The following is a 244,689-nucleotide window of genomic DNA, read 5'->3' on the forward strand; positions in this document are numbered from 1 at the left end:
ATGATCCTCCGACCTGCCGAGACGCCGGAGACGGATAATCGTAGACCCGCTCCCATGGATTCACCTGCTGGGGTCAGTTTGCAGTATTTCTCACCAGGACGAGAAATACTGTAAACTGCAGCCGGTTCTCTGAAACTGAAAAGAAACGGCCCGACTCCTATTCAGGAAATGTCCGCCGCAGTCTGGAGGCTCGTCGTCTGAGAAGTTTCTCACTCAGCTGCCGCTTGTGTCCCCCGTCCAACAGTTCCAGTACCTTGCATAAGTGTTAATTCCTCTTGACCTCATTCACATTACAAATAGACACTTTGATAAATTTAATCAAGATTTTATGTGATAGAATAACGCGAATTAGGTCATATTTATAAAATGGAGGTGCATTTATTTCCAGTTTTCTGAGTCATTACTTCTGCTGCAAACTTTGTCTCCACCTGCTTTGCACATATACAGACCGAAATGTTAGCCGATTTGTCATAGCTCATTCAGATTGGACGAGGAGCAGTTTTCAAGTGTTGCAACTGTCTCGTTTGGTTTTATGTGTGACCTTTGACCATGCCTCTGTACCTGTATCCTCTGTACATTGTGGAACAGGAGTCGTGTTACACGTGGCTGTCTTCTTGACCAGTCAACAGATGCTCCAACCTGAGTCTCTGCTTTATCTGAGAAGTTCAAACCTTGGGATGTTCTTAATTTCTCCACACTTTTATCCCTGACCCATATCCGCTTCCTGATCTGATCTGATCCTCAGGAAACCTCTGAGGCCTTCACAGAACATCTGGACTCACACTGTTTGCCTTCTCTAAAAAAAAAAAAAATGTGAAAAGGTTTAAGGGGTGTGAATACTTCTGAAAAACGCTTGATTCAAAGAGTTCGGTTCTGGAAAAAAAAAAAGATCCACTGCTTCGGATGAAAGCGGCTGTAATGAGTTGCTTTATGCCGGCAGCCTGGCATCTAATTACATCCTACAGGCTGCTGTGTGTGAAACGCAGTCAAATGCCGCCAGATATTTGACTAATTCAGCCGCTCAGATCCGGAGTGGGACCCACCGGGCCGCCGCGGAGCAGCAGCGGGTTTTCACTCATTTCTTCAGCACACAGTGTTCCGCAAAAGTCTGGAGTCACACAGGGACGAGGCAGCTGAGGAATTATTAAAGACAGGCAGGAATCTGGACCAGCGTGACGTGGACGCGGCGTGTCCGTGACGACTGAGCACGAATTTAGAGTCAGCGTGCTGTTTTAGCTCTTTTTCATAAGCGTCATGATTAGTATGCTTTTAAAATGTGATGCGTTTTGTCTCGCGAATTCCGCTACAAAGGCTTCACTCACTCGTTAGTTTTGAGCCAATAGATTTATGAGGCGTTGAAGGACTGTCGGAAATTATGACTTCACACACAAAAAAATTGTCTTCCCCCTTCCTCCCTTTTATTTTGTCGTTAAAGAAGATACTTTGGGGCATAAAAAATGGACAAAGAGTGAACACATTCCGTTTGCTTCATTTCATAAAAAAACCATTTTCCAGTTCTTGCTTGTGCGGTTTTAAATCTGATATTTAAAGTCTGCAAGAATTATTCTCTTAAAGGCAGGGACAGGGACAGGGACATGTTTGCTTTGAAAGAACGGATGTGGGCCACTGGCCAGGGTGGCATGATCAGTGGGGAGGGAGGGCTGCAAAAGTACCACAAAAATACCACAATATACATATATATTCTATTTACCATCAGATTGTTTTCTATATTTGTTGGTACATTTTGTTTTTGATTAGACATATCCTACATTACAGCTTATTTCCAAGAGGAAGCAACCTCCAGCTGTTAGATATTTATTGAGTAACATAATATATATATTTTTAATAGCGGTCTCTTCAACCAGCCACTTTATTCACATCCATTTTTTTTATCCGTCACACGATTACAGTAATCAGAGATGCTTTACATCCAATTTAAATGATGACAAGAAGTCTGAGTCTTTAGTAGGAAAATATAAACACAAAGACAATTTGAAGCCATTTTGAAGTTTGAAGCCAACTTTATTTTAAAAATATCCTATAGATGCTCAAAACTTTTAAGAAATGAAATAAATGCATGTCAACAAGGTGTAAATAATTTTATAAAAACGCTCTGTTGTACTGAAGAACAATTGAACCATGTAGTTTAATCCATTAATTTAGCAGGAAAGCTAACAATGATTGACATCTGTTTTCTATTTCCCTGAGCAACCTTGTCTCTTTTTTTTAGGTGTTTATATGGCATTATTTCCAAAGATAGATTCCTAGAGTTAATACTGCATTTTATATTCAAACCAAACATACATTGAAATGTAGCTTTATTTGTTATTTGTTTTCTTTTTTTTATCTAGCAACGTCCCTGTACGTAGAGGAGGAATTAATGCAGCTGATTAGTGTGGCAGAAAAGGATAATTAACACAATAAATATGGAGGCAAATGATCAATTTATCACTTACAGTATGCTCATGTAGTATTCTCATTCTAAATAATTTCTGTATTTTTTATGCGTGCCGTTTGTTTATTTAGTTTGGGTATGTATCCCACTAAGTTCAATTTGCGTAGCATTTATATTTATGTAAATTCAATGCAGCATTTATATTTGTCGTGTTTTAAAATTACTGTTTAAATTAGCCTGTTAAAATACGGAGAAATGATAAATTCCGAGCTTCATTCGGATACCTTTAACGCAGCTCGGCTAAGCTCAGTTGTGAGATCAGCTGATTCTACGCTGCCATTTTGTCCGGCAGAGCAGCAGTCAGTCAGTCCGTGCGGAGAAAGCTGTGAGGAGACTTCCCAGACAGCGTCACCGGACTGTTGGAGGGGGGGGAAAACCCGGTAATGTGGTTGTAGCATCCGGAAAACAGCACCAGCCGAACGAGGGGACTCCGACGGAAAAGGACCGAGCCAAAGGAGCTGTCATTTTCAACTTACCGGGTCCGCCGGCTGGGCTCGGCTGCCGCTCGGCTGCCGCTCGACTCGACTCGGCTCGCTCTCTGCTTGGCTAATCTCTTTAGCTCTTCGGCTAGCTTCTCGAACCTTGAGGAGGAGGAAGAGGGGGGAAACTGGCTGTCAGTGTTGCAGTAACCTCTGACAAACTTTGAATAATGCTCTCTTTAGTTCCTTCTTACTTTCCCCACCGGAGCGGGCTCTAAACAGGCACTTTACTGGGGAAGCAGCGATAGCTTTAACAGCCGAGCTAACAAGTTGACGTGGAGGAGGAACTCAAGTTTTTCTCTTTCTTTTTTTAAATTTTTTTTTCAAAGCTTTTTTTTTTTTTTTTTTTTTCTGACACGGATTACTTCGTTTTCTGCCAAACCGGACCCGGACTTGTCGCTTTTTGTGACTTCAAACAAAGAATTCAGGTTTTGAAGCAGCCTGTTAGCTATGTTTATTTGTGGCCAGAAAGTGATTTCAAGTGTTTCCAGATTCCACTGTGGGACTCTTTCCTGGTTCGAGTACTGCAACGGAAACATTAGCTAACACACACTAGCCCACAACAGCGTCCTTCTGCTTTATTTACTTCATAAATACAAGGAATAAACTTCCCTCCTCCTCCTTTTTTTTTTTTTTTTTTGCCACCCAGACAACTTATCTCCAAAGATAAACTGCCGGTTCAGTCAAATCGGTTTTGCAGCAGCAGTGATCCGGAGCTTGGTTTGAAGTTTAAAGTTCTGTCCCGGATTGGAGCCGATCCATTGATTGGGTCGTTGTTCTGTCTTGATTGAGCTGAAGGGGAGAAAAAAAAAAAACCAACAGAGATGTCGGGCCAGTCTATTACGGATCGGATCGCTGCGGCGCAGCACAGCATGACGGGCTCTGCCATCAGCAAGGCGGTGTGCAAAGCCACCACACACGAAGTGAGCGGACCTAAGAAGAAGCACCTGGACTGTGAGTATGCCATCCTCTTTGAACGCGTCGACCGTCAGTCTCCCTCCGAGCTGTGTTGCGCATACTTTGGTTTCTATCCTGCTGGCTGGACAGCATCACTGGATGCAGGCAGAAATCTCCTCCACTGAATTGTTTTCTCCTAGTAAAGGTGATCTGCTCAGTGGGAAGGGATCAACAAGGTTTCAGTTTCTTCCTGGCCAGACGATGGGGGTTAGCCGTAGCAGTCGAGTCGTCACCTGTGTGACTGACGAGCCATGTTTGGGCTTAGAATCGTCCATGAAACTGCAAGAATGTAGCTTGTTACTGTTTTTACTCTTGGTTTGATTAGGGATAGACTTGAAAATGAGGTGCATGAAGACACATTATAGGCCCCCGAAGGGATTTCAAACAACAAACAGCTGTTTGTTTGGCGCCCCATTTATCCAAGCACCCCCTTTAGCATGGCACCCCTGGGCCTAGCACATAGTGCATACCCCCTTTAGCGCCACTCGTTAGGTATAACATTTTGATTGGAAATACAACAAATTCAAGGTATCAACCAAGAAACCTTAATAGATTTTTTTTTAAAAAAGTATTTCTAATATTGCAAAAAGAAAAAAAACAACAACTTATTATTAGAATAATATTCCTGTAGCTAACAGATCCAGTTTATATATAGAAACATATAAGCAGCTCAGTCTAATCACATAGACGGGTTGAAATTCATTTACATGTGTTCCATGGTGCTAAGTGATGGTTAGCCAGTTTTAGATGGAAATGATGGAGAATCTAAGTAGATCAGCTGTTTGAATGGTGGTGTGAGTTTGGTTCTGATACTGAAAGAAGAGCTCTTAAATGGCCGTTTCAGCCCACATTTGTCCAGTTTAATCAAGTGCTCTTTATGTAGTCGGTATCTACCGTCTGTCTCCAATAATTAAGGCTTTTCCCCCACTAAACCGATGTTGAGATACACTGGCAATAAAAGCCTCCCCTGAGGATGGAGCAGCGGTGAAGCTTTTGGCTTGCTTTGATTTTAGCAGAAATCACAATCTGAACCCTTGGAGACGATATCCTCAAGCGTGCAAGACGAACAGACTCTCTAGTGATAAGAAAGGGGGGGGAAAGTACATTATTTATTGAAAAGAGAGAAGCATCTATGTAAATGGATACTGGGGAATCTTTAGTTTTAATTAAAGTGACTGTACATTTTTTGCCTTCAGTTAGGATTTGATGACAAAGCATTAAAAGGAGCCAAATTGGTTGACACGCTGAGGTCAAAAGGTCAAAGTTGGGATTTTAGCTTTTCAAGTACACTACCTTATTGATTCTATTGATTCAGTGTATTCAATTTGAATAGTTGAACTAAGGGTGGACAATACGGACTTAGAATTTTATCATTTTTCCCAGTACTATTGTGATTAAAAATAAAAATGATGAAAAATTCTTATTATAATACAGAAGTTTCACAAAAAAATGATAGACGATACAAAAAATTTAGACTCTTGGTTATTAATACTGTGCTACAAAAGTAATATTTCTTATGACGGCAGTATTAACTTTGAGTTTTAGGGGAATTTCAACCTGATATGCCAGACTTGGAACTCTGTACAAATAAAATGCCTCAGAAAACAGGATAAACTGAAATATAAATTTTAATAATAGGATGTAATCCTATAACCTAAGCTTAATCTTCTATAAGAAGAATAAATAGTCCTATGGAAATGTGTTAAATCACTGTTTTGATTATTCTTGATTCACTTTGGCTCCAAAATATTCACAAAAAATACCATAAAATGTCACAAGATTACACATTTAACATGTTCGGTAAACATGTATCAGCCAACTCAAGCGACTTTGGCCCGGTCACCAGCACTTTGCCCCTTCCTCCTTCAATTTCATTCCTGTAAACAAACCATTTCAACATTTTTTTATTATTATTAAATGCCATAGACTCACAGTAAGTGCTGTTTATGGAACGTTCGAAAGCGTCAGCAAGTTTGTCTGGCTGCGTGGATGCTGGAACCGTAAACTACACTTCCTTTAATAATAAGCCTTCTTATGGCTCAGACTCGGGCCAAAACCTTGGCTGCAGGTTCCTGTTGTAAAGACTTCAAGGCGCGTTGCGGACGGAGATAACGGCGCAACTGACAGAAACAACAAAAGGCCGGTCTTTCGTCAGACGTTCAGCCCAGGAAGGACAAAGTGTGCTCGCCGTGTTTCCACTGAGGGACAAACAGAGTTGTTGACCCCACACTGTCCCAGGTTGCGTTAGAAAACTCACATTGCCCAATGTGGCAGCAATAACTTGAGTTTGCCAAACTTTTTTTTTTGATTTTTAAGTCATTTCAGCTGTCGGCTAAGCACAGCAGAATAAAGAGATGCATCAAAGGTGAAAATGGGATCACAAGCCGGGGATTACTGCACAGCAGGACCGCTGCTCGTCTTCGACATTAAACGGACCAAATGTGCTGAAGATCTGTTTCTGGGAACTGCCTGTGTCGGCACGGGCCCGTGCTTTTGATCGATGCTTCGGCTCGGCTGCCTCTCATCCGTCAACGCCTCCTCACTCGCAAGACTCAGCTGCTGACGATCCACAAAAATAAAAAGTCGGGGCATTGTCTCCCCGCTGCTTTGTGAACCTGGTCCAGACCCTTCCAACCGATGCACCATTTCAAGTTTAATCATTGGAGCTTATTGATTTCTCTGAGAGAGCAACAACCCCGGTGCCGTAGGGAGGGAACGGGCTGTTTGTCCTTTTATTCGTCCGTGTCATGATTTTTGCCTTAAATGCTGCCGCCCTGCCAGATCTGTCATCTTCATAGAGCTGTAGATGTGAGGGGCCAGAAGGCACGCAGGAGGCAGGTCAAAGGTTTGTTCAGCACTTGCGTTGACGTTGAGTCGATAGTGGAGAGCTGGAGGCAGGATTTGGTAACTAATCCCGCTGTGAGTGATCTCATTACACCTCTAACAGGTATGAGAATGTTGCTTTGGAAGTCCAAGAAGACCTTCACAAGTGGCGTTTCACACACATTTTTTACTCATTGAGTTAAAAAAATTGTTTTCCATAGATGGCTTAAATTTTCCCCGAAGTAGGAATTTACCTAATTGTAATATCAGACTGCTGATGTAGACTACATACTTTCTATCAACGTCCATTGCTCTTTTAAGAATTTTGAATTAATATGAGTTACACCATTTAATTTCCCATTGGGATCAATAAAATACTTTTTGAATTTCAATTCAAATTTGCTCTGCACGATATTAGGAAATCATTTGATCAGAGCTGAAACGATTAATCGACTCGATTGTGATTAATCGATTACGGAAATAAAAACAAACAAGCCTTTTGCTATTAAAATTATTAATCCAAAATAAACAGATTAGTTGGAAGTAATTATTTTTAGCTGTAGATGCATCCGTTCCTACAAATGATCAAGCGCACACTAAAGTTATTACATTTTAGGAAACACATTATTTTTTTTTCAAAAAAGTAGTTGAAATATTTTCTTATTTGATTTTTTAAATGTATTTCTAATATTGTGTAAAAAATAAGGCTGAAGTGGTTAAATAAAAATTTTTCCTTTCTTTTATCCGATTAATCGATTAATCGTCTGAATAATGTTACTTAAATAATCATTAGTTGCTGTCCTACATTTGATTGCAATATTATTGTTGATGACAGTATTGTTTACAAAACTTTGTTTTGCATAAACTCAAGCTTCTCCCTTCTCTCTGTTAGCATTAGCCTCTACTGAAAGTCCATCCAACTGGCCAGGTATACTACTTACAGTTTCAGAACAAAATATCACAGCTTACTAAATATTGCCCCAATGTGCTCCTTTGAGATGCAACACACGTTTAGAACTGTAATAGGGAGGGCGATTTGCTATGTTTCTGGGTCTGGATCCACATTTGAATAGCACCACCTTATGATGGTGCAAACAGGACTTCCTGTATCTAATCTCGGTACTTTACGGTCTCCTGTAGGTATTTACCAAGTAAGGCAATGCTGTGCTGATGATGTGACTCTTGTCTTCCTGCTTTTGGTACCTTGTAAACATAGTTTGGTGTGAAAAGAGAAACATTCATTTTATTATTTTCATCCAAACAATACTTAAATTTGTTTAAAGGGGGGAAAAAAAATTAAGCATTGCAACTCTAGCAAGACAGAAGTCTTGCTAGAGTTTTTACTACTTTTGGTAGTAAAACAACTTGGTTGGTGTTTCTTGATGCCTTCTTACCCAGACATTTTGGCTCTCTCCAAGAACATTTCTTCTGCATTAAACAAGCAAGAAGACCAGCTCTGTTACCGACTTTGGTCAAAAGAATGCATTGCATTATCATTCAATTTTTGAAAAATTGAGTGTTATTTATGTAGTTGAACACTATTTATTGTGTATGGCAAAAAAGTGCTGCACTCTCTAGTTGCAGTTGACAAGACTTCATTTAGGGAAATGAAATAATAAAGCTGCTCATCGCAACTGGCTAAAAGATGCTAACGCTGGCATCCAGTTTACATCATTTCCTTTGTTTTCCCTCTCTGAAATACTTATTCTAGCTAAATTGAATTGTCTTGTACTCCTAACTGCTCTACAAAGCATTTTTTGGTTAAGCAAATCTTAACTTTAAACTGGAAATCACAAAAAACGTTAGTTTTCAGTGTTTTTGTTTCCTAGTTTAAAGGTCTGTTGACACCACTCTAGCTTTGAACATGGGTTGTGTTTGAATCTGGGCAGTATTTGGTCATTTGTAGTTCAAAAAAGTAAAACATTTGACTGAAAACTTAAAAATGTACCTTTGTGAAGATTATTACAGCCCATTTTGGAATCTGTAAATCCCTTTTTTCTATTGCTGGAAGCATAAAAAAGCCTCCAGTTCACTACTTCAGAGTCCTGCCTAAAAATCGTGAGAGGAACCACTAATAAAGTAGTGTGGCAGTTGTTTTTAACGGGACTAGTTCTCTCTCTGAGTGAACCACCTTCTTGACTGTGTCAGGATAGTTATAGAGCCACTCTACCTCCATATGGCAACAAATAACTTCTGCAAAGTGCAACCTGGAATAAATGCCCATCTGTTGGTGAAATGTAGTCAAACCTCACTAATATGCCTTTTATTATATTTGTCAAGAGGCACATCTGTTAAGAAGTGCATCTGTGAATGCAAACTCAATCTGTACCTCGCCCTTTAATTGCTTATTTTTTGGGAGCAGAAAGAGGAAAAAAAAAAAACCCAGCCAGTTTGCCAGTTGTTAGATTTTTATTAGAGATTCCCTCTCTGGATCTGTGGATGAGCTGGTAAAAAGCTGTCATGTTCTGAAGCAGCCTGCCAACAGTAAGATGTCAGAAAAGATGCATTAGAGATGCTGTTTGAAGCCACAGCTGAACTGCAGTTGCTCGGTCGGATCCGGGCGTAGTCGCAGCATCGGGCTCTTTCAACAAATGCAGGCGCTTGGCAGCTCTACCATCCATCTAGCTATCATGCTCACAGCTTCGCATTTGCTTAGCCGTCTACGAGTTGCTCGAGAGAAACGCACAGCAGTGACAACATATAGACACAGAACTTAGGCTGGATTGTGTTTTTTTTTGTCTATCTATTATTTTTTTTACAATTTTGGATCTATTCTCCTTTGTTTGTTACATTTTGACATGTTAAAACCTCATGTTCAATGTTTTTTTTGTGTGAATTTTATGTGATGAAGCAAGACAACAGTCAGGGTTTCGCCTGGCGGGCCACCAGGCTTTCCTTGTGCCCCTACCAGGCTATATATGACTTATTTTAGAATTTTTAAAAAGATTTTTTTAGATTTTTTTTAATGTTTGTCTTCTTTAGGACTTTATAGTTGCCATTTAGGCATTGCAGCAGACTGCACACCTGTAGATTAAAGCAGAAATCATGAGTAATCTTTGTGAATCAAAACTCAAAGTGTAGTCATTTGTGGCTGTAATGGCGCAAAAGTGTGATAAAGTTTAACTACGACTATTCCGTCGCAAGACATCGTAATTGCTCATCGTAATTATCTTGGCACGGATTCGCCATCGGCAACTGTTGCTGTCGTGCAGCAGGCTGTGAGTTGATCTCAGCGGCGTATTTGTACCTAGACCAAATAACCGAATAACCCTGGCAGGAGCCTCTGAGCGCTGCCAGCAGAGAGCCTGTAAGGGACCTGGAGGGTGGGGGGAGGCTGGGGTGAGTCCGCTCGCCTGACCAGTCGTGACCTTCACGCTCCGCCGGTGGAAATAAGTGTCGCTTTAAAGCCATTTAGTGTTATGATTTGGACCGTCCACCTCAATTAACCCCCAGCATGTGAGTCGCGCAGCAACAACCGCCAATTCTTTCCCATCATAGCAGGAGAGAATCCCCTTACCCCCCATCCCCCTGTTTTATGGTGATTATTGTCGTAAACATCGGCGGACGCTGTGTTGTTGGAATACGGTTCTCTGCTGGCACACCTGCTTTAGGTTTTCCCGTCGCCAAGGTGAGGGTTATTGAGCGTTAAATCCAGCCTTTGTCAACACGCTGCGGCCCACGCCGGCACAGGAGCCGTCTTCCAACTGTCAGAGAGAAGTTGTGACATTTAAACTCGAATTTAGTTTCCTCCTCAGTGCCCCGCAGTTGTCATAGCAGCAGCTAAGCCAGCTGGTTGTTGTTGCATGGGCTAAGGTGTTTGCCGTACAAGAAGCTGTTGAAGTGTTTTATTTATTTCTTTATTTTTTTCTTAAATCTTTGTAACAGTTACTGACTGGGTGTTTGCTTAGCGTGTTGTTGACCCACCCGGCCTCCTTTTGGAGGGTCCTCAGCAGGTCAGGTAATGGAACATTTATTAATCTGAGCTGAATGGAAACTTCTGGAGCTGCTTTTGTGCTCCTGGTGTTTATCGACTCTGCCGAGCGACTGGGGGTTCAGGGGGGGGTCAACTTCCTCCGGCGCTCCGACTCTCGAGAACAATTCACACCCCGAAGTCGCATGAGAGGTACTTGATAGTCATGTGAGAGTCATTAGAGTTGTATAAATGGACGTGTGAATGAACTGATAAATGGCAGGTAAGTGCTGGCTTTTTCCAGCTCCTTGATAATGCGCTAGCAATTATGCCCGTCTGACCCGACTCTCAGCTTTCTTCTTCTTTTGGCAATGAGAGAAAGACGAGTCTTTAAATCAACCGAGCTTGGCTTATTTAGGGTAAAAATCCAATGAATGAATTGATGTTGGATTTTTAACAAAAAGAAGAAAGCTTAGTTTTCACTAACATGTTATTATGGTGCTCCTTGAAGATGACGCATGTTTTAAGGGAAAGTGTGAAATGCCACTGCAGGTGTGTGGCTTAATAATGAGTTAATGTTTTAGGCTCATTGGCTCTTTCTGGTCGTTGCTAAGCAAGTTCATTACTGTTGCCTTGTACTGTAGTTGGGTACAAGTTGATCAATTGCATAATAAAAACCGTTTATGCTATTCATACTCGTACAGGATAATGTGATATACTGTAGCCTGTGTTCTGTAGAGCCGCCTGCTTTTAATAACGGCAACTAATGACTGTTTTAGTTATTGATTATTCTATTAACCATTATTCTGACAATTAATCGGATTTAAAAATTGATACATCCTGCTGACTTCATTTAAGCACTTTTATGCAATACTAGAAAAACATTAATAGATACAAATAAATAAATAAGAAAATATATTTTTTTCTTAAGGTGCAATAAAACATTTCTTTAGTGAATGCTTGATAATTTGTAGCATCTGGAGCTAAAAATATCAACATGTTAAAAGCTCAGCCCTTTTTTCTTGACTCGACATCAGTGCAGTGTAGGGCTGATCAGTTGATTTTTAATATTTTTATTTATTTATTTATTTTTTGATTTACTGATTAATAATTGGGTAGCAAATAATTTCTGTTTGGCTTGATTACTGTTACTGTAATTACTGTTATTTCAGCATTCGCTATATTTCAGTAAATGATTAATCGATTACTAAATTAGTTGGGGATTATTACAATAATCGATTCATCGCAAGTAATACGATAAATTGTTTCAGCCCCTGATTTTCGACATTTGAACAGGTCACTATCTGCTGTTTTAGCTACAGGCCATCAGAAGATCTTAAAGAAGGATCTACATGTATGACTCTGCGTGTATTATTATTGTTTTTAACATCACCATTACTAGAGGAAGTCTTAACTTCTCCATATTTACAGTTTTTATTGTTACCCTATCATAGAGTTGAAGATTAAGCGTCCAATCGGATCATGCTATCAAATCCAAATACATTACAGTTTAATTCAGTAGATCATTTAACACCAATGGGTAAGAAGTTCTCCATCTATGGAAGTCCACCATATTGCATTGTTCTGTTGACCTTTCAGCAACCTCTCACCCTTAGCAAGCATGAGGTGACAGTGGAAAGGAACATTTACAGGATATCTGTGCATCCTTTAAAATGTCAGAAAAAGGCATACATTTTTGTATCACAATTAAGGCCTTAAAATGCTTAATTTCTTTTTTAAGCTGCAAGTTGGCCTTAAATATATTAATCACTGGTCTTAAAATTTGTTGTGGCAGGACTATTCAGTCTATTATGTTGTTGTTGTTTTCTTGTTTTGTTTTTTGTTTTTTTTTTCCTTGCTGCACTTTTCTGTCTGGCAAGTTTTGGATAACACGCAAACAACTTTCTGTTACTTGATGTGGTTAAGGCTACCGCTAACTAGCTTCTAAAATACTCTTGGTAGCTAGCTAGCTTTTTTCCATCTATCATGGATAAGTGCAAATTTAGTGGCAGTTGGCTGGATGCCACTTTTGTTGCCAACCCATATAATGGTATGCACATTCTGTGCAACAAACCAAAACCTTTAAGTTTAAGGTTGTAGAGCTACAGTATATCCACTGTCAGAAACACAAAGCTGCTGGGAAGAGCCACAGAGACCTCAGAAATGTTAGCTTTTGCTATTTTTGCTTGTAATACAGCAGGATTCCCCCAACCCTCCTGTATGTTTATAGTTTTTTCAGTCTTAAATTTCATTCCAAGTGGCATTAAAAAGGTCTAAAAGTCTTAAATTTGCTGAAACACTTTCAGTGGAAGAAAGTAGCTCACAGTAGCTCTACCGGTTTGTCCCTCTAGAAATGAAATGCCGCTAATCTCAGACGGCCTCATCCAGAAGTGCTTTCTACCAAAAGAAGAGTTGAGCTGAAATAACCACAATATTAAAGATTGTATCGCCCGTGAAGACTCCCAAGCATGTTTTGTTTCCCCAATCAAGCGCAGACCTAGCTGTGCTGCACATCAGTACCAGCCTTGTCTGGTTTACAGCCTCTGCGGGTTGCTCTTTGGGCAGGAAGTTACAAGAGTTTGAGTTCATGTGGTTTCAGTTTCATCTAGAGTTTAGGTAGAGCCCACTCAGACTTTCCCGTTGCTGGCGACAAAGCTTCCGGATAACCTTAATTTTTAAATTTTGTTTTTGTTTCGCTGTGCATATGAACACTTGTGTGAATCTTTTTAGGTTCTAAAACGAAAACGGAAAAGAGCCGGTGCCAGTCACAAACCAGTTTTCCTCGCTGTAAGCAAGTTCTTTTGCTGTCAGGACAGCAGAGAGAGAAAGGGGGAAGAGGGGGAATCCTTTGAACCAGTCCGGGAAGCGTTGGAAATGCCTCGGTCAAAAAACGGTAGAACATAATTAGGGCCAAGTCTAACCAGCTAGGCTGAGCTTCATCCATTTTTCACTTTTTCTGGTGAGCCTCTGCTTTATAATGTGCCTTCATAAATGTTGAATCTCACAGAGAGACAGATGTCGTGCATATATACTTTGTGTTGATAGGCAGCGCTTTGATTTCTGGTTACAGGAAGGAGGAAGACTTTCCAGACCGCAGAGTACGCTGGAGCCGAAGAGAAGCTTCACATCTGGCCTCAGGCTTCGACTCCCGTCTCCACAAATACGCCTCGATGTTTTATTCATTTCAAAACTCCCAACATTTAGTCGTCGTTAGTGTTCATTTTCCCACCACCCAATATCAGAAGAGGATTTTACAGTTTGACTCCGAAGCTTAATATTTACGTTTCAAGCCGCCGCTAGCTCTGCAGTGCCGTCACGTACTCCCAATCTGTTCTTTGCCCTTCTCGTTTCCCATTACCCAGTGTACACACATGCCCAGGTTTGCTGTTGTCCAGCGAGTGGGCAGTATTGAAAGCTTTTTAATGAATTGAAAGAGCTCAGTGTCGTTTCAGAACATGAAGGGATAGGAAGAGAGAGAGGGAGAAAAAAAAAAGAGGCTGGCCAGCTCATTTCCTGCCACTTGATTTAGCTTCGATTCCGTCCCCTGATAGAGCCGCTGCTGGGTGGAGCCGGTTAGCAGCCCAGCCGAGACGCCTGCGTCTTAAGTAATTGTAGGTGAGCCTAATGCTATCTAAACAGGGTGTGGGGGGGAGAAGCCCCTCTCTGACTCTGCAGAAGGGAGATAGGCCTGGGTTTTAAACTATGAGGCAGGAAAAAAAAAAAAATTACGGCTTGCCGCTCGTCGCCCGTCTGGATGCGTCTGTTTCAAGACGAGCCCGAGGGAGTGCACGTGATGTGGAGTGTTTAGTGTGAGACCCTAAGTATGTGACTGTGTGACAAGCAACAGGGTGGAAGTGAGGGGGGAGTGAAATTGCAACAGTTTCTGAGTCTCGAGGGAGAGCTTTAGTCTGTTTTAGTGCGTATTGAATAGGTTGCAAAAGCAGCTCCACGGCCTGGGAACATGTAATTATACACCACAACACACAGGTTGTGATTGAGTGAACAAATATCACTGCAGGGGGATCACAGTGAGAGACTGCATGATCACTCAGGTCATTAAATTAAACGGAGAAGCAGCCTTGGTATATTTCTGTGTCATTTTTCTTTGTCATGCTACCTAAAAGTGGCGTTAATTACATTGTTTCTTCTACATGTAATACCGTCAGAAGGAGGATATTTATATATAGCTATATATAAATATATTAAAACAATGTAGAGAGTTTGAAACTTTAAAACCGTTAAACGTTTGTAAAAGCTGGCTACTGTGCGCTGCGCTGGTTTCAGGAGTGAAGGAAAAGTGGAGAAGTAATCTTCCAAAGGAACCTAAGGAAGATTAAGTCGAATGCATTTTTAGTTCAAGCCTGTGAAAACAAGCCTAATGTTAACACATGTTGCATCTGAAAGACAGTAGTAAAGCTAATAAATATAATTTGGCGTTTTGAACAGCTTAGCGTGTCGGGTAATTTGTCCGTTGAGACTCATTTCTGATTGCATTTTCAGATGAGCATGTAGAAATATTTTCAGAAGAGGAGGAAGGAACCAGACAGACATTGAGGAAATGTTAGATGGAAATGTTCAACGTTCTTCATTGTGACACAGTTCATTCAAGTTCTGAGGAACATAGAAACCCTCCGCACTACACATGTAACCCACCCTACACTTGTTTAAACTTCTGGAAAATCTATCAAATATAGATTTTCATTATTAATAGAAATCCCTTATGGATGCTGCTGAGGCTGTGGCTCTCGTAACAAGCTGCACAAGCAGAGAGAGGGTCAGCGAGTGTCTCTGCAGGCCTCACCGGTTCAGACACACAGCGGCCAGGTTTCAAAATGCACCTGACGAGTCAATAACACTGAGCAAGTGGTTAGTTAATATCCTGCAACTTCAGTCATTCAGCAACGCTAGTGCAGCACAGAGTTCACTGTAATCATTTAACTTTATGCTAGTTCTACTATGTTTCTTATGCTTTTCATTACAGAGGCACTTTTTATGTTGTATCCAAACTCCTGCTCTTTGTGACATATGCAGTATATATTTATTGTTAAAGTAGAGCAACAAGTTCCAGTGTGGAGTTAAGAAAAGGCTTTAATGACCCTACTGTACATTAGCACGCTCTCACCCAGACACTAATGGTTGTACCAGAACATTAGGCAGCAGAAGCCCAAATGGTACAAAAATTAGTTGCATTTTCTTTAAAATGGCACTTTGTGCTGTGATCAGGGTTTCAAACGACTATTTTTCAGCGTTGGGTTTTTAGCGGTGGTATGGTTTGTGAGGTTCAATGTACCTCTGGAAGCTAAGCGATTGCAATAGATAAAACTGGCTCTTTTCTTGCTTATTGCAGGGCTTCTGCAAGGTCTTGAATTGAGTTATCTAAAATTAAGGTCTTAAAATTGTCCTGCTTTTTGAAACGACGAGTCTTATCTAAATTCATTGGCTGCATCGTTCTTTTCTCCGGATTTGAAGGACGAGTTCACAGCCAGCCGTGTCCCAAGATTCATTGCGAGCCAATTTGGGCGATTTTTGTTCTTGCAACAACGGCAAATGGAGCGGGGAATCAGTATACTTTTAAATATTCAAATATGGAGTTTCAAAAATTAAACAAAACGGTTGTACTGTTAGGTGTTTACAAGACGTGTTTTTAATCAAATTTACATGTACAAAACATGTATTTAATTACTGAATTTAATACATTAATACATAAGATTTCTAGCTCTATTTTACCAGCTTGTGTTTGTTGCTGTCACGTAGATCTTGGCAATAAACCAAAAATTAACTGATGCCAAAATTTGTGACGACCCTTTCCACAACATTTCTGGTCTCGGGGAGCCGCTCTACATTGACCTTGTAGGTGGAGCCTTTCGTAGAATGCAGCACCTGAATTTGGACATACCTTCGATCCTAAATTATATAATTTTAAGTTCTAAGCATTTCTGCATCATGGTGTTTTTCTTCCGTCACAGAACTGAACTAAAGATGAAAACAGGTTGGAGTAGTTGGCGCCGCTCATGTTTAACCACTGAGCATAAGCGCCTTTTTTTTTTTTTTTATCAGCGCGGCTGAGAATAAAGGTCACAGTTTGAACGTTTAACTTTATTAAACTGACTAACAAAGCATCTGTTTTTGTTTTTTAAGAACTTTGTGGAGTTTGGCTTTTAGTTTTTAGACTATGACAATCCCTCTAACCACTACCTCCACCAACATCATGATTTGATTGTCCTTTACTCTTTCACAATAAGGGAGTTTAGATTTCAGATGTGCCATAACAGATGTCGGTAAAATATGTCATCAGTTACTATTATAAAGCCTATTGCATGATGATTAGAAGGCCAGATATTTTCCAAATGTCCTTTAATACAAAAGTTACGTCGCTTTTGTGTGTCTTGGCTTTAACTGGATCCAACTTGCAGAAACCCTGTGATGAACGTAAATTTTCCTGGGAAACTCCACCGGACCTGGTTAGTTTAAGCGTCGTTCTCAGGGGGAACCCTCCTCTTCACCCTTCCGAAGTAGTTCTCATAAGAGAACTCTAAATACTCATTTGACCTCCTGTTTCGGGTGACGACGGCTCACGGTTTGAACTGAGATTTGTCTGCCAGAGTATGTGCGTGTGTTTGGGAACATTCAGTGCCTCTGTTCCCGTCCTGTTCTGATGTCTGGTTATTTTTAGTCGCGCTCATTCTCAGGAGCCCTTGGGCTGGGTTCAGTGGCTTATTTTTCTTTCCGTCTCTTACCTGCTTGCATGTTCAGCTGCCTGCCATTATCACTCCCACTTTTTTTTTTTTTTTTTTTTTGTTCTGTCAGACTGCTACATGTTCCCCCAAGAAGTTAGAGCAGAGACACTAAGACAGACATGCACAGACTTCAATCCCATTCCCTTGACGTGATTTCCCAAATTCCCCCGCATGAAAAACAGTTGGATAGAAGAAGACGGGGAGTGTCTCTTTCACTTTCTATCTCTCCTTGACGAGGAAATAAGAATTAGGATCTCAAACGTGGCTTTAAGGGGCAGTCCTAAAATTGAATCAAAGAGGGAATTAAATCTACAGAACCAGATGTAGTCTAATAGACCAACTTGTACTTGCCTTAGTAGTTCTGAAACATGTTTGGATCTTTTGTTTCACCTCAGCAGTTCTGCAGTATTTCTGACTTAAACGGTTGTGGCAGGGCTCTTTCTGCATGTCGTCTGGAGTCTCTATGAAAACCATGTTTTTATTCACAACAGAAATGGACAAGTCCAATGCAAGATGGATGTAGAAACAGATTGTCAAAGTATGATAATCCACGGTGTATGAAATACAATGATTACCTTTTTAATTAATTTAGAAAAGCAGCAAGTATTCCTGCTGCTGTGAAAATTATTTTCCAACGCGCATATTAATCCATACGAAGGTATATTTTGTATTTTAACTATTAATATAGACAGTTATAAACATTTTAGAGGGAGTCTTAAGTATTTGCGGATTTTAGCTATTCTCGGCCGCTGTGATCCCTAACCCTAGTTAATGCCAGGGGACCACTGTAAATATAATAAGCACATTGTATTTTAACTAGTTGTTTTCAAAAGTGTTTCAAGGTTATTTTATAAGTCTTTGTTCTACTCTTTCAGTTGGGGTTAGGGTTGTCTTTGAGTAGCTAGCCTGCAGTCAGCTGCTGGACAGTAGCTCATAAGTTTCTAACTTCAAAGCGGAGATACCTTAAGATCTGTAGGTAAAGCAAATTTTGTTTCCATTCAAACCCGTCTTTTCTGTTTGTTTTTTGGCGGGGCTTTTTGTTTTTGTTTTTTTTAAAAATCTGTACAAATGTTATACGTCTTTCAGCAAGAAGAAAGCCTAGTTGACTGGCAACATGTAGCAATAAGTGGGCTTCACACAGCCGGAGAAAACTCAAGTTCACATCACTAATGCAACTTTAACTCACCCTTGCCTTGTTCCAACAATACAAACCTCACCTGGAAAATAATGTTTTATTACAGCAGCATACTCTTAAACTGAGAAAAATCGAATATTAAATTTAAGTGTGTGTTCCAAATCACCATTGCCACCATTTTTGGCACCCCTAACCATTCCAATAAAGAAATAAAACAAACACCTCTCTCTTCATACTTTTATTTACTAACCATATTATCTGAAAACATTAAGATAATAAGGCATTACTACTAGAGAACTTGCCACTTGAGCAGGGTTTCCACCTTTACTGTAGGATTGTAATTTAGCAATACTCTTGTCAATAAAACCTGCAGCCATGTTCTGATTTCATCATAGAGGAAGATAGACAAATTGCATCTCATACAGGGAACATTTTCTTAATAACAATATTGAAGCAAAAATGTAAATTCATGCAAAGTATCGTTTGCGTTTTGACTTTTTGAACTTTAGCATTTCACACTGATAAAACTGCTCCACACTGCGGCTCGGCTTTTCTGTAAAGGCAATTATTATGAAGAGCTATAATACTTCAGCTTAAAATGGTAACCGATTGAGCTAGCATTACACCATTACGTGTAGTGGGAGGTAGTTACTGTTGAGTGAGTCGGTTTAATATCGTCTTGGACGCTGCGGAGGAGTCGTCCTTGTATTTCTCTGGGCAGAGATGAAATCTGAGGAGAGCCCAGTGTGCACAGAGGCGGTCAGTCAATCCCAATTCTATTGTCTGACACCATAAACACAAATAGAGATCAATGTTACATCGGCCGTGCGATTGGCTGAAAAGTGAGCGCTTGCAGAGAGAATTGAATCCGACAGAGTCCCTAAAGCCGTAGGAGAGGCTTTGTTTCACTTGTCAGCACCTCGGTTTGAGATAGATGGCGTCTGAATTAGGACAGTCTTTCAAATATTCACTTGTTGGGTGGGAAAAAGGAGCTGTGTTTTACGCGATTGTAAAACCAACAAAGAAATGTGGGGAGGAAAAAAAAAAGAGCCCGTTTTCAGATTTAAAAGCCTTTCATTTTACTTAGGTCTTCCTACCTCCGTTGCGTCTCTCGCTCCATATAAGGAGGATTTATGAACATGTAGGCAGGCAGGGGAGGCTTGTACAGGGAATCCTCTTTTGTGACAAACCCCTTTTTAACAGTCTGGAACACAAAGACATATGGGGAAGGGAAGGAGATTACTGGTATGCCAGACAAGGTGCTGATACCAGGGGAGTGTTAATCTTCAACAGATTGGGACTGCAGCCCCCCTGGGCCCTTTCAGTGTCTGGTTTTTTTTATCTGCATACGTCTGTTGGGCGCGCACGTCCGCTACCTGCGCAGACTTTGAATTAAGGTCAGTCAACTCTGAGGCAATGCTCATGTTCAGGTAACTGTTATTAAAGCTCAATAATCTCAATTCCCCATGGGTCGAGCAGATCGGCAAGGACGGCTCGGTAGTCAGAGACGTCGTCCTTCAACCCAACCACCATCATTAAAACCTTCTTTTCTGTTAAGTCTCCAGCTTCATGGAGGCACTTTATGCAAAGTGTTGGATTCCTTGAAGCAACACAGGCGGTGTTCATTTTCTGGACTCCATAATAATCAGAAATGAATTTTCCCCAATTTTGTTCCAAAGGGAGGATTGGGACGATAAATGTTTTATAAAGTACCTTTCATATATTGCTGCTATATCTGCTGAATAAAAACTTGCCAATGGATACAATTTTGTGCGTCTAAATCCAAGTTGTTTGACTGGTTGAATAAGTTGGGTTTTTTTAACCGTGCATCAGCTGACATGTGGGTTTTTTTTTTTTTTATGCTGACATAAGACACTGTAAAAACATTGCCTTACCTTCGTTGTAATCTTGATGAACTGCCACTGGCAAAAAAAAAAAAACACCACACACCCAGGAAGAGTTGTTTGATTTGGAGGTCATTTATTACACATGCAGACTAATGATGGGAACAATAAGGTGAGTGAAGGTTTCCAGGAACAGGATGTCTTATAAACCTGTTAGAAATTTACCAACACTTCCTAACGCTCTTGCTGGAGGTCAAATTGTTAATTTATTGGCTGGAGATGCACTGATCAAAATTTTGTAGCCAATTTCTGAGCATCAATTTTTTTTATAAATCTTTAATTTTGTCGCTAGAGGTTGATTTTGATTTCTCTTGAGAAGATGGCTGGACATATAAAAAACATTTAAAATTTCTTGCCTTCCTCTCTTTAACAGAAATAAGAGGTTTCACTGTAAAATGTTGTTTTAAGGTCTTAAACAGACAAAATGGCTAGAGATGGCATTTTAATTTGTTTTCATCATCTTTTATGAAGGATTACAATAGTTAGCTTAGCGGCCATTACTAAAACACCAGTCTCTGTGCATATACTCTTGAGAATATGAAACTTTACCTTAATTCTGAAATCCAGAACACACGCAGGTTGGAAGCCCAAAAGAATAAAACAAAAGAGGAAACTTTTGTTGTTAAGCTCTCTCTCACTTTCCTGCAGCCCTAGCGACCCTCATAGAAGAAGCTAATTATGGTGAAAATGTTACCTTTGAGTCTTCCCTCAGTGACAACTTCCACACCAAAGACTGTGGAAGTTGTCATGTTAGATTTTCGAGTATCTGACTTGTCCTTCAGCACTGAAATGACCTCTGATCACCAGCTGATTTATCTGTGACCCTCTGAGCGGTTTGTGTTTTTATGCGCCAATGCTTTTGTAATTCCTTAATTTTCTGCTATCTGTTATGATGGGTTGGAAAAATAGCACAATGTTTCTAAATCAGAAAAAACGTATTCATCTAAGAAAAACCTTCTCTACATTTGTCCCTAATTTCATCCAGATCATACCGTTTGTGGGTGCTTAACTTTGTCTTAAGCTTTTTATTTTCTGTCCAATTTCAGACTTTAATCAACATTTCTTACTTCACAGCCAGTAGGTGCACAAATGGAAACGATGTTGGTTCATGGTGGTTAAAGTAGTAGGTTAAAGGTTTAGAACCTCCTCTGTTTCTCCCGGATTGTCTACGTAGCCGTCTTTCAGGAATTTCAGCTATGTGAGCCAGCGCTTCCGTCTGGGCTCTCTCTCTCTCCGTTCTGCATTTTAAGACCAGTGGATGGCATAAATAGAAGAAAGCTCTGAACTATATAGAGAGATTAAACTGTGTCGGGCATGATAAATAAGGCTCTCATGTCCCGTAGTGTCCTTAAGAACGAGAAGCCAGAACTGAGAGGCCATTTCCAGGTCTGTTGCTGCATAATCGTTTCCGGGGTGCTTCAGGATTTAGCCAGAACCCCGTTTGAAAATGCTCTCAACGCACAGCGAGGACTTCAGCCCAGTAAAGAAGACCTACTGGGCTCAGGAGTGGACCACTTAGCACGTTTCACCAATACTGTAGCATTATTTAACACTGTTTACTGCAGATAATGGCGCAAATTTTGAGTCATTATGTTAATTTGATGTCTTACATTAGGGACTCGCCAATAAGATGAGCTATTGGTTTAGTACGATCATTATGTGCTTAACTTCTGGTGTTACCGCTGCAGTGTGTGCTGCTAAACGTCCTTATCTGAACGTGTAGGAGGAGGAAAAAAAACCACTGTTTTGGAAACACTGTAAAATAAGAAATCATTCTAAAATGAGGGAACTCCGCCACAATGTCCAGACATCCTTGTTTTTCATTCTGGTTGATGAAACAATCTTAGGAATCCAGGGTTTACTGAGTTTACCGCATCTTCTAATACCAGCAGCAGGAAAAGATTACGCATTTTGCATTTTGCTCTAGAAAGCTAAAGAAAGACGTCTAGACAATACTCTGTGTGTGTGCAGATTAGTATATTTATAACCCTGACGACCTTCTGTAGCCGGCTGAACAGATGGGAAGCAGGAGGAACTCTTTCTTATCACAAATGCACTTATGATAATTTCCCCTTGGTGTGTTTTCTGAAGAGAATTTCTGCTGATATTGAAAAAATGATTTTCTTATCGTGAAACATCTAAATGATCAGATTCCTTGATCATTTAGATGATCAGATTCCTTGATCATTTAGATGATCAGATTCCTTGATCATTTAGATGTTTGTCTTACAGTTAAGCACAAACTTAGATGTGAAATTATCCAAATTTGCCCCGATATGGAGAAAAAAAGCCACAAATAATTTTGTTTAAGAAAGCCGGTCTAATCTAACTAGGAGGATGTTTTGTGCTCAAATATCCATAACATTAAAAATGGAGGAATAATCTAGAATTCAAATTGTCAAATTTAAAAAAATGTTATTAAAGTGTTGTGTGCTAGGCCTGAAACGATTAATCGTGATGAATCAATTATTGAAATGTCAACTAATTTAGTAATTTAGCCCTTTTGGGTGTCTAGTCAATTAAGGTCAATCATACATCATCTGGTTCTTATTATAAACCAAATTATTTAATCATCTGTTGTTCAAATCACCAACTCTTTCTGTGCAGACATGAGCCACCAAAAAGATGTAGTTGTGCGTATTTTTATTTTTTTTTGACAAAATGTAATACTAGAAAGTTTAATAAGACGCGGTTGCTTGTCAGAACCCACACTAACAAACCTCCTGCGTTCGGAGTATTACTCAACATTATACGACTATTCAGTATAGAATCACCCTCAGAGAGGTTCAACAATAACATACCCAAATGTTGGTGAATTTTCTCTCGGTGATCATTATCGGACCCTGAGCCCGGTCCCTCCAGCTTCCACACCGGGCCGCAGAGTCTCCGCTTGTTTCATCCAAAGAGCACAGAGGTCAGCGGTCGACAAGTAACAATGGACCTCAGCTCGGGTAGGGACAGAGAGGGTCACTGTTGAGAATGAGATCACATTTACTGAGCATTTGTTTTTCACATGTTTGTGTGTGTGAATACCATTATGCTGCCGTTTAGTTTTCAATAAAAATCAGATTCTATATATATATATTTTTTTTATTTATTGGTAATAAATATATTTTATGTATTACATCCAAATTGAATATTGCTGTTATGACCGATAACCAATATTTTAGCCGATATTGTATCGAGGGGTGTCCAGATGCTGCTTTTCCACTTCTGATATGGTATTGATAGCACAGCTGTGAGTACTGGCCGATACCAATATTGACCCGATTCAATATCAAGCTTACTTTTACTGCTTAATTTGCAGTGTGGAATGTTGGCAAAGACATGATCAAGTGATGTTATTCAAACGGAGACCAATAATCAACAACAATAGGTATAATGACTGAGCCATTTATTATTAGCCAATGGGTCTTCATGTGGGGTTCAAGCGCTACTGAATAGAAATGCTGGGGCGGACTAAATGCTGGACTACTGGAGAATGAAGAATTTAGATGCAAGCCAATATAATCAGATACTTGTTTTATTGGCTAATATCTGACTAATTTCTGATATTGGATCGAAACACCTCTAATTATGACTGTATGCTGATGTTTACATATTTAACCCTTTTGACACCTTGAAGAAAATTGTAAACCCCGCTGACTTCACCAGTGGATCGCAGCTTTCAACTCCCCACAATCCTTTGCTGCATTACCATTAGCATTATTACATGACCAAGCAAATACCACATGATCAAACTCTTTCCCTCCCTCACCAGAACTAAACGGCAACAAGATGGTAATAAATATCGGTTGTTATTATCTCCACAGTTTTACTTATACCGATACCAATGTTTACAAAAATTACTATCGGACGATACCGATGTTGGTGTTAATATCGTGAATCATTAATTATTTGATTTTGCCTGGTTTAGAACTAATTAATTATAATGGTTTTTTTAGGGCCGTTTTTAAGTAATATATTGATAATGGCATAACAATGCCAGTTCTTCCTCTCAAAGACCAATACACTTTAATTTGGTAAAGAAAACTTCACATTGGAACTAAAAGACATTTTAAATATCCAAAATAAAACACAACCAAAAACAAGAAATGAAACTGAAATAAAAAAATCCCCCACACACATTTGAAACCACGAATAACATGGATTATGAATTCTCGGTCAACAAAATTCCCAATCAAATATTATTAACCATCAGAATAGAAGGGATCAGTAATTGCTTTACTTTGACTGGGCCCTTCTAACACACAGATTGCATAACCTAACCAAATTTTCAGGCGAAATAAACCCCACGCAATTTTCTCCGCGATCTCATTTCGAGTCGGATTGTTTACATTGTATAATTTTCTCATCAATGGAGTGCTCCGGCTCTCCGTTGACTAATTACTGTGCAACCCACGGGCCCCAATTAGCCCGGTCGGACTTGGGATCGATGTCTCGCTGTTTACTCATTCTCTTGGTTTAGCTGCTGAAGGTGCAGCAGAACGAGAAGAGCTCCTCGTCTGCGTCGCTTGTCTGGCTTTTGACGAGGAGCGGAGGAGGCGAAGCGAGAGCTAGCAGAACGCTGGGGTTGTGGATTCCTGCAAATTGTTCGGATGAAGAGACACTCATGTTTCACATGGCTCATCATCTCTTCTCATCTCCTCCACACTCGTTTACACATCGCTCTTTTTATTTACCATCGCCCTCCTTCCCTTATTCCTCTCTGTTCAACTCCTCTCTTTCTCTCTGTGCCTCGGTTGCATTTACTTCCCCCAGTTTTCTTTTTTTGTCCCTCTCCCCCAGGTCCAGGATCAGTGGCATCTAATGCTTTCCACTCCGGCTGATTAAGTCGGCACATGTACCCTCTTTACATTATCGCTAGCACACATACACACTGGTGCACCGGCGTCCCTGTGGAGCTAATCAGCCCTTCTCTTAGTACTCCGTCTCTCTCCCTCTCTCACTTTCCGCAACACCACTCCAGACCTAATGAAAAAACATGAGCTTTGAGAAAAACCCAGCCCAGACGGACAGATAGAAGAAACACTTTTTTTTAAAAAGGAGTAGCTGCAAATAAAGAGAAAGCAAAGGAGATATAAAAAAGATGCGAATTATTTCCAGTCGATTCCAGGCTCATTCTTGGATATAACCGAAACATTTCAAATTCAGATTCACTCGTTTAGCAGCTAAATGCTGTCGGTCGCCAAATATAGCCAAATGAACAGGTAGCACCGTGACACACCTTTGTATTGCATAGCTTCAGTCGCATTTGTATCGACTGAGAGGCCCACCTCCTGATGTGTGTGTGTATATCAAAAAAGAGAAGTGCCACATTGAGTGAATGATTTGGAACAAACCCGGACAGGGGGCCGTCTGTCGTGCGTTCGAATGAGACAACGCAGCGAAGGGAAAGGAAAGGGCAACCGGCGCCCGATTACAAAGATGAAGACTTCCTTTAGGAGCCTCCCCTGCCTCTGCGACCTAATGAAGCTGTTCTGTAGTTACCAGGTGTGAGAGCTGGCAGCTTATGACGTCCCGTGGAGAAGAACAAAAAGGATGCTGGGGAAAGAGGAGGAGCTCAAGAAGAGACGGAGACACGTGGAAGAAACTGAAGGGATCCAAACCCAAACGGAAAAGCAGACCTGATGTGAACGATCAATTCAAACGTGCGTGTGTATTGATGGTTTGCGCTTGAGTGACTCGCTGTGTTACCTGCATGCGACGAGCGGAGACACTGAATCGTTACGATAAGCTGGGGGGACCTGAACATGCGTCGGCTCAAATCGATCTCCATTAAAGCGGAGAACGGCGAGAGGCAGCCAAGCTGTTGGGCTCCGGTCAGATCGTGTTGCCCGCCCTGAGATCAAGTATAAATTAAAGAGGTTTATTCATCAGCTGCTGCTTGTTAACAGTCAAGTCAGGTATTTTCAGAAGACATTGGAAGGTGTTTGGGTACATGTTCAATCACCTTAACTTTAATATCCCTAAAGAAAATTAATGGAAACTAGTTAACTCCACGCTGGAAGGACTATGTCTCTCGGCTGGTCTGGGAACACCTCGGGATTTCCCCGGAGGAGCTGGAACAAGTGGCTGGGGAGAAGGAAGTCTGGGCCTCCCTTCTGAAGCTGCTACCCCCACGACCTGACCCCGGATAAGCGGAAGAAGATGGATGGGTGGATGGATGGTTAACGCCAGTTAATAAATTCAGTCTACCTGTGTATTATTTAGGGTGTTTCCACACCTGATAGTCCAGTAGACTGTTTGATTGGGGACCAAAATTGTAACATTTTTCACGTTTTCAGATGCTGCAGTTCAGTTTCACACTGAAATAATCCAAACCCTTTGAAAAACCTGCTCACCTCCTCGCCTGTGGTGGCGCTGCATGAAGAACTACTGAAGGAAATGACATGAAAATCTCCAAAGAAGACACGTGCGCAGTTTCCTCCTTCGCAAAATGCAAACAAAAATGAAGAGGCGTCAGATTTTAGAGGTTGTAGGATTTCTTTTTTGTCTTTGTCAAAAGACATGCGTTCAAGTTCATGCGTGTCGCATGAACTTGACTGGGACCTGCAGTGTAAATTAATACAACCTCGTCATGCTGCAAGTTCCTCTATTGCGAAACAAATAGAAGCCATTTTTCTCATTACTGCTAGACTCTCGCACTTATATAGTTTACATTTATCCTGACTTCCTTGCGCTATAGTCCGCTTCCTGCTTTTGGAGCGGTCTCCGGTTTGCTTGGCGTCCAAATATGAATTCGGACCTTCACCAGAGTTCATGTTCATTGAATCAAGAACTACGTTTTTTTGGCGGATCAGAGTTTACAGTTTTGGTTTGCATCAAAGTTCAATTGTGCATTCACACCTCCCCAAACAAACAGCACTTTCTAGGCATCCGAACCAGATTTTGTTTAAAGCGGACTAAACCGGGCTGATGTTTCACCTTAAACTATAAAGGTTTACAACAAATTTAGGATTTAAAATAACTTTCCAAGTTGCGAACCCCAATATTATCATCGTCTGTATTAAAAAGTTCATGTTTGGTTGAATGCCATGTTTGCCATCCGGACATAAACGGTTTCAGTTTTGTGTGAAGTCGGCCATGCCAAGGGCAGTGAAAGATCTCTGTTCCTGTTCTGACTCTACTGTATTATTACAGTGTTTGCATTGCGACGCGCATGAACTTGACTGGGACCTGCAGTGTAAATTAATACAACCTCGTCATGCTGCAAATTCCTCTATAGCGATACAAATAGAAACTTGAAAAGAGCTCATTTCCCATGACTAATCTACAAGAAAAGTCTTCCTGAAAGAGGGGAAAAAACACTCTGTTTGGGGCTCTTGGGCACTTGGAATATTCATTTATATAAGAGGAATTTGCATGGAGTTTGTTGTTTGGGAGGCACGTGCATGTTGCAAATGCACAACTTAACAAAAGAAGAGTGCTATGAACAAATATTTGCAAGTAACAAGAAATGGAGCAAGGTGAGCAAAAAGCCGAGCTCTCTTGCATCGGTCTAATTTCTGAAACGACAAAAGAAAACAAAACAAACGCGTTCTTTGTGCTCTCCTGCTGCCCTCGGCACATTCCCTCTCAAAGAGATGGGTCGTTTCACCCGTTCTCGGTGTGTTCAGGTGAATGTAACTTCCCTCAGTTACCCAAAAGGCTACTTCTCCTCCCCATCCTCAGCGCTTGACTGAAGGTCTAGGAAAATCGAGCCGAAGCTCCGCCTTTCATTAATAAAACTCATGCCGTGTTCGCTTTGAAGTTCTAATTTATGTTCCAATAAACTTTGTCGCAGCCTCACAGAAAGACTTTCTTTGTAAAAAGTATGGATTTATTGACGATCTTAACAGAGCGTGCCGTCTCTTGTCCCTCGCTGCGCGTCGTTGTTTGAAACTCTGTGGTTTGGCAAAGCACCGCCCTGGCTTTTCTTCTAAACAATACACGTTCTCAGGGGTTTTGCTCGTGTTTGTCTTGCACATAGGTACTGTGGCAGAAAGTAGTTTCCCAAAAGGAATTTTACTGCTATTTTAAAGTTACTAAAAACCTGTGTTTTGATGCTTTTAATACCATAAATGGCATCTACCGAGCTCCCTGTTGGATTCAGTAGTGAGTCTTGCCGGTAGTATAGAATAGTTATTTTTCTTTAGTTTTGCATAAATGCATAAAGCTGTGGTTTGTGTGCAGTTCTCATTCTGCTGTAGCCATATTAAGCAAAGTGAAATGATGTCGGTATTCATAAATCAACCAGTCTTGCTCTTTGGAAAGCGAAATAAGAAATCCTCATCTTCCTGAGAACAATATGCGTCATATTAAAAGATGAAATGGGAAATTTAATATGCATTTCCAATCATTCAATTCATCTAAACCAAAAAATAAAAACCATACAAACACATATTTACTAAAGAAAGAGCAACAACACAAATGAATTTGCAATCTGCTCGGTAAAGTACTTACTAATAACATAGACAGAAATCAGCTACATGAGTTAAAACTAACTCAAGCCAAACATTTATCAGAGTTATATCTGTTACCCACAAGTTAAAAAGAGCAGCATTTATTTATTTCGTAATATTAGGCTCTAAAATCCAACTTTAATCTAATTAAGGGAAGAACTTAAAACCTAGATGCAAGGCATTTTTTGTTGTTGTATACAACCAAAGTGCTTTACAGGACATCAAAGAAAATAATAGCAAAAACCTTTTAGTTTTTGCTTAAAAAAAAAAAAAAAGAGAGGGAGACCTTCATATCATAAGCGCTTAAAAGCATTTTATACAAAAAAAAAGGGTCAAAATGTAAATTCAATCTCACACTTAAATCACTCAGCTGTGATCTTGTAAACCGTTTACTGGAGTCTTTGATTAAAAGCTGCACTAAACCGTGTTTTCGTTTGTGCTTTAAAGGAGCCTTGATTTACAATACCGCTTGTGTCCATCGCCTTCGCTCATGCTTGTAATTCACACCGTCTACTATGAAAGTTGAAGCTGGCTGATTTTAGAGCTCTTGCGTTGAGCTCGCAGGGCTTCATGCAGCCTGCAGTAAAAATCGATGTGTTGAGAAGCAGAGCTAGTTATTGTTAGCAGTTGTCCAAAAGGGCTTCCAGGCAGGGACCAGCCGCTTTTAACTCCAGGAGTCTCCTGCTGCTGCTGTTGTTGTTGACTGTGTAGCTCAAAAGTTCAAATGTAAAATCGTAAAAATAGGAACCCATTTCCTAATAAGCAGATGCATTCAATCTCGTCAACATTTTGTTTTAATTCTTCCTGTTAGTAGGAAGTTATTCAGTGTGTTCTGTTAAGCTAATGCTACTTAGCTTTATGTATTTCAGATTTCTTGTTTTTTCTATTGACTACAATGTAGTAATGTTTGGCTTTTATTTTTATAATATTTAAGATTCTATTGATTTTTACCACAAATCTGTGATGGTATTTTTTTATGAGGTGATGAAATTCTCTCTGCTGTTTCTATGAGAACAAGTTTCTTTGCAATAATTATTATTTTTTGAATAGTAAATCATGTTACTAAATTGCTCTCCAACTCTTCCAGTCTTATAAACCAAGTCCTTGCAAAGTCCAGCATATACGTTTCTACAAAACGGCATTGTTTTTATCGTCGTTTTCTTGCCAATCTTACCATTGATTGGAAGTCTTTGCAATACATGTTAGACGCGCAATGATTTGTGGCTCTTATGTTGCATAACTGAGCTAAATAGTTAAAAAAATTTATCTAACCTTCAGCAGATCTGTTAATACTACTTTAGATAACTGTCAGCATGTTGGCTAATACTCTACAAAACATGCTGAAGGTTTGCTAAACCAATATTGGCAAACATTCACGAGGTTAGCCAATACTACTTTACTCAACCTTCAGCACGTTAGCTAATACTACTTTAGCTAATCTAAAAGTTACGACTTTTGTCTTCCTCTTACTTCATTTGAAACACCAAACTGTCACTGGAAATAGCTAATTTTGAGTCGTCTTCACTCAGAAATCGCTTCCACACTGAAGAGTGTAATTATTATGACCTGATATTGCTCAGGTTTGATCTTTTCCTTATCAGAAATGGATCAAACCTTTGGGTTTCTGACTGACTAGCTGCTCGTCAGGGTCAGTAAAGCTGAAAAATGTTTGATTACTGTCAACAAGCAATTCCTCTCTTTATTTTCCATGCATATACAGTACAGACCAAAAGTTTGGACACACCTTCTCATTGAATTCAATTAGAAAGTGTGTCCAAACTTTTGGTCTGTACTGTATATTAGATGTTATAGTGTTAGAAGTTACCTTAATGTGTTGATATAAAATACAGAGGAGGATATTCCCAACACCTTTGACTTTTCATTCTTTCACACACAGTAAGCTGGACTCGGATTTTATTGGCCTCCTCATTTAGGTGAAAGAATTAAAACTTTGTTTTTCAGGAAATTGCGAACAGTCTTATCAGAATCTGATCCAATGCCTTTAAAAATACAATAATAAGAAACCTAGGTGGTTTTTATAGTAGAGAAACATCATGAAAGTCCTAACCTAAAGATCACAGACACTCGGCAACAGGTTACACAGAAGTACTTGTCAGTGTTGGAACATTGCAGGATCTTATAGCGCTCCGTCTGGCTCTGATGTCTCGGGCTGCCGGTTTTTTTATAGATTGACATTTCTGGACCCCGAAGTTGAATTTTCCCTTCCCGGTCTGTAAATGACTGACACCTGAACTTCTCCTAACACTTCTCCAGAGAACAGAAAGTCAGGAGGTTTCCCCCACTCCCCCCACTTTGACGTCTTTCTAAAGTTGAAATTTCATTTGATTGTTTTTGTTCTTGCAGGTTTGTATTGTAGCAATGCTTTACTCTGCTTTTAACAAGCTTGTTTTGCTTGTGCGTGTTTGTGCTGCAGATCTGATCCACTGCACCAATGAGATGAACGTCAACATTCCCCAGCTGGCAGACACTCTTTTCGAGAGAACAGCCAACTCAAGCTGGGTGGTGGTCTTCAAAGCCCTCATTACCACCCACCACCTCATGATGTACGGCAACGAGGTACGGGACACACACACACACCCACGCACACCCCCACACACACACACCAACCCCTCCAGGGCCGTCTGTGCAGGCTACATCAATAAGCAGCGTTATTACTCAACTCTGTCTGGCGTGTTCGTAAATACAAACACATTAGAATGTTTTATTCATGTCCGCGTCGTCGGTTCGATCAGAAGGAAAGCCGACGTGTGTGGGATCGAGACGGCACGCGGAGGAACCGAGGACGCATGCCACGGACACAAAGCTCGGAGTGATTGAAACGGCTCTGGAGTGCGCAGAAATTAATTGGCTCAGTGCGAGCTAAAGGCAAGATGAGGAGACGGGGATGGAAGCAAATGAATAATCAAACGAATTAGCTTCACAAAAAAACATTGCTGGAAAGATAGACGAACCCGCCGCCCTCTCTGTAATCTGACATGAAAATTCAGCTACATGGTCTTTTCTTATTTATCTTCCTTACTCTGCAGTGCGTACAGAAAGTCTTCACACCTTTTGAGCAGTTTATTTTGTCCGTTTCCAACTAGGAAAGCACGGCACCCACATTGATTTTACTTGATATTAGTTATCTTTTAACGTATCGATCAGATAAATGTCTGCCGGTATAAACAACCAATCTTTATTTTTTTAATCTTTCTGTCATCTGTTGCTGTTCACTTTTTTAAAACCCAGCGGTGTCAAAACGGTTGTGAAAAATACATGTAACATCTGTAAATATTGGTTGTTCATAACAGCTATATTAGTGTCGGTTGTTGATATTGGCCCAAATTCTCATATCGATGTTTCTCTGGTTGCAATCACAAACTTTTTGTTAAAATTCCTATTTTAGGATTTTAGGCGACAGACCAACGCAACTAACACAGCGACAATTATTTCAGTATTCAATTATTCTATCAATTATTTTTGACGATTAATGGATTAATCGTATAATCATTTAACTAAAGCTTTTATTTTATTCAAAATTAGAAATACATTAAAAATGGAAATGAACAAATTAAATTCTTTTTTTAATAAAGAAAATCAAGATTTTACTGCCTGCAATGCAATAACATAACATTTCTTTTTGTGTATTTTTGATCTTTTGTAACAAATTATCTATATTATTTGTACAGTTTTGCCTTAAGTGCTGCTCTGTGAGTCGTCTTTTTTATTTTTTTTGCACAAATGGCGTGTTTTTGAATCTTTATGCTCCAGTTTACGATTAATCAATCACTAAATTAGTTGATATGCCAGTAACCGATTAATCATGAATAAAATGATTCATTGTTTCTGCCCTAGCTTAAATAAAATCCAATAGAACTATGGGTGCACCGATTGCAGAGTTCTGGCCGATCACCGATGATCGGTACCGATATTAAATGAAAAAGCCTGACCTGCCAATTTTGAGAGATACTGGTATTTTAAACCTTTTTTGTTTATGTTTTTGCCTGAAAAGTTGTTAAATTTATAAACAGAGTCTCTTGTTCTTAACCCCTAAATACAGCCAGTAAAGGAGATATTTGCATTTTTTATTATTTTCTAATTTATTCAAAGCAGATGTTGATCTTCACATTACATATTCCACTTTGCATTTTTAGTGATCTTCAAGTTTGCAGCCGGTTAATTATTCAAGTTGTTCCCCCTTGAGAGACAACAGGTTTCGCACATTGTGTCTTTTACATAATGTCAACTTTAATATTCAGATGAATTTGTCCCCACTGTGGTGTTCTAGTGGTTATAGTGGCTCGTTTCTGTGAAAACAGCAGTGGAAGCTCAACGCTGCTTTGTCTTTTATCATCCTGAATCATCTGAGCGATTTGCAAACATTCCCGTTTAATCGTCATAAGCCTGTATTATAAATCGGGCGCTTCCCGACCAGGTAGGGGGTCCCAGAGCTCGTCCAACACGCAACTTAATTCAGGGTCAAATGGATGATTCCAGCAGAACACACACGCTGCTGTTGTCACTGCTGCGACACACCGTTTCACCCAGACAGATCAAACACAGTCGTGCTTTTCAGCATTTATCGTGAACCACCTGCTGGATTCAGTAAGTGGAGTAAAAGTCTGCAGTCACAAACACACACACCTGCTTCTTTTGTTTTCCTTCTTTATTACGGAACGGGGAAATTTCACAAAAACCATTAAGTGCTACTGCAGACATGCATATAAGTTTTGGAAGTAGAGCAATATTTTCCAAGTACAGAATGAATGGATTAATTGAAAACGGTTGGGAACTGATAGAATGATGCTGACCGTGACTTGCCCAGAAGGTTTTGGAGACGCAAACCACTCTGGTTTTAGTGAGCTATAGATATTCTTTGATCTGTTTGGACTTCGTTGCGTTTATCTGTATCAGCCTGCGCTAGCTTGTCAGCAGGGTGGCTTTTTCAAATAAGATTTTGTTGGAAAATAGACATAATTAGATTCCTCTGAATGTCCGACTATCTCCTGTGAAGGAAGCCCATTGTGCAGAAGGTTTCTATTCCGACAGTGTGACTCACTGAATGAAAAACCACTGAATCAAGCCTGGCGACTGGCCGTTTATATTAATACATCCTTTCTTCTGCCTTTGGTGGATTACTGTATCAAAAATCCCCTTTTTGGGATTAAGAAACGGCCCACAACAAAGTGATGTCACTGAAGTTGAGCTCATGCTCAGACCTACTGCAGTAGTTTTTACTGATGAGGATTTCATTTCAAACTCATTTCTGGGAAGTAAATGGATAAAATGAACTATAGCTAAGCACAAAAAAGAAATTAGTGTTGGCAACTATCAGATCTGGTTGGGTGTTTTCTAGTTGAATTCAGTTGAAGTCATGATTATTTCTCTGGTGCAGATTTAAATGGAGACCCATTTGCTTTTTCCACAATATATAAAGCAATAATACAAAGATATAATCAGCAAACAGTTCTTTTTCAGCTAATGTCAACAGGCATAAGCTTTAATTCAGATCTGTGTTGCTTTTGTAAAAAAAAAAACTGGTAAGTTAAATAGGTGCTAATGAATTACACACCTAGGCATGGACTGGTAGCTTAACTGTTTTAAAAAGTCAATTTCAAAGCCACTTAAAGTTTACATTTTATACGGTGGGCAGACAGAAGTTCCTTCTCCAATTATGTTGCTGTTAGCCGTCAGTCACCTGCGTATCACACCTGAATTAGGAAAAACAAAAATATTCAGAAGGATTACTCTGTCGGTTTAAAAACAAACAAATTCAAGAACTTTGTCCCGCAGCACAAAATAAAATCTAGCACTAGGATAGTGCTTTACGAAGCAAATGTTAGCATGACTGTTAGTTGAATTAAAAGGCTTTTCACTAGGGCAAGGAGACATTGCTAATAAATTAGCTTTCTTTAGCTCGCCAGTCTTCCACACATTAATCTGCAAAGAGCAGAAAAACAAGAACTCTTTTGGTAGTGAGCACATTTTACTCTTTCCTGTTACCATTTTGCAAAACTATTTTGTTGTGATCATCCTCCGTAGTTTTTTCTGCTGTATTTTAATGCGGAAACACAACAGTTAATCCTGCTGTATAAATGATCCAACATTTATTTTTCACAGGTATAAGGACGTATTCAAACTGTATCCATAAGTTTCACACATACATACACATAAAAAAAAAAAATCAAATAAACAAGTTTCTGTAGCTGTCAGTTTTTTTTAAGTGCCTAACATGCTTAGAAAACAACAATAGAAATAATGGAAAATGCTACCACGCTACATGGCCTTAAAAGCCTGTCTAAAGAAATAAGTCTTGAGTTTAGTCTTAAAGCTTAGTCAGAGGTGGTGCGGCGGTCTGGAGGGAGTTTGTTCCAGAGTCACGGTGCTGCCGCTGGAAAGGCCCTCTCACCCCGAAGCTTTGGCCTTGTTCTTGGGACATCTAATAAAAGCTGATTTGATGACCTCAGGGATCTCTCATGCACAGGAAGACCTAGAAGGTCACATAAATCTGGTGGGGCAAGGCCGATCAGAGCTTTAAAATCAGACGGTAAAACTTTAAAATCAGTTCCTCGATGGACAGGGTGCCAGCGTAAAGAAGGGCGAGTTGAAGTCGTCGTTGAGACTGAGGGACATGATAAACATGAAGTCCGAGATCATGTAAAGTTTATTACAATAATCGAGCCTAGAATTTGCAGACACTCGAATGGCCTTCTCTAAATTGGTGCGTTTAAAAAAAAAAAAAAAAAAAAGATTTGAGATCTGAGGTTGAAAAAACTTCCAGTCGTTCTAATCTTTCTTGTGATCGACAGAAGAGTGTAGTGCTTAAGGAGCCAGCTGACTGGCAGTGTGAAGCTGTATTAATGGTACGATAAGGTTTAGAAGATTTGAAATGTTAACTCTTTAAAACCTGGTAAAAAGACCTTGCTTTAATGGTTATCAACCGTGACGCTCAACACGCTCAGCTGTGTTATGAGCCTCTAAATGGAAATGACTCATAAATAAAATTATTTTAGTTTTACAAAAACTAAACCTATTCTAGACCTGGTTAGCAACAACCCTATTATTATTTTAAAATTTGAAAACCTATTTTTGTCTTTTTAACCTTACGACCGTCTTCAGTACGGCCCGGTTCTTGTCTGTTCGGTTTGATGCGTTTGGCCTCCAGCTTCCTTTCGACGACTTAAAGAGCGTCGTCAGATCAGCTTGATAAGTTTCTGTTTGGAGCTCAAGGCTAAGCCGTACCACCACCTCTACCTTCCAGACATCATTACCGAACAGGCCCGCAAAGTGAAGTGAAAAGGAAAAGGGAGAAAGAAAGGAGATACTGACTGAGATTTTAAGCAACTTTAGTTCTGGGACTTTTTGTTCTCTTTCTTTCCCCCCCCCATTTGGATTTGTTGTATATTTTAACTTCAGTCCGATGTCGGTCGGTTTCCCCAAGGAGTGGGTGTGGACACGCCACAGCTCTCCGTTCGTAGCGTGCCAGCCTGCTGAAAACCGGAGGGTTGTTACGAGCGCAAACATTATGTAATCCTAACAACCCTCTCCTTCTGATAAGAGATCTTTATCACAAACTGCAAAACAAAACGGCTCTGCTCTCGTGAAGACCACAAACAAAAACAAGACGAACCCCAACGCGAATGAAGTTGCCACACTTAAACAAGCGAGCCCTGGACGCCGACACGCCCCGCGAAGCGCATTCCTTTTAATTTCCTCCAATTTGGAGAAGCATTCCTTCCCTTTTTTAGACGGGAGTCCGCTCCAGTCCACGTTGCGTAACGGTTCCCTTTTGATGCCTGTCCGTTTTATTGCGCCAACATAAATTTCCTCTGAAAAGAGGAAGAGCCGAGTGTGAGATTGTTGCAGCTGGTCCAACCGAGCGCCAAAACAGCCACTGCTTTTAAACTTTTTACTTATTTATTTTTTTGCTTTCGTTTTAGATGTTGTGTTGGTGCTCTGAGACCAAGCGGAGCCTTTGAATGATGACAGATAGATAAGCCGTGGTTCCCACAAACATGGCATTGTCGTGAGCTGTACCTCTATCGAAAAGGATTGCTCAGACTCTGGAAATTCCTGCAACCGTTTTTTTTTGATAAATGAAATCATGCTAAGTAGGTCACTGCAGCACAGCAGGAAGTGGCTGAGAGGTATTCCCGAACTGTCGGCTGATTTCTCTCCGAATCATCGCTGCAGATTGAACCTTTTGATTCTGTGTCACACTGTGCCTCCACACTGATTGCGGCGCTACGCTAATTGCCTTCTTCGGCGTTCAGCAGCCCGGCAGCTGATAATCGCTGCGTCTTACTGCGCTGATTGAGCTGCGATGGGTAATAACTAATCTGCTTTATTTAAGAGAAACCGTTGGGATCCTTTTCTCTTAATCTAGATTTATTGTTTACCATTTATTCTTTGATTTATTACCTGCTACAGGCTGGCGAATTTAAAACAACGCATCAAATATTCCCATTCGCAGCTCAAACTGCTGCATTGTCCAATATGGGTTATTATTTCACCTGGCCTGTTGAAGGCAGATAAGCAAAGCTTTGAATACCAAACGTATATTGTGCAGTTCTATAATCTTGTTCTACAAATTAAAGGCACGAGGCCATGTAAGCATTAATAATTCAGCTGCCACGCGCATTTAAAATGCAGTATTTCATCGCCGATGCACTGCTGCTGCACTTATTAAATGTAGGAGCTAACTAAGTGTGCAGTGCAGTAATTGAAAAATCTCGCAGCCTCGGTATGCTGCAGCTGGTTTCTGTTTCAGAGGCCGGTAAGTGATGATTCAGGCCGTGGCATGTTCTCATCAGGCCTGTCAGGACGGCGGTGCTGACCGAGGCTCCGGGGGGCCAGGTGCCCGCGCTCCCTCTCAGCCAGAGCATCCATTATTGTCGAGGCGAAGGGAAAAGAAGCCGGCAGTAAAATTTACAAACTGCAGACCCTGGAAATTGGGGTCAACAGACTTTATATTTTTCTCTAGGTGGCGGTTTGTTGAACAAAACTTGGCCCAGAGCTCTGTCTGGTCAACTCTAATGGAAGTAGAGTGCAAAAACAATAACGAAGAAAAGTCGTCAGGTAGGCCACAGACAGCTTATCATGGAGGTGGATGATGAAGCAAAGCCCTGAGTTTTTCCAACTAGGACGTCCATACATCCTTAAGAAGTCTTAAAATCAAAAATTGTAATTTGCGTTCTGTGACTTGGGGCGATTACGGCTATCGCTAGCTAACTAGCTGTTTTGTCATGCCTAAAGTGTAAATTTATCCATTTTTTTGTGGCTATATTTTATGTGCGATGCTACTTTCAATCTGTGCTAAACGCTTGTAAAACATGTAATTTTCTTTTGTACATTTCTGCCATGATAGAGCTCTTAAATTTGATTGCTAAATGGTCTTAAAGAAAATCTTAAATTTGAATTGGTAAAACGGGCAGAAACCCAGTCCAGCAGTTTGCATAAAGACTTTACTTGGTTACTTCCTGAAATTACATAGCCAAAACTTTGAGTTTCACTTCTTTTTCTTAAGACTTATAAATACCCACAGGGCTTCCAGGGATGAAGGAAATTCTTCAAAGAAATGACACAAGAATATGTGATGAGGAAGAACACAGATTATTAGAGTGAAAGCAGTCGCCTATAAGGAACATCATCGGAGGAAATGATTAACGTTCAACTTCAGACAACCAAGTTTGACCAAAAAAACAAAACACAAAAAACAATCACCTGTTCAGCTAAAGGCTCTAGTGGAGATCTTTGCATTTTTAATTTCTCTTTTAAAAATATTCCCCAAACATCACCAAGTTACCAGAACATTTTCTGTCTCAGGGAATCTTTAAATATCAGACTCTTAAGGGACAATTGACAGCAAGCCTTTAGGAGCTATCATATGGCTCATGTAAATTTCCCTCTGGGATTAATAAACTATATTCAGTCATTAATTAGCAGCTAGCATATGGTCTCCAGCTAGCTAGCTAGGTTCTCGCATGGCCATATGCCATGTGAGATGCACAAAGCTGTTGCCAGGAGACCCAAAAAGACAGTTGAGGCTACCGGTAACAAGCTGCTAATACTTGCTAGCTAGCAAACAAAAGAGCCATTAGCATTTAGCATATAGGTCATTAGCAGCTAGCAGATCCCTCTCTAGCCTTTTGTCACGTGAGAAGCTCAAAGCTGCTGCCAAGAGCCACAAAAAGGCCCCAGAAACTTCACAGCTTGGGTTCTCTAAATGTTTTTTTGTACATTTGTCGTGATATCGGTCTTAAATTTTATTCATAATGGTCATAACAAGGTTGTAAAAAGTCCTAAATTTGAAGTTGTGAAACCTGAATAAATGCTGTTACAGACACTCTTTGTCGGATCTGATTTTTGAGAAGAAAAATGGGCATAAGTTTCAGTCTGTAGATTTGCGACGCCCAGAAATGCAGGGAGGCTGAATATAAATTCATGCCACACTTTTCAGAATTTTATTTATTTAAAAAAATCCACATGATGGTGACCTTCCAGCTCCCATCCGTTTCACTATTATTCAGTCCTTTGTGGTTGTCTGTCACATAAAATCCCATTCGTGAAAGTTTTTCGGTTGTATTACAAAATCTGAAAAAATGAAAGGCCTATGAATACCTCTGCAAAGCACTGTGTGCTGCTTTCTCTCCTGCTTGGACTACGCAGCTGCTTTAAATGCATCCAGTTTCCAGCTCGTGTCCTCTCTAATGTATTCAGGGCTTTGAAAAAAAAAAAAAAAAAAAAAAAAAAAAGATTGTGGGGATTTGCCATTCAGAGCAAATAGCAGGTGAATTAAGTTTTAATATCTCGTCTTTGCCTCGGCTGCCGTATTCGTTAAAAGGTTTTTGGATGGTGATTGCAGTAATGGAGAGTTTTTAGTGGCTGTGTGCGGCGGGTATTGATGCTCGTTTAGTTTTTCACCTGCAGTTTTTTTCTCTCCCCCCTCTCTGTTGGGTAACTCCCCGCTGGGACGGCTCGGTCGATGTCTTCGACGGCAGTTTTACTTTTGTGTTGCTATAAACCTTCTCTTCTGCCGCAATCTCACAAGAACATTGCTGAAGGATCAATTATCGCGTTTTAACTCCCTGGAGTTTCCAACAGACGGATTAATTTGAGGTTTCCACATGAACTAATGGCTGAAGTTTAAATTGTCCACTAACTACATGGAGGCGTTGCGATGAGAGCCCTGAACTGACTCCCCGTCTGGCCTTTGTGCCAGTTCTTATCGTTTGTCAGCTTGTTCCTGTCCTTCCAAATCTTTTTTTTTTTTTTTTTAATCAAAGACCAGTATGTACCAAAAACAATCCAGCAGGAAACCCCAAACAATGACTGTGAGAGCCATTTTCCAGCCCCACTGCCTTTCTGGCTCCCCCCGAGGGAGCCGTCTGGATCCGTCCCCGGGGACCGTCCGGCGGTTTGAGGACCTGAGATCTGAACGGGGCCCCCGGAGAGACCGAGAGGAACTAATGGCAAATGGAAAGTCAGAGAGAGTGCAGCAGCCAGAAAGATGCCGTGTAAAACGGTACTGGAGATAAGTGCTGGAAGACGAGAGAATCGGGTCGTGTTCAGGTCAATGTTATTTTAAAATACGTATTTAAGGCTTAAAAGCACAAAATGTATCCCCTGCCCCCCAATAAAAAACAAAAACAAACTAAAAAGTAATCCAGAACGACTTGAATTGTTGGAGGGAGATTTAATCCAATCAGATCTAATTTTAGTAATAATTCAGTCATAATTCAGTTTCACAACAATAAAAGTAAATGTTGGAGATGTTTGGGTTTTATTACGCCTTAACTTTTACTTCATTCTATCTCAGGATAATAAATTCTGATGGAAGAGACCTATGTGAACATGTATTTGATATGGAAACTTTTAAATCATTACAGGCAAATCATTCTCTGTACCTCTTTCTCTTCTTTCTTTACTGTTGTTTTTGTCTCAGGAGCAACAAGGTTATTCAATTACTATCTGTGCAAGACCTTTTACCAAATTATTCTTATTGTCGCTTCTGTTTGGAAGTAATTTTCTTAGTTCCACAGACTGGGTTTTAAGATGGGGGAGAGACTGAAAGAAGGATCTGTTAACTAAATATATATAAATCCATTCATCCAAGTAATAATTTCCATTTCAAAATCCAGAAGAAATAAAAATTCTTCCTTTCCACAACAAACAGCTGTTGTCATTGCAGCCATCCAAACAATAAAATCTTTTTCAAATTAAAATTCTTACTAGCAGAAACTTTTTAACAAAACTCATGTTTCAAATTTAAATTAAGAGATGGGTATGTTTTTGATTAGATATTAAGATGGCTTGCCATACACATTTAGAGCTTCATTCAAAATGAGCTGTTTTAGGTTCTGTTGTCGCTTTAAATCCAGTTGGCCACGCCCCCCTCCTACTCAACATTTACAAACGGATGTGGAGTTATACAACTGTACGTCTTTGATAAGCATTAGTAGAGCCTCCTGCACAACCAACAAGAATGCAGCAAGTAGTTTCAGGACGGTAAGTCGGCAACAAATCACTTGTCTTTTCCAGCAGGCGTTGTGCAACGCATACAGCGGGAAAACCAGCTGACCAAATATGCTGGAGCTCAATTTGGGTTTCTAGGGAACGGTGCAGTGCCTGTAGGCTGTTACTTAACAATCAGGAGGATTTTTGAAATGCTTCATTTTCCAGACACTAAAAAATATTAACTTTTTGTCAAAACAACCAACCCAAGCGTTTGGGTTGTTTTTAGTAGTAAAAAGCCAAATGGAGATACAAAAATTATTTAACTTATTTTTTAGCATTGAACTGTCCTTTTACGGTGAAGAGTGATGGCGCCTTAACTGAAAGCATCATAAAAGGACTTTTCTCTGTGACCTCCAAGCTGTAGCCAACACAAAAGCTGAGATTTCCACATCAATCATTGAAAATCAACAGCTCGGCCTTCGCTTAAGCCTCCGGTTTTTATCAACACCTTAACTTCCAGCTGATCCCGAAGGAATCACATTTCAGGCTTCTCCCTAAGCTCTCACGTGAAGAGAAACATTCACAGCTTTCTGTTTTTTTTCTCACTTTGCTTAGAGACCGCCTAAATCTTCCCCAGACCTTAATGTACCCTCTCACACAATGCTGTGAAACCCTTTTTTTTTTTTTTAAATGAGTTTGTTTTCAAGGGCATGCTGGAAAAAAAAAAGAAAAAACTACTACCCATCATGCTTTTCTTCCTCTGTGCAGAGCAGTTCTAAGTGCCAGAAGGGGGAAATTACAGTGTGATTGATTGTGACTCGGTGCATAAGGAATCAGGATAGAGAGCTGTGGTTCTGTACATCCAAACCTCAGGCTGGGAAAGGGGGCGAGTGAGACGGAGGCTGGGATGTGTAAGGGAGTCGTTCAGGACGTGAGGGGAGACTGGCACAGTTGGGCGAGGACACCAGCAAAACCGCTGACGACGGCAGGACGCGGCGCTTTCCTTTCTTGTCCCACAAAATGTTTCCACGGAAGGGGGGGAAGAAAAAGAAGTGATTTCAGGCAGAGGCTGCATGGGCGCAACACTGGTCGCTGTGAAAGTTGCAGCCCATTTGTTTCGTTGACGTCACAGGAGCATCGCCGCACTCCCTCTGCACCTTTTTTAGGGGGGGGCTGGGTGGAAGGAAAGCGATTGGGGGCACAGGCAGAGGAACAGATTAAAATGAAAATTGTGCGTTTTGTAGGTGTCCGAGTGGAAGAACGCAAGGAGGGAATAAATAGGTGTAAAAAGTGCTAATGCAGGCCCTCCCGGCCAAAGGAGGATGTTGTTTGCTTGAGCCGGCGTTCAAGGAGGTCACCGTGACTCTTAGCAGCGGTCGCCGATGGTAATTGGGAAAAGCTTAAATGGTGTCATCGCACACGTGTTTTACGTCCACTGCTGGAACACAAGCGGAAACGACTAGCAGCACACAGAAGAAGGCGGATGATGGATGTGCATAAAGATACCTGCTTTTTAACTTTAGAATATCCTGTCGTTACTAAGTGAAAACTTCATCAACTGTCACATTTCTAAAAAATCCACATGAGCAAGAAAACAGATTATTATTCAATGATGGAATAAATATTTTTTCTGTTTTGTTTTTTGTTCCTTTCCCGCTGAGCTCAGCAGGCGCCACAGGATATTAGCCTGCTGGGTCCTACAAGCCAAACAGATTCTCCCAGTCAGAGGGGTTTGCATACTGGTTTTGCATTCGCTTTTTGAAATGGGCAACTTCTAGTGCCAAGTATTCATGCCATCTGAACCTTGTCATATTTTGTAACCTTATCGTCACAAACTTTAATGTATTTTATCTGGATTTCATGTGATGGACCAAACCAAAGTAGTGAATAATTGTGTAGTGGAAGAAAAATAGTGCATTATATTGACAGAGGAGGGAATGTCAAAGTTTGGATTTTGTGTAAAAAGTTGTGCTTGTGACTGTAGTAATGAGCGCTGCAATCCAAGATTCCCAACAGTAGCTGTTGTTTTGTCATGTTTCAGACTACAAATGCCACTTTTAGACTAGGGTTGAAACGATGAGTCATGATGAATCGATTATTGAAATAATCTCCAACTAATTTAGTAACTGTACACAGACTCTGAAAATGTGCATTTCCTGAAAGGACAACACCTTCAGAGCTGTAATTAAGCCAAAACTGTACAAAGATATATACTGTACATATTGCATTTAGGATAATAATCAAAAAGCCTTCTTCCCAAAATTTCTCAAGTGGAATATTTTGAGCTTAATCTAATTAAAATTCTTTAAAAAAAAAAAAACACCCTCTTCAAAACGCCTTTTGCTGTCCAATTATTAAACAGTTAGTGCAACAAATGAATCAATTATTCTTACTTAAAAAGGGAGCTGAATTATTTATTTGCATCTATTAATGCAATTCTAATCTTGTTTAAAAAAAGGCTTCAGTGGTCAAATGTGAAACCTGAAGAACGTTGCAATTTAAAAACAATCGGATTAATTGATTAATCATCCGAATAATCGATTACTAAAATATTTGTTAGTTGCATCCCTATTCAAAATAGGGATGCAACTCTCCTGTGCTCCGTGTGAAAACCCAGTACCCAGATGTATTTTGCCTTAAAACGACTTAATGGTGCCATTTTTTTCCAATTCTCCACTCTCGGTTGAGCCGTTTTGGTTTAATCCAACACCTTTCACTTATCTCGCTATTTCTGACAGGAAACATTCTTGCTGCTTTTTATTTTCCATATCTTTACTTCTCCCGCAGTGAACCCTGCTGTGGCAGGCGGGGGGCTGGTGCTGCCAGTGAATTAATAATGACGCTCGGACTAATCCACAGAATGTGGAGTGTTTCCAGTCATATAGGGCAGTGTGAATTCTATTTCAGAAGTTATGGGGGTGTTTTTACCCGTAAGGTGCTCTTCGTTTCATGTTGGGTTTTTGTTTTTTGTAGTTGTAGGCTCTACTTGTGAGATGTTGCTCTTCAAGGCTGTCCTCAAGTGTCAGGTTTAATTAGAAGAACACTAATTAGCTCTGTGGGTAGCGCTAGTATCCATAATTGAACCCAAACCCTTAAATCTACTGTACCACTGTATTAACATTGTGGTGAATTGCCAAAACTGGCATGTTTTTTATAGAATTGTAGAGAACAACATAGTATTTATTGAAACAAACAAATCTTTTTCAGCTCAGAAGTTCAAACGGGGGCAAGCATATTCATCGCATCAGCAAAGAATGTTGTGGAGTGTGACTTGCTATCTAAAAATACTTAAAACACCTAAAAGATAGCATTTTGACTGGGATATGCTGCTGCAAGTTGAAACTGCAACAAATGCGGTTTCATAGCCGCAGTGTTGTGGTTCACAAACTGGTCAGTCTTTAAACCAGAACAGGAACCATTTAGGTTTCTTCTGCTAAGTGACCATGTCATACAAAGTTGTTCGTTTTTTGAAAAGCAGCTGAAGTTCTTTGTGTTTTAACGTAGAAGATTCTTGACACAGCCGAGAAAAAGCAACTCAAGTGAACAGTTGCTGCGCTAGAGCTATAAACGGCGTTCTGTCAGAGCCTTGAGGTAGAAATGTGGAACGTGTCCAGGCCAACTGAGACTTGGAGAGTACTGCTTTTCAAACAAGAGCCAGTGAAGTGGTTCCACATCTGCTCTGGAGCCGATATAGATAAATCGTTTTTTGTTTTTTTTTTCCTCCACAGCGGTCCTCCACATAATGCTTCAAAACACTAGAATGACTCTGAAATTATATTTTAGATGTGGTAGTTACAGTGACTTAATGGCATGGCTGTGAAAGGGCAAGCCAGTTCTTCGAAGGTAGTAGAGCTGAACCAGATATAAATAGATTTAATAGTGATACTCTGTATTCATGGACTTTATTGCCCAACCCTAACCATGTACAGCACTGTTGTTAAGCTAAACCACTGCAGAGCACTTAGTGCTGATAAAGCACATTGCTAAAATTAATTTGCCTAACAAAGTATTCAATTTAATTTTATTGCAGAATGTAAATACATGCCGTCAAAATTATTTGTTAAATGAATAAATAACATGTTTGAAAGCAAGTGAAAGTACCTTCAAGTGTTTTTTGGTGGGTATTGGCATACAAATGGTGGCACTGATGGGAGCACTGTTTTGCAGTTCCTCAAGGTAGGATTGGTCGACAACTATGGCATTTTCTTAGAACATTGTTTAGTGATGGTGTTATACTATAAGCCAGAGCTGAACAGGGGGAGTTATGCAATGCGTTTGAGACTAAACTTTACAGATGAATATCACTACAGAGCCCTGACATTTGAAACCTAGAGTGAGTGAAAATCTATGGTGCAACGTAACATCCCGGCAAGGTGATGGGTAAAAAAAAAACCCCGAGTGCCTGTGTTGCTAAACTAGCATGCTCTTATTGTTGCTGCTGTTGCAGTTTGGTTAATTATATGGCATTAAAAATAAGATTTCATGAAGAGGATGAAAAAAATCACACTTCAGTGACTGTAGACCTGGGCCTCATTTAGATACCCTGTTCTGTAAAGCATAGAAATAAAACGAAAACATTTTCTTCAACCAAGTTGCATGATAGAGTATAAAGTGTAGATGTTCTGGTTTGATAATAGTGGGACATTTTGTACGTAACAGCAACTAGATCTGTATGGTTCAATGAAGCACTTAAAAGAAAGAGAGATAGAAATGGCGATATATCATAACATAAATTAAATATTATTTTAACGAAATCACCATATAAATCACACATATGCTCTTATGTTACAAAATTACATAAGTCCTACTGAAATGTTGCAGCAAGGACCCCATATTTTATATTACTCTCATTCTATGCTATGCAGATTCTCTGTCTGTGCTGATGTAAAATGTATCTCTATAAGCTTAGCAAACAACAGTAACACGTAGTTTCTGATTAATTCATCTAATAATTATTTAATGTCTTGGGTGCACTCCTAAAGCACTGAAGCACTTAAAGATGGCCAGTTCTATAAAAATAAAAGCATCATTTGGACTGTGCTGGAATTTTTCCAGAACTTTTTTTACTTTTTAAAAATAAAATTACTTTAAAAACTGCGGGGGCTGTTTCGGTAAATCAAACCTCTGTTAAACTCTGTGACAGCTATAGTTTGTGGTTTGTTTGTAAAGGTAAAACAATGCCGTCATGGTGGTGCACAACCAAACTGGACTAGGAGGGGGAAGAAAACCGTGTACAGGTTTCAAATGACTCATGTGGCCGCATCCCTGGCCCAGCAGACAGACTCATTCACCAGCAAGATGCAGCAATTCCCTGGAGGGCTGCAGCCTACACACCATTAGCCTCATCACCTTCTGGGCTCAGAACCACACGCGGAAACGTTTTGCTGCAGCAGCGTGTGCGCACTCCTCAAAATGTTTAAATATAGACGTTCATCCTTAATCCCATTGTCCTCAGCACCCATCCAGCTTCACATCGCAACCGCTTCCTTCACACTTTGATCGGATTCAGAAGCTAAACGGTTGATTGCGTAAGAGAGAGTAGAAATGAGGAAGAAGAAGGCGGGGGGAGGAGGAAGTGGAACAATCCCAGGCTGGATTTAGACGAGTTAAACAGCAGCTTGTGTGTACATATTTGGTTCTACCTTCTCGCATACCTGTGGCTTCGTGCGTACGGTTGCGTTATGTTTGTGTGCGTCTCTGTTTGCACAAGGGCTGGTTTCATTCAGCGAGGCCTCGTCACGACTCATTCTTCTTACATGAGTCACCACACTTCAGTAGAAGTCTGTTACAGTAGATTCTGGTGATTTAGTTCATGCAGGCACTGTTTGGACTGTGGACACAAATAATTTGCCTGTGGACTCTCTGACCCCCCATTAGGACATGAGTCTCCCTTCCTGGCGCATCCCTGTTCCATGTAAACAGGCCCGTGACTGTTTTGTCTCCTCTAATTTGTTAGCGGGGATTATTTTTAGCCCTCCACGATAAGATCTAGACTGCCTTTTCATTCAGCTGTAGTATTGTTAACCAAGACAGGGAAGCTCATAACTTCTAGGCTTGTGGGCCCGCTTTGAAAGCAGAGAGAAATTTTCTCTGCCAAGATCAATAATTCCTGTGCTGGTGGTTGTTCATTGACTCTGCGTACACAGTGGCAGGTCCAAGGAGAGTTGAGCAGTAACTGTTTGAGCTTCCCTTTTTATTATCTAACGTGATGTCAGCAGGCTTCACAGGATACACTCATGTTTACGTATATCTTGGACTTTTTTTTTCTTTTTTTGTCTAAAGGGAGCAGAGATGAAAGAATCCCAAACCAAGCCAGATCAGATTTTTAGGGTAGATATTGGACTTCAGCTTAGATGTAAAATTTATTGCCGCTTTCAGGGATAAAAGGATTATAGAAAAATATTTCATTAGAACAAGTAGCAGAACATAAAAAATTTAGAAAATGTGTTGAGGTACGTTCTTTTAATAAGACACTCGTAAAGCGAGTCGACCTCAGCCTCATGGTGTTGCCATTGGCAGTTTTTCTACCAAACCGGTTCCAGTTGTAAATTGGTATCGCGTGATTAACAACAGTTCTTTTTGTTGCCATGGCTACTTCTCTGGCTTTAACACCAATAAACTCACCAATAAAGCACCTCAGGAGCAAGGGACTTATGGACTATTATATTATTGCTGTGTATTTTGGCATACCTTCTCAATGAGTTTAAGCTCCGACCTTTAACCTTTCTCCAGGAGCTAAAAATTGAAAAACATATGAAGGATCAAAAATTTAGATTGGACGTTCATATAGACGTGATACTGCGGCTCCAGTTTGGCTGTCGAGTTGTAGAAACCAAACTGATTCCTTTGTAGAACCAACTAAGAACCAGTTTTACAACCAACTCTGGCTAAGTACCAGACCTGTTATGGAGGAAAAACCCCATCAGAGCTGCCATGGACGCTGTAACAGAATCAATTTGACCAGTGGATGTTAAGTGATAAGTAGTGATGTCACTTGGTGGTTCAATGTATAAACGTTGAGTGACTTGTAAGCAGTTGAGTTGGCCTAATTTTTGAGACAATATCAAAAATTCAGTTAGCTCAATATAGTTGAAAAGCAATTTGCCGCATACTTTGCATTAATTTAGTGTTTAATGCTACTAGCTGAATGCAGTCATAAGCTCCCTAAGGACATTAAGGTACGCACAAGTTGCCTACGTGTGCATTAGCTGAAAGCTGACATAGGATGAGGGGTTGAAGTTGGGCTACCACTGTTACACCCCTAAAGGCACCCACATGAACGTGTACGACGATGTGTGGAGGTCCACGCTTCATGGAGGTGGACTCAAAACAGACGTCCACCGGACATTTCCTCATAACGATACATTTTTACGACCACGTATTTTGTGTCGCACAATAAACTGCTCGGTGTTGAATGGTGTTCACATCAGACTATTTTGTATGCAATACCGAGTTTGTAAGGTTGAGAGTCGATGCAACCAGTTGCAAGGATGCAAATCAGCCAGACTGGCACTTTTTCCTAGGCGCCCAACTAATTCATCAAACTTGCTAGAATCCATTCTGATTGTGGGAAATGGAGGAATTTGTCACTGGACACGTAGACAATCTGTACGCTCAACTAGGAAATCTCAACCCTCTTCGGACAGTGTGCGCGGAGTCCTTGCGGCTGACAAAATACACGCACATTGAGTACCTTTAATCACCAAGAGAGTGATTAAAGGCTCACTCTCTGGGAGTGATGGTGTCCAGATCAGCTGCAATAGTGAGTCAGTGTCAATTAAGGAGCAGAAAGAACAGCACGCCATGGTGTGACGTCATCTTTGCTTCGAATGCAAATGACTGGGCAAAAAGCTAGAGCAAAATATTTTGTTACGCTTTATTTAATTTTTTTAAAGAGAAATCAGAATTGGATCAGTCGGTATCAGCATGTTAGACCTTTGAAAAGACTGAAGGCAAGCGGGCAGGCTAAACATAAACCAGTCGTAGAATTCAGACTCAGATTGAGTGCCTCAGTTTATCTTCAGTTCACTGAGCATTGAAATGGTCTGCTCTGGCACGGCCTGGGCTTCCCCTCATCATAACCTCTGACAGGTGACGTTAGTTACTATGGTAGCTACCAACTTGTGCAGTTTTGAAACCGAGTTAGGATAAGAGGCAGATTTGGTCAAAAGCTAGATGCTGGTAGCACTGCTGTACGTATAGCTATTTTTCACAGCTGAAGCTAGGAGAGGCATCTTCACGCATCAATAATGTATGAGGTTGTTCTCCAATATGCTAACATGAATTATTTTACAAGCCGAGCCGACCTGTTTCTCCTTCTCCCCCAGCCTCCTCACCCTGAGGACTCTGTACATCTTGTTTTTGTCTCCCGCTTTGGCTCCCCTTCTATTCTCAGACCCCTTTTCTCAAAAAATCTGAATCTTCTCTCAGAAGTGTATCTTCTCCTCCTTTGCTGAATAATCTGGGGCTCAGCGGGTTTCTGAGTCTCCCTATGTGTTTCCCCTCCACATCTCTGTGCTCCTTTATAGATTTTCTCCGTTTTAACCACATCCATGCGTAGTGTGTGCGCACCCAGCGCCTCCGCCTTTGTGCGCTATGCTAAGGGAGAAAACACAGATTCTTGTTAGATAGGATGGGGATTTTGATGAGGAAGAGAACTGTCAGCACACAAGAAGAGGCAGAAAATCCAAACTTGTGAAGTGTTGAGTTTTTTCTTTTAAATATTTCTGACTCTTCTCGTTTGTTTTTTTGTTTTTATCTGTGACCATCTCTAAGCTTCTCCATCCTCACTGGGGTTCGCCACACTAATCTTGTAGTATTCAAAGCACATTAGCACATTCTGCTGTGTGGCAGTTTAAAAGCTGAACCCTTTTTATTTTTGAGAAACAGCAATTTGACAGCCATTTAACAAGCAACAACACAGAGCCTTCAGCCATGTAAGTGTCTTAGTAAAGCTCGATCTGGGCAGAGTCGTGATCTGAGCTAAATGTTAACATCACCATGGCAACTTGCTCTAAAAACATGCAGAATTTAAGCGGGTAAGATTCTCGTTCATTGCTACCACTTCGCTCTTGAGCACCTTGACATTTGCTAATTAGCTTCGAGCATAAAAACTTCAATAGGTTCTTTTATTTCTGCAGATTTCTAGTGAAGGACATTCACATCACTAACGTTTACTGGACACAGATGGAGTGGAGGGGATGACGGGTTGTCGGTGTCTATCCATACATACAGAAAAAAGGTTGATGTAAATGAAAGACATGCCTTTCACCAGAATGGTAAACAGTAGCTGAGAAATCGCAGAGCTTCGTCACCGGAGGCCAAGCCGTTGGCAGAGTTCAATAATGAAGCAGCTGTATTTCTTTTAGCTACAGCCTCATATTCTGAGTTTACTTTGAAAATATCTTTTGGTGTTATCATGGGGTATGAGTGTCGGGGGAGATTTACAGCGATAAACTATGATTGATGATGTTGAGAAACCTCAACTAGTCAGACGCGAATTAAAATGAATGTTTTTTTCCTTCCTTGGAGCATATCTGAGATATCTAAAAGAAAATGCAGTTTGGAAGGCTCAATGCTACTGGACACGCTGGTGAACCAGAAGTGATCCACGCCACTGAACCGCCATCTTGGTAAGCGTAGATGAACCATGGCTTCCAGACAAACAAAAAGAAATATATATTGACAAGATATATCTACAAAATCACTGTTGTCGGGATCGACCCAAGACAGAGAATGTGGTGTTCATTGTTGTCATAGCAACTCCATAGCAACTGTCATGAAGGTTAGTTACGGATACCTACCAAGATGGCTGCCAACTACAAAGTTCCCGCAAGTGTGACGTCACATATGAACCATGTATTGGCTGGCGTTTGCAAAGGAGCCAATCCAAGAGCAGCTCTTATATTCCTTATCGCTGATTGGCTGTAGAGCAGAGGTGAGGAAGACGATAGATGTTAGCTCCTGCAGTAGTGCTAAGACTGTTCCCATTGTTCATATCAATGCATATTTGGCATTTGAACTATTAAAATAGATAGTTGTAGATGTTTTTAAAGGGATTCTCAAGTACTCATAGATTTCAACTGTTAGTGTCCAGCTGTGGCCCCCACGGATATCCCCACTGTGATATGATTGGGATTTTCAACATTTGTTTTAAGCTAAAGGTATCTTTTTCTATTTCTACATTAAATCATCATTGATGCTATTTCTTAAATTTAAATATTTACTTTAATGCAGTTTGGCTCATGCTAACTCGCTATAGCTATATATTTAATTATAATATATCATATGCTGTATATATCCATAATTAAAAAACTAGGCTACATGTCTAGTTTTCTGTGGCTTATCTCGACTTAGTTGATTAATTTTTTCAAGGCAGCTGTACCGAAGACTGGTATACGCGCTTAAATTTTAAAGCTAAAACTTTTCACTTGTTTTGATGGAGTTTTTTTTTTTTTCATCTTTATTTTACATCACCTCTTCTGTAAATCCATACAGCGTACGCCCTTACGTTTCATCACTCCTGTCGATTATTGAGCGGTGTCAACCCTGAGGTAAAGCAAACATTTTTTTGTTCACCCAGCTTTTATAGCAACCTCCACTCCAGCCGTCCCTGTTGTACTTAATTTTAAATTATCGTCCACTTGTGAAATCGTTTTTCCCCCCCTCTCTCTCAGACAGCACCTATGTAGACACAAGAAAAGGACAAGAACAAAATCCCATTCTTTCTGCCTTTTTAAACAGTCCCAGAGGCCTTGGAACAGTCAGTGCAGCTGATTTCCAACAAACATACCCGCAAGCATTTTTTTGTGCTTATAATCACACACACACACACACACACACACACACACACACACACACACACACACACACACACACACACACACACACACACACACACACACACACACACACGGTCCTTACATCCTCCAACCAGTCAGTGAGGGCTAGTTCCCTGCCAGATTTGCAACTGGCAAATGCACAATTCTCAAATCATCTTAAGTCAGCCGGACGCAGTCCGCCTTAAAGTTTAAGACTGGGTTTCTGGAAGCCCGAGGCCAGAGCTCCCATCACTGTGGATGGCCGCCAAGACCCATTCCACAGTGCTCTGCTGGTCAGAGAAGTGAGGAGGACGATGTAGCGAAGATGCTCTCAAGAGATGAAATGCGAGTCGGTCATTAATCTTCGGAGACGGAGTCCAGGCTACGTCTTAAATCATTTCAGTCTAAAGTTCAGGTCAGGCCTGTTGCCGGTTTGATTTCTAAACGATATTTAAAATCTAACTGCACTACAACTAAAACAGGAGTTGTTTTCTTCAAATTGTTGCAGAATTTTACAAATTTTCCTCATCCACTACTGTGGTTTTGAGGTGCTGTGCGAGAAAAGATGGAAGATGAAACGCTACAATCTGGCTTATAAAGAATGTACACTTTAGCTGTCTTTCAGCGGGGTTTCATCTGGCTAAACATCTCAGTATCATGAAGGATTTATATATTTCCAGGGACTCACTTGACAGCATTTTACCCTGTTATTCCCTCACAGTTTTTCCCCCTAAAAACTTGAGGTGTTTTGAGAAATCAACCGACTCTAATTGAACAATCTTCAGCTTGCCTGGTGCTGACCTGGGTTCGGCCACATGGAAACTCCCATATATCAACGCTGACTTTTTGTGCTGAAGTCAACACTTTTTGTTTTAAAAGTTGTTGTGGAGAGGAGAAGAAGACTGAACGTTGATTATTTTCGGCGTTTGGAAAGAAGTCGGAAATGTAAGGAGCTATTTCAAAGGTAGCAATTTTCTCATCCCCCATGTGGGCTTTTCATTCAGACAGCTACTTTTAAGCAAGGATTGATGCTTTAGCAGATAACAGGAACACTAAGGTATTGGATTAATTATCTGTTTTCTCCTTTCTTTCATGGAAAATGCTGATGGACAGAATATCCGCCTCTTTAAAAGTCTTAAATTTATCTAATATCAGGGCCTTAAAACATCTTAAATTAAAGAAAATTAACACACTTATCACACGTCTTACATTCCTTAGTGGTAGGACTCTTCAATCTCATATATTCTATATAGTTATTTTTTTTCTAATGGGACTTTTATATCAGGCAAAGGTTTGAGTCGTTGCACAAGCATCTTCACTTATTGTGTTCTGTGACTCAAGGTGGTTAAGGCTACTGGTAATGAGCTGCTAGTAAGCTAGCAAGCAAACAAACAAGCCATTAGCAGCTAGATTTTGGCTCTCTTGCTAGCTAGCTAGCAAAGAAAAAAGCCATTAGCAGTTAGCGTATGGCTCTCTAGTTTGCTGTCTAGCCATACGCCATGTGAGAAGCACAAAGCTGCTACATAGAGTCACAAAAATACCCTAGAAATTTCCATTTTGGTCCTCTGCATTTGTTTTTTTGCAGCTCAAGATACAGGCCTTAAATTGAACTCATAAAAAACGTTTTAATTGGGAGTTGGTGAAACCTCCAGAAACCCTGGACTGAATCTTTGTTCTTAGAAAAAAAAAAACTTCTACAGCAATATCTGTTTACACTTAACAATGCTATCGCTAAGATGGTTAAGTTAAAAGTCTGATATAAGTAGATTAAATTGGCTACAAATCTCTGACCAGTACATCTCTGCTAAAACATTCTTAAATGGAAAAAAAATTGTTCATTATTATTTCAACTGAAAAAAACCCCAAAACAACAACTGTATGTTCAATTAATTCTCTGTTTAGAAGTGGGGAAAATCTGTCTGCAGTGGCAAATAGTGTAATTTAGGGCTACTGCTGGTTTGAGAGGAGATGCTAGAAAACACAGCCAACGTGCTGGGATAAACATCATCAGGAAAATAAGATGTAAAACGCTTCCATCACCTGTTCAGCGACATCAGATCTATCAAAGCTGTGTTTAAAACTGGCTCTGGAGAGACGGCAGCAGCGGAGAGAGATTTATATAAACAAGGGTTCTAGAGGCTATGAATGATTGATCACTGCGAATTCTCATCTCAGTTGTATTCAGCAATGTTTTTGTTTTTCACCCCCCCCCCTCAACCCAAATCATAAATAAATGAATGTTCAGCTGTTTGAGTTTGGTTTAGTTTAACAAATCTGAAGTGTTCACTTTGTTTAAAGACGTCTTCCCGTTTTGTCCTTCAATGTTTCAGCGTTTCATCCAGTACCTGGCCTCCAGAAACACTCTGTTCAACCTCAGCAACTTCTTGGATAAGGGAGCTCTGCAAGGTAAGAGCCTTCATTTTTGTACAAATGTCACAACTCTGTGCAATTATGTCTCATATTTTCACTAATGGGATGGATAAACATCCAGGGGTATAAAGACAAAACGGATGAAGTTGGCTTAACACTACATAATCTTTCAGGTTACGACATGTCAACCTTCATCAGACGATACAGTCGCTACCTGAACGAAAAGGCCATGTCCTACAGACTGGTGGCTGTGGATTTCACCAAGATGAAGAGAGGGTATGTTTAAAATGAGCTTAATAATTTACATTGTGATGAATAATATTTTATTTATTTATGGTTTTGGTTGTGTTGGACAAATCGTGTGTTGTAGGTAGCGCTGGGCAATATGACTTAAAAATAAAATCACATTTTTTTGCGTACAAGATCCAATTTAATTGATACCCCCCCCCCTTTATTTTCTAAGATAAATAAAGATGGAATTTTACCAGAAGAACATCTTAAAATTACAAAACGAAAGCTTGTTTTAATGAGAAAGTCATTGGCTCAGTTGTTTCAAAGTTCTGCTGCTAATAATTTGATGTTGATGTATTAAGGATTAAATATTTCCTTCTCTGTAAAACTGATACCAAATTATATCTTCATAAGATGATCAACATTCCTCATTTTAATTTTTTGGTATTTTCTAGTGTTGGAGTTCTCATAGGATTACCACTTTATTCTGTTAATATTAGAACTTTACTCGTATTATTTCAACTTTACTGCCATACGACTCTTCTTGTAATTCTTGTATTCTTGTAATATTATAGCTTCATTCTCATAAGTAAAAAAAAAAGAGAAATTAGTGGGCTGGGCCTTTGTTGACCTGAATTCAACGTCCTTATAAACAGAATCTGTAAAACAGGCTTGTCAAACAAAATGGCCGCCCTGGATGTGCAGACATCACTCTGAACTATGTACCCCAAGGAGTGCATTGGTGGATAAAGAAAATCCAGATTTTTCGAAATGTTAACCTTTGAAGACCAAAAAAAAGTATTAATTCATAAAAATGATGTATCGCCCACAGATAGTTACAAGTGCACGACTTAGATGAGTGCGGTGAAGGGCTCAGAGTGTCCGCCATTAAACGTGAAGAAAACAGAGCTAAGTTTGTGTACTGCTGAAACGGCTTTGAAATGAGGCCACCAAACTTTCACGCTGAGTCCTAATCTTAATCATTGCTAACGATCTCTCAGCCAGGAAGCGAACCTCCTCTTTTCCTCCAAGCTCTGAAAGACGCCCACTGTATGAGAGTTAATAGAAGCTGGAGGAAGCTGCGGTTTAAAAATAAGTGGCTGCGTGTTTCTACAAGGTCATATCAGAAAGACCTGTGTCAGACTTCGAAGCCAAGTCTGGTTATTTTTTTTACCATAACGCGCGTTCCCAGACGTTAGTTTCGAGCTTTTCACCACCTTCAGGAACAAAATTAGAGAGGAAAACTCTGGTTTACTCTCTCGCATTTCTACCAATGTCTGCATAGGTTTCCTCCTCAAGCTCTCGCCTGTAACCATGTGCTTCCTGTTTTGTCAGTGTCGATGGCGTGATGCGCACCATGAACGCAGAGAAGCTCATCAAGACTCTGCCCATCATCCAGAACCAGCTGGACGCTCTGCTGGACTTTCAGGTATCTGCTGATTCACTTAGCCAGAACCGGAATCGAGAACTTTGAGATCTATGGACGTAGTGGTCACATTTTAGGGTGTGTAGAGCTTCAAAGACTGATAAAAATGGAGGGATCTCGTTTGAATGCAGAATAAGCACCTTATTCTGTGGCTGTTTTTATGTTTAAGCATGATGTTTCCAACAGCCAACTAGGGGAGGAAAGATGATGTTATCTGGTGAAAGATCTTTCTGTGTGGCTGATATCATCCTTCCATGATCAGTCTGGTGATGGCACCTTCATCTTCTCTCTCCTCCTCCCTGCAGGCCAATCCTAACGAGCTGACCAATGGAGTGATCAACTCGGCCTTCATGCTGCTCTTCAAAGACTCCATAAGGCTCTTTGCTGCGTACAATGAAGGAGTCATCAACCTGTTGGGTAGCACATGTCCTTTTCATACAAACATTTCACACTAATGGAAATTGTCACAGTAGTTTGTCAAATTAACAGCTATCAATCCTTCCAGAGATTCTGGATCTTTTTAACATGGAACGATGGGGAGAAACAAAAGTTCAGCCTGTTGAAAAGTAGTCCAATCATGTTGAAGTTATGGTTCCCAGTTAAAAGGAAGATTTTCAGGGTTTCGTCATCTGCGCTTCATAATCTGCAGAAATCTTTGCAGTCCTCCCACATGTCGATCTCAGAAATCTGCCTTCAGGCAGCGCTGCGTGAAAAGTAGCCCATATTTCTGTAGTATATGTTCTGTATCTGGGGGACACTTTCCAGAAAAGCTGCTACACATTTAGAGTTAAACTGATTCAGTGTCAATGAAGTTTAAAAAAAACCAACAGGGATACAACTAACAATCATTTTAGTAAACAATGTTTCTGTCGATTAATCGATTGAATGACAATTCAATGATAAATGAATGTAGAATAATTAATCAACAAAAAACAGTAATTCTATTGGTTAATGGACAAAATGATTGTTGGGCAAAAATTGGCACATTCCGCAGATTTTTCACGTAAGCCTTTTTTATGCAATATTAGAAATACATTTAAAGATGCAAATAAATAATTAAATTCCTTTTTTAATTTAAAAAGATTATCATTTTATTGCCTAAAATGCAACAGCATAGCATTCCTTTAGTGATCGCTTCATCAAAGGATGCATCTGTAGCTAAATGAATACTTCTGTCATCAACATGTGAAAATCTTGACCTGATTGACCTAACATCAGTGCAGTTCAAGGCTGATCTGGTTGTTGTTATTTTTGGATCAACCAATTAGTACTTTGATAGGAAAAGATGCTTAAAAGGAAATTTTGCAGAACCGCCTGAGGAGTTGTGGATAGAACATATTTACAGGGTTTTTTTCTTTCTTAATGCAAAATGTATATATAACTTTTTTTTTTAAATATAGTTTTGGCTTAATTACCGTTAACGTAATTACTGTTCTTTCAGCAAATTGACCTTTTTTTTTTGGCCTTGTATACTTTAGTTAACGATTAATCAATTGCTAAGTTAGTAGGCAATCATTTCAAAAATCAATTAATCACGATTAATCGTTTCCACCTTAATCCTATCTAAAATCCTCTAAGCTTTTTTAAGATAGAACAAGGTAAATTAAAGAAATGTTCTCTCTGTTGGACGGGTGATGTGTTCAAACCAAACACAATCATTCTTTATAAACTTTTTTTTCCCACATTTTCTTAGTTACAACTGCAAACTTTGACGTCTTTTTGGGGGGAGATTTCACTTGATGAACCTACCGATTGTAACAAAGAGGCTCACGAAAGGGAAGCTGATCTCAGCTGATAGGGAAGATGGATGGAGGCTGCAAAAGGCTCAACTAAACATCCAGCCAGATACAGCTGCAATATAATGATCTGGATCAAAGCGTATTCATGGTTAAGATTTTCCTTCTTTAAGGGAAAAAAATGACAATCGTTCAGCCCTTTCCCTCCTACCTCACAATTATATGCTACATTCTCGACAGAATTTGGATTTTATTTGTCACATAAAATCCAAATAAACGATGTTAAAGTTTGCGGTTGTAGCATAAGTACGACTGCTTTTGCAAGGCAATGTAGCGTTCAGTGGTGTAATGGGTTATTGTAATGACACCTTTAGTACTGGAGGATGTGTAATTTAGGGTAACTGGCCATGTGTTCAGTCATGCAGATGCTGCTGTCTAACAGATGTGTAAACACCAGCACACACGCACAGAAACTCTTAACGCTTTGTCTCTTCCTCATGTAAAAACTTTTTCATTTTTGCTCAGTTTTAATCTTTCTCGACTGTCTGTGTTTGTTTGTTTTTTCTCCTGTAGAGAAATACTTTGACATGAAGAAGAATCAGTGTAAAGACGCTCTGGACATCTACAAGAAATTTCTTTACAGAATGACAAAGCTGTCGGAGTTCCTCAAAGTGGCTGAGGTACACAAGCTCACAGACGAACCTGCAGAGAGGGACGCACAGATTCTCTTTTTCCGATACAGATTTAGCGTCAGCTGATACCGCTCCGATACAGAAAAAACATTGCTGCTCTGACTTAAGACGTTTCTTTTTTTACTTAAGAAAACATGCAGAATTACGCATTTATTTGCTAACTCTGCCCAGCACAGCACACTTTCATGCACCGATAGCTTCCGAAGCTTGATCGAACATGTAAAAACAACTTTAATTCGGCTGCGTTAGTGCAATTAGAAGAATAACCACCAATGTGAAATAAATAACAAACTTAAAACTTTGAATAAGCACCTATTGACTATCTTGTCAACCTATTGACAAGATAGTCAATAGGTTGACTATCTTGGTCGAACATGTAAAAAGTAAACTTCAACAAGCCTTCTTTCAAATGGTTCTCTCTGACTGACTGAACCATTTGAATGCTAAATATAATGTAAAATAAACAATAAAGCATTAAACCAGGCTGAATAAATCTCTTATGGATCGGGCACATTGTCACCAAGACTCGATCTGGAATTTTTTCCAATATCCAGACCAACACAGGTATTAATGCCGGATTGATGCAAATCTGTTTAAACAGGTTCACTTTTCAGGGTTTTTGGGTTGTTTTTGTAGATTCTTAATTTTAAATCACTGTCTGTAAATCTCCTAGCTACACTGTGTTCCAAATTATTATGCATATTGGATTTAAGTGTCATAAAGATTAAATTTCTTGTTGTGCTATTAAATTTCTAGATGGTATTGTGTGTCAGGGCTCTTTGAATCACTATAATTAATTTCAGAGAGCTGGTTGATTAGTTTGTCTAATGAGCTCAATTAAAGGAAATCTACTTTAGAAGGATGTTCCACATTATTAAGCAGGCCACAGGTTCCAAGCAATATGAGAAAGAGAAAGGATCTCTGCTGAGGAAAATCATCAGATAGTGTAGTGCCGTATGATAAGGTATGAAAACATTATATATTTAATGAAAACTGAAGCGTTATTATTGTACTGTGAAGAGATTTGTGGCTGATTCAGAACAAAAATGAGTTTGTACAGATAAAGGCATAATGAGGAAGGTTTCTGTTAGACAAATTGATCGGATTAAGAGAGCAGCTGTTAAAATGCCCTGACAAAGCAGCAAACAGTTATTTGAAGCTGCTGGAGCCTCTGGAACCTCAAGGTGGAGGATCCTCCAGAGGCTTGTGGTGCATGAACCTACTATTGGGCCCCTAACCAGAGCTCACAAGCAGAAACGGTCTCAGTGGGCCCAGCCGTACATGAAGATTCATTTTCAAACAGACTTGTTCACTGATGACTGCCGTGCAACCCTGGATGGTCCAGATGGACGCAGTAGTGGATTGGTTGTGGACGGCCACCACGTCCCAACACGGCTGTGACATCAGCAAGGAGGTGGTGGAGTCATGCTTTGGGCTGAAATCATGGGGAGAGAATCATTGGTCGGCCCCTTCAGAGTCCCTGAAGGTGTGAAAATGACCTCAGCAAAGTATATGGACTTTCTGACTGATCACTTTCTTTCGTGGTTCAAAAGAAGAGCCGAACCTTCAGTAGCAAAATCATCTTCATGCATGACAATGAATGCTGCAAGGAATACCACTGTGTCATTGGCTGCTATGGGCATGAAAGGGGAGAATCTCATGGTGTGGTCACCATCCTCCTCTGACCTAAATTTAATCTTTATGACTCCAAAGGTATTGAGAACCTTTGGAGTTTCCTCAAGCAGAAGATCTGAGGGTGGAATGCAGTTCATATCAAAACAGCAGCTCTGGGAAGGTATTCTGACATCCTGCAAAGAAATTCAAGCAGAAACTTTCCACAAACTCACAAGTTCAGTGGATCAAGAATTGTGCAGGTGATATCAAAGAAGGGCTCCTATGTTAACGTGTAACTTGGTCTGTTGAGATGTTTTTGATTGAAATAGCTTTTAATTTTAGTACATGTGACCACTTAATGCTGCACATTCAAAGAATGACCGTTTGCAGTTCTTTATAATCCATGAAATGTTTAGAAAATCTGCTGTGCATAATAATTTGGAACAGAGCATTTTGAGTTTTTATTTTTGAAAAAAAAAAACTGTTCTCATTGGGAGCTTTGTTCAGTAAAACTTGATTTATACTGTAATAGTTCATGACTTGAAAATTATACTGACCATCATTTGCATTGACCATTTAAGAAAATCTGAGAAAATATCACTTGCATAATAATTTGGAACACGGTGTAAATGTAGATTCTTAGAAACCAGCTCTCCTAACCCAGATGTTCTCAAACGTTACTTTAATGTGTTAATTTTCACACGGCGGCTGCAGTTCTGCTCACTCAGCGTTGCTGAACCAAGCCATCCCCGACTTACTCCTCTGCCCCCACATTTTATACACACACACACACTCACACATAAATATATATTTAGACCAAAAATAACCATAAGATGGAGGACGTGGTTAGGCGCTCTGTTAGCTCCCTCCGCCTAATCCTCTCCTCTGCCTCGCTCCTCTTTTCTCCCTCTGACAAAGATGGATACCCGAGTGGCTCTCCTTCCCCCGGCGCCCACAGATCATCCCTCTCTCCGTCTCTCTATCTCTCTCCGCTGTGCCCCGTTCCGTCTCCGTCGTTTAAACAGACGGTGAAGGAAGCCGACGTGCATTTCAGACACGGAATGGGGAAACATTCCCATTTAAACGTCTTCGTCTTTTTACAATTACATTTTAAGGACTTCCCCAGACGGCTATAGATTTAAAATAATATGTTTGATACGTCTCCAGTGTGAAGGAGCAAATTTTAATCTACAATGCGTTTTTTTCCCCCCTCAATAAATGTGTTTTCATCTGATGCAATAACTTAGAAGTACTAAAGCATCAGCCGGTGGTACAGTAAACATTTTGTGTAGGTTTCATATACGCAAATTGACAACATGATGGGAAATGAAGCAGCTACAGATAGATGAGAAATACATTTCCATGGAGGAGTTGTGATGCTGAAGAGAATTACAATTCTCACAACACAACAGACTGTCTTAAAGTGACACGTTGACCGATTAGTGTTTTCCTAAACTGGATAATTATGGAAAAAGAAAAATATTTTACGTTTAATACGTTAAGAGATTACAATGTGAATTTCTATTAGGAAATAAGCACACAGACTTGAATTTAAATTTGTGCAACTCTTGATACAAAAATAATAAAGAAAAAGCAAAGCATATACATATATACGACTAGTTTAAAACAAAATAAAATTGAGAATTACAACAACCCACTTTATCAAGGTGCTAGAAGCATTTCAACTTCAGTCAAAGCGCCACCAAAGAGATCAGTATTCATTTGTAGAACAGATGTCAATTTAGCCATTAAGCATATACAGTATGTGTTGGATTCTGTTTTGTGAGAATGTAGGTTGTCAGAATGCAGAATTTTAACGCTGGGCCAACTCTGAGTTGTTGGCATTAATTGAGTCTTCGCTGTAAAAACATTAGATATTAAACATGTTTCTTAAAGTTGAGCAAATGTTACAATACCTGAATAGTAAACGAGGAAAAACACATTTTTGCTCAACATGTGGCTATCCCTTAAGAGCCAAAGAGACTATCTGCTGTAAAAAGAGGGTAGAGAAAAAGAAATGTGAAAGTCAAAGTAATATATTGTGAGGAGGGATTAGTTCATTTAATGTGTCTGTAGAGCTGTGTCACTGCGGGTCATCAAGTTCATCAAGCAGAGTTCTAGCAGGATACACGAAGCAGACAGCTGTGCACCGTCAAGCTCCCGACACTCAAAAGACATCCATAACTCTTGTGGCTAAAATGAGCTCAGCTCCACGTCCCTATTGGTCGTTCCAAAAACAGCTGCAGAGTTTGGTCTCCTCGGCTCGGTGCGCACAGAACGGAAAAGGCTAGCTTTCCATGTTCTCAACAAATTATTTGCCGAATTAGGGTCACAATATTCCAAAGTGACATTTATTACCAGAACCTATACCATATTTATCTTAGATTTACCACTTCAGTTTAGTGTTAAAATTATTCATTTTCCAAACTATGTCAACCTCATTCCTAAAAATGCAAATATGATTTAAATTAAATTTGACTTCATAATTGAACACCTTAGAATTGGGCCTCTGTCTCTTTAAGAAGCACCTGCTCTTTCTGAAACTGCGCCTTTAACAACGTCTTTACCGGCGTTGCTCTGAGAAGTAGCTCATATAATGAGCTCAGCTGATGTTTGCTAATTACTGCTGGCTAGTCTGAAGGAGCTGAGTGCAGGAGTAGAGGGGGAGGGCTGTTCTGTAATGCGGAAGCTTGGAAACTGCAGCCGGGAGGAGGAGCTTGGTCTCGAAGGCAGCGCTAGGTCCATCGAGGCGTTTTGCGCAGCTGATTTCTTGCCATAGAGATTAAAAGAATCAAAGCAACACTCTGAGTGTGTTTATGATGTGGGAATAACACTATAACATGATGTAAAGCTAAAATATATATATATATATATTTTACATAACACTGCCCCTTTAAACGAAGTTTTTGCTGAATCTTCTCAAGCATGGTTTTTACTTCCTGCTGAATAATCTCATATGAAAGCCAACTGGCTGGTTACGAGAAGGGCATGACGTTGTTTATCTGTGTCCCAACAAGTCGACGTGTCACGTCAACCGTGAATTCCTGGAGTTCGGTGTCACTTTTAAGTGTTCCCACAGCATGCCTGCTCCGCCTTCAAGAGTTGGACATGTTTTCTCATCGTTCAGTCACTGCCGCCATTTCCTGTTGATGTCACACGCGTTTGCTTGTTTGTTTCTGTTGTTTTTTGGGGGTTTTTTGTTGACACATTGCCACTGCATGAGGTAATGATTCCCCTATGTTTTTTTGTTTTCCTCTCCATTTTATCCCCCCACCTATATTTCCCTCCCTATTTTTTATTTTATTTTTGTTTTGACGACAGCAAGTTGGAATAGATCAGGGTGACATCCCAGATCTCTCACAGGTCAGTGTACATGCCACCTTCCACCTCTCAATTCAACTCCAGTTCTTGTTTTCTGTCTTTCTCTTCCTTTTTGTTTTCATATTTTCAGCAATATATGTGGCTTCCTTTTTTCCTCACTAACTCACCTTTTCTTTTTAACTTGTATTCCCTCGCAACCAACTCTTTTGTTCACCTTCCCGCCCATGTTGTCTTTTAGTTTTTATTTTGTTTAACCAGCCATCATGTTTGAAGGCCTCACTGTTGGATCTGCCCGAATATCCTTTCCTGCTTTCTCTCTCTTCCTAATTTCTTATCATAGATCCAGGTTGAAGTGTGTTAGTTTGGAGGTGTGATTGATCCAATGAGCAGAATTGATGAAAAGACTTGTTAGGTTTGTTTTTGAAAAAAAAACCTGGGGCAAATGAAACCAGTGAGGCTGGCCTTGAAATTGGGAAAACAAAGATAATGAACAGAAGAAAAGGTTTTGTAAAAAAAAAAAAAGAAAAGAAAACCTCTCTGCTTGGATAAGGAATGTGATTTGTTCTTTTAATCCTCAAAATGTTTTAATTTGCTTTTATCCAGCTGTGAAAGTGTTTATCAAAGCTCCTTGAAGCAGGATTTATTATTTTTTATGCCCGTTACGTTGTATTTGTTTACCTCACTTTGATTATTTTTTCTTGGTCAGATTCTCTCAGATTATGATAAATATTTGGTACTAAAACTTGTTTTAATCATCTTTATTTAAAAAGTCCTTGGCTTTATGTGCTAGTTACATAAAAGAGCTGCAACCAGAGATTGATTTGTTATTCATTGACCGTTGGTTGATTTAAATCATTCATTGAAAACTGAACTCTAAGAACCTCATTTATTTCCTTTGTTGTCAGCCAGCAATTTAAAAATCATACATTTAGTTTTATAACGATGTCTGAAAACAAAAGCTTCCTATTTTTAAAGTTGTAACTACAGGAAGTTTGACCTTTACATGCACATCCGAGTTCTGGTAAGGTAACTTTATATTATTTTTAAATGTTAACATTTTCAGCAAAGAAAGCTAGGAAGTGATCATTTGTTCATTCTATAAATACTGTATAAATACAGTATGCAGTATTTATAGAATACTTTGTGTTTTTGGGTGCTGAGTTGAATTGAATAAATCTACAGATGTCCCTGTGCAGCTCAGACTTTTGGGAATGTTCTGGGTCAATAATACTCCCAGTCAATGGGGGGCGCCAAACACACAGCAGATACAGAAAACAACACGTCTGATCATTGGTAGGATAATATAAAAGTTATTTTTACAGTGATGAGGGTTTTTTTTATTTTCCCAATGTGGGTAATTTTTATTCTTCTAAAAAGAAAAGACTAAATGAATATCAGTTGAGTTTATATTATTAACATAGTAGCAGCTAGCATGTCTAGCGCTTCTAAAACTTTAATACCGTTCCACCTTCCTGCAATCTGCTGAAACTCTCGTACTAGAGGGGAGCGGATTGATCCAAAAATATTGATATCGATAAGTCGGCTTTAGTATCGAATCAATATTAGGCTGATTAAAGCAAACCTTTAGTTTCAGATTTCCTGTTGTTTTATTTTTGTAATGTACTTTCTTAACTCTACTATAAAGTCTTTTGCTGTGATTTGCTCTCAAATTATAAGGTTTTGCACTTTTACTTTAGAAAATAATGCAAACAATTTTTTTTTTCTAATTTTACTTATTATGTAAGTGTTATTAAAGTATTTTGTACAATATATGTAAAACCTGTCCTAAACAAAATAATCCAAAAGGAAAAACGATTTTAAAGGCCTTAAATTCCGTTTTAAAAAACTATGTTGGCCTTGAATATGTTAATCTCTGATCTTAAATTTTGTCGTGCCAGCGTTATTAGATACGTTTCATTTAAAAGTTCGTATATTTTGTTTTTCTCAAGTGACTTTTGCGTTTGGCAAAAGTTTGGGTCACACTGGAATGTCTTCATTGCGTTCTGTGGTTGAGGCTACAAGTAACTAACTGCTAACATACCCCTGGTAGCTAGGTAGCTTTTTTGCGTCTTTCGTGGATATACATCTTAAATTCCATTAATAATGGTCTTAAAACGTCTGGCATTGCGAATTGGTAAAACCTGCAGAAACCGTGATGTGCTAATTATTAACTTTATTTTCTTAGAGTCAGAAGCCAGCTCAGTTTATTGGTAAAGATGTTAAATATGAGATGTTGAGTTTATATTAACCTTATTGAAAGGGGAAGAAATTTTAAAAAATCTATAATTTTTCTGACTACTTTGTGTATTGCTATCATTATCACAACTTATTCATTCGTAGCCTTTTGATTCTTTTATTTTTCTGTCCAAGAATCAGAAATCTCTTTGTACATTGCAGATCTCAGTGAAACGTGTCCTTGGCCACACATTTCCAAAGAGAAAAAAGCTAGTTAATGTGTACAGAGGAGAGTCAGTTTGTCTGAGGTCAGAGTTGAATAATCCTGTATTTGCAGTCAATAACGAGTGTTTTTCCTCCCCTCCCACTCTGTTGCAGAAGACTAAAGGATCATACATTGTAGGTGGTGGGTTGCAAACTGTACTGCTAAACCACTCCAACCTCCATAAAGGAAAATTCCGCCTTTAACCTAGGCCCTATTTTTCCCAATTTTAGTCTTTAATGGGGTCAAAAATCAACGTTGTGCAAGAATCCTATGGCCAGTTTGTCTGATTATTGCTTTACCATCATTCTACAGGCTAGTGGGCAAAGTCTTTGCCTTTTGCCTCTTATTGATTTTGGGATTTTTACATAACTTAAGGTAAACATTAAGAAGCAGCTTTGTTAATTTGTGTTTTGCAGTTTGGCTGGTTTGTTTCCAGATGTAAAACTTTTGAAGCCCGTCGGTTCTGGTTGTGTTGTATCAGTGATGATGATGAAACCACATAGAATGATTAGTGTTGTTCCTCTGTTGTAAAAAGAATTGTTTTTATGGAGGGTTTTTTAACTCGAGGGAAGCTGAGAGGCCAGTTTTTCCAGTTTGGGTTTCTACTTCCTGTTATTTTTGGGACGTTAATCACCATGTCTAAGATAACCGTATGTGTTGAAGCTGTGGCTGTATTAGTGGCTGTACCTCAACAGCTGATAATCTGTAATGAGAAGGATTTTACTGAGAGCGCTAACCAGTTCAGGAACCCCTTCAGTTCTGCTTCCTATGTTTTCTCTGCTTAGTTTGTAAAGGGTTCCTACTCAGCCTGGAAAGGCCTGGAATTTGATTTAAGCCTCTAGAAGTATGGAAATGTCAACTGGGGTAAAGGAAAATACGAGAGTTTACCGAGACAGTTTACCCACATTGTTCAAAAACATCCATCTCTATTCCATGACATACATTTACCGGTATGTCATCAATCATAAATATTTCATCCATCTGTCCATCCTTACTAATCCATCCATCTCCAATTTATCCATCAATACTTTCTCCATTTATATTTCATCCATCCATTCACTTTTATCCATCCTTGTGTGCTTCATCCATCCATCCAACCATATTTTTTATCTCCTACATCTTTCTTCCTTTGCATATTTAATCCAGCCATCCTTTCGTCCCTCTATCGTTGTTCCTCTACTTATCCATCCATCTTTATTTTGAACTCCGTCCGTTCCTCTCTCCTCAAAGCGAGACCAGCGTAGAAACGTCTACCATAGATAGGAAGTGATGGTGGAAAATGAAGCTTTGTCCTAATTGGATACACAGCAACTCTGGATTTTGTTTTTCACTGATTTCTCAGCCTCTCCCTGTTTCCATTGGTTTCTCTAAACACAATGTTTGACCAAACTACCGGCTGTAAACATTTAGGAATAAAACATTTAGGTGCGACGGTGGCTCACTAGGAAGAGCATGCATTTTTCAGTCTTAAAGTTGTGAGTCTGATTCCAGGTTTCACTTTACCCTAAGTACAGATCTGCATAATGGTGTATGAATGTGTGCATATGCGTGGTTGTGGTCTATATAAATCCAGTCCCTTTAGCATTCTGATGAGTCTTGATACTAACTTACCAAAAGATGAGAAATAATGGCGCCCAGGTGTAAATCTAGTGGAATTTTCCTTTAAGAACATGCATGAGGATCATAGTTTCTCTACTCGAGTGTGCAAGCATACATACAACAGCTTGAGCATTTACAGGCATGACAATCCCCCTGTCTTATTTATTTTTATTTTTTTGGTCTCTCTCTCTACTGTACAATGGCCGACTCAGTTCATACGTGTGTGTTGGCATCAGGTGGATTGCTTGTAGCTGTCTCTCTCACACACACATGCACTCACCCACTCCGGCAGGTGTGACACAGACGGCAAAAGGCCACGGAAGCTCATGAATAGGAAATGAGGCTTCACTCCTGCTCCCCTCCGACTTCATCTGCATGAAGAAGTCTCTGCAGAAAGAGGGTTGTTTTTCTTTTTTCCCCCTCGTCACTCATCTAAATTCCATCCTCCTCCTTACACGGTGTTCATATCGTGTTTGTCATGCACGACAGCGCTGCTTCAGTGTGCTTGACAAGAATAGTGAATGGCCTGGTTATTACGGTGCAGTTATTGTCTTTTTTTTTTTTTTTTTGTCTGACTTTTATCCATGCCTTCCAAAAGTTAAGCATACAACACTGGCTAAGCATTGGTCAGTGTCTGGTGAGATGATTTATATATGAGGATGTTAAAGGATATTTTCCGTTATGCACTGATGAAGCAAACTGAATTTTACCCGAAAGTATGCGTATGTTTTATTTAGGTCAATTTAAATCAGTATTTCTGAAATGTAAGGGGCTAAGAGACAGGTACATAAATAAAACTGAACTATTTATTTTCTTTTTCAGTAATATATCACACTTCAATGATATATTACGGAATATAATACAGATACAAATCTGAAATCGTCATTGTATGAATCAAGGATGTGTGACCTCTACAACTTAAACAACCATTTTTACTCTCAATCCGGCCAAACAAAAACTCATTTAGAGACATTAATGTTGCACAACATCCTGAAAAATGACAGGTTGTAATTTTAGATAAATATCTACTAAAGGAAATGTTATTTGAAGCACATATAGACCAACCCTAATGGCAAAAGAATCAGATTTAAAAGCATATTACTTGTACTAGTGTTATTCTTTGTGGAAATTCAGTTCAGATATTGCAGGAATAAACTGGAAAAACTAAGTCTGTTATTGGATCTAAATTAGCTATTAGCTATTTTCCTTTCTAAATTAGTTTTAGCCATACTTATTAAAGCTGCACTACATTACCATGCCACCGTTATGACAGTTTGGTATGAGACAGATGATGTGTAAAAAAAAAACCCAATGGAGCTCCTCTGCCAGTGCTTATAGTGCCAACTAGAAACAACCAATCAGAACCAGGGGGCGGGTCTTGGCGCTGTCAATCACAATCTGCGATTCAGGTTAGTTAGCATAGCCACCAATGATGGTGGACCAACGGTTTTTCTGTAACGGTAAGTTGTTTCTCTGCCCACTAGCACATTTAGCATCGAGTTTATGAGGATGAGTGACAGCGAAGAGACCCGCCTCCTGGCTCTGATTGGTTGTTTTGGTCGAGAGCGGTGCATTTCTTCACACTGCAATAGCAGCACAGGAAGGAGGTGGAGGAGCTCAATCTTTTGACAGATTATCTGTCTTGTAGCAAACTATCACAATGTGGTGACAGTTTTAACAAATATGTAGAAAACATATTCTTTTATAAAAATTACATACTGCACCTTAAAGAACCATTGTGGAAGGTCCAAAGAAGAACTTGTGGCTCTGAACCCCTAGTGACTATTAAACAAGCTAAAATTAGCTTGTTTTTGTCTATGAAAATCTAAATGGCACCAAGTAAACTTCCTGTTATGCAATTGTTTTTGCTCTCGTATTTCTGCTTCACTATCGATTTAACTTTTGATTTTGAATCAAAATATTATGATGAATTTGTGTACAAGTACTATGATATTTTTACTTGAGATAAAATTAGTAAAAAAAAAAACGAACAACATACTATCAAGTGAGCTTTTGTTTATTTTTACCTTTTCAGACCAGTTGACCTCTTATAGCTCACGCCGCTACCTCTTTAACAACCGGGCGACGTTTTTGGCAGGCTCCCATCACCTCGCCAGCCAGAGACCTCTGAGCACTTTATGCATTTGCGTGCAGGTCCACATCGCTGCCAGCAACATTCTTGTGGACAGAGAGGCAGACATGACGTTGTCATATTTGCGCAGTGGGAGAATTTCCCTTGTACATTTTCTTTTCTTTTTCTTTTTTTCAGCAAAACCAGAAACCAGCTCCTGCTGCCTTCCTTTCCCAACCCAGTGAATTCATTTTTCTCCTCTGATTTCTCTCTTTTTGTCTTTTGACCGCTAATGAAGCACCCAACAACCACAGGGTAGATTGCCTAGCGGCGTCAGCTCTCCACCTGAATCTTATCTAGAGCTCCATAGCAACAATTCTCGGTAAACCCGTTCGCCGGCTGATTTTGATTGAGTCGTGTGCAGTGATGGGAGCTGTTTAGATTCCCCTCACTGCATCTGTTGGGGATTTTTTTTTTCTTTCTTGACAGGCAATTAGATAAAGTGAGGGAATGCTAGTTTCCAAGTACAACAGGTGAAAAGAGTGAGCATATTGAAACTAAATGCAGAGCAATCAACAAAAATGGAAGCAAAACAGAGAGGAAGAAATGGTGTGCTGTAGGTATCGTCGCCTTCTGCTCGTGTGAAGTAAAGAGAAGGAAAATGAAAACCCTACTACTCCCTCCTTTTACTCCCCACCTTTTTCCTCACTCTTTGTTTCTCTACCTCCTTCTTTGTTCTCCTGCTAACAATGTGAGTGTTTGCTGCATGTTGCCATGGCTATTCTTGGAGCCCAATGCACTCCGTTACCTTCCTGAGAGGCCGACTAACTCTGGGTGCTGTGTTTGTGTGAGCACAACTCTGGGAGTGTGTGGGTGGGATTTTCTTCCCTTTTTTTTGTGCATTTTGAGAGAGAGTGAGAGAGCAGTGTTCTCCAGAAGCTGCTGCAGATAGGTGAACATCTCTGTTTTGTGTCTCAGGCCCCCAGCAGCCTCCTGGAGGCTTTGGAGCAGCACCTTGCCTCTCTGGAGGGCAAGAAGACGAAGGAGTTGAATGCAGACACAAGGTACGCGTTTCAGTCGCAAAGCACCCGAGTAGATTTAAAAGTCGGGGAAATTGTGGTCTAGTTTCTAGGCCTGTCGCAATAAATCAATTAATCGTGTGACAAAATGAACTCTAGAATATCCATTTGCATGACTTCTCTTTTCTCTCTCTCTTTTTTTTTTAACCAAAAACTCAATGACAAAAGTCTTTAGTCTTAACTAGCCCTTTTTTTTTAAACACAATTTCATTTACAATCTTCATAGTTGATTTATTTTTGAAGTTCTAGTGTTAAATGTTCATCAGTATTTAAAGCTTATTGGTTCTTTCAGAGTGTTTTCTTGCATTATTATGCCATTACCTAGAAAATGGTCTCAATACATTTGAGACCAAATGTACAGACCAATACAGCAATATTATCGTTTATTGCAATAAGTTTTGGGTCGATTTATCGTCCAGCAAAATTTTTTTTATTGTGACAGGCCTACTAGTTTCTTAGTACACTAGAAATAAGCAAAACCGGCTTAGAAGTCACCTTTCAGCACAAAATAGGATCTTGTTTTAAGTCAATAATTCCTCAGTAATGATGAGAAAAGTTTTTTACTTATATAACATGGAAAAAAATTCATCCGCCCATGGAATTAGTACTTTTTCATCAATATTAAGTAACTGTCGACTTAAACAAGCCCCTATATCTTGCTGAAAAGTTATTTCAAGTGTACTAAGACATTTCAGCTAGAAACTAGACCAAAAACACTCAGATGTTTCTTTTTTATGAAATACGGTCAAGTTGTATACTTCCTTTTTTTTCCAGAGCGTCCACCTTGTCGAGTGCTGTCTCGTCTCTGTCCTCCACCGGCATGTCCTTCAGCCGCATGGATGAGAAGGAGAAGCAGCAGGCCTTGGAGGAGGAGCAGGCCAGGCTGCTGGCTCTCAAGGTAAGATTTTTAGGTCCCGTCACCTCTGAAGGAGGCAGTTAGACTGTGAGATGAAGCAGCCAAGAGGCTCTCAGAAGGAGGTTGAGTACAGACTGATCTGTTCTTTCTCAAGTGACTTCAAGTGGCGTCTTTGCAGCCAGTTCATTGAGTTCTGTGCAGCTGCTTCTTAAGACACAAAAGGCTTTGTAGAATTTTAATCCAGTTCTTAGCTTTGCTAGTTTTTTTTATTTAAGATGGATTCATTATAGACATGCTTATATAAAATATATATGTTCCCTAGAACAGAGACTGAGCTGGACTGTGAATGCATGAGGACGTACTAACCCTAAAAGTATTCAACTTCCCAGGAGTGAATATGTATAGGAAAGTAGGCATCTACTAAAACTTGAGAATATCCTAATGAAACTTGGATAGCTTTACATTTGAAGTTATTAAATGTCATTGGAGTTCTTATTTGTAGGGTTTGTTTTAGATTTTGTGGACAGGATACAGTTTCCACTCTAAAAAAGTTTACAAATCCCTCCTCCCATCTGCAGATAGTTAAAAATGCACCCAGATTTCAGACCTAATCACTCATGTTTAGCTGTAAAAACTGAAGCTACGCGCTGATTCAACATCGTTTCTCCTTAGCTCCAAAGATGATGACTTCAGTTTTGTTTCTGTCCAGATGGAGAAAGTTATGGCACATCCACATATTTATTTGTTCTTAGCATCTGTTGAGACCTCGGATGGGTTCAGAAGCTCCTGGTGACATTGTAATGTAGAGCTGTGTATCATCTGTGTAGCTATGGTAGCTAATCTTATTACTTTTTGTAACCTTAGCTTGGCCTGTCACAAAAAGCAATAAATCAATCGATCACATGATAAATTGAAATGAGCTCAATCATTTCCTTTTGCATGATTTATGATTGTCTGTCTTTTCTTTCTCTTTCTATTTAAAAATAGATGACAAAAGTCTTCAGTCTGGTGCTTTGGTCTCAACTTGCGACTTTGTTTACAGACACTTCATCATTCATTTTATTTGTCATTTTGTTTATTCTGGATGTTTAACATGTATTCCACCTCCAGTGTTAAATATTCATTAGAATTTAAAGTTTATCGATCTTTGAGAATGTGTTCTTGCGTTATTATGCCATTATCATTGATAATGGTCTCAAAACAACAATATTATTGTTTATTGCAATAACTTCCGAGAAAAGTTAATGTCCAGCAAAATCTGTTATTGTGACAGGCCTAACCTGAGCTAGTGGGAGCTATGTACTGTAGATGTTAAACAGAAAGTTGTCCCAGTATTCAACCTTGTGGTACACCACATGTGACTTCTAGCCGTTCCAATGAGAAATTACCTATTGACACAAAGAAGTTCCTGTTTGTTACAGAAGATTCAAACCAATTACTGTAAGTTACCAGTAGAGGTGTTGAAGGGCTGTGCATATTTGTTTTTTAAATCTGTGTACCCACACAGCATGCTTTGGTCAGTTTCCACTAGCAGAATTTGACGTGGCGGCCATCTTGTTAAGGAAAATGAGAAGAGATCCGGACAGCTAAACTGCGTAAGAGAAGATGTGTCGATGCAGAAGTCGGAACAATCAGTATAAACCTGCTAACATTTCCACATCGTAGCTCCACTTGGCCGGTGGTTCGTCCCCCACTCCCCCATCTTTGACATCTCGACTCCAGTTGAAAAATAAAGGCCAAAAGGCTTCAGTGGTAGCGGGGCCACGCAATTGAAAAGTCAAGTATAAAATGTGTTGGCATTTTTCACTCAAGCCCTGGGAGTCCTGCCTTGCAGCAAACTGTAATTGACTGAGAGCTCAGTGGGAACTACAATTCAGGCACACATAGCAGCATCTGCTATGTGTGTGTACACAAGCTTTGTTTCACGCGTAGCTCGCTTACACCTCGTAAGAAAATGTTGCAGTTTACTTAGTAGAGCTGCCCCTCTGTCTGTGTAAACCCCCTACAAGCCTCTTGTGTGTACGAATCACGTGAGATTATGCACAGCTAGCGTTGCCTCACTGTCTCGGTGCGTTTGATTGGATTATATTTCTCTGTTTACTCTGTGCCCTTGGTTTGTCCCACTTCTATCGAGATGCGGCGAGTTGTTTTTTTTTTTTTTGTTTGTTGTTTTTGTTTTTTTATTTAGAAAGAAGAGGTGAGATTAAGTGAGAACATAGTTCAATAAGAGAGCTGGGGAGAGGTCGGGAGGGGTCATCCAAAACCTTCCAGTCCAGCTGTCTGCGCTCTCTGGTGTCCATATGGGTTCAACGCGCACATACAAAAACACTTCCACGCTCAGCAACTGTCCAGCTGGGGCTTCAGCCCAAAAACAATACCAGCAGTTGGCTCCTTTTTTTTTTTTTTTCCTCCCCTCACTACTCTGTTGGAATAGAAATGAGGAGGAGGCTGGTACAGCAGGAGATTCTGTTTTATTAATCCGCCCTGGATCCTTTTAAAGGCGGCAAAGGTTGTAAGGTGACTTGGAACATTTCTTCACCTTAAAGTTGTGCACTGAATTAAAACCTCCGTCTGGCCTTGTGTAAATAAGCCACATAAAGGCGCTTTGAGGAGCTGTGTTTTCACTCCGACTGCAGTCATCCATACCAATAACCGGCCTGACTGCTCTACTGGAAATTGCCTCATTCGTTGGGCAAATAGTATGTTTTTTGGGGGGGATAATCTCCCACAGTGAATTTCCTGATGTGGGGGGAACTAGTACATTGATCTCTGCAGGGCAAATTAAAAGGTCTGGTGTGTTAGATACCCCGACAGTGTATGAAATACAACAAGAAAATGAGAATGAATGATGTGAATTATTCAGTTCTTCCAGGATGCTGGAAGGACGCAAAAATGGACTGATTTTTGCATCATCCTTTTTAAAAAAGTTGCCCTTTTTTCAGCCTTATTTTTTACCATAACGTGGCCTTACAAGAACTTGTTGCAAATAATCTTCCCTCCCCAAATAAGGCAGGATTTTGACAAGGTTAATATCTAAAATACAAATAACACTTTCAAGTACTTTCTTGAAATATCACAAATAACATCATGTCCTGAGGAGCTATCAAAGTGAAAAGAAATTATTTCATATTGATTATTCAAGTTAACATGAGTTGCGTAAACAGTAGAAGGAAATCATACAGAACATAAAAAAAAACACATGCTTTCATCTTACTCGCTCGCCTTTCAAGAACCGTCATCAAACAGGAAGTTAAATTATTGGACGCTAAGTGGATTGGTCAAAATTCAGCCAAGTTACAGTGATTGGTCAGAAAAAGTAGAAATACAGAAAACGTTAAAGCAATTGGTTAGATTTGCGCAAAAATTGCGAATAATGAGTGAATTTGTATTTATTGCTTTAGCACCATATTACGTTAACGACCTGTTGTTGTTATTATTGGATCAGCCTTCCAGACCATTCAGATCTTCTGGTTCTAGTCTACTCTGCATCTCCAGAACCAGAATTTATGCTTCTCTACTCTGAAACAAACTTCCAGAAAACTACAGGGTTGCCGAAACACTCACTTTATTTAGATTGAGGCTTTAAAAACCCACCTGTTTAGAGTTGCGTTTGATTAGTAGTAAGCGGAACAGTGGTCAATGAATATTTGCTTGATGATTTTGATGATGGCGTTTGACAAAATGTAATGCTTATTGCTTGTCTCATAATTGGCAACTGTGTGATGTTTTTATGATGTAAATCACTTTGAACTGCCTTGTTGCTGAAATATCCAAAGCAAAAAAACTTTGCTTGACTTAATGTGTGATTGCAACTTCCTTCAAAGACTGCATAATGTCTGCATAATCATTAGCCTGCATAATGTCAACTTTTTCAAAACTTACCCTGCCTTACCTCATCATTCACTTTCAACCCATAGGTTAATACTCTAAAACCACAGCCACATCATAAACATAGATTATGGCTTGATGTAAGTGCTGATCTCGGACCAGAAAGTTGCATAACATTTTGATATTTTCCCACTGTTTCCTCCCCTGTGCCTTTTTCCTGAGATCAGTCCGGAAGCTTCCAATCGTTTCCCCGGCCGTCTTGCAGACGTCAGCAGCGTTGTGCTGCAGTTTGAGCCTAATGGAAACGGCCCCTGCTGTTTTTGTCACGTCATTCTTCACATCTATTGACTTCTGTCACCTTGACTCAGCACAACAACGAGCTTATATTAAAATGCAGAATGTTTAGTTTTTTTGTTGTTGTAGCTATAGCAGTGGACGGGCTTTGCTGATTTGTGTTTATGTCACTAGAGGGAAGTAAACTCTATTCTCAGCTGCACCTGGGTCTTGACAGAACAGGGTCGGATACGACATGAAAAGAACTAGGAAGGTCCATGTACGCCCTATAAATTATTTTTTTTTAAACGGACTAATTAGTTTTAAAATCCCTGTATTCTGAATCCTAAACCCTGATAGCAGCATTTCTAGAAACCTTTGAGGCTGCTTCTTGGCTTTTGTAGGAATACTAAAAGCCAAACTTGCACCCAAAGAAAGCTGTCTAGCTTTTTACATTGTGTCTCTGCATTACAAGGGATCAATGTCCGACAATATCATCTGCCCACTTTGACTCAGATGAGTTGTTACCGTTAGTGACACAGAGTGTCCACGCATCCTACAAAGCCTTAAATTCATTAAAATAATGTATGCCTTAAGTACGTTAATCTCAGGCCTTAACAGTGACAGGACTGTTTATTCTCGCGTGTTCTTGTTTATGTAGTTTTGTTTCATGGGACTTTTCTGAGTCTTGTGCCAAAATCTTTATTGTATTCTGTGGCTTCAGGTGGTTCAGGTTACTGGTTACTAGCGGCAAATGTGCAATTACCAGCTAGCTGCCCTAGCAAGGGTAAATTTGGATTTGCAAGAAATGACGAGGCTATACTAGTTATCTAGCTAGCAAGTGTATATTTGCTGCTATTAACCAGTTGCTAGCTAGCTGTTTGCCAAGCCCTTCTCTCTTAATAGATACAAACAACAAGGATATATTATCAAGGGCAAATAGACCCTTGCTAGCTAGCCAAGACAACTTTATTTATATGCACTTTTAAACAGCAAAACTGGCCAAAGCGCTGAACAATAATCATATAAAAACAACAAAAGAAATTAAACAATAACATAAAATATGTAAAACACAACTTGGTAAATAAAATGACCACTCTCATGCCGAGTGAAAAACCAGTGTAAAGTAGCTAGTTAGCCAGTTATCTATCTAGCAGTGCTTTTCCTCATCATGCAAGTTCCACAGTGGTCAACCATCCCCAATATTTAGTTTTTTGGTCATAAATTTCAATCAAGTTGTCATTAAGAAGATCTTAAAGTCTTAAATGTGACTTGTTAGCCTATTAACCCTTTCATGCATGAATTATGATCCTTTGTGTCAGAATTTTTTTTTTCCATTTTTTAAAATTTTTTTCTTAAGGCATAAAAAAGGTAGGAAATTTTTTTTGTAAAAATATATATATATATATATATATTTTTTTTTTATGTGATCAATTGTAATTTTGTCCAAATACAAAGTTGTTATTTGAAAAATACATCAGTAGTATTGTTCCTTAGGGGTTATCTGATGTCACAATATTTTTTTTACTTGCAAGAGTCGTCTACAGTAGAAGGAGGGACCGGGTCGGTTCTCTTGCTTTTTTGTCTGTCGGCCATATTGTATTTAACAAAAATAATTTCTTTCATTTGCAGCTGATGGCCAGTAGTTGATGGTATATTTTATGATGCATTAGTGTCCACTTCAGTGGTCTGTGTGCATTTATAACATAAAAATCCACAGGAAGCACAAGAAAATGGCTTTTAGATAGCTGACCACTGTAGAGACCACTATGCATGAAAGGGTTAAAAACAATTTATTTATCTCTGTACCCATTTTCAAATGAATCCAGAACACCCTAGTCTCTCCTCAAGCTGTGCTGGGGTCCTCGCTTCTCTCACGTTTGACATCTGTGCCTTTTTTTTTTTTTTTTTGTCCAGGACCAGCGCCTGAAGGAGATCAGCATGCAGACTCCACCCTCCGCCTCCCCCAGCAGCCAGTCGGTCGGCAGCGCCAACAACAACAACCACATCTCTCACACCCCAGAGTTGTTTGGCTCCGTGCTGAATGCAAACAGGTGCACAAACCTAAGCAGACACGGTCAAAAATCTGCTCACGCTGTTCAGCATCCGTCATGGTAGACGTTGGCCCAAATATTTCTAAAGGAATGTGTTCAGGAATTCAACAGATGAGCAGCAGTTTTTCATCCCAGTTTGGGTTGTTTAAGTGAAAGAAAAGTCCAGATCAGGAATCTGCTGCCATCTTTTCTGCAGTCTAGATTTGAACCACATGGAATTTCTTATGCAACATCAGAAATGCCTTGTAAAATCAGATAGAAAGGCTTTGTTCTTGTGTTATCCATCTGCAAAGTGTCTGATGTTCATGGGCATCTCTATAAATTGTAATATGATCAAAGTCCTGTCATTTCAGTAGTTATATTAAAATCTGAGAATCATTTAGGGTTATAACACACAGCAATATTTTAACGCAGCGGTATGTAAAGTTGACTTATTCAAGGCGTTAAATTACAAAGTAAAATTTCTTTTACGTTATGTTTGATATATACAGCATTTTCATAACAACTGATAACATAGTTACTTGATTGTTCTATAAAATGATACCATGTGAATGAAAAACATATAATACTGTCCCTTTTAAGCATTTTTTTCCATTTAGTTTTGGTGATTGTGGCTTACAGGAAGCTCAACATTCAGTTTTTTACAAAGTTACAGTATTCTGCACAACTAACAAAAACCGACTTTCACTACAGTATGTCTATGTACTGTTCCGTTCAGTCATTGGACTCCGTACTTGGTCAGGTTTTCTTTTACTTAAATTACATTTCTTGTTTTGTTTTGTATTTGAAATATGCCTGTAATAGTCTTTTGAGTTGAATAGCTAAAATTTACATGAATAGGGGGCAGACTTTATAAGTTTATATTCATATTAAGTGAATGAAATAAAAAGTAAAATGAAATTAAATGAAATTTGATCCACCTGTATCTGCCAGACGTTTTCCTTCCACTTAGCTTTCCATCAGGATGTTTGAAAGAGCACTCTGCAGGCAACTGGTGTCTTAAGCAGTAAACATTTATAAATGAATAGAAATGTATCACTATCTATACATAAAAATAGGATTTTTTTCCTTTTTGAACTGAATCACCACATCAAACTAACTTTTTGCGGTTTGATATTGTCCTGTAGTTAACTTTAAGATGCGTTTGAACTGGCACAATTGAGGTCGGGATGTCATTATTTAGCAAGAGTTTGTCAAGAGAGGAAAATGTTCTTCATACGATGTTTTAAATAAAAATCCTGAAAGCTGTCTTCACTGTTCAGAGTGTTGATCAGCAAAACTCCGAACCCTGAGATGAGATCTCGTCTGCTTGCATGTCAGTTTTCGTTCTGAAGCCCAGAAATCTTTCCCCGACTCCTTCCCAGGAAATGGATAAAGTATTTGAATTTAATAATCGGAGCAGAATTTACACACTGTGAATTTACTGCCGCTAACTGCTTTATTGCTCGGGGGGAAGATTTTATAGCCCTGCAGAGAGCGGGGATTAATCTTGATCTGTGACAAACGAACATTTTTAGTGGCGACTTTAGCTATTTATGCTCAGTTGATTAAATATTAATACTCTCTGTCTCCTTTTATTTGTCCACGCGGGGTTTTTTTTTTTTTTTTTTTTGTGGTTGATATTTTGATTTATTTTTTTTCTGTCCTTTCCCTTTCTCACTTCCTCGCCTCTCCCTCCCCCTCCGGTTTGCTCCTCAGCGTCCCCAACCTGAACAGCGACCTGTTTGATCTTCAGCCGGCCTTCATCCCCGCCGTGCAGAGCACTCCTTCCATCTCCAACGCCAACAGTGCCTGGGGAGGTAAGCTTTCATCTCCCTTCCGTATTTATCGGCACCCCAAGACAAAAAGATTCGACTGTTTCCCTATAAATAAGCACGCTTGGCTTTGTAATAATAACTCCTGCGATTGTGGTTCCACACTTCAAAATGGCGCGAAGAACCAATCGTGGTTGTCGTGTCGTTTTCCGCTGAAACCCGGGCGTATATTAGCTGTGCCTTGCATGATTCTGAGCTGACATTTTCAGCTCGCTATCAGCCATCTTGAATCAGAGTGTAGCACAGTGATGCATCTGGAAGCTCTGGCGGTGTGGAGTATTAAAGGCTTTGTGTCACAGGATTACCGCCGGAGCCGTTTGGTAAATTCGCTCGGCCAGATTTCAAAAGCCTGAGTTGCTTGTAAGCGACAGCCGTCGTCGTCGTCGGTGGGTCTGACTTCACAGCTTCCAGTCCACTCTTGTTTTTCTCTACAACGATACAACAGAGAGCGCTATTTAATCAAACGGCTGCTCAGGGGATCAGTTCCAGTAAATGGACTGATTTGTTAAAATGTGCAGGAGCTGCATTGTTATATTGTTTTGCTGTCAGCTGTTTGGTCATCCAACAGGACCCAACATTATCTCCTCTAAACATTTTATTGGTGGTTTATTGATCACAGGGTTCCTACACCATCTGGGATTTGATTAGAAATGTTTCTTTCCCTAAAAACACATGGAATAAGGCAATAAGAGGAGAGAATATCACCATTTCCATCCACTGACCAATATTTATGCCATCCGTCTTGTGTTGCATCCGTCCATCAGTTTATCTGTCCATTCATGAATCTCTTTTTTTCCATCCACCTACCTAGTTTTTGTTCATTTATATGTTCATCCTTTTGTCTATCTGTATTTTTTATGCCTCCACAGGTCTGTCGCAATAATCAATTAATCAATTAATCGCATGATAAATTAAAACGAGCTCAATCATTTTAATTTGCGTCTTTTATCGTTTTTCTCTTTCTACCAAAAACTGGGTAGTAATAGTTTTCAGTCTGGTGCTTTGGTCTCAAATATTAATTATTTTAAAGGATAATTGTGTTTACAGAGATTTCATGATCTGTTTTATTTCTTGTTTCTGTTGTTTTTATTTTGTTCATTTATTTTGAATATTTAAAATGTCTTCCATCTCCTTTGTTAAAAGTTTACTCATCTTTGAGAATGTGCCTTGTTATTATTATGCCTTAGCCATTATATTACTTGAAAATTGCCTCAAAAGAGCAATATTATCACATCGTCCAGCAAAATTCATTCACGGCTATCATCCATTCGTCTTTTCGTCCATCTATCCATCCATTATTTTCAGAATCATAAATTCAGAATTCATAATAAATCTTCCAGAAGTTTAAAGAATCCTGAGACTGAACCCAGTTTGTTGGTGCAACGACATTAAAATAAGAGTTTTTACACACAAAAGAAAATGTCAGACGGTGCTGCTCAATAAGAGTTTTATTCTTTCCCTGGGAGACTCACAAATATCTTTTTTGTTGTTGTGCAGCGTTCTGTTCAGATAATGACATTTCTCCCCACAGTGAACACACTCTCGGGTGCATCAATAGATTTCCTCATGAACAGGCTTTGCTTTGAAACCTTCGGCAGCCTGCACAGAATCCTAAATTTCAAAGCGACGACAGTGGAAGAGCGGCGTCCAGGTTCCTAAATCTAACGGGATTAGATTAGCAGGAGGTTTGGGAATCCTCCCCACAGCGTAGCCACAACATTGTTTCCCTATAAAACTCGTCCTGGTTGCGTCTCCCACAGCGTCCTTAGTGAAAGTTTGTGGGATAAAGCTGGTCCAGGACAGCCTTACTCAGTCGTATTTAACTGCATTCCTCAGGACTGGAGAGCCAGGCGCTGCAGCAGACCACCCCGGCCATGAGTGTAGATTTCGATGCCGTGTTCGGGAATAAGGCCACACCCAGTAACAACGGCCCACAACCTGCAGCCGGTAAACAGCCCCTCGCTCTGTCCGACTGTCCGGACAGGGAAGTGACTAAAACCCTTTGGCTTTGATGGCAGCGCTCCAGAGCTCTGGACTAACCTTCTGATTAGTTTCAGCAATCTGTGTCTGCTCTAGGGATTGGCTTTGGTTTTTTTGCTTTCTAACTCTGCTTCATGTTGTGGTTTTTTTTTGTTGTTGTTATCTAATAATGACCTCTTTCACAGAGACGGAAACCACAAGGTCTTGGTATCTGCAAACTTCAAATTCAGTGGAATCTGTCTTACATTTCCTCCTTCTGGCTTACTTTATTTTATTCTCTCGGCAACTGATGTAATCAATCTGTCTTTGAGCTCTTTAAAATGGACACCCTGCATTATATTTTCAACTGTTAAACCTTCAGATTAGGTCACTTTGTGACCATTGTGTAACTTTGTTTAACCGTTTTCCCTCTTCACAGGTGAGGATCAACTTCCACGCAGTGTTTTTGTTGTGCTTTTGAAACTTCTTTGAATTTCATCACATACACTAACTACGACTTCAGTTTGTGTGGATGTTGCGTAACATGCCACCACAAAGTAGAGCATAACTGTGCAGTGGAGTGAACATCAGGGAAGGGAAGCTAATACCGTACATCAACCTGAACCAATCGTTTCCATAGTCATGTGTTGTAGACAATCCAGTCAAACTCCAGACCTAGATCTAGTTGAGCCTTAAACATTGGCTTTCCAGGACACGTTCCACTAATTTGACAAACATTTTGGTCTTTGTATGAAAATCTGGTAGAGAAAAAACCTGAAAGACTTGAAGGTGAAACTGTATTTTGTTGGACAACTTTGCAGGGTGTCTGTGCATCCTAAAAAAGTCTTTAATTCGTGTATCTAAAATGAAGTCCTTGAAATGTCTTAAAGTTGTTCTTTAAAAATGTAAGGTGACCTTAAATAAGTTAACCAAAGGTCTAATATTCTGTCCTGGCATACATATTCTATGTAGATAATTTTTTTTCTTGAGGGACTTTACTGTCAGTCAAAAGTTTGAGTCACGCTACCAGCTAGTAAACCATTGCTAACTAGCTATCTAGCTAGGTTTATTGTGTCTATCAACGTTTGTCTTCGCCATTGACTCACTTCTACTGCCAACCCACTCAAGGATAGGTGCACTCTGTGCATAAAAGGCAATCTGGGGTTAAGGTTGTAGAGAGAATAGTAAAATATTTTAAAAATATCCGTAAATTTCTATGCAACACAGCTCTTACATTTCTTTCATAATGGTCTTAAAAAGTCCTAAATTCGAGTTGGTGAAACCACAACTTTGGAACCAAACCATGTATCTTTGTCCTTTCACAATAAAATTACAAACCGCCTTGTGTTGCTCCAGTGCTTAAAATCTTGATAAAATACATTGAGTTTTGTGCTCGAGAAATGCTCGAGAAACACATTTGCAAGGCAGTGCAAGTAAAGTTTCACTCTTGCTGCCATTTCAGAGATGAACTTATTTCCTGTCTTCTTGTTATTGAGCAGTTTTTCACAACAGCAGCGCCCATCTGTCACAGCCCCCATGTGGAAATTTCTACTGATAATTTATGAAATTTCTCAACTAACTTGAAAAACGTTATATATTTTTATGAAATAGAAATGTTGGAGAGGAATTTGGATAAAAATCTTTCTTTAAAAAAGCATCTTCTATGTCATTTTTTGATTTTTTCCGCCTCCTTTCACCTTGTGTTTAGACCCAACAATTGGAAGCTTTTCCGTCCAGACTGGTTCTGTTTGGAGGGATTCTTTTCTACTAATAAAGCTTGTGTTGAAACGACCAATAAACCATCTGGGCAAACCGACCACATCTCCCAAAAATCACTCTGTCTCCAGCTGCTCCACATGTGCACTGATGTTTGCATGCACACACACACACACGCACGCCGACGTGTCTGTATGTTTGTAAATGTGTCCATTCACACGTCCTCCATCGTTTCCCTCTCCTCCGTCTGCCTGCTTCTTCTCATCTGTTGTGTTTTGTTGTCATTCACACCATTGCCACCTTCCTCCTCCTCTTCCTCGTGTCTCTGCCTCCTTTCGTTTCGTCTTCGCCTCGCCGTCTCCTCATCACACATCACAAGGCAAGAATCACCCAGGCAACTCGGGTCCATCTGCTTCCCCTCCGACTCCTCGCTTTTAAAATAAAGAAATCCTTTTTTTTCTCCCCCTCCTCCTTTGCACGTTTTGCTGCAGCGGTTTTTCTTTTTAATATTCCCTAGTTAACTGCTGCAATTTTTTTGTTTTCGTTCTTTCTGATTGGTTAATAAATGAGGCGCCAGCTTCTCTATTCAAATTTGTAGATTTCATTAATTTTAATTAAAAAAAAAGTCCTGCCTTTTTTTTTGTTTTGTTTCCCATCTCATCCTCATAATTGTTTCTTCTGTATTTATCAGCAGTGTCTGATTTTTAGGTTTTAACTCTTCTTCTTTTTTTAATGTGGAACTAAAACCCACCAAAGCTGAAGGAAGTCACCAGAAAACTAATCTTGGAGCTCGTTTCAAAAAGTACTTTTGCACTCGACTCGCTTTTGTGTGGAGTAATCATGGCCATCTGGACAGAGGAGAGCTAATAAAGTTTGTCACACAGAATTGAATTTCCTCACTCAGATGAATAGGAAAAGAAGAAAAGCACCACTTCTCTTTTGTATTAAATAAACTCCCTGTTGCTACTTCTATTTAAAAAAAAAAAAAAAAGCATGATTAGGGCTACATTGGATGCTTCGCTACAATATCTACAATACAGTTTAGGTTTGGCAACGTTGGAGTAAACGTAAATAAATATTTTTGGAGAATTAACAGAATTTTTCCAAGAATAAACGTGTGAAAGTGTCAGAGCGCTTCACTTCTTTCATCAACATTCTACACATAAATCCCCAATTAGGATAATTTGGGATAAAGTTTTATGCTCATTTATAAAATAATAAAAAAAATCACATGAACAGAAGTATTCCCAGCTTTTTTCAGCCTGTTTCCACTGATTGTCCTTGAAATGCTTCAACATCTTAAATGGAGTCAGCTTGTGGTAAATGCAGTTGATTGGACTTGATTTGGGTCACCTGTCTATATAATGTCCCTCATTTTGTGGAAAGATATTAATTTAACACAATTTGGAAAAAAAAATTGGAACAAAAACAAAATGCGGAAAGAAGTGAAACGCTGCGTTTACTTTGTGGACGCACTGGATTAACTGTTTAGTTCGGCAGTAGATGGTAACAAACAATAAAGAGCAGGGAGAGCCTCAATATGGCCTTTCAGAAATATCCATACTCCGTACATCTGACTTTATTACCTTACAGTGACAAACTTTAGTGCATTTTGTTGGGATTTTGACAATTAGATCAACACAAGATACTGTATAACAGTAAGGTAGAAAGAAAAGTACACAAACACATTGGTTTGAAACCGTTTATCGAATTGACCATTTACCTAAACTCCTGGGCTTAAAGTAAAGGACAGCATGGATCAGGGAAGAAACCATGCTAACCGTGGAGGAGCTGCAGAGATCCACTACTCCAGAAATCTGGAGGAAACTATTTTCTTTTAAAAAGCCATTTTGGTTCTCCATTGAGAATGAATGAAGAAAAAGGCTAACCATTCCCCCCTCCGTATAAAACGATAATTGGGAGATTTTTTATCACTCTTAATTTGGGCTACTTCCCAAAAGACGGTGAATGTTTAGACTTTTAAGTAAGTCTGATAAGATCTGTTTTAACCACGTAGAGAAGATGGTGCCACTCAGGAAAAAGAAAAGGAAAATTTTGAACCACTGTGAAAGATTTTTGCCTCTTGCCTGGAGAAAGCAGCTCTAACCAAAGAGACTGGAGAGTCACTGTCAGTAAATTATGGGGAGTGAATCTCATGTCTGAGTAGATTTCACTGCGAATTAATAAAAATGAGGATTTTAAATGTTTCAGCTCTGTTTTCACTCCAACAGGTGGCCATGATATCCATCAATTACATCTGCAACAGTAGATACCGTTGAGTGCCCATTGTTTGTGCTGAGTTTTAGACGTTGTCGCCTTATTAAACTTGAGTTTACATCGGTTAGCAACCAAGTGCTTTTCAGATGAGCTATTGGAGGAGATTTGCCTCCTTCCTCTCCTTTGATCTTTAACCCATATTGACAGTCAATCCGACTCCAAAGCATCTAAGCCAACACCGATAACATTCATCCTCCCAGTTCAATACGACGCTTCTCTTCCCCTTCCACCCATTTTTCATCCAGCTTACCTTCGTCTGTGTGTGTGATCGACTAAAGCCACAATTTTCTTCCCGTCTCAATAGAAAGGCTCTGTAATTCAGAAACCTTCACTGACACCGCGGTTGAAGGAACATCAAGAAGTGGGGGGAGAGCAGCCATTTGTTGCAATGCCGACAATGGAATGGCAATTAAACTCAGGAGGGAAAAGGGTGATTTCATTTCTTGTGCCTGACTCGCCCTCCACCCCTCCTCGTGTTGTTCCTCAACTTCTTCTTTTTTTTTTTTTGTTTTTGCTTCATCTCTGAATTTCATCTTGCCATTTTTAATTTTTCTTCCTACTCTACGCTGCCCCACCTCCCTCGTTTTCTCATCTTGCTAAGCCAGCAGTGAAAGTGTTTTTTGAATCTCTTGTGTCAGCAGCGCTGTCAGGCCTGCACACCGCTTCCTAACTAAATATTATTCCTCCCTCTTTTTTTTTCCTCTCCCACCATCAGTTGCCTGTCTGTGATTTCCTCCCCTTCGAGAAGACATTGTCCATTTATAAGCAGTAAATATTAGTTTTCTGCTTTGTTCAACTCCCCTGGTATTTTAAAAAAAAAACTTTGTATTTGGAATTAAACCAATAGTGCAAACTTTTGTATACACATATATTTATTTATTTTTTAACCTGTCGCAAACACCTTTTTTTTTGCATCCAATACACACATGCACACTAGCAGTCACACCTCCAGGTTTTTCTACCAGCAAATAGTAACAACCATTAGCTGAATGAGTGCCAACACGGGAGTTTTTACTGCTGGCTCCTAAACTCACATGCACACCAATACAGGAAATTACTCTGTCATTTTCACGTATAGGCAATGGACACTGGAGGGGGGGGGGAAGCAAACAATGCTATTTCACATGCTTTCAACCAGGCACACTCATATTCATTCAAAACTAATCACTGTTCAGAGTCGTAGAGTGAATATGACAGCTAGGATCATGTAAATCGGTAACCTGGATGAATGCAATCTACCAAGTCAGGGATTAGAGGCCGCTACATGACAGGAATACTGAAGAAATGTAGAAATGTTCATTCTCATTTCTGCTCACAAGATTAAGGTTTATAGCAAGAGACGACTTAGTAGAATTTTCTGAGTAATTCAATTCAAAAATATTTTATTAATCCCAGAGGAAGATTAAATGTCACTCATACAATTTTCCTCAGATTTCTTGAATTTCTGGGATTTCAGCTTTACTGTTTACTTCTATTTCTCCTTCTTCTCCCAAATAGTGTTCACCCTGCAATGTTTTTCTTAAAACTGCTCTACATTGGATTGGTTCTCTCAGTAGCTTTAACACATTGGGTAATATTAGCCAAAATTCCCTGAGTAAGAATGGCTGAGATATTAGCTAGCATACAAAGAGAATAACATAGGGTTAGCTTAAAGATATTGGTAAATATGAGCTAGCATAGCTAAATAGCTGTGTAATATGCAGAATATACAAATGATGTTTGTTTGGCTAACTTAGTTGCTTGAATGCGGTGGCTAATATATGGCCAAAATCCTGTGAATCAGTTTGGCTAACACATTAGCTAGCTTACAGCCAGAATAACATAGGGTTAGCTAAGATATTGGCTTGAAGGTGCTGTAAAATTTTAGCTAACATTGCTATAATAGGGAATTATAGCAACTGAATTACAGATATTTGTTGGTAGAATATAAGTCAGAACATACTAATGTCAGCTGAACATATCTTTAAATTAGTCTGCTTTCATTGTCATATCTAGAATAGTAATAAGTCCAGGAAGCTCTGACTTTACACAACTGTGTAGGTCACAGAGTTCAGCGCATTCAATTTGTTTTTTATCTGATAGTCAGAAGTACTATGAGTTTCAGTGTGAACATACAAGCTAACATGCTCAATTTACATAAGCTAGTTTAGCCAGAATAGTTGCTTGAACATATTAGTTAATATTAACTCAGGACTAATCTACTTTTACAGTTAAAAATGAGTTAGGACTTAATATTATCAGTTCTTTCAGTCAGAGCTATTCCATGTTATGCTTTTAGGATAATGTATTCAATTTTAGCTAGGTTAAAGGTCCCACTGACATTTTAAGTGGTGGAAATGACTCCTAGAACTAAGAGATGAGCACAGATGCCCCAAATGTTAACAATGCAGAATAATTGTGCTTTAGCTTAGGTTATGTCTCCAACTTGATATTATTTGCTTGTAGTTAAATAAATGTAGAATTTAGGCATTTAAAAAAACAATGGTAAAACAAGTTTTTAAGATGAATGTGACTCAAGGAACGTTGTCCTACTGGAGCTGTGGTGCTGACATTTTAGCAACACTAAATTGACTCACTCTCTCTCTCTCTATGCAAATCATGCAGCTACCACACACTTCATACATTGTTAAATATGTCCTGATAACTTATTTTGAGAAATGTGTGTGTATCATGATTTTTCCTCTAGATAAGAGCGACATGTTTAGAATGTTCTTTTGAATTTCTGGGAAGTACATTATCTGCAGTACACATAGTTTAAAAGTAGATCAGCTTGCCATAGAGTCATATTTAGCGCCATTGTACTGCACAGTGAGGCGGGACGTGTGACCTCTTCCAATACAATAAAGCACAGGATTGTTCAGAGTTTAGAAATGTTACTTGTAATCTAAAATATTTCTGGCTATTGAATTGCTCGGTTTCTGATGTCGTTTATCAGGCTGCTTAGCCTCTGGAGCTCACTTAAAAGCAGCCCGGCAGTTCAGAACCATGTCCTTTATGCTTTGGATGCTCGAATAAACAACTTACTGCCTGATATGTTTCACAAACCCAAAGTTCGACAGTCCTTCAGGGCTTTATTTCACTTTCTAAGCTGTAGCTGCACTGCTGCTGTTCGGCAAACAGAGAAGCCCATTTCCTCACAGAAAATAAAAACTACAAACATCTCTGCTCTTGCTTTTCTCTCTTTTCATCTGTCTCTGGGTATCTTGTGAAGCTTCCACACATTATTCATCTCTTTACAAGGTTGTTTGAAGCCTTTCAGATGTAAAAAGCACTTTTTCTTTCCTATTCCTCCCCCCCACCATCCCCAGCTCATCTACATGAACAAAATTGATTTCTTGTGCAGGTTTCGATGCTCTCGGAGACCTGTTAAAGCCCACAGTCACCGCGCACACCGCACCACCTCCTCCTCCTCAAATGGCCATCCATCCTGGAGGAAAGCTGCTAGCCAATGACCTCGACTCCTCTCTGGCCAACCTTGTGGGCAGTGAGTGCTGACACACACAAACTTGTTAACAAAGAGAGAAAACGAGTCGGAATAGCTGCGCAGCAGATGGAACAGTTACATAACTTTACCAACGCAACACCGGGCCTTGAATAATTGCCAGGCGCTGGCTGTACTGCGGTTCCTGTTGAACACAAGTCCAGAAGATTTTCTTTTCTTTATGTTCTCTGTTTCTTCTTCCTGCTCAGATCTGCAGTTTGGTGGAACCGGTGCCAAGAAGTAAGTTTTTTTTGTTTTTGAAAGATTAACGCAGTTCCGTACTACATTTGCTTTCTCACGTGTTTGCACTCTGGCAAAAGAAGTGCTCAAATTAGTATTTAACATGTGCATGAAAAAAAAACACTCCCAGCAGACTTATTGTGGTGTTCTGCTTGTTCTTCAACAGGCCAGAGATGCAGTGGAACCAGGCTGGTGAGAAGAAGCTAACCGGTGGCCAAAACTGGCAAAATAAGACCATGTCGACCACGCAGTGGAGCCCCGCGCCCATGGCTCCACAGCCCATGCCTGTGCCACATGTGGTGAGGAACCTGAGCACATGTGACACTGTGGACAGTTTATCTGAGAGAGCTGTCGAGGTGTTTGCAAGTTCTCGAAGGCTGCAGTAATCCTGCTCACGATTATTCAGTTTGCGCAATCTTTAAAAGTCTTACTGTGTCTATAATTAAGGCCCTAAAATGTCTTAAATTTGCTAATAAAATGGAAGTTATCCTTAAATACATTGATCACAAGTTTTAAATTTAGTTGTGGCAGGATTATTTAACCTCTTATATTCCGTGCAGTTGGGTTTTCTTCCTTCCAGGACTTTTCTGTTAGGTACAAGTTTGAGTTGCGGCCAGACATGCCACTAACTAGCTGCTAATGTACCCTAGCTAACTTGATAGCTTTTTTGCGTCTGCAGTGGATACGTGCAGATTTATTGCTAGATGGCTGGACGATGTTGATCTCTGCCACTGGCTCACTTCTTTTGCCAACCCGTGCAGTGCTACGTGTATTTAGAGTTTAGATTTATGGCCCGAATCTGACCTGAAAGTTGGGCCATAAATAAATCAAATGAGTCACAAATCACACTGCATTTTTATTACCTACTTATATTTATTAACATTATGAATTTTATAAACTTTGTCGTCTGAGCCATCACTTTTTTTTGTCTATTTGTACTACTGATGTGCCTCAAAATTACACTTCGGGGACAATTAGTTGTTTGAATTTGAATACAGCCCAGAGAAAACTCAACGTGAATGCAAAATATGAAGTTATTACTTATTATACTACTTATTATAGTTGAAATAGAGGAAATCTGTTGAGGTAATAAAGACAGTAAGTAGGGCACGGACGTTAATCTGCATATTGCGCACACATGCGGCTCCGCTCCCATCGATCACACATCCCAGAAGATTTGCACATGACTCACCATGACGTTACAACTAGAGACAAGATGGAGCTGGAAGACATTAAACAGCTAAAAATGGCAAAAGTTACACTTTACAGTTTAAAAACAAAAGCAGTAAAATCATAAATAAAATAAAATGCCCGGTTTCCGTCAGGCTCAGGCCTATAATTAAAATGAATCAGTCGGGTTGGATCGGGCTCAGGCCTGGTTGAGTTGAATTCTTCTGGCCCAATCTAAACTGTATGCGTGTTCTGTGCAACAAAAGTTTGGCACTTTGGGTGTTAAGGCTGTAGAGAGCCATACGCAGTGTGACGAGCACAAAGCTGCTGCCAAGAGTCACAAACAAACCCCAGAAATGTCTCAGTTTTGATGTGGTGGGGCCAAAGCTCCCCAGAAACAGTCGGCGCTGCCACTAGCGCTGATCTAGACGCAGCATTTGGTGTGAAACACACTCTGAAATGGGAGGTTTAGTGGATTTTAAACACGGAGATCAAGCACCAGTCTTAAATTTCAGTTGTAATGAACTTAAAAAGTCTTAAATTTTAGTTGGTGAAACACGAGGAACACCGACAGAGCTAAAGTTCACAAATTTCCATTTTGTACTCTTGTCTTTATTGGTCTTTGTCTCTCCTCTAGACAATATTTTTTTTTTCTGTTTTACACGATGATGTGAGAAATGGTGTTTCTGGGCCTGCAGCCAGCTGCTGTTTAGCTTCGCTCTCTGTGGTTTGACAGAAGGGGGAAAAAAACGGCTTGTGACTCTAACAGTCTAATTTAGCTCTAATCTTCCAAAGTGTTGCCGATTTTTCTCTTCCAGAATTTGCTTAATTCGAACTTAAAGGAACCGGGTTAACGCACGGTGCTTTCAGGAACTTGCAGACATCTTACCGGGATGCTCAGTGGGTCAGAAACTGTTGCAGTGAATGCTGGTTTTTCCTCTCAGTGCATGTCAGTGTGTGGGCGTGTGTATATTTGCACATTATCTCAGTGCGGTCTTTAGCTGCGTGTGCATGATGTGTGCTGATCTTTGCAGCTCCTGATTGTCCTCCTGATCTCTGCTCTGCAGTTTTTGGCTGACGAAGACAAAACTGTCACTAACCCTGTCTTCTTCTTCTTCTTCTCTCTCTTTCGCTCTCCTCTCCTGTTGATCGTCTCCTCTTCTTCTTCCTGACTCCCTGTCCTCCCTCACCTCGCTGTCTCATCCCGTCCAATATCTCCTTCCTGGCATTTTTGCACCGTCATCCGCTCGTCTTCCTTCCCGTGTTTGCCTGCCGTCCTGCTCCGCGGTGACTCCCGTTTGGCGTCGTCGTCCACTCGTCCTGTTTTCGCCACGCTGCCTTTGTCGTCTGTCCATCGTCATGGTGACCCCGGGTTTTCTTTGCTTCCTTTGAGAACTCTGTGCTCCTTTTTTTTTTTTTTTTTTTTTTCATTTTTTATTTGCTGTCCTCACCACCTTTTCCACAAATTTTGCTTACTTGTCCGATTCTTCACCGTCCTTTGTTTCACGTAAACATCTTCTCCTTCCTGTTTGACTTCGCTCATTCTCCTGTTCTCGCCTCCCCTCCTCCTTGTCGTCCCTCTCTCTTTCTCTTCCTCCTCTCTGTCCTTTGTCCCTTTTCCCTGTTGCGTCCTGATGCAGAATGGAATGTTCTATACTAGTTATGTAAGTACTTATCTCTGTTTAGTAAGACAAGTCCCAACGAGCCTCTCAGAAATGTCTGCTTATCCTCCTCATCTTTCCCCTCCTTTACCTCCTGTTGCTCTCGTGTTCCCCGGAGACACTTGTTGGAGAATTTGGACTCTTGCTTTCTGCTCAGTTTCTACACATAACTTCCTCGTGTCTGAGCTGTACAAGCCGCCAGTGTGTGCTCCAATTTTCTAAGCACTAACCAAGCTTTTCAGCTCTGCTGTTTGAGCCTCTCTAATCAGGCTTTCTTATGAGTTTCTTTTGTACTTTGCCTGTTATTCTGTTAATTGTTTAAAATAAAAACAACCTTTTAATTCGGAAACCCTCAAGAAGTACAGAGCGGTTCACAATAGGGACGGGTAATATGGACTTAAAATGTTACCACGGTATTTTGTGGTATTGATGGCAATAAAAGCGACAATAACTATTTATCACATCTTTTTTTATATGATTGTGGCTGTGACTCTGTGTCACGGCAATCATAGTCCCACAAACACAAATGCTGCTCCTGAAAAACATTCCCGTTTGTAATATGTTCACCAGCCACATAAAGAAATGTGATTCGTGTCACTAAACTGTGACGCAATCACAGTGACTGCACTCAATTGTATTTTCAAACTTGTTTCTGTTTCCTGATTCTCTCAATGAACAAACAGTGGAGGACAATAGTAAAACTAACAATCTCAACAGCATGGACAGTTTTCAGGGGGTTTAAACAAATTTCGTTGGAATTTATCGTGACAACAGCAAATCAAAATCCTTATCGCGATAAGAAATTCGTCACGATAAATGATGAGCGATACGCTTCGCTAGCTGGCCTTTGTTCTGGAACAATCCTGACTTCTTCACAGAACAGCTTAAATCGGGTTGCAGGTGGGCTTTTTCTACATATTACAGCAGATTAGTCATTTTATTAATCCCACCGTGAGGAAATTCACTTGTTACAGCAGCGGAGTAACAAAATACACCCAAGTCAATCTGAAAAAGTCTAGATAAGATTGATTATAAGAGTAACGACTGGATAAAACAATTTGGCACATTATTCTGATTTTTCATTTACTGACCCAAATGAATTTTTATGCAATATTAGAAATGCATTATAATGTTAATAAACAAATCAACTCCTACCTCAAATATGACAATAAACATTTTATTGCCTAAATGCAATAATAATACAGCATTTATTTAGTGAATTTGGACCAGGGATCGCTTTGGGTATAACGCATTTACAGACAAAGGTGTTTTTATTATTATTATTATTAAAATTATAATTTTAAATGCAAAATGTGAATATATTTTGTACGGTTTTGACTTGATTACTGCTCTAAACATGTTGCTTTTTCAGCAAATGACCTTGTTTTTGAGTCTGTATTGTCCAGTTAACAATTAACCGATTGCTAAATTAACTGACAACCATTTCAATAACCGATTAATCACGATTAATCGTTTCAGCCTTATGTACAAGATATGTAGCGAGAGATCAGATTAGGTCATTTCTGAAGCGTTTGGTTTAGATTTATTAGATTTTATTGAGGAGAATCAGAAAAAAAAAGAAAACCCGTCGCACTGTTTTCGGTTTATATTTCTAAGGAAAAACTATAAAGAGATTAGGCATGATTCATTGCATCTCCATTCTGCTGTACTTTTAACGAGAAAAGGCCAAATTAAATGCTGACGAAGGAACAGATCAGCCTGTAACTGATATTTAAATGCCTCTGGTGACACAGGCGGCTCAAAACGACTTCCATAAACACTCGTCGTAGCTTGTAGAAGGGTTGAGGAAAACATCACAGGTAGCAGAGCAGCAATTAAAGCGGCTGATGAAATGCTTGCAGCAGAGACTCTGGCCAGAAAGTTGCAACAGTCTCAGCTGGAGACGCGTCTCGCATTTTAAGTTCGGGAGCCTGGAAAGCGTCTCACTCATTTAACCGTCCCATTTAGCCTTGCAGGAGGCTAAGTGGGCTGGAAGTCTGACTGCGGAGAATCAAAGGGAAGAAGGGGGGGGGTGAGATGCGCAGCGTGTACCTCGAAACGCGGCATAAAGGAGGCAGAAACGGGCAGGTGAAAAATAAAACTGAGTCGCCGAACGAGAATACGGAGACGGATGAGTGCGGAGGGCGAGGCGGCGAAGGCCCACAGCTGCGCGCCAAGACAGATGGACCCCAAGAGTGAGGGAGAGTCTGAAGCTTTGCATAAACGGCTTCTTGTTTTGTTTTTCCCCCCATTCATGTTTTCATGTTTTGATTTGGGGGGAAAATAAAAAATGAAAAAAATCAGATAAAGGAGACGGGGCGGTACAACTGGGAGACGAACGCTTTGTGAATTAATGACAGATTAAACTGCAGGTGACAGGAAAGTCGACTTAATCTGTTGATAGAGCTTTAAATACTCCAACTTCTGAACTAGCGGTGAGTTACTGAGCGGGCGATAAATGTATATTTGATGAAATGGAGTCGGAATTGGGTGTTTTTTTTGTTTTGTACATCTGAGACGGATTGATCGGGGGGGTGAGCAACAACCGGCTCTCCAGGGTCACAACTACAAGCATATACCGATCAATCGGATTGATTGCCTCCTAAGATGGGTTCTCAGCTTCACCTCGCCTGGTCTAATACCTTTTTATTCCTTTAGATCTCTGGGAAGAGAATCACTCCTTCTGCTTATCCTTCCTCTAAAAGTCAATTGAAAGCTGTGATGGTAGATAAGTCTATTGAGAACCTGTCTAAAACCCTGCAGAACGACAGTGATGCTTTTCATCTGTTCTTGTTCTGCACCTGCCATTAAGGCGGCGCAGCCTTGAGTTTGAAGTTTGTGCTTTGCGGGATCATTCCTTAAAAAGAGCCGAAGCTGATAAGCACATAGTTATGCAGATGTGGTCTAATGTTATGTAAAAATGTTACGTCTTTTATTGTAATAGCATACATTTAAAAACAACACCTCTAATTTGAGTATATTTATTCAGCAAGGGCAAAAATCTCTTAGGAAACTTTGGTTTTGAAAAATCCTAGGCACATCCTCAGAGTCTTAAATTTGTGTTACCAAAATTTAGACCTTAAAATGTCTGAAATCTGAAATTCATTTTTAAATGCAAGTTGCTCTTCAATATGTTGATCACAAGTCTGACATTTTGCCTTGACATAACTATATAAATTATATATTCTATTTATTTATTTTTCTCGCTGAACTTTTCTGTCGTCCAGAAGTTTGAGTCGCACTCAGACATCTACAAAAAAGTTAAATAATACATTTATTTTGTCTAGTGTTGGCACAGGTAACTAACTGCTAACATTTCCTTGCTAGCTAGCTAGCTAACCAGCCTTTTTCCATCTATCATGAGTATTAGCTAATTGGCTGCGCGCACTTCATGTATTTCCGTGGAGATAGATGTCTTAAATTTCATAAGGGTCTTAAAAAAGTCTTTAAAAATTTACTGTTTCCCAAAATATGTGACAGACTTTTTTTTTTTTAAGGAATTGCCAATCAGCTGAACAAAGACGCATATTTCTCATATTTCACCACCATTAAAGGGAGAAGGATATTCCGCATATTTCCTGTTGCCCCTGATGTTACCGCAGCAACACAAAGCAGGATTGTAATTCGATAAAGCGGTGTGAACACAGCGTCGCAGCAGATCAGCCCGGGCGCAACACACTGCAAATTCTTTAGTCGCTTTTTATGGACAGATCCGCCATCTTAAGTAACTTCCACTTAGTTTAAAACATTGATTAAGGAGCTGATGCAAAAACAGCAATTAAAGGATAATGCTGGTGCAGTTTTATTTTTCCCCATAAAACCCTAAACTTTACCGTGGCGACGCTTTGACTACTGTAATCCATCATTTTATGTCGAGAAATAAAGCAAAACATGACTTTCCGGAGCAGCTAATTACTTTGTATAATGGAAATATTGCACTGTTTTCATTCCTAGACTATATTTTTTCTTTAAAAAAAAAAAAAGAAACATACCAATTTCTCAATCACAAATCAGCAGTTCTGACGCAGAAAGGCGTTGCTTCCAGAGCAACAGCTGTACATCGCCATGGCGTTGAACAACAGGAAGCCCGCTCAGGTGCGGCGGATTGGATTTGCCCTGAACATGGCAGAAAGCAGAGCGCGGCCTCATTGTGCCTCTCCTTTTGAAGTGGAGGGAATGATTGCTCACAGTGGGCATCCGCTAAGTACTTTAGCTTCTCGCTGTGCCGCTGAATGTACACATACTCGAGCTCTAAATGATTTGTCCTTTCACAAGTTGGACACTTGAGGGTTTTAAAGGCGCTCAAGCCGAGTCAGGTTTTTGTGCTCTTTGTACGTTTTTTTTTTTTCTCTCCAAACAATTGAGATGAGGCTGAAACTGAAGCAGGTTGGTTATTTTCTTCAGAGATCAACCGTTTGATTTTTTTATTTTTATTTATTTATTCCAGGCTCCAGCGCCAATGGCTTTCCCCATGACCACACCACAAGTGCCTGTGTATGGAATGGTGAGTATTGCACGGAAAAAGTGGCTCTCCTCATATTTGGTTACGTTACTTTACCAGGATATCTGCAGGTCTCAGCAAGTCAAATTTAAGGCTTTTAAAGACATTTTTTTAATGCCAATTTGAATTAGATTTAACACAAAGCTGATTAAAAACTACAGATATCAGGGGATCCAGTTGGCAACATGAAGTGAGCCAGTGGCAAAAACTAATGTCCTCCAACCAACTGGTGATACATTAGCATCTAGTTCTTGGAAGATGCAAAAAAAAATCAAATAAAAAGGCTACGTAGCAAGAATATATTGTCAGCTGGTAGCCTTGTTACACAGAATGCAATGAAAATAGATGTTTGTGCAAACTTTTGCCTGACAGAAAAATCCCACAAGAAAAAGAAAAATTACATGAAAGATTAAATAGTCCTGCAGCAACGAAATTTAAGACTTATGACTAGCCCATTTAAGGATGGCTTTTTAAAAAATTATTTTAAGACATTTCAAGGCCTTAATTTTTGATGCGCTCTTTTTCAGGATATCCAGCTTGCACGTTACACTTATCAGAATTTTGTGTGATGCGCTTTTTTGTAAGTGTGACGTAGATTTGCATTCAGCTTTTCTGAGTCAATAATTTGTAGAGCTACCAGTTTGAGTTACAGATTTGGCCTTTGACTAGGCCATAAGAACACGTCAATGTGCCTTGACCTGTGCTTTGCATTGTAACTCTGGCTGTGCATTGGGGTTGTATTTCTGGAAGGTGAACCTTTGTTGTTGTTGTTGTTTTTTTTTCATGGTTACCCTGAATTTAGTTCCAGCCATTTTCCGGTGATCTCACACCAGTATGGGTTTCGTGTGTGTGTGTGTGTGTGTGTGTGTGTGTGTGTGTGTGTGTGTGTGTGTGCCGTGGCTCTTCAGGTCCCTCCCCAGATGGCTCAGATGGGTGGGGTACCTGTGATGGCTCCACAGCCGATGATGTACAACCAGCCTGTTCTCAGACCCACCAACCCTTTCGCGCCCATGCCAGGAGCCCAGGTAGCTGCCACGAACTCCTGCACAGTGATTGGCTTCTTTTCAACTGATTTCTGGACAAATTAGGAAAATAAAGCTTCAATCTGTTGAATTATAATTTATTTATTTTCTTCCCCCTTGTGCCAATAGTTTTACTCGTTTTTCTCTCTTTGCTTATGGGACTGTTATAATCCTGTGGATTTCGTTTTGATTTCATTTTTCTGTCCTCTCTCTCTTCACATCCAGATGCAGTTTATGTAATCCATTCAGGGGGGAAGCTGAGTGCCAAAAGCGACAAACAAAGCAGCAGAAAACCCCCCAACAAAAACTCACGAGAGGACGATCGAAAGGAAGGGGGGAACGATTTGATCAGGCAAACGAAGAGACACAGACAAGCTGACCGACAGACACCGAAACAGAAGGAGGCCATGAGGGGCGGAGGGTGTGGGACTCTGTCCCGGCTGGAACCACTGCTGTCGTGCGTGTGTGTGTGTGTGAGAGTGTGGAGCTTCTCTGTGTTTATCATTTGTGTTTTAAATCGTGCAGACGGAGGGATGGGATGGACGGACGTCTGGTTTTCACCCAGCCTGTTCGGTTTGGTGTCTGAATCCAGAATTAGCTTTATTTCAAACTGGTGCTATATTGTCCTCTCTGAGTTCCTGTCTGCCTGCAACAGCAACTTGGGAGGACGTGTCCTCTTATTAGAGGACGTGTGTGTGTGTGTGTGTGTGTGCGCGTGTTCGCAGCAGTTGTTCCAGGTAATGCAGCCTCTCCTCTCTCTCCTCCCCCCTCAGTCTCTGTTTGTTTTTCAGAGAGAAACGCAGAGGCACATTTTCTCAAGTATGTTTCCTGTAATTTTCCAATCCATGTATTTCTTTTTTTCCCCTTCTGTTTTCTTTGCCTTTACCGTTATCAGGGCTTGTACAGCAGTTTGTCGGAGCGTCAAACAGTAACCCAGCGTTTTCTCCTCATGGCTTCTTGAGCTCTGCCGCTTTCACGTCAAGACGGGAGATCGACGAAGCGTCGGGACAAAAAAAAACAAAAAAAAAACACAAATTTTGTCTCAAGGGCTCGTCCCACCAGGGAAAACGCAGCAAAACGAGTCCAGATGTTGCGGAGATCGTTGACTTGCAGCTGCGTCGTGAAAACTGCTGGAAACCTGCCAGTCTGTGTGCTTCTAGTCTGCCCAGGGGTTGGGTTCTTTACGTACAATGTCACATGAAACGGATCGATTTTGACCCTAAAAGTAATCAATGAAGCTGTGTATATAAGCAAAAAAAAACTTTGAGTGTGTAAGTTTTTCTTTTCTTCTCACGTGGAGTGTTTACCCATCTGTGAACATTATTGCAGTCAGTAGAAACTCAGATTGTGTGTGTCTCTTTAAGTCAAGGGGCTTTGTGTGCGTCTTTCTCAGTGATTGATGGGAAACAAATCCAGCACACTGAGGTTACGGCTGTTCTTAAAGGGACATGCACAGTCTTCTAGTCGAGCAGTAAAGGGATAGTTTGAAATCTTTTAAAGCAAAGTGCCTGTTGAGAGGTTATCTGCAGTAGAGAGCGATTAAGTTTGTATTCTTTGGATTCGAAAGCTAAAGCTAACGTCTGAAATGTACCAAGTTCAAAGCAAAGAGGAAGTCCGACCTCAAAAACGTCGGAGCGGTTTCTGCAGACGAATCTTTACATTGGGTACTAATTTACAGAGAAGTATTATTTACGTGACAGATTGACTGATTGATTTATAGACAAATACATTCTATATGGGAAGTTCATAAGTCCAGGCACCTAAAAATCACAAAACAAACACAAAAAATTCAGCACTATTGAAAAAAAGCAGCAACATAAAAACAGGTTGGAGGTAGTGTGCCATCAATAATCTTCCTGCGAGAAACTTGTACCGATTTAAACTACCTTAAAATCAAAAGTATAACAGCAGTTTAAATGAATGCTACTTTATTGGTTGTCACACTTTTATGTCTGTTATTCTCAGAAAATTCTCTAAATGTTCCAACCTCGGCACACGTTTCACACAGAAAGACTTTTAGAGGCGCACCACCTCCCATCTCTGCCTAAATATCAGCTTATTTGTAAATAACGACCCAAAGTAAACGCTCATAAAGTAGCGTTCAGATGAGCAAATGAGTTCTTTACTGAAAACCTTTTAACAGAGCCGCTCTTTAAAAAGCCTGAATGTTCCTTTGAAGAAATTGTTTTGTTGTTTTTCTTTATCTGTTGAATATTCAAAGTATTTTTGGCCGACTAAATTGCTGCTGAGTTGATGATTGAACTGTTGCCACGACAATAAGGATGAAATGTGTATTTTTCTGTCCAGCGGGGATCTGGTCCTGCTTGTGTTTCTGCCTGACGGTCGCTAGGCAACCCGCTTGGATCGGTCCAGACTTCTAAAACCAATAGATGCGGCTCCCTTTCAGCACATCCACATCATGATTGATGATGATGACGATGGCAGCGCCGAGCGAGTTTGTTACTGAATCGAGTCGACTTCACTTTCAATTGCACTGAATCAGAGCGAGAGGCGGGAAGCGCGGCGCTCCACGGTAACGGGGTGGAACATGGCGGCCCCTCTTCAGGCAGAACCTCCGTCCTCACGAGTCGTGGCTGTTTGTGCATATTGCACCGTGGGCTGTTCTCACGTGTACGCTTACACGTCTTTGTGTACGACTTCTTCTTTTTTTCCCATTGAGGGCTACTTCTGAGGATCAAATTTTAAGTCGTACTTTAAGCCCACATGTTTGATACAATTTCTTTTGTTGTTGTTTTTTTTTTTTTTTCTTTTTCTAAAATCAAAATATTGCAAAAATGCACATGCGAAAAAGTTGCACTGAAGTGGCTGACTCCCAGCAGTAGAGCTGTCGAGTGTTCTTTAAGGATAGAGATTTGTTTCGGGGTAGTTTTTAGGGTTTAAAGAGCCCTCGTCTATCGGCCGTTTCGCCGACTAACGTTTCTTCTTTTACTTTTATTTTTTCCTGCCACTCTAAAGTTGAACTTGAAGCTTTGTGTATTCCCATCAGGGTTCGGCATTCCATCGGTGACGGTCCGGCCTCAAACTCATCGTCCGCTCTGCTGTGAATCCTCCAGAATGTCGCCTCGGTTTTGCCGGCATCGCTGATCTAGTGCTGCAGCACCTATTTTTGGCCTGTTTAGTCTGTATTTAGTCTGTGTAGATATGTAAAGTGCTTACAGTTTCTGTGTAGATTGTCCCGGCTGTCGCTGTGGGTTAGACGCTGCTCTTTAAAAGCTTCTCGTCAGTCTTGTGTTAGCTTAGCTTAGCTTCTTCTTATCCCGCCGTAGGTTCTCCCTCTGCGTCCTGTCCTCTCTGCTGGTGTCTAACCAAATGATAGCTGTCAGTGTTTTTTCGTCCTTTAGCTGTAGATAAAAAAAGTTTCTCTCAGGCTTTGAGATTTGCTTCTCTCAAACTCTTCTTTTCTTGCTTACTCGCATTCATCCATTATTCCAGCATTCGTCCGTTCGTCCCTGATTGGACCTGAACAGCAAAGCACACACAGAGATTTTCAGGTTTTTGAGACAAATCAATGTGATGAATGATCATTTTGGAGACCAGCTCTTATCCTTGTGAAAGTTAGCTTCGGCTAAATGACAGTGTTCTCAGTTTTCCTCCCTTTTTTGTGTCAGAATGAAGGTAAATATATAGCTAATCATGAATACTAATGCCTCTGGGAGCTGCAGATCTATAACGTAGCCTTATGAACATTTAATGGGATCAAGAGGCTTTTTAAACATGTTGAAATCACTGTTATTGCCTCATGTTGAAGTTTTAAGACCAGATCATGAAATAAGTGATTATAAATTAAAGTAGCTTACCTGAACTTAGCCAGCTTAGCTCGTGTTAAATTTCAACCAGAGACGTTCCGATCAGGATTTGTGGCAACAATTGATATACTTTATATTCTCATCAGCTTTAAAATGCAGAACAATAACATTTCAGTTTAAAGAAAACCACTTCCTGCTTTGGCTGATGCTGATTTTCATGCAGTAGAAGTTTCCTGAAGCTAACTATGGCGCCTTTCCTTGCTGTTGTGATATGGCTCGTTGATAATTCGGCGTGTAACGTGTTTCTGCAGGGGTTGATCTCCTGCTTCGTGAACTCGGCGCTTTTGTTTTGAACATTTGAAAATTTCAGCTGCTTTCTGCACAGCGTTCCCTTACAGCAGCGTAGAGAGTTGGTCACATTAAATAGATATAGAGGAAGGTATTAGTTGACATAAAATCAGACAGTAATCAAGGATCATTTTGATAGTTGTTTGTTCAAACACATGGATGGTTTCCTTTAAAAATGCCTTGATCAGATATTTTGGATCACATTGGGACAACATTAGTTATTATCCTCCTCATGGTTCCACCCACCTGACCTGGGGTGGAAACTCCTGGATGCTTTTAGCTGTCTGCTAGCTTCTGTTGAGGTCTTCCTCAAAGATGTCATTCAGCATGGCAGATTTGAACAGTAGCAACTTTTAGTGACCAAAAGTTTGGTTTATGACGAGAAAGACTCCAACTTTGGGCCGGCATCTTCATGAATTCCCACGAGGTTTTCAACCATAAAGTCTTCTTGTTGCAAAGCAGAATGGCTGGCCTCTTGTGAGACTTTCTCCAGACCTTAATGACGCAACTTGCTTTTCCTCGACTCCAGCAGTTTCTCTGCAAATGATTGACAGATTTTGCTTTTTGATGTTCAAGGCAGGGGATTGTGCTCTTAGGCCAGTCTCTGTCAGCCAGTAGTTATTACAGCTTTATTGTGTAGGTTTGACTCTCTGGTTTGAGGCTGCCTTTCTGCACTCTTAAAGCAGCTGCTGTATCTTTGCGTCGTTGTAGCATGAAGCCAATCCAGAGGAGGATCAACTTTGATGTCAAATCCGAACATCATGATTACTGCGATTGTAGCGGACATCCAGAGAGCAGGGTCCTCCCGGGCGAGCGGCCGCTCAGTGAGCGCATGCTGTCGTCTTCTTCAGTGTTTTCGTCCTCAAACGCATGACAGCGGTGGCAACCTCCCTCCTTTTGTTCAAATAAGCGGCCCAAACTAGACGAAGGGACCGACTGATCGGACTCGACCAATCACTCGTCCGTCCAAGAAACCGTTCGGACTGAAACTCGTACATTTTTGTTTTTCTTTTTCTGTTTTTTATTTGGACTGTTGATGAATGAGCCAGTACAACGAAACGCGTTGCCAAACTTCTCCGGTCTTCTCCCAAAGAGCTCGCTTTGTCTTCTCCTGTGGCACCAACCAGAACCCGCCAACCTGAACAAAGAGTGTGAGAGAGAGAGAGACTTTGATAGATGTCCTCGTCTTGTCAATGAGTTGGTGTGTTCAAAGATTTCTTCTTCGTGCACGCTCAGATATTTTATTTTACATTGGTGTTTTTTTTTTTTGTTTGTTTGTTTTGGTAAACCCCCAACCCTCGGATTGCTGCCTCACTATTCTGTATATAAAGAAACTCACACGCGACAACGCAGCTTAAAGGCATACCCTCATAATCCGCGTTTATTTTCATTTACCCATTTTTATTCTACCTGTACATGAAGACATTAGCGTCCTAAGCAGGCGTGCAGGTCTGACTCCCGCCGTGGTGGGAGCGGGCTGAAACAGACGGGCGGAGCAGATCTGGAGGGCTGCGAACCGTCGCCGTACATCAGGATCGGCCGTGACTTTTCAGCGATGCCAAATGTTACTCTGTCTCTGTTTTCTCCTCCGTCTCCTCCCTCTCTGCCGCCCCTCCCCCGTCTCTTTGTACATTGTTTTCTATTTATTTAAAAGCAGAAATATATGGAGTGTATCGAGCATGGAAAGGCAAACAAATGTTACAGTTGATTTTAAAAAAGAAAAAGGATGGGCTTTTATTTTACAGCAAGTATATTTGTTTATTGTAGGGATCTGGTTCCTCTCTATTTTTTTGGTTTTTCTTTCCTTTTTGGAAGAATAAAGTCATTTTCCATTCCTAAACATTTGTCTGGGGTTCTATCTTATCCAACACATTCAATGAATTAGGTTTATAAAATGTGCAATTCAATGTTTTTTAAACTTGTTTTTCTTAAATTCAGACTTCCTGCTTTTCATGCACATTTTCTCACATTACAGCAACAAGCTTTGATGCATTTCATAGAGGATTTATGGGATAGGCTTATGCTAAGTAGCAAAATAATGTGACATAATATCCAATCTTACAAAACAATATCTGAAAAGTCCTGCATGCTTTTCTACATTCAGCCGCTTTGAGTCGATCATTTATCTGCAGTAGCTGCACGTATCTGTACCAGCTTTGCACATCTAGAGACTACACATTTGTCTAGTTGTTAGCGTAATGGCTCAAACTCGGACTTTGATTAGACCGTCCCGACATGTTTACATGCTTTGATCTAAACCACATCTGCACACCATCAAAACAAACACTTTGCTGCTTCAGAACCTGGATGAGTTGCAATGCTTGATAAAACCATAAAGCTCTCCAGCGAAAAATCATGAAGTAAAATACAAGAAGGGCACAATCAGCACCATCCAACCCACCTCTCTTTAGGTGGATTAGTACCAGTCTGGACCCAGGTGTGATTGAGATGCTGCAGTGAGACTTTAAATGGGCCCTTCATGCTTATGAAACCCTCCAATGTGACTAAATTAAACAATTCTGGAAAGCAGGGTGGATCAAATGAAAAGAAAAGACTAATTTCCAGTTATTCCAAACATTTACTGGCAGTTGTTTCTGCCTAAGGTGGTACAACCAGTTATTAGGGTTAGGTGGGGAGCGATCCCTTTTTCCCATGAGAACAGGTTTAGTTTGCCGTTTTCCCCACAATAAACTAAACAAGTCTGTCTGGGAGTTGATATTTTTCACAAGGAAGTATAAATCCTGAACATGACGATACTGGTGAAGATTTTCTTCGCCGAAGAAAGTGCACTAAAAATTGAATTATCTGAATGAAAAATGTTTATGCTGATATTCCTTCCCCAAACAACTGAACAAACCAAGAGTCTGTTGTGTTTTTGTTTTAGACCAGTTTTATAGAAATGTCGCTGGATCCAATTGGACATGCAGCTTAGGCGATGGTTACCGTGGTGACTGAATGATGACCGGTGGAGAGACATGCTGAAAATGCCCAGCTAAGTTCTTCACACGGGTGAAACGGTTAAGATTTTATAATATTCAAAATAACAAAACGCATCTCAGGAAGATGTGTTATGAGATTTTACGTTTGATTTGGACAAATTGATCTTTTCTGCAGATCATAATAAATTAGAAGAACTTTGATTTACAAATTGGACTGTGTGGTTGAATATAAGACACATATGAACTTTTGCAGTTTTCCTTCAGCTTTAAATTAAAATCCAAATCTTCAACTGAATTGAGGTCCAGATGAAATTATTCAAATAGTTTTTTGAGGGGTTAAATACCCCAAAAGTAAAAATCTTTTCTCATGTTTTATGAAGTTTCACCATTATCTCTCAGCTCAGACGAAACATTAAAAACAACAACCCTGCGTAATAAAACCGCTGTAAACAATGCAGCAGCTTCTCTGCCGCCACACAATGGCCGGTCTGAAGAAAACGCCTCACTCGGCCGTTTTACAATCGGCAACAGAACGGCGCATTAAGTTTCAGTGGAGAGGATGACTGTGACCCGTCTCCTCCGGCCTCGGCCGTCCGCCACGCTGCGCTTCACCTGACTGAGCTTCACACAGGAGAACAAAACAGCTGAAACCTGCACGACAGAATGAAACCATCTGCATCTCTTTGTATGCCGTCACGAAAAGAAACTGAACCGTCCTTTTCAGGTTCCCGTCTCGGTTTAACGCGTCCAGATCCGATCAGCTCTGCCGCATCCTTGTTTGTTTTGTGTATATTTGTGTATATAATCTTCTGCTGTAAACCTGGGAACACGTCTGGCTTTTCTGTTATTCCAGCAACACTTAGTCAGTGAAGGATTAAAATGGCTTCCAGACAGATGAGGCTGTTTGTCTACGTCTGTTCCTAAGTGTGACGCATTCGGCCTTATTTCAGTGTTTGGAGTTTGTGACTGGACGCCTTAACTAAAGGGCCCGTCCCTGCAGCGTTCCTGTGCTGAGTGAATGCTCTGACCTCCTCCAGAGGCTGGTAGTTTATCTGAGTCCAGGATAAAACACACTAATCACTCATAACACGACGGCCACTGACAAGTTCATGCTTCAATAGGTTCTCCTGGGAAAACCTGCATCCTGACTTTCTCATGAATGTCGCCACCAACAGAGCCTTGAACCCTTTTCACATTTTTGTCCCGTTTCAACCTCAAACGTCAATGGGTTTTATGAGGGACTAAGACAAAGTTATGCTTAACCCTTTAGAGAAAGAAATGTATGAAACATTGTTCTAACCAAACCTTACAGGTGGATCAACCAAAGGGAAAAGGCGCTTTTAACGCAGTGTAGCCACAAACCGCGGTCAGACTTTTAACGTGAACAAATTGGCAGTAGTGTAAGCGACCCTTTTAAATTCCTGTCACAAAATTTTTTTCCACTAGTTCTGGAAACTAGAACTAGTTTCTAGTACAGCCTTTGAATTTTACCAAAGGTTGAACTCTGAGCGTTGAGGGCTTTTATGTTGAAGGCCTCAGATTTCAGTTCTTCCTCTTGAGTGAAGAACACTGTGACTGTGAAACATATTTGCCAAAAAAACCCAAAATGTCTTAATTATTGTATTATTGTAGCAGAGAACGGAGACAAAAATCATAACCTCCGGATTAAAGAGTCTAAACTTGAATTATTTGAAGATCAGAAGAGAGAACACCTCACCTCCTTAGCAGCTGTGAAGCACAGCAGTGGAAGTGTCATGGTCTGGAGATGATTTGCTCCAACATGAAGTCTTCAGCGTATCAGAGGGCGCTTGAAGAAAACCCTAGACTAAATATGAAAATGTTAACTTTCACAGAAAGAAAGAATTGGACCCTGCAACACGACAATGACCTAAAACGTTCCTCACCCAGAAACCGCTTTAATAGGTTTAATAAGTGAATTGTTGTCGTTGTAATGTGTGTTTTCTAGGTAACGACAACAAAAACCCCACAGGGAGAACATTTAAAGCTCTACAGAGCCTAACTAGGAAGAGTGTTGGATCAGTCTCAATGCGGCCTCTCTTCAGCATCCTTCCTTTGGACTCGGTGACAGCTGGAACAAACGCATCTTGGAGTTTCTTTAACAGGTTAAAACCTCAGAAGGCTCGTCGTTTCACTGATGTGGCGCTGATCCAGGAGCAGAAAGTGACAGAGATCCAGAAGCTGTCAGCCTCGCCGCGGCAGCCGCTGGCTCCGTCGCACCAGGCCCGTCTGCGGCAGCTGATGTCGACCCCCGCCTTCAGATAAGTTGTGACAGCTGTAAATTGAGAGGGGGCGAGTGGAGGAGAGGAGGGAGCTGCTATTTTTATCTCCCATTCAACCGGGCCGAGAAGCCGTCTCTCTCTCTCTCTCTCCGTCTCTGCTGAAGGCTGTCGGACCTTCTGGATCTCTCCTTTCTGCCTCAGCGGAGAACCTTCTGGAGACCGGGGCGCGGCATTAAGACCAGCAGACCCTCAGCGGTCTGGGGAAGGATTTCAGCGGAAACGAACAGATCGTAAAGACAGGGAAGAAGACGTCAAGAGACACCAACAGGCCCAACATGGCTCTGCTGTGCTACAACAAAGGCTGTGGGGAGAAGTTTGACCCCGACAAGAACAAGGATGGTGAGCTCCTTCTGTCTGGTTTGGTCGTTCTCTGCCCAGCTCGTTGCGTTATAGTTGACTTCGTAAAGAAGCTCTGATCTTTTCTGCTTCTCCTACTTCTGAGGAGCCATCACAAAGTTTTCAAGTTATCCTTTTCGCTGGAGTCAAGCGCATGTGACCATGCTTGTGTATTTTTTCTGGTCTTGATGTTCAAATCATATAGAAATTGCTGGCAGAAATATGCAAGGCCTTTATAAACACGCAGATATGTAAAGAGCAAGTGATTGGATTGAATTTTGTTGGAAAACAGAAAAGCAAAAGGCTAGAGTGCGAGGCATGCGGCCACGTTTTTGTGGAAGGACTCCAGGGCCTGGAGATCCTTATATGGGACATCCATCACCTCTACACAGCCAGGACCATGTGTGTGTTTGAGTGTGGGGGTGTGAAGCAGGTTTTTATATCCTCGTGGGGACCTACTTCTGTCTACATTGTGGGGTTGTGGGGACCACTGCTCCTTGTGGGGACATTTTCTTGGTCCCCATGAGGGAAAATGTTTTTGGGTTTTGGGTTAGGTGGTAGGGTAAAGGTTAGTGTTAGGGTTAGGCTGTAGAAAATTAATGGAAGTCAATGTAAAGTCCCCACAAGTCATGAAAACACAAGTACTTTTATAGTGTGTGTGTGTGTCTCTGTGTGTGTGAACAGCTGTTGGGTCCTGCTGACTGTGTGGGGAACTATATGCAGACTAATGTTTCCTTTCCCTTCTTGTACCCGTTTCTGAAAAAAACTTATAAAAAACCTCAAATCTGCTGAAACACTGAGTTCCTTTAAATCAAGGCTAAAAACCCACCTGGAACATTGATCAACATTTATGATTGATTATTTTGATGATGGCAAAATGTAATGTTTATTACTTGTTTCATAATTGGTGACTGCATGATGTTTTTATGACTTGAACTGCCTTCTACCAATAAGCTTGTCTTCCCTCCCCAACAACAGATTCCTGCCTCTTCCATCCAGGAGTCCCCATCTTCCATGACGCCCTGAAGGTGAGCCGATCTCCAGGTCCGCGCTGTTGGTCCAGAGCGTAAACAGCATCGCTCCACAAACGTGTGTCTTGTTTTCAGGGTTGGTCCTGCTGCAAGAAGAGGACGACGGACTTCTCAGAGTTTCTCTCCATTAAGGTAGCAAATAATAAAAAGCACATTTCATTTGAGATTATTTAAGAGTATTTGGAGAGTCAGCAAGGGAAGCTACCAGGAGATATTCAGCTCCTTTTGATGAAACTTTAATCAAGCAGATGGAGAAAAAGAAAAAAAATATCCGCTGGAGAAAAACTGTTTCATGTAAAAAGAAGTGAGAGAAAAGCAAGTTTGACTTGCACCAGTCGGCGATGAAATGAACCACACGCTCCAGTGAAACCAGTGGATTACTCTAAAAAATAAAAGAGAGACTTCATGTAGCTTAATGTATCAAAACAAAAAACACTAACAAACATTTGAAGAAATATAAGTTAGTGAACAAACTAATTTAAACCAACTAAATTTAAGGGCTATTCCACTTTTTTTTTAAGGAATCTGGAATCTTTGATGATCTTAAGTTGAAAATGTGAAACATTTAGACTGGTCAAAGCTAAAATGTTTCATTCATCGCTGGACAGTCTTTATTTTATTTGTGAAGATAGACCAAAAAAAACTGGATTTTTAAAGTTTTTGTGATATTAGATGGAAATAAGAGACAAAACTGCTGACTAAAACTGAACAGACTCAATGAGTCTGAAAGGTTTTGTCACTTTTGCCTGTTTTCCTGGTCTTTTGGAATTATGGTTACTGAGACTTTATACTCCATTGTAACTATTGTTTTGTTTATTTTAGATATTTAAACTGGTTTACAATTACATTGTAAAATGTCGTTTATGAATTTAATTTTTTTATTTTAGAGATGATGTACCGAGTTTACATTATTTTTACTTTTTCAACTAATATGTATGTTGAAAATGGTCTCAAAAAACAATAGTTTTGTTTATTTCAATCATTCAGTTTATCGTTCAACCGATAAACTGTTGGATGATTTCGGGTCCAACAAAATCGTCCAACTATCCAATGAATCTGCCACCACCAAGTTTCTGATGAACTTTACATTTATTATTCAAAAAAACTCCATGTTTGATGCAAGAATTCTATTTTCAAATGATTTACATTTACCAAGGATTCAATTATATGTGACGTCATGGCAGAAGAAATCAGTAATTAATTGTTTTTATCCGTTAAAGTCGGATGGAAACATTTAAGCTTGGCCAGAGAAAAAAAAATTTACTGCTAACTATGGATGCGTTCACCTGCAGGGCTGCACCCGTGGACGCCACAGTGACACGAAGCCCCAGGAGCCTCTGAGGCCCGATGTGTCGTCGGATAAGAGCGAGGCGAAACCCGCCAGTGACCGGGAGATCATCTACCAGGGCCCCAAATCTGCCGAGGCGCTGCAGAAAGAGAGACCCAGGTGAGGGATGGAGCTTCACCTCTGAGGTGTTTTCAGTTTGCTCAGACATTCCTGTTATTCATCCAGACAGGTCAGGGTGAGGTTGGCTGCAGCGTACGTAGAGTAATAAATAATCCTCCATAAGCCTATCCTGATGTATATTTTGCTGTTAACAGAAGTGTGTGTGTGTGTGTTTGTACCAGGTTTTTATCTCCTCATGGGAACCTATTTCTGTTTACAATGTGGGGTTGTGGGGACATTTTCTTGGTCCCCATGAGGGAAATTGTTGTTTTTGGGTTAGTGGTTAGGTCTGTGATGGTTGGGTTTAGGGTAAAGGTTAAAGTAAGGGTTAGGGTTAGGATTATGGTAAGGGTTAGGCTGTAGAAATTAATGGAAGTCAATGGGAAGTCCCCACAAGTGATGAAAACACGACAGGGTGTGCATGTGTGTGTGTGTCTACACAGCGCAGACCAGCCCATGACCAAGTTGCCCCACAAAGTGTCAGCGTCGCTCATTCAGGCGCTGGAGAAACTGGGACTGGACAGGAGCGCAGAGAGCGAGAAGAAAGGTCAGTCCTCCTGAAGGCGACTTGAACGTCTCAAGAGAACCGGGAGCAAAAATCCACATTTCAGCCTTAAAACATGCGCTGTCACAACAGAGCTGAAGATTAAAGCAGCGTTTCAGTCTCTCAGCTTCATTTCTTTTAAAGGAATGAGGATCATCACGTTAACGTTGATTGAATCCAAATCTTTGCTCAAGTTTTAGAGCACGGTGTCTGCGCATCCGTAAAAACGTCTTCAAATTAAGGCCTTAAAATGTCTTAAAATCATTGTGAACTTTCGTCACATTTTCTCATGACAGGACTAATCTTGTATGTTCTATGTTTTTTTTTTCCTTTTTCTTGCTGGACTTTTCTGTCGAGCAAAAGTTTGAGTCACACGCCGAGATCTTTATTACAATACGTGAGGCTGTTGAGGCTAGCGCTACTAACACATAACATGGTTCTTTAAAAATGACATCTAGTTTTGCTAAGTTGTCCTTTTTTTCCAAACATCTGTGGCTCTAAACGGCTTCTTTTAGCCAGATCCAGGATAAAATGGCTGCTGTTTGTTTTCTATCAAACCTCTGAGGCCTTGACCGAACACAATCACTAATCAGTTGCCGTCTGAAGGTAATCATTTGGTTCAGACTTTATCGGCAGGTGTCAAAGTGAAGCGGCCGAATACAAATGTGTGCCACACTACGTCTGTAATCTCTAGTTGGAATGTCTAGGTTTGGCGGTATTAATATGTCACCACTGGATTTCATTCGTAATTCAACAGTTTAGTTCAGTCCTATCCTTCAAGCCTCCCAGAAACTCTTTATCATTCTGCACCTGTATGCTGAAAGATCCCTACATCTTTTTTCTCAAAGACAATGTGTTTGAAACTAGAATGAAACAGTCCTCACCCGTCCCTCTGTCATTGTTTTGTCTCACAGAGAGCGAGGACGTTATGCACGGGACGCGCTGCAAGAACACAGGCTGCAAAACAGTGAGTGTCTGGTGTGTGTGTGTGTGTGTGTGTGCGTGTGTGTGTGTGTGTGTGTGTGTGTGTTTAGGTGGCGTCTCTGGCATTCCTGCCCAGGCCCAAAATAGTCGCTGATCTGACATCAGCAAAAGCTGAGAAATTCATTATCTGCAGCGGTGGCTGATGTCTGCACATGGGAGGAAACTGTAAGAACTGCAGAATGCAGTGATTTTACATTAAGGCTTCCTATTGGCACTGAACTATACTTGAATTATTTTAATTCAATATCAAGGCAACGTCTGTATATAACCTTCTTTTACTGAGCTCCGTTTAAAATTTCAGCCTCTAGCTGTATTGTAGTCAAGATCAAGACAAGACTTTTAGGGACTGAGACCATTCATATGGTATTATATTAATATGGTATTATAATTATATAATTATGAGGTCAAGACCAGTGCCCCACTCTGATAGGTGACGTTAGCTTGTGCACAAAGCTAGCTAACGTAACGTGACAGCTGTCAAGAAACGGAAGCTTTACAGTATACTGTACATACGTAGCTAATTTAATATGTATAGCAAATATTGACTAAATCTCTTTGTATGACGGCCGGGTAGAGAGTTTTGGTACAGAGGCAGATTGTTAAAGTTAGCTTAGCTAGCTTTGCTAGCTCAACTTATATATAAACTTTCCTCTCGTTGTTTTTCCTTTCTAAGTGACAATAAAAGTTCGCCCTAATCCCCACAATCTCTGAAGTCGCTGTATTCTTTCTTCTGGATGTTGTTTTACAAATATGTAGACTTTATAATGTAGCAGCCAAAACTGTATTGACTTCCTCCAGCTCCCATGGGGAGGCAACTAAAATATATTAGCATTGAGTCACATTATTGCTTGGATAGGAATCTGCACTTTGTCTTTTTTATTTATTTATTTATTTATTAGCATGAAAGAAAGCATGCTAATAAATAAATTGAAAAATGTTCTGACAATTTAGTTATATTTCCACGTATTGAAATAAAATGTATGTAGTCCTCCTGAACGTATGAAACCGAGACAAGACCAAATGTGAGACCTCTGTGTTTTACAAGAGAGCTACTGTAGTTTTACAACGTGTTGTACCATTTGTAAAATGCAAAATCCAAACCATTAATCACTCTTATATTGACATACTTTTGAACCACTTTGTGTTGATCTATTATAAATCTCTAAAACGCAGTGAAAAAGTTCAACCCGTCTCTGGAAGGAAATTTATTTCATGCACAGGGATGATTTTTATCTACAATTCTTTGTCCTCAGCTAATCAACAAAAGGGTGTATTATAGTTAAAACATATTTACCAAAAGCACACACAGGTTCTGGTAAATACAGGAAAACAAACACTGCTGTACTTCAACTTTCTTCCTAAGGCTTTTGAACCTGTAAGGTTTAATCGCTCCATCTAGTGGACATATCTACTAACAGCAACATCTTTCAGTGACATTTTAAATAAATTGCTGGTTAGAAAGTGGACCACTGGAACTGCACAGGCCTGCATATGTCAGATTTTCAGGTTTATGCAAAGGCGCAGTTGGTCTAAAAGTGCACATCTGGATTAGAAGTTTGTAAGTCTCAAGATTCAGACAAACACTGAGGTTGCTGACCTTATCCTGTGACTCAGGATTCATTGATCAAAGCATCTCTGATCAATAGCATCTCATCTGTTTGTTCAGGTCTATGAAGGCCCAGACACAGACATGGAGGTCTGCACCCACCACCCTGGAGCGCCCGTCTTCCATGAGGGGTAAGAAGGAAGGAATTCACTGCTGCGTGTTTCCCTCTTGTTTGCTCAACGGCTAATCCATTATTCCAACATCATAATATTTGCATGGCTCCGCTCTCAGACAGCAGCTACATGGCTTCTATAAAGCAAGAGTGTGAACAGTGTGAAGGTTGTGAGAGGAAAGCAAGAAAGGAGGCGGCTGAAATGAGAAACAAACATTTCTGCAAGTTCCACCAACTTAAATTTAAGACCTCTGAAGATCATTATGAATGACTTTTAAGGGCTATATCTCCATAATTTCATCTAGCCAACTGCATCCGTCCATGACAGATGCAAAAAAAAAAAAAAAAAAAAAGCTACCTAGCTAGCTAACCAGCTAATCAGCAGTAACCTCAACCATCTCAAGTGAAAGAATGCAATTAAGATGTTTGCGAGTAACTAAAATGTTTCTAGGAGAAAAAATAATACATACGAGATTACATAATTAAATTTAAGACATATTAAACATATTAAAAGCTTGCTTTTTAAAAATTAATTTAACCTTTTGAGGTCGACGCCCGCCCTGTGGCAGGCATGACGTCATGTTTCTGTGTGTGTTTTTTGCTCCAATGTGATAATAAATTTTGTCAAAATGAAACAAACACTGTAAAATCACAAAGTTTAGGATGTTCTGAAAATAATGATACCAAACAAGGTAAGGTAAATAGTTTTTATGGTGAAAATATAAGGGTAAATTCAAAATTAGACCAAAACGGCCATTTAGACCCAAGACTCCAAAGGGTTTTAAGGCATTTTAATGCCTTAATTTTAGATACATGAGTCTAAGACTTTGAGGAAGTGAATTGTTAGTGCATCGTTGTTTCTGGTGTTCTTCCTGCTCCGGATCAAACAACTGCTACGATTTCTTTATCTAGGTACAAATACTGGAGCTGCTGCTGCATAAAGACAACAGACTTCAACGCGTTCCTGGACCAGAAGGGCTGCACCACGGGGAAACACCGCTGGGTTGCAAAGCTGGTGCACACACCACCTACATCTGAGCGGAAACAGGCAGAAGCTCTGTCTCTCCGTGAATAATTTATGTTTTTTATGTTCTCAGGATAAGAAGAAAGTGGCATGTCGACATGACTGGCACCAAACTGCAAACACGGTCGTGGTAACAATTTACGCCAAGAACTCGAATCCTGATTTTTGCAGCATAGAAGCAAATCCAACAGTGGTGAGCAGCAGGAATAATCATTCAGTGTTGATACAGACGTGACAAAAAAAAAAAAAAAAGCCCAGAATTATTCATGAAATCAGATCCATGAACTTTTATGGAGTTTCACTTCTGTTTCCTGTCTTGCAGCTCGTATGTCAAATCCAGTTTGAGAACAAGATTTTCAAGAGAGAATTCCACTTCTGGGGGGAAAGTATCACTAACAACCTTTGATAAAGTTGTAGTTATTGGCCCAGGCAACCGTTTCTTTAACTAGAAACTGATGCTTATCTGTTTTGTAATGATTTTCCAGGTGATCGATCCCAAACAGAGTTCGGTCAACATGGTCCCGTCTAAAGTGGAGATCACGCTCCGTAAGGCCAACCAGGTGTCCTGGGGCAAACTGGAGGACCCGAACTACACGCCAGAGCCGGAGCCCGTCGACGACGACGTCGTCAATGACAACCAGGAGTCCCAGCAGCCCGACTGGGACATCGCCGACGACGACATCAGCGACTCGGACGAGGAGTGGGCCTACGACACGCCGCAGAACAAGAGCCAAGGGGGCGAGAGTGAAGAGCAGAGGAAGAGGAGGGAAGAGCAAGAGGTGCAGAATTTAAAAAGGAAGGAGGTGGAGGAAGAGATGAAGAGGCTGATGCAGGAGCAGAAGAGGGCGGAGGAGCAGAGGAGGAAGCTGGAGGAGCAACGGAGGGAGGAGGAACAGGAAGGATATGAAGACATGCCAGACCTGGAAGATCAGGAGGCTGATGTGGAGTGAAAAAAACAAACAGAATTTTCCTCATTTTTAACATATTATTTATTTAATGCTGTTAAATGCTAAATACTCTAATTTTCCTGCAGTAACTTTATGTTACGTCAGAGGCGTTTTTGAAGAATTGTAACTTTTTGTGGGCGATAAAATAATGAGCCTGCTGAAATCTTTTGATTATGCAAAAGACAATAATAGAAATAAACCTTTTTTATGTCTGCTTCTCTGTCTAAAGTTCTTTAGTATTTTTAGTTATATTGGACAAACTATGAAATTAATTAAAATAAGATCAGCACAGCTAATGTTAGTGAATGTTAATGTCGTTCTGTGTAGCTGTTGTTAAAGGAACGATTCCACAGCTGTATGTTAGACAACGTAGCTAAACATTGAGACATTATTTAGATTAATGTTTAGCTGCAACAAAAATTGTGGCTGTTCAGCTAAATATTCTGTCATTTAGCTAAAAAGCCTGTAAACCTTTGGTAAAATGTTTAGCTGAAGCTATATTTAGGATATGTATTATATATATTTAGTAAAATATTAAGCTAAATATTGAAATATTTAGGGAGCTTTTTATGCAAAACTGACTCTTTTCAGATTTATATCACATTATTCTGTTATAACCTCATCAGAAAACATACCTGGAGTGATGTTTTGATTCTTTCTTGGATGTCTGAGAAATCCTTGAATCGTCCATGGCAACCATTCTGGGGTGCCTAAACGCTTGCGCATGAAAAGTGCCGCCTATTATCCAAAGCTCTCAACCCACAGAGCAACTCAGCTCCTGTAAACTAGTGGCAGCAGCAATTAGCAAACACCTGTTGGGCTCATCATACAAACTACGACGCTCTAAGAATGGATATAAACGGCATCATGGAGAAGATTAGAGTTGGACGCTTCTTAAAGAGACAGGCCAAATTCAAGGCATCAGACATGACTATGATGCCAAGTCACATTTCTTTTTTACTTAAACAGCATTTTCATAAATTAGTCAAGCATTAAACATGACTGCAGTTTGAAAAAGAAACGTCTAAGTGAGACTCTATGATCCATATCTGAGCACAGAATGGAAAGAGGGAAATGATGTGAAGCTGGAAGCTCAATGACTCAGTGTCCTTTATTCCTACAGCGAGCACTTAGATCTGCAGCTGCTGAGTCATGCTCGGATTGCGTGTCAGCACTTTGTTTTCATCAGGAAAGGCCTGCGGTGCATCTGTGAGTCCAACCTACACAGCCCTGCTGGCCTTGAGAGAGCGACAAACGCAACATGCTGAGACATTGTATAGCAAAAGCTCAATTTAAACAAAAACTGGTGACAAAACGGCTTAGTAACATGGAGTAGGAGTGATTCTCTACAGGACTGTGTTTTTAAAGCTTTAATAATACAAAAAGTAGTTTCCGGTTTTGATTACGTTTGTCGCTAATCAGAAAAGCTTAGAGGGCCACAGATTTGGATTAAAGTATGTTCATATTTTAGAGTGGCCCCGATCTCTCTCTATATAAATATAATTTAAAATCTATACTTTAAAATTGATGTTCACAATATGATAGAAATACATAAATATTGGAGTAGCTAGCTAAACCTTTTAAAAGCTACATGAGGTACATTCATGTTACGTCCTTATCTTTATGTCTGAAAGCAAAAAAAAAAAAAAAAAGGTTCTTGTCACTTTAAATTGTACAAAACTCAACAAGACAAAAAGACAGAACTGTCACACTTCAATAATTCATTTAATCTCCAGAGGGCTGCACTGACTTTGTCTTTGTTATACACCGCATATGATAGCACACGAAAACACCTTGAGGTCGTGCAACATCTAGTCTGGCTTACTGCACCGTCTCTGCTGCACCAACGCCGTTAAACATTTTCAATCTGCACATTTCCTCCGCCGGCATTTTCACTGCAGCTCCAGCGATTGGAAGAGTTTCCATCCAAATCCCCGTTTTTGCATTTTGAAAACAAAATTACACAAAATCTAGAAAAAAAAAAAAAAAAGACAATCTTTGAAAAGAAAATCCAAAAGACAATCAGTAAAATGATTCTTAAAAAACAAACAGGCAACCAGTTTTTTTTTTGTTTTGTTTTTTACAAAATGGCTTTCATACCTCAACATCTTGGTCATCGTTTTCAGTACAGCATATTGTAATCAAACTGAAAAACTGAAAAGCACTCAAAGATTGGCTCGACAGCGGCTGAACACCTCGGCTGTGTAAACGACTCATTTATAATCCATAAATAACACTGGACAGTTTCAATATGTTGACTTAAAATTTTCAGAATAATTACAGTTTTCAACATCTTTTAAACTGCGCGAGGACATCATCACATCATTTAAAACCACCAACGTCATAAACCTTGGTTTTTACATCTGTATTTATGATTGGTTATATATTACATTTTACCAGCACATTTGTATCCATATACAATATCTTAAATATCTTTTCATCAAATCAATTTTTAAAAAAATTCACTCAAAATTTCAACACACGTACATATGCAAATGTTTGTTGTTGTTTTTCTTTTTTTTTTCCTATTAAGTTTGTGTCGTTGTAAAGTGCAAGGCAAAGATACAGTAAACTTTGAAATGTACGACACACGACGACTTCTGCATCGGAGGCGTGTCAAAAGCTTGCACACACACGCTTTCATACACACTCTTACCGACGCGCCCCCCCCACACACACACACACACACTTTGTTAAGTCTTAAACCCAAAGTACAGACTTGGCACAACAACCACTAAAGCCTCTAAGGTTTTGAGCGTGTAGCTGGCACACTATGGATACAGTAGCACAATCCTACCACAGCTGAACATCTACAGCGCCTCACAGTGACTACTTCCCATCAGGGGATTAGCCTGATTCATCTGAACAAGTAACCAAAATGAATAGCCGTTTTGTTGTTTGTTTTCACCAGTAGCCTAGTAGAAATGCTAGTAGCGTAGCTAATGTATGTGACTTTTAATTTGAAGCAGAAAAACTTAACAGATAAAGTTAAATTTATAAATCCAGAATTTTAACACTTAAATCAATGTAAGCTAAATAAGAAAAAAAATATGGAACGGCTAATTTTGTGCCTCGCTTTAAGCTAGCTTGTGAGTAAAGTAAGCTAATTCTACTTAGCCATTAAATTTCTTAGTACATTATTACATCTAAAATGTTCATGTTGTTACTCCAACTGTATATCTATATTTTTACTGATGGTTATGAAACAAAAAAAATTAAACATATTGGTTTAAACTCCTATTTAAATAAGATATGGCAGAAAGTGACGAATTAGCTAATTCATACCTCGCAGTTTATTTTACTTTCTACTCAATATGTCTATATAACATGATTTAGGGTCTGCTAGTGGAAGAAGTAAGCTAGCGGTCAACAGGTAATCTTTGAGTGTCGTGACTGTAAAGCAGCCAGATGCAGGCTAGCTGATAGTCTGACAAATAACGTTAAGTACTCGTCGTTTTCTTATTAGAAAAACAGCAACAAGGTATCATTTTTAGAATTTAAACAGCGAGTAAATTTAGAGGAACTTTGCATTTTGACACGTCTAAAGTGTCCAAAAAAATAAATCTTCACATGAAAATGCTGTCACTTTTAAATGGTAATTAGAAAGTCTATGAAACCTGTATTTTAGTAATTTAAGCCAAATAGCAACGATGCTCTGGTCAACAGAAGCTCAAAAAATATTTACTAAGAATAAAAATTGTTCAACAATGTATGTTCTCAAAAACTAGCATGGCGTTCACAAATGTCGCTGGTCTCAACAAGCAAGCTAAAATGTGCCACTCTGAGGCCATTTCCACTGTGAGGCGAAGAAAGGCTTGGCGTGCATGCAGGGACACAGAACGGCGTCTTTATGAACTTTTCAAAGGGGGAAGCAGCAAAGCCAGGACAGCTTCACAGATAACCATTAGGAAAATAAGGTGTACAAAAAAATAGATATATATTTGTCATAATAATAGCTTTTAACCACAGACAAGGCAAAAAAATCAAATACACGTTAGTTCTTATTCTAATATTTAGTATACAATCATGTAGTATGACAAAGTAAGAGCAACACACTGAGAAGCTGTTGAGGTGTATCAAAGTGTCCTCCTGTAAACACCGTCACCAGACAATGGCAGAAAAAGATGGACCTCACCGAGTCGTTTCGTCCGGCGCTGCTCCTCACAACGGTTCTGAATTCAAGTGTAAAACATGCACAGCAGGGGGAGAGTTCACTCCCACGTAAGTCACACAATAAAACCCAACGATGTACCTCTAAACCCCGCTGAGTTCTCGACAAAATGACTCACGCTTGTTTTTTTTTTGTTTGTTTGATTTCTGTTTTTGCGGCGGAATCGCACGAGTCCACTGAAGAACCACTTTAATAGGACGACAACAGAACCGCCGCGGAGCCGAACAGAACAGCATCTTAATTCACAGGTTATTAAAAGTCCACACAAGTACATTCCTTAGGATTTTTTTTTTTTTTTTGCAACATTGAAGATATTTTCCAGTTCAGCAGACGATGAAGCTGAGACATCTCAGTTTGTTCATTTTTGTTGATTTTGTTGCCGTGGGGAGTTCTCATGGCAGTAGCAACAAGAAATAAATAAGACAGTCCGAAGGCGAGTCAGAAGTTCGACATATAAAGAAGAAAAAAAAACAAAATAAAAAAAAACAACCCTAGATTAACTTAGGATAAAAACTAAGGTTTACACCCAACATGCTAGGTGAGCACCACGTAAACGCATTTCCTTGTTTTCCCACTACCTGCATGGTTTCTTCTTTGACTTGCACTCAGAAATAAAAGCAAAATGGCGGCATTAAAGAAGTGCCACGCAGAAACAGGCCCCACGTTTTAAAAAAAAGAAGAAATTGGGGGGGGAAAAAAAACCAAAAAACCTGCTGGTTTGCAAAAAACCAGATGACGAAGAAATAAAGCAGAGCAAAAATGCTTAAAAGTAGGGAAGAAGGCATTACTTCAGTTTGTGACGCCTCTGGGAAGCCGAGGGGCCTCATGACTGGACAGGAAGCGGGTGAGAAGAGGTCGTGACCTCTCCTGTTGGAGGGGGTATTAAAGAGAGGCGCAGGTTTTCAGTTGACTGAGGAATCTGCCTCAGTTGCTCCACTTTTAAGATCCCACGTTCCTGCAGAACGCACAGAAAAAACACAACTTTAAATTAATTTTTAAAAAGTTTGTAAACTGTTGTCAAACTCTGTTAACGGAGCATTGTACAAACCAAACAAAAAAAAAACACACAAGAGAAACCTACAATATGCCATAAAAATGCTGGAAAAGAATATTAATTTTAAAAAGAACAAACAGATTGAAGACATTAGGAATCCTAAAATGACACCAACGTTTCTAACAGGTTATATGACGCAAAAAGTCAAAGAAAAACCCAAATATCATCTGCCAGGTTATCAAAATACAATGATGCAGCGAGTACTTTCAGAGAAATGTTTATTTCTCTGAAATGAAAACATTTATGTTCTTCACAAAGTCCAGCACAGAATCTTTTTATGTTAAAAAATAAAATACAAAATGGAGCCCAAAGCAACTGTAGAGGCTTCATTCTGGGTCCCCAGTCTGTCTTTAACGTTTCGCATATTTTGCTCTGAAACATGTTTTCAAAAATCCATGTTTTTATCATATTTTTAAAGTATATATCAAAATTTGATTGCTAATACTTTTACCACGGTTTGTACTTTTATTTAACATTTCTTTATTCAGCATTGTGATCCATTTCTATTTAATTCACTCAATGATAAATATGAATGTCTGACTGGCCACAATTTGAGATATAGGATATAGAATAAATCTTTTAAATGTTCCTTTAATTATCTATTTTCTTACGTGATCCGACCTGGAAAACACTAGAGCTAAAAAAAATCCACATTTTTCTTAAAATAACTTGAGCTTTTACCTGAGAGAGAACTGTTGGACTTCTGCTTGTGGAGCTTCTCCTTCTCCTTCTTCGTTTTGGGAATAATCTTCAGCTTCATGCTGCTGGTGCCTTTACTGCTGCTCCGCACAGAGTCCTAGAAAGCAAACAGTGGGACTAGTCGATACACTCCCAGAACCTTCTCCCCCCCGACAGGCCGGTTCAGGACCGAGCGGCCTGTGATGACGCGTACCTCCTCGGAGCACTGCATGAGCGGACAGATCCAGTGGATGTCATCCAGCTTCAGCAGCTCAGCGCTCAGGTTGTTCAGGGTCAATCGGAGCTCTTCCTCCTCGGGAAAATCCGACTGAAAGAGAAGAGGAGGCGCTGGATTATTTGCTCCGTCTGAAAAGGTCAACATTTGCTTATATTCCTTCCTGTCCGGCTACAATGAGAGTCTTCTGAATAAATAGAGATTTAGGAGTTTTAAACAAAAAAAAAGTCATGGGAATTTTAAAAGAAAGTTATCTGCTGAAGAAGCCGAAGTGAAACTAAAACAGTTGTTTAAGAGTTAGACTATGAGAAGGAAAAAAATATCTCTACAAAAAACCTTGCAGGAATACATCAGCATCTATAAAATGATGCTAGTTTTGGATGCAGAGATCAGAACGAGGAGGCTTATGGAAGAAGAAACAAAACTTGGAAGTTCATTGAAGGAGTAAAAAAAGTCTGAAACAGACACTCTCTAGTTCTCAACTCTACTTTTGTTTGTCTGCACAAAGTGCTTTTGTTTGGAAAGGCACACGTCCATAGATTAAGCTGCAGAGAACACAGGCTGAACAAAAACAGACTGCAGACGTTCAAACTGAAACGGAGAGAGAACAGTGATGGAGCTGAACTCTTACCAGGAGCTTTCCGTCCAGCAGCATGCTGGTCTCAGCCTGGAGGACTTTACTGCTGTTGACGATCTCCACCGCCGTGCTGCGGCTCAGACACTGAAGCACATAATAAATCACCGTTTCAACTGTTACGTTTCTAAACTCAACAAACGTTTGGAAATCGCTGCGTTCACAAAACCAGCGAGGTCAACAGACTGCAGTTCGACCCGAGAGTCAAACACACGGCTGAGAATCTGTCCCCTCTCAAAGCGGCCATCTGCGTCTCCGTGGCGGTCTCACCTCGTTGCTGGACACCTTGGCCTCGGTGAGCACCAGGGCGGTGGCGTTCACGGCGTGAGCCAGCTCCTGCTCCACCAGCTTGTGGGTCTTAGCCGCCTCGCGGATTCTAACGCGGAGGAGAGAAGAAAAAGTAGTAAAGTCATGATTGCTTAATTAAAGCCACACAACTGGTTACAGTAAAGACGCTAGAAGCTAACGGCGCATACTTATTGATGAGCGTGTCGGCCACGATGCCCAGCTGCTGCACCTGGGCGCACTCCTCCTCGGTGAGGTACTCCATGGACTGCTGGGAGTTGAGGCGAGGCCTGGCGGCGCGGTAGCTGTCGATCTTCCTCTTGTCCTCCCACGACTTCAGCGTGCTCTCAAACGCCTGACCGGACGGAAACAAACGACAAAACTGATCTTCAATATTTAGAAAAGTTAAAGATATTCCCTCCCTCCATATGCTGCAATTTCTTGTGTTTAGTGATGGAATAACACTTCCTCTGATTTTTTTAAACTCTTGTTTACCGATCCAGATCTGTTTTTGTTTAACATTCATAAAGCCTGTCGGTGTCTCATTATTTCGCCGGATCCAGGTCGTGCTTAAGGGGACTAACCAGTGAGCAAACACACTTTTGAGTGGCGAAGGAAACCATGGAAACAAACCGCCCAAACGCGCTCGGCTCGAGAGAGAGAGCTCTCAAAGGTTTGAGCAACATGAAGAGGGAGCAAACAGAGAGAGGAAGGATTTGATTTAAGGAGTCCTGAAATAGAAAGGAAGAGTCAACAACATGAGCAGCAGACTCAGGACGATATCCAGCTGCAGACTCGTGACAGGAGAAGTATTTCAGGCCATAATACTCCGTCAAACTGTCTTCAGTTTTGTTTTTGTGTTTTTACAGAAATGCTCATATGTTTTAGTATATCTGGATGTGTGAGCTCACCCTGTCTCTGGTGAGCATCTGAGCACGGTTCTTGTGCACAATCTTGACGATGCCGGGCGGCTGGATCCAGGCTTCCCCGTCCACCTGCACCGGGACGCCCTCGTCCCCCAGGATGGTGATCTTCACCTGCCGACACTGAGAGCAACACGGACAAGGTCTCTCACCTGCGCCTTGCAAACACACACCTGCTTTAACAGTGATCTTGTCCACAGTTTCCTTGAGCGAACATTTAGAGATGCAGCATGAGACTTTTACATACTGAAACTGGCAGTAGGTTAGAGCTGCAACTAATGATTATTTAAGTAATCGACTGTAATCGATTGATTGATTAATCGGGTAAAGAAATTAGCACATTATGCAGATTTTTCATTGTAAGCATTCTCTTTGCAACATCAGAAATACATAAAAAAAATTCAAGTAAACAAATAATTCAACTCATTTTTTTGAATAAGAAAATGTTAACATTTTATTGCCTGAAATGCAATTACACAGCTTTGGTGTGCGCACAATCATTTGTAGTAAAGCACATTGCAGGGCTAATCTGTTGATTATTTTTTTGGATTAACTGATTAAGAGTGTTAGAGTATTTTTATACATAATTTTAACCTGATTGCTATGCAACTTTTTTTATCATACATGCAAAAGTACCTTTTCTTGAATTGTTCCTCCAGTGAACCATTAATCGATTACTAATTTAGCTAACGATTATTTCAATTATCACTTAATCGAAATTAATCTGATTAATTGTTGCTGATCTACAGTATATAAGCATTTTTTTAAGATGCACTTTTGTTCAAAATCATACAATCAAATTAAAACTTTACAGTGGATCTTTGAAATCAAACCTTTTGCTGACGATGTGCAACATTTTCTTCTTGCTCCCTGTTCACAGACTTCATTTTGTAGCTAAATTTACAGAATCCCTGCTGAAGAAAACCCTTTCCAGCTCATGTGCATAGGAAAGGTTTCTCACACATTTATTTTGAGCCTCTGTTACCTGAGTGATGCGGTGGTGCTGCAGGTTGATGACTCTGGACATGGCCATCTGCATGCTCCCAAACACCGCCACCACCTCCAGCTTCTTATCGTCGAACGACGGCGCTCCAAAGTTCTGAAGACAGAAATTATTCACTTTTCAAAGGTGGTGCTGCTTTCGGTGTCGGTGGCTGTTGTTGAAAAATGAAGTCGGAGGAAGCTTCACAAGTTTCAATCGGCTAAAGCTGGTGCAATGCAAAAACAAAATCTTACAACATATCTTTGGTCTCGTTTCTGGCGCAAATATATGAGTCCACTTGAAATAAGACAAAATAAGCTGAATAACTTTTCAGAAAGATATAGGAGCTTGTTTTAAATAAATAATTATTTCAATAAAAGTGAAAAAACCCGCCAGTGGAACAAGATATATTATGAGAAAAATATTTAGTTCCACTGTATTTCACTTCTAACTAATTAACTTTCGATCTAGTTTCTAGCGCAAATATATCAGTACACTGGAAATAAGACAAAACCAACTTTTCAACAAGATGTAGGAGCTTTTTTACTACAATAATTCCTTAATATTGATGAAAAGTACTAGTTAGAAGTGAAATAATCTGCCAGTGGAAAAATACTTTTTTCCCATACTTTGAGTTAAAATGTCTTGTTATTAGATTATTTCATTTCTGGCTGGTACTTTTCATCAATATTAAGGAATTATTGACTTAAAGCAAGCTCTCATATCTTGCAGTGCTACTTGTTAGTTTTGTCTTATGGCAAGTGTGCTAAGATGTTTGCAGGTCCTGTGTTGCTGCTGTTCTGTGTCTCTAGTTTTCATGGGCACCTCTTCCGTTTCAAAGGTGTGGATGCTGATTGCTCACATTGTCCTCTTTGGTTCCTCCCCAGAAGTTGATTCCTCCTGCATAGCTGGGAATGTTGAGGACCGCCAGGCCCTGCAGGCTCGGCAGCGACATGGCAACGCCGTCACACTGTGGAAAGAGAAGAAGAGTTCAGGATGACGGGGGGAAAATGTGCTGATGGAAGCAGCTAAACTTGTGATTCTGCTCATAAGAAGTTATGATGAGCTGCGTCTGTCTGACCTCCAACTGGACTCTCTGCTCCAGGTTCTTGTAAGTCTTCTGGACCAGCTCTTTGGTCCCGAGGACTCCGTACCACATCATGTTTTTGGTGCGACTACTGCGGATTGACAAGTCAAGAGGCAAGCATTCAAATTTACATTTCACTGGTTCACAAGTCATCTGGTTTAAACATCAGAGATATCCTTTGAATCACATTTCTGAATCACACTACTGTGTTAGAGGGATTATACCACGAAATCTGGAGGCAGTAACAACTTAAAACCTTAACAAAACAACTGCTGAATAAAAGAAACTAAAAAAGGAAGAAAAACTGACTCGTTTGTTCAAATTTGAGTTTGAACATCTGTGAGTTTATGCTTGAAAACGACACAACAGGATTTGACTGCAAAGCGATTTGTCGTTGCTTCATACCTGCATTTTTTGGGATGCTCGTCCCTCTTGTTGTTGAACTCCAGAGAAATTTTGGCGTCCAGTCCGATGCCGAAGTAGTTATTCATCACACACTTCTCTGTGCACTGACTAGAGAAACATGCAGGTTTTTAGTTAATTCAGTTAAAGCCCCATACCGCCTCGTTCACATTTTATCACCTTAAAATGCAAATATTTGTTTATTTTAATGGGGTTACATGTGATGAACACAAAGTAGTGAAAAGCTAAAATAGGCTTTTCAAAATGTTTCACAGATAGAATTTGCTCCATTTCATACAACTATTTCCTTTCAGAAGTCAAATTGCTGTTTTGTAATGAAAACTTTTGCTACTTTGTGTTGGTTTCTCCATTAGAGCCGGAGCTTGTGATGAACTTACACTGTGTCCTCGTTGAAGGTGACCACGTTCAGACTTTCTGTTTTCTCCAGGACGATGGGCGAGGTGGGACTCAAACCTCCTGGACACAATAATCTGATTTTAATATCATACATATCCTGGCTGAACATTTCTGGGCTTATTAGGAACGCAAGAGATCGATTATTGAGTTCATCTAAATCAACTGATTAATTGGTGAGCGTTAATTTTCTTTAAAATTTTAGGCAAAATTTTTCATAATATGCTGATTTAAAATAAAATAAAACATTAAATTTTAACATTTTGTGTCAGCTCGTGAAATACTAACTGAAGAGAAAATTATGTTTTTCTCACATTATTAAATCTGAACATAAACTATAACAAAACCTCTGAAGTTGCTGATAATAAAAGATGAAAATAATAAAATATGAAAAACCTTTAATTCCCCATGAATAGAGAGATGTTTGTGGTTGCTCTTGAAAGAATACAAACATTTTCCTCAAAATCAAACGTGTTTATTTTAATGTTTCTTTTAACCCTCTGAGTCCTAAACGGCGATCCAGCCAAATTTCCAGTACCGTAATTCCTCGACACTTTGCGCTATCTGAAAAAATTCCAACGGTTTCTGAAAGGTGAGACGTTGCGCTTTCCAGCCAATATCAGGTTATTACGGTAACTCCTCTGCCGCTGTAGCAGGGAGTGAAATTAATCTGAGGGTTGTTGTTATGGATAAATGGGCAAATATATTTACGTTTATAGAGCTGCATACAATTAAAATAAGCAAAAATATCCAGGGGGAAATGTTAAATTTTGGACACAAAGGGTTTTAAGTCACGCTACACATTTTTTGCGTCCTCGCCTGCCAGTCATTATTGAAGAAGTTGGCGCAGCTCCGCCATGCAGCTCGGCTGAATGAGCGCTATTAAGGTGAAACTTAAGGACTTGTTGAGTTTTTATATTTCTAAACAGAACCACATAAATAGCATTTTGCATCCCAATGCAGACTCTGTTTGGACCGTTTCTCTTTCCCATTCTGGGATCTCTCCGCCATATTTGTTTCTGTATCAACTGATAGCCAGCTGCATGCTCTGCTGGAAGGTCTAAGTGGTCGTTATTACTTAATCGATTGGAACTAATTCTAATCTAATAAAACATTAATTCACAATTAATCACAGGTTGATTATTTTTTTTCATCACTAGGACTTATCACCCAGAGTCCCTGCTGAGCCTAATCTGACACCTACGTGTGTCGGCATCCTTCAGCTCTTCACTGTTCTCCCTGGTGATGGACGATGAAGACGGCATCCTCTGGACCTGCGTGTGTCTGTTCTGCTCATCAACCACTGAAACGACGGAGCTCAGTCAGTGAGTCGCTCAAAGCTTTTTGAATTAAAGCAGCAGTGAAGGGCGAAGCAGAGGAAGGGGGAGCTACCTTTCTCAGCCTGTTCGATGATCTGCCTCAGGGCTTTCTTCAGGCTGTTGGCTCGGAGCATCAGCTGCTCTTTGGACCGATACGTTTTGCCCTCAGAGCCCGACTCGCCGCCACTTTCACCAGGGCTTGAGCCGACACTCTCCTGGCTCGGTGCTGAACCTGCCGGCACCACCTGGGTGAAAGCAGATAGGAAACGTAAATCCCTTAACACCTGTAAGGCAAAAGATGTTTTATACTTTTGGTGAAATCCCAGAAAGCTAATCCGTAGGAAATCGGCTACGTTTCACGAGTAGATCCACTGAAGTCCATCTTATGTCTACATTTTAACTGTGTGCGACAGGAAAAGGCTGAGGACGTTGCAAACATTTGCAGCGAGGCGGGCTGCAGGATCAGGGTCTGAAATCCTGTGCAGTTCTCAATTTGTCGAGCGGCAGCGTGAAATCCTTCTGACATTTCAGGGCTTTACTTTTATTTTCTCCATAAGATAAATCAATATGAGAATAAGGAAGCTTCAGCAGGAACAAAGCTGTGACTTTCAGGTTCCATCAGGAATCCTGATGAGATGAGGACACGTCCAAAAAACTAAGTTAACACAGTGAATATTTAGTATGCAGGACCTTGGAAACGTATTTACATCCCTTGGACTTTTCACATATTTTCATAATACAAACACAAACTGTGGTAAACCAGCATAACATCACCATTATCTGTGAGGAAAATAATGATGATAAAAATAATATAGGATATCTGCAGGATTCAGCAAGTCAAATTTAAGACTTCTTAAGACCTTTTTATTTCCACTGTGAATTAAATTTAATACTGAAAAAACTAAATATAGGTGAAGGTTCTGTGGGAGGCGCGCTGCAATAGAATCAAACAAACCAAAAACCGTGAATATGGCTCATGGTGACAGAGGCTAAACAAGTTAGCTAGCTAGTGTATATTAGCAGCTAGTTGAGCCTCAAATGTCTCGAGTCAAAGAGTGCAAAGAAGATGTTTGGGTGCAACTCAAATTTCTTCCTGACAGAAAAATCTTGTGAGAAAAACGTATAGTCACAACCTTGTGAGACTTGTGATTAACGTATTTAAGGTAAACTTACATTTTTCAAAGAGAATTTCAGACATTTTTAGGCCTTAATTTTAGACACACAAATCTAGGACTTTTTAAAGACTTTGTAAGGATTCACAGACATCTAGTTGGATTCAGCCTGCTGTCCTCTAAAAATAATTCCAATTAAATACTTTAGCTTAGGTCTTTAGCTTAAGTCTGTAAGAATTTAAATATATTATAGTGGTATGAATAACTTTAAAAATCATTCTGTGAACATATTGGATTAAAAGAACAGAGAAGCGTACATTAATGCAGTCATTTAATCTGACCAAACAACCAGAAAACAAAAACTAAAGAGAACAAATATATAAAAAAACTTGTGTTTATTCTAAATATTGTTCAGAATAAAAATAATTTTTGATATTTCTCTGCAGTAGTCCCTTAGATGAATCTTGCAGAAACTTACATCAAAGATGACAAGCAGGCCTACTTTGCTGGGGGGGGTTTATATATAAAATCCAACAATTTTGCTTGTTTTTCCCATTTTCCCGCAGCATGTCAGGCTCCTTTGATCATCACTGAACCTGTACCTGAGCTTCTGCTTCCTCGCTTAAGGCCTTCACCAGCGAATCCAGTTTGTCATTCAGCAGTGCGCACTGGGAGATAAACAGAGAGGAAGGATTGGACAGAAGTATTTCCATTGTTTAGACTGACTTCAAAGTCCGTTTTACAGTCACACAAAGAGAAAATAAAACAGTTTTGAGGATTAAAGCACAGGATTAATGCACAAAAGCTTTGGAAATGAAATTACAATGTGACCAGGGTTAAAAGACCGATGTTTGTAAAAGACATTCCCTCCTGCAGTTTGCGCCATTAACTTTGGTGACACAGCAGCTCTAAGACTGTCTGCACCATTAGACTTCCTACAAACTGAGCCTAGCTGATGAGTAAGATTAAGACTGGAAGAGATTTGTTTATAAAGTAGCTGCACCCATGATTTATGAATCATTTAAATAAGATCGGTATTTGGATACTGATACAATCCAAACACAAGACAGATTATATTAATGTATTTGCATTTTGCCAATTTTGTCCTTTTAACACAAGTAACAACGCTTACATAAAGAAAAGAAAATTCCTCTGGATGCCCTTAAAGTGGTTCATTACTGAAAAAGCAATGCAGGCAATGCCTCAGCATCAATATAATAAGTCATGTAAGGCAAGAAGATTAAACATTACTGTTTCTATGCAGCATGTGGCTGATTATTTCTTTAAATTTCTTTTGTCAGAAGGGAAACTTTAAATAATTCAGGAAAAAATAATATTTGTGCCCCCTTCTTGGACAACATACCATTAAAGTTCAAAACTAACAACATAAAGTCTGACAGAGAATAAAACGTGTACAAAAAAAGAGTTAAAAAAATTCAAAAAGGTTCAGGCAGCACTGATTTGGATCTCTCCTTTTTGAAGTTTTGATAAAGAAAATCTGGCCAGTGCTTTTTAATCAGGCATGCAGCATGTATGCAGATTACCTGTTCTCAGTCAACAGTGTCGGGTTTTCAGAATAATTACATAAAATAGGGAGGAAATGGAAGCAAATGTGCTTACATTTTAAAATCAATGATATGGAATCGTAATGACAGTTTAGGTGATTAAAGTGTTTTTTTTATATATCAGATATGAATGTTAACCATCATGATGTGCCTATAACAAACATCACCACTTAAAATACTCAAACGCTGTTAATGACATCACAACTATTTAAAAACAGGATTTCTGCAGGGCTCAACTCAAATGTAAGACTTTTTAAGACGTTTTAAAGGACTTTATGGATTAAACTTCAAACTTGCCTCACAACAGAAATGTGAAGGTGTTTGTGGGTGACTCAAACTTTTGCCTGACAGAAAAGATCCACGAGAAAAAAAACTACATAAAATAGTCCTGCCACAACAAAATTTAAGGCATTAAAGGCCAATTTACATGACCTTAAATGGTATTTTAAGGCATTAATTTGAGATACATGAATTTTAGACTTTTTAAGGATGCAGACTGTGTAAAAAGCATAAAAAATGGGAGATCAATACTGGGTGAAATTATTTTTTTCCCCCTATTTCTACTGTAGCATTTTAGCTGAAGAAACAGCTAAAAATGCCATTAGACATAAACAGATCGGTTCCTCAGCTCATCCTCCCAATGTTTGAAATATAAAACTGCAATAATGACCATATTATCCAATTTGAATTGTAAATTTAAATTGTTTTGCACTTTTTTATTGTAGATGTAAGAATACATGTCATATGCAGGACTAGAAATTACACATATAATTCTCCAAAATGACTCCCGCACATGAAGAAGTAATAAAACTTGATGTTGTGCAGCGTTTTGTAGTCACTCCATTATAAACACACACACACACCTCCATCAGTCCACGGGGCCGGCGTTGGTGTTATACAAGTGCTTACATAACCCACACACACAATTAAACACACTTTACCTTCTTTGCCATGGCATCTGCCTCCTCCTTGTTCTCTGTGGCTCTCTCGTACGCTTTCCCCACCTCTGCCACAAAATCGTTCACCGTCCCACACAGGAACCTGCCGACACGGGCGAGATCTGGCTTAGTGCTCGGCATCAAGCATATGATGCCTGATGATTGACACGCTGGAGATTTGATGACTCATGACGCTGGGGGGTTGATATTCACACACGCGGCGGCGGCGGCGGCGATCTGCTGCTGCCTACTGTTTACACTGTTTACTCACATCTGGCACTTTGCTGCTGGGTGAGTCAGCAGGCAACTTTCTCCAAACTCACACTGCACTCAGTAAAGATAAAATCATCTTAAGCGAGTTAAACCGCCTGTTCTTTCTTGTTTTGCCTTGATTGGATTTGGGATTTGTGTGTATTTTAAAATTAATAATGGGGAGTGAAAAAGCAGAATGATGCCAATTTTACCCAAAAAAGAAAAAATAAACATTCTTCAAATCTAAAAGCAGCTTGTCTTCCTCATCAGCGTGAGGCCATTGAGCTTTGTTAATGTTCAGAGGCAACCATTAGAGCTGTACTTTATGCTGGTGAAATGTCCTCACATATATGACAGTAAAGTGAATATCAGCAGTGACAAATTCAACACAGTCAAAATCCATTTTGTTACCGACTGAACGTCCGTACACGCACTGCAAAAATACAAAAATCTTACCTAGAGCAAATATTTCAGTAAACTTGAAATAAGACAAAACTACAAGTAACTTTTAGGAAGAATTAGGAGCTTGATTAAGTGAATAATCCCTTAAAACAGAAAAAAAGTACACTAAAAACATTTTTCTCATGTTATAGGTGACATAATATGCCAGTGGAACTAGTATGTTTTTAAATGATTTATTTAGATAAAATAAGTCCCTTCATCTTGCTGAAAAGTTACATTTGATAGATATTCAAAATAAAAACACACATTTTATTTCCTCAATGTCTGAAGTTAAATCAGATCAAACTTTTTTAGTTTTAACTTTGATAAAATTACCAAAATTATTTCTATTTGCTAATTGACAAGGAAATCTTTTATTATTATTTTTTGTAACTTTCCTCGAATTCAAAAGTTTACATACATTTTGGTCGGTATCAGTGATAACAGTTTTTCTAAATGTATGACTTGGGTCAAATCTTTTCCTGTTAGTTAGTTTTGTCTTATTTCAACTGTACACTAGAAACTAGTAGCTACTTGGTAAGATTTAGTTGTTTTACAGTGCAGAATACTTTTCCATGTATCTAACGTGAAGCAGGTCAGAACAGTTTCCATCAGTTTAATGCAACAAACCAAATGGTGGAGAAAAGTGCTGTGTAATGGCGGCTAAGCTAAGACTGCTGTGCACTAATGCAGTCAGACGAGCCCTAAATAACGCTTCATCCCTCTCTTCCACTTAGACGTGCGCACACACTCGCGCCTTTAAGTGCATGTTTGCACTTAAAACAAGATCAGAGCAGGAAATCGATACCTGCTGACCGGACATTCGCTCGTGAAGACTCTTTTTCTCATTATCGTTGACGCTCTCTTTCTCCTGGTTTTACAGCTCATCCTTCCACACCTTTCTTCCTCCTTGTATCTACACTTCAACCTGTGTTCCTGTTTCCTGTTTTAATGCAGGAATTCGTGGCACGTACTTGGCGGAGGAGATGACGTCGCTGTGCTTGTCAGAGTCCAGGATCTTGGCCAGGTGGCAGGCGACGGAGTCTGCATACTGAGTGATGTGGATCTGAAGCATGAATAAAGAAAGCCACCAGTAAACCACAGAAACAAGACTGGTTTTTTTTTTTGGGGGGGGGGGGAGTAGTGGGGGTTACCTGATTGTAAAAAAAAAAGAAATCCCTGGAAAGGATGGATTTTGATTTAACTGGATCAGAAATCATGTCTGCATAGCTTTATCTCTGGTGTGATAACGTCAGGTCATACATCCAGCTAGCTCAGATGGTAGCCATCTGCTAACAAACCCTGCTAACTAGCTAACAAAGGTTTATTAGCTAGCTAGCTAGCTGGAAATAAGCAAATGGTTAACAGTAACAAAACACAGTGAAGATGTCTGAGTTTTTAAATTTTAATGAATTTCTGACATTTAAAGGAATACTTTTTAAGTATATAAATTTAAGACTTTTCAAGGATGTGCGAACACCCTGTTATTGTAAAAACTTCGGGACTCTTCAGAAGCCAATTTTTGCAGTAGTTCCCTCACGGAGAGCTTTGCATACATTAACATCCCTCGCTGTAAATTAGCAGTCTTCATTCAGCCTCGCTGCCAGATGCTCTATGAAGTTCATACCCCAGAGTAGTCGTGGATTACTAATTAAAGTTCACAGAGGTAATGATCAGCTGCAGAAGGTATACATAAGACAAGATTATCTTCACTAAAAAAAAAAATTTTTTTAAAGTGAGATTAAGCTGCTGCAATAAAATACCATTTTTAAGGGTGTTTTGTGGCCAAATTATTATTGCTTTTCACTCCTGCGGTTTTCTTTAAAAAAGTAACCAGAGGGACAGTGGAGTAGAGATGAACAGTCTTATTAACCGCCTCCATCACATTAGCAGTGCAGTGTCAAAATTCAGCTTTCATTCCAAACACACAGCTGCCCTTCGTCAACACCGCCGCCCTGAGGTTTGGCTCTGATTGCCTTGGCTTCCCTTCGCTACTCCCAGCAGTTGTTTTCCAAAACAATGCCTCAGAGGTTTTTATAAGCCCCGGTTTTTATGGATGCTATCTGTCGACGGCAGGCAGCCTCCTCAAAGTGCTGCGGGCTGATTTACCTGCGGCAGAGCCTCGTGGCTGTCGTCTTCCTTCACGGTGGGCGTGTGTTTATTGGTGGGGGGCACCTCGTATGTCATTACGCTCCATCTGAAAACACACACATGGGCCTAACATGAAACACTTTATCAGCGGCTGATCAGGTGGGAAGCAGAGGGAGGCGGTGGGGGAATTTGAAAGCAGCTGACAGGAGATCAAGAAAAACTCGACAGCAGTTTAAACTTGAAGCGAAAAAACTTTTTTTTTTTCTTCTGAATTTTTTAACAGCTTTAGTCTTCAAACAGTCCTGAACTCTCCATCAGAGGTAACTTTAAACTCAGATTCCAGCTAAAAGCCTTCTTCCAGCGGTTTCATTTGGCAACAATAAGTCACAAAGTGCATAAGCTGACACTGAACTCTGCTGGAAAGCTTGGACGTTACAACATGCAAACCCTTCTCTCCAGGTTCTTACCGGTCCAGCATCTTGGTGGTGGCTCTCTCCAGCTTCTCCAGGATCTGCAGCAGCTGGGCGTCGTCGTCGCACAGGCCGCCCCAGCCCAGAACGCGGGCCAGGTCGTTCCCCGTTCCCAGGGGAAGGACTCCGAGCTGGCACTGAGGAGAGGCAGACGGTGGACAGACGTCAGGTCATGCTCGGCAAAGGTGGATCAAATCTTATTTCACAGACTACTTGGTTATTAATTAACAGAACACGGATCTGGAATTAAAACCGTGTAGGTGCGGATGTGAGACGGCGTTAATGCCACAGTGATTAGTGGAAATAGCCAGTGCCTTTGCAGAAACTCAGAAACTTATAGTCATATTCAATGAATAGGAATATTTTATAAACATTTTATTTAAAAAAAAAAACGTTGTTTAAGCAGGTATTAAACATACTTCCCCCCCCCTCTTTGTTTATACAGCTTGTCATGAGTGGATATCCATTCTTGACCAGCACTGTGTTTCTCATCCATGTTCTCACCTGTTTATGCAGGTTGAGCTTGTCGAGCTCCGACAGCACCCAGCCCACGCTGCCGTCTCCACCGCACACCAGGATGCGAAACGTCACGAACTTCTGGAAGAGCCGCAGCCTGCGAACCGGAAGAGAGGATCACCGCGGAACGTGGATGGGCGTTGTGAGGTCAGAGAATCGATGTTTCGTCAAAAACAGGACGTACCCGAGCTCTGGTCCTCCGTTCATCAGGTCGAAGACTTGAGCCGGGTTCAGAAGCTGCTTGAACTTGCGGAGGAACTTCACCCCCTGGTTGTCGCCGCTCTTGGAGTTCACCAGGACCAGGAGAGGGCTGGCACAAGATCCAGAGGTGGCCTTCCAGAAACCTAACGGCAAGGATTGGAAATTAAAGAAAAATTAAATTTAAAAAAAACAGCTACACTCTAAATCAGGGGTGGGCAACTCCAGGCCTCGAGGGCCGGTCTCCTGCAACTTTTAGATGTGTCTCTACTTCAACACACCTGAGTCAAATAATGAGGTCATTAGCAGGACTCTGGAGAACTTGACTGCACTTAGGAGGTGATTCAGCTGTTGGATTCAAGCGTGTTGGACCAGGGAGACATCTAAGAGTTGCAGGACACCGGCCCTCGAGGACCAGGTTTTCCCACCCCTGCTCTAAATTGACGAGTCTGAAAAATATCTGAACTGGATGCGTCAAGAAATCGACAGATTGCTAAACGATCGATTAGTGACCGACCGTAAAGTTAAAAATCTAGCCTTTCTTTCAGTCAGTGTTTGTCTACTGAGGCTGGCCTGGCAACACTCTTCAGTGAACACTGCTACTGAAAAAAACTTAATCAAAGCTAGTCTGTCTGTTTTATACTTTAAGTCCCGGTCTATTTGCATTGAAAATATGGAAATAGGAAATGTTACAAGTTTTTTGGAAAAAGGATGAATAATAATACAGAAAACGCAGGAACTGATGTTTATTATCTATGCTATCAATGCTAAGCAAGCTAACAGTGCTCGTCACTCATTTAAGATGCTAAAGAAAGCTTAAAATGTCAACTCTCTAACTTGTTTCTGTTTTCCTCCAACACACTTGGTGTGACGACGCCTCTGCTACTAAATAACTAATCATTGATCTGGACAGAAAGGCTCCTGTGTAGAAACAACGAGTTCAGAAATGATATGAAAAATCAGACTGTTTTCCTGTTCAAATAAATCTAAATAAATATTTATCTTTAGAAAGATGTGTTTCCACAAATTATGCCCCGTAAACAAGAAGGTTTTACTGGATTTATAGACCCGCTGTGGTGATGAGACAGAAATCTTTCAGCTGTTTGAGAAAATGACACACAAAAAAATTCAGAAAGAAAGAAAAAGATAACTTTGTTGGTATTTGCAGCTCCTACAGAGAGATATCAGCATTTCTGTAGCTTGTTTTTGTATTTAAAGGGCAATGTTTATTCATAAAAAGCTGTAAACAAGTGAAAAACTAAATACGGCTTACAAATGAAAAGTTGACAAAATCTAAATTTATGACTCCATTGTAAACAAAACAGAAAAATGTCTGCAGATATTTAGAGAATATAATAAAGTCATTCATCAAGCCGTGGCTCTTAACATCAACCTGTTCCCAGCATTTAGACCAGACCAGTGAGATTCCTCGGCTTTTTCTCCCTTCTGTCGGTTCCACAGAACATAGAAAAGTAGGCTGCGTGTGTGTGTGGGTGTGTGTGTGTGGGGGTGCGTGGGTGGGTGCTGTCTCACCATCTGAGTCGATGCTGTTAAGTGCAGTGGGTGGGATGATTGAGACTCGACATTGGCCCAGGGGACACACCTTCCCCATTTGTTCTTTACAGCTGTTATGCACCTGAAAGTACACACACACACACACACACACACACACACACACACACACACACACACACACACACACACACACACACACACCCACACACACAGTGATTTGGTGGACACAGTAATTGTAGATTTCAGTGGTGGCAGAAAGGTCGTTACATCCCACTGAAACCCACCAAATGCCAGTTCTGTAACCTTTACAAATGCCACTCTGGATCATTTGTGCTTGTGCCTCTCTCTGTGTTTTTATGTGCTCAGGATTGGACTTTGTGTACTCCATAAGAAGCCTGTGGTAAGTGGGATTGGGGGAAAGTAGAAGCGTGGCGCTCTGTAGGATCTGCTGAGAACAGCCAGCTCAGCGGTCAGATTCAGATGTATTTATCCAGGTTTTTCTTACAACACAACGTGGATAAAACGTTTCCCCTCTAGGGTTCCAAGATGGCGCCCATATGCACATGTTTATGTTTGTCTTTCTGTACTGAAATGTAATGTATTTTTTCTTTAGGATCAATAAAGTACAACTGATTGATTTTAAAATGTTTGTATCAACAAAGCAGTTGTAGAGTAATCGATTACTAAAATAATTAGTAACTGCAGCCCCACAAATTACAACGCAGCAAAGTCTGCTGTAGTTTTGTCTTCTGTCCATTTTTACTCTTTTGCTTCATAAACTCAGATGTATCACACGTTGGCATTAATGATAAACCCATTGGGTAACACTTTATTTGATGGGGTGTGACTGACATGACACTGTCATAAATACGACAAAACAACCTGTTATGAAGATGAAGGAGTTTACAACTGTTGTCATGACGCATCATTTGGTAAATAATGACACTTTCAATGCAAAGTTGCATTAAAAGTCCATTAAAAGTGCCAACTAAATATAAAGTGTTACCCAAATGGGTTTAGGAACAGCGATAGTTTTCATCTTTTGAATTTGGTTGAGGCACTTTACAGACATCTTTATATAGAAAGACATGTATCAGAAGCTGCTTTGCTACATTCTGTTACATTTCCTTGTGAAAGGTGTTGACACTTTGCCTCAAAGACGATGTGACGAACGTACTGTCTGCACAGAACACTCTGTAACGTGTTCATATCCAACATTTTTAAAGTCTTGCATCAAAAGAAAAAAACCCCCAAAACAAAACAATAAGAAGCTCTGATGCTGTTATAAACCCGAACCGGAAACTCCCTATGGCTCCAATTTCATCTTCATCCCTGATGACGCCGCGTTTCATTTAAACTTCTCTTGAGCTAAAAATAACTTTCGGCTCTAAACAAACGACGCTGATGTGAAATGACAATTTTTGACAGGAAGGAGGCTGAGATCAATCCCACTCACGATGGCCTTGCACCAGAGGCAGCGCCAGTCCTGCAGCCGCCGCACGCTGCCGCAGTTCTTGTCACACACCACGCATTTAGCGCTGACGGGCAGGTTGCCTTCCAGCCACTGGTGTGGCATGGACACCTGAGAACAGACACAGGAAACACAGCAACGTGATGAAAGCACTTTGCTAAAGTGGAACGGCCTGTTTCTGGGTGTCTTTGTTCAGAGAAAAACGTAGAATTTTGTTCAGAGTAGAGCTGATGAATGTCTCACCCCGTCCTCGTCCTCAATGATCTCGTTCCCTATGGAAGCCAGCGTGGTCCACTTGCAGTTGTTGGTGGAGCGAACAGCACAGCGCTTGTGAGCCTTGAACTTGCAAACTGAAAAAGAAAAAACTTCTTTTTAAAGTTTTAGTTTTAACTACAGCTTGTCCTGAGGTTTGTCTGTTGAACATCTCGTAACAGTATGGATGTAATTTTTCCACATTTTGTCATATTTTAACTAAATGCTTTGAACCAACTCAATTTGGACCATAATTCTGAAGTGAAAAACGAGCAATAAATGACTGTTAAATTGGTGAAAGAAAATCTATAAATGGCAATTTTCAAATCTCGCTTTAGATTCTCAGTTGGATTCAGGACTTTTTAAATGACTTGAAGTGAAACTTCAATCATGATGCTGCCACCACCGTGTTTTACAGTAAAACACAAACTCTTAGCAAGTATATTTTATCTAATTTATAATGCAAATGTCTTAGTGCATAAGGCAAAACTAACTTGCAAGTAACTTTTCAGCAAGACGCAAGAGCTTAATAATGATTTTAAAAGGTACTAGTTCCACTTACAGATCATTTTACTTACAACAAAACATTTTTCCGACGTTACAAGTGAAATAATCTGTCGGTGGAACTAGTACTTTATCAATATTAAGGAACTATTAACTTAAAACAATCTCTTCTTTCTTGCTAAAAAATTACTTGCTGTCTGGTTTTGAGTGAACTAAGATATTTACACTAGAAACTAGATGAAAAGAAATACTGATTTTGTGTTTTTGCAGCGATAGTGTTGGTGTCTTCAGGCTGATACGCAGCACTGGTTTCCTGCCAGACAAAATGTTTTACATTTTACTGTGAAATTTGATCTTTGTTGACGTCAGCCAGCTTATTTCGTACATCAGCTATGTGGTTTCAGCTAAACTGCAACATGACTTCTTATTATGGGTTTTCTTGTTGTTAATCTTCCATAAAAGGTCAACCAGCAGTTGTTCTCTTGACAGCGTCGTCCATCCGCAGCAGTGGATTTCTGCAGCGGGTTACTTGGCTGCTTCCCTGATTAATGCTCTTCTAGCACAATGATGGATTGGGTAGTCTTCGAAAGCCTGGGGTGTTATTTCACGACTGAACTTTGTAACTTCAAACGTCATCGCTGACCTGTGTGCTGCGTTCGTCGCTCTTCGTGTTGTTCACTCATGTTCTCCAACAAAACTCTGAGGCCTTCGCAGAAACACTATTCACGTTTTAGGTGGATTCTAAAGGCATTTAAGGTTTTATCTATAAGAGTCATGTGAAAGGTTTCAGATTTTCCTTTGTAAAAGAACAAATTTACACATAACATTAAAACTATGTTTTGTATGTTTTTTTGTTTTTTTTCCCAACATCACATTTACACAGCAAAAATACAAAGTGGTTGTGGTCTGGTTTCTAGTGCAAATATCTTAGTAGACCAAACTAACTTACATTAATGCTTCTTTAAAATCCATAAAAAGACATAGTTCCACTGGCATATTATTTAATTTATAACAAGAGTTTTTTTCTTTGATACAAATGAAATAATCTGCCAGTGTAACTAGTACTTTTTGGCATTTGTAAGGTGATATTCACTTAAAGCAAGCTCCGATATCTTGCTGAAAAGTTAATGTTGCCTTATTTCAAAAATATTTGCACCAGAAACTAGATCAAAAATACTTAGCATGATTTTGTGTGTTTGCAGTGTGTGTACTTCTTTGTGTTGGACAACCAAATAAAATTCCAATTACATAAATTGACAAATTAAAAGTTTAAAAGAGAATGAATATTTTTGCAAGGCAACATATGCAAAATCCCTTATTTTGGTCTGTTTAAGCTTTTTTGCCCAGCTCGTATAAATGTACTTGTAAAAGCAGAAACTGCAGAAAGCAACGACTGTGTGGCATTTATGTTTAATCATTTATCAAGATGTGGGACTTGACAATCTGGTTTGATTCTTGTTTAAGCTTTGCATGCAAAGCTGATAACTGCTGGTTAGTAATTTTGCTGTTTGCTGCACTGGATTTGTGCAGGACTCTGGATTGTTCTTAGAGAAATTTTAACCTGAATAGTAATAAAACGCGTTTATTGGAACCTGAGCTCAAGACATTATATGAGTTCAGATTTTCCGGTTTGATATGAAAGATGGTGAACCGCAGCTATCACTTAGTCAAATCTGCCTTGAAGGAAAGAGTTATAAATCTCTGTCAACGCTGAACACCAAGAAGAAGAAAAAATGCTTCATTTAATACGACATAATGTTTAAATAAATAAAACTAGCTCAAAGTTTCAGCTGCTATGCACCAGAAATCTGGAACAAACTTCTGGAAAACTGCAAGACATCCGAAACACTGAGCTCCCTTAAATCAGGACTAAAAACCCAGCAGTTCAGAGTTGCCTTTGAACAAGTAATAATGGATCATTGATTAACATAAATGATATGTATTGATGATGGTGAAATATGCAACCCAAATAAACTTGGTTGGAAGCACTTACAGCTAACTTCAGCTCCCAATTGGTGTGTGTACAGATGCTATATCCAATTACTACTTCTAAAATGTGTGTGGGGGTGTGTGTGTGTGTGAGTACCTTCACAGGACAGGCCGTGGGAGGTGACGCCTGGCAGGGCTTCCTTGCAGACGTTGCAGAAGGTGGGTCTGGCGTGTGAGCAGGCGTACCAGTTGTGCATCCCAGAGAAATGCTCCATGTTGAACTGGCTGGCCTGGGCCGAGCAGAAGACAATTTTGTGTCAAACTGACACTATAAAGGCTGCAGAAAATGTTACACAGTTGATCGAGAAACTTTAATATGGAAGACAGTGGGGGAAAAAGACAGAAGGCAAAGATAAGACAAAGAGGATCGTGTTGAAGTTACTCCATAAGGAAAGCAGAGTGCGTAAGAGATTAGAGACGCTCACTTCATAGGTTTCCCATTTCTGAACGGATTTAAGGGCCGTGATCCAGTCCTCCATTTCCTTCCTGCTTTCAGCACAAAGCATAAGTTTACGAAACGGGGTGATCACCTGTGAAGGACAGAGGTGCGTTCTGAGATTAGCACATTTTTACTAAAACAAATCTGACGTATTTGTATTTATTTCCACGTTAAAAATTGATCAAACAAACCAAGCTCGCTGATTTCTAAGCTCTATGTGTTTAGTACTTTAAAGTTAAATACAGCTCAGTCTGATGAATGTCTCCACTTGTATCTAAAGAAAAAACTATTTTGAACTTCTGATGGCAAAACAAAAATTACCATAAGGTGTGCCAACAGCATACAAATGAGAGCCTCTAGATGAGAAACATGCATCCTGAACAAACAATCTTCCAAACTCCTACAGATGCAGGAAATAAAGTCACTTTATTTCCCACTTTAACTCAGTAAACACTCATTAAAGGAGTTACTTTTGCAACATTATGACTTAATCTTCAGAATAAATGGGAAATTTAGAGTATCAAAGATGTTGCACGTTTACCTCGGCTGCTATTAGTTACATGTAGGGAAAAATATGGAGGGAATCTTAATATTTAATTATTTAAATGTAGAGTTGCACCGAGAAAAAGGTTGGTGACTGAGATCAGTTTGTTTTGTCCTGAATCGGATTCAATGAGGCTGGCTGAAAACTCAAAAATCAGATTTTTTGTATTTAAATGAACATGTAATAAAAAGTGATGAATGGTTGCAGTAGCAACACTCTTTGGTGTGAAAGGTGTTACAGATGTAAGCAGATTTAAAGTTAGCTATTCAGCGTTGGAGCATTTCAGCATCTCTAATGTGTTGTGGTTTTTAGAAGTTATTAAAAAGGAAACCAGTCTATTAAATGTGCTACTTAAAAAGAGATCAACAGACAATGAGAGGTTTATATATTACAGCAACTTTGCTCTGTACTACTGTGTTATTTACCTCTGTCACTTGAAATGTCTGCAGTCTTTAAGGAATCCACAGCTGTTTGCACCTAGCTAGGCTAACTGTGCTAATCACCAATAAAAGATGTTGTTACTGTTTTAAAATAATAAAAACTAGCTTTCCAGTGACTTCACACCATCACTGTGGGATGCTGCCTCTGATAATGACTAATGATGTCTGACAGCAGGAAGGCTAGAAAAGCAATTTATGAACGCTGTTAATTTTAGTTCGAGAGAAATTTAATTCAGTATTGAAGGTTAAAACTTTATACGAGACAAAAACTGGAAATTAAACAAAACTCTTCGGTGATTCTTTGTTGCCCTAGAATATTAAATAAATGAGTAATTAGTGGTTTTGTTGTCACAAATCAGTGTCTGTTCACACGTCCCACTATTAAACACAGAGCAGTAAAAGAAAGAATTTATTGGTCGCTGCACCTTCCTTCGTGTCTGTCTGTTAATATATACTTATTATATTATATATTATGTTATTAACTGTTACAACATTACAGAGAAAGCCCTTTGTTTACTAAGCAGAACATTTCCCAACAGATTTATTCTCACACAATGAGCCACAAAGAAAGTATGTAAATTATCAATGAGTCATATCAAAACATAGAGGAAGCATTTTTACACTTGTGGTGGAAAATTATTATTAGATAACATCTGCTGATCATGTTATATGAAATGAACTCTCACCAAACGAACCTGTTTGGTTTATACTCACAAGGCTGGGACTGTCTCTCCCATGTTTTGGATCCTTTATCGTCTCCATTATTGTCTTACAAGCTCTCTATATTGTGCACAATATGCAAAAAACCTGACTGAGTGATTTCACCTGACGGTGCTTGGAAATTAATTTATTTCCCCAAAACACTCCATAGTTTTATTATAGAGAAGGAAACACTGATGAAATGTAAAGTGAAGTTTAAGTTTGTAAGAGTTTGTCATATTAAAATCACATGTGCTGCTTTTTAAAAAAAACAAAATGTGTAAATAAACTGCATGTAGATTTTAAATAAATTTGGAAAAATATTAGTTTAAACAAATTAAGATTACTTTTAACTGCAGAATCTCTACATATTAACCAAATAACTAGATTATATGTAGAAAGTTGTAACTATGTTAAAGAAGAAACTCCAAACAAAATAATCCTGTGATCAAATAGATCGAACACAACATCTATTTTGAAATTACACTTTGTGATTTCTGAATTTTAAAAGAAAGCTGAAACTTGAAGCCCAGGACTACATTTGAATGTTTAGTCATTTAAAACAGAGGCATTTACAAACCGTGATTTGCTCACCGTGAAACTGTTGTTGATGTTCTTGGTGCTGGTCTCGGCCACGCTGGCGTCTGATAGGTCCACTTCATCAAAAATCAGGGACTGACGAGGAAACAAACGGTTCCTTATTAACACATGCAGTCACAGATTTAAAGAAAACGTTCAACAGAGTGCAACTGGCAATGCTGCATCGGTTTGACAGCAGCACAGGGCACCAGAGCTCATTTCTGTACCTTGCAGTCTTTGGCGTAGTAGAGCGTCCTCCCTCTGAGTTTAAAGTACCTCCTCTTCCATCTTTGGAAGGAGCTGGTCTGCTTTAACAGGATTCCCTCCTTCACACTTTTCTGTCAGGATCAAAGGCCCAAAAAAGGTGGAGAAGGTAAGAAAAAGCCAAGGGAAAACAAAATCTGTCACGTAGCAGCTATCCATCTTAGGCTTCACACATAAACAGAAGGAAAACAGAGTGGAATTTGTTACTAGGACGACTTTCTGCTAACAAACTCACACCAGATGAAGAGAGGAGCAATATTACAGGTTTTTGACGCTGCTTTTGGTGCGTTTGCAGTCTTTCCTCAAAGCCCACTCCACACCCACCAGTTTGTTGGAAGCATGCTGCCTATTTTAGACTGCCCCATTATTCATCACTGATGGTAGACCAAGGAGCACCAGTCAGGGGGGGAGAGGCAGACGCTCAGTCATCCGTAGCAACGAGAAAACGACTTGCATAACCAAAACACACCAGACGCTCAAAACCCAGCAGCTCTACTGTGTTCGATGCAACATGTTATGATTTGTGGGCCTGTCACAATAAATTTTTCTGGACGACAAATTGTCCCAGAAGTTACTGTGATGAGCGATAATATTGTTGTTTTGAGACCGTTGTCAAGTAATATGATGCTGGTGGCATAGTAATGCACGAACACATTCTCAAAGATCAATAAACTTTAAGTTCTAATAAACAGTTAACACTGGAACTGAAAGACAGATATCCAAAATAAATGAACAGAACAACAAATATCATTAATTATGATGACTCTCTAAACACAATTGTCCTTTGAAAAAGGGATAGTTGAGACCAAACATCAGACTGAAGACTTTTGTTGTCCAGTTTTTGACAGAGAAAAGAGAAAAACAATAAATGAAAATGGAAATTATTGAGCTTGCTTAAATTTTTTTGTGTGTTTTTTTACAACTTGACATTTTCTTCATTATGTATTTTTTCTGTGCTGCATTCGTTGCTGCCTCTTGGCCAGGACTTCCTTGAAAGACGGTTTTATTTTTCGAGGGGTTTTAATCTTGGTGAAATAAACTTTTTTAAAAAATGCATGCAATTAATTGATTGATTGCGACAGGCCTAATCATTTCCTCCCTTTACTCCGTTTGTTTACAAGTACATGCCCTGAGAGCCACTGGCAATCAATTTCAGATCGCCATGGAGAGCTGCGCTTCCCGTAAACCGATCCTCAAACAGGCAGAGAGACAGATAGCATCTTAAAACTCTCGGCACGTTACCCGTGAACCTGTGCATTTATCACCTAATGCAGCAACAATCCTGCAGGAGGGCCGAGGCGGCTCCGATCAGATTAGCCCGCGTGACGCGCTCCGCGGTGTTTCACAGATAAATACTGCGTGTCAGTATGTGTTACTGGTGTCGCTTTAACACAGTCTGCAACATCTACGGTTTATTTTCAAATGCAGTAAAACAAAACAAAACTTATCTTCTCTGATAAGCTTAGCAATGTCAATAAAAAAGGAATCTAAAGGGCCCTGCAGTTTTGAAATCTTTTGTTTTCAGTGGTTCAGCTTGTAAAACCGGTGCAGTCAGTACAAAGGTTTAGAAACAGGATTCCCGATGTCTCAACAGGCAAATGTGATCTCAGGAGTTTATCATGCAAAGTATACTGCGGGGTAAATGTTAAAAACAAAAACATGTCTGAGTGATGAGCCGGGTGGCTCCTAAATAAGAGGTTCAAGGGGAAACCATCTAGTGTCTGGAATATGAAGACGATTCAAAGTTCACGATTTTCTCTGCTGGTGAAGTTTTTAAAATTGAAATCAAACGAAGCACAAAACATGAAGCAAATCTAACAGAAAATGTTTTGTCTACAGTAACATTTTAGCTTTTTTTTAAATTCTTGCTGCTACAACAGAGAGCTTTTGGCAGGCGCTGGTCATTTTGATGCTTTGCTACTTTCTGCTGTGCAGGTTTGGCGGCATTCTGACTGTTGTGTACAAATAAGTGATGAGGAAAACTGACCCACTTCAGCAGATAAGAGGAGGGCTGAACGTACTGAAGCAAAATGTTTCATCGTTATGAAAATTTCACAGTTAGGGGTCTTCATTCGCTAAGAAAAAACAGGCAGAAATACTAACAGTTAATAATGCTAGCTATGCTAATTGTATTAACATATTTATTATAGATATATTTAAATTGTCAGCTGTGTACTTTCTATGAGTGACCACTCACAGCAGTATTCTATAATTATAGCTCATCAAAAAAATTGCAACCATATTGACAACTTCACCTTTTGCAAAAAGTAAAAAATTTGCTCTAAATCACATTTTTGTAAAGAACTATTAAATTGATGAGAAATGTTTCTAAGTATTGTTTGAAATTCCTTCATTTTTCACAATGAAAGCGCTCAATAAAGAGAAAATTGTTGCTCTACATGAATGTAGAATAGAAAGTGTGACAGTGTTGCTTTCAAAGGAAAAAGCAGAAATCTGCTGAACCTCACTATAAAACTGAGAATACATAGGAAAAAGGTACTGGTATAGATTTATATAAATGATGTTGTGAATAAAGAATCAAGTCTCAAAGACGCGGGCTGATTTAATTACAAACAACAAACTATAAATACCTGTAATTGAGATTTTTAATTTAAAAAGAAACACAGACTAAATGATTAATTTAATGCATCACCATTGCCAATCTCACTTAGCGTAGCGTATTGCATTGTATTTATCTTTAATACTTGTTCAACCGTGAAATATCCTACCTTATGTCAGGTCCTTACGATTTTTCACAATAAATGTGCCTTCATCCCCTGAGGGAGAGAAAAATCTATCGCCATCATGTTGGAGACAACAACAGGGAATGAGAGGAAGGGACTCATGATGCAGCAGTGACAGATTGGCTTGTGGTACGGATCATTAGCAAGAGAAATGAAAAGGGAAACAGGAGTGTGTCAGCACAGAGGAAGAAAGATAACTCAAGACGTGTTGCAAAACAATGACCTCCAGTAAAATTACAAAAAAACACGATAAAATCAAGGGCTGCCGATGACCTGAAGCAATAAAAGAGGCACAAAGTGTAAAGGTCTGTAAGCTACCTGCAGCATCAGAGATAACATCAAGGGTTCAACAACCTCCCTACAAAACAGGATATTCCAACACAGCAACAGCTGCTCTGACAGGAGCCATGAATTAGGAGCCAATCTGGAGTTTTTGTTTCTTAAAGCAGCCAATAAAAAGAAAGTAGAACACGTCAAGCATTTGCTCTTGACATTGTTGTGTAGACACAGCGATAATACGGGAACATGATCTGACTGTTTTCATCTAAAACAGAAAAGTCAAAATTAATTCTACTGGGGCGTGCTGTGGTGGAGCAGGGGTTAGCACGCCCCACGTTTGGAGGCCTTAGTCCTTGATGCGGACGTCGCGGGTTCGACTCCAGGACCCGGTGACCTTTGCCGCATGTCCTCCCCCCTCTCCCCACCCTCTTTCCTGTCTGCCTACTGTCAGAAAAAATACGAGCCACTAGTGCTGCAAAAACTCTTCGGAGAAAATTTTTTTTATTCTACTGCATCAAAAGTTAGCATTAGCTACACGCTACCAAAAACATTTGTCGTTAGTTTGATTTTGATGCGTACAGACGTCTTTGAAGCTCGCCATCATCCTAATCATCAAGAAACATTAAATTAAATGAATACATTATTTTAAACCTAAATCTACCTGCTGGAGGAGCACAGTGCAGCAGTGGACATCAAGTATATGGGTGTATATGGTAGGAACATAGAGCTGCCAACGAATATGTAAAATCCATGAATACTTGAGACCACATCTAACATAACTTATAACTGATTAAATTAATAGCTCGCACAACAAATGCGCCTTGACATGCATGAATACGCACAGCTAAAACCATCTTACTCAGAGCTAACCAGCTAACTCAGAGGTTAGCACAGGGGTGGCCAACTCCAGGCCTCGAGGGCCGGTCTCCTGCAACTTTTAGATGTATCTCTACTTCAACACACCTGAGTCAAATAATGAGGTCATTAGCAGGACTCTGGAGAACTTGACTGCACTTAGGAGGTGATTCAGCTGTTGGATTCAAGTGTGTTGGATTAGGGAGACATCTAAGAGTTGCAGGACACCGGCCCTCGAGGACCAGGATTGCCCACCCCTGCATCTATAGTCTTCCTTACTTCTGCTCTTGTACAACCAATCAGCGACCAGAAGAATAAATGGCGCTCCGAGATTGGCTGCTTAGCAAACACCAGCCAATAGCATGTCAAGTAGCACTGTACTAAGGAATTTCAGTTTCCCAAGCTGTGTTTTCTTTTAAATATGTTAGGTTTGCTTTATGAGAAAAATCAATGAATAAATGGGTTTTCAGCAAATAATTAATTCTCTGGAGTTACATTCCAGAGAAGGTTGAGCGATATCAGGTGATATATTCCTGTTTTCGTCTCTCCTCTTCTGGTCTCTGCTTCCAACACCCTTAGATTGTAGCATTGGGGTCAATCCTATCTGTGTCCAGTGTGAGACTCCGTCCAACAAGCTAATTATTACATTAGCATGTAAAATCCAAGTTCAGAACAGTTGGAATAAAAGCCACTGTAGTAAAAACAATCCTTCGTGGTAACAGCATTGCATAGTGTGATGGTGCTATATTCGCAATATATCTGGACGTTTGTAAAAGTTCGAAAGGTTTGCGCCTCCTTAGTGTCGAAGGTTATCCGAGGAATTAGAAAGAAGCTAAACCAAGTTTGTTGACATGTTAGGTGTGGCAGCTGGCGCTCTGTTTCAATATTGTCTAGTGATTGCTATGAGACACTATTGTGTTTACTCAAAATTATAAAATGATTACTGCTGTACTGTAAGTGTGAGCACATAAAGCTGCTCTTTCAAAGAACCTGAGCAATAAATTATACATTTAGGAATTGTTCCAGACTTCGTCCTTCTAATGGAGCTGAGGCCCTTGGAACAAAAGTCTCTCATGTTGTCCCAAAAGGCAAATCAGGTAATAAATTAACTAGGAAAGTGCAAAGGGCAAACAGCATCAGCAGACACATACTATACACAAACACGAAGTGTGTGGTGCATGGAACCAAAATCATCTGTTAGCTTGTGGTCACACGGCTCTGCTCGGCTCGGAGACATACTGTCAGACAGACTGGTGTATTTATTAGAGCGGGACTAATCACATCACAACAATCGGCCCCTGCAGACCTGAAGTGCCCGGGCATAAAACAGAGGAACGGGGAAGTAAATGTGAACATCCGCAAGCTGCGCACACAGCCACCGACGGCTCTGAAGGACACCTGAACATAAATCTGTCCGATTCAAATCTGCTGGTTTTTTGTATACGGGTCTTTTCTCCCCTTATCTGTCAAGCCGCGCGTACAAACACACGTCTGTCAGCGTTTGTCCTGCATCAAGGAGCGACCTTCAGCTCTCACGTCGTAAAACCCGGCCGACAGATTACAGAAGTCGGAAATCTGAGAAGACCGAGCGGCCATACTGATCTCACCCGTTTGTGGACAAAATGAAGAACTTCTCCACATTAAAGCGTAATAAAATCTGACTGCTAACAATGAGGGCAAATAATGGAAGATAAGCAGCTCAGGTCAGCTGATTGAAGCCTGCAGAGAACCTGTCTAAATGCCAGTGAAGAAAGAAGATGAACACTTTGGGCCGATCAGCTAACCGGGAATTGTATTAATGTTGCTAGCAGCAAGAGTTCATTTAAAAGTGTTTAACAAACCTATTAAATGAGTTTTCTGTGACGTTTTCAGCCATTTTAAAAAACTATGACCTGTCACTTAAAAATGGTCTTTTAGCTTTATTTTCAACATGCATGTTTGTAGAGTTTCCAATACAAATTTCATCAATATTCCACTAAAGTCGAAAAAACACATTTTCTCTGTTTCCGCTAAATAAGAGACGCATGTCTATGGACACTGAAAAACTAGTTTGGTATTTCCCAGAATCAAAATACTGTGCACAATGTTAGAATGTTAAAGTGTTTGGATGTTTACAAAGACATCCGGTTCTGCCAGGGCTCAGCTTACTTCACTACCAGCCAAGGTGCGTCAGTGAGCAGGCTGCCAAACACGTTCACAGGTAAACATGTATCACTTGTTTATTCTGATACTATAAATACCTGTGAAAGTTTATAGGAGTTAATTCCGATGAAAGTGAGAGTGCAAAGCATACAATAAGCACGTAAGATCATGGAGCTTCCTGTAATGTCTCCACCTCTTGTTCTGAAGGGCCAAAGATAGAGCAAAGATTTCTGCTTAAACAAAATGGCAAATCTGCTGAAAATAAAAATAAACATTATTGTTAATATTGTCGGATCAATACTTCAGATTCCGATTCCCGCTTTTATTTTTGTATTGTAGCTTCTCAACTCTACCTCAAAGGAGATTTTGTTTCAATTTGGTCTCAAATGAGTTTTTTGCACTTTGTTTATTCAGGAAAAATGCACACAAACCATGTTAACATGTTTAATTCTGTCACAATCAATCAAATTATGGATTAAAACAAGATCAATAATTTTCATTTGTATGATTTATAATTTTTTATTTTCTACCAAAAAACTATATAATAAAAGTCTTCAGTCTCTTCCATTCGTTTCTATTCGCTCCTTTCTGCTCTAAAAGATTTTACAATTCATTTTATTTCTTGTTTCTGTTGTTTTGTGTATTTAGTTTGGATATTTAAAATGTCTTCCAGTGTTAAATGTTCATTAGGAGTTTATTGATTTTGAGAATGTGTTTTTGCATTGTTATGCCATTGCAATTATATTACTTGAAAATGGTACAAAAACAACTTTGTTATCATTTATCGCATTAACTTCCTGGACAATTTATCATCCAGTAAAATGTGTTATCGTGACGGCCCTAAATATGTCACAAAAGTATTTGTAGACAAACTAAATTCTGTCCCAGGTTTTAGCAAAACAATTTAAAGGAAAAACCACAAAAACACCTAAAAGTCAGACATATTAAACTTGGATTAAAAAACAGTGTTGGTGTCGGCGGCCTGCATTTACTTAATATTGGGTCAATACCAAAATATGGATTGTCTCACACCGCTAATCAGCCGATCAAAGCTTTAGAACATGTAGAGATCATAATTCTGCCATAAATTAGATTTTTGTGTCCAAAAACAACCCAAAGTAACAAAAGAATATGAAGGAGTGTCCCATTAACAGAATCTACAAGAGAATAAGAATATTGTATCAGTAGATCTCAAATATGGGATAAACTTAGACAACTATGGACTTTAGACCAACATAAACCACCACAAACAGAACGGCCTCTGTCTCACCCACAATGAGTAACCATTATTCTACTCTTCTGTTTAAATCAATGCGTCGCCTAGGCTCTGTTTTCTGTCTGAAACTAACCTCGTCCTCCAGCACACTTTCCTGGGGTTCCTCGCAGACCCGGGACTCCAGACTGCAGTAGTCCCGTCTCAGCCTGACGTCATCCCTGGGCCTTCTGCGCAGCAGGAGGGCTGCACAGCACCCACTCAACCGGCTGAACCCTAGCATCTGCGCATACTGATGATCTCAAAACTGGATGACAGTTTGTCGTCAGGCTGAGATCGGAAGGCTTGATCTCGTTTTCTAGAAAATCCCTCCTATTCTCTTCCCCATTCTTTTCAAACGAGTCCCACTGTCGTCCCTAAACGTAATTTCCTCTCTCTCTCTCTCTGCCCTGTTGACACACACAAACACCCTCGCCTGTGTTGTATCTCCTTTCACACTCGAAGTCCTTCAGACAACGCATTCCCCACTTCCTCGTACTCAGACTTCCTTTGCGAGGAGGCCGCGCCCCCTCAGGTGTGCTGGAACAGACGAGTCTTCACAGTGTGTGAATGTGCCTCTTACCTTTGCCAGAGGACAACCTCCCCCCCCCTCCCAAGGTGAGGCGGAGCATGCAAACAAGACACACACCTTTATCTTACAAGAGTTTGTGTGTGTGTCTACAAGTTAATAGTAAAGCTAACCCACTTCCTTTTGGGCTATAAATAAAACCGGAGGAACCTGTCCCGCTCGTTCACCTATCCTTGTTTGGACAAGGCATCGGCTTCATGACCCTAAACTAAACTCTCAGAGTTCTGTACGGTCCGACCGGTCCCGACAAGATCGCCGATTTTTGCCTGGGAAGGCAGCGCTGAGGCAACACGAAACAACAAACACTTTGGTGGCAGCTCGGGCTGATTTAAAGCCTAAAATGTGTATTGCATGAAATATACAAACGTGCACAGGTGCGCCGTGCACACAAACACAGATGTCAAGATGATGGGAATCCTGATGGCACGCTGCTTTGTTTAAGGGAGCTGGAAATGTCGCTGTGATCACAAACTCCTGGCAGCCTCTCTGTGTGTGGGGGTGTGTATGTGTGTGTGTAGTCGCTGCTGCTCTGTTGCCTCGGCGCTGTCATCCCACTGCTTACAGTGTCAGATCAGCGCCTCATCAGCCAAGGCAAATTGCAGCCAGTGCCTGCTCCATGTGAGGATGCTTTCCTCCAGTCGGCAGATAATTCCGTCTCTAATGAGCAGAAACGTGCTGCTTCCGCCGACACCAGCCCTCTTTCTCGCCTTCTTTGTCTCTGCGTGCGCGCGTCAGGTCTTTCCTCTCTACAGTCTCTCTCTCTCTCTCTTTCTATCTGAACCGGCCGCCATTAAATCAGAATCGGGTCAAAGGCCTCGATTTGCGACTGATAAATCACGCCGCGTTCGGCAATGTGAAAAGACTCTGATAATAGCACATTATTCCTGTCTGGTCTGTCCTTGGCCCTGATGGATGCAAAGTTCAAAGGGAAAAGAGGGAGGCCTTCGCTCCTGACACATGAAGCAGACTGAGCCTACTTCACAGATGTAAACGGGCCGGTTCAATAACTTTAAACAAGTCTTTTTAGCGTTTGGCTGTTGGAAGTGTAGCAGTGACACAGAGAGTAAAAAACAAAAACAAAAGCAGCTATCTGTCATGTTTAGCTACAAAAGCAGGCCACACAATTTTCAAATTTCTACAAAGCATTTTAAAACGCAAGAAACATGAAGAATCCCCAAAAGTCAGAAATGTCCTCGCAATGTCTGGATTTCTAATCCAATGACCAACATTTAGTAACTACTGGTAGGTAGGGCTGCAGCAAAAAATTATTTTTAATACTTGATTAATCGATTATTGTGACGATTAATCGAATAAAGACATTCTAGCATTTTCTGCAGATTTTTCACTTAACCACTAAAGAATTTTTGGTAACACTTTATTTGGCTTTATCACTGATTAAACTTTAAAAATTTTGTAGCTTTATGTTATTAAAGCTAAAGTTTAATCAGTAATACTTTTAGAACAAATTTATGTCAGATCATGATTTCTTGTTTAATATCAAGTTGTCATAACAAAGACATTTTGAATAATGTCAACTTTGCATTAAAAGTGTCACGATTTACCGAATGACACTTTATGACAACAGTCATAAATATTCATGAAGACTCATTCAAGTTCATGACAGGCGTTATGTCATGTTTATGACGCTGTCATGACAGTCTTGTTCACAACCCGTCAAAGAAAGTGTTACCGAATTTTTTATACAACATTAGAAATACTTTGAAAATGCAAATAAACAAAGAAAATAAAAATTGTATTGCCTAAAATTCAATAACACAGCATTCCTTCAGTGTAGGCCTGATCTGTTGGTTATATTTTGGATTAAATGATTAATAATTAGACAGCAAAAGATGCTTGGTAGGAGTATGTTTACTGAATTTGAACCTGGTGAACCTCAAACTGTGCCACTGGAAGAGTAGAAATCCTGGGTTTTTTTATCCCAAATGCAAAATGCATATATTCTTTGCACAGTTTTGGCTACATTACAACTGTGTTGTTCTTTCAGCAAATTCCCTTTCTTTGAGTCTGTGTACTCCAGGTAATGATTAATCGATTACAAAATTAGTTGATTATTTCAGTAATTGATTAATCACAGTCGGATTAATCGTTTCAGCCTTACGACTGTGAAGTCTGGCACAACGGCTGCATGAAGGCTGCTGGTCGTCCTTCTTGGTTCACTAGTGATTATGAGCAGCTGTCTGCTCAGAGCAGTGATGTTACTAGTGATGAAGGTTCTGTAGCCGGTGTGTTTCAACCTGAATTACTTTTCTGGCTGATGTTTGAGCAAAATCTCTCTGTTTGATAACAAGAAACACTAAGATGGTCGAGAAGGGAGATTTTTATAACACTAGAGAAAAATAAGAGGCGTTTTCCAGACAGCTGCACCAAAGACACGGCTTTCTTCTTCTTGTAAATCAACCCTTTTTATTGCTACCCTGGCAATGCAGCTGTGTGCTTTTCCTGGCAGTGACACCTATCATTTAGACAAAAGACGAGGCACTTTAAGTGCCGGAATAGACGGCTTTAGCGCTGGCGTTGACATCACACCTTCGCTCTTTCTATCTGAGAAGAGGAACATAATGGCTGCTGGAAGAGTCTGGAGGCGTCTTCAGCCGTTCAAACTGTGTTCTTCAGTAAAGAGAAGTAGTGCAAGAGGTAAAGCATGTAAATGTGGTAGTTTCCAGCAGAGTAAAGATTAAACAAACACGACATGCACTGTATTGTTAAGTAATTCTGTAAAAACCATGGAGAAAAACTTCACCCAACACAATGCATCATTATCTGACAGGTTCTCTGACCGTAAGCCAGAGCTTCAGTGCAATGGTTTAGGCCAAAGCATACAGTGACCTTGAACATTTCCATATTTTGTCACATTACCTGTATTTGCAGTGAAATTATATTATACACAGGTGGACTCTATTAGCGGTCATCTTCTGAAAGCAACTGGTTGTACACAGATAAAAGGGAGCTGAATACTTTTGCACACCACAATTTTCAGTTTTTTATCCATGAAAAATGTTTTGAATCATGTATAATTTTCCTTCTACTTTCCAATTTTACACCACTTTGTGCCTTTCACATAAAATTCCAATGTTTGTGGTAGTAATGTGACTAAAGTACGGATGAGTTCAAGGGATAGGAATGCGTTTGCAAGGCGATGTGTATTACGACCCAAAGTCCAGACATAAATCCAACTCAAAATCTGTAACATTGACATTTACAGATGGTGTCAGTCTAATGTGACTGAGCTTGAAGTATTTTGCAAAGAAAAATGGGAGAAAATATCAATTACTACATCTGCAAAGGTGGCAAACAGATACTGTAAATCTCTCCTCTGTGTTGGTCTACTGCGTAAAACCTCATTAAAATACATTTAAGTTGATATTTGCAACATGGAAAAACGCATAAGAATAATTTAATTATTCCCCTGTTCCTTCATCTTCCTCTTAAATGAACATGTGTAACTTTACATTGTTACACTTGAAGCGTCTGCTGTGCGATTCTTCAACCGATGCTTAACAGGACAGAGCAGCTGTTTATTCATGAGATACATGCAAATGAACAGAAACACATTTTCAGGTGGGTTTCCCCTCCCCCCAGAACAAATAAAAAAACACACACACATGCCCACCCCAACACACACACGCAGAGACAGCACACCAGGGCTGTAACAGACACAGAACCACTTAACCTTTCCAACGAGGCCGTGTGTTGAACGCACATTGCTAGAATGCCGAATGCCACCAGCTGGGATGGGAAAAATAATGCAGCTCTGCTTTTCTCCCAGCAGATGGCAGGCTGAGGAAGATATTACGCCGGAGGAAGGTAGGTGGGTTGCACAAGAATGTTGCAGAAAATGAAGAGAACCAGGAGAGGGGAAGGTATAAAAACGTGTCATGTGACAGGAGGGCAAAAAGATGAGCAACTTAGCAATTAGCTTCATATCTGGCAGAGTATTAACTCTCCAGAGTCTTCCCAGCTGTTTGTGATGGTTTACAAACAGAAGCAACTGGTGGGATTCCCATCTGGACATGCAGATCTCACTTCACTTTAAGGATTTTACAATCTCTTTGTGGCTTTTGCTGTGTTTATTTCACACAACCTGCAGAACCACAGAGACAACAAAAGCTAATCAAGAGACACACGTGGTCATCACCGCTGCGGTCGGACCCAGTAGCTGTGACCCCCGTGACCCCTCACCCATGTGGTTCCCACAAGGTGGCTACAGCTAGCGCATTTTATTAGCGTCATTTCTTCAGATAAGGCTGCTGCTAACTGCAGGCATCTCCCTCCTCCCGCTTTTCCTGACATCTGAAGTTGGAGACGCAAAGGCATGCGGCGTTACCATGGCAACAGCCCGACTTACAGATCAACCTTCAGCTCTGAAACTTAATGTTGGACGCTGAAAGAAATCGGCGCTCCTTACGACATGTGTGTTAATCGAGCAGGAACTGAACCGGCTTCATCCATATGCGTGCGTGTGCGTGTGTGTGTGTGTGTGTGTGTGTGTGTGTGTGTGTGTGTGTGTGTGTGTGTGCGTGCGCGTCCATGTCTGACAACTTTCCCTGTGTTAAGCTGTGAAAAAATGAATCTATATAAATGGGAGAAGAGGGAAAAAAACATGTTGCAACAGAATGTTTAAAAAAAGGAACAGGTTGTATCATCTGTCATGCATAAACAAAACGTCTGACCACATACACACACGCACAGTGAGAACAAGGCGTGGGAGGACTTTGCACCATGGCGACCACATCCTGTCTCATGTACCTCTCTGCGTTTATTAATAGACACACACACACACACACACACACGAACACAGAGCAGTGATATGTGCAAAAAGCTAAACTGATGATACCTGGTTGCGCCTAAGACGGACAGAGTCGACCAAACACACACCTACACGCACACACACACCCCAGTGTTTCTTCCAAATTCCTCGTGTGTGTGTGTGTGTGTGTGTGTGTGTGTTGTTTTATTTAAATTCGGACAGTGTTTGGCTTCTGGCTGTGCGGTTTGCACGTTGGAGGACAGATAATCTGTTGCTGCAGGGGGGTGGTGGGGAGGGGGAAGCATACGGAACAAATCTGGCTCTGATGCTGCATAATCCTCCAACACACACACATATATACAAACACACATCTCAGCAAGCAAACCTGCAGACAAACAGATAAAGTCTCCGAGCCAGAAAGAGATCGTTTGTGGGGAAAAAAACAGAGGTGGAAAGTCTCTCTCTTAAAGTGCTGATGTGATTAGCACGTCCTCCTCGATGACTTGCCACGCAAATCACGTCGCCGGTGAATTTCCGCGCTTATGCCCTTAAATTAAAAAGGTTTCGCATATAAAACGGAAGAAAGGTGGCTATTAATATTAGCCTGGGGAAGTAGAAGAAGGGAGGTGGAGACGTGGATGTGATGTGATTGCAGGTGAGGAGGAGGAGGATTTTAGAGGTGGGAGGAGAGGCGGAAAACTGATAAAATATGGCAAATGTGTGTGTGTGTGTGTGTGTGTGTGTGTGTGTGTGTGTGTGTGTGTGTGTGTGTGTGTGTGTGTGTGTGTGTTTGTGTGCCGTGGCCGGTGATTATCCGCAGATGATCACACCGTGCCATTTAATCTTGACTCCTCACACTAAGGATGCAGAATGAGGTGGATATGGATTCGAATATGAGGTTATGGGAGAACCATCTGCTCTCCGCAATATATACGAGGCACTACGCAATAATTTAAGTAAAATATGGCTAAAACTCTTGTACAAAAAATTAGAGGTGCACCGATTGCAGTTGTCTGGCTGATCCCTGATTACCAATTTTAAAACACCTGATCTGCCAATTCCGATTTTGAACAAAATGTTGAAATGTTGCCAAACACAGCAAGAAAGTTGCTGACTTGGTGACACTGAGGTGACTATTGGTAGCTGCCAACGTACAGACATGACCTGGTGGGCGGGGCTAAAGTCAAAACTCTCACTGCAGAGCAAAGGAGGAGAGTGGCTGATTTTTAGACTTTTGTCGAGGTAGACACGATCGATGGATATGATCGGCTTCACGTTTAACTATCGGTCGATATCCCAAGATTAAGAAAATCCAGGCCGATTTATTGGTTCTTGTTTTCTTGACTATCTCTGCCTCAGTAAACAAAAATCTCTCCCTTTAGATTTCATTTAGCTCATTTTACAAGCTCACAATTGAAGTATGTTTTAATTGAATGATAGATAAAGCTGTATTTTTTATCATCAATTTGTATTTATGTGTCAAAAAGTCACGTTTGATCTCAGATTTTAGGCTAAAGCACATAAAAACTTAACTTATTCCTCCACACTTTAGACATGAGACAGTTTCCAGTTTTAAAAATCTGGAAGTCACTAATATCTTCTCTTTAACTCCATTTAATGACAAGCTGCAAGAGTCAGCTGAGGGTTTCTCATCCACCCGAGGTGGGAAGGTGTAAAGTCGTGGTGTGTAATAACTACAGTGGGGAATTACCCAGATTTTATTTTATTCAAAAATCAAAGACAATCTCTACCAGTGCAGTTCCCTGTTTAAGACAAGTATGTCTTGAAAGGGAATTATTAAAAAAAAACTACAGCATTTACCAAACAGTCACCTGGGGGAGGTGACATTTGTTACATTTTCAGCTGGTGTGGTTTGTTTTCACACTGCACTGTGTCAAACGACCCAAACCTTTTGAGCAACCTGTTCCCCTCCTCGCCTGTGGCGGCGCTGCACCAAGAACTACAGAAGTAAACAACATGAAAACTGCTGAAGAAGATACTGAATGCAACTTCCTCCTTCGCAAAAATATAAACAAAGACAGAGTACAGTCAGATTTTAGCGGTTGTAGGATTTCTCCTTTTTCTTTTGTAAAGCACCTCGAGCCATTTCTCTCGCTGGCGCTAAACTCATACGTTTTGGTTTTATTTACCCAGAATGCCCTGCGCTATAGTACGCTTTCTGCTTTTGGAAGCTTCAACTGAACCGAGTCCTTGGTTTGCAGGCGAACCACAGTTTGCCTTTTTTTGGTCTGCATTCACAGCTACTAATATCAAGTTAGCATCACACAAGTTTCAGTCCAGAATTACAACAAAGTTACTAGCTAGTAGCATTTGCCATGTAATGGAGATTTTGGTATAGTTTTGGCATTAAATCTATTTCTGACCTGGCAGAGGTTTTCATAGGGGCAATGTAGCCGTGGGGAGAACTGTTCAAATACGTCTGACTCATTGTTGCTGATCCAACCAATCTGCCTCCAAATATTACACACACTTGTGATTCAGACGTTCGTGAGTCAGGCCGATAAAGAAGGAAAGTTAATCCCAGCGCAAACATAACAACAACAAGCAGGGAGGAGATGATTATTGTTTATAAAAAGCCCTGAAAAAACTCAAAACAATGCATGATTAATGCTGCCAGAGTAAGTGTGAGTTTAAAAAAGGATAAACTGTCAGTGATGTTATGAAACAGAAAGATTTCCTAAAAAATTACTTTCTAGCCTGTTACTATATTACACTTTAGGTTAGGGCTGAAGCAATGAATCGCGATTAATGAAATAATTGCCGATTAATTTAGTAATTGATTAATCACGGACCGGAGAAGACAGATTAAAAAAGCACATTTTCTGAAACAACATCATACTCAGAGCAGTAATTAAGCCAAAACTGTACAAAAAATATATGCAATTTGAATTTCACACATAAAAAAACCTTCATTGTCTGTAAATTATTATGCCATAAGTTTAGCTCAACTTGGTTTAAATTTTGTAAAAACATATGATAAAAAAAAAAATACATTTATAAAGCACCTTTTGTTACACTGTACTGATGTTCATCCAAGCAGAAATGTTGATGTTAGAAGTATCAAAGTTTCAAACAAAGGATCAAGTGTACACTGAAGTGATGCCATGTTATTTCATTTTAGGCTATAAAATGCTTATTTTCTACTTTTTAAAAAAGGAAATTAACTGTTTATTTGCATCTTTTAATGTATTTTATTTGGAGCATGAAAAGAATTAAGTGGTTAAATAAAATTTGTAAAGAATGCGCAATTTTTTTATTCGATTAATCAACAGAATGACAGAATAATCAATACCTAAAATAATCATTAGTTCCAGCCCTACTTTAGATTACGTTTGATGTGTTGATTGAGTTTGTCATTTCAAAAACGTTTTCTGTTCTGCTCAGTTCAACTCTGTCAAAGCGGTTCTCATGATGACCTCCTCTGACGGCGCGGCGGTCCTTCGCTCTTCACGACTCGGTCCAAACCAAACTCAGAGTCACATCAGTTGTGCTTCTGCTGGATAAACAGAGGCGGTAAAAAGTGACCGGCTGGAAAAAGAAACGCTTGGGGCTCGCCGGTTTGTGCAGCTTGTGCAACTCTGATTCCTGTGCGCTGCTAAATGTGACAGGAGAGCTGGGAGCCTCTGGACTGGTTCTGTCACTAAAGACAAGGGCAAAGTCACTCCGGATCAAGTCAGATAGCAAGAATCGGGGGATTTGTCTTGTCACTGTGCCGTCCTCCACAGACCCCGCAGCTGGTGGGGATTCACCCAGGTTCAGGGAGTTAAAACAGATCGTGTTTTTCTCTCTTCCTGTTTTTCTTGGCAACCCCTAACTTTCACTGAAAAGTCATTTCAATTTCAGCCCAACCCGTCTAATCCAAGGTTGTGATCAACTTTGTTTTCAGTGACTTGTATTGCAATAAAACCTTATATTTCTTAGAAATTACACAAATAACTGGTTGAAATCTTTACATTTTGCTAAGTGCACTGTATATGACTTGACCCTTTTAACTCACAAGTTTTTAATAAGTTCTGTTATCAAAAACCAAAGCAGCTTTATTGGCTTGTTGACTATTTATCACTGCAATACAATTATACAGATGCACTCTTCTGCTTATATAAAGTGCTGAAATTTCTCAGTTCTATGTGCTTTTATTCAGAATCCATAAACAAAAATAATCCAACATTAACCTATTAGAAATACAAGTGAAATCTATTTAGATGGCAGCTGTTTAAATAGCACAAAAGTACAAAATCAAGGTGACAGGAAGTAATCTAATTTTCCAGGTTGCTGTACAGCTTCAGTTTACTGCAGCTTTCACTTTCTGGGTCAACAAAGTGTAGCCTTCAGCACTATCACCCTGTTTGGTTTACAAAGCCAACAGAACAATATTATTTTTCAGGATTGCTCAAGTTTCACTACAGTAAATTTCCCAACAGTAGTGAAATGAGACACCCTACACACGGCTCTGGCGTGGCAGAGAGTATCTGTGACCTCACAGTTCTCTCAATGAGCAGCAAACCATCACCCGGCCTCCATTTTCAACTTCTACCTTTTTCATACGTCTATGTTTTGATTTACTTTAAACACAAAATCTCACCAAGTGTTTTTGGTCGTTTTTTCTAGTGCAAATACTTGAACTTTAAGTGAGCGACCCATTAAAACTGATTTTATAAAAAGTACTAGTTCCACTGGCAGATCATTTATAACAAGACGTTTTCCCCATGTTTTAAGCAAAATAATGTTCCAGTAAAACTAGAACTTTAAAAAAGAAATCAAAATGAAAGAACTACTTACCTAACGGAATCGTCTATATCTTGCCAAAAAGCTACTTTTAAGTCTTATTTCAAGAGAATTAATATATTTACACTAGAAACTAGGCCAAACTTACTTGGTAAGATTTTCTAAGACAATATTTATTGTGCAAGCATATTAAATTAAAGTCCCCAATTGTAGAATTTATCAAGATACATTATTTCCCTCTGTAATAATGTGACGCCATAATAGAAGTAGTAATTGGTCAGAAACACCTACTTAACAATCCTTACTCTAATATCATGGCCGTTTTTTAAATTGGTCTCCTAGCAACCAGCAAAGCTAACACCGGTCAGTTTTTCTCCCTAAGCTTCACCAGACCCTTTCACACTAAACAAACTCATTTTTATGAGGTCTCATCAGTGGGTGGTTGTAAATCATAGTGATATATATTAAATAAGTAGTCTTGCAGCCCATCTGTTTAACAGAACCTCAGGGGAAGTGGTGTAGGGGAAATGCTATAGAGTTAGCCAATAGCCAAACAAAATACCAAAATAACTGTCTTGATATCCTGGAATAAAGTTTATTTAACAATATTTCAACTACAACAAAGTACTAGAAGAAGAAGTACTCAAGCTGTCTTTAAGCAAACAATTTTTTTTGAAACGGAGGCGAAACTGCTATTTTGTCCGGCTACAGAAAGCCTTGCTAGCATTGGCTAACAATAGCTAGCTAACCTGGTCTGTTAGCAGTGGTTTCTCATGATGAAAAAAAGGGTTTTAGGTTTGATATACCTTCAATATACACTGTACGGTCAATTCCAGAGTCAGTGATGTGTGGGGAAAAAAAACTTTAAACATTTTCAGTGCTTACACAGAGTGAACGTATAAGCATCAAACTCTGTGATAGCGGTCAAATTCCCCTGTTGACAGCAAAAAAGGAATAAAAGCAAATAAACGTCATAATAGTTAGAACCTCTTCATATGTTCATATCATATACAATAAACAGATTTTAACTAAGAAAACATTAAAATAGCTCCAAGCATACAACATTTTACTGATATCAAGCGGCTGCTGTATAGCATATTATTATTATTATTTCGGTGCAGTATACTGTACAGTACATGATCAGTTCTGTCAAAGGTCTTAAGGCCAGTCGGAGCCTATTTATAAGTTTAAAGCAAATGTACTTTTTTTCCCCATTACTTCTTAACTCCTCTTTCCCAAGCTTTACTTTTTTCTCTGCTACCTCTCACTCCACCATTAACTCTAATTCTTTCCTTAGATCAATACTTCCTTCCATCTCATTCTCTTCAACCATCCCTCCTCTTTCCTGGCTTTCTCTTCACTGCCCAGATCGATTCCTCCTGCTCTACTCCTCCTTTTTTCACTTTGATTTCATTTCTATACCTCCTCCAGCTCCTCTTCTTGCCATTCGTTCCACCTTTACACAAAATGTTTAGAGGAATGCAACTCATCTTTCAGCCAATGGCCCTACAGTACATCTTGATTGCTACAATCCTGTTGTCAGTATTTTCAAAGGTTTTGTCATGGCTACTATTTCCCCCTTTCTATCAGCTTTACGGAAAAAATGTCTTCTTGAATGTATAGACTGACATTTGTTAACCCCTTAACTGTCACTCCGAAAACATTTACATTCAAGTCTAATTCTACCACAGATGGAAAACATTTTCAAGAGATCCTTACAGTAGCTAAAAATGTGAAAGAACATTTTAAAATATAATCTATTGCTTAATAGCCATATGCCTCATGAGGTAGCAGCATTAGCATTAGCTAGCAGCATGACAAAGCAATAGAAACAGTTTCTTAGGTGAGAAGGGAGATGTATCAGTAACATTAAATTGGTCCAAATGACTCATGTTTTACGGTTGCTACATGTTCTATTTTGCAAAGAAAACATAAAAATAGTTGTAGTAATGGTGAAGTCATTTGAAGCATGCTAGGTAATACAACACAATAAAGCGAGTCATTTAAAGTTATCCTAATCTGGAAAAAAACATCTCTAACTTCTCTATTTTATGTTCTCGCACTTTGCAAATAACCCAAGCTTTGCAAGCTAGAGGAAAAGGGCATTGCAACCTTTCAGTTTTTACACTATCTGACTCAAATGGGGCCACCGATACGTCTCCATTATGTACCTTATGCGCTCTGGAGGTTTTTGTGAGGCTGAAAAGATGAAAAGCTATTAAGAAAGGAAGATGAAGCGAGATGAGGTGACCGTTGGCCCGACTTGTAATGTGATGGATGGAGAGGACCTCTACATGTCTAGACTGTAATCTGCTTTGTCACCATGGTCACTGTTTGTCCACTAAAATTCATCCCGCACAGTCTAGTGGTCTGAATGGCTTGACCTAGACGATGACAGGCGCCATTAGCCGTCTTCAGCTTTGTACCGTGGGTGTGAAACTGAAGTTTGGTTTCACTTTGATAGACTTTTAAACTTTTGAAGAAGCTTAGATTCTAAAACCAGTCCGATTTAGTCACTTAAAAAGGTGATTTTAGTGGAAAGTCATAAGATTTACGTAGTTAATAAATGGTCTTCACATCCACTATTGAACATTCTCATGGAGAAACCTTACAGACTGAAGCTTGTGTTTGTCACATATGTTCTCAGTTGGGTGGTGGTTGCTACTAGATATATCTTGTATCACCATGTACTTTCCAATTATATGTTATGACTTATTATTATATATGCAAATGCTTGTTGTGGTTTCTTGGTTTTGTTTTCTCTCAGGTTTAGAAGCAGACTACAATGGTGTTAACTTGTGCTTTTTTCTCTCCTCTACATCTCTCTCGTTACCTCTTAAACCTTTTCCCCAGCTTTTTTCCCTCTTTGTTGTCTCCTTGTCCATTACGTTGGAAATAAACTCAGAGAAATGTTTAAGAAATTTTTGTATCAAGTGGTGCATCATGGAGAAAGCTGTAATTCTCTGCTTGTGAAAGTGAATCTGTTGGGCCTCATCTTGACAAGCAAACAGTTCTGAATGCCACAAAAAAGTTAGTAAATGTAATAAATTATAGGTTTGATGTGCAACCTATTTAGAAAACACAATATATCAATAGCAACAACTGCAGCCTGTCGATGAGTTTAATTAAACTTTATAAAAATCGCCATATTTTGCTTGTGCTGCTTAAATTGCGTAAGAACATGGACATTTTAACCACGTCAGTCAACACAGCTGAAAACTGTTGAAATACTGAAATGCAGAGAAAAGTGGCACAGGGGTGACTTGCAAAAGCAAGAGTCGTTGTAATTGCAAAATCCGTGTGTGTTTGTTTTAGGAGTGTGTGAGTGTGTGGTTTTAAGAGCTTCCCTCCTATCCATCATGCTAATGAAACTGAACTCCTCCTACACCTCTCCATCCACACTCACTCCCACTCGCCCTGCTCTCTCTCCACCACTCTCCCTTTGGGTTTAACTGTTTATGTAAAACTAAAAGTTAAAATAACCTTACTTGATGCACATGTTGCGTCCACACACACACACACACACGCCCACACACACACACACCCCAGTCAGCGTGTTTTGACAGCGTTCCAGCACGCTGAGGCTGTATTTGTTTAATAAAACGACCTGCTAAATTTAGACGCCATGTCCCTGAACGGGTTCTAAAAATGGACACCAGCCCGTATTAGTGTTGAGTACATTTTTCTTTTATGAGAGTACTCGCATGTTTAGTACATTCGCTATAGTTTTCAGCCTGAACAGCGTTCCTTTAGGTTAAAGTCTCTAAAGAAATCCCTAAGAGCATCTTCTGTTTTCTCTCTGTGGGATGGTTTTATGTAAGAGAAAAAGGCTATTCTTGCTTGATCATGTTTCTGCTGTTTCACTCTGAGGAACGATTGTTTGGAACCGCTGATCTGGCGTAACCGCGAGCGCTCTGCTCAGATGGCGGAGGTGTAACAAGAGGATTGTGGTGCGCGGCTGAAATGTAGGCGGATTACTCCGAGAGCCGAGGTGGGAAAGCTGCGCTGCATTAACAGGGATGGTTACGGATCTTCGCCGCTGTATCACGTAACAGGGAGCGCGTTGTGTAACCGCGTCGTGAAGGAAGTGATGCTCGTTCGCCGACCCTGAAACAATGATGTATCAAAAATCCTTTCGACTGCTCAAAAACTCACTTTTAAGGGTTTAAAAGTCTGCATTTATGTCGAGTTTATTTCTCTAGCACATTTCAGCAACGAGGCAGTTCAAAGAGCTTTACACCATAAAAACATGAGTCACCAATTCAGAAACATGCAATAAACATGACATTTAGTCAAATGTCATCATTAAGTAAACACACATCAAATATATTAATCAATGTTCCAGTTCCTACTAGTCAAAAACAACTCTCAAGTGGTGGATTTAACACTGATTTAAAGAAACACAGTGTTTCAGCAGTTTTGCAGTTTTCTGGAAGCTTTTCCAGATTTTTGGAGCATAAAAGCTGAATGCTGCTTCTGGACTTCTGGATTTTTTAAATCTATTTGTTTTTTTCCCTAAATATTAAGTTGAAAATAATGACATTTAGTTTGGTGGCTAAAACTGACTGAGATTTGTAACTTTTATGCAACTGCCTTAAATAGAAAAATAATAAATTTGATCTGGGATACATGATGATTTAGTTCAGCTAAATGGAAACTTCAAATCTGCAGTGTTGCTACCAAGGAAGGGCCCCCAAGTCTTTGTGACTTAAATTTTTATGTCCTAAACCCTAATTTAATGGGTACATTTATTATTATTCCACTCCTAATTAATATAAAGCATATTTATGTATTAAAAGGCGTAGTTCAAGTCCAAACCTAAATCTTCTTGAGTATCTGTGGTGCAAGACCTTAAAGAGATGTAAAGTTGTAAAGTGTAAACACACATAACTACAGTTGGTGCAAAAAAATATTGACGTAAGGTGGCTAAATGCAAGTAGAGCCCACACTTTTCAGATTTTTATTTGCCAAAAAAACCATTATAGTTCTACTTCACTATTAAGGACTACATTTTGTTGGTCTATTACATACGATTCCCATAAACTCCATAATTATTTGTGGTTTTAACATGTGAAAAAATGAGCAAACTTCAAGGGGTAATCACACGATATTACTGACTCACATTCAAATTTAGGCCAGCCATCTGAATTACAAGACAAAGAAGAAGGAACAAGCACAGAGAGCAAGAACAAGAACAAGGGATGTGGTTGAACATGAAAAGAAACACAGGATAAAGGAGAAAAGCAGAAGAAAAGATGAAAAGATGCGCTGGAGTTCGCCACAGTGCGGTAACGACACGGCGTCTTCCCTTCTTCCATCTGTGTTACAGGTGGGTGTTGGAGTGTGTGTTTGAGCCACAATGCCACACCTTCACGGTGCATCCCTGTGCATGCAGGGGGGCGTGTGTGTGTGTGTATGTGTGTTTCTCGGAGGAGCACCAGATTGCTGCACAGCACGCATGTGCAGACACACTGAGAGCAGACCCAGAGAGAGAGAGAGAGGAGGTAACATTAAGATGGATGAAATGAATAACGTCAACGTTGTTCTTAATAAGGCTTAATGAGAAAACGCTTACATTGAATTAAAATTATGAGAATATAAAAGGGGAAGTGGAAAAAGACAGAAGTAGCAAAATGAAAAAATAAAAATAAAACAAGAACAAAAAACATGACAAGAGGGGAACAGACCAAGGGAGGGGAAAAATACCACAAGAGAGAAGTAGACAAGAAAAAGGAACTCGAGGCAAAAACAAAGTGTGAGCACAGATGGGGATGTACCATATACAGTAACACTCTGTTTCTAGAATAGACTCGGTTTCTCAAACATAGACAAGTTCAGACCAAAATAGAATTTCTACAAAGAGTTTGCTGAGTGGTTAGTGGTGCAGAAAGGATGATAAACACACACGGGTGTGTGCCTTTCTCTCTCTCTCTCTGTGTGTGTGTGTGTGTGCGCGTGTGTGTGTGTGTGTGGTTTTTCACACATGCAAACGAGTCAGCGATCCGTCTGTCTCTGATTCCCGCGTCTGTTCATCAGACTGAAGGGAACCCTGCGCTCTGGCGACAGCAGCGCTCAGCTGCACGCAGACACATGTTGTGGGGAATTTGTCCTGATCTTATCATGTGAACGCACTTACTCATCTGCAGACTTGGTGCACGGCACACGTGCACACGCTGGAAAACCATACTGTAAAGTGCTTTTATCTACTGTAGTTTTATCTATATATAGAAAAAAGGTTAAACATTTAACCATAATCCTAAGCAATTCAGGATCGATTTATTATAAAAATCAAGAGATTATTGGAAAAAAACATTAAGATTTTCTAGTTTCCGGTAGAAAACAAGCGCCAGAAATCTTGTATTCACCGTATAACAGTAAAATGATGAGATCAAAAATATCTGTCTTTCCTTTTCAAATTACTGAAAAGATTTAATGTCTTCATGTTTTAAAGGGTAAAAAGCTCTCAACTAATAAACCCTTTAAGAACATTTCCTCTTTGAAAGATCTCATAGCAACACCTACAACTCATTTAAAGACTGAGACTAAAGCTTAAATTTTTTCTACTGTCTCTGCTTTAGGCACACATTTCAAGACAGAAAATATTCATCTCTGCACTAGACTTTATATCTAAGGGAGAAGCAATGTTTCTTAGCTTTCTTTCGAAGGCCCTTGTTTGGAAATTTTGAATATTAGCTTATTTATGCAACACACAAAACATTTCTGAAAGCTTACACTTTGTACTAGTAAGAAAATGATTTTAAAAAAACTTCTCAAATAACTTTGTGCTTCACTCACACAACTTCTGACTGAATTGATCATCCAACTGGGAGCAAACCTTTGGGCAACGTGGGAAGTATGTTACATTAGCAGGCTAAACTACCTCGCTAAATTATCCAACCAAATTATCCAGCCAAATTATCTAGCTAAACTTAGCTAGTCATTTCTCTGTGTTATCAGGGAATTCAACACGTTAAAAAACGGATGAAAACATTCTCCTTTTTTGAACCGAAGCACAATCTGATAAGAAATGCTTTAAGAAGACATTTTACCACGTTGACATTTCACAGGATAAAAACAGTTTAATACTCTTAATTTTGACATATATTTAGCTTTGAGCCTTATGATAAATATTTATGCATTATTGCAAAAAAAGCCACACAAATGAGTGACCTTTATGACCTTCTATTTGGCCTCTTATAGGCTGAGCTCAATGCAAGTACAGGAGACTTTACATAGTCAGAAACGACAACAGCAGCAGCAGAAATATCATGATAGTATGAAGCTAGTAACCACTGAAAGGAAGGAGATGGGTTGGACCGCATCTCAAAGCTCTTTTGCCAATAAAGTACAGAAAAACAGGTAATTCTGATACTGTTGCTGAAAGTTGCCATGACAACATTAATTAAATTTCCTATTTCCATGACTGTTTTTAGTTCTTCATCATTACGCCATGCACTCATGTATTAATATCTCCTTCACTAAAAACATTCATCCTCTTACTGTGCATCTGAATAAAACCTGAGACAGGTACTGTAGGTTACACATACAAACTAGTCTGAACAGCTCTGACTTGTGTTGAGTAGGTCAAATATAAAATTACCTAGCGCCTGCTTTTTTCATTCCTCAAACACATCAACAAACAGCATGTTCACTGCTCTTTGCCGCAGGCTTGCTCAGATTAAGGGATTGTTGCAAAATCAATGACTTAATGCAAGTTTGTTGGTCTTTAGAAAGATCTTATGATTAATTCAGCAGAATTTCTACTCTGTGATATTATAATAACATAAAACCAAAGTGGAGAATGTTTTTGAATCCAATTCTCTGTATGTGAATGGAAAGTACTGGTATGAAATGGACTGATTTGATTATATATGTCTATATAACTGGATTTGAGATGGACGTTTCTAATCTTTTTGTAATAGTGAATGTTGACCTAAAGCAAAATATAAAAAGATGACCTAAGACAGAAAATGGGGGTCAGACGGGTCAGACCTTGAAGCGTGATGTTGGCCTGAAAAACCCCTGACTGGTGCATCTCTTACCTCAACAGGAAGTGTTGTACAAATTAAGTCGACTGCAGCTGCTGTCCAAGCTTTTCCTCCATAAAAAAAGAAGCCAGTGGCTGCTGCTCCTTCCAGCCCTGCACCTTGTTGACTGTCCCTATCTGGCTGTCTCACAGCTGGCTGCAGACACTCACTCAATCATCCTGCCAGCCTTAAATTCAAGCTGCAACCTGACTGTTTCACTATGTTCTGTTTAGTGTACCAATAATACACACCGATGCTGATTTAAACTCTTCATACTGTTTGCTCTGCAGCGATTTACTGCACATACGGCGCACAGCGAGGTAAATCACGTTGACGTTTACTTCTGTGTGTATATTTCCATGGTGGAATGGTTCTGCGAGCTACGCTGGTGTCGGTTTCACACACATCCTGTCACCTAGATTCTCATCCACGTCGTTCTCTTTTCACCTCTCTGCCTCTGGATCTGCTCATCCTCGTCCCCTCTATTGTTAGCAGTGTTATTCAATAAGTCTTTTGTTTAAACAATAGAGAGCTCCATCGACTCTGCTTTGTGTTTCAAAAGATGTGGCTTTTCTCTCGCAAACGGCAGTTTCTTTCACAGATACCCTTGCGACTGTGCGATGAAAAGAATTAAGGGTGGGTGCTGAGAGTGCATGGTTGCACATTAGGGGAAGATTGCATGTAATCTGGGTGTGTGTGCATGTATACGAGGCCAGCTTGGGTGAGCCTCCACAGTGACTTGTGAAATAAGTGTTTATATGCAAGTGTTTAAAAGTGTAAGTGGGGCGGAAAACCGACACCATTACCGGATCCTATCCGCAGTGAACTATGGCATGTTGTGAGAAGGCATGGATCCGAGTTGATGGGAAGATGGATGGAAGTAAATGCAGGGAAATTATGAAAGAAAATCTGCTAAATGCTTAGGACTCATAAAGACATTACCCGAAAGCTATAATTGCTGTTCAGAAATGGTTTACACCAATTTACCTTTTGGTTTGTAAAAGATTTTGAAAACTTTCTGCAGGTTTCACCAACTCTAATTTAAGACTTTTTAAGACCACAATAAATTGAATTTAAGACCTATTTATACTTATCAACGATATACGCAAGAAAGGGAATGTTAGCAGCCAGTTAGCGGTAGCCTCAACCGTCTTGAGTGAAAGAATGCAATGAAGATGGCTGAGTGTGACTCAAAGAATATATGTAGTATACGTATAGTCCTGTCAAGACAAAATTTAAGTCTTTTTATATTTAAATTAAGCTATTTAAGGTCTTAAAATAAGACTTCTTAAAGATCTACGAACACCCTGCTAGTTAGCTAGCAAGGGTATGTTAGCAATGACTTACTAATAACCTCAACCGCCTCCAGTCACAGAACATAAAGAAGTGAAAATAACAGAAAAGTCCTGCAAAGAAAAAAAAACAAAATAACAAAAAAAAAAACCCAGAATATACGAGATTAAATGGTCCTGTCAAACGAAAATCTAAGACCTGAGATTAAAAGCCAACTTACTTTTTAAAATTAATTTAAGACATTTTGAGGTCTTTATGTCAGATACAAGAATTTGAGACTTTTTAAGGATACTTTAACTCTTTCGTCCATAATAATGTACATCTCCGAGTTACATTGACATATAAAATCCTGTTAAAATGCAGTGAACTCTGTGGTTGCAACATGACACAATGGCAAACAGTTCCAGGGGTATTAATGTTTTTTCGAGGCACTATATTCATTACCAAGCTTCAAATGCCTAAAGAAATAGGACAGAATTGGAGTTATCGTCGTCTTCTGTGGAACCTGCCAATAAATCTAACTCTAATACGATTCACTGTCTGGCTCAGACTCAAGCTTGATGACTAAGAAGTGAGAGCTGCAGTGGCTGAGAGACACAAAAGGCAGAGTGAGCGGGATGGTGAAAAAAATGGAGGGAGCTTGGCGTTTGTGGGGGTTCAAGCCGGGTAAGCGTTCGTTCCTAATATGATTATACATCGTGTTTTCCCTCCTCTCTCTCTGTCTTTTTTTTTCCACCAATGCCCTTGGCTCAAGTTACAAGGCGAAGAAGCACCGCAGCAAGTTTTAAATCCCCTGTCGGCTAACTGTGCCCAGTCAAAAAGAAAAAAAAAATGACAAAGAGAAGCGCTGCTGACTGAGGTCGAGAGGACACTTAAATGAATAAAGAGATTGCATCAGCAATTAGAGCAAATGCACGGGCTGCGTCGAGGAAATTCTGCATTGAAGGGCTGGACTGAGCAGAGTCTGCGAGATAAAATCTGCCAACCTCAGCAGACGAAGGCACAACGTGGAGCTGGATGAAAACAACCGGGCCCCATTTTATTTCATCCAGATGATGACGTGGGATGTGCTTCAAAATAATTATGTTACAGAGGGGCAGACAACAGCAGAACGTAAAGAAGTTGGCAAGTGAGAGTTAGCTTAGCATAAATAACCTGCATCGGTTAGTACAAACCAAACAGAAACGCATTCAGGAAACCAAACGCCTGGGAATACATTGTTTTTAAATTACATCTGGCAGAATACTGAAAATTAAGAATTGTCCTTGTTGACTGGAGGACATTTGGACAGTTTTCAGGACAATTACAAGGTTTCCCTCAGAAAAGTTGCTAAGCCCGGTGTTTGGGCGCTCAGCAGTCATTCATCCAGCAGCCTGGCGTGATTTTGAGTTAAAAAATGTTTAAAGTTGGCAGGAAATTTTAAAATATCACTTGATAATTATGTGTTATTGAAAGATTGGGAGATCAATACCTGAACACCGACTACAAAGTCTTAAAAAATGCAAACATAAAAAAAAACTTAAATAAATAAGCAATGCTTAGCCTGGTGGGGGCTCAAGTAAAGCCTGGTTGCCCGCCAGGCTTACAATATACTGGGGGAAACTCCGCAAGTGTAAAAAGTTTTTGTGAAGTAGGTGAATATTATTATTACATCCTGACTGTGGAGGGGGACGCCTTTTAGCGTGACACCATGCATGTTTGCGACTCTTACTTTGGAGTAATAAAGGAAGTAGCTCTTCCTTTATTACAAATTAATTTGTTGTTATTCATCAGCTGATCATTTCCATTGTCGTAACAGAGGCTGAACTGTAGAACCAGTGCATCTTAATGGAAATGATGGACAACCTCCAATAATTCTGTAGGAAAAAAGCCAGTTCACACTCGCAGTCATTCCCATTTTCACCCTCTGAAGGTCACATTCAGAGGGTGAATGTGACCCTTTGAATGCATGAAGAAGCACTGAGATGCGTGCTTCTTCATGCATTTGCAAACTGAAACATTAATTTCTAACAAAACTGTTGCCCTTCTTTAGAGCCAATGCATTTTTCACCAGGGGGAAGAAATAGATGAAAGATGTGATCTGCCTCCGTTTGTCTCTGTTCTTCAATTTGAATCAATGAGTCGGTTAAGAAGCAAATCTTTTATAGCTACTGAGCTTTGTGCCGCATTCTTCAGTGATAAGGATCCATCTCTCACACATAACACACATGCATGTAAAAATAGGACGAGCTGTTTTTAGAAGGGAAGCCACATCCTTTGAGTGGAGGCACCCTGACTCTGTGAACTACTATTCTCACCCTCTCTCTCTTTCTCTCTCTCTCAAATTTGCTCAAACCATTTCCAGTAAGAGTCACTCTTACATCCGGGGATTTTCGCTGCTGCATCTCAGTCTATAAAACACACATTTTCTTGGGCGGTTCAAACATTTTACCAACTACGACGAGAAGTTTTCTAATTTCATCCGGGGGGTTTTTCTGCTAACAGTAGACGTCACAAATAGAGAAATGTTTTTTGTTCTTTTTAACACGGACATAAATGTACTGAATAACAAATTATTTTGTTAACTCTGCACCAGCACATCCCACTTAAATGCAGCAATAGCTTCACAAGCTTGGTCAAATATGTAGATACTGTAATTTGTTCAGTCAGTGCAATTAGGAGAATAAAAGCCAATGTAAAATTAAAAAATCAAAGAAACTGACCAAACAAACTTTCTATCAAATGGTTTATAAAGTTAAACTAGGAATTCTAAATATAATGCAACATAAATAATACTGCAACACAAAACACAGAATTACACTGAATAGATCTGTCTTTATCGATAAGGTACATTGTCACTGATCAGGCCCAATATTTTGCCAATATTGGGCCTGATTAATGCCGATGCATCTCTATTTGTTAGCGCTCCTTTCAGTGTCAACCAGCATTAATAAACTCAGTTTATAAACAGCAACTACAGTGTCTAGAAACAGGCATTAAAATTCTGTTCAAAATCAGTTATATAAAGCATTAACTTAGATAGACTGTGTGACAGAGGATCGTAACGCTAAAGGAAGGAAAGGTAAAGAGGTCAATTACGTTTTTCTGTGCCAACTTGACTCTTAAATAACGTTGAAAGTCACTGTCCTATTAATTCAGTCCTAAATTAAGCAGACTATTCTAGGAAACTCAAACACGGCAGCCACATTTTTAACCAGAACCTGATTAATGGGTTATTACCTCAAACACGCACACACACAAAATAAACATGCATGGTTGCTTTGGATGTATGGTTAGTTGTAAATGTTGCCTCATCTTATTCTAATTATTTAATAAAGCACAAGCCCGCACTTAAGACTAAGTGCAAAAATGTTTTAAATTTCAGTGATGTATGATCAAAATGAAACTAACCACTTTAAGAAACTTGGCAGAATAAATCCTGAGAATGAAACATGTGAAATTAGCACATAAAGGAGGAAGTATCCCAAACTAATTGTTGTAATTGAGGGGAAATGCATCACAGGAAGCTTCTAGTAATTATATGAATGTCTACCTCTCTGCACTATTTAAATACTCAGTAATATTCACAAACACACACGCACGTTTTACCTCGACAGTCACTTCCACTTTTTTCCTTTTCTTTCTTATGTTGCTGAATCAAACTTTAACTCACCATGTGCTGTTTTCAGGGAGTGTGATAGCAACTGGACATTGATGTTGTTTCATGCAAGAGCAAGTCTCTCATGCACACACGAAAAAAGGGGAGAAAAAAGTTGGGCTTTTTTGCAAAGCAAGCTTCAGTCCAGAAGAGTAAGCTGAATAAACCAGAGAAGACTGATCTGACTGCTCAGGACAGCACGACCGCTGAAAGCAGTGTGTTTGTGTTTCTGCGACTCTGCGTTGCGGTGACTGGCTCATGCTTCCTGTTGAAGAGGTTTCAAGAGAGGCCGACAAAAAAAAAAGAAAAAAAAAAAGACAAGACTGGGTCTATTTTTGGTCACAGATAGAGAGAAAAAGAAAGATGAAGTGATAGCAAAGCAAAGAAAAAAACTGAAATGTAAAAAGAAAAAGAAACTAAAACAGATAAAGCCAGGGAAACAGAAGCGCCCTGCGGTCGGTGGATGCATCTTCTGCTTTTTGTCTCATTTAAAAAGCCCGACAGTCGGAGGACAAGCTGTAAAAGTGGCGGCAGCAGAGCACCAGAGGAAATGTGGCGTCTTCGTATCGTTAATAGAAACACGCTGCATTGACGTGGACAGCGTAGCGATGCGGGAAGTGGTAGCGCAGCTTAAAATTAGAACAAACACTTCTGAGCTCAAAGAATTCGGTTTGAAGGATGTTATTGAGAAGGTCTGATACTGTTGACCAGTTATCGGTTATATCAGTGAATGCCTCTCTCTCTCTTTGCAGCGTGTGCTTCACACACATATGCATGTCGTATTTAATTAGTTAAATATGCCATGTATGATTTGCAGAACTACACAATTTTTTATGTCTTGTAATTTATGTCCGACTGCTAGCCAAAACTGAAAAGTCACATTTCAGTCAATTTATAATCATTATAATAATTAATTACTAAAATAATTATTAATTGCAGCCCTAAATTTACCTACCCACCATCAGTAATGTTTTGCACACAGTTTGTGAAACTGACAGAGAATAAAAACCCATTGTCCACTTTTGTGACACATAACCACTAGATTTTTCTCAGTCCCTGCAAAACTTAATAGTTTAATAAATGACTGGTGCAGTTTTCTTGGTGTTTGGATCTGATTCTTACAATTTCCAATTCAAAAGCAGTGGAAAAACAAACAGAGCTACTCCGATGTTCACTGAATGTCAACAAATGTGCTACATGGACCACAGTTAGCTTCAGGCAAATGAGTGCAAAATGGTGAAAACTGTGACAAAGTAGAGAACAAAAAAAACCCTGCAACTTAAGCAAATATCTGTACTCACAGGTGCATGAGGAACTCCATCAGAGAGTGACATGAGGAGGGGGATCTGCACTGAAAACACATCCATCTTACGAATGCACAGATACAGTACAGAGCCCGAGACCTCCCATTAAACGAGAACATACGTTTGGCACACTATCAGCTCCCCACACAAACACTGAAACCTAATTTTCCACTTGTGGTGGCACGCAAACACACGGCCGCAGCTTATTAAGAGCTCAAATTATATCTAACTACACAAACAAGGCTGATGAGAGACTGCAGACTCCTCGCCATTAGCACGTTTCCTAAGTGAGTGTTAGTTTGTTAGACACAGTCACTTCGGATTACTCATCAGCTTTGTCCTTCTGTCTCCCAAGTACGTACACACACACACACAAACACACTTTTCTTAATGGCCAGTCGCAGGCAGGAGAGCGATGGCAGCGTCGGGTTTGCAGACGCAAAGGAAGGGAAAAGGAGTGACAGGAGAACTAGGAAATGTAGAGAGAGGAATTCTGCAGATCAGTAAGGTAAGTACAGTTAACCAAAGGTCAACTTTCTGTCTGTGAGGTCAAAATTTCAATAAAGTCTCTGCAATAACTAAGCAAGAACAATGCTAGGGGATTTTATTTATAATATAAATCCCTTTCCTGTCACTATTGAGCCCCCAACGCTTGAACTTTGGTGACTCAAACTTTGACGTCAAGTCCAGATTTGGTGCTGGGAAGGATGGGACAATCTTAGTCCACCTTGTTTTTCTAAAGTCCAGACTACAGCTGAGTCACAGCAAGAACTTCATTAAATGGACTCTACGAGGTGGATGGGTTGATTCCTTCAGGACGCCTTCAAATGCTGAGCCACCTGGAAAATCGTTTAATTTATCCTGTATAATCGGCATACATTTGAAAAGCATATTGATAGTTTCTAACCATGAACATTAAAAGCTGATTCTAGTGTTTAGTTTTGATATTCCCATTCTCACCTTTGCTCATTTAAAGAAAAAAGCCTTCTAGACATTTTGAAGAGCTTTGTGGGTTTCTTTATGTATAATCAAAGAAATGTTAACAACTTCCTGCTTTATTTACTGGTGAAGACCTCCCTCCTTCCTCTAAAGACCTTATCTACAGGAAACACCAACGTTAAACTAGAAGAAGCTAATTTGCGAGCTTGTAGTTCATGAACACTTGTTTGTTTTTGTTTTCACATGGAAAACAAGCAACAAACTGGAATCAGTATTAAAAGTGACACTGAGTGGGTCGCCTTAGCAGTTGTAATCCTACATTAATTCTCCCAGAGCATGTCAAAGATACTCAATTCAATTTGGATCGCAGCCATTTTGACAGGTGCCCTTGAAATTGCAGCAGGAATAATAAAGTGCACTGATGGATGCAATCAGTCAAAAGTTTAACGTTCATAAAATAACCGTCAGCCTGTTAGCGTGTCCACACTCGCCTCGGAGGAATCCCAGCGCCCGTCTGCCTGAGGTGAAATTCAAGAGTTTCTGACTACAGAACATGCAGACTCTTCTGTTTTGTTTTTACAGATTAAAAACAAAACATGTAATAGGTCAAAGGTCCTGAATTGTGCATGTACTGACAACAACACAAAGAAGTTATTTTGAGCCAAAGAATCGTGCATCAGAAGCTGTGTTTCCATTCCAAATGAGCACAAAACCTTTTCGATATTCTGCTAGTGTCGAAAAAACACAATTTCGTAATTGTCATGTTTCTACTAAATAAGGAATGTAATTAAAATCACAAGTGAAAAGTCAATAAACTTCAAGGTACTCACAGAAGTAAACGGTTACATGAGATATATTTATGTTTTAGCCATGGTGCTAATGCCATTTAGCACCAGAGGAAACATTGGTGTCTTATTGAGACATTGGCACGAAAAGCTACTTATACTTGGGTGCAGCTACATATACATAAGCATTATCCAAGGAGGCCAGTAGCTACTAATTAGAGCTTTGCTGCTGTATGCGAACTGCCATGATTGGAAAAAAGTGTTTCCAATGCAAGAACATCAACTTCGATACGGTTTTAAAAAACCCACCTCATCCTACAGCAAAAACCTTTAATTGAAAAACTTAATTTTTTTTCTAAATTAAGTGAATTCAGGGTTTCCATACAGGTGTGTTATAAGCCTGGCAGGCCACCAGGCTTCACTTGGCCCCCCACCAGGCTAAGCATTGTTTGTTTATTCTAAATAGGGTTTTTTACACCAGTAACAGTGGCAGTAAAGACGGATTAAGCTAAGCTTATAGTTGACACTTTGAACTGGGTGTGCCGTACCTGCATCTGCCCGTTGGCCTCACACTATTATTTCCAAATTATGATGCCTGTTCTCCTCTACCACAAGACTTAACACGTTTTCTGGGGGAAACCCTGAAATTTATTTATGTATTTCCGATTTACGTAGGCACTTTCTTGAAAAGTCTCAAAACTAACAGCTGTCTTTTTCTAAAGAGTGGCAAGCTTAAAGGAACTCTCTCCTTTCTACACAGCTTGACTGACAGCTTGTAACAAAACATGGTGTATTGTGGAGATTAGGACTAATCTACAGTATGTTCTATAAAACCTTCACAGGGTCTTCGGCAACGCTCCATACTACAGGCGCTGTATGACCCAATCTCCTTCGTTTCATATATTGACATTTTAAAACTGTGCTACACCTTAAAACTGGATGCCTGATGTCTTTATACCTCATTTGTATTAAGTGCTTTAAGGAATAAACACACATCTCATTAATTCAGGCATCAATATTTTTGGCAGCGTTATTGTCTTGCCTTTTTTAAAGCAACAATGTTGCCAATTGCTCTTATTCAAAAGACGCATCAAAGAGTCCCTTTTGTTGGAGTACGAAGAAGAAAGCCCGAATAAACAAAGGAAGCTGATGACAGCCATCATCATATCCATTATCTCTTAGTGCAGCTTTGGGTTTTGTCGAGCCAGCTTACACAGCGAGAGCATGACTATCGAGCTGTTTGAATTGCTCAATAGCGAGCTCCTCGGGGAAACTAGTCTCCCCACTGTGGAAACTAATTGAGATCCAACTAAGGATCAAGAATTGCATAAATGTGTCAGGAGTTTACTTCGACGTGTCAAGCGGAAGCCAGCGCAGGCTGCAGGCCATCCTGTAGATCGGCACGCCGCAAGAAGTCGTCGATTAAAGGTCATCGTCAAGCCCATGCAATAGGAGACAGCCACTGAAAGACGAAAACGGCCTCCTGAACAGAAGAGTTGGAGAAAGCAACGACCATATTTCCCGAGCCTGAAAGATCTAATGTGTTTACAGCAATTTTCGTCCCGTCGGAAATAGACCAAACGCCTCTTCAACATTCCTGCCAACCTGTTAGAATGGTAAATATAGGCATTGAGCCCGGTGTTTGTTGCGCATATTTCTTACATAACTGTCTCCGTGGTACCTTCACCACTCTACCTCTTCCGCTTACTAATTTTCTCCCCTTTGTCCGTCTTACTCCCTCTCCCCTAGTCTTTTTCCATCTCTCCCTCTCACCGGTACTGACCCACATGCTACTGCAGCTGTATCACATCAAGCTGAGGGCATAAATGAAAGCACACACACACACACACACACACACACACACGCACACACACACGCGCGCACACACACACACACACACACACACACACAACAGTGGCCAACCCACATACTTGAGCATCTCTCCTTAAGCTGTTTGTCAGCAATGCTCCCCAAACACACACACACACACACATTTCCACCCATAGCTCATCCTCATCTCCATTGCGATGAACACCCACACAGATATCAGCAATGGGAGTGAGATGCAGACATAAAAAAAGGAATCCACAGGAAGAGGAAAGGGGCAGGGGGTGTTACGTGTTGATGACAGCTCAAAATGCCAGAAATATGACTGGTTACACAATCTGAAGGTGCGTTGCTATTTTCGACAAAAAAACGGGATTCGGTAAAGAAGCGGCGAAAAGTTTACTGCGTGCTCATGGCTAAATCGGATGATGTAATTTCTGAAGAAAAATCTACACATCTTCCTTCTGTTTAAAACAAACTGGAATAAGAGGTGAGAGGACGAAACCTTAACCCTGACCAACACCAGGAAGTGACCGAGTGTGTCCCCAATGGCGCAAACTATTCAACTCCGCCAAACCGAATAGAAATCACAAACATGCTCTCAGTTCGATAAGAGCGAACCAAACAGGAGGAGGAGGAAAAGCAGAAGAGGTGAGGAAAAAAAGACGAGTGTAAAACCTTACATAATCGGGCCTGGAGGTAGGAAGGGACGGAAAAGAGAAGACAGAAAAGCTGCAACAAAATCACAGAGGTCACCCACAAACGAACTGCCTGAAAGCGCACAGTAGCTGCTAACTGTGACGCAACTGGCATTTGTCTGTAAAAACACAAAATGAAATGAAGTTGTTGTTCTGTTGTGTTTATTTCTGTTTTCCTCCTGTCTTAGTCGCTAAAGTTTTTTGAGTTTGACTTCAGGTCAATTTGCCACTTCAACTATTTGTGCCCTTACTCTACACCCACGTTGTGCTATTTTGTCCTTATCTAATTTCTTTTTCAACATGGAAGCAAAAAAAACTTGCTAATTTACATTTTATACGTTTTCATTACATGAATCGATTGCTTGAAATCGTCGGCTGATGTTGAAGATACAAAACGTTCCCCTGAGGTGCATGAATGGATGCATGTTCAGAATAAAAATGTCTCGTTGAAGATTGATTCAGTTTGGACCTGAAAAAGACGGGTACGAAACAGACACAAATGCAATTGATGTTTCCGATTCCCCATTTTCAAAGTAAAGGCGAGAGAGAAATTGGAAAATGGAAAAAGCAAAGAAGAAATAGGTTCAGAGTACCGTCACATTCATAAAAATCTCAAGCTCTACAAGTGTGCAACAAGGAGATGTCTGCGCCTTATTTTTTATTTTACACTTTAACAGTATCAAAATTGCACATTATTAGTGCCCCTGGCCTTCGAGGTTTCTGTTATTATGTTAAGGCTAGAACCACTCAGAACAAAATCAGACCAGTTCCCACTGAGGCTGTTGTAGCCATTCTCTAAAGGGAATAATGACCCTCCTTATGTGAAGAGAAAACCTTTTCTGATTTCCAAAACGCTAGTGAATAGACAAAGCTACAAATCTACTGTTCAACAGTAATAACTGACTGAATAAACTGAGCAAAGTACTTTATGTTGAGGTGATTTAATATATTGAAGTTTGGGGCTAAGCTTGGGTAGAAACATCTTACTCTGCTTTAAAATTTCAACTTTAGAGCCAATCTAGTAGATTTGTCCAACTTTGCATTGGACATTCAGATCATTGTATTGGAAATCAAACATACCATTAGATGTTTCAAATCTTTTTTGAAGTACAATTAGTTCAAAAATACATACTTGTTCCAAAGAAGACTAATTTTAATCAAAACTAAACTTATTACACTTACACTTAGACAATATCTGCAAAATAATATTGATTTGACCTGTGGCCGTAAGAATTATTGGCTCCATTTTTTAGAGATAAACAAGCGCAATGCATTTCATTTAAATTTCCAACTAATCATAGAGCTAATTTCAACACCACCTGACATTGATTTTGACAAAATAAGCAAACTAACAAGGTAGCAAAGCAGTATAGCTGAGAAATTATGCAACACAACTTGACAAAACATGTTTATTAACCTGTGAATGCCTTTAGACCCGATGCTCTACTGATTAAAACGTGTACCTTCATATTAAACTTAATTTTATATTGTTTAGATTGATGTTTTTATCTTGTTACTGAGAGAGGAATGACTCAAAGTTGGGTATTTTGTATTGTCACTGCATTGTTTGGTATCAGTGAAATGCTTGAAACTAGAATTAAGGGACAAAGCCTCATGGCATTTCAGAGGGAAAGCATTTTCTCAGACGGGTCTGAACATGTCAGGCCTGTTCAGTCAGTCAGACAAGGGAAGAAGAAATCAGTAGATAACAAGACGTTTGACTGACTTACAGCAAAGTTGCACTGTTTTACCCTTCTGACCTTTGACATGGAACATATTGGATTTGGACATGTCAGCATTTTGGAAATCTAAAGAAGAGATTCTCAAGGGAAAATGCAAAGTTAGCATTAGCTTCACAAGAACAGTTAGCCCTGGTTAACAGCGCTAGCTGCTAGCATAACATCCTGAATATCAAGTACACAGTCAACTCTTGTAATCATTTTTTTTGAATGACAGTAAAACTACTTCCATAATTGTATCTAGGCCTGGCACAATAACAATTTTGACCAAGTAATTATTGCGATAAACGATAAACAGAACATTTTTCAGGTTTTATATTGATAATGCACTCCACTCCAAGGCCAATAAGTTTGAAATAAAGAACATCCAAAATAAAATGTACGAGCCAAAAATAATAAATGAAACTGAAACAAGAACAAAAACCACAGATAAAATAGATGATGAACAAAGTTGACCTTCAAAACATGTAAATCATCAGAATGTAAATTATTGAGCTCATTTTAATTTATCATTAATTAATTAATGACTTATTGCAACTCTTATGTTAGTTATTAAAGAGAAATATAAAACTAAATAAATTTGCTATTGACACATCTGTAAGAAACTGCTGTAAACCAGCATCTACTGTACATAAAACAACCACGCCTTCACTTCACACTGGACGTTTAGACGCCTTTTCGAAGGATTCAGTAACATTCCAAGATACAGTACTACAATGACGAAAAATTATTTCCCATAAACATTAATGCTCATGTTTAACAGACGGCTTATCAAGGTAATCAGCACAGCTCAGTAAATTGTCGTGTCCAATAACAGAAGCTGAGATTTCCGACTCAGACAAGGTTGCAGTTATGCATAGGGGAAGATTAAATAAACTAAAGTGCCTGCAGCGTTTTGTGAAAAGATGGCGTGTGATGTTTGAACATGTGAGGAATGTGACGAATTAACCATGGAACAAACAGGTAGAGCAACTTAAACAACAAGCAGTGGCATATATGCTAAAAATTCAACTGCTTTCGCTTTCACACTAAGCACTGATACTGCGCTATGAATGAGTGTTTTTGTCTGTTTAAATACAGTGTATTCTTTATTCTTTATGGATTTATGGAAATACAAATGCAAACGCTTTCCTGAGTTAAAACACAAGTTGAATCCTGACTGCTACGCTTCATTTTTTCATGCTCTGTCTCTGTTTCTCTCTCTCAAGAAGGTTGATTAGATAACAAAAGCATTAGCAAAACTAAAATTAGAAGCTGTCATTGTTGCTCTGAGTGTTCGGCGAGCAGGAGGACCTTCACAGTTGCACAGGAATCTGAGGTTTATTATCTAGAGGACATTCATTTTTTTTCAAAAATCAGAAAATATTTTTGTAGAATTTTCCTTCTCTTTTGTTATTCTAATTTATGACCGTTTTGGTTGTGGCTCTGCAAGTGGGTTTTATCAAACGCGTTAAGCACAAAAAAGCGTTAAGATCACAAGAACAGAGGAAAATGATACACAGGAAACGTGATGCTGAGGCTGGAGATGAAACACATCGACACCCTGAAATGGAGATCAGTGTGGTTTATGACATATTAGCATGTGCTAAGACGACCTAAAATGCTGACAAATGTATTAATTTATGCTCTTCTATTTCATTTCAATAAACCGGTTTAGTTTGGTTGATTGTTTAGGTATTGCTCGGTTTATAAGAGCTGCATAATCACCTAAAAATATAAGGCAATTTATGACAAGTCTTTACTAAAGAATAATTGTCCGACTTAAAGATGAATTATGGGTCCCAGCTGCATTCTTTCACCTCACAAAGTGACTTTCATAAAACAGTGAGGCACATCACTCTCCACCCGTCTTACAGTCCTTTCCGGTCAGCAGAGTTTGAGGGATGAGTTTCACATAGAAAGCCAATTAGTAAATCTCTGCGGACCCAATCAATGTGATCACAGAGCAGTCGGTGGGATCTGAGCTTTCTTAACGCCGTGAACAACTAGAGGAAATTCGTGACATGTTGATAAGCAACGACTCAAGGCAGATAGAAGACGCTCCGCTGACGCAGGCGAGTCAACAAAGCTAGTCTGGAAAGTAAAACATATTTAATTACAGCGACAGGATGACATGATTATTCAGGAACTCGCAAGTGGGGGGGAAGCAAAATTAATAACGGCACAAGTAATGCCATGTCACAGCTAATAAGGAGTAGCAGCTCGCCAACGAGCACGCTAACGAGGACGGTAACAAGCAAGGGGCAAAATTAGCAAAGCATAATTAAACCTAAGAAAGATGCATGGATTCTGCTTACTGGTAAACAGTGATGGAAAAAAATAACCTGTAAGTTTATTTCTAAAACAACAGGGCACACTTAGTGTCAAGGATACTCTAACAAAAGGATACAAAAGTGCTAATCGGCTCAGGGTATTGTCACTTGAGCATAATCCCAGAGTTGTTGACAAGCTTAATCTAAGTCACATGACTAAAGATACACACACTGAGTCAGGGAAGTATAACATCTCTACCTGTCACTACTACCAGTTGAACAGTTACATAATCTTTCCCTGGAGTAAGACAAGATTTTGTTCAGTGGTGCCACAATTATTGTCACTTCTGTTAAAAATGTGTATAAAGCCTAAAAATACATTTATTTCATTCATTTACCATTTAAAATGAACATGTAATGCACACAAATATCGCTCTTGAACAGCACTCCTGTTTGTAATAAACTTCTTTAGGACACCAGTCAGGTAAGAAATGTGATTTGCAGCTGCAGACGGTGAATGTATTTTCAAATTTATTGGTACTTATTGATGCTTTTATTTAAACTGGAGAAAATACAGTAGCACGCATCATTAATTGGACTTTATTTTGACAACGATAAATTAAAATATCACGTTAAATGAAAAACGAGGCGATAAATGCCCACCGCTAACTCAAATATAAAATGAGACTTTAAAATGTAAAACATATTTTTGTAAATTTTGTGAAATGTAAATGTATTTTTAAATGTGCACAAACTTTATTACTTTGTAATTCGGAGGCAGAAACTCTAACTTGCTGCCATTATCAAGACTGATCCACTGCAGCGTTCTTATGCTCCCACCACGATTAAATTATCCAATCAATATCAGACATATCAACTGCCATTATCTCCCACAAGCAAATCGAGCATTATGGGATGCCGTCCCCCTGGCAACGGGGTTTTGCGGGAATCCCTCGTCTCCCATTGATTGGCCTGTGTTTTACAGCTGATGGTGTCAGTGCAGGTGATGGATAATGATTTCTGCACAAACATTTATCTTTGTTTCCTGCCACTGACATAAAGCACTGCCCAGAGTTGAAGCTCACTTTTCTTTAAAATTGAGAGTAAGTTCTGCTATCTATATTTTTCCTTCATTCCTCGAATTCATTTAAAATTCCATTTTGATCATTAATTATAATCTTCTTTTTATTATTATTATCTGATTCAGAGTGTTTCATGTCTACATATAAATATTTAATTTGTAAAAATGTATTTTTCTAACTCATTACGACAAACAATGATTCCGGAAGTCATGACTTTTTTGATAATAACGCAAAAATATAATAAGACCTGTTGTCAGTAGTTCATAGAATAAAAGAACAATGTTCATTTTACACAAACATACACCTATAAAGAGTAAAATCAGAGAAACTGATCATTTTCAGTGGTCTCTTATTTTTTTCCAGAGCTGCTGATGCAAAATTAAGAAAAGTTTGAACATCATTTAGAAATATATTTTTATAGAACTTAACTTTATTTTAACTTGTAAATAAATACATGGACGGCTTGTTGACCCTGCATGGGTCATAAATGCAATTATTTTACAACAGTCACCATAAATGTGAATATATTTAACCTACATGCATTTATATTGAACACCTGGATTTTTCGAGTGCACGTTTTTTCATGCGCTGGCAACAAGCTAATTTCAACCAATCGGTGCCAGAGCCCAGCAGACCAATAAGAAAGGAAACTGAGATCGCATCCTGTGTGAGAGATTCGAAGAGAAGTCATCACCGTGACGCTAAGAGTGGAAAGTGACGCGGCCAGGAAGCAGATCAGGAACTCGGTTGACCTCAAGAGAACCAGACAAACGTTCAGAAGGTTGATCAAATCAAACTCGAGAAGTTTGATTTGATCATCGACATATCTTCAACTTGAAACAGAAATATGAGACAGGCGACGTAAAAATCTGACAGGCAGCTGGAAGGACGCAACAAATTGGCTCTTCGGACCATTTAAAAAACACCACACAAAAAAAAAGTTAATCAAAAACCCATGTGAACACAACCGAGAGTCAAAAAGCTTTGATTTTTTTATGCACTGCTAACATAACTAAGTGCTTAATCAGAGCTCCCCATAAAAGCTATGACGAAAAAGAATTTTAATTTTTGATGATTTTCTTTGACTTGTCTGAATCTGAACATTTTATGGCTCTCTGATTTCCTGGAGTTCCTTTTCTAAGAGTCACAGATTTAGAGTTGAATATGTTCAGAGTTCTGAAATTCTCTCAAAAGACCTTCAAAAAAAGTCCAATTAAATAAACTATAAACGTCCAAAGGTTTGGACCAACGGGAACAATGTCAAATCGTCACCTACCTTGGCTCTTATCTGTCCGGAGGTTGACACTTTGCGGATCAGCTTGTGTGACGTCTCCTCTTGCTCTCCATCGCTGTCTGACGACTCTTCCCCAACTTCTCCAGACTGGAAATAAAAAGTAAAAATAGATGTAAGCTGGCATGAAGCTCAATGTGTCTGTTTGTGCACCATCATTAGTTTACCAGCTATTACAAGGGTTGCCGCTGTCTGTTTATATGAAGTGTGTTGAGGCGTGTAATGTGCGAAGACTCTGTGCTGTGACTCCACCCTAGGAGCTTAAATATGTTGCACAGAAGCATTTACAGCAAATAGCACTTTGACCTCAGGCTGTCAATGAGGGCAAACTGGTTATGTTTTTCTTAACCTAAACCAGACAGCTCGGTCCCTGAACTCTAAGTAAGCGAGCAAAACCTTCAAAAAGAATTCTCTATTGTGCATTTGCCTTGCATTTTAAGACAAAATACAGTCTTCTGTAAAAGATGTATACGTATTTAACTTTGCAGCATGCATTTTTTTTAAAATCCCACAGCAGGATCCCGCAGTTTCCACTTGTCATGTATACAGATTTGAGTAAACCATGACTCAAAAGTCACAGAAATGACCCAGTAATAAAAATACTTAATCTCATGCAATGTAATGCAAGTGCTTTGTCTGCGCTCATGAAAATTCACTTACCGCAACATGCCAGATGATTGCAACTGGAGGCAATACTAACTGAATAATCTACTTTCTGATTTATTTGGAAGCTAATATGACTAGTCTATGAACTCAGAGCAATAAAAGTCCATTTTAAGATTCTCACTCAATCTTTAAATATCAGTGATTACACAGCAACAATCCTGACGCCACAGACGTCATATCAAGTTACTAAATTAAACAGAATGAAAATATAGCACATGTAGCACAAACCTTCATCACAACACAAACAATATAGTGAAAAGAGAATGAAAATAAGAATAATTTTTGTGACATATAGTAAAATAACCTTTAGCCAAGATATAGAAAAGGAAAACTTTTCATAAACAGCTAAAGTGGCTTCTTTACTTTTTATTGTTCAAGTTAATTTCTTCACATTAATGTAATGTAGGCATGGGAGAATTGCTAGAATGTTCTTTTTTGATTTTACATTTTAAAACCATGTAATGTCAATTCCTATTACTTTAGAGACTGATAAGGGTCCATTTAAATGGTTTAATGGTTTTAAAAGCATTAATGTGGTCTTCACATTACTGATAACAAGGTTCAGAACTGCTGTAATGTCAGTTCATATCACTCAAGAGACATTAAAATACTGATAAGCGTCCATTTAAACTGTTAATAAAAGCACTTACTTTCAGACAAGAACTGCTACTTAGCCATTAGTTTCAGTAAACTGAACCGACACACAAAAAAAATGTTTTCTACTTACAAAGAGATTATAACTCCTCAAAACATCTACAATCTCATATTCGAATATAAAGAAACATCTGTTTAAGTATACTGTAAACCTTTTAAATGCTGCAGGGTAGAACGTGCTGTTAAGTATTGCTCTCCCTTTTGTTTTGACATCTGTGGAGTAGTTGTGGTACTTGATGTTATGCACACATTTACTTGGCTAATACATAGAAACTAATCATTAAAGTCGTTTTCTCCCAAAAATCCTCTATCATTTGTCTTCAGTGTGTACTGAGAAAGGCTTTCATTCAGTCAGACCAGTGGTAGTGGGAGTGCTGAAACTAAACTCAGCAGCTACAAACCAGCCGCTCCTTCCTACAGAACTGTAATGCAGGGCCTATTTTAGCAGCCCAGTGGCATATATTTAAACGGATAATTAGCACCGAGCGCCAATTTATGAGAAACTGTGGTCTACCACAGTCTGTACGTCACAGTGTAGAGTTCAGTGTCCTTTCATTTAGTTGTAGCACAGCACACACTTTCCCTGGAAAGTGGCAGCGGCTATAGGAGATAACTTAGACTTAGACTTAGACTGACTTTATTGTTATTTAACTCTAGCTTTGCTTGCAGTGGATCTGGCCTGGTGTGAGCTTCTCATGGTGTGATAACCTTGAGTAGAAATACTAGTTTCGAGGTAGGCAAATAATTACAATAGCATCTAATTGTTTGCTTTGTTTTGTTTTGTTTTATTTTAAAAAGAAAAGTTGCAATTATTTCCACTATTGCAAAAATAGCATCTTAATTTTAACCAACCTGCTCTTCATGCAGAATTGCAAGTGTAGCGGTCAGCTGGTTAGCATGCTGCCTGTGGCAAACCAGTGGCAGTTTTAAGACCTCATAAAAGGGATCAAATGGTTCTCCTTTAGTTTTCACCTCATGACTGTCTGTGGTTTTCATGACTGACAATATTTTTGAGCATATGACCTTTTTTTTTTTTTTGTCCTTCTTGTAAACGGTGGAAAAGTGTTGAAGATATCTTTCAGCCAGCTGACTAAGCAGTGCACAGCCAAAGGCGTTAGGGGCAAGCTTATGCTATGTTGTGTTCTTGGAGTAAAAAAGGTATACTAAAGCTAAATGCAGTGAACATCTGAAACTCAATGTTTTAAACAAATCTAGACCTGTCGCAATAAGCAATAAATCAATTAATCACATCATTAATTAATTGATTTCCATTTACGTGATGCATCGTTTTTCTCTTCCCCCCTCTTTCTTTCTACCAAAAACTGGAAGACAAAAGTCTTCGGTCTGGTGCTTTGGTCTGAACTAGCCAGGACAATTTTGCTTACAGAGACTTTATGATTCATGTTATTTGTTGTTTCTGCTGTTTTATTTGTTTGTTTTGGGTATTTAAAATGTCTTCCAGTTCCAGTGTTAAATGTTCATTAGGAATTAAAATTTACTGATCTTTCAGAATGTCTTCTTGCGTTGTTATTATTATGCAATTACCATTAAATTACTTGAAAATGGTCTCCAAACAACAATATTATCGTTTATCGCAATAACGTCTGGGACAATTTATCGTCCAGCAAAATTTATTGTGACAGCCCAAGGTGCAACTCACCATTATGAAGCTTTTTGTACTTTTTGTCCCCAATGTTCCCTCAAAATGCATGTAACATCACTATGTCCTGTAAACTAATATCTAAGCATTTTAACTTCGGGGGCAGATTCTTTTGTTATTTTCTTTTACGATGTCAAATGACCTTGTTGCTTTTTACCTTCAGCAACATGTTTTTATTGTGGTCACTTACAGTTACATTTTACGGCGACTTATATTTAGACATGTATAAAAAAAAAAATTTAAAAAAAGAAAAAAGGTGAGTCATATTTCTCTGGCGTTGAGCAACCGATAACGCCGCTGGAAAACTTCAACCTTTGAACTTGCTGTAAAAAAAAAGTTGCGGGCATTTGATGATGCTTATAAATTTAGCTGTATATGTTGAATGAGATTGTGTGAAACCACCGCCTGTAACACTTATATCTTTCAACCTTTGCAAGAGTTCGTAACTCATTTAGGTTCCGGTAAGGTTCACGTTTTGTGACTGATTTATTCGGTTTCCTGTCGGGGAACAACGCTTGTCCGAAACTGAGCGCCAGTGTGGTCTTACGTGGTTGTCACGATATGGTAATCCTAAGTAAAAATCATAGCTTCTCTATCTCAAAGTAATTACACAAGGATGTAAATAAAAACGCACAACATGCTATTGTTACTTTTATTTAAAATAAAAAGAGCAACAACAAATCTTTCTGCTGCTAAAATAACACAAACGATGAGGTTTTTGTTGGTATTCATGACATTTTGTTGTTTCAATCTGTAAACTAAGGCAAACACTGCATAAAATTCAGCATTAATTTACAATCATAGACGCTTATTACACCAAATTTCATCCCTTTTTATCAAACTACTCTTTAAAGAACAATGCGGTGAGTAGCGGGTTAGCTCTGGTATGTTACTCACAGATTGCAAGCTGCAGTTTTAATTTGTCTTTAGTTTTTAAGCCATTGTGTCCATCTTATGTCCGTAGAATCTGTCTTTTGTGTAAGTGAAATAAAAGTGTGGGAGTACCTGGCAGTGCAGAGCAACAGGTAGGGGAGGGGCAGGTGCAATACTACGCACCTTCTGATACTAATTGTCACTTTTTAGTACGTCTAATTCTTCTTGTAGTGTGAAAGCAACATGAATTTCAAGACAACAATCATGCATCAAAGCATAGGTTTCCAGCCTTTACCTGGTTATTTTAAAACACAAAAATGGTGGAAAAGACCATTTGACCAATCTAGAAGCCACAGCAATCCAGCTTTCCACAAAGCATAAAAACAAAAGTAAATACTCACAATATGAGTCCTTTCAGAATCAGCTTGGGGTGATCCCAGGGACTCTCCAGGCTCCGCCACATACAGGACGTTGGGATTCAGCTTGGACGCCATGGCCAGTTACAGGAAGTAGAACAGGTGAGAGGAAAGGAAGACGTAAACGGCTGCGAGAAGTTCTAGATAAGAGAGAAGAAAGAGGAAGAGGGGAGAGAGAGGGAGTTTGGAGAGAGGAAAGCTAGGGACAGAAGGCTTCCAGGTTGTCCTTTAGCAGATCTCTCTATCCAGGTCCAACTCTGGAAAAAGATGAAGGGATGAATTATTGATTAGAAGAAAGCAGCTCTGGGTTTTTTTTCTTTTTCCTAAAAGCAAGTGAGTGCTCTAAGATTCTCAAAGTTGGGAACACACAGACAGAACAGCTTTCTGTCTGTGTGTAGCATAGCTTTAAACGCTGTAACCCTCTGCTTTTGCTCGCTATCAGGCATATTCACTTCTTTTTCTCGGTTCCTCTTTATTCTGTCTGACTTTGTGTGAAAAATCACTGGGTATAATTTTAAAAAACCAGCCGTCACGCAGAGCGGCTGATGGTGATGGAAGTACCGCGGCTGACGACAGTAAACGGGCTAATGATGATTAACATCACCTTAAGCAATATTGCAGGATACAGCAACGCGAAACCGAGGTCGATGAGATAACGGGGGGGGGGGGCTCCGCGTGCTTCGGAGCATTTTGCACGCGCTCGGACACTTAAATTTAAACAGCGTGGGATTTTTTTCTTGTTGTTGTTTTTTATTTCCTTTTTTTCGGTAAAATGCAAAAAAAAATATAAATAAAGTATGTCGGCTTGTTGCGTGGGAGAGTGCGCGCAAGTGCGCGTGTGGGTTTCCGTGATTACGATGTGGCCACGTTCTTCAAAAGGAACCTGTCTGCATCTCACCTCACCCGCCGCCCCCGGTGACACCGGACCCGACCACTCAAGACCTGAAAGCACATTTCCTATACGCATATGTGAACAAATGAGAATAAAGGCAAAAACGCGAGAGAACGGACACCGGTTTGTTTTTATGCAGACATGTCTTTTACACATTTATTAACAATCATAAACAGCAGCGAATGTACAACAGGCGCTTCATCATTCATTCCGTGAATAAGCTCACATCCGACACTTGTTTAACTCCTGGGTACATTCGCTTCAGCTGGCTCAGCTGTCATAAGAGCGAAAGCATTCATAAGCGACCTGTGTGCGGCCACCCCCTCCGCACAAACACAGCCCCTCAGCGCCGATGAAAACAGAAAATAAGATAGAAAGAAAAAACGGGGCTGCCGCTTACCTCCGGACTGCGCTCAGCGGTGTCTCTCCTGCCCCTGTTGCCCGGCCTGGGTGCCTCGTCAGCCGGCGTTGGGGATAGTGCTCGCGGCCGGCGGTCAGCAGGAGCGTGCGGCTCTCTCTGGTGGTGCTCGCCTTGCAGAGAGAGACGCGGACATACGCATAGCGTCGGAGCGGCTCTGAATCAGGTAGGAAGAGGAGGAGGGGACGCAGGGAGGGAGGGAGAAGAAGAGAGAGAGGAAGAGCGAGAGCGAGAAAGAGAGAGAGAGAGAGATGTGAGAGCGGCCGTGTCGAGTCGCCTCGACGCTTCGTACCGAGGTTAAACGGAGAGCAAAGAACGCGCGCACGCAGGCACGACAGGCGCGTGCAAGAGAGAGGTAGAGCGCGAGGACCCAAACAAACAGCAGCCCGCACAAGCTGAGACAGGAATAAAATATCTTACATATGAGCGTTTCCTTCTTGTGTCGCGTCACAACAAGGTTCAGTGTATTTTATGGGGTTTCTTATTGATAGACCAACACATTGTAGTAAATTATTGTTAAACGTATAGGGGGAAAAAACATGATTTTCTACGTGTTCAGTGTGTGTTGTTATATGTATCCCCCTGTCCACCTCTTTTCTCTTTACCCAGTGCGAAATGTGGTGAAAGGCAGCATCATGCTGTTGGGGTGTTTTTTCTTCAGGAAAGCTGGATAAATACAAGATAAGATTGGAGACCGGGGTGGAAGTTCATATTGCCTGCCTTTCAAGTTCTTCAAATTGATTTTTAAAAGAAAAGTTTGTTGTCAAATGTTTGTGCTAGTGATGGTTTGTGATGCAAAAATTAGGTCATCAAAGGTCATCAAACTTATATTGTTTAAATACAATTTAAACTATATATTTTACTTTTTTTATTAATATATATTTATATCACAAATTATGATGCAAAGGCAAAAATTCTTGCAGCACAAAATAGCTCTTATGTAGCACAGGTTTGTCAGATTTGAACATGCTTGCCAAAGGTGAGGTGTGGGTGAGGGAGTGTGTCAGCTAGCCTAGCCATAGAGGAGTGATGCAGCTTTTGTCGTGGCCAAGATCATTGACCCAACTGAAATGCTAATGGAGTGATGGGACTTTCTTTCTTCAGTCTACAAGTGATTTGTGGATCTGGAATAAGCAGGACTATCAGGAATGCTTTTTAGGGCTATCCCACCGTCTGCTCAAGAGGCATTGGGTGGTGCGAGGATTTCATAGACAGGTTCTCAAGGCATAATCATGGAAAAGAACGTGTCTAGTTTGGGAACCTCAGCATATTGTCTTTGCTTTTTGCAAATAATATGGTTTTATTTGTTTCTTTAGGCAATGGCTTCTTTAAATCTGAAGCCACAGTTTTTAACCGAAAAAAGGTGGATGACACTTTCTGGAAAGGGCCGGTCTTTGCCTCAAGTTTAACACTTTAAAGGTGTTTTCACACCTGACTGTCCGGTAGACTTGGTTTGATTGGAGACCAAAATTGCAACATTTGCTACTTTTTCAGCAGGTGCGGTTCCCTTTCACACAGATCTGTGTAAAACGATCCAAACCCTTTGAAATACCTGTTTGTCCTCCTTGCCTGTGGTGGCGCTGCATCGAGGAAAAAACATGAGAACCATTGAAGATGATGTGAGCACAATTTCGTCCTTGGCAAAATGTAAACAAAATTGGGCTGGTGTTAGATATTAGAAGTGGTAGGACTTATCTTTGGGAAAAGACCATGACTCCCTCTACCACTAGAGATGAGTTTGTTTTGGTCGAATTTACCCAGAATGCCCAGAACTGCTTTTGGGAGTGGTCACTTCACACATGCATTCAAACTGCAGTAGGGTTCACTTCAACCAAACAAAGATCCTTGTAGGCAGACCAGTGTTCACTTATTTGGTCCACATCAGAATTCAATCGCTCCTTCTCAATTCCCCAAACAAACCAGACTTTCTAGGCAAATGAACTAGAGTTTGATTAAAGTGAACTAAACAGGGCTGGTGTGAATGCACCCTAAGTAACTTGGTGTGTTAACCTGAATGATGGTAAGATGGAGCAGGAGATGGGCAGAGGGCTTAGACTCCAGTCAGGCTTTTCTCCATTGTTGTGAAGAAAGACCTGACATATCAGGAAGGGAATCCCTTGATTTACTGGTTGGTAAACATTCCAACCCTAAGCAATGGTCATAAGATATGGATCATGACTGAAAGAGCAAGATCCCTGGTTAAAGGTGGTACAAATTAACTTCCTCTGTGGGGTGGCTGGATAGGGTGGAGAGTTTTGTCATCCAAGGGGAAATGGAAACTCCTCCGCAGTAAAAGGAGTTTGTTGTGGATGTTTGGGACCCAGTAGCCGTCAGGATGCCTACTAGGTCCCCGGGTTTTCTGTACCTGTCCATTAGAGCGGATACCCTGGGGAATAACCACAAACCATAATAGGGATTATACTGTATATCTTTCTGGGTATTTCTGGATTTCCCTCTTGGACTTGTTACCCCCACAACCCAATACTGTATAAATGGAAGACCATGGATGGACAGATGACCGGACAAGTAGTGAGACTCTTATTAAAATCACAGATTAAATTTGACTGAGTTAAAGAACCATATCAGTGTTTAATAGAATCTGGACAAAATTTGATCCCATCTGGTTCAAGGTCTTACATCCAAATTGAATTATTTTACCTCCAAGAGAGATTTTTAATACAGTTTTTGTGGTTTTTACCGACTTTTGCAGAACGGGTTTTATCAGGTTAGCTGGTCTGAATGGTTTATTGAGGGGTCATCTGAAGGAGGAAACCGCCAGGGGCACCATTCATTCAAGAACCACCTCTGTTGTAGATCGCAACAGTGGATTATTGCATAAAAGATTTATAGCCGCAATTAAATAAATCAATGAACGCATTGACACTTGAATTAACTAACTTAGCCGTGTGGCTTATTGATGGAAAAAACAATCTTCCCTTGGGCCGATTTAACTGCTTTTTGTTGCTTTCAGTCCTAATAAATGAGCTCCGGGTGGAAAATAAATTGTGTATGTTCAGAGCTCCGTTTCCTTTAAAGCACTTTCAGATTGTCATGACTGATTTATAGTCTAATGCCATGGAGTTCAGCAGAGGCACGTGTAATCTTTTTGGGGGTGAGAGTGTTTTGCTACCTGTTGTATTTCTGCTTGACATTTGGGAATGCATTAACAGGTCCAAACAAAATGATGCCTTTTTGTTTTTTTTAACGCTTTGAAGTTCTCAGAGGGTCATGTTATTGTTGTCCTTATTGGATGAGTCTAAAAAAACTTGACTTTATAGTACATTTCAGGCAGAAAAGGCCAATAATATTATTTAGTGAAGAATACATACAATTTTAAATTTCATGTCTCAAAAATGAGAAGGTTATGAGCACAAAACGAAGAAATGCACAATGGTCATGTGGAAAGAAAGAGAGTCACAGTTTTCTCAAAGAAATACTTGAAGCAAGTGGTTTGCAGATGTATTGCTTTACTCTGATGCCCCTAAGCAAACCCAAAGTGATCAAGTCCCACAAACAGGGGATTTTGGAAGGTTGTTGTTTTTAGTGTGTGACACTGAGCACATTTATGTGACCGTAAAAACTGACCTTTTGAGTCTGCTTCGAGTACGCAGAGACCTTTAATCTCCCGTGGCAACCATTCAGCTGTGCGAAACGTTTGGGGGAACCGAGCACCACCTCCTCCTCAGAGCTGCAGTTTCCAAGTTTCCAAGCTTTCGCCTTACGGAACACCCTCTGCCCCGTGGCTCCTCCACCCAGCTCCTTCCGACTAGCCAGCAGCAAATAGCAAACACCCGGTGGAACCGTGCATCTGGTCAGCTCATTTTACGAGCCACTTCTCAGTGAAGCGCTGGTTAAAAACGTTGTTAAAGGGGTAATAGAGTTGTACTGTAGTAATGACTTCCTGACGGTGGAGTTTCAGAAAGAACCATTTTTAAAATGACAGGACCCAATTTCAAGACATTAAATTACAAAGTCAAATTTCTTTAAGTCATATTCACACATTGAGCATTTTTATAACAACTGAAGGTAAATATTTGATTGTGCCATTAAATGGCACTTTGTGGCTGGAAAACATGTAATACTGCCCCTTTAACTACGTACGTTTCCTTTGTATCCCTTCGTCCATGCTGAAGTAAAGCATCACCAAAGCATGTTGCTGCCACTACCATTTTTCCACAGTGTTTCTCTGTTGGCTGATTATTTGACTATCTGATTATTTACTATTTGATTTGTAGAGAATTATCCTTCTCCATGCTAAGTTCTTGGTGTGTGAAGTTGAAGAAGAGTCAGTGAGTTGAATTCATGAATTCCATTTATTAACCAAAATACAGCTGGTCTATAGCTCATGTTATCCTTAAGGGCTAGCAGAACAAAATGGCATCAAAATGAAGCCTAGGCGCAAATTCAAACTGGAAGACTCTTTTATCCCCACCGGGACCCGTTAATTGAAGCGACCTGCCCACAATCGTCGACCTATCAACGCCGGACCAAGCCACGTCACGTCCAATCATCGACCAAGTCCCAGCTGATAAGGACCTTCATTCATGGCGTCCTTCGCTCTCCAGCCGAGCTCAATCCACCACCACCCCTTCTCCTCCATTCGCCCGGTCCTGAGGCCCGCACCCTTCTTCAACCTCCACCACCAGTGCCGGGCCCTGGGGGGATGACGTTCCTAACAGCATCGGGGATGCTCATCTGAAGCCTATCGCTAACGCTGCGATAACCGTTATCCCCAGCCGGGGCCCGAGCGCCAAAGACTTTAAATTCTGTTTGTCAATAAACTCTTCTAATTGTCTTCTTATCTCTGTCTGAGTCTCTCCAGATTGAAATATAGTTTGTAATTTTATTTGTTAGCCTCTACCTGAGCTACACCCTAAAGAGGGTGTTCCCTAGTGTGTCATATCCTCTAACCTTAGCATTGAGGATGTTATCGAACATGCCATTTCCTTTAGCTTTAGCGCATGTGATCTATGTGAATGCATGTATGTGTACATTAGCATGCAACTAGCTAAAAGAGATAGAGGAAGACACAGAATTATTTATTCTCAACAGATTCTAAGTACACAATTAGGTGATTTCTGGCCTGAATTATATGTTGGAGCACCAGGATAAAAATGGTAGTATTAGTATTTGTGAACATTTTTCTTAAAACATTTATTTTAATCCTTACACTGTTTTGTTTTGTAAAGGTCTTTTATATAAAAACCCTAACACCAGTATGCGCCTCAAACGTGACAACAACAAAAAAAAAAGTTGAAGTGCTCTCAGTGAGGGAACGCACGCTGTTCAAGGAGACCCTGCAGTAACCTTCGACCTATAGCCAGCGCGACATTCCTCTCGCAGGCAGCAACACATCTGCCTTTTGCTCCAGACACGTTTCCCAAACCCCGCTTTTCCGTCACTCGGCAGCACTTTGCTTCCATCTCGTTTCTCGAGTCGTCGGCCGATCGGAGGCGAAGTTAGAGCTATTCGGCTTTGTTGAACAGCTTTTTAGGGCGCACAGTCTAATAAAGAGCTTGAGCTCCGGGAGAGAGGCGTCTACATTAATGAGGCTCGCGCTAACACATGTAGCAACACGGCAATCATACTGGCACCACTCACTGCAATGGTAATTTGTTTACTGTTGATTAAATATTCATGGGGAATTAGCCGTGAGCCTGCCAACAACCACTTGATTTACGCTCTGTGTGTGTGTGTGTGTGTGTCCCTTTTATGAGCAATGGTGATTCTTTTTTCCTCTCTAAATTCTCCAAAATTAATGAGATTACTCTACTTATATCCTTACATATAGCACAGGATAGGTAGATAAGTGCGTGTTAAAAGGATTGCTTTGCACCTGATGATTCCCCCTTGATAATCATCAGGTGATGGTGTTATTGTGATCATCCGTTTCCTCCGGTTGCCCTTGACAACTGTGAGAGAGAAAAAAGAAAGAGATAAGAGAGGGAGGAAAATGAGCAAGAGCATTAACAATGAAGACGTGTTACTATGAATTTCGTCTTATTGATAACAAATTCTCTAAAACAGGAGAATTGAGTTTGATGCATCAACTGATGTATGTGGGGAAAAAAGAGCCAAGAACTCTCTTTATATTCTCCTTGAAATGTAAAACTTACAATATTCACGCCTCGCATGCTTTTGCACATTTTCTCATGTTGCAACCACGAATCTCATTTGTATTCTATTGGGATTTTACATGACAGATAAAGCAGTGCATAATTGTGAAGCGAAAAAGGAAAAGTGTGTTGTGCATATCAAGAGGCATCTTTTCATGCAGTCATACAGCTGCACGTCTTAAAAACACACCGAGACTGAATTGTTTGAACACAGGGTGTTCGGCGCACCATAGATTTCTCAAAATCTATCAGAAGGCCTTAAATTATCTTAAATTTATTAAAGAAAAAAATTAATTAGCCTTAATAATCAGAAGTCTTACATTTTGTGATGGCGGAACTATTTAATCTTATACATTCTATGTAGGATTTTTCCTTGCTGGACTTTTCTATCAGGCAAAAGTTAGACATCTTCACTCACTGCGTTCTGTGACTAAAGGCAGTTAAGACTACCAGTAACAAGCTACTAATACATGCTAGTTTGCAAGCAAACAAACAAGTCATTAGCAGCTAGCATATGGCTCTCTAGGTAGGTAGCTAGGTAACTAAGAATGGCTTTATTTGCTAGCTAGCACAAAAACCAGCCATTGGCACCTAGTGTATGGCTTATTACCAAGCTATCTAGCAAACAAAGAAAGTCATTAGCAGTTAGCTTCTGGCTCTTTTTCCAACAGCATATGGCTCTCTAGCTAGCTAGGAAACAAAAAAAAAAGCCATTAGCTGTTAGCATCTGGCTCTTTTTCAGACAGCATATGGCTCTCTAGCTAGCTAGCAAACAAAAAAGCCATTAGCAGTTAGCGCCTTGCTCTTTAGCAGCTAGCATATGGCTCTGTAGCTAGCCAGCTACCTCTCTAGCCACATTCCATGTGAGAATCCCAAGGCTGCTGCCATGAGCCGCCACAAAAAAAGAAATTTTACGGTTTTGGTCACCTTTTCGTGTCGTAATACAGGTCTTAAATTTGACTCACAATAGTCTTTAAAAAGGTCTTAAATTTGAGTTGGTGAAAGCCGCACAAACCCTGGAACATCAATTTCAAATATTGCCTTATATTATCTGTTAGATTTACAGTACAGACCAAAAGTTTGGACACAACTGTGTGTCCAAACCTTTGGTCTGTACTGTAGATCTGGACTTTAACTTAATTATAACACATGAACGTCCTCTGATCGGGACCAGAAGTCTGCAGCTCTAGTCTTCCGCCATGTCCTCCTGCATTTTGGATTCGTCCCTGCTCCAGCACACCGTTCCCTGTATTTAATCTATCTTCAAATCAATTCTGACTAGCATCTGTGGAGACAAGAGTTCTGCCACCACCGTGTTTCAGTGTGGGGATAATGTGTGCAAGGTGATGCACGCTGTTAGTTTTTAGCTTTTTACTCGCGAAATAGAGGAAAATTACAAATAGTTTTAATTCTACTTCACTGCGATGTCCTAGTCTATCACAAACAACCCCGATAGATATTGTTGGATTTCGTGGATGTGACATCACAATGTGTGTCTCTTTGGTAAAGATTACAGAGTTTATAACAAGTATTTCACTGTTGGTGTTTCTCCGTTTGAAAAGATGCTTTGAAATGATTTAGATAAATCCAAGCTAATGTCTCCATGGTGTAAAAAATTGTTCAGGAAATAAAGACAAAGCAATAAAGATGCCTGTCTCTCTCTGCCACACACACACACACACACACACATGCACCTACTTCATGCTCTCCCTGGGAGCTCTGCACAGGCTGTCAAATTTCCTCTCTTCCTCATCCAACTGTTGCACAGCGTGAGCAGAAACCGGAGCCGAGCAATGAAAGAAACTTAGAACTGAGAGATAATTAGTGTCTCTGTGTTTCATATCAAACCAAGGGCAAATTACCGCACTGCCATAATCACCAGGCAAACACAAACGTATCGTCGCACACACACCCTGTGTTAATCCTTCGCTACCAGAATACACAGTATTTATTTATTCTGTCATAATATAGCTAATATAATAATCGGGGAATAGCCTTATTCAATTATCTGCACAGGAAATATTAGTTCCTTTAAAATTGCAGTGAGTGGCTTTAATAAATATGTTTTTTTATACAGATTTGTTAAACTGTTGCCATGTCATGACACCATGTTATGAGACATATAACCTGTGAAAAGATTGATCTCCTCCACTTCTTCCTTGAGCTGTCAGAAGAAGTCCACCACTCTCAAGCAAAATCAACCAATCAGAGCCAGGAGGAGGGTCTCAGTGCTGACAATCAACGTGCTAAATGTGCAAACAGCAGAGGAACAACTTATCGTTACGGGAAAGCTGTTTATCTGCCGCCACTGGTGGTCATGCTAACTAGCCGTGGGGGACGAGACGGAGAAACACCAGCAGCAGCGCCACACAAGACTGTGATTGACAGCCCTAAACCCCGCCTCCTAGCTCTGATTGGTTGGTTCTAGTTTGCAATGGGAGAAAGCAGAGGAGTTCAATCTTTTCACAGGTTATCTGGCTCATATTAAACTGTGACAACGCAGTGACCATTTCAACAAATATGTAAAAAAAAATTTTTTAAATAAAATTTACATACTGCAGCTTTAAAAGGTTGCAGTCTTTGCCATGTTTTATAATGTGGACACACACCTTTACCGGGAAACACCATTATTTCCAGTAAACTCTAATGCTACATAAGCTAACAGATTAAAAAAGTTAATCATTTCATGATATTTAAGTAATTATAGCTACATCCATATCGTTTTAAGGAATAAGCACGAGGCTTTGTACTCCATATAATGAACATTTAGCTCACATGGAGTGAAGTGGAATGTATTATTACGTTATCATGTCGTCACCTTCTTAAAAAGTATTTTTGATTTTTTTGCTAAAAGTAATTTTGGAGGAGAACCATTTTAAAAAAATCACAACCTCTTTATTGCCAAAATTATTTATTCTAGGAAGGTGATAATATTAAAGTTTTTTGAAAAATCCATTCTTAAATTCATAATCACCTTGTAAATTTAAAACCACACACTTCAAAACACAAGACAAGAGAGCGGACAAGACAGCTATTTTGTGCTGATCTTCTAAAATTGGGAAAATACAAGAAAATAGCAATGCGCTTGAATATGTCCATGTCTACAGTTAATTAATAAAGGTTGGAAAAGAGTGAAAGAATGGAAAGGCAACCAAGCCCATCTTTAAAGCTTAACGCAGCAAAGTGGAGACCACTTGACTCTCTGCATCTGGTGGGAAAAGATGCAGAGGCAGTATCTTTCTTTCAGCACCACTACTCGTGAGTACGGTGGAAGATCTGTGATGCTGTGGGTCATTTCTCTTCGGAAGGGAGAAATGAGAGAAGCGGGGGGCAGAGAACAGAGCAAAAAGAGAGAGAGAGAAAACCTCTGACTCTGGACGACTCCAGCGAGATCGTGGAGGAGCAAAGGAAGGTCAGCGGCGACGAATGGGCTGGTCGCTTCACCTTTTCTCACTTTTAAACACCTGAAATAAGACAAAACTAGCTTGCAGGTAACTTTTCAGTAAGATTTAGCAGCTTGTTTTAAGTCAATAACTCTTCACTGTTAATTAACAAAACGTTCCACTGGTAGTTTTTTTCACTTATAACATGGGAGGGAAAAAACCCCCGTCTTGTTCTAAGTGAAATAATCTGCCAGTGGAACTAGAACTTTTCTATCAATATACAAGAATTACTAATGCAAAACAAACTCCTATATCTTAATGAAAAGTTATTTGTACTCCAGTGTTGTCTTATTTCAAGTGTACAACAATATTTGCAATAGAAAGTAGGGAAAAAAATAATACTCTTTTTTTTAAATAAAAGCTTTGTAAAGTTTTCAGCCGTTTTCATATTTATGAATACAAACCCCCTAACTCATTCTCCCACACGCTTCCATAAACTCACCCTACACACGTTTCACTCAAGCGTTTTGTGTTACGCAATGATTCTGACCTCTTCTTTGCCCCCAAAACGAACAACAAAATACGTTCAAACATTTCCCCCCGTCATTCTGATCACAAGCGACGCCCAGATAAAATCATTAAATGAAGAAAACCACAAAGCACTGAGATGTGTGCTCTTCAAAGTTATAGCAACAAACGCTGCTGGTCAGAAAGTACCCGCATATATTTCAAAACCAAAAACATTTCTTTCTTTTTTTTTGGGGGGGTTCTTTTTTTGTCCCCAAACCAAAAACTTTCCTGGCCACACTTGCTTGTTAATCCTTGAGATTTCAAACAGACCACTTCCCCTTTTAAAGCAGAAGTTAATTATTTTAAAGACGGCTCTCCTGCTGAACTGTGAGACTCTGAGGGTCATCAGGCGGCGCAGCCCCTTCCCTTCCAAGGTCATAAAGGGCCCTTAATGGGTTAAAGGAACATTATCTCAATTGATCTGGATTCGACCCGGTCCATATTGATCAGGTAATTAGGAAAAGAGGGGGAGATAAATGAAAAGACGGATGGGGCCGTTCAGCTCTTCATTAATCTGGAACAAAGCCAGTCACAGGCTGAGCTCCGTCTTTAGCTATTTTCGGCCCCTCCGTGATACAAGGAGTGCGGGTCGTTTTACGTGTGTGCGGGGCTCTTGCTCTGCTCTTGCATGTGTAACTATGCTGCCACCTAGTGACTCCGTTCCGTTTTAAAAGAAACGGTGAAGAAAGAGAAGCGGGATTTGACGCGGTGGAACCGAGAAGGAAAATGGAGAAATGAGAAACAACAAAAAAAAAAAAAAAAAAAAAAAAAAAAAACGAGGTGAGGCTTATCTGAGCTGCAGCGAAGTGAAAACATTAGGCTCTCTGTTGAAAATGGATCAAAAATGTACCGCACACAGAGCAGAAAATCAGCCAGTACAAGTAATCAGACTTTACTTATTTTATTCTTTTTTAGCGCTAAAAAAGGAGACGCTTACCCTTACAGACTAGGTGTGAATGTGACCGAGTCTATACAGCATCTCATCAAAAACGGGAAGATTCGTTTACTATACTACGGATGCACCTGGTGGTCATCTGATGTCTTACGTCATTTTATCAACTAAGTTTCTATTTCCTGGGAGACGGGAGTCTGAGGAGTTTCGATAGATGTTACAATTACAAAGGGCCTTTGTGTGAGAATATGAGTGTGTGAAAGCATGTGAATGTATTTGAGCTTGATAAGCGCCTCAACAGCTCCCCCTTTTGGTCTCAACGAGACCACACAAAACAAGAAAAATGGAAAATAACGAAAAGAATAAAAGCGGGGGCTGTACATCCTCGAGTAGACATTGTCCCTTCCGGAAAACTTCCCCCTGAGGCTTCGTCCTCCCGCATCCTCAACCAATGTCTTTATTTCATGTCATTTCATTTCATCACATATTTTGGGGGTAAAAACGGACAGGGCACCCCTGGCCTCTCAGGCGGTGGAAAAAATCACAATGTCCCCCTTACAATCTGGAGAAATGCACAAATAGAAACAAAATTTTGAAGGGTGTTAGGGTTTAGGGAAATGTTAGTCAACCACCCATGGCATGACTATGTCAGCTGTTTCTGTTTTATATATTATATTTATTTTCAATAAAATGTTATCCGTAGTCTTGTTTTGTCTTAATCATTTTTGTTGTCATTATTACTTCATATGCCTGATTTTTCATTATATTCATTCTGTAGTTACCTCAGGTCAACGCCATGCCACAGGAGGGTAATGAACTCAAAAGAGCAAAGTCTAAAATTTTGTGTTAGGTTTTGTATTTTTTTTTTGTTGTTTTATTGTTAGTATTTAAAAACAAGGTGAAAAGTCACAGCTACGAAGTTGTTAAGTTCTACAGAAGTGCTAAGTGGACAAAATGTTAGGATAGTGTGTGGAACTTATAGTGAAGTGTTAGGTTAAAATTATTTGTAAAGGCAGTGAAATGTTAGGTAGTATGCAAAAATGAACACATTGTTAGAAGACTAAAAGGTGAGATTTCTATGTAATATGTAAAAGTTAATGAACTACGAAAAGGATGCGAAGTTAATGAAATGGTAAGAAAAGCTTAGAATTCTGAGTATTGAAAGGCACAGAACAATGAACACATTCGTAAAACATCAAATCAATAAAGTAAATCAGGATTAAAGGCAGTACACTCAAAATACACTGGCATGATTAAACTAGGATTAAAAGTAAGTAAAAATGTTTTCTGATCAAACTTTAATCATTGTAATGAAATCAAATCACTGCAGCCTCTCTATAGCGAGACCTCTCAACGTCAAATCAGTTTCTGCGTGTGTCCAGATGTAGAGCCGGCGCGGTCGCTGGGAAACCCCGACATTGCCTGGAAGGCTTCAGTGTGGGATTTCGGCTGTAACTCGGTCCAACAATCGTGGAAGGCGCCCACAGTCTCACACCCCGGCACACCCAGAAAGGATTGGACTTCATTCTGCAAGAAAAAACACAACAAAAGCGAAATCAATGGATTATATAAAGAACATTAAAGTGAAGGAAAATTTTCTTTTGTCACTGGATACTAGTACTGCCCTTAAACTCTGGCAATCTGGAATTTCACGGTTCTTTCACGTCTCCGGGAAAACATCTGATAGGCAGGTGGATTTCCATCACTACTGCTGCCTTTCTCTATGGTTGAGGTGATGCACCGCACCGCCAATGACCTCAGACAGGGGACACAGCAGCAACCACAGGTGATCAGGAGGGCAAGGAAAGTTGTCACAGAAAGGAGCAAAGAGATGATGATTTCTTTATATTTTCCAAACAGATCAGTGAATCACTTATCCAAGGGGTTTGAAACTCCAGAGTGCTCATGCATCGTTTTACTAAGGGCCTTAAGTCCTTCTAGCGCCTTGGTCACTGTTAATTTAGTTTGTGCACAAACTTTAGCCAATTTTGTTTTTAAATTTTGATTCATTCATTCTGCTTTGCCTTAGGATTCCGGGTGATAAACCGTACCGAACTTGTGTTTCAAACCAAGATGAGCTTCCACTGTTTGCAGGTCCTTGTTTCTGAAATGTGTTCCATTGTCTGATCTGATTTTTTTTTTTTTTTTTTTTCTGGAAAACCGTGCCTGGGGATGTAATGGTTGATCAGACATTTTATGACCGTTTTACTGTCTTCTCTCGCTGCTGGCCACGCTTCAGGCCATCCTGTGAAAGCATCAACACAAACCAACAAATATCTTGTGCCTTGCACCGTGTTTATCATGTCAGTGAAATCCAACACAACCTCTTTCCCTGGACATGTGAGTGGAAGAAACTGTCCCTGATGTGGCTTCAAAGTTTTCTTAGGGTTAACCTGTCCACACATTTCACAATTATTTACAAACTGTTTCACCATGTTGATCATTTGGGGTTGCCACCAGTCTTTAAGATTATACATCATCTGTTTAGTTCCCACATGTCCAACCCCATGAGCTTCAAGAAGCAGCTCTTGTTTTTTCCCAGGGGGCAGAATTAACCTGCCGTCTGGGCCCCTCCAGCATCCATTTGTTTCAGTGGCCCCTCTGTGTTTTCACATGTTTTTCTCTTCAAGTGGCACCCCCTTTTGGCATCTTACCCCCTCCTCCAGTGTGAGTTTGTCATGTAATTCCTCCTCCGAGGAACACACCATGGCCAAATTGGTGTACCCCGCAGCTACTTTAGCTGCTCTGTCCGCTGCTTGATTACCTTTTGCAATCATTGTGTCTGATAAGTCATGACCTTTGCATTTGATTACAGCTACTGTTTTTGGCAATAGCAATGCTTCCGCAAGTTTTTTTTTTTTTTTTTTTTTTTTTTTTTTACCTCCGCCTCATGTTTTATGGTTCGGCCGCTGGTGGTCAGAGATCCGCCCCTCATCCACTGGCAAAGTTCCAAATGCACTGTTCCTGCAACATAAGCGGAATCTGTGTACACATTTACCTGTGATCCTTGGGCAAGCTTTAACGCTTCGATCACTGCTTTTATTTCTGCCCTCTGCGCAGACGCTGTTCCTTCCAGTCTTTCTGCTTTTCTTGTGAGAAAGCCTGCTTTTGTGCTTTCTACTACTGCAAAACCAGCTCTTAGTTCTTGTGTTTGGTGTCTGTAACAACACCCATCTGTGAAGAACTGTCTCACCTCTGGTCCAATCAAGGGAGTTGCTTCCAGGTTTGGTCTTACCTTTTCTGACTTTGCCACCAACTCTGCACACTCGTGTGGTTCTCCGTCTGCAAAACAGTCTGCCATATTTATGCCTTCATGAGTGAATGAAATGTTTGGAGCTTCCAGAATTTTGGAAAGCCTTTGTTGTCTCAACGCCGTCATGGTGAAACTCTGTGAGTTTACATATGCCACCACGCTGTGTGTAGTTAACACTTGCAGTGCATGTCCCATGACGATATGTGCGGTTTTTTGTATGAGTTTGGCTATCCCAGCTGCATGTTGCGTACATGGGGGATGCCTTTTTTCCATATTGTCCATCATTACAGATAAGTACATCAGTACTTTTCTCTCTCCCCCTTTTTTCTGGAACAAAACTCCGTTAACAGCCATTTTTGTTACAGAAACATCAAGAAAAAACGGCAAGGTGTAATCTGGGAGGGAGAGTTCCGCTGCCAATGCCATGTTTTGCTTTAATGAGATAAAAGCTTGTTCCGCCTCAGTTGTCCAAATGAGGGGATTGTTCAGATTTCGCATGCCTTGTTCTTTAACCAAGGCCCGAAGAGACTGAGTCAGGTCAGTGTAAGAGGGAATGTAGCTCCTGCTGTAGCCAGTTAACCCCAGAAAAGAGAGCATGTCTTTAACTTTGGAGGGTTTAGGATGTTGCAGAATGGACTGCTTGTGGGAAGGAGACATGCTAGTTGTGCCTGCAGAAATTATCCTGCCCAGAAAAGAAACCTGTTTTCTTGCAATCTGCAATTTATTTTTACTAACCTTGAAACCCGCCTGATGTAGGTGCTGCAAAACCAGGGAGGTCGCTTTAACGCAGGTCTCCGCGGTGGGGGCAGCCAGCAAAAGGTCGTCCACATATTGGATGAGGGTCGTTTGTGGAGGGAGAGGACAGTCCTGCAAAACATCCTTCAGAACCTGGTTAAACAGCCCTGGAGACAGGGCGAAACCTTGTGGCAGCCTGGTGTAACGCCACTGTTCTCCCCTGAAAGTGAATGAAAAGTAGTCCCTGCAGCTTTCAGCTAGTGGGACACAGAAAAATGCATTTGCCAGATCAATACAGCTATACCACTGCTGGCTAGGAGTCAAAGCAGCAATGGAGACATATGGATTAGGAACTGCCACCGTTTTTGTTTTCAGAACTGCATTTACTGCTCTCAGGTCATGAGCCATTCTGTATTTGCCAGTACCTTTTTTCTGCACTGGCAAAATGAGTGTGTTCCAGTCAGACTGTGAGGGTTCCAGCACTCCAGCCTCACTCAGTCCTGTTATTGTCTCTGCGATGCCCTGTTCAGCTGCGGGTTTGTGTGGATACTGAGGAATCCAGAGGGGTCTCTCAGAGTCCACCTGAAATGAAATAGGAGAACAGGAAGCAAGCCCCACATCTGTAGGCGTTTCCGCCCAGAGAGATGTGGGCATGGATGTGATTAATTGAGCCGCTAAAGGGTGGTCTGATTTTTCCCTACCGTGATGTCTGGACACCTGTTCATGATGTAGCTCCACTGTTTCAGACCCTGAAAAGCTGATCTTATATGTGTCAAGAGAAGGGGAGAAAGACAAACCTGGCACTGCTGTCGCAATCCAATCTGTGGCTGCCAGGGAGCGTTTCATCATTGGGCCCAATTCTTTTGCTTGGTGCTCAGGGTGCAAACAGAGAGAGATGTGAGGCACAGCTTCATCAGATATTTGATAACATTCTGACTGTGTTTCTGTGAAAGAGACAGCAGCAGCTACACCAACTGGAGCTACATGAATATCTGAGATTTTTACCTCCCAGGTTGTTTCCTCCAAAGTGGAAAGGAAAGGTTCCTGGTACCATTCAGAGACGTCTCTGTCGTAGAACAGGGTCACGTGGGGGGGGGATCCGGAGGAGAGACGTAGGAGCACAGACACAGGAGCCAAGGTTTCCAGTCCACAAACGTTGACATTAGACAGCTGGAGGGTAAGTTCGTTAAAAGGCCCCAATATATGTCTGCATACTCAGAAACAACTGGCTGCATGAGGAATTGTCCATCCGTGTGAAAGTTTGCACAAGGGAGGGACGTGCCATCGGGAAATGAAACAATTAATCCATTCACAGAGCACATAATTGTTGCTCCCAGTTTTATCAGTAAGTCTCTTCCTAGCAAATTGACGGGAGTTGTGGGAGAGCTCGAGCTGACAAAAGAATGTTGCAGGTGCTGATTGCCCAGTGTGAAGGTCAGAGGCTTAGTGAAAGGCAGACTTTGTTCTGTCCCTGAGAACCCAGTTAAAGATACAGTTTGTGACGTCAAACTGAGGGGAGAAACAAAGTTCAATGTGCTGTGTGTAGCACCTGTGTCCACCAGGAAGTGTGTTTCTCTCCCCTCCAGTGTTGCTGACAGCATGGGGTCTGCAGTTCCCATGCTGGGCTGTGGGTCTCCAGGGGCGTGTCACTAGATGTTCTGTGTGGGCTCGTTATTCCCCTGAAAAGACTGTCCAGGTATAACATTGGGATTGTGGGGGATCATACCTGGTTCCCCGTGATTTGGTATGGCCCAGCAATGTTTTGCCCAGTGTCCAACCCATCCACATCGGTAGCATATGTCCTCCTGTGGTCCCCTGATCCGCGCCCCACGACCCCTCCACGGAGCACCGCCCTCGTGACCGGCCAAACGCCTTCCCCGTCCACGAGGAAACGCTCTGTACCTGTTTTGAGGATATGAAACAGAAAAAACAGGAAGAGGAACCAGTCCTCCCCCAGTCTGATTAGTGTTTGGCCAGGAAGTTGCAATAACCATCACATGTTCTTTTTTATCTGTCTTCTTATTCAATTTTTGTTTTGCTTCCTGCAATTGGAGCTTCAACAGCTGAATTTCTAAATCCTTAGTGTCAGACTGCTTTTTCTTCAACTCATCTTGTGCCTTTAATAAGTGATGAAGCAGATGCCTCTCCCATCTAACGTACTTGCACCCTGTTAAATCTGGATTATTTCTCATAGATTGTACAACCTGTTCAGGAACACCTTTCAAGATTGCCTCTCTAAACATTTCAGTTAAGTTTGAGTGTGGGCCTTTTGGATTAATTGTAGTTTGTCCGAGCCAGGTTTCTGCAGCTTTATTTATGTATTCTTTAGGATCCATGCTGTAATCCCATTCAAACCTGGTGATGGGAGCGATTGTGGCCAGTGGAAACTGCCTTTTTATTTCCCGTGCCAAAGGTGTGATGAATTGATGTGCTGGAGTAGAATTACTTACATTTTGGGTCCCTGCTGCGTGTTCTATGTCTCTCATAACCATGCCAGACATAGCTCTGCTCATTATTGCTCTGAAATCTCCCAGTGCTAGAGTCATTCCAGAGGTCAGCAGGTCTAACTCTGCCAACCAAAGACTCCCACCAGCTGTAATGCTGGGCAGTTTATCGACTATTGCATCCCTGTCACCTAGAGGAAAGGGAACATATTTCTGACCCCCAGTACTGTTTTTCAAAAGAGGATAAGCCCCTGTGTTGCTCCCAACCAGGGCGTGCTGTCCTTCTGCTGTGTGAAGGCCTAAGCCACGCATGCTCTCTAGAGGGCACGAGATGTGATAGACCTCTCTCAGTTCATCAGTTTTATCTGTAAAGTTCTCCTCTGAAACCCACGTTCCATTTGCATCCATTTTAATTTGAACGTTTTTGGCTAAATTAGATTTTATCTCTCCTCTCTCCATCTGTTCTGCTCTGTCACACAGGTTCTGCAACCTCTGAGCAGATCTGACAAAGGTGTCATTTAACTGAGACCAAGCCGTGGGATTTGGTGTGGACGGGGTCTGATCTAATATAGTCCAGTTCGGGGTTTCAGTCCCAGTGTGGACTTCGGGAGCGTTTTGTGGGGTAGCTGTCTCCCCCTCGACTGCTAAAATTCCCTGTGTAATGTTAACTATGTGATAAATGCCCTGGGAAGGCCGAGTTTCGTCTCCACTATATGGTGGAGGAAGTGAATTGTCTGTATTTATGTTTGTGTGTTCAGAGCTGGTGGCAACTTTTTGTTTTTTGTGTTCAAATGCATGTGAAAGTCCCTGCCAGAAAACCAAAAGTTCTTCCCTCTGCCTGAGTTCTCTCTCAGCATTCTGCTTGTTTGTTTTACAGCTTCTTTTAGTGAAAACTCCTGCTTCTCCTTCTTTTTGCATAGTGTCTATCAAATGTTTTTTAGAATTGTTGATTCCCTGCAACATATGTTTCCCCAGGGGCTGTCTGCTTAGCAAATCGCCTCCACCCATTTCAACCAGACCTTTTAATTTATTTTGTATTTTTTGTCCGTCCCCGTCCGTTTGGAATTCGTCATGTTCCCCCAGATAAGTTATTACTTCATCTATTTGCTCACTGAGCGCAATCCATGGCCCGATGCCCCACTTTGGATCATATTTCTCCATGTCGACCTCCTGCGCCATATTCCAACCCAGAGATCACCTCTCCTCTTTTCTGCCTTTTTTTACTGCCTCGCACTGCGGCGAGCCTCTGTCTCCCTTTTTTTTTTTTTTTTTGTTTTTGCTCGCACAGCGGCGAGGAAATCACACACAGCAGAAAGATTTTTTTCGCGCGGCGGCGAGAAAATCAAAGACCACAGATGAAATAAAGAAACTTCCCACAGATTATAATTCCCGAATGTTTACCATGGTTTTAAAAGACATTGCCATAAACGAAGGAGAGTACATTTAAACACGCAAAGTCTGCTCAGCGGCAGACGTTTACATACACACAGCTGACACATACACAGAAATGGATCCACGCTTTTCAGCTCCTATGATGTCCTCTTTTTATTTTCACTTATTTTCTTCACTTATTTCTCTGTAGAGGAACAGATCGCGATCATCCTTTATCTTATTCTCTTATCTTTTTTCCTATGGTGGACCCCTCTCAACACTTTTGTGTTTTTTGAGCAAGTCACAGATTGGCTAACGCGTTCTTTTAGGGGGCAGCACTCCCCAAGGATAGAACCGACAAAACCTAGTCTTTCCTTTTCCCGCGTCCAGGAAAAGTCGGAGACGACCAGTTCTCACTACAGAGCCAATCGACCTTTTACTTTGACTATTAACTGTTTTTTAAGTAACTTTAACCTTATCAATCAATCAATCAATCTTTATTTCTTTACTCCTATGAATAACTCGAAAGCCTTTAGACAAACAAATCAAAAGCAGTACGAACAACAGCTGACAATCGAACAATGGTTGACCAGTTCAGACAACTCAACACACAATATAACAGCAATCGATAGCTGGAATTCAGAGGTTTAAGAAGAATGCAACACCATCCACTGCTGATTTCTGGAATTTAGACAGTCCAACAGAAACAATGCTATGGTGTTTATTAAGGAAAATTTTCCTCACCTTTTATGTGGGCCCAACACCAGAACACTGCCTCCGTCAGGCTGCGCCGGAACGGCCTGTTCAATCTCTGCTCGTGTCTCAGCACAAAACCATCCTCTGCTACCAATTGTTGAAAATGGATCAAAAATGTACCGCACACAGAGCAGAAAATCAGCCAGTACAAGTAATCAGACTTTACTTATTTTATTCTTTTTTAGCGCTAAAAAAGGAGACGCTTACCCTTACAGACTAGGTGTGAATGTGACCGAGTCTATACAGCATCTCATCAAAAACGGGAAGATTCGTTTACTATACTACGGATGCACCTGGTGGTCATCTGATGTCTTACGTCATTTTATCAACTAAGTTTCTATTTCCTGGGAGACGGGAGTCTGAGGAGTTTCGATAGATGTTACAATTACAAAGGGCCTTTGTGTGAGAATATGAGTGTGTGAAAGCATGTGAATGTATTTGAGCTTGATAAGCGCCTCAACATCTCTGAGTGCATGAATTATTTAAGTGTTGCTAGCCATTTCCCCTTTGATCTGCGAGATGGGTGTAATGATTTTTTTTTTTAGAGCTAATGAGGCAGGAACTGGTGGGAGGGTTGAAAAGGGGAGATGAAGAGCAGCAGCAGCAGCGAGAGCAAGAAAGAGAATAGGATGAAGCAGGTCAGGATGAGGGCAATAAGGAGAGAAAATATGTATTCAGTTATTAGTCTGTTGTCATGACACCTGAAGATTATCAATGCAGTTTGTTTAGTTGTTTTGGGAAGATAAGTTGAATGTTAACATGTCGCTGCAGTTGATCCCGAGTGTAAGTTTTCAGCAACTCAAGGCCAAATTAATCTTACACATAATCTCTTCTCCTCCTACTTCTATTCTGTAATCCTAAAACAAACCATTTTGCACCCATGTAATTAACGATCAATGTATTCATCTGAATAGTTCCGTATTTTTGATCAAAATCAAACAGTCAGAAAAAGAAAATATGTCATCTATATGTTATCAAATATGTTATCTGTTCATACAGTATATATTATATGTTGAAGATTTTGAATTGTGTCTGTTCTTTTTTTGCTTATGTTGATCCCTGTTCTGGCCATTTAAACATGAAATTGTATGACTCGTATTCAACCAGCAGTAGTCCACAGCAACTTACTGCTGGTAGTTGTAAACCAATGGGACCACAGAGCCACGTTTCAGGAGAGCCTGCAAGCAGAATGCAGGAAAAACTTTGAAATCACCAATCGTCAAAGCAGGTTTCAAATGGGAGGTGACTACCTACCGCATTCAGCCCACCTTTATTAAAACTACAGAGAAAACAACCAAGAAAATTAATCAGCTCTTATATTTGTTGCACTGTGTGGAAACGGAAAGATGACTTGAGAAAGGTCCAAAGGAAATTATTGTTTATTATTGTTAATTATTGTTTGTTGCTGCTTAGCATGAAGCACATTAGCCCAGCATAGAGTACATTAACTTAGATTAATGTACATTAACCTAGCCCAAAGCACATTAACCTAGCGTAAAGCACATTAGCCTAGCCCACAGCACATTAGCCTAGCATGAAGCACATTAGCCTAGCCCACAGCACATTAGCCTAGCATGAAGCACATTAGCCTAGCATGAAGCACATTAGCCTTGCAGGCAGTACATTAACTTAGATGAAAGCACATTAGCCCTAGCCCAAAGCATATTAACCTAGGTAAAGCACATTAGCCCAAACACATTAGCCTAACATGGAGTACATTAACCTAGTTAAAGCTTATTAGCCTAGTATGGAGTACATTAACCTAGTTAAAGCTTATTAGCCTAGTATGGAGTACATTAACCTAGCTTAAAGCTTATTGGTCTAGTATGGAGTACATTAGCATAGGAAGGACAGCTCTATTAGGAGCTACAAAATCATTTCAAGGTTAGTTTTCTTGCCCATATTTAACATTTGTTGTAATTCAGACGTTTCACCATTTCTCAAGCTCTAAAACAAAACTGTCTCACCGAGATGAAAGTAATTTGTTTATGTTGTTCAGGGACAGCCTGCTGTAACTAAGGAGGAGCCACACAGGTAATTTCAAGTTAATTAGTCTCTAAATCTTGGGACATTCTACAGTTATGGTTTTTTTCCCCTAGACTTTCTCCTCGATTTCCAGGCGAGATTAAATCTGCATCAGTCTGCAGGGAGAGTTGCTGCAAAAGTCAGCTTGTGAGAGGAGGTGAAGACTGGAGTGTGCAAAAAGTGTGACGGAAACTGACCTGACCTCAGTAGCAGTCAAAAAACAAACAAACATGGTTAAATCCTTTGATGTGGATCTGGATGCAGTTGCGGCCAACTAGCATAAAGGCACATAAGTGTGATGTAGGTAAAATGATGTTGAGAGATTTCTGATTAAAAAGAAAGATGGCAGTCATTTATCTAGGTCAATTCTAGCAGGTAAAGATCCACAGTGATAATTCTGCTCTATCACAATCTTTACCACCAAGGACGGACTTTGACAGTGAAGAGCCTGTTCTAAGATAAATTTGCCAAAAAGAAACTAAAAGCATTTTGAAAGCTTTTGGGGGTCAATTTTGATTAACATTACATGGAATGGTGAAAAACGTAGACTTCTGCAAACTTCTAAAGGGGTAAAGTGACTTAAAGCTCAGTTTATTGAGCTCTGATGAGGAGTTTACATTTCCATCCATATGATATTATTTTGGAGACATGTTTACTGTAAAATTCCACTGGGATAAAAGCCTGTCAGGATAACTAATTTTTCTGGACAATAAATTGTCCCAGACATTATTGTGATAAACGATAATATTGTGTGTTCTGAGACCATTTTGTAATATAATGGTAATGGCTTAATGATGGACACATTCTTAAAGATCAATAAACTTTGAATTCCAACAAACATATAACACTGGAACTGGAAGACATTTTAAATATCCAAAATAAACAAACAAAACAAAACAAAAAAAACCCAAATAAAATGAATTATGAAGTCTCTGTAAACAAAGTTGACCTTCGAAAAGCAGCCAGTTGGGACCGAAACACCAGACTGAAGACTTTTGTCATCCAGGTTTTGGTAGAAAGAGAAAAACGATAAATTATTGGTCTTGCTTTAATTTATCATGTGATTAATTGATTTATTGTGACAGAAATAACTGGGATAAAAGCCTTCTAGTAGATACTGCATCTTGGTTTTCTGCTCTCCTTCCATCAAAACCCTGATATTATGGTTTCTAGTCCTCAAGAGGGCTTCCATTGATTCTTGAGTCTATGACTTAAAGACTGAAGTAGATGACAGTAATCAAGAGTCCTCGGATAAACTGAATCCAGATCACGAATGTTCATGTATACTGTGCTGAACTCGTTCATTCAAATTCTTCAAAATGGAGCCATGACTGCTATTGTCTTTCAAAGGACAATAGCAAGTGCTCTTTGACTAATTCTGTATTTTTGTAACTCCTTCTTGTCCTCTCAATCCAAAGCCAGTCGCTGCCCATGGCTGTTCATACTGAACCCTGTCTTTTCCGAAGGTTTCCTTCAATTACACGGGAGCGATTACTGTCACAGGCCTGCTTAAAATGAAGGATTGCTCCACAGTTATTGGCTGGGCTTCCACTGAAAACTTGTCACAAACAGGCATTATATGATTAGCTGAATATTCGCTACAATTGGACTGAATTGAACTATATGGAATACAGCGAGGCAAATTAGATTTGAAGCAACTAGACGTGAATGACCTATTTGTCTTTTAAAGTACCTTGAGATGAAATTTGTTGTTAATTGACTGTATGAATAAGCTAATAGAACAGAATTGAAACAGAGTGTGCCATTCAATGGACAGAAAAAGAAGGAAACAGAGAGAAAAAGAAAGCATTTATACTTTTTGTGTTATCCATTGAAGCTACTGTGAGATATAGTTGATCCAGAACATTTCTGGTACCATTAGAAGTCTATTCCACTGTGACATCGTTGCTTTGAAAAGCTCAGGATCACTTTGAACTTTTCCTCCCTAGACAGGAACATGTGAGGGAACGGCTGGTGAGAGCATCGCAAGGGCAATTTGGCAGTCAATAAAGCAAGCGGTGGCGAAAACAGTGGCGCAGTGATGGACATGAACCATCTACAGACAATCACAGATCGGAGAGGAAACAAAGAGGCCATTGAGTGTTTGAGTGTGCTAGCTCTTCGCCATATTGGTTTCCATGAGAACCCGAGACTGAGTGAGCAAACAGGTGGTAATCTCAAAGAGCGCGGCGACAGGGCTTTGTACGCTCCGGGCTGTTAATGAAGCGACACAGCGTGGAGAATTTGACAAACGCACATCGAAACCTGTCCGTCAAAAGGTACCGAGTGGCTGCTGAGACTTGGGAGACAGACAGGAGGATCTTTAAAACAGCTACTCCATGTGTGGGGGGATTGATAAAAAAAAGAGAGAAAAATGTAATTGACTCGTACAACAAGCGTGTCTTGAGCTGCTGTCTGGGTGCCTTTCAATTTTCCCATAAACCAATAATTGCCAATTCCTCACAATGTCACAACATCTCAGTGATACACTAAGCATTCACTTGTTGTTATAAAACACTCATATTAGTACCATCTACCTTATCTTTAGTCTTTTCAGTTTGCTAAGAGGACTACTAAATCAATCACCATGGAAACCACTGGATAAGATTCACTTTATTAACTGGAATCACCCTTAGCTTACTCATTGGCCCTTTATATCTGTCGCTGTGGTAATAACTTTCCAACCTTCCTCTTGGCCTGCCTGAGGCTATGCCGCCAGATGGGATGGTACTGTAATCTATCTACCTAGGACTTTCTGAATTTTGGAGTTGTACTCTTCTGAGTCTGGTCTTCCCCCCACCCCACACACACCTCCCTCCTGGGCTTTGTATGGGAACCTACTCTCTGACTGAGTCATGGAGGTTTGGGCCCTTATGTCTACAGAGTAAAAATCATGGTGAGAATAATGTGCTGCCGCTTTACTCTTGCAATTCCAAACCTAATTTTATTGAACAGACGGGAAATGTACTTCAATCTCCGAACAACCACGCTCCTTCATTGACTTTAGGAGACGCAGACAAGAACTTATCTCACTCTTTATTAACAGCTGCTACTTTGGCGCAGCTGCACCTCGGCTGACGTCACAACAGCAAAGCAATTTCTTGAGACTGCTCCAGAAAAACCACTGCTGACCTTTATACCTCTCAGCTATTTAGTGTTTGTGTCTCTATATGGTGTACCACAAGATAGAAAAGCTGTATAAAATAGGTCAATGACTGGAGAAAGGAGTCTGGGTCCAGGATGTTCAATCTACTGGCACCTAGAAGACAGAGCAGTGCAAACAGTCAACCATACTTAATCATTCCATTTGCCGTTAGTCGTTAATTTGATCCCAATAAGCAATCATTTTTAGTGCAACATTATTGAATAATGCCATCTTATTCTGTATGCACCAATCTCTTTAATACAACTAAAGGTTGCAGTGGTGTCTCTTTTTGTGGGGTCTTACTTCACTTGGTCCATTTAACACACATTAAGCACATTGGACTACATTGTGATTGCTAGACCTCAGTTTGGGTATTTTTATCAGACAGGTTTCAACAAATGAGATTGGTGAGGCAATATCATTTAATAACCACAACAACAAGGGTTTTTACACTTCTGATTTCGACTGAGCCAATTATTACTGCCCACTACTCCACTAAAGGACACTTGGTGAGGAACCCCAGTCATCAGTCGTCTTCACCACCAGAGGGTAACCTTGGTAGGGTCAGAGTAACATTTCTTATTTTTGTGGCTTGATTGAACCTACTAACTAACCCATGAAAAAAAACAAATTGAAATGTAATTTTCAATTAGTGGAATACATTTGTGGAAAGTGAACAGTAGGAAAACTGCTGGCAGAAACAAATGAAATGTGATTTCTGATACCATGGTAACAAACATAAGTATTCAGAATATCAAAATCCAATTTCTCAATAAATTTCGTCAATATTATTCCATCAGATTGACTACAACTCCTGTGTGCTCACATTTAACGTTTTAGTTTTATGTCTTGCAAATTTTCAACTCAATAAAGTAAATGGCCAGAACAGATTTTAAACATTATACTCACAACTCGAATTACTTCTACGTGGGCCACAAATGATTGTGAATATTTAGAAGGTTTTTCATAATGATTGATCGTGGGCAGATACCTTTCTGTCTGACCCAAACAGCAGAGAAACAAGTCAGCAGTTTTATTGCAAAATCAATAGCAGCGCTGGTGTTAGCAGTCATGTTCTGCTGATGTAAATGAGGCCGTACATGAACAAACCAACAGAGGTGAATATGATTTATATTCAGAGAGCATAATTCAGTTCTCTTCCCTCCCTCCAGGGGAAACTGGCAAGACTGTCAAGTATCTGGTTTGACACTTGAGTGAATCTTCTAAGGATTTAGAGAATTAACCCAAGAAGTGGATCGCTAATCACTGAGCCGCTTTGGGTTGACGCACGGTGACTCTGACAGATTGTGTTTCACACAATAAGCCGAACGATCGCTGGATGTCGTTCACATGGAAGATGGTCAAGAAAAATCAGTCTGTTCCTTTGAAATGTTCAGTTTGGGTAATTAATCACAGAAAAGATCCTCGTTTGTTCATTTTCTTGTATCTTTCATGTAATTTACTTTCATACCCCATGAAAGATTTAGGCTTAATGCAATCTTCTTATGTCATTGACGGTAATATGAGCGCTCTAGGGTGGTCTAGTCTCCTTTGACTATTTGGAGGGAGAAATAAGGTGATGGCAAAGATGTTTTCTAACTTTAAAGCCTGGTAGCAAAAGATGAATACCTTTGGAAAAATGCAAATTGATTCATAAAACATGTCCTATTACTGTAGAGACAAAGATTTTTCCACTGAATATCCTGAGATTCCATTTTTATATGAAGAGACAGTAACATGTATTTTCCAGGCACATAGTGTCATTTTATTGCACAATCGAGTAACTATGTTACCTTCAGTTGTTCTAAAAATGCTACATATATCAAAAATGACTTCTGTTTTTTTTTATTCTGGAAAGAGGCAGGATTAACGCCAGAAAAAACTACTGCAGTTCCTGGAAAAAGTTCTTGAAGTGGAAATACACCTTTAATAGAAATGAGGGAGAAATGAAACCTACTGGAGGCCTGTGAGATTTGAATGAAATATAGAAAATTCGGCAGAGGTCCGTCAGTAACCTCCGACTCTAAAGCGTGTGAATTAAATTGATATTTTTCCTACTGGTGTTGAAAAGTCCTCCCACAAAGATCTGTCACCTTGTCTCCTTCGAACAGCTTGCGGGGGGACAGAAATCTCTGCAGAACGCCAGTCCTTCTAACATCAGTCAAGTTACAAAACAGCAACAACAAAAGAAGAATATATACTGTATATATATACATACATATTGCATGATTTATAAAGCATTCTGACTCATTTGTGACCCAACATTTTGACCCTAACCACTTCTCGGTGTGTTTTGTTCTCACAGATGGCAGATGTCAGACATCTCTGCCACATGTCAGAGCGTTAATGGGCCCAGTGTGAATCACTCTGGGGTAAAAAAAACGGTTTAGCTTCTCATCATACAACCAAAAAGACAAAAAAAAGGTATCATTTTAAATTACACTCACATATCATTAATTAAATAACAAAACACTTCTCGGAGCGGAATGCAATTATCACCGCGCTTTCATTTCAGCCCGATGTAAAACTTCAATTTGCAGCAAAAGCTCTCTATCCTGTTACACAACTCTTAAAGTGAGCAGCTGTAGGTGTGCTGTGTGTGGTCAGCGCATCTTTGTTATGCAAGCATGGGCGGTGAAGTGGCCGTGTAGGTGAGCGTGCGTGTCAATGTCGCACGCCTACGCGAGACATCACATCTCAGCTACAAGTAGTGATAATTGCAGCAGAACAACCACTGCAGGAACATCTGGTGAGATATGCAACTGTGTTTATGAGTGAAACTAGCAAACTGCTTCACATCACACCTTCCTACACGAACGCAGCATTTGTTGTTGAAACCGTCCTTCATCATTAGCTGCGATTCCATTACAAAGGTGAGCAAAATCTTTGTCTATAATCTGCTACTGTCAAAAAAAAAACACAATTTCACAACTGCGGTGTATCAGTTGTACAACAAATTAAATTAAAATCACTCGATAAGTCATTAAAAATCACGGCAATGACTGACGTAAACAGTTACAGATCACATTCATAATCAGTCATGGTGCTAGCGCTCATCAGGCGTGAGAGCAACAAGCCCTTTATACTTTGGAGCGGCTACGAATGCGGCGTTTTGGGGAAGTTGTAGTGGGTGATGTTACAGAAGACCTTTGGATTCAACACCTTCCAATGACATCCAGTTTTTTATTAAATGTGCGGTGCTGTGAGAGTTCTGATGGAGCCAGCTGCATGATGTCGGAAAAAAAACAACTAACTAAATAACAATGAAGAAGAATACTTCCTGTTATCTTCTTTGTGGTTTCACCAGTAGTAACATCCGGCTATTGATCACGTATCGTGTGACGTGAGAAAAGTGTTTCCATTAGTAGTTCTGCAAAATACATTTAGTTCGATACGACTAAAAAAAAAATCCCCTCCTCCCTGCGCAAAAACTTTTGATCAAAAAGCGTGAATTTTTTATTGAAAATGGCATGTTTCCATTAAGCAAATTTATTTTTGTAATTACGATTGTCGCAATTCTACGATTAATGGAAATGCAGCTTGAGTCTGAGCGTCAACAGACGACCAGTAAGCGCGTTTTAAAGCTGATCAGTTAGAACAACTTTCTTTTTATTTGTATTGTTCTGTCCATGTGGACTGAAATTGTGCCAGCAAATATAACCCCAAGCAACACTTAAGAGTCACTGAGTCCATTCACAGTGGGGGTCACAGGTTCAAATTTTCTCTTTTAATATAACCAGCAGTGTGTGGCTCTAAGAGCACAGCTAGTATGACTCACCTGTAATCTTCCAGCCAGCTAACCTTTTAGCACCTGCTGCACAGGAAGGGAAATTGAAAAGCAAAGATGAGGGGAAAGGTCACAGGGTGCCTCGCCGAGTGAGAACCTTGACAACATTTTCTAAAAGCAAAAGAAACTAAGTTAGTTTAAGTAGATAATCTGCACCTCCAATTTAAATGATCAAATAGCTAATAAGGGCTTCAAAAAGCATAAAAGTAAAACTGCGATTCAGTACTTTAGGTGTTGTCATAATACAGTTAATATTGTATAAAAATGCTTTTGGCTTTTTAAATTCACAAAGAAAAAGAAAGAAGCTATTGTGTGAAATAGCTTTTCTTCCCTGTGTTTGACATGGCTTTGTGAAAATATTGACAATAAACTAACAAAAAAAACATGACAATAGTAGTTGTGACATTAGATTACTGAGTAAAATAACCTGAATGTCACTTAGAAACAAATCACAGAAAAGTCATTCCTTCATACAAAAGTTTTAGAATTCGAAAAATTAGGGTTAAGCAAAATTTACTAGCAAAACAGGAAAAACTAGTCTTACTAGTGAGTCAGATTAATTTAATGAAAATTACAATGGATTTCTACATGTAAAAACTTATGTAGCTTTTTCTAAATAAATGACTCTGAAAGGTTTCAAACAACATATAAACATGCATAACTGACTTCAAAATGCCCAGGTCTTTAAACTGCAGTACAATCCCATATTATTATCCATCTTCCACCATGCTTAAAATAGCAAGTTAAAGTCTTGACAGTACAAAAAGAAAACGATTAAACAAACCAATGAGACCAAAGTAGAGGTACTACACAGCATCACATTTGGCAAAAAACTGTTTTGCAACTGATAGCAACCAAGGTCTGTAGAGACTGAGGAGCGGCTTTGGGCATAGGATGTTGAGCGTTATAAATTCCCTACTGTTTGCCTTTGTTCAACACTGAACCTATTGTTTTACATCAGGCACCTTGTTGGGCAGCTAAGGGGGTCTTTAGGAATATAGAGCCCTTGGCGGGCGGAAGTTCCTGTTACATTATTGATACCCGTATGAAGGTGGGTTATAATGTTTACGACCGCTAATTATTGCTTTGATATGCAAATGAAGCGAAGTATTTTGGCGCTAATTTTAGCTAATGTTACATATTAACTTGTTTAACGTTTTTAACTTCTGCTTGGCTTAGAAAATGAGCAAGGGTTACATTGGTAACAGTGTTGTTTGACGTTAATTAGCTAGCCTTCCAACTATTTTTCAGTTGAAGCTGAATGTAGCATGTTGAGACCGTATGTGAAAAACTGTAAAGAATGTGGACTGTGTTTCAGTATTGCAGTGAAGCTAGCTGTCCTCCTCCTGTGTCTGGCCTCTCCACGGTAGATACTCTGAAGCTCGTTAGCGCTACATCACTTTTGCTTTTCTGCCATTTTTTTTTTTTTGTCATGTCGGGGCTTGCAGGACTTGTCCGAGTCACCTTACAGACCCCCAAGTGACGCCAACAGCTACGTCAGCCGATATGTGTGCAGCTCACGAGTTTGAGGAGCAAAAAATAGTTTGTGACAGTTTGCGTGCTGCCTTTTATCATCAGCATCAAAGCTGTTCACTGTATGAATAAAAAGAACGAGCTATTTTCATCTGACACCCCAGCGTGGCTCCCAAATTGCCCATGTTAACATTGATCCGGGCTGACAAGTGTGGGTGGGTGTGTGCGGGCCTGCGCAGAGCGACTCAGTAGGGTCCTAACCTACAGCTGCTCACAGTGACAACACCCTGTCTGTTCTCATCACTGCCTCACATGAATGTAAACTTTCCCCAATACCCATTTTCCCTCGATTTCTTCCGCTTTAAATACTTTGGAGCGTTGTGCGATCTCTGCCACACCAAGACAGAATAATCTCCTTGTATTTTTGGTAAATTCTTCTTTTTAGAAAAGGAGTCAAATACAAATGTAGAACAAAATCTGTTCTATTGAGGATACGGCAGATATATTTGGCAAGGACACAAAGATTTGTTGTTGGTTTTTGTCAAGCATTTGCAAAGTTTTGTCTATTCCAGCAAAACATGAATGATGAGCTGGTGAAAATGAAAGATATTTTCCTCAAACGAGATTTTGCATGAAAATGAATGTTGGACAATGTTCAGTAGCATGAGTGTGGAAGAGGACTTGGACAAGTGAGAGCAAAACAAACTAGCCTTAAATACATTTTTCTCTTGAAGAACAAGTTTTAAAGCCATCCGGAGGGGACAGTAGCTGCGTTTCCATTACAAATGTGTGCAAAAACTGTTGATACCCTGATAATGTCGAAAAAAAAAACAATTCCGCAGTTGTGGTGTTTTCATTAAATAGAAAACGCATTTAAAATCACATGTGAATACGTTTTTTCATGTGATAAGTCATTAAAGAACGTGCTTTTTAAAATTACTTCCTGTTGTCATCTTCTTCATGGTTTGTGTCGGCGGCAACATCCAGTTGTTAATCATGTGACTCGTATGATGCAAAGAAAGTGTTTTCATTGCAGTTTTGCAAAAATAACCCAATTTCTATATGACCAAAAAAAAAACAAAAAACCTTATCTTCAAGCCAAAACTTATAATAGAAAAACAATATATTTTTTCTAAATTGGCATTTCCATTAAACTAATGTATATTTGAAATGTCTAATTGCACAATAATATGGTCAATGGAAACACAGCTAGTGCCGTGTGGCGTAGTGGTAGAGAAGGTCTGCAATATAAGGACACTATTTATTCTTGACGCAGATATCTAGGGTTTTATTCCTATGACATGACAGCATTGAAAGAAAAATAAATAAACAAAATTGATAGAGAATTTATATTTGTTTTTAAAAATCCAATCAGATTGGAAAAGAAATGCTTTCACCAACTTTCTCCTAAAATGCGTATTTCCTTAACCTTTACATTGACCTCCTTCGCAGTGATATAATTTCATTTTGCTTTTTTGTCCCTCATAAAACTTTACAGTCAGTGTAGGAACTTTTCCTCTGTATCTTCAGCCTCAAATAAATATGGACATTGAATTTCATTAAACCAACATTTAATTACATTAAATCCCCCATCTTAATATTGAAAACTGATTTAAGGCTGCCTGTTTTTTTTCCAGGCTGTATTAAACCTGACAGTACTCAGTCACATGGCTACTCAGTCTGAACCCAAATACTCATTTTCTGAATTGTCTGTTTTATCTAAGGTTTTAAAAAAAAGAAGAAGTCATTCGTTTGACTAATTACAGATTCCAGACGACTGTCAGAGTGAACAGCTCCTATTAAGGTGATTAATTATCCTCCGCCGTGTTTAAATAAACGAATTCTAGTTCTTTTAGATTCAGGTCCAGCTTTAAGATGCTGACAATCATAGAGTTGTCTTTCCCTGCTACAGTCGTAGGTTTGATTCAGCAGCTTGGCTCATTTAATTATACTAATTTTATCTCTTCAAGAGCTTTGCTGAGTTGTGGCCTGTTTTCAGAAAACATGCTGCCTCCTGGCAAGCTCATCTCTACATCTTTATGTTTTAAGGCTCCAGATAAAGTCTAATGTTTCTTTAGCCAGTGTAGGATTGTGTCACATCAGGTATTTTGTGTATAATTGGTACAATGTGTGCATTCTTCTACTGTCTTTTCACTTTGATTCACTCCAGTTGATCCAACAGGATCCAACTGGTTTGTTCACTACGTCAGAAGTTAGTTTCTTTTCTCTCTTTTTTAAAAAACTTAAACAATCTCCAGAAGAGAGAATTATATTTAGACCTTGTACAAATTCAGCCATCTTTATAAAAACGAATATCTCCGCCGCGTCGTTTAAAAAAAAATCATCTACAAGGGATCGGTTTCAGATGCGTTTTCACCCACATGAACTTGCACAAATTCGCCCGAGTGTCGTTTTGAACATGCCAAACCAATAGGGGGCAGTATAGTGCACCGCTAAATAACCAGCTTAAGTGAGATTAAACAGAGTTTTCGTGTGAAAGAAGGGCCAAAACACATAAAAATGCTTTCCCCCTGATATTTGTCTACGTGTGGCGCTGCTAGAAGGTGAAACTTCTCCCAAGTCTCAAGACATTTGCTGCCTCTATCAGGTTTTTGTCCAGGATTGCCCTGTATTTAGCGTCATATTTTCCCATCAACTCTGAGGAACCTTCATTGTCTTGACCATCATGTTTCACAGTCTCGATGTGAACATCCAAAATGTTCATTTTGGATTCTTCTGTCACATGTTTGCCATTTCCCTCACACGTCTTGTGAAAAACTATAAATAGGCTTCTTACGGCTTTCTTTCAAAATGGCCTTTTTCCTACCAGTTGTCTATAAAAAAGACATTTAGCAGTCAATTTTATTTATCTGGTATCATAGATAAATCACAATGAAAGAAAATTGTGTACCATGTTTCTCCAACTTCACAAATGTACATTTAATGTTGGTCTATAAGGCAAAATAAAGTTTGCGAGGCACTATAATTCTGGAAAACAGAAGGGAGAGGAATACCTTACGTTCTGTAAATGATAAAATTGTCTCGACTGCTCTAATAATCCTGTGTCCCTGGTTCAGGTCTTCTAACCTAATTATGTCTCTTTTTCTGCTATGCCTCTGCCTCGTTTTCACTCCACGTCCAGCTGTGCTGACTCCGACAACCCCTGCAATTGTCTTCCTTCTTTCTCTTTATTAATGTTTTGCGCTTTCTCTTCCTCTCACATGCTGCAAGGTTTCTCAGCTGGTGACAAAACGGCGCCGCAGCGCTCCACAGGAAACCTCCTTCAGACACATCGATCACTACAGGGGCCACAAACACACTCACATCAGCCTCTTGCCTCAACAGGAACCAATTGGAACAGTAGCACTTACAGATAAGAAGGACACAACAGTGTGTATCTTTGTAGCCTATGAACACATGGAGAGTCCTACCAGGCTCTTTCTACATTTTCTCATAACTACCTGAAGGTATATGGATTGACAGAAGACACTCCTCTGGTGCTGATTGGTCTTCTGGGATAAAGGCTTCTTTTTGAAGATGGGTCATCAATAAATGTGATTGATGAAACCAACTGCAAAGCTTTTGATAGATTCAAGTGGCAAGAGAGCTTCTTTCATTTCTTAAAGTTAATCTGGGTTGTCTACAGAACTGCCTTGACTCTTTGTGGCAAGGTGTCAAACATAATTTAAGGCTCCCACATACTTGGATGTACTATGCGTATTCTGGGAGCTGGACACACTGTCCGCGGTTGAGATTTCATTGTTGAGTGTACAGATTACCTACATTTCTTGTGATAAAATCCTTTATATCCCACAATTTGAATGGGTAATAGCAAATTAACTTCTGTGTGGAAGTGTCTGGACAGAGGCAGACATTTTCTTTGAGTCAGATAGGCTTAGAGGTGATGGTCCAGTCAAGTCAAGTTTCACACCATAAAAGTACCATACAGTCACCACATGAACCAAACAAACACTGCATTTTGTCCAATGCCATAATTAAAGTCATCAAGCAAATCCACATTGAATATATTGATCAATGTTTAAGCAACTAGGAATCAAAGGCAACTCTAAACAGGTGGGGCTTTAGCCTTGATTTATAGGAACTCCGCGTTTCAGCTGTTATTGGACGTTTGTTCCAGATTTGTGATGCAGAGAAGCTGAATGCTGCAACTGTTTCTGTGGGCCAAAGTGGGACTCTGGATTCTGGTTCTTTCGACTGGCTTGCTCAGACTTTATGAACTCTGGCTTCTGATTGACTGAACCATGCGGTCTGTTCTGTAGCAGAAAACCCTAAAGGACAAAGTCAAGTTGCCGTCACTTCTAGATCCAAGTTCCAGGATCTAGAAAATGGAAATAGAAAGCAAAGAACAAAGCATTTATTATAGGTCATCCTCTTCAACACAAAAAACGTACTCAGAGCTCCTCTCAAGGTCTACTTTCCCATAACTTAATAAAAACATCAAAATAGTCTGTACTACTTCACCAATGATCACCCACTTCTGCTTCTTTCCACATTGCAACCTTGCGCTCTCATCAACAGACCAGATGAGATCAGATATCAATCGAAATGTGCTGTTCAGACACGGCCTTGTGTGCGTGTGTAAATCAATACATCAATTGTTAGATTAACCGTTTTTAGTTACTCTTTGGATTGCTTTGCCTTCATGTTCTACACTTACACAGAGCTGTGCACTTTAACAAATGCTGTTTTGCCTATTTTGCATGTGTCACGCTGCCAGGAGCTCACTCAAATTTCCTGGATCACAGGGATCGAGTGTGACATGGCTTAGTTCGCTCCTGCTTTTTGTTTGGACTAATGTCAAGATTCGGGACAAAGAGCTGAAAGTATTTTGGGACAGGCAGAGGAAGAGAAAGACATAAAGACTGAAATACACTGACTGATGGACTTATTCATCGGTTTCAGGATAATGTTTGTCCACAGTTGAAAGGCCTGAGCAGCTGCGACAAAATCCAACACAGCTGTCTAGCATCTGGACCTGGTGGCTTCATCCAAAGAGCCCCTGTGAGATGGACCAAGATTAAAACAGGAGGAGTGACAGATTTAAATTTTATCCAAAAACTATATTTGCAAAAAAAAAAAAAAGAGATCAGAGAAATAAGAATGAACTCACAAAAAATGTGAACAACCTTACTGGCTGCACAAACAAAACCAAACTGACCTAATATATATACTCCTAACATATATACTAGCTGATCAGACCATTATAACACACTGGGTTATATTGATGTATGGGGCTTTAGAAGTGGAGTGCTGTGCTCTGTCTTCCTGGTTTTAGTGAGAACACAAGCAGCAGCGTTCTGAATCAGCTGTAAGACTTTCTCTCTAGATCTTAATGGGACATTAGTCCTTTAATCCTGGAAATGTTCTTCAAATGATAGAAGGCTGTCTTTGTAACTATCTTTATGTGTTTCAGAAGGTGAAGGTGGCTAGAAGGGTGTCCTAACAATGTTAAAATTTATGAGGTCCCCAATTCTTTTCACAACTTCAAATCAGGCTTACATATCCTTTAAACTGACTTGTGTCCAAATGGGGCCTACCTTTAGTCTGAAAGTTAAAATTAGATTTGTTCAGTGGGTTGAACTCGAACTCTGTGGCACACAGAGCTTGTTGGCTTAAAGCTACTTAGCAAACACTTTACCCCGGCTGTTTGTGCTGAATAAAACCGTCAGACATCTAAGTAAATGCTAAACTTTCAAAGAGAGAAGTTTTAAATAGCACTGGCAGGCTAACCCATTATTATCACAGCGGTGTGCCGACTCACTTCAAGCTTCGCTTTGACAGCAAAGAGGGGAATTTACATCAACCAAAGGTTCTCTGTGGTCCATCAATTTGCTCTCCTGCACTCTCCCAGCCTCCTCTCCCTCTTGACCTTTCAGGGAGACCTTTAATCAAAGCGGAGCTGCGGCTCCCCGGAGCTGCCGCTAACTAGCGGATCACACATCCCGACAGTGCTGCGGGGATTTGTTGGGCCCGAGAAGTCGGCGTCCTCCTCTTAATCCTGCAGCAGTGAGCTGAATAATGCATGCTCATTCCCTGACGTTGGAAAGCGACTGCAATGGCGGCGATGATTCACCCCGAAACACGGCGCTTTAGTGGCTTAGCGGGGCAACAGGAGGAAACTGACAAATAAAAAGGGATGCGTGCAAATGGAACCCTTTTAACGTGGCAGTGTTTCAAATGTTGGTGCTGCGGGGAAGGAGAGGACGCTCGAAATCAGGGGTCTCAAACTCCAGTCCTCAAGGGCCGCAGTCCTGCAACTTTTAGATGTGCCTCTGCTGCACCACACCTGAACAGAATAATTAGGTCATTAAGGCTCTGGAGAACTGATCTACACAAGGAGGAGGTCATTAAGTCATTTCATTCCAGTGTTTTGTACCTGTGGCTCATCTAAAAACTGCAGGACTGCGGCCCTTGAGGCCTGGAGTTTGCTCTAAATGTTTTTAGATGGAAGGTGAGGGTGCAACTTTCTGCTCCTTCAGAGGTTTTCAGGATTATACTTATAGAAAAGAAAATAGTTAGAAGCAAGATTTTACTTGAAATGACACCACCACTTTTACAACGGAGTATTACAGCCGTAGCAATAACAAAAAAAGAAAAAAGAAAAGGAAATGGAAAAATTAAAAGAATAAAGTCGTAACATTGTGAGAATAAAATTGCACTAAAATAAAGTCGTGTCAAATAATACGAGAATAAAGTTCCAGTTACATAATCGCTTGACTTTCGAAGTAAAAGTCATGCCCCACAATAACAGCTCTTAGGGTGGTTTTATTTTGACCCGATACTTGAGGGAAGCCCAGTTCTTGTTTCATGATGCAAGTGCGGGAGGTTGGCTTGGTGTTGAAACGAGGGGGAGGAGAGGTGAGGGTGGGAGTTGTGTTAGTCATCCACTTTCACTGCTGACACTCTCCCAGCCGAGTGTGTGCGTTTGGATTCAGCCCAATCCTCTTATTTTTGTGGGATTTTAAAGAACAGTCAAACCAAATACACGTGGATATCCTTGTCATATTTTTTTTCTTCTTCTTCTTCTTCTGCTCCTACATCAGCCTTAGATGCATCGCGACTCTTTCAATGCGACGTGAGCACAGCCCTGCGCCACAGCCCTAAATGTGAAGGAGTTATGCAATTCAGATTCCTCAATGTAAAGCGCCCGCCCCTCTGGTGACTTTCATCTCAGAGGAGGAACAGAACCGAAGCCCACACTGGAATGCACCAGCGCTGCACCGTCATCGCTGTAAAAAAAAGAAAAAAAAGAAAAAGGCTTGGGCGTGCGTGGGTGTGTGTGTGTGTGTGTGTAGACTCAGATGAAGACAGATGAGGCGGAGAGTAAGACTGACCAGCTATCTGCTGCAAAAAGCATGCCAAAACAGCAAGGTGATGTAATGGCACTCAGTTACCCAGGATGCTTTGCTGGAAAGATGAATGAAGTCAGATACAGAGAGGCAGTCAATGAAAATACACACAGACATTTCATCTGTATTCTAATCATGTGGGGTGATTCATGCACAAAGCAACAAAAAAAAAAAAAAAAAAAAGAAAGAAGAAAAAAAGGCAAGACTTTGTGTGTGTGCATGAATGGCTTGTGTTAAAAGAAACCAAAGGCTCCTTCCTCATCCTTATGGATTGTAGGTTTAATAATAAAAAAAAAGAAGACCAAAGGAGATGGGATGACTCACACAGCTGAACTAGAAAGTAAAAAAGAAATAAAAATGAGACAAACACGAGGATAAATACTGATGTTTGTGTTGGAGCAGCTCAGGGGTTTCCTGCCTGTTCTTCACCTGAACGCTAGCATTTCTTTCTACAGCCATAAACCTCATGCACTGTAGCAGAAAACACAAGTGATGCATTCAAAGAGCTGGTTATGTTTTTGACCAGGCTTTCTTTTGAAGCGACGAGACGCTGCTGTTTTTCATTGAAAAAATCCAGATTCATTTAAAGTCATGTAAAAATGTATACATATTTTTTTTATTTCTTGAGAGGAACGTAATATTCTTGGCGGTCAACACTGACGTCTAAGTTCGTTTTACTAATATTAAAATATGCATTCTGATTTTTAAAAAAAAGATTTATTACACCCCATTTGGCAGATACAGCTTTAGTAACCATGGTTCCATTGCAAATGTGGGCAAATCTTGGTCTATGTTCTGCTAATGTGGAAAACAAAAACAATTTTCCAATTGCAACGTTTCCATTAAATAAGAACAAGCGCTTGTTTATGCGAACAAGCAAAGAATAAGCTTGTTTACGTGATAAGTCCTTCAAAATCATGGCGCCGACGGTTGTAAACAGTTACATTATTCATAAATGAGCACTCATCAGCCATCAGTGATCGGCGTCTTATTCAGGCGTTGGAGCGACAAATTTCTTATACTTGGGAGCGGCAACATACGCGGCGTTTTGGGGAGGATGTAGTCGCCGATTTTACAGAAGAGCTACGTATTCAACACATTCAAACGACAAAACGTTTTATGAACTGTGAGAGCTCCGGTGAAGCCAGCTGCACATCGTCCGAAAAATGGAAAATGAAAATTGGACTACTACTATTTTGTGTCGTCTTCCTCAGCATTTCACCAGTAGTAACATCCGGCTGTTGAAAACGTGACCTGTGTGATGTGGGGAAAAAAAGTGTTTCGATGCAGCCAAAAAAAATAAATAAATTCCTCATCCCAGCAAAAGAAACTTCTTAATCGAAAAACGTGAAATATTTCCAAAACTGCCGTGTTTTCCTTAGACAAATTTGTTTTTTAATGTCAATTTGCACAATTGTACAGCTCATGGAAACACAACTAGTCAGACTTGAGGTGAACTACTCGTCCATTACTCAGGTCAGTTTGGGCCCATAGCAAGAAGAATGTGTTGCTCATTGCAGAGTTGGTAGGAAAATACATCTAGATGACTGAACTCAGACCAACATAACCCTGCAACGGGGTAGTAAGCTAGTAATAGTTAAAACTCAAACACGTATTTCAGCCCAACACCAAACATTGTAAAAAATAAATAAATAATAATAATTACATTTACAGATGTATGTTTTTGTTTTTCAGATTTTTTAAATTTTATTTTATTATGGCCACATGACTAATACAAGATGGTTTTCCAAAGCAACACAATTAGTCTTTCTGGGAATGGTCCTTTCCCTGAACAAATTGTAGTCATTATTACAATGGCTACAGGCTCAGTACGACAATCCTCTAGAGACTCGGTATCTTTTCATTTCTGCTGTGTGTTGCAATTGTCCTGGTATTGTACCACACTAACCGAACAAGAGATCACGATGTTAAGCACACACCTCCTTCTCACCCCAGAGACTTCTTCTGTTTAATTGTGTTTGGGCCACAGCCAGAGCCTGACCAAGACGTCAGAAAATGAGCCGTTGCTTTCGAGGCAACTTACGAGGGGTGTCTGACAGCACTTGAGTTGAAAAAATTGGAGAAAAGTTGAGAGAAGGAATAGGGAGTTTATGTTTACAGCCAAAACATCTGGAATGAAATTTACTTTCATATGGAAATTTTGAGTTTGCAACAGTCGTTTTAGTTGATTTTATTAGCTGTAAAATATCCCTAATTCAATCGCTATGTCACCAAAATTACATCCAATTATTTTCACTTAGTGAATAAAAACAGGGTCCAAAAACAAATGTTTGGTGTCCCTTGACAACACTGACATCTAAGTTTGTTTTACTAATATTAACAAAATATGTATTTTGATTAAAAAAACGTTTGTAACACCCCATTTGGCAGATAAAAAAGTTTAGCAGCCACGTCAGTCCAACTCCTGAGCAGGACAGACCTCCATTGTGTGTCATCTGCAAACGTTTGGCTCATAAGGTGTATACACCATTCTTCACTTTTTTTCCACAAAACTAGGAAAAAAATGTTTTTTCTATGTGTTATCTATTTGAATGAGTTAATTTTTACACAGATCAAAGTGTAAAAACTTGAAAATAAAAAATTCTCCAGAGGCTTTCAAACAGGCAGTTTGGAAATACTAGCTGAAAAGGTACAGTGTCAATGAAATACATCTATTTGGAAATTTGGTGGATGGATCCTGTTGGAATGAAAACATCACCATACACTAATGCTCCTGTGTATCGTCAAATGTATCAACCTTGTGTTGTTTCAATGATGCAGAACTGAAAAGCATTTATCTTTTCACTTCATTGCTTCAGATGTTTCCCATCAGTCCTACCTTGTATGCCAGAGCACAGGCTGAGTATACCACTCTTTCACATCACCTAACAAAAAAACAAAACACAAAATGTACATTAAAAAAATGAACTGTTACATAATGTTTGAAATTTGCCTCAAACCATCATGCAGTCAGCGTAGACCCTGTTGATGAAAATTCAGCACATACCAAGGATCAAATTAGAAGCACCGTCTGCCATTTAGTTGTCCAATTGTAACTAATGTATAGCCTGGTAAATCCAGCCCCTCGTTCTACGCTTCGCTTTGTACAGACGGTCTGGACTCTCGGCTACCGAGAAACGATTTCTTCCTGGAGATGGGGACTTTGTTCATTTCCTCCATTGTCACTGCTAAAATGACAGGCAGACTACAATAGTAAAACAGCAAATGAAATCGTTCACAACTTATTCTGACTTGCCCGTAAATCCTACTTCAGAAATTTATGTCAATGGGAGAAAGCTACGACAGAGCAGTGAAGTGAGATCAGAATCGAGTGGGACTGGCATTCACCTTATTTTGGTTTTTTCCCCCGCATAAACACTAAACTTTATTTCTATCATATGCCATGCTCAGATGAACTGTCTACTTCATTTAGAATCTCTTCAACAGTAAAGACAAAAGGTTTATTTTTATATAACTGCAAATACATTTAGGCAGAAAGGGGTTTAGCAGGACAAAAACACGTAAAAGACAGAGAGCAATGATTCCCTCCCGTAACTCCGATGCAAGCAACATTAAAAGCAGAACATAAAGGCCACAGAGGAAGCAAAGCGTGTTTCTGATGAGTTTCTGGCCCCTGGCCGCTCAGACACATGGTAACACCACGTATGGAACCGGCCCGCGAAAAGCCAATGAGTGCGTGCGCATCCGTGCGCCCCCACGAGTTGATGCAGTGGGATATCCAGGCAGTTCCGAGGTTGCGTAATGTAAGCATCATCCCTCCTCTATGGCGGTTATAAGTACTGTTAGCTGCTCCTGTATGTCCTGGTTTTTTACACGTGTTGGGGGCCAAAATTATGGAGCTGTAATGTGTTCACGCGCACTTTCCTGTTAGTCAATCACGACTTTCCCCTCTTTGTTCGTAACGACCGCAAAGTTAAATCAGCACGCAGTTTGAGAGGATGAATAAAGTTGTTTGGCTAAGGCGAGTGAGTGAGAGTACACTCTCCTTCTCGCCGTGATTCACACGCCGACCATGCAGACCGTGACTGTAGCGAGCGGAGACTTCTGACGTCAGACCAGGAGAATGACACGCGCGTCCAATAAGGGGCCGAGGATGAGCAGCGCGAGGACGGAGCTTGCCGAAGAGAAGGCTAATAACCATGCCAACCGAAGAATATAGCGCGCGCGCCGCTGACTAGCGGGGGACGAAAAAAAGGGGGGAGAAAGACAAGGGGGAAACCCTGAAAGGAGACACAACAGTCGCTCAGAGGAGGAGAAAGGAGCAACAGAGGCATCCCGGTTCCTTCAAGGGGAAGAAGAGGACGAGGAGCTGGTACATTTTTTATTCCTTTTCCCATCTCTGTGGCATGGTTTCCCCCTTTATTCCCACTTTCTCTCCAGCATCCCCGCCTCCTCCTCTCCATCCTTCCCCCTCTCGCTGGCTCGGGGACCGCACTGCTGCAGCTGAGTGAAACGGTTCAAGGTAGACTCTTTCTTCTTTTTTGCTTTTCTTCACACTTTCTCCCGCTAAACGCACACACACACACACACACACACACACACACACACACACACACACACACACACACACACACACACACACACACACACACACACACACACACACACACCCACACGCACACACACACACACACATACGAGCAGAATGGTGTTTTGTTTCGGTGCATGCTAATTAGCCGCGGCCGTTACCGCGGGGGGGAACGAACCCCGCCGCCACAGAGAGCACGCGAGGCGCACGGCGGTGGTGACCTTCCCTTGGCCGCTTTGCAGTCATTGATGTTGTCGGCGCGTGCGCGTCTTCCGCGCGTGAGTGGAGGCTCATGAAAGAGGAGTGGGCAGGGGGTGTGTGGAGGAAATTGAGTTGGCGAGGGAGGAGAGTGGGGGGGGAGTGGCAGAGGTGGGAAGTGTGTGAGAGCTGATTTTTTTTTTAACCTTTTTTTTTTTTTTTTTTTATGAATGAAACTCAACATCCACGCTCGCTGCTCTAAAATTAGCGCGGTTGCAGCATGTGATGTGGATCAGAATCCGAAATCATTATTTTTATTTTTATTATTTTTTTGGTGGGGAGGGTGGGGGGGCAAACGCGCACACGCTTCTCTGCGCGCTCACGTCCACGCCGCCGGTGAATAGAACAGCAGCTACAGCGCTGCGCCGTGCCCCGGGACGTCATGCACCATTTTTGGAGATGCTCTAAAAATAGAATGAGGTGAAGACGGTTCGGACTGCAAGAAAAACTAGAACCTTGGACTCTGTTCCGCATCTGACAGGTAGGGATCGCGATGCGTTAAGGCTTTAAATGGCGCAAAGTGGGGGGCTTAGCTGTGTTGCCTGTGTCATGTTCCCTTCAAGCCGAAATGGAAGGAATACCTCTATCTGTGTGTGTGTGTGTGTGTGTGTGTGTGTGTGTGTGTGTGTGTGTGCGTGTGTGTGTGTGTGTGAGAGAGAGTGTCTACACCTGCTGTTTTGGTGTAAAAAAAAAAAAAAACTGTCAGGAGTGGGAGTGGGAGCTGGACTGTAACGTGGGTGCTTAATGGTCAAGTGGATGCTTGTTTTCATGAATGAATATTTGGGTGGGTAGAAATGACTGTTTTGTTTATCAGTTTATTAGGGATGTGATGATACATCCTGCTCATTAGGTGAGACGGTTCTTAATATTCTGTTTGCAGGATGATATTTTAGCTCTTTGGGAAATCTGGAATTTTTTTTCTTTTGGTTTTCCTAAATAGAGTAAATGTATCACAAACACACACACACACACACACACACACACACACGCACACAAAAACGTAAGCAGTGTGGAAAATGTCTATACAAGCCTCACTAGTTTGTGTAATTCAAAGGTGATGCTAAGACAGTGTTAAAAAATAAGTATGTTTTTTTTGTCTTTAAACATTAAATGAAGGTTTCATAGATCAGAAAACTGGGGCTACTGCTACATTGCTTCACAATTAAATTTGAACCAGGGCAGGTTGACTTCAACCCCCCTCGCAGTATCTGCCCTGTTGGAATACACACAAGTAGCAAAAAGGCATCTATATTTTGCAAGGGAAAGCTTACTTGACAAGAAATACAGTGGTGTTCTAATATTACAAGATCTCATGTTAAAAGCTCTTGTTACATCCCTTCTTTTTATAAAAAAATTGTTAATAATGCATTTACTTGCTTTTCTCCCTTTTTGCCTATTTTTCATTCCCACAACATATTTTCCACATCTTCCTCACAAAATGCTAATTGAAAGCATCATATTACCATCACACTTTACAAACGTGCTTCGTTCTTTGCTTTATGATTTAATGAACTGTGCTTTTCAATCTTGTTTTTCTGTCTCTGGTAATGCCTTGCGCATTCGTTTTTCATTCTTTTGCCATTGAACTTACATACGTCTACCTCCTTCCTTCCTATTTGTCTCTTGTTTTCTCCAGCTATGGTTCTCATCCTGGCTGCCACCGCAGCAGCCATGAGCAGCGGCGGTGGCAACGGCTTCAACACTTCCTCCCCCCTCGACCCATTCGACTCCTCAACGTCTTGGAGCGTAAGCGAGGATCCCTCCAACTCTTCTTCAGAGCCCTTCTTGAGAACTCTGACTCCGGACCTCCAGCCGGCGACCACTGCTGGCACCGTGCAGGAAGTCAGCCCTTGGGATATTGCGTTGTGCGTAACGGGGACGCTCATCTCCTGCGAGAACGCCTTGGTCATCGCTGTGCTGTTCTACACGCCGACACTTCGCGCGCCCATGTTCATCCTGATCGGATCGCTAGCCGTGTCAGATCTTCTGGCTGGTCTGGGCCTCATCTTAAACTTCATCTTCACCTATTTAATCGACAACTCGGTGGAATTTGTGACGTTGCTGTCGGTCGGATTTCTCATCTCGGCCTTCTCCGCGTCCGTCTTTAATATCCTCGCCATTACGGTTGACCGCTACCTGTCGCTGTATAACGCCCTGACCTACCACACCGAGCGGACAGTCACTTTCACCTATATGATGGTGGTTTTTATCTGGGTGACGTGTGTCACTCTGGGCCTGCTGCCGGCGCTCGGATGGAACTGCTTCAAAGACCAGTCTACGTGCAGCATCTGTCGCCCAGTCACCAAAAACAATGCGGTGGCGCTCGCTGTCACCTTCCTCCTCGTCTTTGCCCTCATGATGCAGCTGTACCTTCAGATCTGCAAAATCGCATTCCGCCACGCACAGCAGATTGCAGTACAACACCAGTTCATGGCCATCTCCACCACCAAAGGGGTCTCCACGTTGTCGGCCATCCTGTGTGCCTTCGGGGCGTGCTGGCTGCCATTTGCCATGTACTCCATTGTGGCCGACTCCAGCTACCCCATGATATACACCTACGCCACCGTCCTTCCGGCCACCTGCTGCTCCGTGATCAACCCCGTCATCTATGCTTTCCGAAACCCAGATATCCAGAAGTCTCTGTGGATGGCTTGCTGTGGGTGCGTCCCATCCAACCTCTCCTTAAGACCCAGGACTTCCAGTGACGTGTAGCAAAAAAGGCTAGGGGGGTCTAGGATGATGCAAGACAAAGAGTCGGGGTAAAAGGATCAAGAGTTTGGTGTGAGAAAGGCAAGAAGGCTTTGCTCTCCTTCTCGCATCAGGGCTGGAAAGCTGATGACAAACGCTGAGCTGGCCGCAGTCGAAGAGGCACCGACAGATGACTGAGAGGAGGCATGGTCAAAAAAAGAAGGAGCTAAAAAGTCCACGTTTGTAGCCTGGAGAACAACCAACTGCAGGAAGTAAGCAGCAGGAAACCAACTGCAAAATCCTGATTCAAGGTATCTTTTAAAACTCTCTCCTTCTTTGGTGAATGAGAGAAGTGAAGCCCCTCATGAGTAGCATATGTGTGAAGGTGAAATTTTAGTTGAGGAAAAAAAAATTGTACGAAATCTCCAGAGGACGCTCTGGATGGTTATGCAATCAGGAAGGATGCTTAAAATACTGTACATCTCTTCACTCAAGTGTTTGAAATCAAGTGCTGTGTGGATAAAAATACAATGAGCTAAATATACAAAAATGAATGACTTTCAACATTCTCAATGAGCTATATTTGTAGTCGTCTCTTGATAAATTACTAAAAAAAAACTGCTCTAAGTCAGCCATGTTCCCTTTTTTAGAAGCAGATTAGGTAGTTGAAAAGAGTGCAGCAAAAATTAGCTCTGTAATTTCCCCATTACTTTCTAAGCCCATTTTAAATTTACCCAATGCCAACATCCCAGCCTTCTGTCATCAAACGCTCAAATGAAAAACAGAAAAAAAAAAATCTAACCATTTCGTGAACTGATAAACAGGGAAATTTTAGGGAGGGATTACTAAATTTAGACCTGGCATATGTTGTCCTTGGCGTCATGACATCAAACCTGTTCGGCATCTGAGGAAAAATGGGTTTCTCAGGCTGCTGCTGGGCTGTGACTACAAAGCGGAGAGCTGAATTCAGCACCAAGGACAGCTCACTGCAGAGCGCCGCTACCCTGGGAAATGCTCTCGGCTGTGGTGGTGGTGGTGCTGGGTGGGGGCGTGGCGGGAGGGGGGTCTGAAAAAGTAGGCTATGCTGTTCTTTACACCATCTTGCTAAGGATCGGGAGATGGAGATGGGGCTTAAAGGACAATTCCATTTGATTGCCTTAGGTCTATGTGTGGTTCAGCTAGAATCACACATAGTTCTATGTTTTGATAGGACTATCAAAACTGTCGTCTCGTTTGACGCCATTGCGCTGCTTTTGTTCGAAACACAAAAACTACACTTACCTTTGTGTTTCTACTCTAACTTTAGAAAACATTGAAAAACATCCACCAAATTAAACACTTGTTTTCAAAAGCTTATTGCGCACAATTGTATTATTTTTAATCTGCACTGTGTAGACTAATACAAATGTAATAATCCGATATGAGCAGGTTAACTAGTAGGACTTTCTGCTCTGTAGCACTCTCAGTCAGCCGTTAACCAGACATGCTGCTTGTAGCTTACCAGCTGTAGGTTTTAAAGAGCGTAACATGTATAAGACTCAGGGTTTCCCTCAGTGTATTAAAAGCCTGGCGGGCCACCATGCTTTACTTGTGCCCCCACCAGGCTTAGCATTCTTAATTTATCTTAGGTTTTATTAAATTATTGACTTTTTTAAAAGACTTTGTAGTTGGTGTTTAGGCATTAATCTTCCAGTCTTCCAAAAATGCATAACTATCAAGTAATATTTTCAAATTTCCTGTCAACTTTAAACAGCCGGCTGGATAAACCTGAAGACTGGTAGGCTATGGTTAAACTGACAGGGTTTCTTCTGTTGTATTATAATCCTGGCAGACCACCAGGCTTTGCTTGCTCCCACCCACCAGATTAAGCCCTGTTTATTTATTTTAGATAGGGACTTTTTTATACACCAGTGACAGTAAAGACGGATTTAGCTAGGTTTATAATGACCGCATTGAGCACCTGCCCATTGGCTTCACATGCTATAATTTCCAAATTATGATGCCTGCTCATCCACCTCTGAATTTTTGAAACTAAAACACAAAAACACTGTGGGCTCCTACCATCGGGCTTAGCAGATTTCCTGGGGGAAACCCTGTATATTTCCAAAAATGTGTCTTTCTTGTAAACCAGGGGGAAAAAAGCAAGTGCCTTCTTTCAGCTGGCTGATCAGCAGTGCGCAGTAGCAGACGAGGAAAGGAAAGCAATGCTTTATTCTACACTCCAACCTCATCAAAACGACTTTGAACTGTAAGAATCAAATCACTGGAAATTGTGCCGATTTGGAATCTGCACCTTTTTAAAACATCTGGGTCAGCCGGTTCACGCCTACCGGGAACTCCCGTGTTTATCGCCCATCTCCATACGGCCGTTTACCCAAAGCAGCTCTAAACTCACGCGCTCTAGATTGCTTCGTTTTGTGCTGCCGTATGACTTCCATCTCAATTCCCCAGCTTGCAGAGCGTCAGCAGCAGCCGGATTTGCTCTCGCCCTGCCCCGAAGAAGCAGTTGCAGCTCTGGCCCGGAGCTCCTCTGAAGGCTCGGCGGGTTAATGAGAAGCCAGAGCGTAGAGGTGACGTGGCGTGAAATAGAAACGCCAGGCGAGATGTACTTTAACGCAGCCTTGAGTCACACAACTGCACAGCTCTCTTCCACTGGAGGTGGGAAGGTGTATTTCCAACTGAAAAGGCATCGCGCAAGTTTAATCCGGTTAATGTTATTAACATCTCTGCACCAGAGAGATGATGTTCAGAGACGGAGCTAAAGAGGTGATCATTTCCAACCCTTTGTCTGCATTTAAATGATCTGCATAGATAGGTTTCTCTCTCTCGTGTTCCTCTGCACAACCTCAGAGAGAGTTACGATGACTAAGCTACTGGCATCCTGCTAATGTAGGTGTGTGGGAGGTGTGCTGGCTTTGGGAAAATCTATATGGGCTGTAGATTCAAACTAAAAGTTTAGAGACAGAAAAAGTAGCTGTTTATTGCAGCAACAGGGAGTTTACTTTGAATTTAGTGCTTTCTACCAAATATGTTGCAGGAGATGAAAGCAAAAATCATACCGTTGAAAATGGCACATAGGAGAAGCAGTTAGCTTTTGTTATTTTCTGTGTTGTGTACGAAAACTTTTAAAAGAAGCATTTTCTATGTTTCTTGGCAGGAAAAGTACAATCAGTTGTTTTTGCAGCCGTTGTTAGCAAAACAACAGCTGCACAATTTTCTGTCAAAGACAAGATCATTTATTTGTGTCTTATTTCTTTTGGCTTTCCTCGCTTTTGGTATTGTATGGAGCGGAATATACTTTGCAATAAAGTCCAGCTGCATTTTGCTGTGTACAAAAAGCCACAATGAAGGTGTAGAGAAAAAGAAATGTGGTCAGCTTGGAAACGTAACTGAAAGAAAAAAAAAAATTTGCAAATAATTTGACTTCATATTGGATTTAAAAGGAAATGATCTGAATGGATGGTTGTGTATCCAAATTACTAAATGTTTGAAACAAAAATCTAAAAACATCGTATAAAGTGAACCCATCTATCATAGAAGCTCTGACCACCTCTCTTTTGTACCAACACTGCAATGATGGAACTGCCTGATGGTTAATCGCTAGCATCAATAATTAGGTAAAATACATTCAATTACCCAGAGGCTTGAGATGGATGTAATAGTTTGATACTTTGGAGAGTAAAGTGAAAGTAAAATCAATCGTTGAATCCATTTTACATTAAAAGTGGATGCAGACATTTCCTTTGCAGGTCATATTTATATAAGGTTTTGTCAAAAAACAAGCCTAAGCATTTGTTTTTGGAAATGCTAGATGGGACAAACAGGGCTGTGATGAATTTGGTGAGTAATCGTTAAGGTTTGTGCCGTTTCTGTACCTGATTTGGTCTGATATCTAAAAGGTGAACAAGAACAGCTCCCTGAAATTTGTAAAGACCTGCTTAAACGGTGGCTGAAAAGAGACAAAAAGCTGTGGACCGGATTTGAAAGGGAACGAGTTTGTGTTTTATTTTAGCCAGAAAGCTTAGTCACAGAATTCCCATCTTTGCTGTCGGTTGAAATTATCTCTAGAAAATCCAAAATGGTTGTATTATTTTGGGTCTCACACATTGCTTTTAGCCATATGCTAACGCTAATCTAGCATAGCTTAGTTTTTAGGTGAAGCTTTTTAATCTTAATGTATTGGATATCAAATTTTGCCACAGCAGAAAAAAGTTACATTGATGCATAGTAATTCATAAACAAGTCCAAAGTTTGGACTTTTACCATGTGGAGAAAATTGCTTTGAGAAATTTTGCAGCTAGCTACTGATGGCCAGTTTTTTTGCTAATTTTCCCACATCGATTGGTAAAACAGTTATCTTACAGAGATCTGGTTTAATTTGGTTTCTTTGTTATAGAAAAACTGTAAAAACAAAATAAGAAAGATTAAGCTAAATATTCTGGAAAACATTGGACTCCTAATTCACCCAGTTTATTGCATTTCAACATTCAAACACTTGTTAAAAAAAAACCTTTGCTTTCTTGCTAGCTAAAAAGCTACCGCTCTCAAAGCTAACCGATATGGTTTCCATTGGCCTACAAATCATTTAAGTAAACTATTTGGAAAAAATATCCAGATCTTTCAGTGATAATTTGACAGAAGTCCATGTTCCAATTATAAATAAAATCTAATGAAAAATATGTTTTAGAAAATCATTGTTCTTTCACCTTAACAACAGTGACTAACATATGAGTATCAAAGTATCGATATATTTAGTAATATATAGGAAGTTAACTAAATCTTCACAGACATGTCTTGGACGTAAAGTAATGAATGTTCTTGCTTGCTACAGAAACCAAACTTGATGAATGTCTGGAATTAATACAAAAAGACTGTGTGCTGGTATAATCAAATTGTTCACTAATTGATTAAAAGAATACAGTATGGTCATTTCCTTCTTTATAGAGGTCAAAAGATTTGGGCTGGAGTTCTCCACTTTTTTTAGCTTCATATTCAAGCTTTGGTTTTATCAAACCAACATGTTTTTAGACCAAGTTGTGCCGTACAAGGTTTGTTGTGCTTTTAGCAGCCGGCAGTGTTTTCTCTGGCAGCATTGGCTTGAGCCACAGTATGGAAGATTTCACGAGGGTAAAATAAATCCAAAGTGAAGAATTGATCCAACTCTGGTGGAAATCATATAAACCCCAGATAAAGAAACCTCGAGCCAGCAGTTTGAAGAAGTTATTTATCAGCTGAAGCAGCCGATCAGCTGACAGCATGAGTAGCATTCATGGTTTTGTTTTAATTTTGTTTTAAGATGATGCTCATGGTCCCATCTGGCACGTCCAGCAGTTAAAAATACTCATCTGTGAATATGGCACTAACTCAACCATTCCTGGGGACGGGAGTGAAGCGACCTCTCACTGTGTGTGTGTGGTAGGCGTGTGTGTGTCTGCTGTCCTGTGTGTTCTCCACCAAGAAGCATAGCCAACTGTAAGGAACCATAACTCAACTATCGCTCACTGTAAACACAAACACTCGCTGAATGGGTCTGTCCGATGCTACGCCCGACGATAATTGTTTTGCTTTCTTTGTTTTTTTTTAATGAAACTGTTCAAGTGAATGTGTGTTATTCTTTCTTATGCAAGGCTGTACAGAAATGTATATTTTTGTAATGTTTATCGTCAGGGCATGAGTTCCAAGATATGCTCGCTGCTGTACGTGTGTGCGCGTGTGAACGTTTCTTCCTCTTCTTCTTACGTTTTCTTCCTATTTATAAATGTTTACCGTTTCCTTTTTGGAGGGAAAAAAAATGTATTGAATATGCTGAAAAAGTGCCATTTTTTTTATTTTTTACTTATTCAGTGTCCTATTTTTGGTTCCTGTACATACATTTTTGTTTAAAGGTGATTCTCGTAGCAGAATCTGAAGTCACTGGAGTGCTGATCTGTGGAAAAAAAAAAGAGCAACAACATAATCTCAACACAGCAGCTAAAAGTGAAAGGATCTAAAAAAACAAAGGTGAAAATAGTGTGGCATTTTAAAAATCGTTCTTGTGAGGTACGACTGATCATTACGCCGAGCAAACAGAATAAAAATCTTCTGAACTGCAGTGCTGTGAAGATGTGTTTGCCCCTTTACAGATTTCTTCCGTTTGCCCTTTTTAGATCATCAAACTAAACTTCATATCACTGAATTATAGCTTAAGTAAAAAAAAAAAGTGATCAAATAATGAATTCATTGACGAGAGGAAAGCTGTTATCCAAAGCAACCTGTGAAAATTTAAACGCCACAGTTCATAAAACTGGCTTAACTTTAGTTGCTCCAGCCAGACCGGAAAGATTCAAAACTCTAAACTTCTAAACAACACCCACATCATTTTCTAAAAGTTTGTAGCATCTCTGCTACCAAAACTATGCATCAGGTGTGGGAATAAAGTGCAGTTAAATTGCATCCATTGGGCCAGATGTGTTATTAATATGAACAGAGTGAATGTATTTCACTAGATATTTTACAAAATATCACATCAGTATTTTGCACATACCGATATTGTGACGGCACATGATTTAATATATATAGCTATTACTACCGTTAAGTACAGAGGCTGAGAGTGGATGTTTTCCGCATATAATTTTTCCAGGTGGCTCTCTCAAGATTAACTTGTATCAAGAGAGCCATTGGGAAAAAGTATATGCGGAAAACGTTGACTCTCGGCTAACGTAGACAGTGACTGAGCAAAACTAGCAGCCAAAGAAAAGTTCTAAGACAAAAAAAAACCATGCTGACCATGCAGAACTCAAAAGCCTGTCTGCTTGCCCAAAAACATCTTGGTGATCCCCAGGATTTTCCGGAAACTTTGTTGGGGCCGATGAGATAAAAGCAGAACTTTGTGGAAAACCTGCCTCCCGTTAGCTCTTGTGCAACACCAACATCCCATCTCAAAACACGACCATCATAGCCACAGTTTGATGGTCCGGGGCAAGATCTAGATGACTGTCTATATTTGGTAGAATCATGAATTAGACACTTGCAGAAAATCCTGACGGAGAGCTCCCCAGGGTGACCGAATTAGTACAAATCTACAGATGACTAGGACATAGTTAAAAAACAAACAGCAAAGTTTAAAAAAAAAAAAAAAGCAATTCTGAAAGGGGACAAAAACTTTTTCACAGTCCTGTGGATTGTTGTGCTGCGACTCTGACTTTCATTCACAAAGTGCAGCGATGTGAGCAGCATTTTCACCCACAAACGACAGGGAGACGGGAGCCAAAGTACGTCACAGAGTCCTGTTTCGAGTGACGTCATTTTGTCTGAGTCGTGTCTGAGGAAGCAGGTCGTTTCAAAGACGTCCCCCTCTCCTCCTCCTCTCCTCGTTTTTAATCACCCCCGTCCCAAACATGCAGCCCTCTCTGCTCTGAACTTCATCGTCCTACAAAACAAAATGACACCATTTTCTTTCTTTCTTTCTGGGTAACTTCAACTTTCCATCTTTTATCCTCCTCTTTGCGTTTCTTTTTACTTGCCGAACATTTTTTGCTCGCTTCCGCCTGCAGGAAGCCAGCCTGTCAGGTGTGCTCTAAAAATAGTTTCTTCCATAGAGGAAAAAAAAAAAGAGAAGAAGCTGCAGAAAAATAAAGAAAATGGAGGGGAAGGAATTAAGCAAATCGGCGTAGAAAGAGCTTTTTTTTCTTTTACCTCAGGCAAAGTTTCATTCTTCCCATCTGTCTTTGCCTCAAGAACAAAGTCACGCATATATATTTCTCTCTTTCTATCCCTCATTTTGATCCTTCCCTCTGTTCTTCCCCATGAGCACAAGCATTTACATCACAGTTTTTAATAAGCAGGGTCAGGGGCGAGTGTGTACCACAAATAAACCATCTGAAACCCTCGATTATGGAAACACTTCAGGCAAGCAGAGATTGTTAATAAAAAAAAAGTAAAAAAAAAAAAAAAAAAAAACATTACAGAGCTAATTTTCTATCAGACCAAATATGGCCTTCATAGAAAAAAAAACATTGTTTTATGCATCAATGTTGTAGGCTTGGATGAGAGGCTAAGTAAAGCATCTCTCTTTACTATTGGGTAATGATACTGTGATGTCATAGACCTGATAAAGCGTCCGTGAATCATGTGAGGTGTGTATTTAATTTATTTTTTTAAAATATAATTACTGTTTTTGTGTTTTTTGGTTCTCTCAAGTTTGTGTTGTGACACGATTGATCAAAAAGTACAAATGCACTTTATAAGATGGACATGTTACACATTGCACTTGTAAATGTCGAATGTAAAACTACGAAGAGAAAGATTTATTTTTTAATATTGTAAATAAATAAGAGAAAGTGGGGGGGTGGAGGGAAAAAGTGTTGAGAAATATTTGCCAAATAAACTGTAAACAACGAAAGAAAACCAAAAAAAAAAAAAAAAGAGTTGTTTTTTCTTTGTGTGTGTGTTCGTGGGTGTGTGTGTAGGTTGTTGACGTCAGCCGGTGTGTTTGTAGGAGTGAGCTCGTGTGACATTAGCTTCCCGTGGGTGTTGCTACGAGTGTTTATGTGGGAAGGGGGGGTGTGTGCCTGTGAGTCAGCGCTGCAGGTTCACTGTAGTGTGAACCAAAATGTGCTGGGTAAAAGAAAAAAAAGAAAAACAAAAGGACGAAAGAGATGCTGCTGAA

At 40.1% G+C, this 244,689-nt stretch overlaps 4 protein-coding genes across 9 annotated transcripts; 3 read left to right on the forward strand and 1 right to left on the reverse strand.

Annotated features, from left to right (window-relative positions):
- Positions 1-2,723: 2,723 nt before the first annotated feature.
- LOC102219765 (phosphatidylinositol-binding clathrin assembly protein-like) lies at positions 2,724-103,506 on the forward strand. 5 transcript variants are annotated; one of them, XM_023346175.1, is made up of 20 exons: positions 2,724-3,888; positions 31,279-31,421; positions 54,451-54,526; positions 54,664-54,766; positions 56,057-56,150; positions 56,453-56,564; positions 58,457-58,563; positions 63,511-63,552; positions 70,599-70,684; positions 71,474-71,597; positions 77,574-77,710; positions 79,409-79,509; positions 81,361-81,471; positions 88,820-88,960; positions 89,167-89,197; positions 89,364-89,496; positions 92,008-92,031; positions 96,476-96,532; positions 97,438-97,554; positions 97,777-103,506. In XM_023346175.1, exons 1-20 carry the CDS (start codon positions 3,759-3,761, stop codon positions 97,789-97,791), a joined length of 1,884 nt encoding a protein of 627 aa, XP_023201943.1. In that variant the 5' UTR covers positions 2,724-3,758; the 3' UTR covers positions 97,792-103,506. The 5 variants fall into 5 exon arrangements, with proteins under 5 accessions (XP_023201943.1, XP_023201944.1, XP_023201947.1 ...); XM_023346176.1 differs by lacking the exon at positions 63,511-63,552 and adding an exon at positions 66,064-66,084; XM_023346179.1 differs by lacking the exon at positions 81,361-81,471.
- Positions 103,507-106,108: 2,602 nt separating this feature from the next.
- Positions 106,109-115,150, forward strand: LOC102228320 (cysteine and histidine-rich domain-containing protein 1-like). Its single transcript, XM_023346180.1, has 11 exons — positions 106,109-107,244; positions 108,220-108,269; positions 108,348-108,404; positions 109,565-109,719; positions 110,163-110,266; positions 111,178-111,230; positions 112,914-112,984; positions 113,878-113,980; positions 114,063-114,182; positions 114,312-114,371; positions 114,475-115,150. The coding sequence occupies exons 1-11, from the start codon at positions 107,181-107,183 to the stop codon at positions 114,937-114,939; spliced, it is 1,302 nt and encodes a 433-aa protein (XP_023201948.1). The 5' UTR covers positions 106,109-107,180; the 3' UTR covers positions 114,940-115,150.
- A 2,220-nt stretch (positions 115,151-117,370) lies between these two features.
- On the reverse strand, positions 117,371-191,542 carry LOC102220024 (diacylglycerol kinase eta-like). 2 transcript variants are annotated; one of them, XM_023345992.1, is made up of 31 exons: positions 191,210-191,542; positions 189,903-190,174; positions 185,634-185,738; positions 143,363-143,473; positions 143,151-143,231; positions 140,860-140,964; positions 140,532-140,664; positions 137,933-138,039; positions 137,675-137,800; positions 136,237-136,339; positions 134,690-134,849; positions 134,494-134,602; positions 133,987-134,126; positions 133,538-133,625; positions 132,403-132,494; positions 130,739-130,838; positions 128,835-128,900; positions 127,194-127,365; positions 127,006-127,104; positions 125,786-125,864; positions 125,391-125,498; positions 124,980-125,076; positions 124,761-124,868; positions 123,902-124,015; positions 122,905-123,039; positions 122,185-122,348; positions 121,979-122,084; positions 121,706-121,795; positions 121,054-121,167; positions 120,843-120,957; positions 117,371-120,062 (listed from the first exon to the last, which is right to left on the reverse strand). In XM_023345992.1, the coding sequence occupies exons 2-31, from the start codon at positions 189,993-189,995 to the stop codon at positions 120,010-120,012; spliced, it is 3,273 nt and encodes a 1,090-aa protein (XP_023201760.1). In that variant the 5' UTR covers positions 189,996-190,174; positions 191,210-191,542; the 3' UTR covers positions 117,371-120,009. The 2 variants fall into 2 exon arrangements, with proteins under 2 accessions (XP_023201760.1, XP_023201762.1); XM_023345994.1 differs by lacking the exons at positions 185,634-185,738; positions 189,903-190,174; positions 191,210-191,542 and adding an exon at positions 150,769-151,187.
- A 41,250-nt stretch (positions 191,543-232,792) lies between these two features.
- LOC102220474 (G-protein coupled receptor 12-like) lies at positions 232,793-237,084 on the forward strand (the record flags this gene model as incomplete). Its single annotated transcript, XM_023346668.1, has 2 exons — positions 232,793-233,030; positions 234,991-237,084. Coding segments are annotated over 2 exons (1,314 nt in total), but the record flags the coding sequence as incomplete, so codon positions are not given.
- Positions 237,085-244,689: the final 7,605 nt, after the last annotated feature.

This window comes from Xiphophorus maculatus, chromosome 14, assembly GCF_002775205.1.
Source record: "Xiphophorus maculatus strain JP 163 A chromosome 14, X_maculatus-5.0-male, whole genome shotgun sequence".
Classification (NCBI taxonomy): Eukaryota; Metazoa; Chordata; class Actinopteri; order Cyprinodontiformes; family Poeciliidae; genus Xiphophorus; species Xiphophorus maculatus.

What these genes read in the sequence shown, in the direction of transcription:
- LOC102220024 (XM_023345992.1), bottom strand. Translation starts at nt 189,995, where the DNA reads ATGGCGTCCAAGCTGAATCCCAACGTCCTGTATGTGGCGGAGCCTGGA. An exon ending in GCCTCTGGTGCAAGGCCATC is followed by an intron (nt 136,340 to 137,674) that starts GTGAGTGGGATT and finishes GTGTACTTTCAG; the next exon opens with GTGCATAACAGCTGTAAAGA. An exon ending in GCTGAAGGATGCCGACACAC is followed by an intron (nt 125,865 to 127,005) that starts GTAGGTGTCAGA and finishes TATTGTGTCCAG; the next exon opens with GAGGTTTGAGTCCCACCTCG.
- LOC102219765 (XM_023346175.1), top strand. Translation starts at nt 3,759, where the DNA reads ATGTCGGGCCAGTCTATTACGGATCGGATCGCTGCGGCGCAGCACAGC. An exon ending in TAAGAAGAAGCACCTGGACT is followed by an intron (nt 3,889 to 31,278) that starts GTGAGTATGCCA and finishes TTTGTGCTGCAG; the next exon opens with ATCTGATCCACTGCACCAAT. An exon ending in GGTGGAACCGGTGCCAAGAA is followed by an intron (nt 89,198 to 89,363) that starts GTAAGTTTTTTT and finishes GTTCTTCAACAG; the next exon opens with GCCAGAGATGCAGTGGAACC.
- LOC102228320 (XM_023346180.1), top strand. Translation starts at nt 107,181, where the DNA reads ATGGCTCTGCTGTGCTACAACAAAGGCTGTGGGGAGAAGTTTGACCCC. An exon ending in CGCAGAGAGCGAGAAGAAAG is followed by an intron (nt 110,267 to 111,177) that starts GTCAGTCCTCCT and finishes TTTGTCTCACAG; the next exon opens with AGAGCGAGGACGTTATGCAC. An exon ending in GCGCCCGTCTTCCATGAGGG is followed by an intron (nt 112,985 to 113,877) that starts GTAAGAAGGAAG and finishes TTCTTTATCTAG; the next exon opens with GTACAAATACTGGAGCTGCT.